General features: G+C 41.7%; 12 protein-coding genes across 20 annotated transcripts in view; 4 read left to right on the top strand and 8 right to left on the bottom strand.

Moving 5' to 3' along the window:
- LOC124152053 (toll-like receptor 4) overlaps positions 1–11,326 on the bottom strand; it is a 12,695-nt gene extending 1,369 nt beyond the window's left edge. The window contains exons 1-2 of the mRNA XM_046524797.2: positions 11,284–11,326; positions 1–3,079 (exon numbers count right to left, since the gene is read on the bottom strand). The exon at positions 1–3,079 is cut by the window's left edge and continues 1,369 nt beyond it. Coding sequence (XP_046380753.2) covers positions 423–3,079; positions 11,284–11,320 — 2,694 coding nt within the window. The 5' untranslated portion in view covers positions 11,321–11,326 and the 3' untranslated portion in view covers positions 1–422. The remainder of the gene's footprint in view (positions 3,080–11,283) is intronic.
- A 33,723-nt stretch (positions 11,327–45,049) lies between these two features.
- Positions 45,050–62,178, bottom strand: LOC125377976 (toll-like receptor 4). The gene is made up of 2 exons (XM_048392331.1): positions 62,061–62,178; positions 45,050–49,506 (listed from the first exon to the last, which is right to left on the bottom strand). The coding sequence occupies exons 1-2, from the start codon at positions 62,095–62,097 to the stop codon at positions 46,847–46,849; spliced, it is 2,697 nt and encodes an 898-aa protein (XP_048248288.1). The 5' UTR covers positions 62,098–62,178; the 3' UTR covers positions 45,050–46,846.
- Positions 62,179–79,411: 17,233 nt separating this feature from the next.
- LOC124152040 (UPF0561 protein C2orf68 homolog) lies at positions 79,412–86,405 on the bottom strand. Its single transcript, XM_046524781.2, has 4 exons — positions 86,245–86,405; positions 82,991–83,151; positions 82,385–82,467; positions 79,412–80,692 (listed from the first exon to the last, which is right to left on the bottom strand). Exons 1-4 carry the CDS (start codon positions 86,316–86,318, stop codon positions 80,555–80,557), a joined length of 456 nt encoding a protein of 151 aa, XP_046380737.1. The 5' UTR covers positions 86,319–86,405; the 3' UTR covers positions 79,412–80,554.
- Positions 86,406–86,643: 238 nt separating this feature from the next.
- Positions 86,644–106,819, top strand: LOC124152041 (U4/U6.U5 tri-snRNP-associated protein 2-like). Its single transcript, XM_046524782.2, has 14 exons — positions 86,644–86,750; positions 91,251–91,314; positions 92,093–92,187; positions 93,905–94,041; positions 95,607–95,703; positions 96,216–96,271; positions 97,125–97,350; positions 98,635–98,780; positions 100,568–100,613; positions 101,262–101,485; positions 102,417–102,478; positions 102,863–103,004; positions 104,440–104,526; positions 104,707–106,819. The coding sequence occupies exons 1-14, from the start codon at positions 86,663–86,665 to the stop codon at positions 104,821–104,823; spliced, it is 1,587 nt and encodes a 528-aa protein (XP_046380738.2). The 5' UTR covers positions 86,644–86,662; the 3' UTR covers positions 104,824–106,819.
- On the top strand, positions 105,822–106,819 carry LOC124152042 (multiple epidermal growth factor-like domains protein 11). Of its 5 annotated transcripts, none has more exons than XM_048392330.1 (3): positions 105,822–105,867; positions 105,980–106,651; positions 106,686–106,819. In XM_048392330.1, exons 1-3 carry the CDS (start codon positions 105,822–105,824, stop codon positions 106,730–106,732), a joined length of 765 nt encoding a protein of 254 aa, XP_048248287.1. In that variant the 3' UTR covers positions 106,733–106,819. The 5 variants fall into 5 exon arrangements, with proteins under 5 accessions (XP_048248287.1, XP_046380741.1, XP_046380740.1 ...); XM_046524785.1 differs by having other exon boundaries at positions 105,980–106,668; positions 106,703–106,819; XM_046524784.1 differs by having other exon boundaries at positions 105,980–106,819.
- A 3,042-nt stretch (positions 106,820–109,861) lies between these two features.
- Positions 109,862–148,962, top strand: LOC124152043 (EF-hand calcium-binding domain-containing protein 6-like). Of its 2 annotated transcripts, none has more exons than XM_048392327.1 (15): positions 109,862–110,600; positions 133,608–133,708; positions 134,373–134,470; positions 134,833–135,084; positions 135,758–135,895; positions 137,539–137,669; positions 138,744–138,901; positions 139,725–139,921; positions 140,740–140,847; positions 142,732–142,908; positions 143,597–143,866; positions 144,504–144,747; positions 145,486–145,658; positions 146,427–146,598; positions 147,224–148,962. In XM_048392327.1, the coding sequence occupies exons 1-15, from the start codon at positions 110,231–110,233 to the stop codon at positions 147,473–147,475; spliced, it is 2,841 nt and encodes a 946-aa protein (XP_048248284.1). In that variant the 5' UTR covers positions 109,862–110,230; the 3' UTR covers positions 147,476–148,962. The 2 variants fall into 2 exon arrangements, with proteins under 2 accessions (XP_048248284.1, XP_048248285.1); XM_048392328.1 differs by having other exon boundaries at positions 109,864–110,600; positions 137,539–137,663.
- Positions 148,963–153,594: 4,632 nt separating this feature from the next.
- LOC124152044 (piwi-like protein 1) lies at positions 153,595–198,191 on the bottom strand. 4 transcript variants are annotated; one of them, XM_046524787.2, is made up of 21 exons: positions 198,088–198,191; positions 191,125–191,282; positions 189,343–189,490; positions 186,715–186,796; positions 184,620–184,823; positions 184,042–184,237; positions 180,531–180,649; positions 180,128–180,208; positions 178,635–178,748; positions 178,211–178,402; positions 171,709–171,787; positions 171,460–171,558; positions 170,963–171,103; positions 163,286–163,588; positions 160,852–160,947; positions 159,963–160,079; positions 159,025–159,219; positions 157,585–157,770; positions 157,280–157,350; positions 156,579–156,756; positions 153,595–156,076 (listed from the first exon to the last, which is right to left on the bottom strand). In XM_046524787.2, the coding sequence occupies exons 2-21, from the start codon at positions 191,233–191,235 to the stop codon at positions 155,990–155,992; spliced, it is 2,799 nt and encodes a 932-aa protein (XP_046380743.1). In that variant the 5' UTR covers positions 191,236–191,282; positions 198,088–198,191; the 3' UTR covers positions 153,595–155,989. The 4 variants fall into 4 exon arrangements, with proteins under 4 accessions (XP_046380743.1, XP_046380744.1, XP_048248283.1 ...); XM_046524788.2 differs by having other exon boundaries at positions 198,062–198,176; XM_048392326.1 differs by having other exon boundaries at positions 191,125–191,272; positions 198,088–198,172.
- A 5,412-nt stretch (positions 198,192–203,603) lies between these two features.
- On the top strand, positions 203,604–219,370 carry LOC124151996. The gene is made up of 10 exons (XM_046524705.2): positions 203,604–203,689; positions 208,705–208,823; positions 209,359–209,395; positions 210,867–210,977; positions 211,606–211,796; positions 212,739–212,868; positions 214,770–214,910; positions 215,214–215,390; positions 217,753–217,990; positions 219,191–219,370. Exons 2-10 carry the CDS (start codon positions 208,723–208,725, stop codon positions 219,361–219,363), a joined length of 1,299 nt encoding a protein of 432 aa, XP_046380661.2. The 5' UTR covers positions 203,604–203,689; positions 208,705–208,722; the 3' UTR covers positions 219,364–219,370.
- Positions 219,371–237,141: 17,771 nt separating this feature from the next.
- Positions 237,142–239,296, bottom strand: LOC124151997 (G-protein coupled receptor Mth-like). Its single transcript, XM_046524706.2, has one exon. It carries the CDS (start codon positions 239,265–239,267, stop codon positions 237,267–237,269), a length of 2,001 nt encoding a protein of 666 aa, XP_046380662.2. The 5' UTR covers positions 239,268–239,296; the 3' UTR covers positions 237,142–237,266.
- A 2,579-nt stretch (positions 239,297–241,875) lies between these two features.
- Positions 241,876–245,143, bottom strand: LOC124151998 (G-protein coupled receptor Mth-like). The gene has a single exon (XM_046524707.2). It carries the CDS (start codon positions 245,069–245,071, stop codon positions 242,855–242,857), a length of 2,217 nt encoding a protein of 738 aa, XP_046380663.2. The 5' UTR covers positions 245,072–245,143; the 3' UTR covers positions 241,876–242,854.
- Positions 245,144–252,671: 7,528 nt separating this feature from the next.
- On the bottom strand, positions 252,672–256,904 carry LOC124152046. Its single transcript, XM_046524789.2, has one exon. The coding sequence runs from the start codon at positions 256,281–256,283 to the stop codon at positions 254,133–254,135; it is 2,151 nt and encodes a 716-aa protein (XP_046380745.2). The 5' UTR covers positions 256,284–256,904; the 3' UTR covers positions 252,672–254,132.
- Positions 256,905–259,319: 2,415 nt separating this feature from the next.
- On the bottom strand, positions 259,320–287,421 carry LOC124150847 (DNA polymerase delta subunit 2-like). The gene is made up of 10 exons (XM_048392324.1): positions 287,097–287,421; positions 284,983–285,104; positions 282,752–282,875; positions 281,877–281,997; positions 281,300–281,495; positions 278,514–278,594; positions 277,671–277,828; positions 272,834–272,961; positions 268,104–268,205; positions 259,320–260,895 (listed from the first exon to the last, which is right to left on the bottom strand). The coding sequence occupies exons 1-10, from the start codon at positions 287,314–287,316 to the stop codon at positions 260,738–260,740; spliced, it is 1,410 nt and encodes a 469-aa protein (XP_048248281.1). The 5' UTR covers positions 287,317–287,421; the 3' UTR covers positions 259,320–260,737.
- Between the last annotated feature and the right edge of the window lie 937 nt (positions 287,422–288,358).

The raw sequence follows: 288,358 nt of genomic DNA, 5'->3' as shown, positions 1-288,358 counted from the left end.
CATGTGCTTCAGAACCGAAGCCTGCCGAAGGCGGTCACCCATCCAAGGACTCTCCGTGACCGACGTTTGTTAACTTCACCCGATTTGTGACCACGTGCCACCACGTTAATGTAATATGAATATATGTAAATATGATACCAGCGTACATCAATATAGCTCTAGTGTTATAAAGATGAACTGATTGCAACCAAATGTTAAAAATATACATTGAATAAAAATATATAGATTATATCAGTTTATGTTATTTACATACATGTTATAAACATGTTAAGCTTTGTGATTGTGTGCACACCATGGTACATCAACACATTCAAGATGTGTCATTTGTGTGTCTCGTGATACCTTGGAACTAAGACGGTGCATAAATTCAAAAGTATGTTTTCTCACACTGTTGACAGTTGACAGCTTTGAGTTAGGAATGTTTAATAACTTATTGCTGCCTTGAGGTTCTCCCAGAACTCTAATTTCTCATCCTCAGCTGTTGGATACTTGATATAGGTACCATACTGAATCTCATCCTGCAAGTCTTGACTCAGACTACTGTTGTCAGGCAGTTCAGCATACCACACGACACACAGGACGTCCCTTCCGGTGTGTATGCTCTCCAGCTTGGCCATGTGGACCTCATAGTCGCACCATTTACTTTTCAGGAAGTTAGAAGACAGGACAACGATGGTTTTCCTGCTCGACTGAACCGCGTTCATGATGTTGGCAGTTATGGCTTCCCCAACCATGAAGTCCCGATGGTGTATGCAGAGTCTCAAGCCATGGTGTCGCTCAAGCATGTTACGCATGTCCTCTACAACAAACCCTCTGTCTTCATCAGCATATGAAACAAAAGCATCGTAGGTGAAATTGTCCTCCCCTTCCCCTAGTCTCTGGTATCCCCTGTATTTGCGTCTTGTAGTGTAGTACAGGTAACGTAGCTTCCACCGATAACGGTAAACTATACCAGCTGCAACTATCAGCATGAAGGCTACAACTCCAGACAGTGTTGCGGCTAACAATGGAACAACTGTTTTACACTGTTTCTGCAGCCTCCATACAATGTTTTCAATGTTGTTAAATTTCATTCTTTCTCCATTGTTTAACCGACACCTCGTATCATCAGGTCTGTCGATGGAAATGCGGGACTCCGATAGTGCTTCTAAGTACTCAAGTGTACTGCAATCACATACTAGATTGTTGCCCTGGATGTTCAAGTGAAATGTGTCATTTCTCAAGTTCATTATATGACTAATTTGATCTGTAAGATATTTTGGGACATACTCAAATCTATTGTTTGACAAATCCAAAGAGGTGAGAAACGACATGTGGCTGATCATAACAGTCCATGCCTCCATCATGTTCCAGCTCAAATCAAGAATCTGTAGATTGTTAAGTCTTTGGAATATAGGTAATGGTAAATCAAGAATGAGATTATTGGAAATGCTCAGTATTTCTAAATTTGTTAGGTTGAAAAATATGTGACCATTCATATCCGACTTAAGTGATTGATATAGGTAATTTTTACTTATGTTAAGGACTTTTAGGGAAGATGCGTACATCAAGAGCGTAGGGGAAAGTAACTTACAGTTATTATCAGTGAGATCAAGGAATTCAAGAGAATCGACGCCATGAATAGGACCTACCAATCCTGTAAAGCTGTTCCGTGACAAATCCAGTACCTTTACTTGATTGGGTTGGAATCTTATTTCATTAATGGAATAATCCAACCTACTATAGCTTAAATTTACAAATGTGACATTGGGAGGTATGATTACAAGGAACTTGTGAAGTGTCTCTGTTTCAGTGACTTCAACTGACATCATATTCTTTTGTAACTGTTCATCTACCCTAGAATTGTTCTCGGTTTGAAAGCTGACAATGTTAATGTCGTCATGAGGAACAGGTCTTTGCTGCGGAGGACGTTGGGAAGTTGCTGGCTGTTGTGTCAATTCAATCTTCACACTATTCATAGGCATCAAATGAGTTCTTTCACCATGGACTGACTTGTAACGTGGTAATGGGTCTGATGGATACTGGTTCATCAGATATATTTTACGAAGATTTGTCATTGCCCAAAGGTGTATTAAATAAGGTCCATATGTGAACCTATTACTCTTTGCTGATACGATTTGAACTTTGCGTAGTTTTTCGGCACAATGTGTGTCCAAAAGCTCAATTCTGTTTGCGTCACAGTGTAATTCTGTAAGATTCAAATTGTCCATATATCGTAAATGATCTCCTTTCAATTCAACACCGATAGCAAATGGTTTCACGATGCTGTTAAACTTCAAAACCCTCAGAGGTGAAAACTGCAGCCCGAACAGAGAGTTACCAAGTGTTTCCAAGCCAAGACCATGATTGTGAGAAAGGTCAAGCATATTTATGTTCCTCATTGGCCAAAATGCGTTGGTTTCAATAAATGAAACATCACAGTGGCTGATATCCAGGTGCCTTACATTGGGAGTATTCAGGAACGATTCATTATAAAGTGTATAAATCGAACAATGTCCCCGTTTTCCTGACAAAATAAGAGTTGTGAGATTCTTTAGTTTCGCAAATCCTTCACCAAATATGGCGTTCTTTACACCATCAATGATCAGTGTCTGAAGAGCCACCAAATCGCCCAGACATTCATCAGGGTACTTTGCATCTAAGTCCTTGGTATTTCCAGCAATATCCAAAGTATGCAGCTTTTTCTGTTGTCGAAAAGCTCCCTTTGGGTAACTTGTGCTGTTCAGAAGAATCCTGTTCCCATGAAGGTTCAAGCGTTTCAGATTTGCAGCTCCTACAAAACCATCAACATTCAGAGAAGTCAGGGCGTTGTCAGACAGATCCAGGTATTCCATGAAAGAGAACCTGCCAAAAGATCGTGCTGCCAGGTTGATGCTGTTGTTAGACATAAGGAGAGTTGAAACAGTGGATGGGATGGTTTGGGGAACCCTGTTCAACATTTTGTTCGAACAGTTGGCGATGATCCAATCCTTTGCAATTACGGTGCATACACATGGCATGCAGGTAACATTGGATGGCAAACAATGAATAAAGTTAACACTACCCAGCAGCAGGGTCATCCTCAGGATAAGAGCCATGTCTGAAATGAAATTAAACCATTTATAACAAGCAGACGAAAATGAATATACACAACTCGTCAAAAATATCGCACCACCAATTTGTAGAGATTTTAAAATGGTACACTGCCCAGCCTTGTGGGTGCGTTAATGCAAACAGTATGCACACCTAAGGGGTCTCTTTAGAGAAATTCATGTATGATGACGTCTTGACGTTCATGCGTTTTTTTACTGTTATTGACTGAACAACGCCATTGAGTCTTTCCCTTGACCTTCTCGTAGACCCGAATCCAATCGAGCATCTATGGGATCAGTGGCGACGAAGGGTTAGAGCCAAGGACCCTCCCGTAAAGAATGATCTTGATGATCTGTTCATCTCATTTCTGACAGTTTCTATTTATCCCCTATTATAATCCTTTTCACTGGCGAATAAACTTGTGTTTTTGTCTATGCAAATGCTCATTTCTCATTTGACATTCAGTGACATTGTTTTATTGCTTTAGTTTTGCTTGCCAGCTTCTCCTTATCCATCTCTTTTCTGATTATCAAAATGTCGTGGTGGTGCGATACTTTTGAAAAGGTGTATATATGAGACTGAAATTGAAATTGAAGAGACCAAACACAATTTCAAATACCAAGAGTTGGTTCAACTCTAAGAGAGACTTGTAGTTACTACCTCATGGCTTCTAAAAGGAGCGTGGTTATTTTATTCTTTGAAACATAGTTCCACTTTTTCGTTGTACTCCATACAACAGAATCACAGAATCACAATATTTTCAATATGGCTGTCTTGGTATGGCTGTTAGTAGTTACAGGACGAGGAACGGGTCTGCGCATGCGCGAAGGTCACATCCGGTTTCGGTTTGGTCACGTTACTGCGCATGCGCGAAAGGGGCATTGTGGGTCATGCGTGCGCTTCAAAGGCGATGGAATACACACCCCTTACAACATGGATACAACACGCTGTGTGGCGTGTACTGTCTCTACATGCTGACCTATCACGTGCGTGGGTGGACGTTTAATCAACCTTTCTGCCCTTATTGACCTGACACTTGTTCACTGAACCTACGATCACCTGACTGTCAACGTTCCTGTTTGAGGAGTGTACATACGTTCACTGCGTTTTAGGAGTGTACATACGTTCACACCCTAGTGGTAAAAAAAAAGAAAGAAAAAGTTTATGTTCACAAAAATCACAGTGACGCCCCTGATCCTGTGACTTTTTGATTTGTTGTGTTGGTTCATGTGAGCGGGGGATTAAAAAGTTGAACAAAAAAAAGTGTTGTGAAATCAGCATTCTCACACCAGGGAGAGAAAAAACAAAAACAAAACAAGATCGATATCTGACCGCTACCTGCATTGAGTGCATTCCTACACCACGTCCATGTCTGTGCATGTCGATTCACCTTTAGATTTCAGACGTCCGTTCCACACCATGATCGTAGCGCTAAGGTCATCGCCACTCACCTTCTGTAACTTAGACGAACGACTGCCATTGCACTACAATACGATCGCCTTGTGGAACGAGACCTTGCACCTCAAAGTTTACAATCACGTCATAATACCCGATGACATGATTTGTGAAATTTGGTTGCAAGATCCTTCGCCGATATGACGTCGATCGTCGATTGTGTATAAGCTCGTCTCAGTGATCTATCATCTCCACACGCAATCGACACATACACACCCTGCCACACCAACGGCCAAAACAAAGAACCCACCTCCTCCCGTTGACCCGTTCCTCGTCCTGTAACGGGGCCCCCAACTACTCATGTTTAAAGTCAAATCGGAAACATGTATCAGTAGATTTATTGTATACTCCAACACAATCTTTGTGTAGGATGACAATTTCTATCCCTTAATGATTAACTCTTGATCATGAATGTATTTCGCTATACAAATATACATTTTAGTCATAATACCTCATTTACCCTCATAACTGAAATTTCAGTCATAATACCTCATTTACCCTCATAACTGAAATTTCATTCATCTATTCATACTAATTTACACATTCACACACAATAATGTACATCTATTACGAACCCAAACAGACACAGACACACAGACACAGACACACAGACACACAGACACACAGACACACACACACACACACACACACACACACACACACACACACTAACACTAATTACCAATTCTAATGTTTGTGTCGATTTTTAAACACCTTTCCATTGATGGTCCTAACCTGATTGATGTAACAGTGTGAATTTACTACAAAAGCCTAGCGTTGAGGTGCAGTGGAAAGACTTAGAGCTGGCTGAGAATATACCATCGACAGGGAACATATACATGCACCAAATTACAAGTTCAGATTGTACTCACATAGGGCATCAAACTGAATCTAACCATGACATGATAATGCATTAACTGATAGGCTAGCGTACCACCAACATGTTGTCTCGAAAACATTAGTTTGATGGTTTGTTTAATATCCAGCGAAATACACAAGCAATATTTATCTGACCCTTGTTTACAGCTAAATAAGCAATATGGTAAAGATGTCATGTGATAAGAACGGCCTAGTGCAATATGCGATTTAAGGTACCGACTTTCAGTAACTTTATCAGTATGCAATGTGCAGAGTAAGGCTTCACAGAAATGATGTCAAACGGGTCGATGTCCCCAAATGTCATAAGCTAAGTAGCCATTATCAGTCATGCTGAGTCATTTACACATCAAACGTTTGGGTCAAGACAAATTCACATATCGGTTTTAGTTTTAGTTCCTGGATTGTCTGGTCGTTTGGCAACAAAGAAACACTTAGGTTTCATGCAAATTGTGTGAGTGTCACAACACACCCTCAGTGAGTTATCTACGACACTTAGCCTTGATTTTGTCACGCAGTTCCCAAAGCAGATCAGCATAATATTGGTCATTAATGGTATTTCGGGATGTAGTTCACCAGAAGGATTACTTTTGAATCCCAGAAAACCGAAACAATCACCTTGCGAGCTGATGGGGAAGACTTTTTCAACTTCTGTGGATTGGAAGAGACGTTAGATGTTTTCCTCTACTTTGACTGTTTTTTTAGTCTCTGGATGATAGTGTTAATCCCAATACTCATCCTTAGTTAAGAATCCCTCCAAAAAATTGGTTCTGCTTCAAAACGACGTAATTTCTCACGATATGTAATGAACTTGGAGTATTTCTGATCAGCAGTCAGAATCATTGCACCCCAGCGCGCAGAAAAGCTTTTTCATGCCCAGTTCATTTCTCAAAATGTTCTCAACTCTCTCATACAATATGCCCACTGCATTGACTATGGGACGTGAGTAAGCGATCACCAATTATCATATAATTTATGTTATCGACAGATTCCCCAGAGGTGGCAGGTGAAGGTCTTCCTGATGTTTGATCAGCTTCAAGGCTCTTGAACTTGGCTGACCACCTCCCAACAGCGGCAAAGGGAGGAGCGCCATCCCCTCAAGTTGACACCATGACCGCATGTATGGCTGTTGGAGTTATTGCTTTCAGTTGGAGATACTTGGTGACAGCACAGTATGTAACTTTGTCCATTTTCATCAAAAGAAAGTACCTATTCAGTTTGATACCGACAGAAATATGGAGCCAGTATCGTACTGAATACATGCAAACTGTTGAGGGTGCTCTGTCAGCCTTCATAGTTAGGCTCAGAACGTTTCAGTCACCCCTCGCATGTGTTTAATGCAAATGCATGTATAGTTATTAGTTTGGTGGGAGTAATGCATTTCATGTGTTATTAAACTAAAAAATATATATATTTTCATTGACATTCATCAAAGTTTCTTTAAGCCTCATTCACACAGACAATGCGACTGCGATGCAACCTCCTGGCGACCGAAATATTTGACAATCGCAATTAGGTTGCAGAAGTCTCTGAAAGGTTTCACTGAGGTCGCTACAAGGTTTCAGAGCGGTCGCAAAGCCCATTCGGTCACAACATGCACAAAAGACTGTCTGCGACCGATTTGGTCGCTCAGAGGTTTCATTGGTTTCCTAGAGGTCCCAAGGTGGTGTTATGTCAACTGCAGATTGGTTTCCACAGTGCGGCGAACAGTTTCGTCTACAAAAGGGTGTTGAATCTTTGCAACCTAGTGGCGACCTATCGGTGATTGATCAGTGATGAGGCAGTGATCGACTGGCGCTTCATCGGTGACTGGTTGTCGATTGGTTGGAAAGTGGTTTCCATGCGTGCGTCTATCATTCGCCGTTGGGTTTGCAACATGTGACCGTCTCTAAAAATACCTGTCTGTGCATTACATCATCATTTTGTCATAAGTACTCAGAAAGTTCACATCAATTATTTCCATTCATAACTATGGTCCGTTAAGGCAGGAAAACAAAAGAACCAGAAATTGTAGAAGATACAATAGAGACAACTGCTATGAGGAAGAAGAGCCTGAGATGTCCGATGTTGACAGGCTCCATTCGGATATGGCCCACTAAATCACCACGACTTTCTCTCTGCAACTCTGCCATCAGATTCCCATAGTCTCCTAGCTGTGGCCTTCTTGCGATCCAATGTCTCAGCCAATACAGCCTTCGCCTTGTTTGTCTCATTCTTCTGTACATCATCATGGCAGCAACTGCAGCATTTTGATATATTCTTTGCAGAGCAACTGCAACTGTTCTGCTGTTAACATCTTGACAACTTGCAAAGAAATGATTTGATTCAGAAAAGCACACTTTTTATATGCATTATGTTTTGAACGGTGATGATCAACAACTAGTCACCGACCAGTCCCCGTTCAGTTGCAACAAGTCACCGATCGGTCTCAACCAGTAGCAAACATTTTGCCGTATCTGTGGTGAACAGTTGCCAATCAATCACTGACAAGTTGCAAAACCTATTGCTGATTGATCGGAGGTCATACCCTTTTTCCAAATATTGACAGAAGTAGTTGCACCAGTCTTAGCGATCACCATTCGGTCGTAAAGGAAATCAGTCGCCAAGTGGTTGCATCGCGGTCGCATTGTCTGTGTTTGACTGTAGCTTTACATGGACTAAAAGAGCTATTTGACATGTATGTCAATTCGATGACATTCATCACATTATTGAAAATTTCTTTCACGGCTAGTTCACAAAGTCAACAGAGTTTGGTAAAGTATGCAACCGCATCTATGTACATGGTGGTCTCCTGTCGTTGCAGTTGAGCCTTCAATCGTTAAACCTGTGGTCACGTTCTCGACAGACGCGTTGGGTTAGTTTGGCAAGCCAACCAGATCTATGGATCGGAAGAGATTCTGATGGTTGTAGGGCAGGCAACAGATGTGATGGGAATGGAACCCATCCAAATTGTTTGTTCTGGGCCCCGCTGTCCGGTAGTGGTTCCACAGGACTTTAAGGGGAACATGACGTCATAGTGAACCCATGGAGTCACAACATGGGCATTGAATTCCTGACCGCGTGGCACCTGAGGTGGCATCCTTGGCGTCAATCTAGGTTTCTTGCACCAAGTTAGCAGGGAGCAGAGGGAGGCCCACTGCTCGACTAATCCACGTGTGAACTTCTGGGTCCTCTTTGTAGAGCACTTCCAGTCCAAGTGCTTGGGTTTTCCTCCATATTGCTTAGCCAAACTGGATGAAACATCCTTTTGATTCTGCCTTTGGAAATTCTTTTTTGCCTGATTGGATTACTGGTATCAGTCAGGTCAAAGACATGATGAAGATGCAGAAGGTTTCTTAACGAAAAAGTGAAAAAAACCACTCCGAGATTTGAGCTGAAAATGTAAAACCCGAAGGCGAGTGATTAGCACAAGGGCTATTCCGACCCCGAGGCCTTACATTTTCAACCAAAACGAAAGGGACGTGTTTTCTCTGACTTATATACCGTCGAAACAACATTTATTAATATTTGTTTAATATTATGTATAAACATGCATTAAGACAGTCTAAAGAAACGCTAGTAAAATATATCTGGCCAGGAAATATACGCTAAACATGGTACCTTTAAACCACTTGTTTGAATTAGTGTGACGACCACTGATCGGGAGTTTGTGGTTCGATTCTCGTGATCCATGATGAAAAAGTTTTAATTCGTGTCTTCGAATTTTAGACAATTGGACGTTTAAAACACAAGGTCCAGACTTCTTCTAAGGAAAACCTTATAGCATGGTTGAGGTCTAAAACTTCATCCAGGGTTCTGATGCCTGTAGAAGGAATAGTTTGGTTCCATGGCAAGAACCAGTATAGATGTTTATAATGTTGGCGGCATAGTGGGGGACAGGCAGAGAAGGTTCCTCGACTGACTACAGGACTCATCAGTGGAAAACACGACCATCTTTCTTCAACGCCATTATTGACAAGAGGATAAGCAGGCAACTTTGGTCTGGGACAAGGGCTCGTCTATCTATACAGTGGAAGTGGTGAGATCGCTGCTTGTCTGGCCGATACATGCCATCTGAGACATACGGGAAGGATGTGGGACTTTTAACTTCTGCTTTCACTACACTCTTGTGGTAACGATTACCAGAAAGAAGAACTTGTGGTTTTCCCTTTTACGATATGACCAACTCAAGTGTCCAAAGTCCAGGCATACATAAAACTCTGCTCTGACTGAACGGGCAAGGCATTTTATAATATGGTCCAACTATCAACAAACATGTAAATCCAAACTTACTAATAATATCTAAGTGAGTGAGTGAGTATGATTTTACATCGCTTTTAGCAATGTTCCAGCAATATCACGGCGGGGACACCAGAAATGGACTTCACACATTGCACCAATGTGGGGAATCGAACCCGGATCTTCGGCGTGACGAGCGAACGCTTTAACCACAAGGCTACCCCAACGCCCAAAAATACCTAAGAGTAAGACAATGCTATTCTACTTTGAAAACAATCATTGGCAATTGGCTGCATGGAACTGGCTTCTCGCCAATCAAAAGGAATCAAGCTCTTTTTGCTAAAAGTGTAATATCACTTAAACTTAGATATGTTCATGAGAATAGTACAGCTTGTTGTTAGAGATACTTCGTACTAGACATAAAAGGTGGATAAGAATGTTAACATTTGATAGTTAAAATTTTAAAAATAGAAATTAAAGTTAAATATAATCATTATTGATTTAAATTATACTTAACATAAAATACTTCTGATACTGACAAAACGAATGTCCTTTGTACATTTACTGTGTAATTCTTTTGGCTTGTATTTCTGATGGCCTATAGTCTCATGGTCTGTAGTTCTCATGGCCTGTACTTCTGATTGCCTGTAGTTATCATTGCAAGTATTTCTGATGGCCTGTAGTCTCATTGCCTGTAGTTATCAGTGCAAGTATTTCTGATTGCCTGTAGTTATCATTGCAAGTATTTCTGATGGCCTTTAATCTCATGGTCTGTAGTTCTCATGGCCTGTACTTCTGATGGCCTGTAGTCTCATTGCCTGTAGTTATCACTGCAAGTATTTCTGATGGCGTGTAGTTCTTATAACAAGTATTTCAGATGGTCTGTAGTCTCATGGCCTGTACTTCTCATGGCCTGTACTTCTGATGGCCTGTAGTTATCATTGTAAGTATTTCTGATGGCGTGTAGTTCTTATAACAAGTATTTCAGATGGTCTGTAGTCTCATTGCCTGTACTTCTCATGGCCTGTACTTCTGATTGCCTGTAGTTATCATTGTAAGTATTTCTGATGGCGTGTAGTTCTTATAACAAGTATTTCAGATGGTCTGTAGTCTCATGGCCTGTAGTTCTCATGGCCTATACTTTGATGGCCTGTGGTTATCATTGTAAGTATTTCTGATGGTCTGTAGTTCTTATGGCAAGTATTTCTGATGGCCTGTACTCCATATTGGACTCCATCATGCTTAGTCCATCATGACAAAGCAGAATGAGCCAGTTGGGATTGCACAATCAGTGTAGTTATTTGGGACTGTAGTTTTTATTGGGGTATTGCCATGGGCCGCCATGCTTTCACGGCGTGATGGTCCCATAAAACTCCTAATTAGGGCAGTAAAAAAAATTAAGTTAGTATTCGCAGGTTTTCAGCGGAATATTCGCAATTCTAATGCAGAACACGGTTACAAACATTTGCGTTGAAGAGTACGTTTAAAATACACACACAAGCAAGTGGCATTCCGCTCTCGAAATGTAGTTGCAGTGATAAAAGATCGTATATTTTCGTTTTGGTAATGTTTAAAGACAAGTATTATGACGTAAAACGATTATTTACAGCTGTGCTGGCAGATGATTAACAAAATACATAGAATAAAATATGATATATTCACCTCTCGACAGGGAAGAAACACACTGGTTGCTTGTCATCTACTGCACTGGGCTCAGTGTAAAGGCTGTCGTAAAGCATGAGCTGTATTTTACTACCGGCTTGTCTGGTTTGGGTATTGATTTGTTAGTGTCACGAAAGTCGTCCTTGGGGTGGAACAATGATAGCTACGTACATTCAAGACTGTCTCATATCATATTTCGCGAGGCATAACTAGAAAAAAACGACACTGAACCTCTACATTTTAACATGGCGTGTCAGCTTAAAGGGGCACTGATCTAACGCAATTCCCCGGACTGGTTGTTGCCTTTGTTATTGTTTTTTCCCCGTAAGTACCCGGATGATACGCAACGCAACTGAGCGGGACCAGAGACTGGGCTACCGTCTGCAAGGACAGTTAAATAAACTGTCATCGAGTGAGAGAGTGAGTAGTCCAGTTATAATAGTGGCGTGTCAGTATTATGTGGGAGGAAATGGGATGCCGGTCTTAGGCGTTTACCACTGTGGTGAAACCCACGAGCACGGGTGTGGTACCTGCAAACCTAGATACATAATCAGGGCGAGACGGGATTGAAACCCGCGATCATAGGCTTCTGACGTGCCAAAGGAACGCAAATAAGTCATTGCGTATTTCGGTGCATCAGACGACCCACGCATACACATAGAGCATGAATGTGCTGCACGTGAAGGCTACTCCTGTGGTACAAGACACCATGAATGTGCCGCACGTGGAAATTGGGAAATGTTTTCTTCAAGATTGCAACGAGCAATTATCTCTCATTAACCTCGCCGAGCCGTGCGAGGCCAGTGATGATCCCATTCACTGAGGGCCTGAAATGTGTACTGGCACCATGAGACTGGTATGCTGCCGGAGTGCTTATTATTGGTGCTGGCCTCACTAGGTCAGATGGAACGACCTTACAACATGTGATTGGAATTGAAAATAAAGCCGACCCACGTCGACACTCTTGATCGCCATTTGTACCGTTATTGTTTGAGTCTCGTGTTAGTGGTATGATCATGTTCAAGGATCTCGTTCTTTTACAATATGTATTCAACACAATGCATCAAAATATTGCTTACCTAACCAGGCCCGGTCTACTGGAACTTGGCACCACACAAAATGTTAAAATGCCACAATTGTTAGTTCTGTCCATCACTTCCTGGCACGACACTCCACCACTGGGTCCAGGTGTAACCGTCGGCTCGTCTCTCCCAACGCACCTCCATTGTAAGCCCGGAGTGGTCCGTGGATGTGCATGGATGTGCAACCGTCTGCACCGTTCCGGATGTGCAAACGTCTGCACCGCTCCTCCCAACGACTGTAATCTCCCTCACAGTGAACGTTCTCGTGTAACCGCTGCACAGCCAACTCTCACTAGTTTGCTCTGACTTGGCCTTTCGTATTCACCGTGTCGGCACTGACCATGTACCACCTAGGAGGGATTCTGTGCAACCGCTGCACACCGCCACTTCACTTGTGCAACCTCTGCACAACGTCACTTCACTTGTGCAACCGCTGCACAACGCCACTTCACCTGTGTAACCGCAGTCACTTCACATGTGTAACTCTGCACAACGTCACTTCGCTTGTGCAACCGCTGTACAACGCCACTTCACCTGTGTAACCGCAGTCACTTCACTTGTGTTACTCTGCACAACGTCACTTCGCTTGTGTAACCGCTGTACAACGTTACTTCACCTGCGCAACCGCAGTCACTTCACTTGTGTTACTCTGCACAACGTCACTTCGCTTGTGCAACCGCTGCACAACGCTACTTCACCTGCACAACCGCTGCAAAACGCTACTTCATTCGTGTACTCGCTGCACACCGTCACCTGACAATGCTACACTAGATCATTCTTACCCACTCTTGTATAATAACAAGATCCTTATTAGGACTTGTTGTAATATGAACTCCTCGACTCCCTGAATCTGAACTATTCCCCCCCCCCACCCCTTGCCCACTTATATAATAATTGTAGGTGTCTTAATAAGTTGATAATTGCTGTAATTTCATGCCTATAATACGACCCCTGATCTAACGAAGAGTGTGGCCCCACACTTTAAGATGGCGCCAATTCTTGTTATAATATCTGGTATACATTCCATCATATTTCTATGACTTATTGATTTAACTTCCCTTTAATTAACTAAATATATATTACACTTTCATGCCTATTATACTTACACTCAAAATCCGTTCAACTTCCAGGGTTCAATCATTAAAACAGTGGGACTGTACCTAGATGAGGTAAGTGTACCTGGTGGACCGGTTGAGGCAGATGACATAGAAGCCTATGTCAACTTGTTTGAAGGAGCCAACACCTGGAGAGAGGACAGAGGCAACGATATAGAAAGAACAGAGTTTTAATTCGGCAACGCCCTGTTCGTCTTCAATTTAGAACCACTCTATTGAAGATAGTTATGTAAACTTAGTCAAATTGGGTAACCTCAGACTCGAAGTACAATTCAAGACGGCTCTCACTAGGACACTGAACGCTAGTCACCCGCTCTTCTTGAAGTCGATCAAACGCGTAATGTGTTTATCAAGTAAACAAGAACATGAACAAGGAACAGCTACGGTGTGCCATTGACAACGATCCCATACTACGTGTGGTGGGAGTGTATGCACGGGACACTGTAAAGTAAACAGCATCCACAATCACAGCGAGAATGGGATGTTTACTCAACACTCATCGTTCCCGTTCAGGAGTACATCGGGTGGCCATGTATTTTGCAAATAAAAATGCAGAAGTGTTTGATATTTTTTTGACACCCAGCTAGTTTCTAATATCAAGACTTTAGTTCGTTTTTTGAAAAAGCATTGTATTACATTTAAAGATAACACCCAAATGCTACAGCAGTTTGTATGGATTGTATTGCTTATATTATTTGCTGCAGAAATGTAGTACAGAAATATTACTCGAAGGTATTGCGTCTACCTTTACACTCGATAAACTTCCCAATGATATCTATGTATATAGAGGTTATCGCGCGAGTGTGTTTGGGGATGGTAAATATCCTGCATTAGGAATAAACATTGTATTTAGCGAGCCTTGGCGAGCTGAATACATAGTGTTTATTCCTAATACAGGATATTTACCATCCCCAAACACACAAGCGTGATAACCTCTTTATCATATAATGTCATTCTTTAATTCTGTGCTTCAAAATCGCTTTCCCTCTCTCACAAACATTACCGAAACATTGCGAGTTTTCCTGGAATGCGCGCATTATTATTTATTACGTCACAGGGTAAGTGATGTGTCAGTCGGACAGTGACAGTAGCCAATATAGTTCCAACTGAAATCTGTTTCTTATACAGTGGTGGAGCAACATATACGCAAAACAACAACTGTTTTTAATTGCCTTACGCGGCAATCCATCGGTCTGTCCGCTAGAGTAACTGCCCTTTGTCAAAGGGAAGCTACTCTAACCCTAGTCTATTAAACGTCACGGCCACGGTCAGACCTTGTTGACAGTCGGTCTGTCCTGTCATAACGTAAGAAGTGTAGTCAGATGTACACACAGGGACAAAACGAAATAAGGTAATAATTCAAACATATTTCGGCCAAATGCAACTATTTTAATTTGTGAAGAAGGTTTCAAGCCGCAGAGGTCTACAAGCACAGATATGCATATGGCTACTGATCCCGCTTGGCTAGGCCTCGTGCCCTCGCAAAATTGTTTCGAAATTTATATCTCCAAACTTGCCAAAACTTATAAAATGCCTTAGTTACGTCACAGTTAGACACTGATTTTCAGTATTTTAGACTGTTCTTTGGATAATGATAGCAATTATCCCTGTAGTTTATCCAGATTCCCGATGGTTAATTCTGACTCGATCGCCGAATGACGAGGGCGACGCCATGTTTGTTAATAAACAGTAAAAGTAGTCCCTGCTTGACCTTTGATATTTGCATCTCTATCCGCATATGACCCCAACGGATATCGTTTTTATCCGTTGGCTTTATCCTGCCGAGAAACCTACCCATTATATATGTGATAAATCAATATATATGTCAATATTTTCAAATTGTATGACTTCAAATGGCCACTGTATTCAATAAACTGTTAACATAGAGTCATGGACTTTTTTGTTTTGTATTGAAAGAAACATCTATGTAATCTGTTTGTTTGAGCTTAGTTTTCATTCTAAAGTGAGACGTCGTAAGCGAAAGACCATGGCGCGATATGCGTTAAGACATTACGATTTTCTGAGGCACATAATAACATTCAATGACAGACGTGATATTTTAGAAGATGTTATTGGTATGACCAGGGAACGGTATTAGCGGTGGTGGCCATTGTCAGGCGGTTACTTGAGAATCGGTTAGCCGTGACTAGAAATGAGAGGCGGATGTTTCTTCAAAGAAACCCCAACAATCCCTATTTATCCGTATTGAGACAATGTGTACAACTGAACCCAAACGCAAAAGATTGTTAATCCGACACACGCTACTAATACATTTCATCTTAAAACCAAACCATATCAACAGTGTAAGAGATGAAGCGGTCAGACGCGCGAGGCTTCTAGCTCGTGCTACGGCTTAACTAAGCAAGCATATAGCCTTGGTATTAAGTTCTGGTCGAATGTTACCTAGTGGAAAAACCTATCTGACTAAAAGAATCTTGCAGAGTGAGTGAGTGAGTGAGTGAGTATGGTTTTACGCCGCTTTTAGCAATATTCCAGCAATATCACGGCGGGGGACACCAGAAATGGGCTTCACACATTGTACCCATGTCGGGAATCGAACCCGGGTCTTCGGCGTGACGAGCAAACGCTTTAACCACTAGGCTACCCGACCGCCCCGAATCTTGCAGAATGCTGATGTGATGTTTAATAGGCCACCTAACTTGATCGTGTACTGTACTGCAGTTTGGCAAGACATGTATACCGAAATGCAAACGTCTCCAACGAACGTATTGTTTCATGAAAACCTACCGACAGAAACGGAACTGTACTCTTGGTCTGAACAATCTGATGAAAATATGGTCTTGGTGCTGGATGATTTAATGATGGAAGTATGCAAAAGCCGTCTCATGCTAAATGTATACACAACCGTGTCCCGTCATCTCGGCATCACCGCCATTAACATACAACAGTCGGCCTATCCTAAAGGCGAATGCAATAGAAGTATATCCGTGAACACCCACGTGTTTATTTTAATGTCTAACCCTCGTTCAGCACATGAGTATAAAATTTGAGCCGCTCAGATGTTTCCCGGACAAGCTAAATATTTCTCTGAATCATTACGAGATGCTGTGGAAGGTAGAAAATATGGCTACCTCGTCAAAGACGCTGGTCCCTACAACCACCGTCAGTACGAGCGAGTGCGTACGAGCATATTTCCGAATGAAATATGTACTGTGTATTAACCAAAAGACTGAAGTACTATAAAAAGTCCAGTTGATTCTGAAAGGTTGTCATTTTACTACATCACTGGCATGGGCAAAGTCTATTCCCGGTGCAGTGTAGCCTACCCACCCGGTGGATCCGAGACGATTTTGTCGCAGAGTCCACAGAAGTATAAGACGAAATCTGAGTGTATCGAATCGTTGAATCGTTTTGTCAAACGTGGGGTTGACCTACCAGACTGTTGGGACGGACCGTATTATTTTCTGTTTTCGAGATCGATTTTTAGACATGACTGATCAAGTGCCAACTTGAACTATCTCACCCTACTTCAAGAAGGTAATGTGAAGCAGAGACGAGCCATGTTATCTCATGCTTCCCCTAACCAATTCAAATCTGTCATAGAAATGATCTATAACCAATTGCGTGGAAATATACCGATACAGGAAAGTGTTAAAAGAAACCTACATCGCTATCGATCCGTCATTCGTGCGTTGGCTGACAAGGCAGTCACTAAGAAGCACAAGTTGCAGATGTTAAAATCTCACCAATATATTCTACCACCTTGTATTTCTGCACTACTCGACTACATACGAGCGGATAAAGATAGTGGAGAGAGCGAACCTACCAACATTGAGCAAGCCGATGATTCTGTTATCGAGGGAAGCTTATCAGAGATTGATTCAGAAAGTGAATGGGAAGGGTGACAATGAATTGGAGAAGGCAACCCCACCTTTATCACAGCCGAGCCTTACACACTATAAACAAGTAACTCGCAATACATCAACTTTTGATGGTTGGCCAACGTGTCCGAGAGACATCGAATTAAATGTCGCGGGTTCTGCCAACGATGTAATTGAGGGAACTGAGGCTGTGCGGATGAGGTGTAAAAGGATTTATTACCTGTAAAAATATATAAATCACATCAACATGAATTGATGAGTCGAGGAAGAAAGAATGTCTTCCCTCGACAATGGCGTGACATAAAGTCGCATTTGATTACGTTGCATAACATGGCACAATATAATATTCAAACGCTGTTACTTTATATACTATAAATGCAGCAATAAATGTTTTCGGCGGCACACGTTATGTGTGACGTCACCACATTATAAACAAAGTAACATTTTTATGATCTTTTATGTAATAATAAAATATATATACATGATAAACAAATGGAACTTAACCAGATCTTTCACTCACAATCTTACTTACAGGATGGTGCTTTAAACTTAGTGTTTGAATAAGTAATCTGGTGCAACGCGATGCCTTTTGACCGAGTATGATATTCACAATTTACAGCATTAATGATTTAGTTTCTACATTCGCGTTACCTATTCTATTGACTAGATTTCCATAAAGAAAGTAGATAGACACGGGTACATACCTGTAAAAATATATAAATCACATCAACATGAATTGATGAGTCGATGAAGAAAGAATGTCTTCCCTCGACAATGGCGTGACATAAAGTGGCATTTGAAAGTGTCCACGTCACACCCCAGGTATCAGCACGAGATACTGCTGGTAAGACAACCAGGAGTAAGATTGAGAGATGAAGCGTCCGTAAAATGAAACAGAGATAACTCTTGGCAACTAATAAATCCGGCGACATAAACATCATAAGAGATATTGTACAGAATGTAACCGATGCTCATTTGGGTGGACGCATGCTAGCTTTGTGGAACGTTTTAAAACAAAATGACGTTAAATGGAATGAGACGGATAACATCATTACGAGAGAGGGGCGGGTGATACCAAGGACGAGTCTAGCTAATTTCATTCGCTATACAACATTGTCACCATCAACAATACCCACCCTTCCTCAACCCGTGGGCTACAAGACTTTTCTGCAGTTAATGAATGAGTATGGTTTTACGCCGCTTTTAGCAATATTCCAGCAATATCACGGCGGGGGACACCAGATATGGGCTTCACACATTGTACCCATATTTGGATTCGAACCCGGGTCTTCGGCGTGACGAGCGAACGCTTTAACCACTAGGCTACCCGACCGCCCCCTGCAGTTAATGAAACAGTATCACGTTCCAACATATTTCTTTCAGACGAAGGAAGGAAATCACGAAAACGAACACGAACAAGAAATGATAAAGATATGTATTTAAAACATAAGGTTACACATGGTGTGCCTGGACAGAAAACATTAAAGAAAATGAAATCGCTGGAAAAGTTTTCATTGTGAACGATTGTCCATCACTTTAATCGTAAATGTTAATAGAGATGGGAATAAAACTACATTTCACATTCACACGGTCTCTCGTTGTTTGCCTTGATGTTGTCATGCTACATATCGATGATGCAGTCCTTTCTAGCAACAGCTCACACGGGTTTGAGTATTTTACACACAGCAGCGTCTACATGAGAGTATGTTAGAACATTAGAACACGTAACAAGAGTCGCTACGTGTTCTTCTTCTTCTTTTACACACGATATGCATAATTGGTATTTATATATTTTGTTTATCACAGAGTTCACATTGCTATCCACACGGGATGGCTGACTATAGACTTCACGAACGTTAATAAAACAGTGATACAAGAATAGAAACTCACATTTTAAACATATAAAACATTTTTAACCAAATGATAATACAAATCTAAAGTAAGTGAGCGAGTGAGTGAGTTTTAACGGCGCTTTGATGTATACCCCGAAGTGATGCAAGTCTTAGACGTTTACCCCTTTGATGAATCCCACGAGCATGGGTATGATACTTAGGCAGATATAATAAGGTTGCAGGTGTAAGCATCATCATCATCATCATCATTGGAGTACGTGTCTTTTTATGGTGTAAGCATCTTCATTGGTGACTAGACGTGCGTGGTATCTTTGTTTGTTTGTTTTTTGTGTTTTTTTTTAATATCATAGATAAATAAATGTTAAATACATAGACGATGGAACATAGTTTACCATTTTTTCAATGCATAGGGCAGAGGGAGGGGAACAGCATACAACGGTATATAACCCTTTCTCTCTCTCTCTCTCTCAAAATTATAGACCCGGGGTGTAACCGTATGGTACCGAACTGATGCCGTCATTTAATAAATAACGCTTATCGTCTAGTGGGGTGAGAACCGTTTTGGTAGTTTTGATGGTGAATAATTCATTGTTAAAACTTCTTATTTGATGGAAGGTGGCCATCGTTTTAGAATGGTTAAATAAATAGTCTTTGAACATTTGATGGCGATGTTTTTGAACGAGATGTTTTTTTCTGAATACCCTTTGCTGTACGCTTTTCAACGATGAAACCTGGTGCTTTGTCAAAGATGAATGAATAATTCTTGGCACGAAGTCCCACAAACTCCCTAATCACTTTACCACCCGCCTAATCCTTCATGACACCGATGGCCTTATGTCGGATGGTGGAATGAAGGGGGTGGTCTTTGGGATAATTGGACGTCTCAAAGAGCTCCAGGTGAGCTTGCATGAACTCGTAGGGGTCTCGGAGAAATGTCCCTACCCGAGATGTCAGCTGGTAAAATACGCTGTCCGTGTCCGTCATCAGTAACTTTGGTTGATCGCCATATTGTTTCACCATAACATCATAGTGAAAAGACAAGAGAATTTGTTTGGCGTGTTCTAAAATGACGAAGCCAAAAGACACAGGCTGATCTAATGTTACGGATACTTTATCCATATTCACCGACACTAAATGTTTTAAAAATATTTAAAAGTTTTTGAAATTTGATTTTGAACTGTATCATCTCAGTCTGCTCTCGTTCGTGATCAGTTCAACTTGTTGATAATTTCTAACATTTTATAATTGTTTTCCATAGACCGCATTGGAGAGAAGTTTAACTAAATCTTTCAAAAAATAGTCTGTGACCTCTTTACGTTTTTGAGTGTTAAAATCGATGTAGGATGCCATCCATTTTTCTTGTGAAAATTTCATAACTTTATGAATTTTTGTGAGTTTGAGAACCAAACGTAGATAAAACTTTAATGTTTCATAGTGGATGACATAGTTTGTTTTGTCCTTTAACGTTGAGAAAAGTTTGGATCCAGAAGGTTTTTCTCCTTTCATCCCGAGTTCTGTCAACAGAGCTTTGATATGGGGAGAGAACTCGGCATAGGGTATGCTCTCGCGTGTTGGGGCAACGGGTAGGGAGGCATGAACATGGTGTAGTTCCGAAGGGTAATGTAGGTCAACCTCCATAATGTAGCCATCAGGTCCCTCTGGATCGAGCGAGAGCCAATCGATGGTGTCTATCTCTTGCTCCGATAACCATTTAAAGTCGCCACGTGGTAACGGCTTAGACATGGCTGCCCCGTTCAAATTGTTGACGTCATAATATATCAGATAGGACTCGTCCTTGCTAGAGTCAAAATCAGCCATGTACTTATTGTTGGTCTCGTCGTGACGATGACCTTTCATGGCCACGCCTCCACGTATACCTCTCTCGATAAAGGTGTACATGTCGGGGTCGGTGAACAAACTCAGAGACTTTCTCGTCATGCGTAAACAAGCATCCATGCCTGGTAACGTATAATATTGAAAAGGGTCTAGCCCGTAAAATTCCAGACTCATGGTTCGAAATGCCTCCATGACATCGGTCAGAATGAGCGTGTCCACAGCTACGTATAGTTTCATGAAGTCTTTGATCGACTGTATTTGAAACGTGTCCCAGAGTTGACGTGCAAAGGCGTATTCTTCCTCTGAGACTGTTTCCTCACGAACAGATGAGTAAAACTGATCCCGAGTAGGAAATTTAGTTTCATCATACAGCAAAACTCGAGACATATTCGTAAAAGTACAGTAGTTTTTCGATTCAGAGTGTCTACGTGATGAGGAAACTCTTGTTTCAAATGAACGAACTGATTCTGACCTTTGTTTCTCAGATTGTTGCCCAACGTATCAAGTGAGGTGTTGAGAAATTTAAAAGAGTCTAGAAACATCAGATCATCAATGCGAAACATGAGAAACTGTTCTGTGTTATGAGGGATGCAGGACAGTTTTCGATCCCTAAACAGTTCTGCAGCCTGAAGAATGAGATGGTTGTCGTATCTGCTTGCATTGTGACATACTCAGACTACTGTCTTGTTTTCCTGGTAATTCACATTACAATGAGAATGACACCCCCCTCAAAATGCGCCTGTCAAATGATCATGATCGAGGTGTCTCTCAAATTCGATTTCGTCCCCGCATAAATAATAACAACTGGTGCTGTCTATCACTTCGCGGTCTGCAGATGTTAGTTTCATAGGGACGGAGTTATCTAAAATATCTTGCATTTCATCGTAATCGACCAAAAGGTTTTCCATGAAATGTTGAGCTTCTTTCTCGCCACAAAATACTTTCAAAGGTTTCGAATATTTCTCAACCCTACATACGATTTTGTAAGCGTAGCAACATGACACGTGATGTTGAATGCGTTGTGTACCACCACCATGATGGTTTGAGTCATTTGCCGGATCGAGAATACATTCAAAATCGGCATAGACGACAAATGAGGTCGGTTGGGTTTTTGACATATGAAAAAGCGAAAACTCTCTCGCGGCTTTATCTGGCTCGGGCATTTTGATTGTCTGAGCTTTATGGTGACAATAGGGCTTATCCTTTTTAAACAGTGATCCGAAGTAAACGTCCACAAACATTTGCGACAGATATGTTTGCTTCGATGATTATCATCTCGTCTCACCAAACCAGACAAACTGTAATGAGTACGAAGTGAGACATCATCAAATGGTTCTTCATCATCGATATCGGGCGTCAGGAGTAAGAGATCTATCACTCTCTCTTTTGCCACAAGATCGCTTATATGAGCGGGGAACATGGTGTCTTCCTCGTACCCATACACGTTTATAGCTAACTGATTCATACGTTCAAATCGACCGATATCTTTCAAGGGCATGGGAAAGTTAAAGCCCTTGACATGAAGTTTCGATTCATGTGCCGTGTAACAATGCACTTGTTCTCGCACATGCTCTGACCCAACAGGGTACAGGTGAGCCAGTACACAATACAGAAAACATTTCTGTTCCTCTGTGTTTGGATTATTCAACAGAGAACGTTTGCATTGCAGCTGACTGGGAAGGGGAATGTAGGAAGAGCCGCGAAAAGTTTGAAATTTCACAACAGGTAATTTCACACTGATGACCTCTTCAAAGTTTAAATTGGAACTCTCCCCTTCCAAATTGTCTTAATCTCTCATGATCTTATTCATGTATGATAAGAATTGCTTGTCTAATTCGTCGGCTAGAGTAGCCGGTTCAATTCTAGTTCTAAATTAAGGCGTAACATAAGTTTTCTCGCCTGTTGGTCCAGTCTTACTCAGTTTAAATATGACGCATAAGCCCCATTTGATGGCACGTTTTTGTGCCATTTCAGATTCTAAATGTTGAATAACATTGGTTTGAATTTTCAATAAATAGAAATACGGATCGTGGCCTTCCTGACCTTGAGGAATGAAATCATATTCCCTAGCCCGGCCTCCTAATGATTGTCGAGAATAGCACCCCTGCGGAGCCTCGTTGGGTCTCTGGCGTTTGGCGGCAGAGTCTGCTCCACGACCAGTTTGAGAAGACAGATGGTTTGGTTTTACGTGTGACGTGAGAGCTTTCGTGGAAGTAAAAGATTTGGAACACGTTCTTCAATCAAACGTTTGATTGTTTGAAGCAGAGCTATTACTCACAGATTGAGTACTGTTTGAACCACGATGACTGTGAGAAACATGACTTCTATAGGTGGGATAGTTCGGAAGAACGGTATGACAAAATTGACACATCAAATTATCTCTGTCATGTAAATGGTACGTTTTCGTATGCGAATCTAAATTGTCTTTACGATTGAAACTTTTGGAACAGGTGCTACATGTAAACGCATGAGACAAAGGCTCGCAATTTCTCTGATGCCTAACTGAAGTTCGTTTGGAGCTGTATACCTTTTGACGAAACACACAGGTATAAACAAGGTTGGTAAAAGTGGACGACATGATTAAGTGCAATAACAAATAAATAAGAAACCTACAAAAATGTCTAGTTGCTGAAACAGACAAACGTAAATATACAGGACAAGAAAACGAGTGAGCACGTATGTTACAAAACGTCGTGAACAGTAGACAGTGTTTCACAATTTACATAATTTTCTTTGATTACAATTTTACATTTCTAATACCTTGACAACGTTTGTTAAATTTGAGAGAAACTAAGATAAATAGACGTGACGTCTGATTGTAAACTGAGAGTTTTGTTTTTCCTGTCTATTTTCATAGGTCTTATCAGTAGCAGTGCCTACATGCGCATGTGTCACGAGCCGAGATCATTTCGCTTTTAAAGCTGAACTTCTCGTGAAATACTAAGGGTTCACGCGCTCTTTTAACCCTTGAAACGTTTGATGCGTGTCATTTAAATGCATTATAATATCTTTGGATGAAAAGATCCACGATCGATCATTTGCTACCAACGAGACAACTCTGCATGGTTGGCTGGTCAACACTTCAGTCTAGAGAGAATTTTAGAATTCCTGATAAACGATTCAAAGTGACATTCCAATTCGCTCAGCCATTCAACATAAAGAGAAAACTTGGAATGTTTGGATAAACTATTCCGAGCGACATTCCAATTCATTCAATTCCAGTAAAAATGATTGATAGTATTGGTTGAATCAGATTTTTTCCATCCAGAAATGAAAGTCCGTCTGTATTTTGTAAGCAAAAACAAAATATATATATTTCCTCGCAGTCAACTGTGATGATCAAATGGTGAATGAGGACATTCTCCTCTTCGTCTCGATGACGACATTCCACTTATTCATTGAGTAGCTATATCAAGCGATCGAGGATTGTTTCATTCTTTCACCATAGGGTGACATTCAATTTGATGACGATCATTCTGGTATGTATCTGAAGGTATCTACACTGACTACATTCCAAATAGCTGGCATTCCTAAAGAATTCCTCAACTAAGACATTTTAACAAAGGCCGCATTCTTCACATTCTTAACATGCATGCATTATTTCTCCATTCTCATTGACGTCATGCATGTCTATTAGCATAACACGAGGCTCATGAATATTCATAAGGCACCTTACACTGAAGGTAGGGTAGCTCCACAATATTTACTACTAACAACATATTTAATGCACCTTTAATCCCCTGCCTCTCAACTGGCAGATTATAATGCAATGTGACTTTGTAGCTGTAAGAAAATAACCTTGTGTTTATTCAGCATTGAAGGCCTCGTGGCCAGGAGTACAATTTCTTTCATGTAACGTGAGTACGATAGTGGCATTTGGGTGTATTACATAATTTCTTTAATACAGATTCACACTTCTGCTTAACGGTAAACTGGCAAATTTCACTTTAGATAAAGAGAAAACAAAACCTCTTATAACATTAATTTTTTTTAGACTTCAGGGAGGCAAATTTCTGTCTTGATGAACAAAGATGAAAATAACGAGGAATTAAACTATCTCTGCTTTTCCGGTAATATGGGCAAACTAGTGTAAAATGATATTCATCTTCTAATTCTAATAAATTACATTTGTCATAGAACATTAATTCAGGTTGTATAAACTGCTAAAGCGCTGTTTTTGTTCTTTTAAACCATGTGCTAAACATCAAAATTTCGCCAAAACTCTTACAAGATCCTTATCAAAGCATGAGGTTATATAGAGTTCAGTTTCCAATGGTGACTTATATGACGCATAATGGTTCAAGAACACAGAATTGTTAATCTTTTGACCCCAGTTTTGCACAACAAAGTCAATACATCTTCTCTTGAATAATTCCATAAAACAATGTATATGTCCACAGTCCTGCGATATCCACGCATAACCAAAACCAGATTAAAACAAAAGCATTCTCACATGAGATGCCCAATTAACACCACCATTATCATCTTGTACTTTCAGCATTTTATAACAAGCATGTGGAAGTCGATTTGAATTCATGTGTATCAATCTACACCAATATCGTATACATCGGCTGAAATAAATAACACTTAGATAATAACGGCCAACTTCACCAAGAACCGTATTACATGATGCTTTATTACTGATTGACAAATATCTCTTAAAAAGAGAACTTTGGACTTTTTCTATAGTTTCTCTTAATGTAAATCCCCAAATTTCACTTCCATAACAAGATATCGGATCTATTTTACTATCGAATATAGAAACAATTACCTTACATGACAAGTACGGATAGAGCTTAGTCAACTTAAAAATAGAAAAACATGCTTTCTTGGCCTGCGTGGCTAGGGTTTCACAGGCCTTAGACCATAGAAGACCTGATGAAAAGACAATGCCCAAGTATTTATAATATGTTACTATTTTCATTTCTGTATTTTTATGGTACCATTTTTCAACTCGTTTAATAACACCACCATTTCTGAATACAATTATATTTGATTTATCCATATTGACTTCTAGACCCCAAGTATCACAAAACGATTCCAATTTATCTAATTTTCTCTGTAACCCAATTATACAGTCTGCTACTAAGACAATGTCATCCGCAAACAGCAACAATTTGATTTCATCAATAAACTCATTCACAAAAATACCTTTTCTTACACTATTATCTAAATCGGTAGGAAGTTGGTTTATAAAGAATATAAATAACAGAGGGCTTAACATACAACAATGTCGGACTCCACTGGATGTCTGAAATGCGTCAGTTCTAAAATTTCCCGTACGAACACAAGCAAAAACATTTTCATACATATTTTTTAACACTTTAAACATTCTGCTTTGTATGCCTTTCTTTAAAAGCAGATATAATGATTGAGTTCTATCAACGGAATCAAACGCTTTCCGGAAGTCAATAAATGCAGCGGGGCGGTCGGGTAGCCTAGTGGTTAAAGCGTTCGCTCGTCACGCCGAAGATCCGGGTTCGATTCCCGACATGGGTACAATGTGTGAAGCCCATTTCTGGTGTCCCCCGCCGTGATATTGCTGGAATATTGCTAAAATCGGCGTAAAACCATATTCACTCACTCACTCAATAAATGCAGCATAAAAACGATGCTTTGGTTTTCGAAGATATTTTTGCGCTAAATACTGTAGAACAAAGATGTTATCGCTAGTCGAATGATCGTGTCTGGAACCATTCAAGGCCTTAGTATATCTTTCAAAATGTGGAGAATATTTCCAAATCATTGACATCAGATTTCTAGTCGCTGGACGTGATAGCTACTCTTGTGGTACAAGACACCATGTATGTGCTGCACGTGAAGACTACTCCTGTGGTACAAGACACCATGAATGTGTTGCACGTGAAGGCTACTCCTGTGGTACAAGAAACCATGAATGTGCTGCACGTGAAGGCTACTCCTGTCGTACAAGACACCATGAATGTGCTGCACGTGACGGCTACTGCTGTGGTACAAGACACCATGAGTGTGCTGCACGTGACGGCTACTGCTGTGGTACAAGACACCATGAGTGTGCTGCACGTGAAGGCTACTCCTGTGGTACAAGACACCATTTATGTGCAGCACGTGAAGGCTACTCCTGTGGTACAAGACACCATGAATGTGCTGCACGTGAAGGCTACTCCTATGGTACCAGACACCATGTATGTGCTGCACGTGAAGGCTACTGCTGTAGTACAAGACACTATGAATATGCTGCACGTGAAGGCTACTCCTGTGGTTCAAGACACCATGAATGTGTTGCAAGTGAAGGCTACTCCTGTGGTACAAGAAACCATGAATGTGCTGCACGTGAAGGCTACTCCTGTCGTACAAGACACCATGAGTGTGCTGCACTTGACGGCTACTGCTGTGGTACAAGACACCATGAATGTGCTGCACGTGAAGGCTACTCCTGTGGTACAAGACACCATGTATGTGCAGCACGTGAAGGCTACTTCTGTGGTACAAGACACCATGATATCCTGCACGTGAAGGCTACTGCTGTGGTACAAGACACCATAATGTGCTGCACGTGAAGGCTACTCCTATGGTACCAGACACCATGTATGTGTTGCAAGTGAAGGCTACTCCTTTGGTACAAGACACCATGAATGTGCTGCACGTGACGGCTACTCCTGTCGTACAAGATATAATGAATGTGCTGCACGTGAAGGCTACTCCTATGGTACCAGACACCATGAATGTGTTGCTCGTGAAGGCTACTCCTGTGGTACAAGACACCATGAATGTGCTGCACGTGAAGGCTACTCCTGTGGTACAAGACACCATGAATGTGCTGCACGTGAAGGCTACTCCTGTGGTACAAGACACCATGAGTGTGCTGCACGTGAAGGCTACTCCTGTGGTACAAGACACCATGAATGTGCTGCACGTGACGGCTACTCCTGTGATACAAGACACTATGAATATGCTGCACGTGAAGGCTACTCCTGTGGTACAAGACACCATGAATGTGCTGCACGTGAAGGCTACTCCTGTGGTACAAGAAACCATGAATGTGCTGCACGTGAAGGCTACTCCTGTCGTACAAGACACCATGAATGTGCTGCACGTGACGGCTACTGCTGTGGTACAAGACACCATGAGTGTGCTGCACGTGACGGCTACTGCTGTGGTACAAGACACCATGAGTGTGCTGCACGTGAAGGCTACTCCTGTGGTACAAGACACCATTTATGTGCAGCACGTGAAGGCTACTCCTGTGGTACAAGACACCATGAATGTGCTGCACGTGAAGGATACTCCTGTGGTACAAGACACCATGAATGTGCTGCACGTGAAGGCTACTTCTGTGGTACAAGACACCATGAATGTGCTGCACGTGAAGGCTACTTCTGTGGTACAAGACACCATGAATGTGCTGCACGTGAAGGCTACTTCTGTGGTACAAGACACCATGAATGTGCTGCACGTGAAGGCTACTCCTGTGGTACAAGACACCATGAATGTGCTGCACGTGAAGGCTACTCCTGTGGTACAAGACACCATGAATGTGCTGCACGTGAAGGCTACTTCTGTGGTACAAGACACCATGAATGTGCTGCACGTGAAGGCTACTTCTGTGGTACAAGACACCATGAATGTGCTGCACGTGAAGGCTACTCCTGTGGTACAAGACACCATGAATGTGCTGCACGTGAAGGCTACTCCTGTGGTACAAGACACCATGAATGTGCTGCACGTGAAGGCTACTCCTGTGGTACAAGACACCATGAATGTGCTGCACGTGAAGGCTACTCCTGTGGTACAAGACACCATGAATGTGCTGCACGTGAAGGCTACTTCTGTGGTACAAGACACCATGAATGTGCTGCACGTGAAGGCTACTTCTGTGGTACAAGACACCATGAATGTGCTGCACGTGAAGGCTACTTCTGTGGTACAAGACACAATGAATGTGCTGCACGTGAAGGCTACTTCTGTGGTACAAGACACCATGAATGTGCTGCACGTGAAGGCTACTTCTGTGGTACAAGACACCATGAATGTGCTGCACGTGAAGGCTACTCCTGTGGTACAAGACACCATGAGTGTGCTGCACGTGACGGCTACTTCTGTGGTACAAGACACCATGAATGTGCTGCACGTGAAGGCTACTTCTGTGGTACAAGGGTTTGGGCTGATTGACAAGGATGTAGTCACGTAACAGATTAACAGTGTTTGTTGTTTAACGCAGCACTCAGCAATATTCCAGCTAGCTATATGTCGGCAGCCTGTAAAAAATCGATTCTAGTGATTGATATTATTAGCAAACGGTCGGGGTAGGATGATGACACACCATCAACCATGTCAGCGAGCCTGCTCCGCACATTGTACACGACAGACGTTATTCAAAATTAACATATCGTTTTTAGTTTCAGTAAATGCGCTATCGTGTCATCGTGTCTGGTTTATGCACAGGCTGCCGTCACATGGCGGGAATACTGCTGTGTAGTCCAGTAATTAAAAGGTCCAGGTTCAACAAAATTGACGGAAAAGGTTTATTGCTGGATTTTGGTGCCTTGGCACCTAAACATTAAAATAAAAAATAGTTTACCAAAATCGGACATGGGGAACCATCCGAAAATAGGTCAAATCCAAGATGGCCGCAAATAAAAGTAATAAGAGTCATGAACGTGGAACCAATAACAATAAAAACATTTAGGATGAGTCTATCTATATTAGCTTGCCAGGATACATGCAAAGGAATGTAAATTTAACAATTTTGAAAGGAAAATTCACATAGAAATATAAAATAATGCTTCAAAATGACGAAAAAGTACATAAATTTGTTAATATCAGTAATTCTAGAAGAACATGAACCGATTTATTATACTGTTGACATTTTACATATAACATCATACAGTTTATTGTCTTCACATAAATAATCAAGTTAGAAACAAATATAATTGAAAATCCCCAAAGTATTCCCTTCTTCAAAATGGCGGCCGAGCATACAATGTTTTAAAGATAGACCTCAAGAACATAAAGGTATGTATAAGCTTTTTTTCTTTTATAGCTAAAATGAAAACTTGTATAATATATAGTTGATTGGCTCTAGAGAGGAATAACTGATGAAAGTATGAACAAATATAAATATAAAATTTGAAACAGAGCCTTAAAATTAACATCAACATTTGTTTCAAAGAAAATCAAGGGATATTATCCAAACTCCGGGGAGCAGTTATTTTTCTCAAATGGTATTAGCTTCTCAGAAACGTAATTAAAAGTCAATTCAGAAGATATAATCAAGACATTTAGCACAAAAATCATTTGCTATAATCGGAAAAGCAACATGTGTATCTGTACACATGTAAACCATATTTCTATCAACTGTTACTATTCGCAGGTGACTATTCTCAACTGAAGGTGTCCTATGTAGATCACAGATGGCGACTTGTTTGCTATGTATGGAACCAGTTAACCTGGACAAACCCCAGGTTATGTGAACCAAAATGCTGCTGTAGCATTAATAACGCAAACAGACTGCACAAATTAGATGCACCAGACATCATATACAACTGTAGCCTGTTGGTACACAGACAGTGTCGAAGTATGCATATAAATCCAAGGGCAATCAAAGTAGCTGAACACTCTTCGATCATATGTTTAAGCCTTAAATTTTAAAACTCACTGTTTTCTATGTGTTACTTGTATTGACCAGGATGTTGCATACAAACATCCATATAGAAGTGTACTTCAGCCGTGCGATGGCTCTTGAGTTACTCAACATATGTCAACAGGCAAGATGATTGGGCCAAGATGGTACAGTCAAGTATCGTGCCCATATACGATCTACCAGCTGAAGAAGCTATCCATCACCATGCTTGTGATAAGAATTTTCGGAGAGGTACAAGTATACCTGCAGCTTATATTGAACATGAGGAGGCTCCACCAAAGAAACGGAGACTTGGTCGACTGAAGTGTATGTCCTAGATGACAGCATTTGAGATTGCCATTTATTACTTGGAAGAGAATGATAATGAAACGATTCCTTTGGACAATTTGCATCACATTATGAAGTCAATGAGTGCACTGAGTGATGATCAACTACACACTACATCTCAGCTGAAAAGGGAATTCATGAATCACTATGGGAACAAGGTATTCATAACTACAATCAGGCAACAACCAACATTGCATCTCTTACGGCATATGAAAATGTTGCAAAGGTGGACAAATCCGACATGGACAGTTTGATTTAAGTTTGGGGAGAATACATTCATACGCAGGTAGAGAGCATGTCGAAACATGTTGATGTTTCAGATGTTTCAATGAGCAGATGGCATTGATTGACGCCAATCTTGATTACCTCCCACATGCATTACGCATCCTCCTTCAAGCATCACCAAGAGCTGAAACAGTAAACTCCATACTGCGTCATTGGGTCAGGCAATAATGCATTCGACATGTCCCTATCATTTCTGCCTCCTCGACAAGTTTGACAAAGTATCACACTATAACACAAATATGGTCATCGTAATTTAGTGGATATGATAAGCCAACTCGGTTTCAGCTCCTCGTAAATTTAGAAAATTCAGTGTCAAACTATTCTCACAAAGAAGTCCAAAGGCAGTACTGGCGAACATTATCTATCCACCAATTGACGACTTCTGTCTTGATGGAAAGAATAGCAAACTAGATATTTTGTGGAGTGCGCCACTTCTGTGTGTGTCGACCACTGTGTTCCGGTTGCATGCAGTTGCTCCATTCTGACATTCCATACCCCAGGAAGAGCTCATATATAATCTTGTCGATTACCAACATGACACCAAGTGACGAATCCTGTGTCAGATCAACGCTGGAGTATATTTCCAAACATGCCAGACGACATGGAATCACACCGGTTATTACAATCGACCAGCAACTTTGGTGAATTGCATACATGATCATCGAATCACGGCCAGCTGAGAGCCCCTTGCATCAAATAGCCCTGGTCACTCAAGTATTTTCAGAGGGTAGTACAGATCAGATGTTGTCCGGCAAATCAGTGTTACAAGCTGTGCGGGCTCATTTCTTGAGGAACCACTTCTGCAATGCTCTTATCGTGTTTAATGGTTATTTTGGTGTAACCCATCATAGAAGAACTGGAGGTGAGATTGGAGTAGATGTGGATTTCACACCAGACATGATTCTGAAAATGAAGAAAAAGACCTTTTGGCAAATGAAAGAAACAAACAGAAATTCATCACTATGTTGGGGTCAAAAATCGAAAAAGGTGGGTTTTCAGATTAAACACTCATCCGGAGATGCTGACTATGACATTGCAATGTCTGCCTGAACATTGGCTCAAACACAGCCTGTGGTAGTGGTAGGGAATGACACCGCCCTTCTCATCCTGTTGCAATATCACTTCAGACCCGATACCATGAGGCCATCTTTCTTCAGACAAGTACAAAGATCATTGACATCTTCATCCTACAGATGATCCTTGATCCTAATCTCAGCCATTCTTTGCTCTTTGTACATGCATTGTCAGGAGCCGACACAACATCGAGGCCATATGGCATAGGGGTGGTCTCAGGAATATTCAAAGCTTTTCATGGTGACAGGTGGAAACCATGCAGAAATCGAGCAGGCTGGTAATCAGGCACGTGCAATCATCTACGGCTGTATGCCTGTCTTGGATTTGAATTCTGAACGTATGACAAAATTCACTGAGAAGGTATGTATCAAGCTCAAATTACCTACCCCTTCGACTCCTTCCACTGACATCAGATGCTGCCAGATTGCCCAGCCAACGAGTCTGACTCCAAGTGCAGACCTGGCTTGGTAACAATATGGATGCGACAGAATGGGGCTGGACGCTTCACAAGAGCAACAAGGGGACTATATTGAAACCAATTACAAGGCACCAACCTGTTCTACTAAATTTCTGTTGAAAATAATCAGATACAATTGCACTGGAAAGTGTGATGAAAACACATGCTCATGCAGAAAAAAATTGTATACAATGTACCTCAGCATGTGGACAATGCAAAGGGATGCCATGTTCAAATGGAGCAAGTCATCACTTTTCTGACATTACTGAATAATCGTCTCTTCATGTCCAGTATATGAGTGTGAATATAAAGACTGTCTTGAACTTTAGACATTTAAATTGATAGTAAGTTTGACTTGTAAACTGTAGTATTGCAGGGTTATTCCCTCTTTATAAGCCCATGTTAAGTATTTTGTAGTCCGTTATGGAACAATTGCATTTTTTTCACATTTCGGGGAGCCGTAATTTATTTCTGTGTAAGATTTCACTTCAAAATTGTTAAATATATATTCCCTTGCTTGATCCTATGAAGTTGATTATAAATAGAGTCATCATCCATGTTTAGATTTTGATTGATTCTTTTTTTAAAACTTTTTCGATTTTCGTTTGTATTAATGGTGGCCATCTTGGATTTGACCTATTTTGGGTGTTTCCCCAAGTCAAATTTTGGTAAACTATTTTTTTTTGTAAAGTAGACCTATCAAGGCAGTGAAATGTGTTAAAAAACCTTTACCATCAATTTTGTTGAACCTTCATGAAAAATAAACCTTTAGTTACCGGACTAGTGTGGCGTCTGGCAACAAAAAAGCACTTACCGTATTCGACGTAATAAGCGCCCAGGGCGCTCTCAAAATTAGAAATAGGGGGCTCTTATTAGAATGTTATTTTGGTTAGAAAAAAACAGAGTTGAAAGATAAATTTCGTGATTTATGCTGACAGCCTGAAATGTTTATGTACGACAGATATAATTTTCCAGAATTAAATGCCCATAATTAAGGGTGCATATAACACATGAATGCGTATTATACGCGTATAAATAAGTCTTGTGTACATTGATCAATCGGAAGGTGTGCTAATTGGGATTGTTCACTAGCCAATATCTAAGCAAATGTCGCCGTGGGCGCTTATTACGGTACTTGTTATGCAAAGTGTGTGAGTGGCGGGTGCAACCGTAAGCAAGGACTGCTCACCCTTTTTCGCGAATGCCCTGTGACTTTCAGTGATGCAATCATATAATATTCACCGCTCTGTTGCCTTTAAAGCAATGGAATCTCTTTCCGCGGATAATCGTGACTGGTTATTCTATGGCGTCGACATTATATATTTAGATTTGTTTATTTCAAAGCTGACTTTGTATACACACCCTTATCAGTCTGTTGTTGAGTTATTTGTTTGTTTGTTTGTTGTTTAAAGCCGCACTCAGCAATAGTCCAGCTATATGACGGCGGTCTGTAAATAATCGAGTCTGGATTTGACAATCCAGTGATTGACATCATAAGCATCGATTCACGCAGTTGGGATACGATGACATGCATCAACCAAGTCAGCGAGCCTGACCACCCGATCTCGTAAGTCGCCTCTTACGACAAGCATAGTCGCCCTTTACGGCAAGCATGGGTTGCTGAAGTATACTAACGGCGAAAAGGTAACTGTACTTCATACTAAGTTCGTTAAAATAAATTTATTCCGAAATTATATTTAGGTTGAGACCAATTAATGGCAGAACCGTATGCAACCGTGGGTTGCGGGAACACAACATGCGGCCCCGACGCCCAGCCATACACCCAATTTTGCTTCTACCACACCGTCAGGCACGCTTGGTTTAGACAGCATCTGAGGCTCAGAAGACAAGACTGGTCCAGGTTTCATTTGGACGGCTCTGGTGGTCGTGAAAGGGACTATAGGCATCCAGGAAAACGTTTCATCGGCGCTTGCGTTACTCAACGCCGTCATTTTGGGGGTGAAAATGGAAAGATATGGGGTGGCATCACTACTCATGGGAGAACACAACTCATCATTGTTAATGATAATTTGAATGGTGTACGCTATCGGAACGACATCGTTCGTGACCATATTCTCCCCTTTGTGCAAATGCAGGGACGTAACATCACGTTATACATGTTGTAACAGATTTTTTTAGGCAACATAAAATTGCTTTACTGCTTTACTGTTTCTCAGGATGTTTTCATATGGCTGCTGCCTCGCTTGTATCACAACGGATGACAATTCTAGTTGAGTTGTTACACCATCCCTCTTCAGGGCATGTCTCCTGCTACTAGCTAATGGTTTTGTCAGTGAATTTGTTATGACGAAACATTCATTAGACGAATGACCAAATATTATGTTGATATTTTCAATAACATAACATTTACACCACTTTATATGAAGCAGTTACTTTTTTCCACTTATATTGAATGACCATCAACACTTCCACCTGGTGACTTGGTTGATGGCGCATCATCATACCTTGACGGCTTGGGGCGCTGTTCTTAATATTAACCACTGGTTTGTCTGGTCCAGATGGGGAATATTTACAAGCCACCATGATATAGCTGGCATACTGCAGACTGTAGCATAAACTACAAACACTTAAAACATTCCTCTCACACATGACTGAATAAGCTGATATTTTGCATAGACAAAAGACACAAACATGGCATTTCTTTAGAGTGATTCTATCCAACTCAAGTTTGGATTTTCATAACAACTACACAATGTAAAGTTTGGTCTAAGACAAGCCTTTGTTATCTCTACTTGCATTTGCATTGAAGGTTGGAGCAAGAATGTGTCTTGCTGAAACTTGCTGTGCGAGAACCAAAGGCCCAAATTGATGCAGACCTTGGACGTCAGTCACATAGATGTTTCGGAGGGAGTGGGATGCGAAAACCGTATCTGATTTCCAGGAACTGCCTTCCATTATTGCAGCCAAAGTGCAATTATTGTGTAAATCCATAGAAGAGGCGACAGTGCGAGTTTCATGAGGGTTGGAAGCGACCGGAGCAGGTAGGCAATCAAAAGTATAAGCCGGGAGAATAACCAAACGAATCACAAACGAAATCGAGGTAAGGGAAACTTCCGTAACAGCTGTCTTTGAAAGTTGGATAAAAAATCTCTTACAGGAACGCCGAAGAAGTTTCGCCGCATCAAGATGGACGTCAAAGTCGGGATAGTAAATAACCGATGACTGAATTGGTCGCAGGTGGAGTTGTCCTCTCCTGGTGCTGTGCTGGCGTCAAGTGACAGAGAAGTTAATGCTATTGACACAGAGAGAGTGATTTACTGCTTGCCAATGGAACAAGGTGTTGAATCTTCATCAAACGATCCTGGGCCACGAACATAACTGAACACCTTGAGTTGGAATCAATCCGGATGTTTTGGCGCTGACGAGCCAGCCAGGTTGCTGAAGAAGAGGCTGCATGAAGTTGAGAAGTGTTCGAAGAATGCCTGGATCTTCATTTGCCTGAATGCAGTCGTTGATGTAGGATTCGAAGACAATACCTCGAATGTGTAGGAATTTGACGATGGGCTTGAGATGGTGGGTAAACAGCCATTGGGCACATTCTGCGAAATTCAGCGCTACAGTTAGGTCCGGAGAATGATGTCCGGGGGATTTGCAACCACATTGTCCTTGGCGACCAAGTCCACGACCGCGAAAGGATTTGGATCTACTACTAATAACCTCCAGGAGGTCCGACTGCAGGTCGTTTACGGTCCTTCCGTTGTTACTATTCAAGCTAGTTACGTTGTAAACGCAGCAGATCCACCGTCACCTGGAAAGAAGTGTCCTGCTGAACACATGAATGTCTTGAATGCGTCCAGCAAAAAGTGGAGGAGTTTACCAAGACAGTTGCTATATGCGATTTTTAAAGGGATTGTCCGATGAGCAGCGTCTAAGGATAGGGTAGTATGTGACTTCGCATGATCAGCAAGAAGATCCCAAATGGCCGTAACCTTGTCCTGGTTAAGACCGAAAGCACCTCTAATGCAAGCTTCCTTGGGAGAAGATGTGTGATAAAAAAAACTGAGGTAGAAGCCTTCGTGGCTGGGAGAATAGTGAAGACTAATGGAAGTGTTCAGCGAATAGTAGTGTCTATCGTCCACCGTAGAGCAGGTCAACGAACGTTTAGGAGCTAAAATCGCTAAGTGACTATCCAATTCAGGAGCAGAAGTAAATAGGTGATGTGTGCCTGCATCAGCCAACACAAAGCAAGGAGACTGTTATGGATTGCGTAGCCGGGGTAAGGACTCAAAGGTTCTATCAAGATTTGTAGCAATATCTGCTAAAACGGGTCTGGGAGGGAGGGAAATATTTGGCAAAGTTGCACAGGGGACAACAAAAGAAGATTAACTAACTTTGGTTGAAGCACTCTTGTGAAGTAGGAGTTTATCCGCAATCCAAATCAAGACTGCAGCCGGATCTGCAGTGTCAAAACTGCAGGAGGAAGAAGCAGGGGAGGCCAGACAATCAAGTAAATCCTCCTCTGGCAAAGGGTCCACAGGAGAAGGAGGTGCGACTGTCTATGTTGTAGGCTGAAGAGAGTGAGTGAGTGAGAGTATGGTTTTACGCCGCTTTTAGCAACATTCCAGCAATTCCACTGCGGGGGACACCAAAAATGGGCTTCACACATTGTACCCATGTGGGGAATCGAACCTGAGCGAACGTAATTACTAGGCTACAACACCCACCCCACCCCCGGGAAACTCGAGCAGGACTTTGAAGGAAGAGTGCCATGCGTGGCCTGTGGGGAAGGTCATCTGCTGATAGTAGCTGAGCGACGAGGGTTGTCTCTGTGCCGATGAAGAGAGGAAAATTCATGGCAAGGAGAGGGATAGTAGCTCGGCCAAGGATGGTAATCCGGGTAGGCAGCGTCATAGGAGTATCATCAACATGATGGGAAGGAGTCCATATACTGTGGGTAGCATTCCCAATCATGCGCTGGGTTTGTGTAGAAATTATACAAAGCAGAGTTGTAAGGAAATTATCATCGTTTATGATGATAGTCATAAGAACGAGAACTATAACGTAGGAGAAAGTCAAGTGCGAGTGTCCAATGGAATCAGTATGAAGTTCATCTTCCAAACCGATATGTGATGAGTCTGAAGTGAATCTCTGTGAGAGATGATGGGTAGATGACCTATCCCCTGATCTGCAGAGGTGTGTCGATCCTTGGAGGTTCTTCCAACCATGGGGTAATGTTTACCCATAGAGTTACATCGCTCCTTTGAGATAAATCGCTCCTTAGAGGAGCAGCAATTGTTTGAAGTACAGCGATCCTTAGAGGTGCATAGGTGCATCCTGTGAGGTATAAAGAACCTTGGAAGTTTGTCGAACCATTGAAGTGTGCTGCTTCAGAGGAGTGCCGATCTTGAGAGGTTCGCTGCACCTTAGAAATGCGTCAATCCGTGGAGTAATCACGATCCTTGGAGGTATTGGGAGTCTGGGAAGATCGCCAATCCCAAGATTGCTGACCCTTAGAAGATCGTAAATTCAAATTCTGTGATTGAACTGTGGAGGAAAGCTTTTCCGCAAAACGCTGAATCTTCCCATTGATCCTCACTGCAGTCATTGAGATGCCCTCAGGCAGGAAAAAGCTTGACATTGTTGGTTGCAGTAGACAAGGGTGACAGTAGAAAAAAAGACATTCGCGAGCGTTGCCGACTCTGAGGAAAATACAAGTTGGATCAAAAACCACTGAGAGAACTGGCTGTACGTCCGAACATATACGTTTATTCGCCGTAGACGCTGAGTGTAGATTCTCTGTAAGGGTCTGCGTGGTCAAGACAGAAACGTCTTCCTTGAGAAAGATCTCAGATACTCCAACGACATCGACAGATAAGACAGGAAATACGGGGTTAGACAATTCCCCTATCGTTGCAACTGTAGGTAGTTTTGCGATTTTTTTAGACTTCTTCATAGGAGTTTTCTTCCCTTTTTTGGTCGATTTTTCAGCAGACTTTGAAAGATTGTCTTGTTCCCTACGCTGACACTTGTGAAGATAAATGCTGAAAGATGCTGATTGAGCAAGTCAATACAGTGAGAACACCATGCAGATGAGCAGCAGCGCCCGCAGCAATCTGAAGTGAGTTGGAAGGAGAAAAAAACGTCTACAAGTTAGACAAGCAGGATGACGCATGGCTTGTTCTTCCATGTTGAAAAGAAACGACCAAAGAAGATGTCTTGAGGTGTTCAAAGAGGGAAAATTGGAAAAAGAGAAAAACCAAATGGATTATCTTGCAAGATGCACGTCACCACTCCTTTTGGCGATAAGAAAGAGAATGAGTTGGCTGGGGAAATCACATGTTCAGCCTGTGTAGGTCGACTGGCATGAAATCCAGATGGGAGGTGACCATAGTGATGCTTGGTTTTTAGGTGGATTGTTTTGTTCACGCATGTTTCAACTTAGGATCGAAAGAAGAGTGAGTGAGTGAGTAAGGTTTTACGCCGCTTTTAGCAATATTCCAGCAATATCACGGCAGGGGACACAAGAAATGGGCTTCACACATTGTACCCATGTCGGGAATCGAACCCGGGTCTTCGGCGTGACAAGCGAATGCCTTAACCACTAGGCTACCCGACCACCCCGAAAGAAGAAGAAACAATGTATAGTCTGAGATAGGATAAGTCTAAAAATTGCAATCCTGATTTGCAATGTCTGTGTTTAGGGGATATTGCTTGTATTTAGAAATGAGCCAATATTGTTCTATGCTGCAATCAGCATCATTCCAGCTACATCATGTATCGTGTTGGATCAGATGGATGAAAAAACCCAGATAGGGCAGATTTAAGGATGAATGGACAGCACCCATTCCCATATGCCCTTTCAGCTTCATGATGGGATACTAAACATCACAAAAAACAAGACAAAATTGTAACATACTTAACTTTATCAAGCTAGAACAAAGGTGTATTCACGTGAATAAGATCGTCGATGACATGCACAGTTCATGATGCAAAAGTATTTCATGAAGTGGTGTATTTCTCATGTAAGTCAGCAATCAACATTCAGCAACTCTTTAACTACACTGATGAAAACACAACACAATATATAAAGACGCTAAAAAGAAGTTGTAAGTTAGGACGGTACGATGACACCAACTAAATTGTTTTCATATCAACATATGAGCCATATATGAATCAATTTTGTGTTCCAGTGTGCAATAATTAAGACACATAATATTCTAACAATTCTGTTGGTTCAACAAATGGCAAGAGAACCTGACCAACATGTTTAGAGGTTCGTGTCAGTTGGTCCTCATGCCATGCTGGAGAAGATTTAACAACCACAAAATATTCAGCACTGGGTTAATACATATCTTTGTGGTCATATGCAACTTTAACATCAGAGGTGGCCAACTCTTAATCATGTAACAAGGTAAGTTTTTTAAGGATTCATAAATTTTAAATGACAAATGAAAATACAATAAATGTACCAAATTGTACTAAATTATCTAAATTGGACATAACATTGTCAGAAAAAAGATAAGTGCTTAAGGCTGAAAAAAATAACAGTTTTGGTTCTCAATAACCACCCACATCATCATAAGGTCTGCCGCATGTTTCGTTTTTATTTTCATTAAAAAGTTTTTAAAAAATAAATAAATAGAAATCCTAATACTTAAAAACAATGTGATCCAATACAGCACACAGGTTCGTCCCTTTACATGCTCACTGCTTTACTGCGCATCTTGTGTTATGGTCATGGCGGCAGTAGGAGTTTGTATGATTGTGTAAGTAGGGAGGCCCTTTCCCAGGTTGATGGTACACAAGTGTGTATTTGGTTACATACTAGTTTGAACAAGCTAACAAAAAACAACAACCAGTCCCCCCTGCACTATATTTTCAAAAGTCATTTCCTGAGAACCAATTCTTTCATTTTTTTAAGCCTAATGTTACCTTTTTGCGACAGTTAGTGACTCAGTAGATAGTACTGTATGATTGCTCATATGACTATTGTACCACCCAATAGCCACTACAAGTAGATCATAAAATCGGCATCAGTCCGGACTTGTAAAAGCAACCACACACATGCATGTAGGTCGCTATATAAAAAATTGCTAAACGCGACATACAACCCCATTTCACCTACAAGTAGCATAGCACTGGTGGACTCTGGTCTTGTAAGACAGCTATTAATCATACCACTGCATATGGGATATTTCCACTAATCTGCAAGTCCATGCAAGATGAACTAATGTTAAATTATATAAAGTTATTGGGGTTGTACATATTTATCATCATGATAATGTGGTGCTTGTTGACTTCCTTAGTTCCTCCGTATTCTCCAAGAACGAAACACTGGTTTGAGTGAGCGAGTAAGTGAATAGTGAGTGAGTGAGTTGGGTTTTAAACTTTAACGCCGCTTTTAACAGTATTCCCGTTATATCATGGCGTGTCAGCTTGATGTGTGAGGAAAGCCCGATGTGATGCAGGTCTCTGACGTTTACCACTTCGGTAAAACCCACGAGCATGGGTATGGTGCTGACAAACCTAGAAATACAATCGGGGCGAATTGGGATTCGAACCCACAGTCATAGGTTTCTGGCGTTCCCAAGGGATGCAACTCTGCACAGTTTGAATTGATTGTCTTTGGTAGATAGAACTGGCAGGAAATGATCGTAAACCATTTTCTATTTCTGAAAGGTTAAGTTTCGTACATGCACCAAGTGATTGGCTTTATAGTTATATTCAACTATGTGCTTTGTATATTCAGGTTATGAGCTAGGCAGCTACACAGAGTTGTAAAGAGATCTGTCTGGTACAAGTGGCGATGTATGAAGCATATTCTTGCAAGAAAGTAGAAGTTGATATATCACAATGCCAAATTTTGAAGTTCAATACCATTGCAGCGTTGTTTAAATGTAGTCATTAGACAAATGTACCAATGAATAAAGATGGACGATAATCTTCCACTTGTCAATGACACAATAGACCGAAATGTATCGATTGTTCCATGTATGTGTGGCTTCCTCTATATTCAAAAACAAAGTTACTGGGACCCCTTTTTTCATATTTTTTGCGGGTAATATTATGGGACGTTTAAACTCGATACAACCGTGGTAGCTTAACATGATTTGGTGTAAAATCGCAAGTTGTATGTGATAAACATGCATTTTATGGAGAATGGGAGAATGCCCTGGGTATTTAAACCAAAATGACACTCAAATGGCAATATTCATATCCAGGCTTCCTATGGATTTTGTGATACACTGCAAACACTAAAACGTCCTTTTTACCCAATATTGGAACTTTTTTAAATGTTTTTTTGCGCTTTTCAAGCGTTTACATTGCGCCGAAAAAGCGTCGACATTTGACACCGGAATATCTTAAATAAGAGTAAATAAAAGCGACAAAACCCTTTGTATTCATAAGATATATCTGATCAAAACAGAGTCGATTGTTCGAATCCGACTATATCCGACTATGAGCATATGTTTAGTAATCCCTAATAGTGATGATATCAGGTGTAGGCGAAAAGAGTTGTATGATGCTCTGTGCAATCTTGGTACAAAGAGCATGTTCAATTGTAACTCAAAAGTTGTGACATGTATATAGACACCAAGGGCTAGAGCTGGAATATTGCTCGACATAAATGGAAAATTGACTATGGGAAAGTTCAAGTCATCCCTCTTGTCATACAGTCTTGTTGAGAGTGTTTTGACATCTTTATGCGAAGATCTAAACATGAAACAAATGAAGCGTTCTCACTGGTCTCCTATATTTCTAGTTCAGGTAGGTAAATCAGTGGAAGGGAATTGGCTATTTGATGTTTATTGAACGATGTCAGATCATCGATATGCCTGAAGCTTTATACGTTAAACGTCATGGCCAAATTTCCTTGTATTGACATTGCCAATTCGAGCAGAAAGTCCAATTCATGGGCATAAAGAAAAGGATCAGAAAGAAAGGGAGCACAATTGGGATGCCTACTTCTTGCCTCAATGTCTTATCCCCAAATTTTACATATACGTTATCAATCAGAAAGTGAGGCATTTCACATATCGTTTTCTCAGTAAACTTCAGACGGCATTAGCTTTCATTTGCCCTTAGCCTCTGAAGAAAGATATGTAACAATATCTATTGTTATATGGCAGTGTATTTTATTGTTGCAACTGTGTTACATTGTTTCTGTAGAGCTTCGGTAAACGCTCATTGCATTGTATTTGGGTAGTGAGGGAGCTAGTTGGATAGTATATAAGGGGACAACAGCATGCCTCACGCATCTCTCACACATTTCATCTGTCACGCATTTTCATCACGTCAAGACCAGCTTTCATGCGAGGAACGCTCATCTTCCCTGATTCCCTGCCGAGCCCATAACGGAAACTTGACAACTGTCGCCGCTGGGTGAATATATTTTATTATCACTGACTTTTGCTATCACCATTGTATGTTTGTATTTGATACTGACCACTGAGGTTTTCCCTTATGTTTGTCGTGTGGGATAGTGGTACACAAAATGAAAAATAAAATGTCTTGACCAAATTGAACCTGCTCCCTTTCTAAGATTGGAAAAAGTAAAGCAAATCTTTAGAGTTTTTGAGAATCCACATGGTATTGATTCAACTTGTCTCAAATATTTTTTTTGGGTGAATATAAAAACATTCCTTGATTTTATTAAGGATAACAGTTAATCTTTGAGATTTGATATGTCATTTATACCAAGTTCTCTGATCAAACAATTCATGTAATAATGCTCACATATAATGGTTATGTTATTTGAGACCTTGTCAGTGGGTACAACTACAGATTTTCATGTGGGACAGCCAGACTTTGAATGACATTTGGCTGGGACAACATGAGACATGCCACTGTAATGCCTGTATATTATATAAAAGCGTTTTATAGGTGTGAGGACTCCAATTCTGGTCATCCAGATATTCATACGTTTTAGTTATACTTAAAAGGCCTTGACACAACTTTAGGGGAGCCAAGGAACCTTGGCGTGCCGTGTAGCAAGACGGTAATCTGAGGTTCGCATATAATGCCAGGTTCTCTAAGTCCGAGACAAACATCCAGGTACCGTCGCTCAAGCGTACAACACATAAGGCAACATAATGTTTGATACTCACATAAACTTTTATGAAGGTCAGTCCATCAACCACTACACCAAATGTAGACTTAGCTCAGAACATCAACTCCAGCGTATTAACAGTTTCGATTATCTACAGATTCCACAATGAATGGACAACGGACCATCGAAACTATAGAAAAGGTATCCGGCATTTAGCATGAATGTTCTTAGATTTTGGGAAGCCATTTCAACCTCAAAGCATTACATTTAGCCGAAGAGAATGGACCTAGCAATCAGCGGTACAGAAGCTTAGATTTATTTAGTGATATAAAACTTGAGAGGAGAGGCTGTGCCAGACGACGTCATGTGTCCTTAAACCATACCATCCAACACTTTGGTATGGTGAGTCTTCGTTGATATAAATTCTCTGAAAACGTCGGGATATATTTTTGTTTTATACTTAGGGTTAATTTAAAATGGTGACTGAGAAATCTGCTTGTGATAATATTATTGAGTTGTCACTAAACACAATTTCATATTTATTGAACGTATTATTAAGTATCCAGATATATAGATAACTGCAGTTTTGAATTTTGGAGAACTTGACCTTTCAAATGACTCAACCAAACGAAGGCCTTGCCTGAAAGGTCATGCATGTCATGGCATAACTTAACAACGGTCTAATGGCCAACCCCTCGACTGAACCACTATAAAGGCTCATTCATTTACAGAATACAGTGGTGTGAATGGTCGCAAGAACTTCACTATGGACACCTACCATGAAACAGCCACAATCTAAGACACTGTAACGTCTCCGTTCCGAAAAGTTTCAGAAATGCGGCCGAAGACGTTTTGGTCATTGATGGTTTCAATACTGTGCTTTATCATTGACAAAAATTGTCACCAGATTTCCAATTGCCATCGTTACACTCATCTCATAGGGCACATCTGAAAACATATCTCTTCAAACTACACTATCCAGTCCAGTTCCACTCTACTTTGACTAGAAACAGATGCAAAAACATGTGAAGCGCTATGAGAATTAACTTGGTGAATAGAATTTGGCGAATTATAAATGGATTTTTTCTACTTCTTCTTCTTCTCTTTTCTTCTTCTTTTTCTATTTCTTTTTCTCCTTCTTCTTCAGGTATAATGGACAGGTAATAGACAAAATTAGATAATCAACTACGCACACCCTATATTTCAGACAGCTGCTGTAGCGACTTATTACCAATATTTAAAAAAACAATAAACTTACTACATTGTAGAAGAAGTGGTTTATTCAAGAAATGCGAGGAGGCCATCGCATGTGTTGAAAAATGTCACATTTGAGAGATGGAGAGAGTAATACATGTTATGTTCATGCAATTTACAGTTTCTCAAAATCATTGCATGAAGCACCTAAATTCCAAGATTTCTACATGTACATGCATCAGAGGGAGACTGATTAATGATACATCGAGATGGATAAAAATAAAATGTTGTCCTCTAAATTTTGAAACACTTTTAAGTTATGGCTAAACATGACTCACGCAGGCGGTCTGGTTGTGCTGAATAAATTCTTTTCTCCGATTTAAAAACTTACTCAACATACCTGAAAGCTCAATATATTTACTTCGCAATACTAATGGTTTCCGTGACCAAACTTCTACCATTAAGGGTTAACGTATTTTTAATATTAACGAAAAAAGCAAATAATTTTAATACATTAAAAGCGACAAAAATATTTCCCTAATTATAAGAAATCTGTCCCAAAAGCAGTGTACGATTCCGACCCATCATGAATACGTTTTTCAGAATCATAAAGCAAATGCGTGAAACACAAATATACGACCATGAAAAAGTAAGTCAACTCGAAAATAATAATTGCATACGTATGAATACATCGTGATTAGTAATATTATGTACAATTACAAAACACAAGCCCCTGATACTAACAAAAGGCTTTGTAGTAACGTATACGCCCCATTACCTCTTTACACGGGCCATGCAGAGTTGCGTCCCTTAGGCGAACAAGAAAGAGTGGTTCGTAACCGGGTTCGCTCTGATTGTGTTTCCCGTTGTTAGCACCCCGCTTGTGGGTTTCAACAAAACGACATGCCCTTTCGGGCTTTTTCCTCACATCAAGCTGATACGACGTACCATGACTCACTAACTCACTTTATTAGTGACTGAGTGAGTGATCTGACGCCAGCTTTTAGCAACACTCCAGCAATATCAAGGCGGGGGGGACACCAGAAATGGTCTTCACATATTCTCACACACTATAACAAGTCATCACCTTAATAATAATAATAATAATGATTAGTAGTAGTAGTAGTAGTAGTAGTAGTAGTAGTAGTAGTAGTAGTAGTAGTAGTCCATTTATATGCCGCTGTACTCCATGCATAAGCATACTCTAAGCGAACAGACATTTATTACCCCGATCAATGGATCAGTGTGCATTGAACAATCATGTTCAGCTCCCTGTGGAGTATACAACCAAAGCTACCTGTTGGGCGCTAGAAGATTAACAACCACATTACCATATATGCCATATTTACCATATCATCCTACCGGGTACTCATTCACTGCTGGGTTGATAGAGGCACAATTCGAACAAAATCACTCGCGCAAGGCGACACCACATATGCTACATGTGCTTCAGAACCGAAGCCTGCCGAAGGCGGTCACCCATCCAAGGACTCTCCGTGACCGACGTTGGTTAACTTCACCCGATTTGTGACCACGTGCCACCACGTTAATGTAATATGAATATATGTAAATATGATACCAGCGTACATCAATATAGCTCTAGTGTTATAAAGATGAACTGATTGCAACCAAATATTAAAAATATACATTGAATAAAAATATATAGATTATATCAGTTTATGTTATTTACATACATGTTATAAACATGTTAAGCTTTGTGATTGTGTGCACACCATGGCACATCAACACATTCAAGATGTATGTCATTTGTGTGTCTCGTGATACCTTGGAACTAAGACGGTGCATAAATTCAAAAGTATGTTTTCTCACACCGTTGACAGTTGACAGCTTTGAGTTGGGAATGTTTAATAACTTATTGCTGCCTTGAGGTTCTCCCAGAACTCTAATTTCTCATCCTCAGCTGTCGGGTACCTGATATAGGTACCATACTGAACCTCATCCTGCAAGTCTCGACTCAGACTACTGTTGTCAGGCAGTTCAGCATACCACACGACACACAGGACGTCCCTTCCGGTGTGTATGCTCTCCAGCTTGGCCATGTGGACCTCATAGTCGCACCATTTACTTTTCAGGAAGTTAGAAGACAGGACAACGATGGTTTTCCTGCTCGACTGAACCGCGTTCATGATGTTGGCAGTTATGGCTTCCCCAACCATGAAGTCCCGATGGTGTATGCAGAGTCTCAAGCCATGGTGTCGCTCAAGCATGTTACGCATGTCCTCTACAACAAACCCTCTGTCTTCATCAGCATATGAAACAAAAGCATCGTAGGTGAAATTGTCCTCCCCTTCCCCTAGTCTCTGGTATCCCCTGTATTTGCGTCTTGTAGTGTAGTACAGGTAACGTAGCTTCCACCGATAACGGTAAATTATACCAGCTGCAACTATCAGCATGAAGGCTACAACTCCAGACAGTGTTGCGGCTAACAATGGAACAACTGTTTTACACTGTTTCTGCAGCCTCCATACAATGTTTTTAATGTTGTTAAATTTCATTCTTTCTCCATTGTTTAACCGACACCTCGTATCATCAGGTCTGTCGATGGAAATGCGGGACTCCGATAGTGCTTCTAAGAACTCAAGTGTACTGCAATCACATATTAGATCGTTGCCCTGGATGTTCAAGTGAAATGTGTCGTTTCTCAAATTCATTATAAGATTAATTTGATCTGTAAGAGATTTTGGGACATACTCAAATCTATTGTTTGACAAATCCAAAGAGGTGAGAAACGACATGTGGCTGATTATAACAGTCCATGCCTCCATCATGTTCCAGCTCAAATCAAGAATCTGTAGATTGTTAAGTCTTTGGAATATAGGTAATGGTAAATCAAGAATGAGATTATTGGAAATTCTCAGTATTTCTAAATTTGTTAGGTTGAAAAATATGTGACCCTTAATATCCGACTTAAGTGATTGATATAGGTAATTTTTACTTATGTTAAGGACTTTTAGGGAAGATGCGTACATCAAGAACGTAGGGGAAAGTAACTTACAGTTATTATCAGTGAAATCAAGGAATTCAAGAGAATCAACGCCATGAATAGGACCTACCAATCCTGTAAAGCTGTTCCGAGACAAATCCAGTACCTTTACTTGATTGGGATAGAATCCTATTTCATTAATGGAATAATCGAACCTACTATGGCTTAAATTTACAAATGTGACATTGGGAGGTATGCTATTAAGAACGGGAATTGTTTCTATTTCAGTGACTTCAACTGTCATTATGTTCTTTTGTAACTGTTCATCTATCCTAGAATTGTTCTCAGTCTGAAAGCTGACAATGTTGATGTCGTTATGAGGAACAGGTCTTTGCTGCGGAGGACTTTGGGAAGTTGCTGGCTGTTGTGTCAATTCAGTCTTCTTCTTCACACTATTCATAGGCGTCAAATGAGTTCTTTCACCATGGACAGCCTTGTCCCCTTGTAATGGGTCTGATGGATACTGGTTCATCAGATATATTTTACGAAGATTTGTCATTACTGCAAGGTTTAGTAAATACTGTCCATATGTGAACCTATTACTCTTTGCTGATACGATTTGAACTTTGCGTAGTTTTTTGGCACACTCTGCATCCAAAAGCTCAATTCTGTTTGCGTCACAGTGTAATTCTGTAAGAGTCAAATTGTCTATATATCGTAAATGATCTCCTTTCAATTCAACACCGATAGCAAATGGTTTCATGATGCTGTTAAACTTCAAAACCCTCAGAGGTGAAAACTGCAGCCCGAACAGAGAGTTACCAAGTGTTTCAAAGCCAAGCCCATGATTGTGAGAAAGGTCAAGCATATCTATGTTCCTCATTGGCCCAAATGCGTTGGTTTCAATAAATGAAACACCACAGTAGCTGATATCCAGGTGCCTTACATTGGGAGTATTCAGGAAGGATTCATTATAAAGTGTATAAATCGAACAATGTCCCCGTTTTCCTGACAAGATAAGAGTTGTGAGATTCTTTAGTTTCGCAAACCCTTTACCAAATATGGCGTTCTTTACACCATCAATGATCAGTGTCCGAAGAGCCACCAAATCGCCCAGACATGCATCGGGGTACTTTGCATCTAAGTCCTCGGTATTTCCAGCAATATCCAAAGTATGCAGCTTTTTCTGTTGTCGAAAAGCTCCCTTTGGATAACTTTTGCTGTTCAGAAGAATCCTGTTTCCATGAAGGTTCAAGCGTTTCAAATTTGCAGCTCCCACAAAACTATCAACATTCAGAGAAGTCAGGGCGTTGTCAGACAGATCCAGGTATTCCATAAAAGAGAACCTGTCAAAAGATCGTGCTGCTAGTTCGATGCTGTTGTTAGACATAAGGAGAGTTGATACAGCGGATGAGATGTTTTTGGGAACACTTTTCAACATTTTGTTCGAACAGTCGGCGATGATCCCATCCTTTGCAGTTACAGTGCATACACATGGCATGCAGGTAACATTGGATGGTAAACAATGAATAAAGTTGACACTACCCAGCAGCAGGGTCATCCTCAGGATCAGAGCCATGTCTGAAATGAAATTAAACAATTTATAACAAGCAGACGAAAATGAATATACACACCTCGTCAAAAAATATCGCACCACCAATTTGTAGAGATTTTAAAAGGGTACAATGTGTTGAAACATAATATGCCTACAGCATGTTAGCCACCATAACTGCCCAGCCTTGTGGGTGCGTTTATGCAAACCGTATGCACACCTAAGGGGTCTCTTTAGAGAAATTCATGCATGATGACGTCTTGACGTTCATGCGTTTTTACTGTAATTAATTTTGAATGAAAGTTCTACCACTTTGAAGGTCTGTCTTTGGAACGATTGTAACTGCCTAAGCATACAAAATCAAAGATGACGTGGTCCAAACTGGCATGTTATGTCGGTCTATTGCCACCGTGTTGAACACTAATCATACTGTTTTCAGTTGACTCATAGAAAACACACATTGACTGGACATGTGAGGGACTTGCCGAGATCAGGGCGTCCATGAAACACCAGTGCCAGAGAGGACAGGGTCCTTGTGCGCCAGGCCAAAAAGCTGCCAACTTCGTCATCACTGGCATACCCACAACAGAGTCGACTGAATGCAGCAAAAGTATGGGCCGGAAGACCAATAAAACGTCCACTACTCTCACCCGAACATATGCGGTGCAGTTTAGTCTGGTGTCAGGCTCGAGCACTCTAGAACTCGAGGTCACAGAGGTGATATTGCACCACACTTATGGCAAGACTCGTATCTGAAGGAAAAGGGGAACATCCTATCATCAGTGCAACATCCAGAAAGCAGTGGCATGTGGTGGCGGCTCAGTGATGGTATGGGACGATGCATACTTGATTTGGTCACAGTTCAGGGGACATTAAAAGGACAAAGGTATCAAAATACCTTTGTTGTGCCCTATTTGGATAACGATGCACTTGTCACGCGTCCTGTCTTCATGGACGACAATGCTCGACCCCACCGAGCACAAGCTGTGACTGAACAACGCCATTGAGTCTTTCCCTTGACCTTCTCGTAGACCCGAATCCAATCGAGCATCTATGGGATCAGTGGCGATGAAGGGTTAGAGCCAAGGACCCTCCTGTGCAGAATGATCGTGATGATCTTTTGATCTCATTTCTGACAGTTTCTATTTATCCTCCATTATAATCCTTCTCACGGGCGAATAAGCTTGTGTTTTTGACTATGCAAATGCTCATTTCCCCTATAATTCATGAATTTAACATCTCATTTGACATTCAGTAACATTGTTTTAATGCTTTAGTTTTGCTTGCCAGCTTCTCCTTATCCATCTCTTTTCTGATTATCAAAATGTCTTGGTGGTGCGATGCTTTTGAAAAGGTGTATATATGAGACTGAAATTGAAATTGAAGAGACCAAACACAATTTCTAAAACCAAGAGTTGGTTCAACTCTAAGAGAGACTTGTAGTTACTACCTCATGGATTCTAAAAGGAGGGTGGTTATTTTATTCTTTGAAACATAGTTCCACTGTTTCGTTGTACTCCATACAACAGAATCACAGAATCACAATATTTTCAATATGGCTGTCTTGGTAGCCATGTTAGTAGTTGGCGGCCCCGTTACAGGACAAGGAACGGGTCTGCGCATGCGCGAAGGTCACATCCGGTTTCGGTTTGGTCACGTGACTGCGCATGCGCGAAGGGGGCATTGTGTCATGCGTGCGCTTCCAAGGCGTGAGGCGTGCGCACCTCCGAGATGGCGACATTTACGTTTCCGAGGGGCCATCTCCCCATCCAAGATGGTGGCAAGGAGGGAGGCGGTAGGGAGGAGGAGGAGGAGGAGGTGGGTTCTTTGTTTTGGCCGTTGGTGTGGCAGGGTGTGTATGTGTCGATTGCGTGTAGAGATGATGATCACTGAGACGAGCTTACACACAGTCGACGACCCAGCAACTTTGTTGCTAGGTTGACGTCATATCGGCGAAGGATCTTGCAACAAAATTCCACAAATCAGCAATATGGTAATGATGTCATGTGATAAGAATGGCCTAGTGCAATATGCGATTTAAGGTACCGACTTTCAGTAACTATATCAGTATGCAATGTGCAGAGTAAGGCTGAAATGATGTCAAACGGTTCGATGTCCCCAAATGTCATAAGCTAAGAAGCCATTATCAGTCATGCTGAGTCATCTACAATTCAAACGTTTGGGTCGAGACAAATTAACATATCGGTTTTAGTTTTAGTTCCTGGATTGTCTGGTCGATTGGCAACAAGGAAACACAACACACCCTCAGTGAGTTATCTACGATACTTAGCCTTGATTTTGTCACACAGTTCCCAAAGCAGATCAGCATAATATTGGTCATTAATGGTATTTCGGGATGTAGTTTACAAGAAGGATTACTTTGGAATCCCAGAAAACCGAAACAATCACCTTGTGAGCTGATGGGGAAGACTTTTTCAACTTCTGTGGATTGGAGGAGACGTGAGATGTTTTCCACTTCTTTGACTGTTGTATAGTCTCTGGATGATAGTGCTAATCCCAATACCCATCCTTAGTTACGAATCCCTTAACAGAATCTGTTCTGCTTCAAAACAACGTAATTTCACATGATATGTAATGAACTTGAAGCATTTCTGATCAGCAGTCAGAATCATTGGACCCCAGCGTGCAGAATGTTCTCAACTCTCTCATAAACAAATGCCCACTGCATTGACTATGGGACGTGAGTAAGCGATCACCAATTATCATATAATTTATGTTATCAACAGATTCCCCAGAGGTGGCAGGCAGGTGAAGGTCTTCCTGATGTTTGATCAGCTTCGAGGCTCTTGAACTTGGCTGACCACCTCCCAACAGCGGCAAAGGGAGGAGCGCCATCCCCTAAAGTTGACACCATGACCGCACGTATGGCTGTTGGAGTTATTGCTTTCAGTTGGAGATACTTGATGACAGCACAGTATGTAACTTTGTCCATTTTCATCAGTACCTGTTCAGTTTAATACCGACAGAAATATGCAGCCTGGTTGTGTGTCTGGTTCAATTGTATCCTGTAAGCATGGCCAGTATCGTGCTGAATACATGCAAACTGTTGAGGGTGCTCTGTCAACCTTCATAGTTAGGCTCAGAACGTTTCAGTCACCCCTCGCATGTGTTAAATGCAAATGCATGTATAGTTATCAGTTTGATGGGAGTAATGCACTTCATGTGTTATTAAACTAAAAAATATATTTATTTTCATTGACATTCATCAAAGTTTCTTTTAGCCTCATTCACACAGATAATTCGACCGCGATGCAACCTCCTGGCGACCAAAATATTTGACAATTGCAATGAGGTGACAGAGGTCTCAGAAAGGTTTCACTGAGGTCGCTACAAGGTTTCAGAGCGGTCGCAAAGCCCATTCGGTCACAACATGCACAAATGACTGTCTGCGACCGATTTGGTCGCTCAGAGGTTTCATTGGTCTCCTAGAGGTCCCAAGGGGGTGTTATGTCGCACATTGGTTTCGACTGTGCGGCGATCAGTTTCGTCAACAAAAGGGTGTTGACTCTTTGCAACTAAGTGGCGACCTATCGGTGATTGATCAGTGATGAGGCAGTGATCGACTGGCGCTTCATCGGTGACTGGTTGTCGATTGGTTGGAAAGTGGATTCATTCGATCATTCGCCGTTGGGTTTGCAACATGTGACCGTCTCTAAAAATACCTGTCTGTGCATTACATCATCATTTTGTCATAAGTACTCAGAAAGTTCACATCAATTATTTCCATTCATCACTATGGTCCGTTAAGGCAGGAAAACAAAAGAACCAGAAATTGTAGAAGATACAGTAGAGCCAACTGCTATGAGGAAGAAGAGCCAGAGATGTCCGGTGTTGACAGGCTCCATTCGGAGGTAGCCCACTAAATCACCACGACTTTCTCTCTCCAACTCTGCCATCAGATTCCCATAGTCTCTTAGCTGTGGCCTTCTTGCGATCCAATGTCTCAGCCAATACAGCCTTCGCCTTGTTTGTCTCATTCTTCTGTACATCATCATGGCAGCAACTGCAGCATTTTGATTTATTATTTGCAGAGAAACTGCAACTGTTCTGCTGTTAACATCTTGACAACTTGCAAAGAAATGATTTGATTCAGAAAAGCACCCTTTTTATATGCATTATGTTTTGATCCGTGATGATCAACAACTCGTCACTGACCAGTGCCCGTTCAGTTGAAACAAGTCACTGATCGGTCTCAACCAGTTGCAAACATTTTGCCGTATCTGCGGTGAACAGTTGCCGATCAAACACTGACAAGTTGCAAAACCTATCGCTGATTGGTCGGCGGTCATACCGTTTTTCCAAATATTGACAGAAGTAGTTGCACCAGTCTTAGCGATCACCATTCGGTCGCAAAGGAAATCACTCACCAAGAGGTTGCATCGCGGTCGCATTGTCTGTGTGACTGTAGCTTTACATGAACTGAAAGAACTATTTGACATGTATATCTATTTTCGATGACATTCATCACATTATTGGAAATTTCTTTCAGGGCTAGTTGACAAAGTCAACAGAGTTTGGCAAAGTATGCAACGGCATCTATGTACATGGTGGTCTCCTGTCGTTGCAGTTGAGCCTTCAATCGTTAAACCTGTGGTCCCGTTCTCGACAGACGCGTTGGGTTAGTTTGGCAAGCCAAACAGATCTATGGATCGGAAGAGATTCTGATGGTGGTAGGGCAGGCAACAGATGTGATGGGAATGGAACCCATCCAAATTGTTTGTTCTGGGCCCCGCTGTCCGGTAGTGGTTCCACAGGCCTTTAAGGGGAACATGACGTCATAGTGAACCCACAGAGTCACAACATGGGCATTGAATTCCTGACCGCGTGGCACCCGAGGACTGGCACCCCTGGCGTCAATCTAGGTTTCTTGCACCAAGTTAGCAGAGCTACTCGACTAATCCACTTGTGAACTTCTGGGTCCTCTTTGTAGATGATTGTCAGTCCAAGTGCTTGGGTTTTCCTCCATATTGCTTAGCCAAACTGGATGAAACATCCTTTCGATTCTGCCTTTGGAAATTCTATTTCGGCTGATTGGATTACTGGTATCATTCAGGCCAAAGACATGATGAAGATGCAGAAGGTTTTCAACGAAAAAGTGAAAAAAAAACACTCCGAGATTTGAGCTGAAAATGTAAAACCCGAAGGCGAGTGATTAGCACAAGGGCTATTCCGACTCCGAGGCCTTACATTTTCAACCAAAACGAAAGGGACGTGTTTTCTCTGACTTATTTAACGTCGAAACAACATTTATTAATATTTGTTTAATATTATGTATAAACATGCGTTTCGACAGTCTAAAGAAACGCTAGTAAAATATATCTGGCCATGAAATATACGCTAAACATTGTACCTTTTACCACTTGTTTTCAACCAGTTCTGAGGTTTGAATTAGTGTGTCGACCACTGATCTATGGTGGCCGAGAGGGGACATCGCTTTCTCGCTTTCTAGCTTTCTCGCGGTTAAGCAATATCCCCTCTTGGCCACTATAGGGGACCGCATGTGATATCTGCTGCAATTGGGAGGGAATGTTGAACTTTTCTCACTATTTACTTCAAACATAATTTAACTGTACAGACGTAGGTGATTTAAAACAATCCACAGATTTTTGCTTAAAATGTATTGATTAATTTATGGCCCTATTCAGTTGTATGGGACCATCACGCCGAAAGCGCGTGGCAGATCATGGTAATGCGCTCTAAATAAATCAGGTTAAAATCTAAATATATACTTTTCAAAGAAGTTAAGAAGACTATGGTTAATTAGTTATGACTGATTGTTTTTACAAAAATACAATCTTATAATTGTGGGTGTACTATAACTTAGTATATGATGTTACAGTGTGTCATAATGTTATCTGTAAATGTTCTTTTTGAAATTTAATGTATGTTTAACTTGAATTGTGTTTCTTGTCTTGTCCAAATCTACAAATATATGTACTTGTATATAGTAATTTGATAAACACCGCTGTGAGTGAGTGAGAATGGTCGCTTTTAACAATAATACAGTAATATCACGGGGAACACCAGAAATGAAATGCATTACTATGATTATCTATAACATATATCAAATCAGCTATCATTGTAATATTTTATGTATATCTTAAGTATAGTTTTGTCAAAATTATGTGTGTGTGTGTGTGTGTGTGTGTGTGTGTGTGTGTGTGTGTGTGTGTGTGTGTGTGTGTGTGTCCGATTCATTGTCTGTGTAAAAATGTAGTAGATAACTACATAACTCACACCAGAACGCACAATTGTTAACCATATACAAGCTAAACGAGAAAATCTTTTTTGTGTATTTTGGAACATATTTATCTACTACAAGATGTTTAAAAAATCTAATCATAAGAGGCAAAATAGCGGTGGGAATTACAGGAATGGATCACTATATATCAGCAAAAACCGTTTAAATGGACGTCATAATGGGAAATATCGCTTTCTCGCTCTATCGCTTTCTCTCTTTCGCGCTCTGTCGCGTTCTCTAATGACTAACCAAAGTCATATGAAAGAATCAGGTGTTCTTTAACTACTTTTGAATAGTATGTACTGTAAATCTTGAAATTAACGTTAGAGTTAATTATAAATGCAAAAAATTAGAGTAGAATAAATTAATTATACTTTGCATTTATGTCTCAGAAATGACTGTTGATAAGACGGCCTCACTGCACACTTTGAATAGCGGAAATACCAACTTGAATATAACCAATCAACTATCTATTTCCACATTACGGTTACTGAAACAACATGTCAAAAACAAGAAATTACATACTGGCATCCGGTAGTATTACCATCGCTTGGGTAAGGACTTCCACTTTGATGACATCTACTCGGCAAACAGAATAAACATTGATATAAGCGTTGTTTTTAGGAAAACACTATTGTTTTTAGGAAGTGCGTACTACTCGGCGCTAATGAACGGTGTTATTTGCTACTTGTTTTGATAACTTGGCCTGGGGGCCGGAGATTCAATAGCTAAAAATCTTCTTTTTTTTACGCAGAAATAAACTGACGTCCAAAAGAAACTTTACCAGAGTTTGAAATCACTCTTGCTCAAAAACCACAAAACATACATGCATGAAGTAAAGTGAATTGACAAGATCCAAATATCAACATAATCAACACTAAAAACGACAATCATACCGCGACCGAGAATGACGTCAGAGCCCCCCCCCCCCCCAAAGTTGGATGTGGTACAAAACTCGAGCTTTCAGAATCATGGACAATAGGCAGAGTACATAAACAATCGCTCACGTTCAATAACAAGGTATTAGTAGCGTGTGTGACCACCAAATGCCTCAGTACACGCAAAAACTCTTCGACGCACAGAAAAAGTCAGTCGTCTGATGAGGTCCCGTGGGATTTGACGCCACTCTTCTTGGAGGGCAAAGATCAGTTCTTGCCGGTTGGGCGGATAATGTGGTCGTTGTCGAACACGACGATCCATCAAGTCCCAGAGGTGTTCTATGGGGGACACGTCGGGTGAGCATGCAGGCCACGGCAGGGCGTTGACGTTGTTGGCTGCGAGGAAGTTAGTGACAATTCTGGCTGTATGGGCTCTAGCGTTGTCATGCTGATAAATGACACCACGTGGCTGCTGTTGGAGAAATGGTAGGACAACTGGACGAAGTATGTTATCCATGTAACCCTGAGCTGTCAAGTTTCCGTCAATGATGACCAGCGGTGTCCTCTCCTGCCCACAGATCCCTCCCGACACCATGACATTCCCTCCACCATGTGGTACGACCTCCTGCACGCAACACGCCGCCGTTCGTTCACCCCTTCGGCGGTAAACACGTTGTCTTCCATCAGCCCTAATCATACAGAATCGACTTTCTTCAGTGAAGACAACCCTCTGCCAGTCACGTCGTTGCCAACGTCGTACAGTCCGGGCCCACCTCAATCGCAGACGACGATGTTGCGTTCTCAATAGCTGTCCTCTGTATGGTCTAAAAACCCTGATTCCATGAGCCATGAATCTCCTGGCCACTGTCTGTCGACTAACCCGACTAACTAAAGGTATTTGTCGCCGATGACGTCATTGTCAGGAGGCGATTTCGGAGGTGCAATGTACGCAAGTACCGGTCATCATGGGGCGTGGTCACCCTGGGTCTGCCTGTTCTTGGCCTGTCAGCGGTCCGCCCTGTCTGTCTGTAACGTTGCATCAAGTTGGTAACGGCAACACGGGAGCAACCGAAGGTTCGTGCAATATGGGCGTGGGTGGCTCCCATCTGTACCATACCCAAGGCTCGTTCACGTTGTTCGACTGTGAGTCGTGGCATATCTTTTGTGTGTTTTTTTTATCACTGTGGATGTCTGACTTGCCGTTACAATCGTTTTATACCCTTACCCGCACGTGCATTTGCAGTTGTCCGTGGTTCACGTGTTTTTCACTTTTTCGCGTGTTATCTCGCAAACATGTAACAGACGATTAACATTTTCTGCATACACTATTGTTGTATTTAGGTTATGTGTTTTAGATAGACTTCATCGAAAAAAATTATACTTTGTCTGAAATTTATATTTTCAAGTTGGTAAAGTTTCTTTTGGACGTCAGTTTACATGGCTTGTTATAAAAGCACCTATGTCTGTACTGTTAAATTATGTTTAAGTAGGTAGTGGGAAAATTTCAACTTTCCGTCCATATGAATAATTTGAAATGTGACTAGAAATATCTCAGCTCTCTTGAATGATTAAAACCCACATCAGCCTCCGCCCACTGAGGTCAGGTTTAACAATTCATTAATATCTTTTTATCGTAAAGAAACACATATCACATGCGACCCATATAGTGGCCAAGTGGAAATATTGCTATACCGCGAGAAAGCGATAGAGCAGGAAAGCGAGAAAGCGATGTCCCCTCTCGGCCACCATATTGATCAGGAGGTTTCGGTTCGATTCTCGTGATCCATGATGAAAAAGTTTCAATTCGTGTCTTCGAATTTTAGACAACTGGACGTTTGAAACACAAGGTCTAGACTTCTTCTTCTTATGAAAACATTTATAGCATGGCTGAAGTCTAAAATTTCATCCAGGGTTTTGATGCCTGTAGAAGGAATAGTTGTTCATTATATACTCTTCAAAAAAAGAAACTTGACACTGACTTTCAAAATGTAATATAATGCGATTGTTTCAAAATAGGACACAGAAACCATAATTGAAACACTGTTTAAAGATCAATGTACACAATGTTCAAAACATTAATCGTGTCACCTAGACAGACACACGTACACGATACAGTTAATGTCACAGGGGTACAGAAAATGTCAGTATCGATTGTGCCCACCACGTGCATCAATCACCGCTTGACACCGACGACCCATAGATGCAATCAAGTTGTCAATAACACGCTGTTGGATGTGCTGCCATTCATGCTGAAGTGCATCAAGAAGCGCCGGAAGTGTTTGGGGCGGTGGATTCCTTCTGCGAAGGCGTCGATCCAACTCGTCCCACAGATGCTCAATCGGGGACAAATCTGGTGACCGGGCTGGCCAAGGTAATGTCTGGATGTTGTTTTGCTGTAAGAAGTCCTGACAAACACGTGCAATATGCAGTCGAGCGTTGTCCTCCTGGAACTATCCGCCATGAACGTTGACGTGAGGAAGAACGTAAGGCTACAGGATCAAGTCTCTGTAACGCAGACCTGTCAATGCATCTGCCATATGCACGAGAGGCGTCCTACCAACGTGATGAATTCCGGCCCATACCATGACACTCCCGCCGCCAAATGGGACAACCTGCTGCACACAGTTGGAGGCGTAACGTTCACCTCGACGTCTGTAGACACGTGCGCGCCCATCAGCACGTGTGAGTAGGAAACGGGACTCGTCAGTAAACAGTACATTTCTCAACCTTGCACGTGCCCATCTAACCCTCTGTTGGCAGTAAAGCAGACGGTCCGCCAGATGACGTGGGGTCAATACATGACGTCGAACAGGTCTTCGTGCAAAAAGTCCAGCCTCCCTCAGTCTGTTGCGTACCGTTTGATCTGATGTTCTGCGTACCCCAGGGATCTGTGTGGTTGTAGACGTGGCTGTGGTAGTGCGGTCTCGGAGGTGTCGCAGCCGGATGTATCGATCTTTTGCTTGGGTTGTCACCCTTGGTGTTCCTGACCTTGGTCTGTCGTCAACTCTGTTGGTGTTGTTGTATCGGGTCCACAGTGCGGAGATTGTCTGTCTGGATACGCCAAAGTGCCTGGCCACTTCTTGCTGAGTTGCTCCAGCTTGTAATCTCCCAATGACGTTGTTCCGTTGAGCTGCATTCAGTCTTTGCATTCTGTCACCGCCTCTACTGCCGTTATAAGGACTGTAGGAACAGCCGTTGATGTGGATTTTTATACCCATTCAGCAGGGGGGCCTGCATGCCTAAATGCAGGATCCTGTGCTCCACGTTTTTTACAGGCGGTTGCGTTTGGATGAAACTGTAAAATTGATCCCAAAAGCTACTTTTATGTGTTTTCGCGAATTATAGACACATCATCTTTGTTTGACTTTTTTGGTTCTCATTTAATATAATTATTTTAGATATTTGGCAAAAAGTGGTTTTACATCTATGTCAAGTTTCAATTTTTGAAGTGTATATATAGATGTTTATAATGTTGGCGGCATAGTGGGGGACAGGCAGAGAAGGTTCCTCGGCTGACAACAGGGCTCATCAGTGGCAAACACGACCATCTTTCTTCAACGCCATCATCCACAAGAGGAATATGCAGGCACATTTGGTCTGGGGCCAGGGCTCGTCTATCTACACAGTGGCTCTTGGTTGTTGAAGTGGTGAGATTATTGCTTGTCTGTGCCGATACATGCCATCTGAGACATACGGGAAGGATGTGGGACTTTTAACTTCTGCTTTCACTACACTCTTAACGATAACCAGAAAGAAGAACTTGTGGTTTTCCCTTTTACGATATGACAAACTCAAGTGTCCAAAGTCCATGCATACTTAAAACTCTGTTCTGACTGAGCGGGCAAGGCATTTTATGATATGGTCAAACTATCAACAAACATGTTGATCCAAACTTACTAATAATATCTAAGTGAGTGAGTGAGTATGGTTTTACATCGCTTTTAGCAATATTCCAGCAATATCACGGCGGGGGACACCAAAAATGGGCTTCACACATTGCACCAATGTGGGGAATCGAACCCGGATCTTCGGCGTGACGAGCGAAAGCTTTAATGACAAGGCTACCCCAACGCCAAAAAATACCTAAGAGTAAGACAATGCAATTCTACTTTGAAAACAATCATTGGCAATTGGCTGCATGGAACTGGCTTCTCGCCAATCAAAAGGAATCAAGCTCTTTTTGCTAAATGTGTAATATCACTTAAACGTAATGTGTATGAGAATATTACAGCTTGTTGTTAGATATACTTCTTAATAGACATAAAAGGGGGATAAGAATGTTAACATTTGATAGTTAAAATTTAAAAAGATAGAAATCAAAGTTAAATAAAATCATTATTGATGTAAATTATACTTAACATAAAATACTTCTGATACTGACTATACTAATGTCCTTTGTACATTTACTGTGTAATTCTGATGGCAAGTATTTCTGAAACCTGTAGTTCTTATAACAAGTATTTCAGATAGTCGGTAGTCTCATGGCCTGTACGTCTGATGACCTGTCATTCTGATAGCGTGTAGCTCACATGGCCTGTACTTCTCATGGCCTGTAGTTCTTATGGCAAGTAGTTCTGATGGCCTGTAGTTCTTATGGCCTGTAGCTCTGATGGCCTGTAACCCGTGAAGATCCGGGGTAGAATAGGTCTTCAGCAACCCATGCTTGCCGTAAAAGGCGACTATGCTTGTCGTAACGGGCGACTAACGGGATCGGGTGGTCATGCTCGCTGACTTGGTTGATGCATGTCATCGATCACAATTGCGTGGATCGATGTTCATGATGTAGATAACTGGATTGTCAGGTCCAGACTCGATCATTTACAGACCGCCGTCATATAGCTGGAATATTGCTGAGTGCGGCGTAAAACAACAAACCAAAACCAAAAATCTGATGGCCTGTTGTTCTGATGGCGAATAGTTCTTATGGCAAGTATTTCTGATGACCTGTTGTTCTGATGGCGTGTTGTTCTTATGATAAGTATTTCTGATGGCCTGTACTCCATATTGGACTCCATCACGCTCAGTCCATCATGACATAGCAGAATGAGCCAGTTGGGATTGCATAATCAGTGTAGTTATTTGAGACTGTAGTTCTTATGAGGGTGTGGCCATGGGCCGCCATGCGTGCACGGCGTGATCGTCCCATAAAACTCCTAATTAGGGCCATAAAACAATAAGTTAGTATTCGCAGGTTTTCAGCGGAATATTCGCAGTTCTAATGCAGAACACGGTTACAAACATTTGCGTTGGAGAGTACGTCTAGGTAAAATATACACACATGCAAGTGGCATTCCGCTCTCGAATAGTTACAGTGATGAAAGATCACATTTATATTTTCGTTTTGGTAATGTTTAAAGTCAAGAATTATGACGTAAAACGATTATTTACAGCTATGCTGGCAGATGATGAACAAAATACATAGAATTAAATGTGATATATTCACCTCTCGACGGGGAAGAAACAAGCTGGCTGCTTGTCATCTTCAGCACTGGGCTCAGTGTAAAGGCTGTTTGATACGCATGAGCTGTATTTTACTTCCTGCTTGTCTTGTTTGAGTATTGATTTCTAAGTGTCATGAAAGTATAGAAAAGTCGTGCTTTGGGTGGAACAATGATAGCTACGTACATGCGACCGTGTCTCATATCATATATCGCGAGGCTTAACTAGAAAACATCTCTGAACCTCTACATTTCAACATGGCGTGTCAGCTTAAATGTTGTCATCGAGTGAGAGAGTGAGGGTGTAAGTGAATTTGATTTAACGTCCCTTTGAACAGTATTCCAGTTATATCATGGCGTGTCAGTGTTATGTGGGAGGAAATGGGATGCCAGTCTCAGGCGTTTACCACTGTGGTGAAACCCACGAGCACGGATATGGTGCCTGCAAACCTAGATACATAATCAGGGCGAGACGGGATTGAAACCCGCGATCATAGGCTTCTGTCGTGCCCAAGGAACGCAAATCTATCATTGCATATTTTGGCGCATCAGACGATCCCCGCATACACATGAATGTGCTGCACGTGAAGGCTACTCCCGTGGTACAAGACACCATGAATGTGCTGCATGTGAAGGCTACTCATGTAGTACAAGACACCATGAATGTGCTGCATGTGAAGGCTACTCCCGTGGTACAAGACACCATGAATGTGCTGCACGTGAAGGCTACTCCCGTGGTACAAGACACCATGAATGTGGTGCACGTGAAGGCTACTCCCGTGGTACAAGACACCATGAATGTGCTGCAAGTGATGGCTACTCCCGTGGTACAAGACACCATGAATGTGCTGCACGTGAAGGCTACTCCCGTGGTACAAGACACTATGAATGTGCTGCACGTGAAGGCTACTCCCGTGGTAGAAGACACCATGAATGTGCTGCACGTGAAGGCTACTCCCGTGGTACAAGACACCATGAATATGCTGCGCGTGAAGGCTACTCCCGTGGTACAAGACACCATGAATGTGCTGCACGTGAAGACTACTCCCGTGGTACAAGACACCATGAATGTGCTGCATGTGAAGGCTACTCCTGTGGTACAAGACACAATGAATGTGCTGCACGTGAAGGCTACTCCCGTGGTACAAGACACCATGAATGTGCTGCATGTGATGGCTACTCCCGTGGTACAAGACACCATGAATGTGCTGCACGTGAAGGCTACTCCCGTGGTACAAGACACCATGAATATGCTGCACGTGAAGGCTACTCCTGTGGTACAAGACACCATGAATGTGCTGCACGTGAAGGCTACTCCCGTGGTACAAGACACCATGAATGTGCTACACGTGAAGGCTACTCCTGTAGTACAAGACACCATGAATGTGCTGCACGTGAAGGCTACTCATGTAGTACAAGACACCATGAATGTGCTGCACGTGAAGGCTACTCCTTAGGTACAAGACACCATGAATGTGCTGCATGTGAAGGCTACTCATGTAGTACAAGACACCATGAATGTGCTGCACGTGAAGGCTACTCATGTAGTACAAGACACCATGAATATGCTGCGCGTGAAGGCTACTCATGTAGTACAAGACACCATGAATGTGCTGCGCGTGAAGGCTACTCATGTAGTACAAGACACCATGAATGTGCTGCGCGTGAAGGCTACTCATGTAGTACAAGACACCATGAATGTGCTGGATGTGAAGGCTACTCATGTAGTACATTACACCATAATGTGCTGCGAGTGAAGGCTACTCATGTAGTACACGACACCATAAATGTGCTGCATGTGAAGGCTACTCATGTAGTAGAAGACACCATGAATGTGCTGCGCGTGAAGGCTACTCATGTAGTACAAGACACCATGAATGTGCTGCACGTGAAGGCTACTCATGTAGTACAAGACATCATGAATGTGCTGCGCGTGAAGGCTACTCCCGTAGTACAAGACACCATGAATGTGCTGCGCGTGAAGGCTACTCATGTAGTACAAGACACCGTGAATGTGCTGCACGTGAAGGCTACTCATGTAGTACAAGAAACCATGAATGTGCTGCACGTGAAGGCTACTCCCGTGGTACAAGACACCATGAATGTGCTGCACGTGAAGGCTACTCCTGTGGCACAAGACACCATGAATGTGCTGCACGTGAAGGCTACTCCTGTGGCACAAGACACCATGAATGTGCTGCACGTGAAGGCTACTCATGTAGAACAAGACACCATGAATATGCTGTGCGTGAATGCTACTCATGTAGTACAAGACACCATGAATGTGCTGCGCGTGAAGGCTACTCATGTAGTACAAGACACCATGAATGTGCTGCATGTGAAGGCTACTCATGTAGTACATTACACCATAATGTGCTGCGAGTGAAGGCTACTCATGTAGTACACGACACCATAAATGTGCTGCATGTGAAGGCTACTCATGTAGTACAAGACACCATGAATGTGCTGCATGTGAAGGCTACTCCTGTAGTACAAGACTCCATGAATGTGCTGCATGTGATGGCTACTCCCGTGGTACAAGACACCATGAATGTGCTGCATGTGAAGGCTACTCCTGAAGTACACCATGAATGTGCTGCACGTGAAGGCTACTCCTGTAGTACAAGACACCATGAATATGCTGCGCGTGAAGGCTACTCATGTAGTACAAGACACCATGAATGTGCTGCACGTGAAGGCTACTCATGTAGTACAAGACACCATGAATGTGCTGCGCGTGAAGGCTACTCATGTAGTACAAGACACCATGAATGTGCTGCGCGTGAAGGCTACTCATGTGGTACAAGACACCATGAATGTGCTGCACGTGAAGGCTACTCCTGTGGTACAAGACACCATGAATGTGCTGTGCGTGAAGGCTACTCATGTAGTACAAGACGTCATGAATGTGCTGCACGTGATGGCTACTCCCGTGATACAAGACACCATGAATGTGCTGCACGTGAAGGCTACTCCTGTGGTAGAAGACACCGTGAATGTGCTGCACGTGAAGGCTACTCCTGTGGTACAAGACACCATGAATGTGCTGGAAATTTGGGTTTGGCCTGATTGACAAGGACGTAGTCACGTAACAGATTAACATTGTTTGTTGTTTAACGCAGCAATATTCCAGCTATATGTCGGCAGCCTGTAACAAATCGATACTAGTGATTGATATTATTAGCAAACGGTCGGGGTAGGATGATGACACACCATCAACCATGTCAGCGAGCCTGGTCATCCGATCCTTAATTTTAGTCGCCTCTTTCGACCAGCATTGATTGTTGGGATCTATTCTAACACGGTATCCCCAAGTGTTGCTTTAAAGCAATTTCAAATTGGTATAAATTTCAAAACACACCTTACTGAAAACCACAAATATATATACACAAGTACTGCTTCTATGCATGTGTTTTGTTTGTATGGTTCAGGAAGTGCGCAGTAAACGCTTAATGTATAACCAAACCATGGCTGACAAACCGACGTGGCAGCTGCGTGTGACACGGGTGGGCAACACACATTCACCCAGACGCATTTCATCTGAAAGGTTCCAGTTGGTTGATCAAGGTCCTTCGTACAATCATACATTCAAACACCTGCAAGAATAATATGGCAGAATAATTTTGCTTTACATTTTTACATTGAATTCCGCAAGTTTCGCCATGACCTCAGCAGCATTTATCAGTGATGCTGAGTTAACTACAAAAGAAAATGTTTGGATCGAGATATTATATAACTGCTTACCGTATTCGACGTAATAAGCGCCCAGGGCGCTCTCAAAATTAGAAACAGGGCTCTTATTTAAATATTATTTTGGTGAAAAAAACAGAGTTGAAAGATAAATGTCATGGTATATGCTGACAGCCTGAAATGTTTATGTACGACAGATATATTTTTCCAGAATTTGATTGCCCATAATTAAGGGTGCATATAACACACGAGCACGTATTAAACGCGAAAAAATAAGTCTTGTGTACATTGATTAATCGGAAGGGTGCCAATTGGGATTGTTCACTAGCCAATATATTGGCAAATATCGCCATGGGCGTTTTTTAAGAGCGGGGCGCATATTACGTCGAATACGGTACTTGATTGTCTGGTTAATGCACAGGCTGCCGTCACATGGCTGGAGTACTGATGTGTGGCGTCTGGTAACAAACAAACACTAACTTGTTATACAAAGTGTGTGAGTGGCGGGTGCAACTGTAAGCAAGGACTGCTTACCCTTTTCCGCGAACACCGTGTGACTTTTAGTGATCCATTCATATAATATTCACCGCTCTGTTGCCTTTAAAGCAATGGAATCTCTTTCCGCGGATAATCGAGACTGGTTATTCTATGGCGTGGACATTATATATTTAGATTTGTTTATTTCAAAGCTGACTTTATATACACACCCTTGTCAGCCTGTTGTTGAGTTATTTGTTTGTTTGTTGTTTAAAGCCGCACTCAGCAATAGTCCAGCTATATGACGGCGGTCTGTAAATAATCGAGTCTGGGCCAGACAATCCAGTGATTGACATCATGAGCATCGATTCACGCAGTTGGGATACGATGACATGCATCAACCAAGTCAGCGGGCCTGACCACCCGATCTCGTTAGTCGCCCCTTACGACAAGCATAGTCGCCTTTAACGGCATGCATTGGTTACTGAAGTATACTAACGGCGAAAAGGTAACTGTACTTCATACCAAGTTCATTAAAATAAATTTAATCTGGAATTATATTTAAGATGAGACCAATTAATGGCAGAACCGTATGCAACCGTGGGTTGCGGGAACACAACATGCGGCCCCGACGCCTAGCCATACACCCAAGTTTGCTTCTACGACACCGTCAGGCACGCTTGGATTAGACAGCATCTGAGGCTCAGAAGACAAGACTGGTCCAGGTTTCATCTGGACGGCTCTGGTGGTCGTCCATGAAAACTTTTCATCGGCGCTTGCGTTACTCAACGCCGTCATTTTTTAGGTGGAAATGGAATGATATTGGGTGGCATCACTACTCATCATTGTTAATGATAATTTGAATGGTGTACGCTATCGGGACGACATTGTTCGTGACCATATTCTCCCCTCTGTGCAAATGCAGGGACGTAACATCACGTTATACATGTTGTAACAGATTTTTTGAGGTAACATAACATTGCTTTACTGCTTTACTGTTTCTCAAGACCTCTCGCCAAACCAGCCGGTAATGCTAGCTCAGAGGGGCCAATCTCCTCGGGATGTTTTCAATCATCTTGTGTCTTCAATGCATGGCTGCTGTCTCGCTTGTATCAGCCCAATGGTGGTCACATCGGATGGCAATTCTAATTGAGTTGCTACACCATCCCTCTTTGGGGCATGTCTCCTGCTACCAGCTAATGGTTTTGTCGGTGAATTTGTTACGACGAAACATTCATTAGACGAATGACCAAATATTATGTTGCCATTTTCAATACCATAACATTTACACCACTTTATATGAAGCAGTTACTTTTTTCCACTTGTATAATATTGAATGACCATCAACACTTCCACCTGGTGAGGGGACACGGGTGGCCCAGTCGTCTAAGGCGCCGTGATTCGCTGTGCAGAGTTGCGGCCCTTAGGCACGCCAGAAACCTATGATTGTAGGTTCGAATCCCGGTTCGCCCCGATTATGTTTCTAGGTTTGTCAGCACCATATCCGTGCTCGTGGTTTTCACCGAAGTAGTAAACGTCTGAGACCTGCATCACTTCGGCATTTCCTCCCACATTAAACCGACACGCCGTGATATGACTGGAATACTGTTAAAATCGGCGTCAAACCAAACTCACTCACTCACTCACTCCACCTGGTGACTGGTTGATGGCGCATCATCATACCTTGACAACACTATGCATTTCTCATTCATCTTTCGATTCTAAGTGGAAACTAGCGTAAATAAAGATTTCCAGCTTCTGGAAAACAATCAACCCGAACACACCGAGCATCAACATGGTCACCTCTCAACAATCTGGGCCATGAACGCTTTTTATGCCTACACGCGCTGAACACGTGATTTCCCCAGCCAGCTCTTTCTCTTTCTGGAGTTGAATAGGCTGGAGGAATTGTGGTTGGGCATACAGCGTGCTTTAAACTTATCCTATCTCACACTATGCATTTATTCCACTGTTGGAAGGTGGGGCGCAAATCCCTAGCCTATAAAGGCAACAACAGTAGGATATTCGTGAGAAAGCTGGATCGAAAATGATACAGAACCGTATTACGTTACACTGTCTTGTGTCATGAAACAAAGCTCGAGGCTAGAGAAGAAACACTCCAAAAGGGTAATGTGACCCTGACACGTGAACAAAAGAAACACATGAAATCGAGAATTATACTTGAAACCTGTTACGTAAACGAGCGTAATTGTAAAGCCACACAATACAATGTACGACTTGTATTCGATTCGGAGATGGGCTTCAGCCAATTGAAACTACAAGACAGGGGTATCACTATCTCCCACGGATGATGTGACAAGCCAGCTTGGCGTCTCTTTTAACGCTTGGTTAAAACAGTCAATTACGCCTCAGGGATTGAAACGATAGGTAAAGTGGATGAGTGAATGAGTTAAAATGTAACGTCTCATCGGCACTGTTTCAGCAATATAGCCACGAGAACAAGTGATATATATACAAGTGCGCCAAAAGAAATTTGTCAAACATATCAACATCAGTGAAGAAACTTATGGCCACTGTATTCTGGGATGAAAAGGGCGTGATCCTTGTTGATTACTTAGACAGTCATAAGGCGATTACTACTGGCTACTATGCTGATTTCCTTCATCACCTGAGAGATTCTATCTAAGAAAAGCGACTGCTGGAGTTCTACTACTTCATGACAAGGCCTCTTGTCACACCTCTCGACTTGCAAAGGCTGCTCTGCGACAATGCGGATTCGAATAGCTTCCTCACCCTCCATACTCGCGAGACCTGGAACCAAGTGATCTCCATCTGTATCATAATCTGAAAGAACACCTTCGTTGAAAGTACTATGACGACAACGAGTACCTCAAAGCTGCCGTGAATGTTTTTTTAAGAGTGGCTTGAGAAAACGTCTTCCTGCCTGGAATTGAAAAGTTTCACTATCAATATGAGAAGTGTATTGAACAGCAGGGAAATCATGTTGAAATATAAAACACTTTCACAATTGTTGGTTTTGTTTGTTAGGCTTAGAACTTTTGACAAGTCCTTGTACAGTATTATACATGGGCTATAGGCTACAAGTAACCAAAGCTAGGCCACTTGGCTTTGGATCAAGGGACTTACGGTGCCTCTGCTTCCTGCGCGATACCTCAGCAGTATTTACGTCATCACTTTAGCCACTTGTTGTTGCACTAGCCAATCTAATTGAGAGGAGGAACGATCGATCATATCCACAAAGATCGTGGAACCAAAACCAAACAACACATGCACAAGGCAGAGGTAAGTGGAGTTGAGGACGGCGACTTCCAGATGAAGAACAAAGTCTCTAGAGACGAGTGAACGCATTCTCCAATCGGATACTCAGTCTGGGAGAACACGAAAAAATATAATACACTCTAAGAATAGTGCCAAGGTTGATTGTATACAGAGAGAGGCATAGTACAAAGAACTGGATCGGGTACACGTCTGTGCAGATGTGTCTTGCTGAGACTTGCTGTGCGAGAACCCATGGCCCAAATTAATGCAGACCTCGGACGTCAGTCACATATATGTTTCAGATGGAGTGGGATGCGAAAACCGAATTTGATTTCCAGAAACATCTTTCTATTATTTCAGCCAAAGTGCAATTACTGTGTAGAGGCGACAGCGCGGGGTTAATGAGGTTGGAAGCGACCGGAGCAGGCAGGCAATCAAAAGTAAACTCAACAACAAAAGTTTCTGTGACACCAATATTTTAGTGTATTTGTCAAACAAGTAAAGTTTGGGTCTCAATATTGTAGTACATGTATGGAATCAAGTCACAAAAACGCAACTGCTACAGAAAAGCATGCGTTCCATGCAAAAGTTGACTTTTATGCAAGCCCAATACATTTCACTACCAAAGAATAGGCATTAACGTTAACGGGATCCCACAGGCATTGTTTAGCATCGTGCTGACAACCACTTAGAAAAACAACAAAATTACGCAATTATTCAACATGACAACGTTGGCAACAGACGAATGCAGTCAGAGACCATTCTTGGAGTGGCAGGCCACGTGTAACCAATAATCGACAAAACAACTGGATTCGAACAACACCCCTACGAAATCGATTCCAGCCAGCAACAGTGACTGCAAGAAGCACCCCTGGCCTTCGACGAATATCTTCACAAACCGTACGTCGTCGCCTCAGATGTTCAGGGATTGTCACCAGAAGACCCGCCAGACGTCGCATTTTGCCAGGAAACCACCGTCAAGCACGTCTACAGTGGTGCAGACAGCCTCTACGCTGGACGGCCATGCAGTGGGGACAAGTTCTATTCACTGACGAGTCTCGTTCTCACCTCAGCGACAGCGGATTCAAATGTACCGACGTCGAGGTGAACGTTACGTCAATCATTGTGTCATGGAAAAAGATCGGTTCGGCGGCGGCAGTGTTATGGTATGGGGCGGGATTACAGCAAGACAGAGGACCCGTTTGATAGTGGTAGAGGGAAATCTCAATATACAGCGCTACCGCGACGAGATCATCGGCCCTGTTATTCTACCGTTTTTTGTATCGTCATGGCCCAGGCATTACCTTTCAACATGACAACGCCCGGCCTCATATTGCTCGACTTGTTAATGATTCTCTTCAACAAACAACGTGAATGTCATCCCCTTGCCGGCTCGCTCCCCTGATCTCTCACCAATCGAGCACGACGTCAACCAGGTGTTACACAGACACTACAGGAACTTCGAAACATGCTCCAGCAGATATGGACAGATATCCCACAGGACTTTGTGCGACGCCTGGTCCATTCCATGACACGAAGATGTCATCGCAACCAGAGGTGGACACACACGCTATTTTTTTGTAAATTGACATTTTGGCATGTTCATGTTTAAAAAAAAAAAAAAATCACGCATTTTCTGAAGTCAGTATGGCAAATTAAACCATTAGAACACTTACAGGAGACTTTTATCTGTTGCAAACCGAAATTAGTTCAGATTTGGTAGAAAACATGACTTTGCATTAAATCTTATTCAATGTCACAGGAACTTTTGTTGTTCAGTATATAAGCCCGGAGGATAACCAAACGAATCAAAAACGAAATGGAGGTAAGGAAAACTTCCGTAACAGCTGTCGTAGAAAGTGGGATAATAAATCTCTTACAGGAACGCCGAATAAGTGTCGCCACATCAAGATGGACGTCAAAGGCAGGATGGTAAATAACCGATCACTGAATTGGTCGCAGGTGGAGTTGTCCTCTCCTGGTGAGAGCCTGTGCTGGTGTAAAGAGGCCGAAGTTATTGCTACTGAAGCAGAGTGAATTACTGCTTGAAAATGGAACAAGGTGTTGAATCTTCTTCCAACGATCCTTGTGCACGAAACAGCATGCACGTGTCGAACAGGACCCGATAAACTGAAGACCTTGAGTTGGAATAAATCCGGATGGTTTGGCGTTGACGAGCCAGCCAAGATGATGAAGAGGAAGCTGCATGAAGTTGAGAAGTATTAGAAGAATGCCTGGATCTTCATTGGCCTAAATGCAGTCGTCGATGTAGGATTCGAAGACAATGCCTCGAATGTGTAGGAATTTGACGATGGGCTTGAGAAGGTGGGTAAACAGCCGTGGGGCACATTCCGCGAAATTCAGCGCTACTGTTAGGTCCGGAGAAACATGTCCGAGGGATTTGCCACCACATTGTCCTTGGCGACCACGTCCACAATTGCGAAAGTAACTGGATCTACTACAAATAACCTTCAGGAGGTCCGACTGCGTGGGAATGAAGGCAGGTCGTTTACGGTCCTTCCGTTATTGCTCTTCAAGCTAGTTACGTTGTAAACGCAGCAGATCCACCGTCACCTGGAAAGAAGTGTCGTGCTGAACACATAAATGTCTTGAATGCGTCCAGCAAAAAGTGGAGGTGTTTACCAAGGCAGTTGCTAGAGGCGATTTTTAAAGGGATCGTCCCATGAGCAGTGTCTAAGGACACCATGCCGTCTTAGGGTAGTATGTGGCTCCGCATGATGAGCAAGATCCCAAATGGCTGTAACCTTGTCCTGGTTAAGACCGACAGCACCTCTAATGCAAGCTTCCTTGGGAGAAGACGTGTGATAAAAAACTGAGGTGAGATCCTCCATTGCTGAGAGAATATTTAAGACTAATGGTATTGTTCAGCGAATAGTAGTGTCTGGGTGCACTGAATCTCTATCGTCCACCGTAGAGCACGACAACGAACGTTTAGGAGCCAAAATCGCTAAGTGACTGTCCAATTCAGGAGCAGAAGTCAATAGGTGATGAGTACCTGCATCAGCCAACACAAGGCGAGGAGACTGTAATGGATTGCGTAGCTGGGGTAAGGACTCAATGGCTTTATGCAGATTTGTAGCCATATCTGCTAAAACTGGTCTGGGAGGGAGAGACATATTTGGCAAAGATGCACAGGGGACAACAAAAGAAGATTAAGTGACATCGGTTGAAGTACTCTTGGGAAGTTGGATATAAATCAAGGCTGCAGCCGGATCTGCTGTGTCAAAATTGCGGGAGGAAGAAGCAGGGAAGGCATGACAATCAACTAAATCCTCCTCTGGCAAAATGTCCACAGGAGAAGGAAGTGCGACTGTCTATGTTGTAGGCTGAAGTGAGGGAGTGAGTGAGTGAGTGAGAGTATGGTTTTATGCCGCTTTTAGCAATATTCCTGCAATACCAATGCGGGGGACACCAGAAATGGGACATTGTACCCATGTGGGGAATCGAACCAGAGTGAATGTTGTAATCATTAGGTTACACCCCAGGAATCTTGAGCAGCACTTTGAAGGAAGAGTGCCATGCGTGGGCTTTGGGGAAGGTCATCTGCTGGTAGTAGCCAAGCGATGAGGGTTGTTTCTGTGCCGATGAAGAGAGGAAAATTCATGGCAAGGAGAGTGATAGTAATCCGAGGATGGTAATCCGGAAAAGCAGCGTCATAGGAATATCATCACCATGATGGGAAGGAGTCCATAACTGTGGGTAGCATTCCCAATCATGCACCAGGTTTGTGTAGACATTATACAAAGCAGAGTTGTATGGAAATTCTCATCATTATTGATGATAGTGATAGGAACGAGAACTATAACATAGGAGCAAGTCAAGTGAGAGTGTCAAATGGAATCAGTATAAAGTTCATCTTCCCAAACGATATGTGATGAGTCTGAAGTGTCTCTCTGTGAGAGATGATGGTTAGTTGACCGATCCCCTGATCTGCAGAGAAGTGTTGATCCATCGAGGTTCTTCCAACCATGGGGAACGTCTACCCTTAGAGTTACATCGCTCCTTTGAGATGCATCGGTCCTTAGAGGAGCAGCAATTGTTTGAAGTACAGCGATCCTTAGAGGTGCGTCGATCCTGTGAGGTATAAGGAACCTTGGAGGTTTGTCGAACCATTGAAGTGTGCTGCTAATCAGAGGAGTGTCGATCTTGAGAGGTCCCTGCACCTTAGAAATGCGTCAATCCGTGGAGGAATCATGATCCTTGGAGGTATGGGGAGTCTGGGAACATCGCCAATCCCAAGATTGCTGACCCTTAGAAGATCGAAAATTCAAATTCTGTGATTGAACTGAGGAGGAAAGTTTTTCCGCAAAACGCTGAATCTTCCCATTGATACTGATGAGAGCACTCCCAAGAACGCTCCCGAGAACAAGAGTCTTGATCGAAAGAAGAGTCCTATGAGTCTGAGCGGAGATCTGTTATTACCGATCCCCAGGAGAAAAATCTTCAGAGCGATGAACAGGTGATCTGGTACCTCAAGAAGACGGGGAGTGACGAGCTGCCGAGGTAGACAAAACTGTAGAAGGAGCGACTGTAGAGGGTTCACTCGACACCGCAATCATAGAGATGCCCTCAGGCAGGAAAAAGCTTGACATTATCAGTGGCAGTAGACGAAGGCAACAGTAGAAAAAAACATGCCGACTCTGAGGAAAATACAAGTTTGATCCAAAACCACTGAGAGAACTCTCTGTACGTCCAAACCTATACATTTATTCGCCGTAGATGTTGAGGGTAGATTCTCTGTATGGGTCTGATTGGTCAAGACGGTAACGTCTTCCTTGAGAAAGTTGTCAGATACTCCATCGTCATCGACAGATAAGACGGGAAGTACGGGTCTAGACAATTCCCCTATCGTTGAAGCTGTAGGTATTTCTTAATTTTTTTAGACTTCCTCATAGGAGGGGTTTTTTTGGTCAATTTTTCAGCAGACTTTGAAAGATGATCTTGTCCCCTATGCTGACACTTATGAAGATAAATGCTGAAAGATTGATCGGGCAAGTCAATACACTGAGAACAGCATGCAGATGAGCAGCAGCAACCGCGGCAATCTGAATGGACATCATGTGAGTTGGAAGGAGAAAAAAACGTCTACAAGTTAGACAAGCAGGATGATGCATGGTTTGTTCTTCCATGTTGAAAAGAAACGACCAAAGAAGATGTCTTGAGGTGTTCAAAGAGGGAAAATTGGAAAAAGAGAAAAACCAAATGGATTTTCTTGCAATATGCACGTCACCACTCCTTTTGGCGATAAGAAAGAGAATGAGTTGGTTGGGGAAATCACATGTTCAGTGCATGTAGGTCAACTGGCATGAAATCCAGATTGTTGGGAGGTGACCATAGTGATGCTTGGTGTGTTTAGGTGGATTGTTTTTTTTTTAGAAGCTGGAAACCTTTGTTCAGGCATGTTTCCACTTAGGATCGAAAGAAGAGTGACCAATGCATAGTGTGAGATAGGATAAGTTTAAAAATTGCATTTTTCATTTGCAATGTCTCATTGTTTAGGGGATATTGATTGTATTTAGAAATGATCCAATATGGTTCTATGCTGCAATTAGCATCATTCCAGCTACATCATGTATCGTGTTTGATCAGATGGATGAAAAAACAAATAGGGCAGATTTAAGGATGAATGGACAGCACCCATTCCCATATCCCCTTTCAGCTTCATGATGGGATACTTAACATCAGAAAAAACAAGACAAAATTGTAACATACTGAACTTTATCAAGCTAGAACAAAGGTGTATTCACGTGAATAAGATCGTCGATGACATGCACAGTTCATGATGCAAAAGTATTTCATGAAGTGATGTATTTCTCATGTAAGTCAGCAATCAACATTCAGCAACTCTTCAACTACACTGATGAAAACACAACACAATATATAAAGACGCTAAAAAAAGTAGTAAGTTAGGACGGTACGATGACACCAACTAAATTGTTTTCATATCAACATATAAGCCATATATGAATCAATTTTGTGTTCCAGTGTGCAATAATTAAGACACATAATATTCTAACAATTCTGTTGGTTCAACAAATGGCAAGAGAACCTGACCAACATGTTTAGAGGTTCGTGTCAGTTGGTCCTAATGCCATGCTGGAGAAGACTTAACAACCACAAAATATTCAGCACTTGGTTAATACATATCTTTGTGGTCACATGCCACTTAAAAATATATGAGGTTGCCAACTCTTTATCATGTAACAAGGTAAGTTATTTGAGGATTCATAAATTTTAAATGACAAATGAAAATACAATAAATGTACCAAATTGTAACATCTAAATTGGACATAATATTGTCAGAAAAAAGATAAGTGCTTAAGGCTAAAAAAAAAACAGTTTTGGTTCTCAGTCACCACCCACATCATCATAAAGTCTGCCGCATGTTTCGTTTTTATTTTCATTAAAAAGTTTTTTAAAAATAAATAAATAGAAATCCTAATACTTAAAAACAATGTGATCCAATACAGCACACAGGTTCAGCCCTTTACATGTGCACTGCTTTACTGCGCATCTTGTGTTATGGTCATGGCGGCAGTAGGAGTTTGTATGCTTGCTTAAGTAGGGAGGCCCTTTCCCATGTTGATGGTACACAAGTGTGTATTTGGTTACATACTAGTTTGAACAAGCTAACAAAAAACAACAACCAGTCCCCGCCTGCACTATATTTTCAAAAGTCATTTCCTGAGAACCAATTCTTTTATTTTTTTAAGCCTAATGTTACCTTTTTGCGGCAGTTAGTGACTCAGTAGATAGTACTGTATGATTGCTCATATGACTATTGTACCACCCAATAGCCACTACAAGTAGATCATAAAATTGGCATCAGTCCGGACTAGTAAAAGCAACCACACACATGCATGTAGGTCGCTATATAAAAATTGCTAAACGCGACATACATCCCCATTTCACCTACAAGTAGCATAGCACTGGTGGACTCTGGTCTTATAAGACAGCTATTAATCATACCACTGCATATGGGATATTTCCACTAATCTGCAAGTCCATGCAAGATGAACTAATGTTAAATTATATAAAGTTATTGGGGTTGTACATATTTATCATCATGATAATGTGGTGCTTGTTGACTTCTTTAGTTCCTGAGTACTCTCCAAGAACGAAACACTGGTTTGAGTGAGTGAGTGAGTGAATACTGTTTAATGCATTATCATGTGTATGAATGGGTGCGTGTGGCCTTACACAACTTACACTAAAAAGATCTGAATAACAATATCTTAAAATTTGATCCATCCAATGTTTTAAAGAACTTTGTTAATGAATGGTTAACATTGAAAACATGTTAAAATATGCAAATCAGAACTAAAACATCAATCAAAACAAATGAACATTGCAGAGTTTCTCATCGATGACAAACATTTCAAACAAACCACACAGTCACTGAAACCAAACCTGCTTACAAATTCAGAAACAAATGTATGGTTGATTGTATGGCACAACTGTAATTTTAAATAAAATACAACAATTACAAAAGCATCACAGTTACATACACCATTATCCAACCATCTAGGAATTGACAAGTTGAAATGCAAAGACCCAACACCCCTCCAGTATCAATAGTAACATTCTATCATCATTATCTAAAGTGTTGTTGGGAAACTCATTTACACCAAGAACAAAGTATTTCCAATGCCACAAAAACTACTTGATGGGACCCGTGTTATTCCAGTGTAGCTAAAATAGATTTTATGTTGATGACCTTGATTTCTTTGCTGTCATATCTGAGCATGAGGGTAAGAAATTACATATGACAATCCATATCTTCTTGTGTATATTGCTGATTTTCTTACAGAAAGCAACAATGTAGCAGGGGAAATTACAAAATTACACAGTCTAATTACTAAAATATGAAAAGTTTTAGTTTCATTGACATCTGAACTAGGTTTGTTCACTACTGCTAAATCAACAAATTTAACTTGTGTAGAGTTTTAATAAGCGCCTCCCTTTGTCTGTTTTCTAGAACATATTAAAGTCATATTACAGTCATTATGGTTGTTCCCAGTACTTAAGTTTGATGTGAGTTGGAGAGCATATTATAGGAAATGAGTGTACATAATCACAAATGAGACAATGCTTTGACAACTTTAAGTTTTACAAATTTGAGTGCAATCATGAAGTTGAGCAAAATAATTTGGCTTCACTGAAATAAGACAGAAAGTTACTAGCAAACATGACAGTTATTTGGTGCGTGTGAATGCCACCAGCTGCAGTGAGGACCAATCTCATTAAAATCTGATCTTAGTTCTCGCTATCGCTAAACAAAGATCTGAGGCCATCCCATTAAGGGTCACGTCACAACGACCAGTCATCCAACCAATCAGACCTTCGCTTACCAGATCATGAAAGTGACAGTCGGAATGAGTTTTCTAATCATGCAACCACGAAATAATTAACACGGGGTAATTAACGACAGTTATGGGTTTTATGATTATATCCATACAATCTAGGCCATCTATAAGCCATTCCAGAATGTTCTTCTCATCAGTTTTAATTTTCTTAATCGAGAATACGTCAAAATATGTTTCGAAGCGTACTTGCCAGTTTGAAACTAGTGTCGTAAAGCTCGAGAAAGCTGCCTTCTGATTGGCTAATGTCGATTTCTTGTCAGTAATTTCATTGGTCGGTCAAAATTCGCGAAAGGTCGTTCTGACATGACCCATAATGGGATGTCCTCAGATCTTTGTTTAGCGGTAGCGAAAACTAAGATCTGATTTTAATGAGATTGCAGTGAGGACCATTCTGCTACCGGGAATGGTTAGGAACTCCTCCAGCTTCATACAGATCCCTTGTAAAACCAACTGCAGAAAGCCCCAGAAGAGTTCAGCAATGCAAGTACTTACATACATAATACAAAAACTTGATTTTGAAAAAAGAACCAATTATTATCACATTTAGTAAATAGATTATGGTCATAACAGGACTTCTTTGTAAATTTGACTTGTGGACATATTAAAACATTTGCATGTTTAAATTACTGATCTGCCCACAATAGATTTCATAGACTGTCATTCTTTTATTTAATATATTTGTTTAAGTTAGATCAAGCATTGCTTAAAGTTGATTGTGTTATTCTGGAACAAGCCATATCCCAGGTTACAGCTATGATCTAATACTCAATTAAATAGAGTAAAATCTGAACAAGAATCACAGTGTTGTCCCCATGGTAACATGGCCAAGTCTTCCGGAAAATACAGATATGCGACTTGCTCACATTACAACATTTGTATTGTCAAGTACTGGCAAATGTAACACTGTCACAACACACTTCCACAGGGTTAGAAACTAACAGTTTTTGTCAACTAGTCCTTATAATGATAACATATAGCAAAACCCTTAAAATTGGCCAATTTCTACTAGTCCTCAGGATACCTTTACCATTGGGCAGTTTGGTAAGGACTACAGGACTAGTGCCAATTTCTAACGCTCTTCCATCAGTGAAAGAAACCCAATGATATCCAGTAAGCAAAACACCAATAATGCCAACACTTATGCAATAAACATGAAAACACAAGAGACAAGATAAAACTGATGTCATCTACAACTCCACACATTCACCAACACACCTGGGACAACCATCACTCATTATTGCAAAAACCCACTGATAAAAAAGTGATAATGTTTTTCCAATCAAGTTATCAACAATCACAGTGACTAAAACTAAAACCACACCGTGATCCACTGGGCAACCAAAACAGTTAGTTCTCAGGCATAAGCTTTCGAACAACTTGTGCCGAATAGCAGCCTGACATTTTTGTTTCAAAAGTGTACACAGTTTACATAATTTTCTCATATCCAAAATGAAAATATACATGCTGCAATGCAGGGTACCTTACTGATGAAGAAAATATTGTCTTTGCATAATAAGAGTTTATCATGGTCATTGATCATTGTTGATAATTGTTGTGTTGTCAAATGTACTCAAAATCTTAGGCTATTTTCATGAATGATGTAATTTTACATGCAATAAACATCCTCAATGAAAATGGATTGTCATGGTTCAGCATTTATTTAGTCAGTTACAAACTGGTTATTACTATCAATGAGGTGACATTTGGCAGTGTGCATCTGAGAGATTCACAGCAGTGGAAGCCACATTGAAGCACCATCAGTCTTCAGTCTATGTGTGTTTGGTTTTGTTTGTTTGTTGTTTAATGCCACACTCAGCAGCATTCCAGCTATATGACGGCGGTCTGTCAATAATCCAATCTGGACCAGACAATCCAGTGATTGACATCATGAGCATCGATCCATGCAATTGGGAGGAAAAAGTCTGACCACCTGATCCCATTAGTCGCCTCTCACAACAAGAATAGTCGCCTCTTACGGCAAGCATGGGTTGATGATTCTAAGCCAGATCTTAATGGGTCCCAGTCTGTATATGAATTAGCGAGTATAGTCATTGCACTTTTAACAATATGCCAGCAATATCATATAGGTGATCCCAGAAATGGGCTTCACACATTGTACCCATGTGGGGAATTGAACCCAAGCCTTTGTTGTGACAAGAGAATGGTGTAACCACCAGGCCACCCTACCGCTCCGTCTATTTTTGAAAACAAATATGAAATTCCCCTTTTTGACAGATGGTTGGTCGGCACATTTCAATTTAGCTAAGGTTGCTATGATATTTCATTTCATCTATATGAAGTCCAATCAAACAAATGCATCAAAATACTTTTTTCATTCCAATTTTGCCATTCATTTAAAGAGATTCTTTGTTTCATGGCAACAGTCAAAACAAAAATGGAGGACCAGACAAACGTTGAAACCCTCAAATCCAAACACTCAGTTGTCAATGATATTCATACAGACACATGTATAAATACTGTTTGAACATGTTTGAAACCTGAAAAATGTTGTCAGAAAAGATTCTGTGTCAATGAGACAGAAAACGATGAAACTGAATCTCCATGTCACTTCAGTATGTATATCACAATTGTTGGGTGTAATCATGGCAATAGCTTCAGGTCCTTCATCCACTCAATCCTCTGTCACATCCCCGACTCTTCCACGAGATCATGTCTGACTAGTTCAATACTCCCAGAGGTCAAGGTTACGTTTCACTGCTGTTTCCTGAACCATGACGTTTCTCCATTTCCTCTGACAGACGTTGAGCAAGTGCGTCTATGTATGGGGCTGACAAGTGCCTCTCTTGTCCTAATTTGCGAGCTACATCGTCAGGGCTATCAGTCTGAAAATGAAGGGAGAAATGTGATTTTCTTCAGAATGGTGTCACTGCATCTTGAAGAGGGAATATGAACAGCGAAAATTGCAATCCAAGAAGGTTTGACTTTGCATGAACTTTTCTTCTCACTGTAGTTAACTTACTATTCGTACACTACCGAACTCATATTATATTCATGTTGCCAGAAGGACCAATTAACACCAAAGAAAAACCACAGGGCCCACCATACCTGGTAAGATTACCATGGGAACTGCAAGATATCAGTGTTGTAGACATCTTCCTGACGCAAGGAAGTTTACTGACTGTAAAGGTCTAGTTTCCACCCTTGCTGAACTAGGCTGGAATTTCTGTAGCACCACCAGTGGCTAATACGAGTTATGTCCCTCCTATTGACCAATCAGATTCCACCTCTCATATCACTTGCATTAGCTTCAAACAAAATGGCGGCGCCCAGCCAAGACGATCTGATCGATAATTGAAATCTATATTGTTATAAAACTGGTCTTACTTCGCAAAGTGCATCAAATCACGTGAGCACCTTGATTACAAACATATCTGTGCTACACATGCTTTGCAAATCCTGCAATCAACCTAACTCTCCACAGCACTTTACTAACCAGATGTCCATTTTGTTATGCGATTTTGATTAGACTATGAATAGACTTGTTAGTCCAGCCAAAATATTATTCCAGCCTTGTTCGGCAAGGGTGGAAACTCGTCTTTTATAGTCAATTAACTCCCTTGCCTCAGAAAGATGCGTTGAAGAATTCACTGATATTTTCACACATAATTGCAAATATTCCATAAATATCTGTCCTTTTGTATTGCAGACTATGGTTAACATTGTTGGAATCAAGGGGTCCTGTGGTGCCTGGGTTTGCTCTCATAGTACTTGAATTTAAGGACACATGAAATTTTCAAATTTAACATCAGGGCAATGACAAGGACCCAATGATTTTCATGCCTAATTTCAAACACTGCTTAAGGTAAACATGATAAATAAACAGACTTTTTATATTTTCAAGGGATGTACACCATCAGAACAATGAGCCAAAATTCAACTAAATCATAGTGCTAGTAATGGTCTATGTGGGATATCTTGTTTGTTTGTTCATTTATGCCACACTCAGCAATATTCCATGCTTATGACGACGGACTGTAAAGAATCAAACGTGGACCAGATAAACCAGTGATTGGAAGGATAACTAGATCTGGAGGAAACTGACCAGTCCTTCAGGATTCTTTATGATATTTGACAAGCATTACTTGTGGACGAGTGCACTTTTTGATGAGAGACACTTTGTATTATGTCTTTAAGGAGCCAATCCTTAAAGATGGACTCATCTCATTCTGTAAGAATGACACAAAGTTATCCCCTTGGTAGAGAATGTGATACCAGTGTTCGAAACAACAACCTGCCTGTAGTTTCAATGTATATGGGTCATTATGGCCGGCAGTAATTTTACGTGTCATTTTTTTGTCACGATAAGCTCCAGTTTGTTAAATGAGGGCCATAAGAGATGAGTCAGGGCCTTCAGTTTCTAAAGTCTGTGGGTCCTGATTGTAGCCTTGCATTTTTTTTACTTTCAAACATACTTTTTGGTCATAAACATACGTAATAAAAAATTTAATAACAATCTGGTCTTACACCTTTGAACACTTTTAATTATTTTTTATAAATAATATGTACAATCATACCGAATATATTTTTCTTTTGTGTATATGTCCATCCCTGTCTTCATATTCCAGCATGAATAATTCTTCCCTATCTTCTCGATCATCTGCGGAAAAAACATTAGTCAACTGTGTCCACAGGTATTCATGGTATACCAATAAAACATGCATAAGCAGTTACAAAAACAACTAGTTTTAAGCATGCTAAGGTGACATGTAACTTATCTAGTTTCAAAATGAAGCTCTACATAATCAACTTTAACTCAGAATCAGAAAAGACTTGTTTTTGTGCTCAAACACATCTTCAAACACATAGAAAGAGATTCGAGATGAGACGACATTTTTATGTTTAACTATCTCATACCTAGAACAACTTCATTTGATTTTGGAGACCATTTTGCCAAATACAGGGTTAGAAACTAACAGTTTTTGCCCACTACTCCTTATAATGATAACATATAGCAAAACCTTTAAAATGGGACAATTTCTACTAGTCTTTAGGATACCTTTACTATTGGGCAGTTTGGTAAGGACTTTAGGACTAGTGCCAATTTCTAATGCTGCAAATATGTTTTTAAATTGATTATGCGTTTTCCTCGTGTTTCAGTAAAGATAAAAGATAAATATTACCCATATAAAAAGTGTCCTGTTTTTCCTGTCTTCCTCTTCTCCTTCTTGAAAAAGGTGGGACATATGCGCGGGCATCTGGTTTTGTCTTTTTGTTCCTGTCAGTGTGTTTACCTCTGTCTTGGACTGAAACCTTTTCTCGTACTTCTTTGTCATAGTTGTCTCTATGAAAACAAAATGAAACCAATAGCTACAATGCAATGTAGATCACCTGAAGTCAGCGAGACAAGGTTCTTGTCATGACATGCTACAAGACCAACAGATCTCCACTGGTCAGGGGAGTTTGTTCAAAAAGTCTTTGCCTGGAGATGATGACGAGTTGCTTGTAGAAGCGAATGTACACTATCATCAGGATTACAGCTGTGAAATCATAGCTACATACTGCTCTGCTTTTATAATCTGACATCAACTAGTTGCTAATACATGTACAGTACCATGACTAGCGGGGCTCAATTTAACCACATAAAAGATGCACTCTGGTATTGAACAATACAACCTAGTATGTATTTCTACATGCACCAAGTGCATGTAAAAATCGTACACATTTGAAACTGACCCACCATGCAAATTTTTGAACTATGCATTTTATTTACCATCGAACATTACCATTCTCACTGTTGTGTGTAATTTATCATTGTTCCTTTACCCAGACGCCATCAAACTGTGAACACTTGACGATTATGTGCACAAAAAATTGTGTCAGAAAGTAATTAAATGAATACTGTTCAATAATAATAAGACCTGTTAGACTATTCGCCTATTGACGATGCTGTGCACATGTCACTGGGTGTAATTTTGTTTATAAGCCAATTTGTTGTCAGTTCAACAATTCGTATCACCTGATTCATACTTTTTTTTACATAACCATGTGCTGTCCATGTTTTGACGGTGTGTCATGCATTGCCTGTTTGACAATGAAAATAAAAAACTGCCAGTAAATGGTCTTAAATTACTACCAGTGATATCTTCGTCTTCTTTTCAAAATGTACCTGTGACATTTAACAGCAGGATGTTACTAATTAAATTATTATTCTGAAAGCAGACAAGCTGGGTACCACATGATACTTGTGTTGAACCTGGTACCTGGTGCATCAGACCTGTAAAGATCCGGGGTAGAATAGGTCTTCAGCAAACCACACTTGCCGCAAAAGGCAACTATGCTTGTTGTAAGAGGCGACTTGGTTGATGCATGTCATCGTATCCTAATTGCGTGGATCGATGCTCATAATGTCAATCACTGGATTGTCTGGTCCAGACTCGATTATTTACAGACTGCCGTCATATAGCTGGAATATTGCTGAGTGCGGCGTTAAACAACAAACAAACAAACAAACAAACAAAATCTGGTTCATCATTTTTAGCTTTAAGAATGAAAAGTAATCATAACAAGCAAAGGGAAGAAACCCTGAAGCTGCAGTTGTTTTGTGGATGGCTGAGATCCATAGACGGAACATTACAAGGAAGCATGTCTTGCAGACAAGGAGCTGAAAAATCTGCTTGGAGCAGTGATGATGATGATGACAATGATACTGAATTATATATAAGTAGCTTCACTTATCACTGAACACAAATTCACTGGGATTCCAGTTAAGAATAGGTCCCCAGCAATGGTTGTCATAAGAGGCGACTAAATGTATCGAGTGGTCAGGCTAGGTGATTTGGTTGATGACATGTCATTGTATACAAATTGCATGAGTCAATGCTCATGATATCAATCACTGGATTTTCTGGTCTAGACTCAATTGTCTAATGACCTCAGTAATATAGCTGGAAAATTGCAAAGTGAGGCATTAAACAACAAACAACAACCACTAGGGCTGGGACAATACACCAACTTGTGATCTTATATGTATCATGATACCTTGCTTACGACTCAATACGTATCACAATGCTTGCATGTGCTCTTGTCTGTTGTGAGTAAGCTATCTTATTCATAGACAGGAAGGTCAGATACCTGGCACACTGTCACAGGTGCCTTTGTTTGCTACATGTACCAGTAACTGAATTAAACATAATACATCAACAAATATTCAATAACCAGTCTTGAATATCTGATGACAGAGATTTTGCATAAAAAGCAAATTATCAGTTAAAATTATGGATCACTGAAAATCAGTGATGACACCAGGTGTTAGTGAAAAGTCAAACGCCTCACTTGATTGATAACGATGTTAGGACCTACACCGAAATGTTGTTCCTAATTGCAATAAAGAAGTTGTTCATCCATATATCTTATTCTTGCTTATGCTTATGGATAAATGGTTTGGGGAAAAGGAGGTAGAACAATATTTCTGATTTGCACTCTGATGGATTGTGAGTGAGTGAGAATGGTTTTACGCCGCTTTTAGCAATATTCCAGCAATATCATGGTGGGGGACACCAGGAATGGGCTTCACACATTGTACCCATGTCGGGAATCGAACCCGGGTCTTTAGTGTGACAAGCGAAAGCTTTAACCACTAGGCTACTGGACCGCCCCTGATAGATTGTAAAGGCCGCAATGATGTGAGGCAAAAATACAAATACTGTGAAAAGGTTTCAATGTCACGTTCAAAATTATTTCATTAACTTGTGTGTACCTGCAGGTACTATTCCAGACTTGTGATGGTTTTATAGTGCCAGCTCACTGATCGAGTTACCATATGCAGTAGTTCAACATGATACCTGACTCAGACACACAACACAGACTCTGAGCCAACCAGCCACCTAGTCTTTCTTTTATCCACTTAATGCTGAGCGCCAGGTGGGGCAACAAGTACCATCTTTTAACGTCTGTTGGTAAGGTCTTGTAAGGGGGGTGAACAACACAGGCAGACACTCTATCCACAACACTGCAGGGGCGCTATGTATTAGCATCCAGCGGATGTTTGATGAAAAAAGTGGTGCAGGCTGAAAGGCACCGATTTCTCTGGCGAAAATAGCAACGCATTATGCGAAAACGGCACCTCTATTTTTAATAACAATAAGAACGATTTATGTAGTATATGATTTAGGATTTTGAAGACTTCAGAAGATGTGCAAGGAATCCATATGTATCGTCAGTCAATGACCCTTTACAAATACATATATAATGGAAAATGTTACAACTTTAAATATATTGAATATGATGAAAATGGGATGAAGTCTGATAACTTAAATCAGCATTTCACGACAGTTTAAACATGTAGACAAAGAAGGGCGAGTTTGAAACATTCCTAAAACACATCTTAACTTCAACAAATGATCATCGTCTCTACAGAAATCTCAATCATTCCTACCGATCAAGTTGGTTCCTTATAATACTTTTCATAAAGCCATGCCTCATGTCCAGTTTTCTGTTTGTAGATGACATCTTTCAACATGTTTTGGTTGAAAAATGCTGACAACTATGAAATTCTTGTTTTCGTTTCTGTCATTTTGGAGATTCCCGTGATCTACGTCACCAGTTGTGAATAAAATGCCTTTCGACTCCGGATAATATATCCGTATCAGACCGATATTAATAACGAGTTCAATATATATGTCAAAATGCTTTCAAATGTTGTCTAAATGGAGGCAGAGTAAAGTCTATGATGAAATAATAGAGTGTAAGGTATTACAACATGTGAAAACAATTGAATACTTTGAAAGAACCAATTATCCGTAATTTACTAGGCCTATTTCGACAGGAAATGACGTTTACCACACCGGGTGAAAATGGCGGAGGTTTCGACAAGAAAACGACTTGTGAAATCTCACACTACGAAGAAACGAGTCGTTGAAGTAGAGGATGATGATGACATTGGTATGTCTGTTTTGGCAAAAAGATAGAATATTTATCACTTTACATGCTCTGAAACTGATTTAATTGCAAAATTTTAAATAGGAATTCAGGACAGTACGCAGATTTACATGCGGCAGCTTAACGTGCCGTTTTTTCGGGCTGCTCGGATCTGTGCTCACAGCGATTTTAATTTGGGATTTAAATATTTCCCATAACCTCCAATAATCTCCCCCGACCAATTTGGATGAAATCATTAGCTGAACGTCTCCCTGTTGATCACTTGGTGACAGCATGTTATATTGCTTGTGATAAATGTGAATCGTGGCAGCGATAGAAACTAACATTTTAGTCCACAAGTCCATATAATGGTAACATATAGCAAACCCCTTAAAAATGGCAAGTTTCTACTGGTCCTTATGATACCTAATCTATTGGGCAGTTTTTCAAGGACTATAAGGCCAAGTGCCAATTTCTATCGCTGCGTGATGACCACAGTAACCTTTTTAGTTTGATCATGTTGATGGACATCATTTTCTAAATGTGACAGGGTTTGAACTTAACAATAGCCAGCTTGACCAGAGCAAGTACAAATTCCTGTGGGCTAGTACAAATTTCCGGATTTCCCCATTGTCTTAAAGGGGCACCAATCTAAAGCAATTCCCCGGGACTGGTTGTTGCCTTTGTTATTGTTTTTTCCAGTGAGTACCCGGATGATATAGCATAAACCTAGACTAGTTCGCAGCCTGTGCTGCGCAATTCGTAAGCACATTTGTCACTTTTATTGATAGTATAAGGGTGTATGGTCACATTGATCAACAAAATGAAATACAGTTTTGGAAATAATAAGGAAATGTAGGTATCCTTGTGGGTAGCATCGGTAATGGTGACAAAGTTTTGATAAGTCAATTGCTTGGTAATTGTGCGATATTTGTTTTCACTATTTTGACTTGCAACACAAAGTAAATATTTCTCCTGGGCATTGCTTATTTTATCGTGTTTATATTTTTACAGTAAAAATGTGCAAAATTTTCACTTATGAAATTTATTAAATGCCTGAATATTCAGTTATTTTACAAATTGAGCGAAAAATATGTCCATCTGTATTATTATGACAACGAATTCCAAACATTTTTATGTTTAATATCATCACAAAGGGACTGAAAATGTTACGATGAAAAGTACATTTCTATATTGTTTGGCTTCTAATCCTACATAATAATCTATTGTGATGTTTTTAGGCCCTGTTGATCGTCTTAATCAATTTTGGTCAATCTGTTAAATGGACAGATTTTTCAGTCAAAATAACTCAAATATTTACACATTTTATAAATTGCTTGAGAGAATCACAATTTACAAATTGACTGTTATATACAAAGGAAAAGACTTGTGAAAACAACATCTACCGCGCATCGAAGAATTTCCCAACCAAGACGTAGAGGAACAAGAATGAATCTGTCCAATGCTACTGCAAATGAAGGAAAACAAAATGCGAATATCATAATAACAACCTACCAAATTTATGTGTATAATTTTAGGTAGCTTCCTTGTTCGAGGAATGTATTCGTGAATATCCACAGAAAGGAACAATATCCCAAACCTTTGCAACTGTACAAAGAAACATATTCGATGTTACGTGTCTCTGTAACAATCAAATATTTCAAAATATATATATCGTTTCAGGATATTATAACCTGTGTTCGTTTCCCAACTGATCACTTAGATTGTTTCAGGTGTTTCACACAGGTGTCAAGTCTCAATGGTCAGCTGAGAAAGCCCACGTGACAACTATTTTCATAACGTCCACGGTTCCTAAAAAAATCCATTGAGTTAGATAACAATGAGCAATTAATCAACGGATTACTGGTTAACCCTTTGAACAATGCATGTTGTTTTTACATCGGCGCTTCACGCAAGGATATGAGTGTATTCCCTTTGTTTTAGTAAACCTAGACATGTAAACACTCACTTTTGACTTATCCACCGTGCAAGATAACAGTGATTAATCAATCAATGTATTTTCTGTTAATCCTTTGATGACTACGAACAATCCGCTGATTTACAAAAAAATTAAATCAACTGATCATTCATCTCTTGATGGGCTGCCACTTGCATATTACATAACACACATTTCACCTCACTTCAAACCTGGATTTAGATTGAATAACTACCCCAGACACAATAAATGCCAAATGGGAACCTTCGTCAGGTATTCGGAGTGGTGCTACCACTAATTATACCTGTGATAAATTCGTTAACTGAGCATCAAGTGAATGACGACAAATACACAAGTGTAGGGTTATACCAGAAAATGTGAATGACAACAAGGGAGGAGTAATCGAAGCAATCCGAAATCCGAAAATGCTTTCACTGCATTGATACTTCTTTTAAACTATAACAATCAGGGGTATTTCCAAATGACGACAACCGGTGACCGGCCGTTCTTTTTATCTGTTTGTTTAGGCTGAAGATATTAATTAAAAGGCGCCCTTTGTCGAAATCTTTATAGATCACAGTTAACCAATCAGTGTTCAAAAATGGGTAAAACAAATATTGCCTCCAAGTTTATTTTGCTGTCCTTGCAGACGGTAGCCCAGTCTCTTATCACGCTCAGTTGTGTTGCGTATTCTCCAGGTACTCACTGGGAAAAAACAATAACAAAGGCAACAACCAGTCCCTGGGAATTGCTTTAGATCAGTGCCCCTTTAACTTTACAAGAGAATTATATCTTTACATGGGCTAGTAAAGCTATCTAACCCTACCCTGTCATGACATTATATAAGTATCATATTTTCCTGTGTATAGTGCACACTTTGGGAGTAGTGCATTTTATTGGTCACATTTTTTCGTATTTCAATTAGTGCCACGTGGAGGATCGAACTCCTCCATGTTACCAACACATTACCAAGTGACCATGGATGGATGCTATCTCAAACAATTAGTGCTCATTTACCAGCTCATCAACATCCTAATATTTACCTTATGCATATGCGCAGTAGCCGTTTTTTGTCCGCGAAACTTGCAACTTGATAAAAATTGTACAGATTTTCCTCAAATTATTTTGGATTCATTTGTTGAAAGTGATAGCTAACCCATAGCCTGCCTCAAACTGACCATCATCAAACTGTGGGTACTTCAAGGTTATGTACTGTACTGCAGCTTTGTCTATTACTGAAATTGCGTAATGGTATCATGTTACGGTATTTAGATTATCCAGCTGATGATAATCATTAAGCATAATATGACGGTAGTAACTGTAGTAAAAATTCTTACACAGTAATCAGAGAACTGACATTTTATTTATTTAGATAAATTTATGGGATCAGGGTGCAGCCTGGTTTTGTCTGGTGCAACTAGGTTTTCATGTCCACTTGCACCTGATGCAACTTAAATCTAGTTCCTTAAGTGGAGCCCTGACGTAAGTCAAAATGTGTCACTCATCTTTAAATGAATGCTCCAAATACCATTATGTCAATATTTCCCACACTGACCTAATTCTATTTAACATGTTTAATAACCAAATCTAGAGTAATCAACATGATCACATGGTCATATTCAAAATAGAAAATCTTGTCTTTGTTCTCTGCAAATAAAACAAAAAGTGTTACTAATATCTAAAAGTAAAAGGAGACGGAAATAACTGAGCCCTGCATGTTAATATAATTATAACTAATGATAGGCCGTGCAGAGGTAACCTGATCATAGTGATGACAGACTCATTGAAGAGGAGTGAGTGAGTTGGGTTTAACGCCGCCTTAAACAGTATTCCAGTTATATCGCGGCGTGTCAGCTTAATGTGGGAGGAAAGCCCGAAGTGATGCATGTCTCAGACGTTTACCACTTCGGTGAAACCCACGAGCACGGGTATGGTGCTGACAAACCTAGAAACATAATCGGGGTGAACCGGGATTCGAACCCACAATCATAGGTTTCTGGCGTGCCCAAGGGACGCAACTCTGCACAGCAAATCGCGGCGCCTCAGACGACTGGGCCACCCGTGCCCCCTCATTGAAGAGGAAGCAACTTTAAGTTTAATGCATAGTTTTACTTAAATGCACTGAATGCAATATCAAAATACCTCAGAATTTAGGAAAATAAGAACTTTGAACAAAATAATTGCCTGCCATGGGCACTTGGTTTCAAATCCTAAATAAAATCCCTGGTTATGAAGCATGCAGAGTGTGAAAATAGTTCTCAACCCCTGTCATCATAAAAAAATATATAAATAAGACTTTTTCATTCTGTTCATTTATCATGTTTTTTACAAAATATTAATTCATAAAGAATAGGTATTTCAACATGTAATTCCTGGAAAATACACATGTTATTTACCAGTAACCATGTTCACCAATTATACCCTGGTAATTAATAACTGATAGGTTGAAATAAATCGAATACCATGTTTGTGTCGGAGACTAGTCTGTATGACCGACAGACCTGGGGGATAGTTTCCAAGGATGTACCTGGTGTCTAGTTGTCAGGTTTTTTTAAGTGTAATATTTCTATGTATTTTCTGTATTTCAGTCCCAGTGAAGGAGCCTAAAATTGACAAAAGTAGATCTTGTCCCTATTTGGATACTATTAACAGGTATGTTATGACGTGTTAATTTTTAATGTTTTTGTCTGTGCCCTTTTTTGTTTTAGGATAACAAACACACTTTGTATTTATTATCAGTATGCTTGCCTATGTTTTGGATATTAGTTTGCTTGCTATGATATTGATGTTATCGGCTATTCTGTCTTTGAAAGTAAGAATAAGTCAATATGTCATAACCACTTGTTATCTTAACTCTCCTTGAAGGTATGGGGTTAGAATTGGTCTTCAGCAACCTATGCTTGTCTTAACTAATGGTTTCAAGTGGTCAGACTTTATCATATTTCATTTCCATAGATCGATGCTCATGATATAAATCTATCAATCACTGGATTGTCCAGTCCAGACTCGATTATTTTCAGACAGCTATCATATTGTTGGCATATTACTGAGTGCGGCATTAAACAACAAACAAGCAAACAATATTATCATAACCCTGATGTCATAGATTTAAAGGGTCACTTGACTCACATGATACTATAACTGCAAACTTCATGGAGCCCAGGACCCTCTTTTATCATGTTTATTTCTTAGTGAGTGAATGAGGTTTTGCGCTGATTTTAGCAATATTCCAGCGATATCACGGTGGGGGACACCAGAAATGGGCTTCACACATTGTACCCATCGGGAATCGAACCCTGGTTTTCGGCGTGACGAACTAACGCTTTAACAACTAGGCTACCCGCCCGCCCCGTTTATTTCTGAGATTGATATTGGTATGATATTTTGATTATGACATTTAATGTTAAATATGATAACATTCACCTTTCAGATCACTGTTGGACTTTGACTTTGAGAAGTTATGCTCTGTTTCCTTGTCCCACATCAACGTCTATGCCTGCCTGGTCTGCGGCAAGTACTTCCAAGGTAGGCATCAGTAGGCAGAGCACACTTCAAGAACGAGCTGATAACGAGTTTCACCTGGGAAATATCTAGGTTTATGATGATGTGTGTGAACATTACCCAACTATAGACTTAGGTCCAGTTGTTCCTCAGATAGCGACACCCTGTTAGTTTGAGCCTCATTAATCTGGACTCCCTGTCTTCGTGCAGTTGGGAAATGTCTTCTTGTAGTTACAGTGCAAGTCTCATGGGTACATACAACTTTGCATATTTGGGTAGATGGTAACATCCTTTATGCAAATATGGTATTCAAAACATCAGAAGTAGCGCCTAAATAAGGTTTATTTGAACTTTTGTCCTGTCTGTCAAATTTTTGCAGATTTGGATAGATGTTAACATCCTTTATGCAAATATAGTATTCAAAACATCGAAAGTTGCACGTAAATAAGAACTTTTCAAGTTATCATGGAATGTGAATGGTTCTCGGAAGATGAATTGGTGATTTTGGAAGAAGTACAAGTAAACCCCTACCTGGGACGACAATAGTGACGAAAATAATCAGGTTGATCCCCCATCTTGGATGCATAGATTACAAGTGATTGCAAAACACAGAATTTTTTGTTTGTATGGTATAATTTTTCCAAATCACAATATCCTGTTGCTGTCTTAAAATAGCATAACAGAGATGGAGAAACATGTGATAGACTCTGTGAATCTGTGTTACTTGCTAACATTTAACATAACACAATACACATGGCTGAGTGATTTATGATACCTGGACTGACTGCTGACATACATTATGCAGTAATCTACTGCAGTTACATGTTGTGAGATGAGTGACTGTAGTTGAGACAAAAAACATTCTGGTTAATTGGCACTGATTGGCTACAAAGATAAATTGATGTCTATCTTTATAACAGCATGGTTGAGGGGAGTGATTGTAGGTGAGACAAATACCATTCTGGTTATGTAGATTTCCTACCTAGCTGGTGGCAAATTAATCCCCCCCCCCCCCCCCCCCCTTCATTAGCACTATTAAGATTTGTTTAGATATTACAAATACTGACCTCAAAATACATACTTTGGATTAAGAGCAACAGTGCTCAGTTTATGTTTTCAATAATTTCACACTTTTTTCCTCGGCCATCATATTGTACATCATACTGGATACATAATGATGTAAAAACAATCTATAACTATTTTACATGATACTTGCAATTAAAGACGACATTAAATATACTATTATATATAGCAATGGTTAGTTGAACCAAAAATTTGTCAATGAGGACAAATAAACATGCTTCACTGTATATCCCTGCGAAACTGTTTTGTCATAAGTATGAATTAGGGCTGGCAATCGATATGGATAACAGAGATTGATAATCGTTAACTATATATCAATCAGTTATCGATAAATAAGTAACTTTGAGCAGATATGCATAAAGCAGAAAAAGAAATCAACATATTTCATGTCACTAGTGAGTGGGGATACATTTATGCATGGATTACTTTGTGAACATTTAAGATATAACAAAGTTAATTGCTTTCTGTGAAGTCTGCTTTGGTAACTTAAAACTTCATTGCTTCACAATAGTTTAGGTAAGATATTATTGATGACACAATTTTCATATTGATAATCGTTAATATTTCTCCCCATCAACGATATCTCCAAATATCAATCTTTTTTGCCAGCCCAAGTATGAATACTTTCCTGACACTGTTAATGTGTATCTCCCTCCAGGTCGTGGACCCAACACTCATGCCTACATCCACAGTGTCTTCGAGGGCCACCATGTTTTCCTCAACCTACAGACACAGAAGTTCTACTGTCTGCCTGACAACTATGAAATTATCGACTCATCACTTGAAGATATTATTGTGAGTGACAAGGCTTATGTCTTTATCAAGTTTACGTACAAATGCTTCGTGAGTTTTGACCAGTGTTTAATTAGTGATGTATATATATATTGCTATAAACGTCCAGAGCATTTGCAGATATATACTCACCACCAGAAGATTTGTGAACCATAGAAACATATAGAGAAGTATTACGTTAAGAAGAGATGTTTCCAATATGTACGGGGCGGTCGGGTAGCCTAGTGGTTAAAGCATTCACTCGAAGACCCGGGTTCGATTCCCGACATGGGTACAATGTGTGAAGTCCATTTCTGGTGTCCCCCCGCTGTGATATTGCTGGAATATTGCTAAAAGCAGCGCAAAACCACACTCACTCACTCCAATTTGTACTAATTAATGACAAAACTAACAGTCGTTCAAGTGTTACCACAGAGTGACTGTATTCTTGTCACAATATGCTGCATGTGATTTCCGAACTTTACATGCTAATCCTGTACGAAACAAATGGTGCATGTCAAGTCATGGATCTATGATGTCACATGTGATGCGTTCATGAGCATCGGTTCACACAAGATACGGGGTGGTCGGGTAGCCTAGTGGTTAAAGTGTTTGCTCATCACGCCGAAGACCCGGGTTCGATTCCCAACATGGGTACAATGTGTGAAGCCCATTTCCGGGTCCTCCACCGTGATATTGCTGGAATATTGCTAAAAGCGGTGTAAAACCTCACTCACTCACTCACTCACTCACTCACTCACTCACTCACTCACTCACTCACTCACTCACTCACTCACTCACTCACTCACATACAAGTATGTCCTTTTGTGCATAGAACCACTCTAATATCTCTTGAATACGAGTAAGTCTTCATATATTAACTAACATGTATGCTATTCATGTTTCTATTGGCTGTAAGAATATATATGATCTCAGAACAATATCAATAATTTCACAAATAGGCATATAGGATACATGTTCTGATGACTGATCACATGCTGATATACATAGTTTAACTTCAAATTATAACAGTACATGTAACCATTATTACATTTTACTTCATTATGAAAGGCTTGCTGACTTGGTTGATGTATGTCATCGTATCCCAATTATGTGGATCAATGCTCATAATGTCAGTCACTGGATTGTCTGGTCCAGACTTGATTATATACAAAATGCCATCATAAAGCTGAAATATTGCTGAGTGTGGTGTAAAACAACAAACAAACAAACAAACAAAATAAAACTTCATTATGAACTAAACCTAATTAGGAAATCCAGATGCCAGTAATAAACAAAAATGACATTTAGTTTAGATTTCCTACATAAACAGGAGTTTGGGTGAACTCCAGTGTTTAAAGTGTTGGCTCATCACACCAAAGAACCACCACAGTCTTAATTAAAAGAAATGCTACAATGTGTGTCACCCATTTCTGTGTCCCCTGCTGTGATAAGGCTACAAGCAGTGTACATGGTGTTAAACACTGCCCACTCTCTGAGTCCTACACTGGAGCTATGGAGGCAAGGAGCTTCATTAGTGCACAGGGTTCAAGAGTTCCTCACTTGATTCTGTTGCTCTTCACTTTCAGTATGTCCTCAACCCAACGTTCACGGACCTCGCTATCAAGAGACTTGACAGAAATCCCAAGATGTCCAGGGCATACGATGGCACTACATACCTACCAGGTAGGGCTTGTAACTAACTCGGTCAAATAAGACTTGCCATGATATTCAGCTGATCTTGCAAAAATTGGGGCGGCCGAGTAGCCTTGTGGTTAAAGAGTTCGCTCATCACGCTGAAGACCCGGGTTTGATTCCTGACATGGGTACAATGTGTGAAGCCCATTTCTGGTGTACCCCACCGTGATTTAGCTGGAATTTTGCCAAAAGCAGCATAAAACCATACTCACAGTCACTCATTCTTTAAATTACGAAATATTACGAGGAATTAAGGATTACTGACGTTAAATCTGCTGTTTTATGATTAAAAAGAACCCATATTCCCAAGAATGAATTTATCATGTTTTGTGCACTTTAAAAGACTTTTGTCTTTCATTGATGTATTGGTATATTGGATATGTTTCAGGTTATACTGAAAGGTTCCAATTATAAGGATTAATGATATATCCTACTTGTGATTTCTTGCTTTTACCCAGTTGTTGTTTCACTGTGGATTATGAGTGTGTTCTCTTTGCCAGGTATTGTTGGTCTGAACAACATCAAGGCCAATGATTACTGCAATGTGGTGCTGCAGGTATGTTGTCGTTTCATGGGAGTTTGGTACATATGTTATCTTTGTTCCAAGTATATGTAATTACAGTTTGATCCTCCGTTAACAATGTTTATAGTTATGTAAGACAGTCATGAATGCTGAGACAAGGGCGGATGGGAAAATGTAAGATAGCTACGCAATAAATACGCAAAGAACAATGAAGAACGAAGCGTGGTTTATTTCATGATAAAACATTGTTCTCTCATGTCATTTCTATAGATTCCAATATGCGCTCGCAACTTGATGACGTCATATTTGGACAACATTATTTTTTAGAGGGAAGTGTCTAGTCAGTGGTCCCATAGATGTAGATGGGCTGCGCAGATAAATGCAGTGGCTGAATGTTGTGGGAGAGATATGACAATCGGTATTATGAGAAAGATTATCAACGTTAGGATTGTGAGAATATGCTGGAAATACCAAACTTAACCCACCTGTTTGTAAAATGGACTTTTGCAACATTTCCAAGGTCGGATTCTATTCAGAAAGTCATCATTATTTAAAATAAGGTAAATATTTTCAAAGCTTGTACATTTTACCAACATCCTTAAAGAGGCTCTACATAATGTTGATATTTCATAAAAGAAATCAACGACTCATGGTCATTGTTTATGAAACACTATGGCTCTATTTTGGTCTTAAAAAATGAAGGGCAGTTTGAAAGCAGAATAGAAATCATAGCTATGGCATGATTGCAGTACATATGCAATACAAACTTAACATGCTTCAGTATTGTATTATAGCAATGAAATTGCAGCACATAATTCCAGGCACTAAATACACAGCCCTACCAAAATATATCCTATAACTAATGCGGATGTTTTTCTCCCTCCAGGCCTTGTCTCATGTGGTTCCACTGAGAAACTATTTTCTCCAGGAGTCTAGCTACAAGAAAATCAAGCGCCCCCCTGGCGATCAGGCATTTCTGCTTGTTCAGAGATTTGGGGAGTTGCTACGGAAACTATGGAACCCCCGAAACTTCAAGGCCCATGTCAGTCCCCACGAGATGCTGCAGGCAGTAGTGTTGTGCAGTAAGAAGCGCTTCCAGATCACGGAACAAGGTTTGTGTGTAGCCCGTGACAAACCTGTACACCATGTACACTCGCCCAAATCTTTGGTGGATTTTTTCAGTTGACCTAAGTCAGTGTTAGAATTTAATTATAAAGTCAAAGGGTGCTTGATTTAAGCTTAAAAAGATTTAAGGCATCCCTAGATTGAAGTAGTGAAGGAACAAGACTTAAGGACTTGACTGAGAGATATTTTACTTGACTCAGACTTGGGACGAGTGACCAAAGCCCCAGACACTAGTGGTATGGTGATATGGCATGACAGTATTGTAGTGTATTGGGATGCTGGACTGCCGATATTGGTTGGTTGGGTTGTTGTCTTACGCTGCACTTAGCAATATTCCAGCTATATGACAGCGGTCTGTAAACAATCGAGTCTGGACCAGACAAATGCAGTGATTGATAATAGCATCGATCCACACAATTGGGATTGATGACATGCTTCAACCGAGTCAGCGAGCCTTACCACCCGATCCCGTTAGTCGCCTCTTATTGTTCAACCTTATGAATAATGCACAGATGTGCAACACCTCATATATTGGAACTTAGACATGTGTCGCTGTTGTGAGGTTATGCGACATGTGACTCTTGGGGCAGCACACGACCATATGCCAATTACAAGTTACCTGAAACAGCATAGAAGTAGAATTATTTAACTGATCAATTTATGGAAGTCCATAGACTGGACCTGAGAGGGTAAAAAATATTGAATAGCCAAATAAAAATATCAGTAGTTTAATACCCAATGTAAAGATAACATGTTAGTAAATATCCAGTGGCAAAGAACATAAGCTGGAGCCTTGTCTTCGCAAGCTCCCACATTCATACAGTTTGACCCTCACTCTATGAAGGTTCATACTCCAATGAACTGACACAAGACCCGTGAAGATTCCGGGATAGAATAGGTCTTCAGCAACCCATACTTGCCGTAAAAGGCCACTATGCTTGCCGTAAAAGGCGACTAACGGGATCGGGTGGTCAGGCTCGCTGACTTGGTTGATGCATGTCATCGATCCCAATTGCGTGGATCGATGCTCATGATATTAATCACTGGATTGTCTGGTCCAGACTCTATTATTTACAGACCGTCGTCATATAGCTGGAATATTGCTGAGTGTGGCGTTAAACAACCAACCAACCAACCAACCAACCAACCAACCAACCAACCAACCAACTGACACAAAATGAAAGTCAGTTCTTAAAGAGAGAACTGATCAGTTCAGAAGCCTGATCATAAGCCTGTTTTGTATGATATAAAATGTGTTCTGTCTGATGTAGGTGACCCAGTTGACTTCCTGTCATGGCTGCTGAATGCTCTGCACACTGCAATGAACGGAACTCGGAAGCTGAACAGCAGCATCATCAACAAGACATTCCGGGGCAAGATGCGAGTTTACGCCAGGAAGATGCCACCTATTGATATGGTGAGACCATTCAAACACAGGTCTTCCTGTCAGTGTTGACATATCTATATTGAGGCATGTAACATGCACGGCTTTCAGATCTCCTCTGTATAGCGTGTTAGGAAAACAGATATCAAACAGGTCCACTGGTAGCAACTGTCATCTCTGCCAGGGGCGATGGTGTAGCTAGTTTTAGAACGAAGCCAGAACTTGGTTCACTGACCCAATTTATTTGAGGATAAATTACATCCATTTCTGTGACGATTTCCGTGCGTTTTTTGTTTGTTATGACAAGTACACACCTTGTGGTTGACACAGTAATTAGGACTTAGTTGCATCAAAAAATATTTAAATGTGTTTGAAGAAATCAGCCTGTTGTGCCTACCATTGGTCAGTCATGATTCCAACATTATCATCCTTCTCCATCTCATCATCATCATAATATATTGCTACACATAGGTAGGCACCTATGAAATAAGGCAAATTAGGAATAAATAGTTGTCTTCTTCAAAATTGGGGCTTTTTAAAGTTTGTATTTTGCTAAATTAAGATTAACATTGGTATTTTAACATTGAACGTAAAACTTAGCATTAAACCCTCCTTCTCTTTTGGGCTGGGACAGGTAACTCGGGTACTCGGGTCAAGTGGGTACTGAGTAGGACCCGGGTACCCACAGGACTACCTGTGATATATTGTTTCATGACAAAACTTATAAAGAACTTCATGGTTACACGACATCTCACTAATGTTCGCATTTCTTTCTGACTATGCACGCATTCCTTCTGACTTTTATATGTTTGAATAAAGATAAAACTTAAGTCAACTTCAGTGTATGCATGCCCAGATTATTTTATGCGAGTATCTAAATACATTTTGCCAGGGCTACAGTGAAACTATGCCCAATCAGACAATTTGTACCTATCTCCTGAGACCTACAGCGGGTACCCGGGTAGGGTCGGGTAATAGGGTGATGGGTACCCAGGTAGTAAATTCGGACTCGTCCCAGCCCTATTCTCTTTATTGATGCTGTTATTAGTGATATATAAATCACATCTACATGGCCATCATATTAGTTGTGAGTGTAACAGCATGAATTGGTCAATGTGTAATTCCAATTGTTGACTGACACTTGCTGCATGGAATGGACTTGGTGTGGAACAACAGCCTCTAGGCAGGTCTGGATAAATCCCTGCTCTTATCCCTGACTGTTGTGTTATAGTGACCCAATGACAAGCAGTGTTGATTATGCTATCAACCCCAAGTGTGGCCTAGACTTGATTATTTGAAAGCTGCCTTGTTATGGCTGGAATATTGCTAACAACATTCACTCACTCCTCACTAGAGCTGTAAAGATCCGGGGTTAGAACAGGTCTTCAGCAACCCATGCTTGCAGTAAAAGTTGACTATGCTTGTAAGAGGGATTGACAAATGGGATTGGGTGGTTAAGCTCACTGACTGGTTGATGCATGTCATCATATCCCAATTACATGGATCGATGTTCATGATGTCAATCACTGGATTGTCTGGCCCAGATTCAATTATTTACAGACTGCCGTCATACAGCTGAAATACTTCTGAGTGTGGCGTTAAACAACAAACAACAAGTAAACCAACAAACACTCCTCACTCACCTGTGTCCAGACTGATTATACATTGAATGATGTGTAGACAGCTGCTGTGATACACTCCACTCCACACAGGGCATTTAATGTCTCAAGGAAGTCAGTGTTGAGCAACAAGAACAAAAGTTTTCTGATTAGGGACTTTTGATTCGCTGGTCTTATACCTTCATCCTTTTTGTTTTACAGAAAGAAGAAGAAAAGGAAGCACTAATGCTGACAGAGGATTACATGGGTATGTAGTTAAACACTGTGCAGTATCTGGATCACTTGGACAGTTTGAGTATAATGGAAATAGACCACAGCTCAGTCTGGATGAGTGTTCCAAGTAACACCATCAAGTTTTGTGACTATGACATCACAGATTGTCCCATCCTAGTGGGAACTCCCTGGTTAAAGTTTGGCTGCAGATTCCCAGAAATGGTATATGTTTAAAAGCCCACTCATATTTCAGCCACTCTTGAATGTTTTTCCAATACTATTCAAACATGGCATCCTACCCTATTCACTTCCAATATATGGCTGGAATGTTGCTGAAACTATGAATTGTCATACTCACTCACTCACTCACTCAATCTCAAGCTCTCCTACCAGTAAATGAGAATAAGTTTTCCAGTGGTGGCACAATTTGCTGTGAAGAGTTGTGTCCCCTTAGCTGTGTCAGAATCTGCTTGTTTTTGATTGAATCATGTTTGGCTGTGATCTGGCTGTGTCTGCAGCCTAACTGGGGCTGTGGGGTTTCACAGAGTAATATTCACATTGTCCAAAACTTATGTAACTTGGGGATTTTCTCACACATTAAGCTCAACCTTGCTGTAGCAGAAATAAGGTTTAAAGCTGCAATAAACACAACTCCCTTCCTCACTGATTCTTCCCTCTGTAGAGACAATGGAAGAGATGCCGTGGTTGTACCTGACCTGTGACCTGCCGTCACCGCCGCTGTACCCAGATGAGTTGAAGGAGAACATCATCCCTCAAGTGCCCTTTGCAACCATCTTGTCCAAGTTCAATGGTGTATCGGAGAAAGAGTACAAGACCCACAAGGACAGCACCATGAAGAGATTTGAGCTGACTCGACTGCCGCCATATATCATCATATACATCAAGGTAAGATTCTGTAGCTACGTAACAAATGTTATATTGGGGATAAAACTTTTTTAGTAAAGTAAATGGCATTGTGTGTTCATAGCTTTCGGCCATGGGAGCCGTGCCAATTTACACTTGTCAGAGGGGTACACAAAGTATGTGATCTAGACTACCAGTTGTCAGACTTTCATTTTTGTGTACGTCTTGGTGGCTGAGTGGGTTAGATCGCTGACTTTGTGTGCTGGCGATTTGGTGCCTCACTCTGGCAGTGTGGGTTCGAATCCTGGACGGGACTAAACCCCAAAAAGTATGAGAATCTATACTTTACTTAGAAAGTGTTATCCCAAATATAGCATCTGTTACAGTTGACCACTTTTTAAATGGCATTGTGTGTTCTGTAGCTATGTTGAGACGGGGGTTGGCTGTGTCATGCAATGTCACAGTAATATCATAAGCGTGTGTTCAGCTGGTATCTCTGTTAATGTAAGAATAGATCATGGAGAAATCCAGGCTTTGAAGGAAGACTTTGCTCAATGTTCCAGTGTCTATTTTCTGTCTTAAATCTAGATTTGAAACTAAGATCATATGGTTGGCAATCAAACAAAGTGATTGTGAACAGGTTGAATTAAGCTTGTCTAGATTGCTAATCACTGGAGTTGGAGGTTGCTCATGATAACGACCATTGGCTGAGCTGGTCTGTCATCAGTTATTTACAGGCCGCTGTTGTATATCTGGAATGTTGCTCACTGAGGTGTCCAGCAACAATCAACAATGTATCCTCACAGGGCAGTATCATGCTCAATAGTAGGTATTTGCTGCTTCAAGTATGGGACGTCCTTTGAAGGGTTGCTGTCGGTATGATACATGTGCATTGTCTGCAGCATAAACCCTCGCTACATCTGCTGGCTCCTTTTACTTTAGATATTAATAAGACTTTTTGTTTTATTTGCAGAGATTTACAAAGAACTATTTTGTAAGAGAAAAGAATCCCACTATTGTGAATTTTCCTATCAAGTAAGTTTGATCTTCATTTCTGTTTTGAATATTACTATGTGATCATGTTGATGACGTTTGATTTGGTTATTCGTTAGAATTAGGTCAGTCTGGGAAATATTGACATGGTGGTATTTGGAGTATTCCTGTGAAGATGAGTGACACGTTTACTAATGTTTATTTTAATACCAGTAGCAATAATTAAAACATTGGCTATTTCAAACAATTTTTTGTATAATCTTTGCAATTTCTTTTATTAAAAGCTTATGACACCTTTGTTGATTAAATTAAGATTTAATTAGTGCAGATTCATAACTTAAGTTTACCAGCATCAGACACCATTGTGTAGGATTCTTCTGGAAGTTCTTGATGAAGGTCATGGGACTGATGTACTTGTTTCTGAAGGAACATCGACTTTGGAGACATGCTGTCTACTGAGGTGCGAGCCCAGCACAGGCACACATCGTATGATCTGGTAGCCAACGTAGTCCACGACGGGGAGCCTGGAGCAGGCAAGGGCACATACAGGGGGCACATCCTCCACAAGGTAACACACTCAACTGTCTACAGCTGTTTGGTAGCTTAATGCTGGAATCATATCTGAATCAGTGTGTGCATTCCGAGAATATACCTCAGGGAAGTATACATGTGTGTGTTTCTGACCTCAAAGAGGTATACATGTGTGTATTTCTGACCCCAGGGAGGTACACATGTGTGTATTTCTGACCTCAGGGAGGTATACATGTGTGTATTTCTGACCTCAAAGAGGTAAAGAATGTGTGTATTTCTGACATCAGGGAGGTGTACATGTGTGTATTTCTGACCCCAGGGAGGTATTCATGTGTGTATTTCTGACCCCAGGGAGGTATACATGTGTGTATTTCTGACCTCAGGGAGGGATACATGTGTGTATTTCTGACCCCAGGCAGGTATACATGTGTGTATTTCTGACCTCAGGGAGGTATTCATGTGTGTATTTCTGACCTCAGGGAGGTATACATGTGTGTATTTCTGACCCCAGGGAGGTATACGTGTGTGTTTTTCTGACCCCAGGGAGGGATACATGTGTGTATTTCTGACCCCAGGCAGGTATACATGTGTGTATTTCTGACCTCAGGGAGGTATACATGTGTGTATTTCTGATCCCAGGGAGGTATACATGTGTGTATTTCTGACCCCAGGGAGGTATACATGTGTGTTTTTCTGACCTCAGGGAGGGATACATGTGTGTATTTCTGACCCCAGGGAGGTATACATGTGTGTTTTTCTGACTTTAGGGAGGTATACATGTGTGTATTTCTGACGCCAGGGAGGTCTACATGTGTGTATTTCTGACCCCAGGGAGGTATACATGTGTGTATTTCTGACCTCAGGGAGGTATACATGTGTGTATTTCTGACCCCAGGCAGGTATACATGTGTGTATTTCTGACCTCAGGGAGGTATTCATGTGTGTATTTCTGACCTCAGGGAGGTATACATGTGTGTATTTCTGACCCCAGGGAGGTATACGTGTGTGTTTTTCTGACCCCAGGGAGGGATACATGTGTGTATTTCTGACCCCAGGCAGGTATACATGTGTGTATTTCTGACCTCAGGGAGGTATACATGTGTGTATTTCTGATCCCAGGGAGGTATACATGTGTGTATTTCTGACCCCAGGGAGGTATACATGTGTGTTTTTCTGACCTCAGGGAGGGATACATGTGTGTATTTCTGACCCCAGGGAGGTATACATGTGTGTTTTTCTGACTTTAGGGAGGTATACATGTGTGTATTTCTGACGCCAGGGAGGTCTACATGTGTGTATTTCTGACCTCAGGGAGGTATACATGTGTGTATTTCTGACCTTAGGGAGGTATACATGTGTGTATTGCTGACCTCAGGGAGGTATACATGTGTGTATTTCTGACCCCAGGGAGGTATACATGTGTGTATTTGTCACCATGGTGACCCTGAAAATTCTTGTGTTTTGTGTTGCAGGGCTCTGGGAAGTGGTATGAGCTCCAGGATCTCCATGTGGCTGACATCCTCCCCCAGATGATCACGCTGTCTGAGAGTTACATCCAGGTGAGAGATGCCCCCACCCCATCCTGTCAAGCTAAAACGCAAAATGAATGTACACTTATTTGTTGAGCTGGTGTAATAAATAACACAGAGGGGAGAAGCAGATTTGCTGTTTTGTGGGTATTGTGTCTTCTTTGGTACCAATTCAAGATCATGTTTAAGATTACTGTCTTCATTTTTCAGATTTTTGAGGTTCGTCGAGACATCGTGAATCCCTTCTACAGCAGTGATGGAACTAAACAGGAGAATATGGACACAGAGGTGCCGGATGCTACCAAGGACAAACCTAATGAATCATGATGACTGCTGGATGCTTTGAGGAATGGAAGTGTTTTTGCCAGTGTGTAGGGACAGGACAGTGCTTGCACTGGTGTAAAAAAAAATCTTGACCTGAGAAACAAGGAGAGGTTGCAGCTATAAGATTGATAAGATTGTTGACAATAGTGATCAGATTGTAGACAATTTTGGAAATGTTGTCAGACACATAAAAAAAGGGATGGCTTGCTGTCTGTCGCATAACAAAGGATACTGGTAGGTAGCTTCATATCCAATGAATCAATTATCATGACATTGTCCTGTGAGGAATCTGAGATAGAGTCCATTACCTAAAGCTTCTCACCTCAAGGAACCAACATGACTTTCCTGTTATTAACGTCTATGGCCTGATCCAGTTCGGGATTTCCTCCCATGCAGAATGAAATACTTCATCATAGAGATGTTTAGATCCAACCCTCTCTTTCATTCACTGTGTTTAGCTGAAAGTGTCTATTCACAATAATGTAAATTGGATTTCATTGTAGCAGACTGCCATATTGTACCTTGTTATAGTTGCAGATATGTTGTTGAATGTAAAATAAGGCATGGTAAGATAATCTATAAATTAACATTTATGTAACTTTCCTTGTAGTCACTTTCGATGGTCTGTATTGGGTGTGTCATCGTGTTTCATGTGTTTTTTCACGTGTGGATTCACGTGTGGATTCAGGGTTAGAATGAGACCCCACACCCCTATAATTGTCATGTGAAGCAACTACTTGGATCGGGTTGTCAGAATCACTGTCTTGTTTGATTGCATGTCATTGCGCCCTGATGACGTGGATTTATCACTGGAATATTCCTGAGGTTGGCTTTATGCAATGAACGAACAAACATCATGCATGTTTATCATCTTGTTTATTCTTTTGTCCAAATGACAAAACTGTTTACCTGAAATGAGCTACCATACTTGCGATGTTGATGAATTGCCTTGGTAGATTTGTTGACCTTGGGCCTTGCTGGGACCTGCTAGTACCATCATCATGGCTGAATGTGCCCCAGGGTCTGTGTACCATGTCATGGCTGTATGTGCTCCAGGTTCTGCTTGTATCATCATGGTTGTATGTGCCCAAGGGTCTGTGTATCATCATCATGGTTGTATGTGCCCCAGGGTCTGCTTGAATCATCACCATGGCTGTATGTGCCCCAGGGTCTGTGTACCATGTCATGGCTGTATGTGCTCCAGGTTCTGCTTGTATCATCATGGTTGTATGTGCCCAAGGATCTGTGTATCATCATCATGGCTGTATGTGCCCCAGGGTCTGCTTGAATCATCACCATGGCTGTATGTGCCCCAGGGTCTGTGTACCATCATGGCTGTATGTGCCCCAGGGTCTGTGTATCATCATGGTTGTATGTGCCCAAGGATCTGTGTACCACATAGCTGTGTGTGCCCCAGGGTCTGCATGTACCATCGTCTGGCTGTATGTGCCCCAGGGTCTGCTTGTATCGTCACCATGGCTGTATGTGCCCCAGGGTCTGTGTACCACATGGCTGTATGTTCCCCAGGGTCTGTGTACCACATGGCTGTATGTGCCCCAGGGTCTGTGTACCACATGGCTGTATGTTCCCCAGGGTCTGTGTACCACATGGCTGTATGTGCCCCAGGGTCTGTGTACAATCATGGCTGTATGTGCCCCAGGATCTGTGTACCACATGGCTGTATGTGCCCCAGGATCTGTGTACCACATGGCTGTATGTGCCCCAGGGTCTGTGTACCACATAGCTGTGTGTGCCCCAGGGTCTGCATGTACCATCATCATGGCTGTATGTGCCCCAGGGTCTGCATGTTTCATCATCATGGCTGTATGTGTCCCAGGGTCTGTGTACCATCATGGCTGTATGTACCCCAGGGTCTGTGTACCATCGTCATGGCAGACGGATGTATGCCTGACCCCATATGGGTTATCTCTACTACATTTGTGCAATGACTACTGTTGTGAATGTAAGTGAAATCAAATAAACATCTCATCAACTTACAGTGTTTTTCCTTTTTACAATTGTGTTTGCATGCACAGGATTGGATAAGTGAGCTCCAATGATCAACAGTACAGGAAGCGAAGCTTGGATCAACAAAATGTGTCCTGTTCTAATTCCCAGTTTCAAGTGCACAGACAAGATTATGGAGGGTATAATCTACAAAACATTTATTTTATACATCCATCTCATCACACGTGAACATGTGCATATTCATTTTCATTGAATTACTGTCCAAAGTGGACTTTAAACACTATATAAACCATGTAGTTGTAGGCTGGCTCTATGCACTCACTCAGCAAGGGTGTTTTGCCAGCTGAGGGAGCTAAGTGGCCAAGCGGTTGCCAACGGAACACCTGAGTTTGATCCTCCCATTTGGAATCCTTGTGTCAAGAAGGCCACTTGTAACAGTTCCATGACTGATTGTGTGTTTCTGTACAACTAGTGTGTGGATAGGATCATGTTGACAGCCCCTCTGGTTCAGACTTCAGACAAGATGCCTTGATGTACAAGGCCGTAGTTAATTTCTTTTGACGGGGGGGGGGGGCAAATATTTGTACAAGTATCACTTGTCCCAAACCTGATTCAAATAAAACTGATGTAGTAAAGGTTACTGTTTGTGGGTTGAAACTACCATTTGTGATATGTTTCACTGTTGAGCCTCAGTATCCTATGCTTGTTGCTTGTAGTTGTCAGCTAATGGATCCATCTGTTAAGGCACTGTGACTTGACTGTGTGTAATCATCTCATCTCATCTGTGTCTCAGTTGCATTGTTCAATGCCAACTCTTTTAGCGCGATGGTCTGCCTGGTCTAGACACAATGGTTTTACAATGGCTTACAGTTCGCAGGTGCATATTATGCTGGATCTTATGGATCCAGGCTCAAGCTGTCAACCACTGGTTTGCCAACAACAATCTTAAATAACTGAAAAACTGACTGAGGTAAATATACTCACCGACAAAAGAGATGCAAATACCATACATGTTGGTTACAATATAAAGAATTACTCATTTTCAAGAGACATTAGATTGGTTGTGTGAACCGACGTTCGTGAAGGCATCACATGTGATGTCATAGATCCATGACTAGAGATGCACCATTTGTCTCATGCAGGATTAGCCTGTAAAGTTTGGAAATCTCATGCAGCTACTTGATAGGAATGAGGACACTGTGGTAAGACATGACTGATTGTTTTGTCATTAATTGGTACATACCTCTCTATATGTTTCTATGGTTCGCGTTTCTTTTGGCAGTGAGTTTATATTTACTCCCTCACCCATATGTCTGTAAGTGCAAATGAACAGTTGTATGAAGCTGGTGCTATGCAAGTTCGTTATCATTATTATTAGTAGTAGTATTAGTATTATTATTAATCCGCACCATGTGGACAAAACTACAGTAATAAAAGTAATATCAACACCTTGTACATTTCCTCCATGAACTGGTCTGCTATGAATACAATCCTGCACCTGCCAACTAGAACACAGCTCCACACAATGCCAGTGTCAATTGCGTTTCAAGTGTCAGCCGTTACAATATAGATAATATAATGTCTAGCAACCTAGCCAGTGCTCACCAGTAGGCTTGACGTTGGTATCAGGTAACCTAATCACTACATAATCCGCTCACATACCTATTGCCTGGCTGTCGGAATGGCGGTCCCGTTAACTGCCGTAGATAGTCGTACATTCTGGTAGTTCATACCGAGACCCTGGTGTATATTATAGACCTCTGATTATGTCCTCCTATAATGGCAGCTATTGGTAGTTGTTCGACATGGTCTGACGGATGTACCGCGGTGGTGCGACCCTGTATATGATTGAGTTATTACATGCATGTATAGACTAGGTAACACGGTGTGACTTCAGCGATAGACTGGGAGTGTATCGCTCTCATTTGTTAAGGTATACATAGCAATGTGTGTGTTGAGGGATGCGTACTGCATGGTTAAAAACCCGTGAAGATCCAGGGTAGAATAGGTCTTCGGCAACCCATGCTTGCCGTAAAAGGCGACTAACGGGATCGGGTGGTCAGGCTTGCTGACTTGGTTGATGCATGTCATCGTATCCCAATTGCGTGGATCGATGCTCATGATGGCAATCACTGGATTGTCTGGTCCAGATTCGATTATTTACGAGCCGTCGTCATATAGCTTAATATTGCTGAGTGCGGCGTTCAACTAACAAACAAATAAACCAACTGCATGGTTAAAAACGTTTGGACGCATTTATGTACGCTTTGTGTTCTGACGGTAAACAATGTTGAGTGACAAGTAATATTTTAAGCTGAATAGCCACATTTAGAATACATTGTATCGCCAAAATGTTAAAATGCCTCATGCTAATATAGACACGAATTCCGGATATTTCTGTGCCTCTGTGTCTGTGGTTGAGTTTGCACCATACGATCCAGTGATTGATATTATGAGCAACGATCCACGCCAGGATACGTTGACACGCCATCAACCAAGACCCCGAGCCTGACCACCCGATCCATTTAGTCGCTTCTTATTTTGAAAAGAAAGATGATATTCCGAAGGGAAAATGATCAATATGTTGTGGTCGTCCCTGTCCAAGGTTCCATATGTGTGTATTTAGTTGACCACATAGTGGCGCGTTAGTTTTTGTAGAACCTCCATGGCAATGGTAATAAGGTATGGAGATAACCAGACAAGGCATCCCTTGACCTTACATTCATTGAGTCGAGACGCCCGGTACCCAGCACTGATTGAACGCAGTCATCGGACCCGCTCATCAGAAAGTTCCGCTGCATTTACCATGTGAATGAAGTATCGCAGCCACAGACCAAAAATCCTTAATTATAACAGTGGATTTGTTAAATGTTTAAACATCACAAAAAGTCATAAACAACCACTTTTCCAATTCAAACGCTTTCAATATTTATAAATCATAACCTATTTCCGACACGTGCTGAAGCATCATAGTCAAACACCACTTCACAACTAATTCTAAGCGCGTTAAATACTGCACAGTAATGTCAGTCTGTCCTCAAACCACATAAAATCTTGTGTGATAGGTATAGCTATCGCATGCCGGCTAGCTGCACGGTAGGTAGAGGCCAAGACTTAAACAAAACAAGACGTGTGGATTACACAGGGGCCAAATCCTCTAAATGGGTGATCGCTTTAGCGTAGCGGGATTTCTGTAAACCCTAGGGGGGAGGAAATACGGGCTTCTACGTCGATACATTAGCGAATTAATCACAAGTAGCGGGTAACCCAGGAGTCGTTGCCAATGGCTACCCGTTGTTAGAGCGAGCCCGATGGTATCGCCACTCCTCCTCGATAGACCGAGCACTACAGCATTCCTATCGCGGACAAGAAAAATAGAGGGATTTCTACAAGTGAACATTTATATTGAAAAACTTGACTGAGTGTGCTTGAAGTGGTCGAAATGTCACAGGTAGGATTTTCTCGCCCTGCCACCCAGCTCAGTGGGAGAGTTGGTGTAGGGGTTGGGGTAAGTCTGCCAGAAATCCAGCACCCTCTTTCCCGAATGAGCAACCCGGGGAATATGGATGTAAGAGGAGTTTCAAGAGCGGGAGACAGGCCAGGTTCGAACCCAGGCCTCGGTAGGCCTTTAGCGAGTGAAAATGTCTACCGTTTGAAGAAAAGTACGAGTGCTATGAGTACTGGAGAACGAAGAGAAAGTCGTCTAAGTTTCAGAAAGGAAGCCATGGCACCTCAAGACGCCATTGACACAATTCCAGAAGGTGTAGAGGTGACCTACGGGAATCCCGACAAGCCGAGGATGCCTGTCTTTGGTGAGTGTGATGTCTACAGTGTTTAATTTTGTTTTAAGAATCTCACAAATTAGTGAGAGTCATGTTGGCTGTCAACATTTATGCCTTCCTTTAAAGGTATAGGTAACGTGCGTGTCGGATCAAGCCGATTTCCATTTGCATCAAATTACTAGTACAGTATTCCGTGGTGTTAAAAGGCCATGGACAATGTATATTCGTGAGTGTTTGAAAGGCAAGGATGCTATAGTTCGTTTAATAACTGAATAAGGATACACACATTTCAGTTGACGATGGTTCATATATCGTTATATGTTATGCTTTTAGCAATACTAGACCCCCTTGGATGTTATATCATGCATTTAATGAGGTTAGTGGAGTGTATCCTCCGTATGGAAATGGATTGAATGGAATGTGTTTCGTTAAATTACAAATAAAATATGCATCTTTGATACAAGTCATTGTACATTTGGTAGTCACGGTAAATAAAGTTAATCTCACATAACCATAAAACATGCTACACAATAGAATCTTATTGCAAGAGTTCAACGAGATTTCATTGAGTTGGTTGGTTGGTTGGTTTGTTGTTTAACACCGCACTCAGCAATATTCCAGCTAACTGACGGCGGTCTGTAAATAATCGAGTCTGGACCAGACAATCCAGTGATTAATATCATGAGCATCGGTCCACGCATTTGGGACCGATGACATGCATCAACCAAGTCAGCGAGCCTGACCACCCGATCCCGTTAGTCGCCTTTTACGAGAAGCATAGTCGCCTTTTACGGCATGCATGGGTTGCTGAAGACCTATTCTTCCCCGGATCTTCACGGGTCAGATTTCATTGAGGTTGACCCAGACAATATCTAGATGTTATGAGACTCTTCAGTGAACACAGTTTTATTCTGTAGATAAGAGAAAATGGGTTTACAGTTATATGTTACCACATGGCGGCTATAGAAAATATCCCCGTATTGATGTGTCATGTTTGTTTTTAGGAGTGTTGTGTTCACTCTCGCACACGGGCCACTGTATAGACAATAAACAACGAATACATCATGTTTTAAATCTTCCTGGTGTTTATCTTGGATCTCTTTTGAATATAGTTTTGAACAACAGCTGGTTTCGTTCTACGAAGATTTCAAAGAGCGCCATACAACTCTTGCTTAAATGTTGTTTGATCAGGGTTACAGCGTTCAAGGCCTTTAATGGAAAAGATTTCGGGAGGTTTTATGGTAGATGTGGAGGTAATTTCCAAGTTTGACGCATCAGTGACAAGTGCAATGATGTCCGACGCAATTCCCTGTGCCATAAAGTCCCGTGTTTTTTTCCAGGTAAACAATTGACTTCCCTTTGCATGTGTTTAGGACGGATGTCATCGGTGGGGCAGGATACGCTCACACCTGATATCATCACTATTAAATATACACATGCTTATGATACAGTTGGAATCGTACAATGGCCTCTGCAGAGCAAGAAGGGAAGATTAGTGTTCATTGACACGATTAGTATTCATTCATGGATATTATTAGTATTAGTTGACAAGGTATTCATGGCCAATACTTAATATTATAAGACTGGTTACTTTTATAGACATGCAGCAGTATTCATGAACGAGAAGGATACTTCATTAATATCCCTGGCTATGTATGCAGTTTACATCCAGGAGAATTTCTTTTTTTCAAACAATACATTATCAATTACAATTTGTTTAAAAATGTTCTGTCGAGGAAATATATCATTTGATTAACGTTTTTTGGCCTCGGTGTCTCACGCTCCAGTGGCACTATTCGTCGTTGCGTCAAGATCGTGGTTGATTATGCAGCTGCACAGCCTGCCCTACATACCTTATCCCTTGACATTAACAAATCACTTTACTTAAAACAATACGACTCGCTGAGCTCCAGACGAAGTACACTGTATAAATCATGATAGATTGTCCAGATCGATATCGACCCCTGTGAATATAGCCTAGAACTGATCACATATTGCCGGGTAATCGAAAACCAAGTGACAGGTGGGTGCTCGCAGAGCGTTCAGCGACAGTGACTGTTAGGAACCAGAGGAGAGTGCAATAACCTTCCCCCATATGGTGGCCCAATATACATGGAACCTTGATTTCCCTGAACACTGAACGCAAGTGTCGGCTTTAACGCCGGCTTGAGCAATAATCAAGACATATCTGAGGAACAACATGAAAGCTCAGGGACGTAGATTATGTATGCCACCTGTAGAAGAAGAAGAAGCTTACAGCTGCACAAAGGCCGAAATGTGATGGTTATGTTTGTTTGTTTGTTTGTTGTTTAACGCCGCACTCAGCTACGTTCCAGCTATATGACGGCGGTCGGTAAATAATCGAGTCTAAACAATATAGTCCAGTGATTGATATGATGAATATCGATCTATGCAATTGGGATACGATGACATGCATCAACCAAGTCAGCGAGCCTGACCACCCGATCCCGTTAGAGGCCTCTTACGACAAGCATAGCCGCCTTTTACGACAAACATGGATTGCTGAAGACCTATTCTAATCCGGATCTTCATGGGTGGATGGTTATGTTCATAATATTCATACATACATGTCATTGTACGACAGTTTATAATTGCACATATGTATATTCATTTGCCGGTACACCCTCAGCCGACTAGAATGGGGATTGAGTTGTCACGATGATGGACCTGGCTGCTTGTGTGCCACCCGACTCCGTTTGCATGGATCGTGGCCTACTGATCTGTATGGTCATGGTTTAATGGTTTAACTCGCCGATAATGTAACTGACTGCAGTTTATAGAAACACTCCCTCCCTCACCTACCCACACTTGTGACAATTCGCTCTAAGTGACATCCATCCATTCATCTAAGATTTGTTGGACACTCAGGATTTTTATGTCCGCAATAATTATTTAACTGTTTGAATGGCATTCTAACTGTTTGACTATTTAATAATTTTATCGTTGTGAATTATTTATTAATACAGTAAATTACGGTTATAACGAACTCAAAGGGACTACTTATTTTAGTTCGTTATAACCGTAGTTCGTTATAAGCATATATACAGCATAACTAAAGCAAATAGTCGGGACCCCAAAAGTAAGTTCGTTATATCCGTCAGTTCGTTATAAGCGTGTTCGTTATAACCGTAGTTTACTAAATAGAATCCTTGTTAAACTTTCTGGGATATGGTTAGTTCGGTACCTTTTAAATTGTGTGTGGTTGTTATACGTCTTTCTTATCAGCCCTCGTTATCGAAAAGTAAACTCTGACGAGTTAATAGGCATGAAATAACTGGAGTGCTAGCTAGCACAGACTAAACAAAGGTAATTTAAATGTAAACACGTTAAACAACGTGAAGGAGTATAAAGCAGCCGCCAGATTTAATTAATTTGATAACTCTGTGAAATTTGTTCAACATTCCAAATTATTGGCTTAACTGATCCCTATTTTAAAAGCTATCATCACTTTCCTGTTTGTACTGACACACACAGACGCAATACGATCTACCATTGGAAACACAGCGACCCCCACGAAGTGGAGACGGGTTGTGATATGCCCGCGTTCCACGCTACATTTAACGTTTGGGATATGGCAGGGTTGTCTTCTTGCTCCTATCGGATAAACGACAGTTGTTAATTTAACTCATGTGGATGAGATGTGGAATGCCATAGTGTTACCATGAACGGAGTTAAAGTGTCATTTGATACATAACAATAAATAGGTAATACACATACATATCTATCTGTTTAAAATAAATAATATCTAATAATGTAACACAGTTTTATCATGTTTGTTTAACGATACAACTGCCATCTTAGGGCAATTCTGGTTTATGATTTTTAACCTAAACTTCTCAGACCAGTTATTGACTGAAAATATCAACACACGCAAACACTATTCAAGTTACAAACGACTCCGTGCTCTTCAGTCTGACACGCTCATACTCTATACATATCTCCTAAATCTGCCGACACATTGACCAGCTAAGCAATATTTGTGTATAAATATCGGCTTGAGATCTCCTGTCTGTAAGTTTTATTATGTTGTCGCTCTTGATAACACTGATTTGGTCATTTCCCCTTTCATCTAACTAATAAGGGCTTCGGATATGTTTTTTCGGTTAAGTAGGCATTGCACGGGGACATGCTACTGCAAAGTCAACTGCGTACAATAGTGTTAAGATAACTAGATATTGGCTATCATTCTGGTACAAGTGAATAAAGGCTTCGTTTGGCTGTATGTTGACAATCTAAGCAATAGAAGACATACAGGGCATATGTGTCGTGTGTGTATTCATTATATGGAAGGTAATTATTTCTTGACACCCTATATTAATATATCAAAGGAAGGAGACCATACAAAATTATCTCATTTTCATGTCAATCACAACCAGAAAATAACAAGGAACGAATGAGGTTGGATCACTTTAAAATGGTTGTTACCTAAGTCCCGACTATGAAGAGTATTTGTCGGTAAGACATAGATAGTGTGAGGCCTCGGTAAGGGCTTAGTAAAGGTTTCAATGGTTGATATGTGGGGGGAATTTCCAATATTGACGCATTAGTGACAAAAATGATGTCGGATGCAAATAATTATTTTGCCATGCTTCGCTCACATTATCGCGAACACCTGGTATCATCACTATTTGAAAGTGATTCATTAACATTTGCTTATGGATTCTGCTTTTAGCACAGATGTCCTATGGTTATGGAATTGGCTTTCTCTCTTTTATTTACAAATTGGTTCATTCACAAGAGCGGCTCACTGATAAATATAATCTTTTCAATCAGTTTTAAAATTGTAAGTAATTCGTCGAAAGGAGAAAGTAGACACCTTCATTTCTTTACTTAATATTATTCAAACCAAAACTAGCATCGTTTTTGTTTTAATTATGGTTGCTTATTCATTACGTCTCTGATAAACAGACTTAAACTAAACATGACAAATCATGTTCACATGTATACAGGTTTAATGTTTGCTGTAATTCGTTACTTCTTTATGATGCAAGTGAGATCGTCTACACGAGTCAGCTTCCACCGTTGGGACATAACAATCCTAATAAATAAACTCCCGGGCAACAGGACGTATACACCTATGTTTGATGGTGGCTAAAGAAAGTATACACCGCTGTTTGATGGTGGCTAAAGAAAGTATACACCCGTGTTTGATGGTGGCTGAAGAAAGTATACACCGATGTTTGATGGTGGCTAAAGAAAGTATACACCCATGTTTGATGGTGGCTAAAGAAAGTATACACCCATGTTTGATGGTGGCTAAAGAAAGTATACACCCATGTTTGATGATGGCTGAAGAAAGTATACACCCATGTTTGATGGTGGTTAAAGAAAGTATACACCGATGTTTGATGGTGGCTAAAGAAAGTATACACCCATGTTTGATGGTGGCTAAAGAAAGTATACACCGATGTTTGATGATGGCTGAAGAAAGTATACACCCATGTTTTATGGTGGCTTAACAAAGTGTACACCCATGTTTGATGGTGGTTAAAGAAAGTATACACCCATGTTTGATGGTGGCTTAAGAAAGTATACACCTATGTTTGATGGTGGCTAAAGAAAGTATACACCCATGTTTGATGGTGGCTTAAGAAAGTATACACCGATGTTTGATGGTGGCTAAAGAAAGTATACACCGATGTTTGATGGTGGCTTAAGAAAGTATACACCCATGTTTGATGGTGGCTAAAGAAAGTATACACCCATGTTTGATGGTGGCTTAAGAAAGTATACACCTATGTTTGATGGTGGTTAAAGAAAGTATACACCCATGTTTGATGGTGGTTAAAGAAAGTATACACCGATGTTTGCTGGTGGCTAAAGAAAGTATACACCCATGTTTTATGGTGGCTTAAGAAAGTATACACCGCTGTTTGATGGTGGCTAAACAAAGTATACACCGATGTTTGATGGTGGCTAAAGAAAGTATACACCCATGTTTTATGGTGGCTTAAGAAAGTATACACCCATGTTTGATGGTGGCTGAAGAAAGTATACACCGATGTTTGATGGTGGCTAAAGAAAGTATACAGACAAGCCACAACAATAATACCGTCCACGCACCTAAACCCATGTCAGCTGTTTTGCCAACTTGATTGGAGTATTTGTAGAAGTCATCTGATTTTTATCTTGACATGTCGTTTGCTTTGTCAGGGCCCCCGATAAACATACGGTTGTCCACACAGAGCTAGTTATCGGGTAGGCAAATATTTACCATAGGACTTAACTACAGCCTTTTTCAACTCGGATCTTGGGTTGTTTGCTTTTCTATTTTTTCAGTTAGAACATGTATTCAAGGTATATCTGAGGGTAGATGAATTCGAAAAGGCGAAGGTAGATACCCAAATATATCCATAATATATACTCTGATATGGATTTAAAGCATGTGCATATTAGCATCACTTCCTCTATCTCGAGGACTTGGGTCATCTCGAAGTCAATCCGGGGCTCAGACAACGCCTGCATATATCAGCATCACTTCGTCTTTTCGAGGACTTTGGTATAAACTGAATGTTAAAAGCGTATCTTTATAGAATATTATAGCTAAAATGGATAGAATTATCATTAAACCGCCTGCATGTTATCAAAAATGAGTGGGCCTCTTTAATTTGATAATGCCCTCATAGTGCTTGACGACGGGCCATTATCACGCCCGTTGTTAGGTCACGTCGTATCCAATAGTGACGTCATCTGGTTTGTTCTATGACGTTTCCATATTTGTAAAAGTTGGTCAGTGACATTCGTGTTGATTGCAGTATATGTTTCAAAACCGATATTGAATCTGTTTTATTTGATAATAAAATCTATCCATTTTAGCAATAATAACGGTAACGCTATTTTTCAGGGCATTATCATTTGCAGAAGCCCTCGGTCTTTTCATCTGGCCTCTTTCGTCGGGCAGTTAATTGAAGACCTTGGGCTTCTGCAAATGATAATGCCCTGTAAAATAGCGTTACCCTTATATCGCCTTCAGGTAAATGTTTCTTTAAGAAACACCCTTTTAGCTATAATTACTTTTGTTTATGGTTAATTAACCTGAATTAATTTAATTGACAAAAAGGAGATTAATTTATAACACCAATTTTCTATATCTCCGTACATAGAATAATTATTTACCAAATATTTGCAATAGTCAGTGGAGGTTGGTTGTTCTGATATATGTTACAGTCAGTGGAGGTTGGTTTTTCTGATATATATGCTACAGTCACTGGAGGTTGGTTGTCCTAATATATGTTACAGTCAGGGAGGTTGGTTGTTCTGATATATTTTACAGTCCATGGAGGTGGGTTGTCCCGATATAAATGTTACAGTCAGTGGAGGTTGTTTGTTCTGAAATATGTTACAGTCAGTGGAGGTTGGTTGTTCTGATATATGTTACAGTCAGTGGAGGTTGGTTTTTCTGATATATATGCTACAGTCAGTGGAGGTTGGTTGTCCTAATATATGTTACAGTCAGTGGAGGTTGGTTGTTCTGATATATGTTACAGTCAGTGGAGGTTGGTTGTTCTGATATATGTTACAGTCAGTGGAGGTTGGTTTTTCTGATATATATGCTACAGTCAGTGGAGGTTGGTTGTCCTAATATATGTTACAGTCAGTGGAGGTTGGTTGTCCTAATATATGCTACAGTCAGTGGAGGTTGGTTGTTCTGATATATATGCTACAGTCAGTGGAGGTTGGTTGTTCTGATATATTTTACAGTCCATGGAGGTAGGTTGTCCCGATATATATGTTACAGTGAGTGGAGGTTGTTTGTTCTGACATAAATGTTACAGTCAGTGGAGGTTGTTTGTTCTGACATACATGTTACAGTCAGTGGAGGTTGTTTGTTCTGACATAAATGTTACAGTCAGTGGAGGTTGTTTGTTCTGACATAAATGTTACAGTCAGTGGAGGTTGTTTGTTCTGACATAAATGTTACAGTCAGTGGAGGTTGTTTGTTCTGACATAAATGTTACAGTCAGTGGAGGTTGTTTGTTCTGACATAAATGTTACAGTCAGTGGTGGTTGAGTGTTCTGATACATGTTACAGTCAGTGGAGGTTGGTTGTCCTGTTAGAAGGTTGCCAGAGTGTTGCGAACATTATTCTCGTTGTGTTTTGTATGTTGTAGAAATGAAATCATTTGTCCTGTTTGTATATATCCGAAACGTGGAGCCTCAAAAGCGTATTATCGGTTTACACATAATCCAAAATATTCTGACAAATATTTCATATCAATGTATGGAACCTTCAATTTGATGTTTACGGGTTGTCATTGATCTTGTAGCATGGTTAGGTATCACACAGTTTATTTGACACTGTCAATCATACTTTAATATAGATTTACTAGCACTAATATTAATGTATTCAAAAGTGTATGTTGGTATGTCTGTATCGTCATGTGTGACGGCTTGAAATATAGACATAAGTTCTACCAATATGTATTTGTAATTAACATCGATTTACACATAAAACCAGCATCGACCTTCAAGATACGCTATAGAAATAGCTTCCCTATAACAAAACAAACATCGATTTATATTTTTTCAAACAAGAATATGTTTACAATTTCCCTGTGGACGTGAGGGTCAATAAGACAAGGCGCGGTGTAAACAGCTGCATTTTCTCACCCGCAGAGAGAGAGCCAGTCAAGTCACTTGAGTTAACCACCCATGCTAGAGTGCTGTCAACAACGTCAGTTACGGACGGTATCGCCAATGTCACCATCGCTGATTTCCTACGTACATGAACTGTTGGCTGCCCTTGTTAAGTTTCCACTTTTGTTACCTTATTACTTTTGTCGTTCTTACAGGTACATACATATGTTCTTTGCTTCATAGCATGCATTCACTTGATAAGTATATACTTCGAAACGTTGTGTTCCTCATAATAAAGAAGTTGGCATCCATAAATTCTCTTCCTCAGGAATTACTTTGATTGGCGTGTTGCGGCTATATGAAATGTGTTGGATCTTTAATCGTTTTGTTTAGTTTTGAGCGGATGGCATGATAAAGGCGAAAAATCAAATATGAATTTTCATTTCTTATTTTTGTATATTCTGAGATACCGCAGAGTATGTCATACTTAATATTAGATGAAATCTTGCATATTTTGGGATGGGTACAAATTATCAAATGAACTGATAACTGATTTTAAGCTGAATGCTTCTTTCATTCCTTTGAGGAAGATATTCGTTAGTGACAGTTTCGGGTATTTGAAAAGAACGTGCTTCGTATCTGGTATAATATTTTTTATCAAAGGTCGTTAGTCAGAAGTTAAAAGTCATTGGTGACTAAGGATCAAAGTGTTTTTGTATTATCATTGAATTAATTTGCTCTTCAGAGTTTTAATTCGTGAAACTTTGAACAACCATGACTCTTGAAAGAAACTCTTAAACTAACGGTCCTAAAATCTTTAACTAACGGACCTTAAATCTTTAACTAACGAAACGAACCTAAAATCTTTAACTAACGAACCTTAAATCTTTAACTAACGGATCTTAAATCTTTAACTAACGAAACGAACCTAAAATCTTTAACTAACGAACCTTAAATCTTTAACTGACGGACCTTATTATGAATGGAACGCTTTTATGATATATGATTATCAGCTCATGTCCTTAAATACTCGCTTGAAACAAATCGTTGATTTATTGTGAGACTGTTGACCATAAAAATAACGTGACTGGTATTGCTCTTACGTTAACCATTGAACCTTCAGTCGTCAAGCGAAGTGACAAGAAGTTTCCGGTGTAACGAACTGGAGATTATATAAATCAGGTAACCCTTCCCTGACGCATAGAGACACAGAACGGTGGCAATAATAAGTCAATAACGGCGTCTCCTATATCTGGACCTAACCTAATGGAATACAGTTTGAGAGACTTGGTTCTCGGGCAACCACAAAGCCGACCATTATCCGAACCCAGTAGAGCTCACACAAGCACACTCGGAAGACATCGGATTTACCTATCGGAAGAGTACCCTCAAAGGATTAAGGCCTCGTCAACATGGCGTAACAAAATAGAATTCCATGCTCCGTTTTTAACACTGGGGATTACAAGAGGGCTGGCAAGATGATCAATTTTTACGACTGCATTATACACCGGTTTCATGACATTGCGTGAACAACAGTGTTGTTAAGTTAGATAACCTGGTTGGTTGGTAAAGGGTTCCGATATGAAGTGTAAAGTAATATTGAGTGCGCACACTGTTGTTACTCAATTAAGATTTGACATCAATCATTTTGGATCAATTATTCGAGTGTCTGTTTCCATTACACTGCGGCAGAAATATTTGATCTTCTATAAGTTTGTTATCGTCAATGATATTTTTAAATGAATACCAGTTGATTCAATGTGGAGAAATAATTGACTGACGGTTTAGTAGAAGCTTATTGCAGGATCCAGGCATTCTGAACCACGAAAACATATTTGGTTTTATGATTCCAGGCTGCAAATATACGATCGATTATTTTCTACCCACTTGTACGTCATAACAGGGGCTGTTGGGTAGCCTAGTGGTTAAAGCGTTCGCTCGTCACGGCGAAGACCCGGGTTCGATTCCCGACATGGGTACATTGTGTGAAATCCATTTCTGGTGTTTCCCTCCGTGATATTGCTGTAATAATGCTAAAAGCTGCATAAAACCATACTCACTCATAAAATCAATGGTCATCTTAGCCAGTACAACGGATATAGCACAGTAGTTCGTTATATACGATTTTACATGGGCAATACTTGGAGTGTACAAAATGCTCCGTTACAGTCGATTATTCGTCTTATTTGACTTCTGTTTATCCGGAGTTGTGATTATCTTCAAGGATATTGTTATATACGACATAGGTTATAGTGAATGAGTCAATATGGTTGTAAGTATGTTTTAGCGACATTCTATATATTACGGCGGGGGACACCAGACATGTACCCACATTGGAAATTGAACCAGGGTTTTCAGGAGTGACGGGCGAACTATTTAACTGCTGGACCATCTCACCGCCCTTGCAATAACCCCGACACGGGAGACGTATAGTGCCAAACCTGAATAAACCACAGTAACTACTATCGTTTAATATACTCTCGTTGATTGTAAGCTGTAAACAGCTGAAGCGTATGAATTAAGCTGAAGTGGCACGTTCAAGGTTATTGCACTTATATAGTAATAACGTGCATGCACGTCATGATACTGACTCCAAGCCGATCAGCCCTGTTTCATCCCCGTAATGACGGAGGGCGGGAGGGTATCGGCGTGGTACCATCTTTAACGTCTGTTGGTATGATGCAGCCGGGGACCCAACCACCGACCATCAACATTCCTGGAAGACGCTTTATCCACTAGACCACGCAGGCGTGCCTAGACCATGGCGTCCAGTATACGTTAAGGAGAAGAATACCAATTTTATGTCTGTTTCAAAATACAGAATTACATAAAACCATACATGTGTCTCCACATAAACGGGAAACAAATGTAATTAAATACAATAAATGATTAAACTTGGATTCCTCGTCGAAATTAAATTCCTCTTCAAATCATGAATTCAAAATTACGTTTTTCCGAGAAATGTTGATGGCACTATACTATCAAGATTTGAAAAGAATAAAGGTCATTGTCTTGTATTGGTTTGAACTAAACCTTTAGGGCCCACCACGAGAACATTCTCTAGCCCTGAACTGTTAGGTTCAACCACTCCACAGTTTGTTAACAAATCGTGTCACGACTACCTGCCAATCAACTGCCATGTCATCATCATGTTGAATAACGTAGTGACTGTCAGTGTATACATAAATCTTATATTTCTCGTGATCAGCCAGTTACACCACTAAGACTACACTAGATGTCGTGATCAGCCAGTTACACCACTAGGACCACACTAGATATCGTGATCAGCCAGTTACACCACTAGGACCACACTAGATATCGTGATCAGCCAGTTACACCACTAGGACCACACTAGATGTCATGATCAGCCAGTTACACCACTAGGGCCACACTAGATGTCATGATCATCCAGTTACACCACTAGGGCCACACTAGATGTCATGATCATCCAGTTACACCACTAGGGCCACACTAGATGTCATGATCAGCCAGTTACACCACTAGGGCCACACTAGATGTCATGATCAGCCAGTTACACCACTAGGGCCACACTAGATGTCGCGATAAGCCAGTTACACCACTAGGGCCACACTAGATATCGTGATCAGCCAGTTACACCACTAGGGCCACATTAGATGTCATGATCAGCCAGTTACACCACTAGGGCCACACTAGATGTCATGATCAGCCAGTTACACCACTAGGGCCACACTAGATGTCGTGATCAGCCAGTTACACCACTAGGGCCACACTAGATGTCATGATCAGCCAGTTACACCACTAGGACCACACTAGATGTCATGATCAGCCAGTTACACCACTAGGGCCACACTAGATGTCGTGATCAGCAAGTTACACCACTAGGACCACACTAGATGTCGTGATAAGCCAGTTACACCACTAGGGCCACACTAGATATCGTGATCAGCCAGTTACACCACTAGGACCACACTAGATATCGTGATCAGCCAGTTACACCACTAGGACCACACTAGATGTCATGATCAGCCAGTTACACCACTAGGGCCACACTAGATGTCATGATCAGCCAGTTACACCACTAGGGCCACACTAGATGTCGTGATAAGCCAGTTACACCACTAGGGCCACACTAGATGTCATGATCAGCCAGTTACACCACTAGGACCACACTAGATGTCGTGATCAGCCAGTTACACCACTAGGGCCACACTAGATGTCATGATCAGCCAGTTACACCACTAGGGCCACACTAGATGTCGTGATCAGCCAGTTACACCACTAGGACCACACTAGATGTCGTGATCAGCCAGTTACACCACTAGGACGTACCACACTAGATGTCGTGATCATCCAGTTACACCACTAGGGCCACACTAGATGTCATGATCAGCCAGTTACACCACTAGGGCCACACTAGATGTCATGATCAGCCAGTTACACCACCAGGACCACACTAGATGTCATGATCATCCAGTTACACCACTAGGGCCACACTAGATGTCGTGATAAGCCAGTTACACCACTAGGGCCACATTAGATGTCATGATCAGCCAGTTACACCACTAGGGCCACACTAGATGTCATGATCAGCAAGTTACACCACTAGGACCACACTAGATGTCGTGATCAGACAGTTACACCACTAGGGCCACACTAGATGTCATGATCAGCCAGTTACACCACCAGGACCACACTAGATGTCATGATCAGCCAGTTACACCACTAGGGCCACACTAGATGTCGTGATAAGCCAGTTACACCACTAGGGCCACATTAGATGTCATGATCAGCCAGTTACACCACTAGGGCCACACTAGATGTCGTGATCAGCCAGTTACACCACTAGGGCCACACTAGATGTCATGATCAGCCAGTTACACCACTAGGGCCACACTAGATGTCATGATCAGCCAGTTACACCACTAGGGCCACACTAGATGTCATGATCAGCCAGTTACACCACTAGGGCCACACTAGATGTCATGATCAGCCAGTTACACCACTAGGGCCACACTAGATGTCGTGATCAGCCAGTTACACCACTAGGGCCACACTAGATGTCATGATCATCCAGTTACACCACTAGGGCCACACTAGATGTCGTGATAAGCCAGTTACACCACTAGGGCCACATTAGATGTCATGATCAGCCAGTTACACCACTAGGGCCACACTAGATGTCATGATCAGCAAGTTACACCACTAGGACCACACTAGATGTCGTGATCAGACAGTTACACCACTAGGGCCACACTAGATGTCATGATCAGCCAGTTACACCACCAGGACCACACTAGATGTCATGATCAGCCAGTTACACCACTAGGGCCACACTAGATGTCGTGATAAGCCAGTTACACCACTAGGGCCACATTAGATGTCATGATCAGCCAGTTACACCACTAGGGCCACACTAGATGTCGTGATCAGCCAGTTACACCACTAGGGCCACACTAGATGTCATGATCAGCCAGTTACACCACTAGGGCCACACTAGATGTCATGATCAGCCAGTTACACCACTAGGGCCACACTAGATGTCATGATCAGCCAGTTACACCACTAGGGCCACACTAGATGTCATGATCAGCCAGTTACACCACTAGGGCCACACTAGATGTCGTGATCAGCCAGTTACACCACAAGGGCCACACTAGATGTCATGATCAGCCAGTTACACCACTAGGACCACACTAGATGTCATGATCAGCCAGTTACACCACTAGGGCCACACTAGATGTCATGATCAGCCAGTTACACCACTAGGACCACACTAGATGTCATGATCAGCCAGTTACACCACTAGGGCCACACTAGATGTCATGATCAGCCAGTTACACCACTAGGGCCACACTAGATGTCATGATCAGCCAGTTACACCACTAGGGCCACACTAGATGTCGTGATAAGCCAGTTACACCACTAGGGCCACATTAGATGTCATGATCAGCCAGTTACACCACCAGGACCACACTAGATGTCATGATCAGCCAGTTACACCACAAGGGCCACACTAGATGTCGTGATCAGACAGTTACACCACTAGGACCACACTAGATGTCGTGATCAGCCAGTTACACCACTAGGGCCACACTAGATGTCATGATCAGCCAGTTACACCACCAGGACCACACTAGATGTCATGATCATCCAGTTACACCACTAGGGCCACACTAGATGTCATGATCATCCAGTTACACCACTAGGGCCACACTAGATGTCATGATCATCCAGTTACACCACTAGGGCCACACTAGATGTCGTGATAAGCCAGTTACACCACTAGGGCCACATTAGATGTCATGATCAGCCAGTTACACCACTAGGGCCACACTAGATGTCATGATCAGCAAGTTACACCACTAGGACCACACTAGATGTCGTGATCAGACAGTTACACCACTAGGGCCACACTAGATGTCATGATCAGCCAGTTACACCACCAGGACCACACTAGATGTCATGATCAGCCAGTTACACCACTAGGGCCACACTAGATGTCGTGATAAGCCAGTTACACCACTAGGGCCACATTAGATGTCATGATCAGCCAGTTACACCACTAGGGCCACACTAGATGTCATGATCAGCCAGTTACACCACTAGGACCACACTAGATGTCGTGATCAGCCAGTTACACCACTAGGGCCACACTAGATGTCATGATCAGCCAGTTACACCACTAGGGCCACACTAGATGTCATGATCAGCCAGTTACACCACTAGGGCCACACTAGATGTCATGATCAGCCAGTTACACCACTAGGGCCACACTAGATGTCATGATCATCCAGTTACACCACTAGGGCCACACTAGATGTCGTGATCAGCCAGTTACACCACAAGGGCCACACTAGATGTCATGATCAGCCAGTTACACCACTAGGACCACACTAGATGTCGTGATAAGCCAGTTACACCACTAGGGCCACACTAGATGTCATGATCAGCCAGTTACACCACTAGGGCCACACTAGATGTCATGATCAGCCAGTTACACCACTAGGACCACACTAGATGTCGTGATCAGACAGTTACACCACTAGGACCACACTAGATGTCGTGATCAGCCAGTTACACCACTAGGGCCACACTAGATGTCATGATCAGCCAGTTACACCACTAGGGCCACACTAGATGTCATGATCAGCCAGTTACACCACTAGGACCACACTAGATGTCATGATCAGCCAGTTACACCACTAGGGCCACACTAGATGTCATGATCAGCCAGTTACACCACTAGGGCCACACTAGATGTCATGATCAGCCAGTTACACCACCAGGACCACACTAGATGTCATGATCAGCCAGTTACACCACAAGGGCCACACTAGATGTCGTGATCAGCCAGTTACACCACTAGGACCACACTAGATGTCGTGATCAGCCAGTTACACCACTAGGGCCACACTAGATGTCATGATCAGCCAGTTACACCACCAGGACCACACTAGATGTCATGATCATCCAGTTACACCACTAGGGCCACACTAGATGTCATGATCATCCAGTTACACCACTAGGGCCACACTAGATGTCATGATCATCCAGTTACACCACTAGGGCCACACTAGATGTCGTGATAAGCCAGTTACACCACTAGGGCCACACTAGATGTCATGATCAGCCAGTTACACCACTAGGGCCACACTAGATGTCATGATCAGCAAGTTACACCACTAGGACCACACTAGATGTCGTGATCAGACAGTTACACCACTAGGGCCACACTAGATGTCATGATCAGCCAGTTACACCACCAGGACCACACTAGATGTCATGATCAGCCAGTTACACCACTAGGGCCACACTAGATGTCGTGATAAGCCAGTTACACCACAAGGGCCACACTAGATGTCATGATCAGCCAGTTACACCACTAGGGCCACACTAGATGTCATGATCAGCCAGTTACACCACTAGGACCACACTAGATGTCGTGATCAGCCAGTTACACCACTAGGGCCACACTAGATGTCATGATCAGCCAGTTACACCACTAGGGCCACACTAGATGTCATGATCAGCCAGTTACACCACTAGGGCCACACTAGATGTCATGATCAGCCAGTTACACCACTAGGGCCACACTAGATGTCATGATCATCCAGTTACACCACTAGGACCACACTAGATGTCGTGATCAGCCAGTTACACCACAAGGGCCACACTAGATGTCATGATCAGCCAGTTACACCACTAGGACCACACTAGATGTCGTGATAAGCCAGTTACACCACTAGGACCACACTAGATGTCATGATCAGCCAGTTACACCACTAGGGCCACACTAGATGTCATGATCAGCCAGTTACACCACTAGGACCACACTAGATGTCGTGATCAGACAGTTACACCACTAGGACCACACTAGATGTCGTGATCAGCCAGTTACACCACTAGGGCCACACTAGATGTCGTGATCAGCCAGTTACACCACTAGGACCACACTAGATGTCGTGATCAGCCAGTTACACCACTAGGGCCACACTAGATGTCGTGATAAGCCAGTTACACCACTAGGGCCACACTAGATGTCATGATCAGCCAGTTACACCACTAGGGCCACACTAGATGTCATGATCAGCCAGTTACACCACAAGGGCCACACTAGATGTCATGATCAGCCAGTTACACCACTAGGGCCACACTAGATGTCATGATCAGCCAGTTACACCACTAGGGCCACACTAGATGTCATGATCAGCCAGTTACACCACAAGGGCCACACTAGATGTCGTGATCAGCCAGTTACACCACTAGGGCCACACTAGATGTCATGATCAGCCAGTTACACCACTAGGACCACACTAGATGTCGTGATCAGACAGTTACACCACTAGGACCACACTAGATGTCGTGATCAGCCAGTTACACCACTAGGGCCACACTAGATGTCGTGATCAGCCAGTTACACCACCAGGACCACACTAGATGTCATGATCAGCCAGTTACACCACTAGGGCCACACTAGATGTCGTGATCAGCCAGTTACACCACTAGGGCCACACTAGATGTCATGATCAGCCAGTTACACCACTAGGGCCACACTAGATGTCATGATCAGCCAGTTACACCACTAGGACCACACTAGATGTCGTGATAAGCCAGTTACACCACTAGGGCCACACTAGATGTCGTGATAAGCCAGTTACACCACTAGGGCCACACTAGATGTCATGATCAGCCAGTTACACCACTAGGGCCACACTAGATGTCGTGATCAGCCAGTTACACCACTAGGGCCACACTAGATGTCGTGATAAGCCAGTTACACCACTAGGGCCACACTAGATGTCATGATCATCCAGTTACACCACTAGGACCACACTAGATGTCGTGATAAGCCAGTTACACCACTAGGACCACACTAGATATCGTGATCAGCCAGTTACACCACTAGGGCCACACTAGATGTCGTGATCAGCCAGTTACACCACTAGGGCCACACTAGATGTCGTGATAAGCCAGTTACACCACTAGGGCCACACTAGATGTCATGATCATCCAGTTACACCACTAGGACCACACTAGATGTCGTGATAAGCCAGTTACACCACTAGGACCACACTAGATATCGTGATCAGCCAGTTACACCACTAGGACCACACTAGATGTCATGATCAGCCAGTTACACCACCAGGACCACACTAGATGTCATGATCATCCAGTTACACCACTAGGGCCACACTAGATGTCGTGATCAGACAGTTACACCACTAGGGCCACACTAGATGTCGTGATCAGCCAGTTACACCACTAGGGCCACACTAGATGTCGTGATCAGACAGTTACACCACTAGGGCCACACTAGATGTCGTGATAAGCCAGTTACACCACTAGGACCACACTAGATATCGTGATCAGCCAGTTGCACCACTAGGGCCACACTAGATGTCGTGATAAGCCAGTTACACCACTAGGGCCACACTAGATGTCGTGATCAGACAGTTACACCACTAGGGCCACACTAGATGTCGTGATCAGCCAGTTACACCACTAGGACCACACTAGATGTCGTGATCAGCCAGTGACACCACTAGGACCACACTAGATGTCGTGATAAGCCAGTTACACCACTAGGGCCACACTAGATGTCGTGATCAGACAGTTACACCACTAGGGCCACACTAGATGTCGTGATCAGCCAGTTACACCACTAGGACCACACTAGATGTCATGATCAGCCAGTTACACCACTAGGGCCACACTAGATGTCGTGATCAGCCAGTTACACCACTAGGGCCACACTAGATGTCATGATCAGCCAGTTACACCACTAGGGGCCACACTAGATGTCGTGATCAGCCAGTTACACCACTAGGGCCACACTAGATGTCATGATCATCCAGTTACACCACTAGGGCCACACTAGATGTCGTGATCAGCAAGTTACACCACTAGGGCCACACTAGATGTCATGATCAGCCAGTTACACCACTAGGACCACACTAGATGTCATGATCAGCCAGTTACACCACTAGGGCCACACTAGATGTCATGATCATCCAGTTACACCACTAGGGCCACACTAGATGTCATGATCAGCCAGTTACACCACTAGGGCCACACTAGATGTCGTGATCAGCCAGTTACACCACTAGGGCCACACTAGATGTCATGATCATCCAGTTACACCACTAGGGCCACACTAGATGTCGTGATCAGCCAGTTACACCACTAGGGCCACACTAGATGTCATGATCAGCCAGTTACACCACTAGGACCACACTAGATGTCATGATCAGCCAGTTACACCACTAGGGCCACACTAGATGTCGTGATCAGCCAGTTACACCACTAGGGCCACACTAGATGTCGTGATAAGCCAGTTACACCACTAGGACCACACTAGATGTCATGATCAGCCAGTTACACCACTAGGGCCACACTAGATGTCGTGATAAGCCAGTTACACCACTAGGACCACACTAGATGTCATGATCAGCCAGTTACACCACTAGGGCCACACTAGATGTCGTGATAAGCCAGTTACACCACTAGGGCCACACTAGATGTCGTGATCAGCCAGTTACACCACTAGGGCCACACTAGATGTCGTGATCAGCAAGTTACACCACTAGGACCACACTAGATGTCGTGATCAGACAGTTACACCACTAGGGCCACACTAGATGTCGTGATCAGCAAGTTACACCACTAGGACCACACTAGATGTCGTGATCAGACAGTTACACCACTAGGGCCACACTAGATGTCGTGATCAGCCAGTTACACCACTAGGGCCACCCTAGATGTCGTGATCAGACAGTTACACCACTAGGGCCACACTAGATGTCGTGATCATCCAGTTACACCACTAGGGCCACACTTTATGTCGTACTTCCGCCAGCTAGTGATCATCTGTAGTATACTAGACAAGCGTTACACTACATGTCGTAGTTCAACCAGCCAACGACCACATGTAATATACTACACAAGGGTCACGCTAGAAGTCGTACTCCCATGAACCAATGACTGTAATATACGACACGAGGACGACACGAGAGATGTCCGTCACATCTCCAACCCATCTGTAGCAGCAGGATTATGTAGATCTGTAGACGGGGAGAAGTCAAGTACACTTGTCACGGGCGCCCTCGTTACTGGGTGACTGCAGGGAGGGTGAAGCGTAATACGCTGTGTATCTCCCGCTGTTGACTTCCTGCTGCTATACGGTCTTGTAGCATTGCACCAGTCTGTACTATATGCGGTATATATATGACATAGGGATATAATATTGTTTATGATGCCTCCTGATACTTGGTACAGCATTGCTTTATTCCCTTTGTTAAATCTACTCATGTACATGAGAAAGACGTTAAGCCTTTACGGGCCCGGCTTTGTCCGTCCCTTCCGCATTCAATCACAGAGTGAGACGGTAGTGCTAGTGCTTATCTTATATCCTGTTAATCTGACTGAAGACGTCACTGGAATATACAAAAATGTATTTTCCTCTTTTGTTTGCTTTTTTTATAACCGTTACAAGTCTAAAAATACAACCAATTCATACTACTTTCGTGTCTACTATCCAAGTAATACGGAGAAGTCCACTTGCACGAAACGATCTTAGCACAACGATTACCGGAAGTCTCTGTTAGAGGATCGATCATAACGACCATCTTAGCGCTACGATCGCTTTGTTCAAGTGTACCCAGACCCTTATTACAGGTTTAAATTGACCACGAGACCAACAGATAATCCAGCTAGCTGATTGAAAGATTAAAACATTTTTTTTATACGAACACATGAATAGTACACAGAGAACACGAGAACGGACAAATACAAATACAATTTGAATACTATTTTAGAGAGTCTCTCACAGTGGTGTGTACCGAACACTTGATTGCTTCAGTAGCGTGTAGCGCCATATCATGGCTGAATCATTTGTTTACAGTTGCTAGGGAACTGGAGATCAACTGACGATTAGGAGTTTAAAGTCCTTGTCATACGTGCTGACCCTTGTCATGAAGAGCTGCTGGGCTGCTATGTGCCGCTGCCTAATCCGTTAGTACAAGCACATGATGACCTAGATGTGATGCGATAATCAGAGAAGAGGACAAATTATACTCGTATTGTTGTGATAAAAGCGTCCTCTGAAGCCCTCATATCCTGTGTCGCACACTATGGTCCAGTTTAATAACACATCCAGTTTCCTACGGATTATCAGTCTTGATATAAAAAGCATTAACTCTTGTTAACTCAAATCCGTTTACCATGCAATAAAAGTCTGCATTATTGTTTAACAAGGTCGCTTCGTGGTCCCTTGACAACCAGTCAACTGTCATCGTTTTCTAATTATAAGAAATCTGGATATAGCTCAGAGTATGTTCTAAATGCCATTAGTTGCCTGTAGATAACCTAGAATTCATTAGTATTCCATGGGAAAGAATTCCCTATGATCCCATGTGTTGTAAGATCCGGGATCGGGTGGTCAGGATCGGTGACTTGCTTCATTGCTTCTTCGATTAAAGAAGGACAATTATCAGAAACAAATAAAACATAATGTTAAGTATTATTCATAAATCTAAATTTGCTAAGGTCGCAATTAATACGTTAACATCTTTCAAGTGTACATGTATCACGATGTTATTGTAATTAAAAGCGATTCTAAATTTTGAAATACATTAAGGATGTAATGTAATTTCTATAAATACGTCAACACTTTTTACCCCTAAATGTTCCTCTGTTCATCCTACCCATGTCAACTGACCCTTGACCCTAATGGTATATTTGAGAATTATCATCAACACATTAGCAACTGATAACATAAGCTCATAACACCTCTAAAACGTGACTGTGTTACGTGATTAATGTGATAGTGGTGTGTATCTCTACACATTTAATGCCAGAACTCTCTGAGTAATGCCCTATGTGTTCAAGTCATGCTGTTTGTTATACAGGTTTATGAATAATAACTCACAAGTCTCACTTCTAATCTGAAGTGCTTAGGCAACCATATCACGTGGCCTCCCGGACAGGGGCGCCATCGATCTTACACAGTTATACTGGATTAGCCGCTTCAGCTGGTGAGGCATTTCTGGAGAGAAAGGCCGCTGCTGTCTCAAATAGGAATGCTAGTCAACTACCCTGAACGCTGTTATGAGATAAACTTGATGTGCTGAATTGTAATCTGCAACGCACAACACGCCATCGATTGTCAGCCAAATTAACATTGTGTAATAAGATTTGCAATGAATACAACACAAAAACTGACTATTATAAAAAAATTGATAATACGTTGTTGGAAGCGGGGGCTTTGGGGTAGCCTAGTGGTAAAAGCGTTCGCTCTTCACATCGGGTTTGATTCCCCACGTGGGTACAATGTGTGAAGCCCATTTCTGGGGTCCCCCGCCGTGATATTGATGGAGATGATATTGTTGCTAAAAGCGGGGTAAAAACAGTACTCACCCACTGACTGTTTGAAGCGGATGTTTTCCATTATTTGTATATGCATGTGTAGAAATGTTAATGACATTTTTTCATTGACTTTCCATATGGTAGTCGAGACTACCATCACAGATAGGTGTCAATTCAGATTCAGATTCAATCTGTTTTGTAAAGTTTTGTAAAGACCGTCTCGCCTTCCGTTGATGGTGAATAGAACTGAAATCGTGCAGTGAATGAAGTGTAATGCTTTGTTACCAGTATCTCTGCATGTCGGCTTAATGTTTGCGGAAAGTCCAAATGTGATGAAGGTCGTGGAAGTTTAGTACAAATATCCCTGTGCACACGTGTGGTGATGAGATTAACCAAGGACCATAACCAGGATGGATCTTGGATTTAAACCAACGACCAGGCTATCCTTGCATCCAAGGAGCCACGGTGACTACTGGACCATCGAGGTCCCTACATCGGCCTTATGGATCAAACCATCCCAAATACACATCATTATGTAACAGTTTAAAATGTTACCCATGGTACACGTGATGCACTGGTTTCTTTGTTCCTCAGGAAGCAGAGCTAGCGTCGCTGACCGAGCGGAAGTTCCCCCAAGCCGTGCCTCCACCAGACTGTCTCGACCAGGCACACAGGCCAGGCTAGAAATAGATGAGGTAGGAGAAACGTCAAGATGATAGAAACTTACATGACGCACTGTCTAACTGATATAATAGGTTTATTGAAAACACAAAATATGTATCGACATTACAAGGAACATCTGAAGCATATTCGATGATGATGCATTTGATTCGGGTATAATTGTTTTGGACTTTTTGATAACGTTTGTAATGTTTTGGTCAAATTCAATTTTCAAGTGTATACTTTCTTTTACCCAGCAGTTTACATAGAGATTTGTGTTGTGTTAGTCAATGGCTGACAGACGGCTTTTAGGGACTATGTTCCATTCCTGTCTGGTCAGAAGAGTGAAATTGTGAAGTTGTCTATATTAAAAGAAAGAGTGAGTTTATATCCAAACAAAGTGGACGTTCAATGACTTCAATCAAACTTGCTGGGACAGCCAATTAATCCAGACTTGATCCTACTTTCGTTGTGATAACGACTGGTTCGGAAATCGCACGTTCAGGCGACGAGGAGCTACATGTACAATTGCTTATGAGCTCGCTCCGTACTTATCCTAGTATTAAGACAGATTTGAGGAAATCTAGATCCTTAGGTCCACTAACAATCACAAAGCCATTAACACTACAACCCCTTGCCGGCGGGCTACACGCCAGAACACCATCAAGCTAAAGATAACACATATTGTTATGTCTCCAGCTGGAGTCTTTGCTAAAGGAAAAGCTGAAAACCAACTACTATGAGGTCAGGAAGAGGTTCAAGGACAACGACCCTGAGGGCAAGGGCAACGTGTCAAGGTCAGTATCCAGTTCATATGTATAAATACTTTCACCACACACAATGATTTGAATATTTTTTATTTCATATAAAATGCACCTAGTCGACATTATAGTAGCATGTTTGGTATTTAGACAGACTTAAAGAACATATTCGTTGATGCCATTCTGTGTGTCTAAAATGGACATTGGTTGATGGATGCAGAGCTAGAGCTCCTTAACGTAGATACATGTCAAGATACTATCTCCATCCATAACACCATGGATATATCCTTGTGAAGATAAATTTGGTCCGCACATCCCTAAGGGCATTCAAGTACATTTGATTTCGAGCAGTTGAAGAAGAACGCTTTCCAAATGTAATTGTTTTTGCTACTTTTCAGAGAGGCTTTCTGTCGTATACTAATGCTGGTTCTCAACCGCCCAGTCAGCCAGTCTCAGTTCAACAGACTGAGTGAGAGGGTAGGCCTCAAGAACAAGAGCGTCGTCTCCTTCACGGAGTTCTTCAGCCACTTCAGAGAGGTGCCTGGGGAATCGGACTATCCTCAGTGGATGGATCCCGTCAACAGGACAGACAGAGTCACCATGAGTGCTGCATCTGTCCACATGCATCTCAAGGAGAAGGCCAAGCAGAGGTACGGCCCTAGTAAAGAGGCGACAAAACCCTTTCCATATTCAAAAGAAATCTCAGCCAAAAGCAGAGCCGATTGTATGATTTAGACTATATCATGAGCATGTGTTTATTAATCACTATCAAATGGTGATGCTACTAGATGTTCGCGAAAAGGTGAGATACCCTGCCCCACAGTGGCACCCGTCACAAACACATGCAAAGGCAAATAAATTGTTCATCTGAAGAAAAACCTGAAAAAGACAATTTTTTGCATTGCATCGGGCATTGCTTTGGTCGCTGATCCCCCACAACAGACGTTTGTTTACATTTAGGTAAATAAAAACAATCTGTTGTGCCCAGAGAACTTACCACCGATATCTAGTTCAGCTGTGATTACCTGTCCAATGTATCTTGCAATCTTTTGTTCCGCGACGATTGTTGAACTGATAACTTTACGGGAAGATCTACTGAAATATATACACATGTGTCAAGGCATCGAGTGTGTATAGCATTAGGATGATGTCACCGGTTTCTTATATATAAAATATATAATAATTGTTGTTTTAAAATTAGATTCGTAGATGAGTGTTGTGATAGCCTTTAATAAACATTTCTAGGATTTCCATGAGGATGACAAGTCCTACTTTAAGACTATGACCTTCCAGCTAATGTCATAACCCTTGTTTACGTCCTAGATTCCTTGACGTTGCCGACATGTTCCCCCAGATGAACCCTGGCGGGTCTGGCCGCATCCTGAAGCCCGAGTTCAAGCAGCTGCTTAACAAGATGCTCTTCTTCATGGAGGATGACGAGTTTGATAAACTCTGGAACAGGTAGTCGATCTCACTGATTCGTTTTAACCTCTGCTTTACAGTGATGTACGATGACGTCACTTATTGGTTAGAGGTAAAATGCCCTATAAACATCAAACACATTTGTCACATTTACTGGATGTTTTACCAAGGTACGGGCGTTATACCTCACAAGTTAAGAGTCATCTTCCTGAGGCAAGAGAGTTAACTGACTTTAAAAGTCCAGTTTCCACCCTTGCCGAACAGGCTGGAATTCCTGGGCTCGATCGTGGAGCCACCAGCTGTTATTACGAGTTATGTCCCTTCTAAACCTCCCCTATTGACCAATCCACCAATTCCACCTTTCGTATCACTTGCATTTGATTCAAACAAAATGGCGGCGCCCAGTCAAGACGGTCTGATCGATAATCAAGATCTATATTGTGATAAAACGGGTCTTACATCGCAAAGTGCATCAAATCATGCCAGCACCTTGATTAAAATCATGAAAAGATTTGGAAAATATCTGTTGACAACGAGTTGGCGGTGTACATGCTTTGCAAATCCTGCAATCGACCGAAATCAGCATAACAGTTTACGAACCGGATTTCGATTTCGTTGCGCGATTTTGATTGGACTATGCACAGACTCGTCAGCCCAGCCAAAATGTAACTTCATAATCCCAGCCTAGTTCGGCAAGGGTGGAAACTGGACTTTTATAGTCAGTTAACTCCCTTGCCTCGGGAAGATGGTTAAGAGTTAACTCACAATAAATCTAAAACAATCCACATGCTTGCCAAAGGGTTTACTTGGGTTTAACCCTATCTCCTAGTCATTTGTCCGTCGCATTTCAAAAGCCTGAATGAGAGTGTAGCAGTAGATCTTTCAGCACTATTGCAGCTGTATCAAAGCGACATGTTACATTTCGAGTCTGGACCTACCTTGAGTATGAGCAACGGTTCATGGTGAAAGATGACACACGACCGATCAAGTCACACGTTTTACCATCTGATCCTCATTGAGATAAATTCTGATCATCATTAGATACTTTATTTGCTTGACAACGGTATACGGATCTATACCGAAACGTCGTCTTTACAGTATTAAGGAAGTTGTTATCCATAAATTGTGTCTACTTTGTCATCATTAGATACTGTTGATTGGAGTAATCACTGAGGTCATTTTCACATCAGTGTTTCATTTGTTGTGAGTAGGATTAACGTTGGTTTAAACAGATGTCTGTTATACAAGGCGGGTTAAATTGAGTGTAGGCCTATTTGTCGTAGACGCTTTCCATGTTACTTGTACTGACCGATCAAGGTTCTCAATCAATGGAGCTCTTCATACATTACGTATACTGCGTTATTTTAACTGGCTGCAAATATTATTTCTGTGACGATTTCGAAATTGTGATCTCCTGGTATGTCAAACATAAAGGACACGTGATAATTATTTGCGACTATTGACATGCCATGTACCAGAGGCTGCACATCCATGTCTAGATATTCAATATTGCGAGACAACAAGGTGCATATTAAGAGACACGCGTTGTATAATCTGCATCTGCTAAGGTGCAGAGCATGCGGTCACAGATCACACTACCCTTAGGTATTCAGGGACGAATCTGAGGTGCAGTGGGTATTGTTAAAGGGAGGTAATTCACCACTTGTGGTTTCTGCCCCCAGGTATGACTCTGAGGGCACGGGTGTGGTCCAGGGCGCCAAGTTCCTCAAGTCCCTGGGTATAGAGTGGAGGAACACTTCCTCGGAGGGGGTGAGGAAATCCCTGTCGCCCGTCAACGAGGAAGGAGGTGATTGTTTGTTATCTTCATGGAGAATATTTATTAAAGAGAAAAAATATATTTTGTGAAAAATGCTTAAAATGTATTTTGACTAAAGATTTACCTGACATTGTTATAGATAATGCACAGTATTCAAATAAAATAAATTTGATTCTAGATGTTGACATTTTCAGTTCCGTGTGAGGATCTTATCACAATTAAATGTTAACGGAAACTTTCGATGATTGACTTTTAGTTATAGTATCAAAAACATCGTTTACCTCCACACCAACTTAAGGCTCTGTTTAATAAAGAACTTAAGTCGCTCAATGATAGCAGGAAATGATAAATAAGGTTCCAATGAGACGGGTCTGGTCAACCGGCGATGACTACGACTTCCAAGTGCTATTTCTCGAGTTTTCACCATCTTTGAACGTAAATATGCAATGTTACCAGCTAATTGATCATAGATATCTGCTGTTACCATGGTTACTGTATTAGGCAATGCCATTGCTTGATGACCAGTTTATTGTCTTCAAATGATAAGATTAGACAAGCGGTTTATCCGATGTTAAAAGCATCACCATCATGCACAATGCAACTCTATCAGCTGTGCCAGTACGTGTATGTTGTTCATAAAGTGGCGTCGGCCTTCCCCCAGGTATATCAGTCGGTATTACTGAAAGTACACATGGCTTCAGTTTGGACTTTTTTTTTCCCCGTGAGATACCAAATGATGTAATTCTTTGCTTGAACCGGATTTATGTCAAATCCGGACTGCTGTCTAAACCGGACAAATCCTGGTCCCACGCAGGTGCGGTTTAGACAGATTTTACTATATCAGTATACACTACACTTTAACAATAACTTCCCTACCCAAGTCGGAATCCGGTCGCGTAACGATCGCGATCTGTTCCTTATAAGACTGCTTTCTGGTCGCGGACGGATCGCAATCATAAGTCGCGAATTGATCACGATCGAGGGTTCGTTAGTTTTAATGCGTGTAGTTTCTAGCCAATGCAAAATGACAATTCCATGAAAATGAATGAAAGGGAAATGAAATCCCTAAGCCAACAATAATTGTTAAGTCACTTCTCCACCCTGTCCCAGATGGCGCCCCCGTCTCTGAGCGCCGCACCCCCCGGCGCAAGGAGCAGGAGAGGAAGCAGCAGCTGAACATAGAGCGCTGGCTCAAGGACAAGTTCAGGGAGGGTTTCTTCCAGATGAAGGAGTCTTTCGAGGAGCTGGACACCAACAGCACCGGCGTGGTGAGACATTAGACCTGTAGACATCGAGCAATAGTCAACCATCTCCTGACTTTGGTGGCCATATTTCACATTGAGGTGTTGTTTGTTTGTTTGTTGTTTAACGCCGCTATATGACGGCGGTCTGTAAATAATCGAGTCTGGACCAGACAATCCATTGATTGACATCATGAGCATCGATCCACGCCATTGGGATACGGTGACATGCATCAACCAAGTGAGCCTGACCATCCGATCCCGTTAGTCGCCTTTCACGACAAGCATAGTTGCCTTTTACGACAAGCATAGTCGCCTTTTACGGCAAGCATGAATTGCTGAAGACCAATTCTAACCTGGGTCTTCACGGGTCTCATATTGAGGTGAAATGGAAGAAGAAGATTTCAAAGAGCGTCTTGCGACTCTTGTCCAAAAGTTGTTTGACCTGGTTACACCATTATGCGTAAGCTGATGATATATCCGAAATCGAACAATGAAGACCTCTTAATATAAAAAAGGTTTAGTCGCTTTTATTATCTCAACATCTAATATTGTATAATGATTTTCTGATCAAGCGGTCGCACAACCATTTTGATCATATTTAGGTTCATAAGTGCGACCTTGTCTTAAATGACCCAAGCAATGAAGGTGTCAATAACCCTGGCAACGATCGGCGTCAGAATCCAGACGGGGAGCTGATTCAATGCTCAGCTGGATGCTGGTACAATAATATACCAAAATAGTAATTGCTATCATTTATATTCCATTAGTTGATGACATATTGACATATGCTAAGTGAAAATGTTTCGATATATTCAGAAAACATTGTTAATGATATCCATGTTGCCAGGTGTCGTTCGACAACTTCCTAGATGTCCTGAGGCAGTTCGGGCTGAGTCTCGAGAAGCCCCTGCTGGGGTCCTTCCTAGCTCGGTGCAGCGTCCAGGTTGTAGGAAGCGGTGTGCCCTACAGGGAGTTCCTCCACCGGTTCCAGGACCGGAGCGAGAACGGCATGACCCATAACATACTCACCGACAAGAAACACAAGTGAGTCTGCACCCTTGTCAATCCGGACACCGTTGATCTGGAACCTCCCCGAGGTGAAATGGGGTTTTACGTCACGTTAAATACTATTTTACTTGCGTCGTACATTTTTCGAAAATTGAAATGAAGATTTATTTTCACTTATTACCAGCTGGATTGTTCAGATTTAGGAGATGATGTAACAGTACGTATTGGAGCCTAATGTCACCAGTAGTGATATAACAGCATCCATTTACTGTCTCATTACATCGTACGAGTAGCTTCAAATACACATCAATTAATGGTTCATTTATATTTTATTTACTTTTGTTTTATTCACACATTCGAGTCATTCCTCTGTATTCGATGTTGTAATTTTCAAAGGCTGAATATAATGCTGCCGGTTACTTTCATATTATCAAGAACCCTTTTTCTTAGTTTGTACAATTTGGCAGTTCCTATGATCCGTTCAGGAACTATATCACGGAAACAATTTCATTCATGTTGTTCATAGCCTTTAGGTTAAAAACCTGGGCCGGCCGTCCAGAAGGGATATTAAAATCTTTATCGACAGTATTCCTGGCTTGAATGTGTTCGAATAACAATCAAACGGAATAAATGTATATGCATTTTTATTATTTTGAATCACTCAGAATAAAGCCGACAATAAGACACGCGAAAAAATGACACCCTAACTAATTATACGGTCTTGATTTTATATGGATTTTGTTAAAACTTCAAATTCGAGATAGATCCAAAGGTTCTCTGTGTGTGGCAGTACACCAGTAGTAGTACGCTGTGTATCCGGGCATCTACACACTGTACACACTGTCGTGTTCCAGGTACAATCACCCCGGCAGTGTGGACGGTGTCTCCACCGTCAGCGCCATCGAGGCCCAGCTCATGAACATGTTCCAGAGGGACTTCCTGGCGCTCCTCGGCACGTTCAAGTAGGTACCGGTCACATCTGAAGTTACGGCATGACAGATAAACTAGAGTTATGTGAAAGAACCGGTGATCCTTAACTTCTTTAGAGTAGTATATGTCGTAATTCATACTCATGTTTTTCTCGGAAGGCAAACGAAGTGTCGTTCAATTGTTGTGAAATAGCCAATTCCCTTCCACTCTTTTTTCAACCTGAACTAGAAAAAACAAACCTCATCTGTTTTCATATTTAGATATTAGATCTACGCATAGAGATTCAGAGTGACTATCGACAAGACTATATGACAAGAAGGATGACTTCAACTGCCTAATAGTCAACTCTCCCATTATGTTGAGCAATATTCCAGCAGCTGCAGTCTTTCAAGTACAATCGAGCATGCTCTTTCTACGAAGATTTCAAACAGCGTCATAGGACACTTGTTCAGAGTGTTTGTGATAGGTGTTACCGGTGAGGCGGGATAAGCGAGTATTTCGCAAACACACGGTATCGGGTCACATCTATGCCAGTACTGAAGGTGTTGTTGATGTGTCGTTTATCTATGTCAGTACTGGAGGTTATGATGGTGTATCGTAGTACTTGGGGTTGTGTTGATGTGTTGTAGGTCTATGTCAACACTGAAGGACGTATTGATGTGTTGTAGATCTACGTCAGTAGTGAAGGTTATGATGGTGTGTTTTAGGTCTACGTCAGTAGTGGAGGTTATGATGGTGTGTTTTAGGTCCACGTCAGTAGTGGAGGTTATGCTGGCGTGTTGTAGATCTACGTCAGTAGTGAGGGTTATGATGGTGTGTTGTAGATCTACGTCAGTAGTGAAGGTTATGATGGTGTGTTTTAGGTCTACGTCAGTAGTGAGGGTTATGAAGGTGTGTTGTAGATCTACGTCAGTAGTGAGGGTTATGATGGTGTGTTGTAGATCTACGTCAGTAGTGAAGGTTATGATGGTGTGTTGTAGATCTACGTCAGTAGTGAAGGTTATGATGGTGTGTTGTAGATCTACGTCAGTAGTGAAGGTTATGGTGGTGTGTTGTAGATCTACGTCAGTAGTGAGGGTTATGATGGTGTGTTGTAGATCTACGTCAGTAGTGAGGGTTATGGTGGTGTGTTGTAGATCTACGTCAGTAGTGAGGGTTACGATTGTGTGTTGTAGATCTACGTCAGTAGTGAAGGTTATGATGGTGTGTTGTAGATCTACGTCAGTAGTGAAGGTTATGATGGTGTGTTGTAGATCTACGTCAGTAGTGAGGGTTATGATGGTGTGTTGTAGATCTACGTCAGTAGTGAAGGTTATGATGGTGTGTTGTAGATCTACGTCAGTAGTGAAGGTTATGCTGGTGTGTTGTAGATCTACGTCAATAGTGAGGGTTATGATGGTGTGTTGTAGATCTACGTCAGTAGTGGGGGTTATGATGGTGTGTTGTAGATCTACGTCAGTAGTGAAGGTTATGATGGTGTGTTGTAGGTCTACGTCAGTAGTGAAGGTTACGATGGTGTATTGTAGGTCTACGTCAGTAGTGAAGGTTATGATTGTGTGTTGTAGATCTACGTCAGTACTGAAGGTGGTGTTGATGTGTTGTAGGTCTACGTCAGTAGTGAGGGTTATGATGGTGTGTTGTAGATCTACGTCAGTAGTGAGGGTTATGATGGTGTGTTGTAGATCTACGTCAGTACTGAAGGTGGTGTTGATGTGTTGTAGGTCTACGTCAGTAGTGAAGGTTATGATTGTGTGTTGTAGATCTACGTCAGTACTGAAGGTGGTGTTGATGTGTTGTAGGTCTACGTCAGTAGTGAAGGTTATGATGGTGTGTTGTAGATCTACGTCAGTAGTGAGGGTTATGATGGTGTGTTGTAGGTCTACGTCAGTAGTGAAGGTTATGATGGTGTGTTGTAGGTCCATTGACAAGATCGGACAGGACATCATCAGCCAGGAGGAATTCCGTGCCGCCATAGAAAGCCGGTTTAGTCTGGAGCTAACCGACACCCAGTTCGAAGCTTTCACAGACAGAGTACCAATGGACGAAGAAGGAAACGTCAGATATGCAGAGTTCATGCAGCTCTTTGATACAAAGTAAGTTGCTCCATGTCTTGGACTTCTATCATATGTTCCCATGTTTGTTCAGGTGAATGTTTGACTTGCCTTTGCGTGTATTTGTGACGTTTGCCCCAAGTGGGAGAAATACATTCACTTTTACATGAACATCTGTTATCATCACTAATTAATAGGGATTAATAAACACATGTTTATGATATAGTCGGAATCATACAACGGATGTATAATGTCTTATGCTAATGGAAATGGTTTTGTCGCTTGTAATTAAAAAACCACTAAACGTTCTGTAGATCATCTCATGAACTCAATCTCACTGAAATAGCATTTGATGAAATTACCTCATTTATATCTCATTTGTTGGACATGACCTCATTGAAATCTAATTGAAATTATGGACATAAACTCATTTATATCTCATTCGATACTGCCTCATTAAAAACATTCTTGATTACGTGAATAGCTGTTCAGGCTGACATTATATCATTGGCATCGCACCTGATGGACATCGTCTAATTAATGTATTTTATTTGTTGGATATTTTCTCAGTGACATCTCGTTAAATGGAAGCTGTATCGTGGCTTACTAGACAACACAAATTTACAACCTTCCAATAGATAAAATTATTTTTTAATAGTTTTACACACACACGCACATATATATGACGTCAGTATGTTTCCTTTCTCATTTATTTTTTAAATTTACACAGGGGTAAGGCCCAAAGCCTCTTCCAGGGCAAGCGGAAGACAGTCGATACCCTGACCATCCCTCAGCCCGAGCAGTCCCAGTCTCCCCGCCAACCGCTCCACGAGGACGATTTCGAGGACAACTTCGTCAGGAGGACACCCCAGGAAATTTTCAAGGTCATCAAGGACTTGCTGCACCGCAGGTACCAGGATGTGGAGGCCGCCTTCTATGACCTGGACGAGACCAACACCAGACGCTTGACCACAGAGATGATGCACCAGCTACTAAAGAGGTAATGGTATCTGACAGTGTTTGGTGTTGAGAGTTGGCTGGTGTGAAAGTATTTAAGGGGGTTAAAGGAGTGGAATAAAAAGAAAATCCAGTGGAGTCTGCGGAGAAGCGGTTTGGTGGTTCATATGAAGGTTGAGATGACGTAGGGTGGAATATAGAAGGGGGTGGATTGTGGAGGCGTAGAATTTGGAATTTGGAGGAGCGTGAGGGATTGGACAGGTTATGCAAGTAAATTCAATATTGTTCTAGGCAGATTTTAACATCGTATACAACAAAATTATATCCAAGGATTCTACGGGAATGGTTGAGCATTTATTTCAGGAAAAGCACCTCCGGGGACACCAACTACCCAGATTCACACAGTTTAACGACTGTGAGAAACAAAACTGTATCTTCAATGTGATGAATTAACTGATTAACGCCCTTCTTTCTCGCCACCCTGAATATGTTAAACTATTTTGAACTACGTGTTGCACATGTTACAGAGTATCTCATGAACGCCACTGACTAACTGGGACAATGCCACTGAAGTGTTCAAAGCGTTTGGTACACTTGGTATAAAGTGGAGCGTATTTTACTGCTGTTTCCCTTTATGCAATTGCCTCACTTAATCCCAGACACTGGTGTTATTTTCCCAGATTCGACATTCAGCCGGAGGTATCCCGACGTGAAATCCGCGACCTCTGGAAGACCTTCATCACCAACACAGACCGGACTCTCGACTACCTGCAGTTTGTCCGCCATTTCGGCTTCTCCTTGAGGTCCGCCACCTACCCTAACGCCAAACTGAACCCCCCACGGCGGGGGGATGCTGACTACATGCTGAGGTCCAGGAAACTCAACTGTGCATCTGACATGCTGCAAGACAGTCTTCGCTCTAAGGTGAGTTTCAACTAAAGAAGTAAACAGGCTATCGTGTTACTGGATTGTTAGGTCCAGACTCGCTTTCACCAGATTGTCTGGTCCAGACTCGATTGTGTACAGGCCGAGTGCCGTATGGCAGTAGTACTGCTCGGTGTCGCGTTAGCCAACAAACACTTTCTCTATGAAGACGGTGTGAGTGACAGGTGCTATGGGTAGACATGCTCATAGGGGCTTGTACGCCTAAACTAGCAGCAAGATTTTTATGGTCACTAACGGGTCATAGAACTGGTGACCATATATATCTTGCTGATAATTTGTGCGTGTGTTCAGATGAATGTTTGACTTGCCATTGCATGTATTTGTAACGTTTGCCCCCGGTGGAAAAAATACATTGTGAATCACTTTACCTCAATTTTTTCAATTTTTGTGTCACAAACCCTTAGGACATGCTTACCCTCGCGAACACCTGGTGTTATCAGTGATTTTCAGTGAGTGATCCATTCATATAATTTTCATCACTCTTTTGTCCTCTACGCCCAGTGGAATATGTTTCGGCAGATAATCGAGACTGTTTATTCTCTGGCGTCGATTGTTTATATGTAACGGTTGAATCTGTAGACCAATTCATCATGATTATCTTATGACTAATACTGTTAATCCGGTAGCGAACCCCCCAGACCATGTTAATCTGGTAACCTATCAAAGCAATTAAAATGGTGTAATCATTTCCATATCTGTTTTCACCCCTGCCATTAGGTTGACTACATGTGGGAGGACCTACGACGAGAGTTCGTGAACATGGACCCATACAGCACTGGCTTTGTGACCCGGGAGGAGTTTAGGGATGTTCTGACGGAGCTGTGTGTGCATCTGAGCATGATGGAGCTGGACCAGCTCAGTGAGAGGTTCGACATCAGACAGGACGGCAGGTCAGTTACTGACACCCATGTGAAGTGTGCCACACCTCGAACATTGTGTAGCATGCTACCGCCTTCACTGTATACTGTATGCTACAGCTCTCGCTATGTGTTGTATGCAACTCTGGCTATGTGTTGTATGCAACTCTCACAATGTGTTGTATGCAGCTCTCGCAATGTGGTGTATGCAGCTCTCACAATGTGTTGTATGCAGCTCTCACAATGTGTTGTATGCAGCTCTCACAATGTGTTGTATGCAGCTCTCACAATGTGTTGTATGCAGCTCTCGCAATGTGTTGTATACAGCTCTCGCAATGTGTTGTATGCAGCTCTCACAATGTGTTGTATGCGGCTCTTGCAATGTGTTGTATGCAGCTCTCACAAAGTGTTGTATGCAGCTCTCACAATGTGTTGTATGCAGCTCACGCAATGTGTTGTATGCAGCTCTCACAATGTGTTGTATGCGGCTCTTGCAATGTGTTGTATGCAGCTCTCACAATGTGTTGTATGCTACCGCCTTCAATCCAGTGAGCAGGTGAGTGTGGTTGTATATGCTTTTAGCTATATTCCAGCAATACCATGACGGGGGACACTAGGAATGGGGGCACACAGTGTACCCATGTGGGGAATCAAAATCGAACCCGGATCTTCACGAGCGATCGCTTTAACCACGAGGCTACCCCTCCCCCTTTCAATTAAGGCCACTTTAGAATAATAAATGCTCTACTCCCTATACACCCTGTCTCCCTGTGGCTACCAATGTCTCCCTATGTCTTGCAGGGTGTCTTACGTTGAGTTCTTGAAGCCATTTGCCCTGAGAAAGCAGGTCTGGCGTCATGGAAACAACATGTTGTCACTACTGCAGCACCCCCAGCCGGAGCTCCCGATCGCCGATGTTGTGGAACCCCCTCAACAGGGTCTACACGGTATCACCGCCAAACTCCGACAGAAGGTAGGCCTTTTACTCTTTCCTGATTTCAGCCGGGGACCAAAGAAATGGTTAAAGGCGTAGACATGTACAGCTATATATTCTTCTTACTATCTTGCGTAGTTTTCTGTAAATAACTCACAATATATGAAGATGCGCAGGACCCTTCCCCTCAAACAAAAGTCTGGGCACAAGCTCATGTCACATATGCATGGTTCATTAGTACAGAACCTTGAGACATCCTAAAAGAAAGGTTGTTCTACCATTTCGGTGATCAGTTAAAGTTCAGTTCCAAGTTTTTCACTATCAGCGTATGTGCATTCTTCACTGGTGTCACGTCAGATAATGTGAGTAAAATATATCTGAGTATTATCATGATTATGTCCATAAGGTCATTACAATGGACCACAACTTCTTTTCAAAACACTGGAATATATGTGCTTGAATAAAGAGAAAAGGGCCCGAATAAGTCCCTAGCAGTCTGGACATGTCCTGTAAGGATCTGGTGATTGTAACCAGGGTGATTGCATGCCATCGAACCCCGACAGGGTGAATCATTGCTCACAGAACGATTAGCTGGATTATTGCTGACTGCGGCTCAAAACATTCCTTCCCACGTTGTGACGTATTGAACTATTTCTCTTCGCAGCTGGCGGGTGACTGGAAGAATCTACGCCGCGCATTCCGGAAGTTAGACGTGACCGGAAACGGATATTTATCTGTCCCAGAGTTCCGTTCGGTTCTCAAATTGGCGAATGTGCTTCTTGACGAAGACGAGGTTTACCACGTGATGACACAGTTTGATAGAGACATGACAGGCAAAATATCCTACGACAAATTCATTGATGAAACATTTAGGCCTGAAACACGACGAAGTGCAAGACGACCATCTCAAAGTTAAACAGGAAAGGCATCCAAGTGACACTGAGTGTATATAACACATGTGGAAGTATTGATCAGTATTAATACTACTATTGGATTGCTGTCGACATCTCATCAGTATTGGCTATCATACATGTTGTTTTGTACAGAGCTTCATTATTACTAATCGTGTGTCAACGGGACGGTTACAATCATATTTCAAAGGTAGATCATTATATTGTAAAATACTTTGATTTCATGATTTCAAATAGAATATATCGTTCAATTATGATTTGTCCCTATTGTATTCTTTATATTTGTTTTGTATTTAGTGTGTCTGGTTTTGCAAGGAAAAGAAAAAAGAGTCATTTAGCAAAATGTCGTGTCAAGTGTTCTTTTAAAGTGGCTCGGAGAGACCGGCAGTCTTAGCAAACTTGATTCAAGTCTTTGAAACACTTCTTTGCCTTTCCGCTCAGTCACAGTTTATGCGCCGCAATTCGCTGTGCAGACTTTTCGTCCTTTGGGCAAGCCAGAAACCTATGATTGTGGATTCGAATCGACATTCGTCCTGATTATTTTTCTAGGTTTCACAGCACCATACGTGTTCTTGTGGGTTTCACAAAAGTGGTAAACGCCTGAGACCTGCATTACTAAGGGCTTTCTTTCACATTAAGCTGACAACAACCCCTCGATGTAGCTGGAAGACTGTTCAAAGCGGCGTTAGACATAATTCACTTACTCACAGTTTGTGATGTATACTAGTCACACAGTTAAGACACCTACCTGAATATACAGAGGCAATGTCTCAGTCTCACACAAGGCACTAATTACAATGATGTGGCCTGGGCTGAAATGGGAAACAGATCGTGGAACATAGTCCCCCTTTAACTTAGGGGTGTTGAATCTATATCCACGACCCCTCTCGCCAAATACATTGATACGCCAAACTATCAGCGCAAAAGAATGTATATACTTGAAAATTGAGTTTGTCCACACAATTACAAACGTTATCAAAACGTTACAAGGTCGAAAACAGTCGCAGACTTAAGGTCCAAAACACAACTATAATACTCGTATCAAATACACCACCGTCCAATAACCATTTCTTGTTTGTTTCACATTTAAGCTCCATCGAACATGGATTTATATTTTCTTTTGCCCATCAATTTAGATATGCAAACGTCAGTGCTATTCAGTGTTTGATACATGATAATAATCCCAGAAACGTATTTTAAATGTGTTTGATGTTACCGTTTGCCCAACGTCCTACCTATATTTTTAATAATTCTCCAGCTGTAAGATGGTGTTATTGTAACAGTGTGATTTTATTGTGTTCTTTGTGTTAACATATGCATTTTTTGTGATTTATACAGAGAACTCCTCAAAGAAACTGTGATAATTATATTGTTTATATTTTAAGTGTGTAGTTTGTGGTTTGTTAATTGTTAATCATCCTTTGCTCAACTTCATGCCTGACATCATCATATATATTTTGTAAATCAAGATAAATAAACAATGAAAAATTGATATATGATTTCAGTATATATTTATTGATTAAATTCTCTAATTAGGTTTAATAGACTAATATCGGAAAGAAAATATATAAAACATAAAACATTGGCTTTCGAGAATAAAAAATTGAGAATATACAACCACCTCTATACCAAGACATGAAAGACATTTGAAGACAAGTGAAGCACATCAACTTGATTGAAGCACAGTTACTTCAAGTTCAGGTCATCTACTATCTGCCGTCTAGTAGATGTGTTGTAGACAGAGGACGGAAGGGTAGTCTGGTGGCGTTCGCACGTTACGCCCATGGCCCGGGTTCGATTCCCCACATGAGTAGAATGTGTGAACCTATTTCTAATGTCCGGCCCTGATATTGCTGGAGCATTGCTAAAGGCGGCTTAAACCATACTGTAGTATACAGCATTACACCGATCAAGCTGTTGTTGGTATTACCACAAGAAGCATGGACATAAAAGCGATAAAACCCTTTCAATAATCATAAGAAATCTCTGGTAAAGGCAGGGTCCACTGTACCATTCCGACTATAGCATGAGATGTGTGTATATGAATCACCATCAATTAGTGACGATACCAGGTGTTATTGGAAAGGTGAACGTATCCTGCCCCGTCGGTGGCAAAGGCAAGTCCACTGTTCACCTTAAAAAAACAAGGGAGCACGTGGGACAAGTCAAAATAGGGAATTACATCGGACATCATGTTGTTCACTGAATCGTCAAATTTGGAAATGTCACCAACATGTCTTCATAACAACTTTTGAAATCTCTACTAAGTTCTTGAATGTTGCAACCCTGATCAAACGAAATACCTGTCCGAAATTTAATGAGGCACCGTTGTCAAACTTGTGTCACTGCGAATGGTGGTCATACCCGATAATGACAATCGACTCCACGCCACTTTCAGTCTGAGATGACGTTTACAGAGGACATATGTTGACACCGTCATAGTGAATTCATATTTAATTGGAATTTTATAGAAAAAAAGACATTTTCCCCGAAATCCTTGAAAAAAAATGATGCTTCATATCGTTGAAAAAAAAATATGCCTGCCTAACAAATTACAGTGTTTTTCTTAAATGGTTCAATAATCTGTATAAGTAGTTAGATTGCCTGTTTATGTGTTTCAATCATATATTTATCTGTTTTAATGCAAGCCAACAATTGTTCTGACTAAAGCACTGGTGGATATCTTCAGAGCCAGAACCTCTGTTTCCGCAGTTCCACATCACTAGCGACTTACAATAGCTAATTCATCACATGAAGAAGACTGGCGATTCGAGGCTTCAACGCTGCTGCTCTTTAAAAAAAGAGGGGGCAGTTTTACGAACATGAAACTATAGCGTGAGTGAGTGAGTGAGTGAGTATGGTTTTACGCCGCTTTTAACAATATTCCAGCAATATCACGGCGGGGGACACCAGAACTGGGCTTCACACATTGTTCCCATATCGAGAATCGAACCCGGGTCTTCTGCGTGACGAGCGAACGCTTTAACCACTAGGCTACCCGACCGCCCCACTATAGCTAGAAGATATATGGTGTAAATATAACAACTAGTAAATAGAGAGTGTGTGTTCGTGTGAATGCAGTGAGGAAAGCTGTTTATTTTAAGGACATGGTTCCACCTAAAAATGTTAATTTACTTCTTGAAGTTAAAAGACGAAACATAAATACTACTGCCACATCGAACCATTGGTATGATCTTATACATGTTGTAGATCCAATACATTGTGAAGATCAGTAAACAGGACAATACTCGGACGAATACCACTGGAAAATACGAACAACTCCGATTTAAGATACCGAGTTCAAATATCCCGTGTAATGTATGCCTTAACAAGATACATGTAAAGGATAGTAATGTGTTTGAATTTTGTAGAAGTGTAGATACCATAAGACATTATCTATTTTATTGCCAAACTGTTTGCCCTTTTGGTTGGATATCTTCAGGTTGTCCAGAGTTCATATCCATGACAAAACATATAATTACAGGAATTTGTCGGTTTCTTATTTAACGCCTCACTCAGCAATACCAGTATTCCTGATATATGACGGTGGTCGGTAAATAATCAAGTCTGTACCAGACAAGATAATTACAGGAATATTGTTTAGTATGGTGTCGGTGAAGATACGATGATTTTCTGAAGATATGAATTATTTGTTGCCAGCTTAATTTAGTATGTACTCATGTAAATTAACTGGTGTAAGTTAACTGGAAATGACGGTCATTTTACTGTCTCCCGAAAATAGTTATCATTACGTTACAAATTACTGAAGTAAGTCAAGTCACCCACTGCTTCCAAACTAAAAACTGTTCTTGGCGTCAATAGATAAATAGTATCATTCTATTTACTTATAACATGAAAACTACTATCCACGATACGCCTGTCCACGTGGTTCTGTACACGGTTGTAAAAACGTGGAATTCTCATGTAAAGACGCTAGATTCTTAAAAAGAAAATATGGGAAAAAGGTTACGTTTGTTTTAGAAGCATGTTCTGGATCATCCTCAATAAACATGTTTTGCTAATAGAGTCCATCTTATGTGTAGGACCGATTTATGGTGTAGGATGGATGCTGGTACCTTTCAGCGTTGTTGAAAGTAGTGAGTGGGTACGAGTTACGCCGCTTTTAGCAATATAACAGTAATATCACGGCGGGGACACCAGAAATGGGCTTCACACATTTTACCCATGTGGGTCTAAATGGCGTGACGAGCGAGCGCTTTAACCCCTAGGCTATCCCGACGCCCCTTGTTGAAATGAACATTTTAGACTTCTTCGCATAACGCCAGTTGCTAGTGTCAGCTTAGTTATTGTGTGAAGGTAGTGCCAGTGGTTTTATTTTTGTGGGGTTTTTATTATCCGAAAGAGGGTGGTGCTCAATTAATGCTCATGTGTATAAAATATGAATTCTTTGATAGCGCAAATCGCTTGTTTAAACTACATGTTGTTCACAGGCGTGAGATGTTCCTCCATCGATACCAATATCCGTGTTCTAGTGGTAAGGCGTCTTCCCGAAGAGCGGAAGGTCTGGGATTCGATCCCGGCCGAGTCATACTTGGTACTTGTTACCCTGTCTCGCGCTCGGCATTAGGGCTAAAACAAGGACTGGTCGGCTCGGAGTCAGTATTCTGTGTCTGAGTGGAGATTCGTGTTAAAATGCATGGTATCTCAGTGGGCTAGCACTATAAAACCGGCGTAAGTCAGGACAAGTACAAGCAGACACACAGACACACGCGTTCATTCACGTCGCAATATCAGTCCAACAATCGTGAACGCGACGTTAAATCTCATTTCACCTCAACTAACCCTATCTAAACATGATGCAAGCTACTGCCAACTACATACATAAGCATCATGGATATTGGCCCATCAATACATCTTATACTCATTTGTACTTAAGTTCCAATGGCAGATAAGAATTTGTCATTAGAAGGATTGTGTGTATATGGCATGTTTCCAGTCACCGTCAATAATATACAGGTTTTCTATATTATAATAATTTGCATTTAGATATTGTAAACTGTCACATATACTTAGATGATGGCAGGCCTGTTTACTTAGTAGCCCATTTCACATGGACAAATTTGCTAACATGTGTACTTGTTTTCATATATGGGGATTAACCAAGTATCCACACCGTTTTTGCTTGTACCTCTAAGTCTTGAAGTTCATTCTTATCAAGGTAGATCTGGGTAACTGAAAGCAGTTTTAATGAATGCGGGGGTTCATATTTTCATTGCCCTTTATAAGTTCATTTAAGGATTGGCTGTAAATATTTTTCGGTTCGAGTTATGAATCGAAAAACAGACATGCAAACTATGAATCCGCGGATACATAGTCTGCCCATCGGCTTTTCTTTATTCATACCTCAACGAACAGAAAAGAATAGTCCATCCTTTAAATGACGCGGTCTCTGGTCAAACGGACGGCTCAGTCTGTATGGTATAAATGGTATATGGTGTAAACGTTACATCAACACAATATTGATCAATAACATCAGCACAGTAAACGTTACATTTATATATCATAGAACGGCTTTTGTTTTATAGGCTGAGCATTATATTAACAATACAGGTGTGTGTACACGTGCAACAGAATTTTTGATTGTAACGACTGAATTAGTTTTATTCAAAAATCACGTCCATGATGGATGGTTGCGACCCCGTCAATGATAAGTGTCTTGGCCAGAATGATCACCATACAAAAACCATTTCTACGTTTTTTATGAATCCATTTTTTTTCATATGCCTGCAATAATCTACTGATATATATTCAATAAGGTTGGTTCTTCTTCATATTTCTGCTGGTGATCTACCACAAAAGGAACTTGAAACCACTGTTCACCTTCCAGGATATTGAAAAGAAGTGGGACACATGATGGATGCAACATCAGGTATTATTAACTCGTATTAACCGCGCACAGTATGAACTGCTAGCAGAAATGATAAAGTATAACAGATTTATTGCACAGACTGAGACAGACGAGATAATCCAACAGACGCATCCACCCCTTCAAGTGAACTCGGATTGTGAACACAACAATATCAAGATCGGTTTTACAGACACTTAGTTGCAATCTCTCATACACCTGGTCATTTATGTGTGTACACAAAGAATAAATTGCACGCAACATTTTACATTTTATTATGAAACAACATATTCAATTGAGTATAAAATGTATGGACTTACTGATTGAACTATGTTCAAATTAAAAAGATAACATCTGAGGCAGTTTCCTCAACAGGACCTAATCACTTTTCATTCTTGATAAATGAGAAAATAAATGATCTTTGAAATGTTTGAAGTACCTTGCCATTAACATTCTGAGGTCAAAACAGGTAATTACTGAGTATTAAAACGCATCAATAAGAAGTATCCTTAATGAAAATGGAAACAAATTTTAACCCACTGGATACATACATTTTGATTATCTAAATATCCAATTGTGCTCAATAAGAAATCATTTATTTCATATCTTAAAGCTTAAATATGAATTTGTCTTGATTGTAATATCTAACAATTATGTTCACATTTCCAACTTAATTATGATATGGTTTTATACCTAACTTAATATTGCCAGCAGACCTAAAACAATATTGTAATATTGTTTTATTGGCAAGTTATCAAATATAAAAATAATGCTGTTCTTATTTTCAAATAAAATTTAACAGAAAACACAGATGCTTGTCACAGATGAACAAATGTGAAGTTAAAATGGGTTTCAATGTAAGACACATTGATCATGAATAAAATAAAACAATTCAGTGTCTAAGCAACATGTACACATCACACTTGCTTCCAAATACACCAACTAGAAAACTTTCTTTGACACAAATGTTCAACTCTTTAAGTGTTCCTAAAAGATTATCATAATATTCCAGTTCAGCATAAGAACAGCCAACAGTTCTGGTATAGTAAAACAGATTTTTGGTTTCCTGACACACCTGACACAGCTTGATTACTACATGTTATTCCTAATGATATATAAGTACCAAAACATAGCCTTCAACAGGTTGCCATAATATATGTATCACAATTACATAAAGATGCATAAGTACATGACTCTGACAACTGTTGAAAAATCAGGCATTTTGTTTTAATCTTTAAATGTCATGTATTATAATGCAAGTTTAAAAAAAGAAACATTACAAGCCTGTGTTCTAAACGCTCTTATGTTAGAAGTATTGACATGTATCAATGTTTGACAAAACCTTCCATAGTTGCTGACGCTGGTGAAACCAGTCTCAGTAAACGACATACAAGCACCCTGTCAATCATTTTAGACCAACTCTCTGTGCTACCAGCCCTCTCGCCATGCTGATTGAGTGAGCAATGCTCCACATATTGTTGTATTACTTACACAAATGGTGAAGTTGGGAAAGTCTTCCCTAGATGTCTCCCATCCAATTTGTAACTTTATTAAACAATGCCACAGGTCCAATTTTAGGTTGTTTTTATTCCAATAATGTCGTAAGAATTTGGTATTTTTTAAAGTTGTATTCTTGCATGAACATCTTTTTAGAAATAAGTATAATTTCATACTTCACAGATTTTCACAAACTATCTAGGGTTGTCAAATTGTTATCAACGCTTATCCTTCTACTCGTCAACATTGTTCTATTTCTAGGTATCAGTAGTTATTACTTCATATTTCTATGCACAAATATAAACATGGTAGCAATAATTCAGACAGCTTATCTGCAAGCATTGGTCTTCAATTTTATATTTTATATTTTCGACTCAATTAAGAGACACTAGGTTACTTTTCCTGTCAGCTCAAATATGCTTGAGGCATAAAGATGGTCTCATGTGGGTCAGACTTCTGAATGAAAGTGTTAACTGTCTAATAAAGCAGAAACAAACAATAATATGATGATGAAACACACACACACGTTAGAACAATGCACTCATACAGGCTGACTAGATATCCACACGCTCAAACATTTTTTGAAAACTGTTAGTATGCAAAGGCTCCACATGAAATTGACCTCCTTTATCAAAGAGTGAAGACAATTGATGTAGAAATATTTCAATTATTGCAAGTAGATCTCATGTAGATTGCATGTTTATTTTCTTGCCAAAACACTCTGAATACTACATTTGCTAACTTATCATATCAACATCATCATCCAACTGGTTCTAAAATCCTTCTAAAATCACAGACATTAACATAAAATATGAAATAAATAATAATTGTGGGACAGCTCAACCTACAAAACATACTGGAACTCATTGGTCCAACTAAAAACTGAATGATCACAGAAACAAACGTTCAGACATCTTCATCCTGGCAGTTGAATGAGCATGACAACAAAGTACATCGTTACCATCACACTGTTAGTCCTGTTGGAGGAGTGCCGACTGTTATTAAAACTCATGTAAACATATATGAGCACCACATGCTCTTCACTGAGTCCTTTGATTATGCAAGCACAACAGAACAAGCCTATTTACATTCCCTGAGATGTGGCAGTGTTGTCTGGAATGGAGAGATTCATCTGAATGAACAGTGTGATGTTTGCTTACAGGAAGAACAACCTGTCGGACAGCAGTTCACTTGGCTCCTTGTGAATACTCTGGCCAACCAAATATGCAAGTTTGTGAGCATACTGAAAACAAAAAGTAAGTGTCATAATTATTATGATAGATATATACATATTCACATTCACAATTAATAACTGTACTGTATGTGTAAAAGTACTATTAGAAACCTAACTTGCGGGATAATCACACAATCAATATATTCAAGTAAAATAATGCCTCTTATTTCACGTTCCAGTCTCCACTATTTTACATGTATAACTACAGCCTGTAAGAAATTGAATCTGGACCATCAAACCAGTCATTGATAACATGGTCAACGAATGACACCATGGCACCCAACGTCACACAATTAGTGAGGTCCACATTCTAACCCAATCCTCATTAGATGACTTTGGACAATCATTGGGTACTGGGGACCGACTTGACCCCAGAATCCCAACTTACAGATTCAAATACAAGCACAAACGTTTCTCATGATTCAATGTAACAACAATATAGCAGGTCTTCAAGGAGATAATTATACAGGTATTTCCAAAGTCCTGGTAGAATGACAAGTACACCATTTACCTGGCAAGGTGCTGGTACTCTGACTGTGCCTGGCCAGTTGTAATACATGTGGGTCATCTTGTAGGCCAGCCTCTGCATGTGGTCTGCCTTCATGCCACTGCCATCATGAACAACGATGTAATGGGTAGGGGACACAGTTCCCTGCCTCACATGTTGGGACACCAGAAAGAAGTCATACCTAAAAATCAAACAGATCTTCCCCATTGTAAACTGCAAAAACTCATTTACGTCATTAATCAGTGTGATGCTGTAAGTGGGAAAATATTCTGAATTTCAATACTTTCTACTCATTCCATGGATACAGTCTGTGCTATAACCATAGCTAAAACAGACTACAAACCAAACTTGGCTCTTAGCATCATTTTCAGTAGAGCATATTGTTATCATGTAGACTATTGTTAGCTGAGTTTACTAGACCAAACATAATTTTACTTGGCTCAGTCTTCGGATTTATGGCTAAAGTTGCAGACTGTAGATACCTTATGTATTTGAGTTGGTCATAATGACAGTGAATGGTTTTCTAACAATACTCACTCAAATACTAGATGTTACTGAACTTGATAGAAAATTTTCATGTCATAGTACTTATTACTTTACAATATGACTTCAAATATTGCAAAAACAATAGGAATGTGCCTAAAAATATTTGAAAATTTTATTTGATACAATCAGTGCATTCTCAATGACAAACTTCCACATACCAATCTCTACGGGTGATAGTGTGGTCCATGACACTTCCAGGCGGTGGGTTGTCTACTCTGTTACTTCCAGTCTACAAGAAAATACAAACTTACAGATGGAACAAGAAACAATCAATTCACAGAGAGGTTCCATTAATTAATTATTTTTGGACATGATCAGTCTCTCACCCAAACAGAGGTTCTGAGCAAGCTGAACAATGGCACTAGTGCAATCATGTCCTCAAGTAGATTCAACTAGCATTCTGTGTTCCATATAAATCAATCACAAGTAGTTAATCAATTAATACATCAATCTAAAAACATACTTGGTAGAAGAGTCTGGTGTTGATTCTCTTCTGGACAACCACTACAGACAGTTTGGGCTCATAGTTGGGGAAGTGCATGAAACATGTGGCCAGCTGCTTGACTTCATGTTCAGACACGACCTTCAGCTGTCCATCCCCAACTCCGTCACGGTACACGAGGATTTTCTCAGGCAGCTTGTGATTAATCTGAAAGTGGCAAAGTAAGATAGTTTTCCAGGGTTTTCACATTCAAATGCCATTTGCAATCCAACTGACCATACAGATCTTTACATAAACTTGATATCGTATTTTCTTGAGTATAGTGCGCACTTTTTTTCGAAAAAACACAGCTGTGTAGAAGGGGGTGCACATTATACACGAATTATGAGTTTGGATGTTTTTTTCCCCCATGGAAAGACATTACCGTGAGCACGAAACACCGGAAATACCATGTCAACAAATCCATACTGAAGTACGCAAAATAATCATGTAATTACACTGTCTGGCTATAAAAAGTGTTAATTGTATATCTGGACTTATGTTTGTAACTTATTTCATTAATTTTATTCAAAATTCCTTATAATATTATTTTTATTAATTTTGGCGAAATCGTGTGTGAAGCGATCGGAAGATCGCACAGCTCACCGTTATTAACAGCAACCACGGTCAGAATACCGCTATTGACGCCTTGAAATGAACTTTAGTTGACAGAGAATGGATACATATATCATAAATGACATACTTTGACTCGTTAAAAGTCATATTTGTTTTTGTTTGACGATTCTATGTCAACATGAAATTCTCGCGATCACGTGCGCGTGAGCCTTGACGGTGACTGGTCAGACTGGTTCCATGTAAAAAATAATACCCGGGAATAGCGATCAGCTGCTTCGCTTAGAGTTATTATTATTTTAAATATGTTTAGTAAAGGGTGCATATAATTAAGAAAATAATGGAATATATTATTCCTGATTAAAAAAAATAGTCTCAGATACAATTGTTGCCGATCCTTGCATTAAAAATCCTATAAAGTTACATCCTTGGGTGTGTCTTGACCGAATCACCGGTCGATTCCAAGAAAACGTGTGTACAGCTGATTGCTGTTTCCGGCTTAGTTTACGAGAAAATACACAAGGTAATCCTAATCCCTAGATATAAAACAATGCCTAGCAGAACAATAAATACTATTTAAACGTTGAATGAACATGTCTGGTGATTTTTTATCTCAAATTTGAATTTGTATTGACGAAGTTTCTCAGCACCCATTCGGTTGCCGGACTTCGCTGAAAGGGTACGGTGTAAAATTTTTCTGTGCATAATATTTAAATTTCTTTTTTTCCAAAATATTGAACCCGCTAGAGGGGGGTGCGCATTATACATGGTTGCGCACTAGACTCAAGAAAATATGGTATATCATGAAAACCTTTTCCACCTCACCACTGAACATTGACCAGGACCTACCTCATGGTATGTTCTAAGAGCCGACAGAAGACTTGTCTTTAGTCCATTGACCAATTCTTCATGTGGCACCTGGAAGTGTACTCGGCTAAACCAACGGGTGCATGTGCGGTTGGTGCTAGCAACGAACCCAGCTATGGAGCGTTTGCCCTTTGATGCGTCATGAAACACATCGATTCCCACGATCATCAGATCTTTCTGTTAATCATAAATTTGAACATTATTTCATCTTTGTGTGAGGATAAGCACCTGCCAAAATTGCAAGGGTAAACAATAGAATGGATGCTTTTCCTTTTGGTATAAAATATTTTTCCTGAATGATGAACAGGTCAAACGTCATGTTACAGCTTAAAGTAGGGATAGACAGCATAGATCACAAAACTACAATCAATTTTGAAAATCACAAAGCTAAATACAGATAATCACACTTGCAAACATCTACAAACAGCCATTTTGAATAATACATGTAGTCAATCCTAGTTAACCAGGACACAGACACAGAACTAGACAATTAAGATGACATATCTCCATGGTCCAATCAGAATTCTTATAGGCACAATGTTCTAACAAGAGCATTCACCTTGTCTCAAACTACAGACAACTCAATTATATTTATGGTGGGCCCCTAGAGCTTCGAGCAAAATTTAATGTACTGAATATAATAAGATATATTGAAGTCTAATCCAGTTTCATGAATGCAGAGTATTTAGTGATCCAAATCAATGTACAAAATAACAAGAATTGCTTTCATCAGCTTCATAAGAAAAATAAAATTCAAAGCTATTTCACTTGTTTATAATTTTCAACCTTTTTTATATGCATTTGACTGTATTTATAACTAATGCATAAGCTTTATTACATAAAGTTAGAAGTTCTACTCTTTCACATGGGCAGTGAGCTATATCCATGCAGATTATACACATTTCTACCAAAATCTTCACCAGAGGAATCTCTAAGGCCCACAGCTCTCCACCAAGCTTGCAGTTCATTTGAAGAGCAATCTTCTGAGTCACACTTCGCAGTTTGTTTTGATTTCCAATTGTTTTGGAGATAATAACCTGGAAGACAAATGAAGGATTACATGAAGTGTGTAAATGTTTTAATGCCACAGTGGCCTGTAAATAATCCAGGTATAGACCCTGACCACCTTTCCCCATTTGCTGGTGTTTACTGCGTATTACTAGAAGAAATACTGGGAATTTAGGGGTTGGCAGGGATTTTATCGTTTCTTTGAAAGGAGGTGCCAAACCAATTTTTTCAAATCCACAGTCCATTTTCTTTGTCAGGACATGCAGAAACCCATGAAACCCATAAATTTTCAAAAACATTGCAGTACTGGCCTAAGACAATTATGGTCTTATGATCCTCAAGTTCTCAGACTATAGTCCTGATCGTATGCATTGATTAACCTCTCAATCCTGTTTGTTTTGTTGGTTAATCAACGCTGCACTCAGCAACATTCCACCTAAATGACGGTCTGTAAATAATCAAGACTAGCCCAGACAATCCAGTGATTGACATCATGAGCATCGATCCAAGCAATTGGGATATGTGACATGCATCAACCAAGTCAGCGAGTCTGACCACCAGATCCTGTTAGACGCCTCTTACGACAAGCATGGGTAGCTGAAGACCAATTCTAACCCGGGTCTTCACGGGTTCCTCTCAATCCTGAGAACAAGGACCTATGAACCCTGATGTATTTTTATGATATCATCATGAGCATAACAAAATGAAATTGCAGATTAATCTTTTCTTATCAATATAATTGAAGGCACGATGAGGCCATTCTGTATGGCGTACTATCAACAGAATATGTCCAATGCATACCTGTGAAGGCACAGGACATTCAACACAGCAAAACTTCTTAATTGCTGAGTACCTATCATCTCGGCTGGTCGGACAGATCACAACAACCATTTGAACCTACAATCAAATAATAGAAAAATGTACTAAAAAACAATATATATATCTACATATCTATAGACTAAAAATCTTTTTTAACATGTTTTGTCCAGAACAAATGCATAGTTTTCAATGACTTGTTCATCTATAATCATCAGACAAATACCAATCCATATTAGATTAGTTACATCCTGATTCAACAACCAGAGGGGGCACAGGTGGTCCAGTAGCTTAAAGCGGCGGAATTCTGTGTGCTGAGTTGTGTTCTTTGGGCAGGGCAGAAACCTGTGATTGCTGGTTCAATTCCCGGTTCACCCAATAATGTTTCTAGGTTTGTCAGCACCATACCCATGATCATTTTGTTTGTTTGTTTGTTGTTTAACGCCGCACTCACCAATATTCCAGCTATATGACGGCAGACTGTAAAATAATCGAGTCGGGACCAGACAATCCAGTAATTGACATCATGAACATCGATCCATGCAATTGGGATCGATGATATGCATCAACCAAGTCAGCGAGCCTGACCACTCGATCCCGTTAGTCGCCTTTTACGTCAAGCATAGTCGCCTTTTACGGCAAGTATGGGTTGCTGAAGACCTATTCTACCCCGGAATCTTCACGGGTCATACCCATGATCATGGGATCATGCATCTGAGACATGCATCACTTCAGGGTTTCTTCCAATATTCAGCTGACACACAGGGAGGTAACTGGAATATTTGTTCCCTCGTTATTGCGCCCTTCAGTTATAGCAAGCGGTAAAGCATGGCTCCCAAAATTTTGTGCAAAAACGTGTGCACAGCTGATTGCTATTTCAGGCTTAGTTTATGAGAAAATACACACAGTTATCTTAATCTCTGCATATAAAACAATGCCTTTGAGAGCAGGAAATATATTTTAAATGGTAAATCAACATGTCTGGTGATGTTTTATATCAAATTTCATACTTTTATTGACCAAGTTTGTTATAGATCTACCTGCTTATTCACCTGAAGGGATACAATGTTTTTGTTTTTTTGAAAGCGCATATTAATACTCGATAAACCTTATTTTACACTATGAATATCATAAATAACTTCTATTCTAATCTTTTTTGAAACTCTGAAACGTGCAACGTAGATCATGTTAGGTAGGCAGAGCATGTATACTGTTTTGTTGGTCATCTACCACCTACGACTCGACCTTCGTTAAACTGCTGATCATGTATAACGCTCATCAATTATTTGGACCCCGAAGGTAGCCTTGTAGCAAGGGATCACTGTACTGTTAAAAGTGGCAGTAAAACTGACTAACTCACTCACTCAACCACCAGAATATTCCTCTGCAGGAATAGTCAAATGAGGCTGACATACCCGATTTTATGCCCGATTTGATCCTGTGGTATATACTCCCGACAAAAAATAAGGGAACTAATGATTTGAATGTAGCTATTGCTGAGATGTACATCTACAATACTGATGCTTTTCATCTGAATGCAACATCTAGGCCAAAGTGTGTGCGTCTATAGGGAAACTCAGAATCACTAATGCAACTGATCTAAGCACAGTCAGTCCGACACACTATCTCAATGAACAGACAATATCCCAAGTTGCCCGAATGTTTGGCAAGTGTTTCATTCAAAAAGTGTAATTTCTTGACTGTTGGACATGTACCCGTCAATTGCATGTGGTTGCAATGAGAAATAAAATTCAAAGCTCATTGTATGCATGTATTATGAACACACTGGCAGTCCAACGGTAGTCAAATACAGTATTCCAGTATTTCAGTCATCAAGGAATACATCTTCCCATTATATTTTCAAAAAACTTTCCCCAAGAATCAATTCTTTTAAGTTTTTTAAGCCTTAATTTTAGACATTTAGTGTCATTACATCTTCCCTATCATGTTGTCAGTTCCCTTTTTATTTATTGGTAGCATATGTTCACGTTACTTCTTATACTATCTTGTTCTTTGTACACCATTAGACTAGAATGGTTTATCCTCATTAATGATCCTTAGTTGACTGCATTCAATGCTGAATCCTACATTGTCTGTTTAATTTCTTGACCTGTATTTTTTACTTCAGTGAGTGAGTGAGTGAGTTTGGTTTTACGCCACTTTTAGCAATATTCCAGCAATATCACGGCGGGGGACACCAGAAATGGGCTTCACACATTGTACACATGTCGGGAATCGAACCCGGGTCTTCGGCGTGACGAGCGAACGCTTTAACCACTAGGCTACCCGACCGCCCTTTTACTTCAGTATGAAATATAAGAACAATTGAGATGAACCAAGCTTTTACTCACAGATCATATAAATCATTTTCATTATGTTCACAGTGAGTCTTTTAAAATAAGCTAATCTTTACACTTACCCTTGGGTTGACGTTTTCCCGCAAACTTCTTACAAATGTCTCTGTGCGATCATCTTTCAAATCCCGTTTTAATGGATCTTGAATTTGAATGCCCATTTGTGGACCCACTGTTTTCATCATCTGGATATAGTCAACAGCTCTGGGCGTATCTCTCTTAGTGAAGAAGACAATCCAGTTGCGAAGATCAACTGCAACAAGCACTGAAGATCGGGTCACTTCTCGCCCAAAATCAGCTTCCGGACCAGCCATGAAATCTTTACGATGCATTTTTATCTTTTCTTCTTTCAACAGGCGACCCTCAATCTATAAACATGATAAGGACAGTGATACAGGTTATTAAAGTACAAATAACAATACCTTAATCAATGTGTAGAACCACTGACTTGCAATGAATAGATATAGTTAAAATGACAAAAGAAAATATATACTTCTTATGACGGCGGCCTGTAAATAATGGCGTCTGAACCAGACAATACAGTGATTGGTTTTATGATCAATGATCCATGATGTCAGGGTACAACGTTGACATGCAATAAACCAAGTCACTGAGTCTGACCATCTTATGACCAGCATGGGTAGCTGGATATCAATTCTAAACCAGTATCGTCACACTTGAGGGACAGAACAAAAGCAGATCAAAAGTGTTGGAAGAAATATGCAAATACAATTGACATATTTCTTGACATGTCTATAACATTACAACAGTAGTCATAATTATTGGGCAAGGTATTGAATATTAGTAAAATCTAAATATTTTTTACATTTGTATACTTATCCTGCATTACTCCTTAATGCATTCACTGCTTACCTTGCGACAACTAGAAGGACAGCGCTGCGAAGGTCCTGGGTGAAGAAATAAAGTTGTTGTTGTTCTCAAGTCCCAAATAGTGGCCTTCCGTCGCTGTCCTGTGACCTTGATGACACCAAGGTTATCTTCACATCACTGCTTGTCGCCCAAGCTCTTAGAAAAACATACTATTGAGTTTTCTGAAGCCAAAGTGGGGAGGCAAGTCTTGAGACGGGTGGGCCTTAAACGTAGTAATGCAGGATAAGTATACAAATGTAAAAAATATTTAGATTTTACTAAATTTTTTACTTATCCTGCATTACTCCTTAATGCATCTGTATCGGACGGATTGGAGGTGGGTAAACCTTCAGAATACAGATACCTCAATATTTCACACCCTGCAATACGACACCAGTTGGTCGATAAACCGTGAAGCGAAAAGGTTCAGAAGAAAACGCCATTACGGTAGGGTTGTTCAAAAATCAAAAAGATTGAACATAGGAATTAAAGAGAATTTCCCTATACACGCTTAGTAATAAAGAAAATAATAGCTATTCAGCTAATTCTTTACTTACTACGTCATAGAGCCGTCGTTGACAAACAAGATATTCTTCCACTGGCGGCGACTGAGTGACTGCACATGGAAGTTGACTGGCTCTGTATAGGGCGGGTTCATTATTTGCGTCAGAGGTTGGCAACCTGCAGGATACCAACCAGAGGGCCAAACTTCGCACGTCTTCGACATCCTCGAGAGCCCCAACGCGAAGGTTATGACTAACGAAAATCTGTGTCGAATCTCCAGAAATATCCTTCCGTGAGTGTTCCAAAACCACAATTGCCGTGTTGAGCCCTGGTAAGGCTGACACCGAGATCTTGAGGGTAATTCGCTCTCGCAATTCCGTTTAGCGATCTCGTAGGCCTGAAGGATTACTGCGCGTAACCATAGAGATATGGTGTTTGCGACTATGCGATTATCTTCGGTCGTGGACGAAGTACATACGGGTATCAATGACCACGCCTAGTCTTGGAGCGTCAATTGAAAACTGGAACTGCTCGCACCGAGCCCTGAAGAAATTCACCATGTACGATTCCCACAATAGTCGATATCAGTGGGATGGTGAAGGAACGGTCGGGTTGGCCTGGTAGTAGATTTTAGCAATAAAATCCCAGCATAACCCTAGATGTCCCGTTCCGTTTGTCCTATGCTCAAAACGGATCCGGGTTAAGTCGATCACATGTAGTTCGCTCACCCGTACCGCCATTGCTTATGCCAAGAGAAACCATTGTTTCTGGTGAGGTCATGAAATGAGGCAATCTCCTCACAGCGATAGCCCGTTCGCGGAGCTCTCTAGACTATACCGAGAGTTAACGAAGGTGTCACGCGCTGGGAAGGAGCTTGAAAATGAGGATGCAATGAGGGGCTCAAAGGGGGCCCTCGCAAACCTCGAAGTACCACGTTCAAGTCCCAATCAGGTGGGCGGAATTTGGCCTTCTGATCCTCAAGCCTGAATGAGCATAATATGGCCTGTAGTTCTGTGACCTTAATCACATTGTGATTTTCCGGGAACGGCCAACACTAAGATAATTGCAGCCAATTACGTAGTAATGGTGCTACCTTCCAAGTGTTTTGGGTACGCAAAGTAGGAAGTATTCGTCTAGGAATAGTGACGCAATCGTAGGGTCTTGATTCTTTTTCTCTGTAAAAAGTCTCAAGTGATCGCCACTTGTCATCGTATAGTCTGTGGGAGAGTAACGATGAACTAAAGCTATAGCTTTGCTGCCCGTGTCGATAAAACCCTTCGCACTCAACACCTTTTAAAGACGAACCCTGGGTGCAGTCGTTGGGTGAGGCAATTTGCTGTGAGGGTGGATGAGTAGGTTGAACCACTTTGAAAGGGGGAGTGAATCGTCTTCGGCTAGATTCTTCCGAGCTTGACGAACTACCCTCTCGCCCGTTACCAGGGTGCGACCAAGGAGAGATCGAGATACCTTGTCTCCTTGATCCCCTGTATCACCTTGGGAAGTAAAAGTGGTGGCAGAAAAGTGTTAGTTTTTTGCCCTTCCCAAGTGATACTGAACTCGTCCACCGCTCAAGTCTGCGGATCCGGCAACGGGGAGATATACGTCATGAGTTGGTGGCCTAGGCAAGTAATAAACAAGTCAGTGTTTGGTTGCCTGAATTCCTGAAGCAGTAACTGGAATGCTTCTGTGAGAAATTTCCACTCGGTGGGGGCCACCCTGTCTGGACGTGATAAAGTATCGGCCAGTATGTTTCTGCATCCGGGAATGTGCTGAACTATGAACTTTAGACACAGCCGATCCACTAGATGGAACAAATCTGAACGTCTGTAGAAGTAGAGAGTGGGAGTGTGTTGTTCCCCGATTGCACAGGCACCACACCGCAGTGCTGTTGTCTGTGGATATTGCGAGTCAGGTTAACTGTAGTTGACTCTGCCAATGTGATGTAGCCAGAATTAAAGCTTCCGACTCCAAGTTGTTTATGTGCCACTTCCATTGAGCGCCGGCCATAGCCCTGAGCTTATCTGGTCTTGAAAGTGTAGACCCCACCCCTGAAGGGGGACGTCCACAACCAGGTGAGTATTCGGCGAAAACCCAAATAAAGAGACTCCGAAGACATTCAACACCACAAATTGAGGCAAGGCCATAGCTTAGTCGGTAGAGTGATGGCCTTGAGTGGATCCTGACTCCTGATGTAAGGGTTCAGGAAAAAATTGAATTGGTCGCAGTTGTAAGCGGCCCATGCTAGTTAACTCCTGTGCCTAGGTGATTAACCCTAGCAACACTTGCCACTGGCGAAGTGTGTGTGGTTGGTGTAAAGTAGATGACAACAGAAGTAGAAACTTGTGCCATCTGTCCCTCGGTACAGATAGGATATCCTGGTCTGTCTTGAACAGGTCTCCTATATGAACTGAAGTCAATAGGAAGGAGAATACTCCCGACTTCGCCTCGTTGATTGTCTATCCCAGTTATTGACATGTGTTGATGATACAGTAGATCGCCCTCCATCTGCGACTCGAACCAAGTGTTCGTCAAGTGTAGATACAGTTATTGGCTTCATTACTCCTGTAAATAGCCATAAGTGTCACTGATATGTCAAATGGGAAATACTACCATTGGTAGTGAACCCCAATATACTGGACCTGAAAAGTCCACGGTTGGGATGGATAGTCGACTGATCAAGAATCAAACGTTCGTTGAACAAAGAGAAATTGTGGAACATTCTCATCTTGTCTGGGTCCTTCATGAGTACCAGGTAGATGTGAGGATAAAACCCCGGTGTAAAGACTGGGTTGTGAACCAATTCTACAGCTCTTCTTACCAACAGTATGTCTATGTTGGATTTTCCCAATCAAACTGTGGTCAAGGGTGGGGTTATCTCTACCTGTATACGGACACCCTGATATAGTGCGATGAATACGAAATCGTCCTTGAGACTTGTCTCTGCCACGCCCTTTCCCAGTAAGGGAAAGCTGGTCTTCCCTGAGAAACACGCGTCTAGGCTTATAATTTCCTGACTTGCCAGCCCGCTTAGACTTTCAAAGCTTTTTGGGAACTTGACGTGCGTGTCTGCGATCTGTTCGCTGAACAGGTGAGTAGACGACCAAGGTTCACGTAATAGACTGCCCTTGGAACCAGAATCTCAGTTGGAAACACTATAAAGTCTTGTGTGTAACGGTAATCTCCGTCAGAACGGTCTCAAGATGAATTTTCCTGTGGTCAAACTGACGTCGTAGGAAAAACACCATAGTTTGGAAGTGATCTAATCAGATAGGGTTATCCTCTAATATAGATTCTGATCCACTGCAAGCATTGACGATATTGGTCGCTTAAATGACGGAGCAAATGTGAGTTTTGGAGAAGTCTTCCTCCAATGACCTCGTGGTGTCCCTCTTATTTACCCCGTTATCAGGGGAGGGTGTTACTGACACGAGATGGTCTGCTACCCAATCGGGTACATGTGTTAAGCTGATCATGTGCAGGTTACGTAACCGAGCACACTGTAAGCATTGGGCTTACGTCATTGTAGAGACCTTGATTGGTACGCAGGCGCTGCGCTCAGCGCAGGTCTGGATATGTTGGAACAGCGCTAAGCTGACCGTGCGTCGCTTGCGTAATAGGAGCGCCTGGGTAGCAGTCAGACGCTGCACTCAGCGCAGGTCTATGCTGGAACAGCGCTAAGCTGATCATGCGTCGCTTGCGTAATAGAAGCGCTTGGTCTATGCTGGATATGTTGGAACAGCGCTAAGCTGACCGTGCGTCGCTTGCGTAATAAGAGCGCCTGGGTAGCAGTTAGACGCTGCGCTCAGCGCAGGTCTATGCTGGATATGTTGGAACAGTGCTAAGCTGATCGTGCGTCGCTTGCGTAATAGAAGTGCTTGGGTAGTAGCCAAGTGCTGCGCTCGGCGCAGATAACTGAGCCACAAAGCTCAAAGGTATTGACTGGATCAAGGCTTGCGTCTAATCTACCCCCATCATAGCATCTTGATACGCTGGTGCTGTCGCCGACGTCACAGATTAACATATCTGGAAGTGTCCGGCGGCTGAAAAAATAGGTGCAGTTACGATACTCACAAAATCCTCCGGTATTGTAGATTTCGGTGGATGGTGTACTTCTGCAGTCACAGGCATCATAATACCTGCCGATAATAACTGTTGGGTGGTAATAACCGAACAATGTCATTTGCTATCCTGCGATAGTGACATTCCTCTCGTCTCACGACGGAATAACTGCAAAATATGATTGTGAGTAACCTGCTTTTATATAGTAAACTTGTTGGATTAGAGATTTACAAAATAATTACATTTTGAATTTTGGCAAGCACATGTGCGTGCGTGCATGCCTAGGACTGTGGATAAAGATCTTTGGGCGATTATTCCACGACAATATGTACACCACGCAAACATAAGTTACGCAATTAAACCATTGAAGAAATGGTATTGGAAGAATGCCGTAGAATCGAACAATAATCGAGCAATTGAGCAAAAATACGAATTGCAAGGTATACAATATTTTCATATACGCAATTCAGTGTAAACCAAGGCTATGTACATTTAGAGATTGGAGAGCACATCTGCGGGCAAACCAACGTGGAAGATAATCTTTGTAAGGATTTTTTCCACGATAATTAGTACAACGCTCAAAGGTATGTTACGCAATTAAACCCTTGTTGATGAGACGATACTGGAAAAGTGCCGAAGAATTGAACAATAATCTATCGGCAAAATTATGAGTTGCAAGGGTCTACAATTTTTTTGTATGTGCAACTCAATGTAAACCAAGGGTATTTATATTTTCATTTAGGGTTTGGAGAGCACATCTGCGTACAGACCAAACAACGTGGATGATAATCTTGCCATAGAATTGAATAATAATCTATCGGCAAAACTACGAGTTGCAAGAGCATACAATAGTACATATACGCAACTCAATGTAAACCAGAAATACCAACAAAAAACTATTTAATCGCATAACCATAGGTACGCAATAAAAGAATTGTTGATGAAGCGGGACTGGAAGAATTGAGCCGTAGATTTGATATTAATCTATCGGCAACCCTATTTTTAACGAGTTGAATAGGTATACAATAATTTGAGTATACGCAACTCACTGTTACGCCAAAGCTAGTAGTATTTAAGAACATAAGAATATGTTATACATACGTAGCTGAGAATTGTAAACAATATGACTACCTTGGTGGGCAAACGATTGTAACACAATTCAAAATGGCGGCAAACAACAATATTGTGGCGGGAAAAAGACAAGAGTCTTTTCACGCTTAAATAATTCACATAAAACTACACAACATGGTGAAAGTAATATGAAAAGAATACATCACCCATCATGCCCATCACAGATCAGTTTTAGGATTGTAGACGAAAACTGAAGGTCTAAAAATTAATCCAAAAGGAGAGCTCCGCTGGGCCACGTCCTAGCTGTGCTGCGACAAGCAGTGATGTGAAGATGACCTTGGTGTCATCAAGGTCACAGGACAGCGACGGAAGGCCACTATTTGGGACTTGAGAACAACAACTTTATTTCTTCACCCAGGACCTTCTCAGCGCTGTCCTTCTAGTTGTCGTAAGTAAGCAGTGAATGCATTAAGGAGTAATGCAGGATAAGTAAAAAATTTATTGATTCTTAACTTAAGGGGTTAAATGATCATTAATGGGCATTCAAGTTCATTTACACTTGCCCTTTATAAACATGGTCAAAAAAGTGTTTTGACATATTTAGTCCTGTGGCATCTGCAGGGCATGACATGATTATGTTTGATCGTGTTAGGTGTACCACTGTAATGTGTAACACAGTGTACTTCTTTTTCTCTGATTAAAAGTAATGTTAGCATGCTTAAATTAGGGCCTTTAAATATTTGTCTTTTCATGAACACAAATACATGAATTCTGAATTTCAACTCTTATTGAATTCGATAAATTTGACCACTATATCTTTTCAATTAGGCCCAAAAATATTGGTGTACTAGTTAAACTCACTACTGTGGATTAAACATTGACATTAACATGGTGAAGGCAATAAATAGCTAAATATAAATGCCCAGTAAGTGTATTTACTGCAAAACCTATTATATTCCTCACACAAAAACTAAGCAACAAAAAAAGATATCGTTGATAATTTCCTCCAAAATGCAAAATTGCAACTGATAAGCAACAAGTTGAACAGTCAAATTCCCCAAAGTTCACTCAAATACAGTTATCAGACAAATAATTTTTGTTGTATAATATTTTGTGAGGAATATATTGGGAATCTAGCCTGAAGTTATGATTACAGACTAAACATTGCAGACGGAACTACAGTAAATTTGTGTTATACATCCATTTCCTACAAAACAACCACAAATTATTCAACATACTCTTATGGTGTCTGTTTCCAACTCAAGACCCCAGTTTTCCAGCTGTTTCCTTGCCTCATCAGTGGTATTGATGCTATTAATGAACTTTCTCATTGCAATAATTCTTTGCATAGGTGTGACCCGAGTGTGCACAGCAATGTCCTGGATCACAAAACAACAACATATGATAATGAATGAAAAAATAAAATAAATTGTATTTTCATGTGCATGATAGAAAATGTCAAAGTATTTAGAACAGGACAGATAAACATTATATTTGACAACAAAGGACACATCATCAATTTCAATGTAAACAGTATTTTCTGCGACTTCTGAAACCTGAGTCTAGTAAAATTCTGTTCGGTCTAGTAAGATCAGCTAATAAATGCCATACACATAATACAATAACTTTAAAATTACTGAAAGTGATGCTTTGAACAATGTTATGGCTACTGGATTCAAAAATGTTTTGACATAGACTGTCTTCCTCATTAAAATTATTTCCTTTTTATAATCACCTTCATGAGCCTAAAATCAGATCTCATCTCATCTGTAAGACCTGTCATGTAACACAGTTCAGGGACCAGGCAGATCATCTCAATCTTAGGCTCCCTCTCCTGTAGACAAACAAAATCCACATTATCATCAGCAAACAAAGAATATCCACGATGTGACATGATCAATCTTTAACACATTAATACATAGTCAAAGCTCATTTACAAAAGGTCTTCTATATATGCAGGACATGAAAGTGAATGATTTCATACCCCTGGTTCACGCTTCTTCCTTGGACGGTTGATGAGGAGGGGCTGTTCCGCGTCACGAATAGTGATGTTATAATTTTTCCTGCAAAATGCAAAACAGAATAAGATACAGTGACACCACACTTACAAGGGTTATTCAGAAATCCTGGGTTTTTTTAAAAACAAAATGCTTACAAAATAAACCTGCTCATCTGGACACCCAACATGTGTTACACAGACACACATTTTGTCCGCTTCTTGCCAAATGGGAGTTCATTCATTCAGATGTTCCCCAAATATAAATACAATAACAGCCTAACTGAGGGATAATTGTTGTAACCTGCAGGCTGGGGAAAAGAACTTTACAGGAGTGGCCCACAACAGACATTAAAATGATTAACGACTCCTATATTTCCTAAGTTCAAAGTGACGAAAATGAAAACACTATAATCATGATAATATATAGATGTATATGCATTAGCCTCAGGCCAATGGAAAGTTGCACAATACACAAAACAGCAATGGACGTCATGACACAGCTGCATTTATGTGTCATACTACATGACTCTTTACAAGGATACATACTCTCTACACAATTTTAGTAAAATCTAAATATTTTTTACATTTGTATACTTATCCTGCATTACTCCGTATTGCATTTACTGCTGTCTTTGACAGAGAGACGAACTGTGTGAGATCCAGCTGCTGAAGAAAGTTGTCCCAACCAGCCCAGGAGGCAGCGCCCTCTCACAGTCGGCACGTGACCCGGAAGTCATGACGTCACACCAAAAGACATAACTGCTTTAAACATAACATCTGAAACTTCGTGGGGAGGTAGCGTAGCAAAAGGGAGGGCACTTAGACTTCGTAATGCAGGATAAGTATACAAATGTAAAAAATATTTAGATTTTACTAAATTTTTTAACTTATCCTGCATTACTCCGTATTGCATCTTTATCAGACGGCATGGCCGGTGGGCATACCTGCAGATGTGAACCATATTAAACCCTCGTCAAGGTCCGATGAATCCGCACCGCATACAAGTGATGACCGGAACATCTACGACCATTCCTGTCTTCAGGAAACAAGAGTCGATGCAAAAACGAAACGCCCGAATAGGTAACCGAAATACAATGAGGTGTGTAGCCAAAATATATAACTTACCGAAGAGCGAAAGCGAAACGCAGTAGAGCCCTCTAATCTGAGGCGATAAACACCAGAGAGTTCGACGGGCCCCGCTCGGGGAATCGAAGAATCAGCGGCGTCGGCGGCAAAATCTACGACCAATCCCAAGAGCGAATGCGAAACGCAGGAGAGCCCTCTAGGCTGGAGGCAAGGAACACCGGTGAGGTCGACGGGCACCGCTCAGGTATCAGAGAAGCAGCGGCGTTGGCGTCGGCGCCGGTGTCCACATCAACTACCATTCCTGTCGTCAGGAAACGAGAGTTGATGCAAAAAGTAAAACCCGGATAGGTGACAGCAATAGAATGAGTCGGGTAACCCAAAACTAAAACTGACCTAAGAGCGAATGCGGAACGCAAGAGAGCCGTCTCGTCTGGGGTGATAAACACCAGAGAGGTCGACGGGCCCCGCTCAGGGTATCGGAGAATCAGTAGCGTCGGAGATAGATGATCTGTTGGGCTACAACCAGGGACCAAAACTGTGAACGCCGGCGACAACTTTCAAGGCTACATCACGGAAGTAGTGGTTGGTGAAGGCGGTGTCCGATCGCCACGAACAGGCTTCCGTGAACGACTGGATGGAACAGTATACCCTGAAGAACCAGTGTAAATACGATCGCCCTGATCTCATTTTATTTCAGGTGATAGCCTTTGGGGGGAGGGTCCAATCCGGCGGCTCATAAGCTTTAAGGATGACCGCCCGGAGCCACAGGGAAAAGTATTCCGGCTGACCAACGACTGCGACGAAGGGGAGACCGGCAGAAAAAGGTGTTTCCTAGACTTGTGGCAGTCTTTAGATCGTAGAATAACCTTCAGTGCCCTTACTGGGCATAATGACGCTCATCCTCATCCTCGGCACCCACACTGGACGAGGGGGGGGGGGACAAGGAATGATCTATCAGGCTGTCCTGGGAGTTGAGTCTTTACGCTGACGTCCCAGTACGGTCCATGATGAACGGCGCCCTGGGTAACGCATTCGAACCGGGCACGGGAGATGTCGAGGGCGTGCTGTACATGGACTCGAGCGGCAGTAGTCAAAACCAGTAGAAACACCCGTCTTCTACTTAAGGTTGAGAAGGAAGACGAGGGGAGTGGTTCGAAGGGCGTTGAAGACCACATTCAGATCCAACGCAGGCGGTCCGAACTTGGACTGAACGAGCGCAGCCAGGCCCGTAGGTCGGGAATTTTCGTCTTTCTCCGATCGTCCGGGATGGCCAGAACGGAGTAGATGGCGACCAGGTATGTGGGGGTGGTAAGCCCTTCAACCGACGGGTGCTACGCAAGTACAGAAGGAACTGATCCAGGATCTGCGGTGACGCTGTCATCGGATCCTGGTGTTTGTCAGAACAAAACGCCTGGAACAAGCATCATTTATCAGCATACAGTCCCCCTGTAGATGGACGGTGGGCTGAAGCAATAGCCTTGGTCGCTCTAGCCGAATAGCCCTTGGCTTTCTGCATGTGTGTCAGGCGTGCAGACGATAACATGCGGGTATGAGGGTGTGGCAACAGACCGTGTGGATGGAGCAGAAGGTTGGACCACACCGTAAGTTCCAGGGGTTGTCTCTGGCTATGTTTCGGAGGTCAATAACCCAACTTCTGGCTGACCAATAAGGCGAGACCAAAGTCAATGGCAGGGGTCGAGTGGCCTGGATCTCCGAAGAACCGTGGGAGGGAGAACCGGAGTCAGAAAAGCGTACGCGCGTAATCCTTCTCAGGAACGATGGAAGGCTTCGACTGCCACATCCGGCACAGGTGGAATGGAAGACGACAGCTGGCCACATTCAGATATGAGGCAAACAGATCTAGGGTTGGGGTGTCGACCGTTTGACATAGTCTGGCCCGAGGCACCGGAGAGCGTGAGGCGTCGGAGAGCTTGAGGTGCCTGGAACGCCGAAGATGGTGATTCTCGGGGGCGCCGGTCGAGTTTGTAGCGCCAGGAGAGGGGCGAGTACTCTGGGTCCGCAAACACCACACTACGGTGACGTCGTCAGTGGACACGATCAACAGGGCGTGACCGAGAATGCACTGTCAGCAAGTGACGTCCTGGATAAGCCTTTATCTCGAGGCTGTTGCTGTGCCAATGGTGTTGATCTCTGGATCACAGGTGGTCACAATGTGGGCTGGTGTGGGCCACTAGCCACTGACAAGGTGGCAGGGGAGGTAGTCAGCAACAGGGGTCTGCGATTGCGTACCGTCGGTACGATTCGGAAAAAGGTGTGATCACCTGCGAGCCAACCTCAAGTAGACGAAGTAAACCAGCTTCACAATCGACCGCCGGGGCATCGACGTAACCGGGTAGTAGGAAGTCGAGGCAATATGGCCATTGCACGAAGTAATGAGATCGTTTTCATCCCTGAAGCGGCGTATAAGTACTCCTGTTCTTATATCGAGGTGACGATTGAGGACGACAACACGATACGAGGCAGGTATGCAACAGGGGTCAGTGGGACGGCCGAGGGACTTTAAGTATCAAATCGACACTGTGTCCGGTAGTCAAGGCGGAAGATAGGAAGGTGTCGTAGTCGAAAAGATCAAACCGGACGAAGGAAGGCGATCTTTTCCATCCCTTGAACGCCTATAGGCGCTATCGTTCTTATAGCGAAGGGTTGATGAAACAAGGTTCCTCGTGACAGCCGTGTTGGAAGAGGAGGTCTATTGTTTCCAACATCCGTGCATGGATGGACTGCGACAGGCGCCTGGTTGAGTGGTATCACCAAGCGTACAGGTAGACATGGAAACCAATCTGTAGAAATACATGGCACCCCTTGCCATGGTAAGTTGACCTAAATCCGGTCGGAGTTGTTGACAGTCCGAGTACTTGACATGTGACATGTAAATCACTCTGCGCAGTAGCCGAGAAAACCGCCTTGGAGTCGGAACTGAGGTGTAAACTCCACACACAGACAATCCTCAATGAACTGTGTGAGAGACGATCAAGTGGTGTACCCGAGTTTTGCGATAAAACACGGAACCCCATGGGCGTCGTGGAAAACCCGGGGAGCGCCGAGGAAGAGTCTCTTTCAGGAACGCTGGCGCTAGGGTAGGGTAGAACAGCGTTGATGTCTGCGATGTCGACGAAGTAAACTCTTTGTAAGAGGATGTCGTCGTCGAATCTGATACAGACGCAGTTCACATGACGCTCTGTTTCGATGGAAACCCGCAGGTCATCTCTCCGGAATCATAGCGCTTTAAACGACGGGATTATGGATAACGTCTCAGTGGGCAAGTTGAATCAGACCAACTGTCTATTGGTTGAAATGATTCCACCCAGGAAGTAGAACGATAGTCACGATCCCGAAGACCGACGGGAGAGTAGCGACAGGAGCGGCGACAGTTGTTTCACAATGCTTCTCCGTGTGACGAGTTATGAGACGGCAGCAAGAGAAGAGGGCAGTGGCGCCGGGAAGGCGATTGCCGATGGTGCCCCTTAAGCTGCAGTAGAAGATCGGATGGTCGGCTCGTTGATCTGAAGCTTGTTGAGCGCCGAAGACATCAGAGGATGCGGAGGCGCCGAAGCGCCGAGTCATCAGAGGCGCCGAGACATCGGAGGTGCCGGGAGCGCCGAGACGCCGAGACATCGGAGGCGCCAGAGACATCAGCGTTGACGGTGTTGGAGACCGTGAACGGTCGTATGTCGTGCCAGGGGAGGCAGACTCTACGTTGGGAGCGCTGGAGCTGCCGGTGGAGTAGGAGACCGTGAACGGTCGTATGTCGTGCCATGGGAGGCAGACTCTACGTTGGGAGCCGCCGTGAAGCTCCGCTGAGCGCTGCTGCCGTCAACGTAGGTGGGGGTCGACGAGCACGTTGAGCGAGGTGTGTCCTAGATACTCGCATGAGCTGAAGGATCACAGCTACGAATGACTGCAACATCGGCACTGCCTTGTGAAAGTACAGGGCGTCGTACAATCACGGCAGAAAGGGGCGGCCCCGACCAGATTTGTTCCTGCGGCAACAAGTGCAGCGAGGCAGAAAATCTGGAATTTAAGCAAAACATAACTATGTGGCAAAGCCACAAAGTGCGGGAAGCATAATGTGATTCAGAAACTTTGTATTTCAATGAAGTTTATGAGATCAAACAATGACGCTAAAAGGTAGCGAAAAGGCATAGCTTTAAGCAAACACATAACCATGTGGCCAATCACAAAGTATGGGAAGCATAAAGTAACTCAAAAACAGTATATTTTATTAAAGTTTATGAGATAAACAAGTACGCTAAAAGGGAGCGAAAAGGCAAAGCCTTAAGCAAACACGTAACCATGTGGCAAAACCACAGAGTACGGGAGACATAATGTAACTCAAAAACTTCATATTATATTGAAGTTTATGAGAAGAAACAATTACGCTGAGAGGTAGCGAAAAGGCAAGGCTTTAAGCACACCAAAACAACATACATAAATGTAATGTATTACCCAAGCCAAAGAGAGAATTCAAAACGCAGAGCACGACATTACGTGGCCACGTGGTGAATGGCCAAAATGGCGGGAAAGAAAACAAAATGGCGGGAACAACATTGCGCCCGTAAATTACTGTGACGTGAGCCACAGACAAGCGATAAACGTTACAATTTACGAATGGGAAGACCCTAAGGTCACGGCCCATAACAGGTAACAATGTAGCAGCATATAATGAATGTAGAAACACGCAAAATATAAAAAACAAATAATGAGCTTTAATTTCCACAAGGGATACAAAGTACGTCCGTCCGTGGAGGTGACAAAGCAGTTATGTCTTTTGGTGTGACGTCATGACTTCCGGGTCACGTGCCGACTGTGAGAGGGCGCTGCCTCCTGGGCTGGTTGGGACAACTTTCTTCAGCAGCTGGATCTCACACAGTTCGTCTCTCTGTCAAAGACAGCAGTAAATGCAATACGGAGTAATGCAGGATAAGTTAAAAAATTAAATGAATGGAGACAGACATCCCACTTGGTGACAGCATGGTTCTCAAAGCTGACATTTGTACAATTACACTTGTAGGCATTGTATACAACTATTTTGTCAGACAAGGACACCTGATAGTTATGACTTATATCAGAGAACTTACAAGGCACTTGGTTTGCCCTATTATCAAGTGTATGACATTGTCGTCGAAATGAAATTAATAGGGACTGTCACAAAGCAGAAAGGGTAGAAGTGAAAAGTATTACTACTTATTAGATAGTTTTGATATAGGGGTCATTAGAAGGGCTGTGACATATTGCTTGCGAAACTCGATCAATATTTCTGAAAAAGAAGACTAGGGTCCCAACAAGCTTTTTGTTGAGAAATGATGAGGCATTTGCTTGCTATTCAATTTCAGGAGTCAGTGCTCTGCTATAGTATGTGGAATCCTGAGAGAATACTTACCTGTAGTAGTCCAAGAAGGAAATCTCCTCCCCTGTGGAACAACTCTTGAAGGTGTCGAGGGGCTTCATGTCCCACTTGATCTCATCCACCCTGTATGTCTTGTTGTTGTAGCGAGTGAGTACAACAGACCCAATCACCTTGCGAACTATATCATCTTGGCAGTTATTTGGATTCCTGACGGCTATACTTTGCCTATGTGAACAACAACAAACATGAGACATGGATCCAGGAAATTATCTCCACATGCTCAGAGGCTCATACTCGGCCCAAAATCTGAAGCAACTGTCTGAATAAATTTCAAAATTGGAATCTAAATTTCATGTTATATAATAATTATTATTAATGTGATGTGACAAAATGCAGTGTAAACCTTAGGAAAAGCAAATGTATTTTCTATTCCAAATGATAAGATCCCTGTACTTACATGACATCTAGTACTGTTTCTGTGCGCAGTACTCTGTGAGAGGCATCCAGGTTGAGCAACAGTCCACCTTCTTGCTCCTTGATTGAGCTAATATATCCTGGCCACACTTCCAGTCTATAAACACAAAACAAGAGTCATTCTCAGGTAATATGATATCATGACTGTTAGAACACAAGGATTATCCTGGAATTTTTTACCTATGAGAGAAAATCACCACTGGTCCAAAAGCAATGAGATTGTTTGGCGTGTGATGACATTTTGCTAATTTTCAGCGATGTTTCATCTTCACCATGTTCACAGTGGGGAAACTGTATTTGATTTTTGGTACTTGTTGTTGGTTGGTTTGTTGTTTAACGCTGCACTCAGCAATATTCCAGCTATATGACGGCGGTCTGTAAAATAATCGAGTCTGGACCAGACAATCCAGTGATTGACATCATGAGCATCGATCCACACAATTGGGATCGATGACATGTATCAACCAAGTCAGCTTTTACAATTAATTGGAAGTGACAGTTCATTATACATTATACAATGACTATTGCTCCAGGTTCACCCTCTTGTCTAGTTAGCATCAATGAAGTCATTTATTTCACACAGAAGGTGGCGTGTTTGCCATGACTGTGCAGCAGCCAGAAAATGTTTACGAGTAACCGGAAGTTGAAAAGACTTGACATTCACAATGTTTAAGAGTTACATTTGAATGATTAAGTCACAGTTTCCAATTTTTATGGACAAATTTGGAAGCAAACGTATCGCAGCATATTCTAAAAAATCTAACTCCAACTTGCAGTTTGGCCACTAGAAATAGTTCAAAATTTGTAATTCACCAAGATGGCCGTTCTTGCATGAGGGTACGTTCATGAAAACTTTTCCAACGGCTAGACGAATCTCATCTAAAATACGATCATTTCTGATCTGCAATTTGTAGATTATTATGGAGAAAGATGATTTAGTTTTTAAGTTTAAGGACTTGAGTTGTAGATCACGGAATAAGATTTTAGTGCGCTACCAAAGTGTTTAGTTTGTAAAAAAACCAAACACTTGTTTTGCCAATCGTGGATAAAAAAAATGTTGTGCACTCCACCATTGTCAGCTGATGCAAAGCTCCATGCAGTGATATAGGACTCGGTTATGCACAGTAAGAGCTGGCATGCAATGTTGCGAGTATGCAAATCGCTGTTTTGATAGACAACTTTTGACGATTATATGAACTAGAGTGTAAGTTTTATTATATTCACATTTTAAGGTACCGTAGATAAATTTATTCTAGCAATACGACATTTTCAATTTTTGTTGGTGAAAATGAGAGTGTTAATGCAAATAAAACTATTGAAAGATCTACGCGATTTTTAATCATGCTGATTGAATGTTGATGCGATATCTACGACAACTATACGAGAATATCGCGGATTCGCAGCACAAGTCAATCCCTGAGAACAGGTTCTTAATGGTTTCTATAAAGTACTAAATCCAAACAAAGAAAAACTTACTTGTACTGTGGCACTTGCGAGGGTGTGTGGGGATTGTAATAGTATCTGCCAACTTGACACATGTCCAAGATGCTCATGATCCTGTAACATCAACAGCATTATTACCACTTCACAGTTTTTCCAGCAAAAAGTCTTATAACAAACAAAAAATAAACTTTTTGTGCATAAAAACACGAAAGTTCAATGCCAACAGTAGCAAACTATTCAAACAAGGAGTACAAAGTAATGTGTCTCCGTAAGAACACATAAGACATCCTCCACAATAATTGTCCACATGGACTTACTGGACCGAGGGTTTCTTCATCAATGTCACGGACATGCATGTATTTCAGTGAATTAGGAAAAAATAGGATTCTTTCACATTTATATCTCTAATTTGTACGGGTGATTTCCTGAAACTAACCTTCTGAAGACAATGTTGTAGAGATGAGCACACTGAGTAGGATCCACAACTGTTGTTAACCTGATGGTGATTGTGACATTAATACCATCAGTCTTCCTAACACTGTGCAGAACTGTTTCCTGAAATACAATGAACATGATTATATATTACATGAACATTTCTCAGATATTCAATCTGCATGATTTTTAGTTTCCCGACAAAATACTGCCATTCACAACATAAAATGTACAGCAAGAATAAAATTAGGTACAACTTTCTGCAGTTAACAAGTACCACACTGTACCGAGCATGAAAATTTAGTAAAATCTAAATATTTTTTTCATTTGTATACTTATCCTGCATTACTCCTTAATGCATTCACTGCTTACTTTACGGCAAAAGACGGGACAGCGTAATGGCACTGGTCCTGGTGAAGAAATAAAATACTGTTGTTCGTAGTCCCACTTTTTGCGACCACCGACGCTGTCCTGTGACATTGATGACCTGAGGTCACCTCTTCACATCACTGCCTGTCGCCTGATCTTTTAGAAAAACATACTTTTGAGGTTTCTGAAGCCAAAGTGGGGAGGCAAGTCCGCGACGGGTGGGCCTTAAACGTAGTAATGCTGGATAAGTATACAAATGTAAATAATATTAAGATTTTACTAATTTTTTACTTATCCTGCATTACTCCTTAATGCTTCTATATCGTATGGTTTGGAGGTGGGAAACCCTCAAAATACAGAAACCTCAATAATTCACACCCTGAAGAAACGCCATTAATAGTCACATAAACTATGAACTGGTAAAGTTCAGAAAAAAGCCATAACGGTCAGGTTACTTCAATGTCACAACAATTGAGCATATGAATTAAAGAGTAGCTCCCTATACACTCCAGTTATAAGGATCAAGGTTGACATAGCAGTCTGCGCTTAAACTATGAGACCAAAGTGGATAGGGCTAAAGAGCCAAGCCTCCATGTGACAGTTATTTCTGCCAACGCCGTTGAAAATCGACTATAGTTTGGAGATGATCTAGTCTGTTAGGGTTATCCTCTGACAGATCCTGCACGTTTTAACAAAGCTAGTGCTGATAAAGTTTTTAATACCTGTCTAATTTCTGTTTCAATAATTGCAACTCTGGTATTCTGGACCTTAAGAGTAGCAGGCCTTGACGAGCCAGCCATTCTCTGTACATCCTCATCCAACCATCCAAACTATGTGCCTGATCTGCTATATCAAAAGCATGGAAAGGAAGTTCATCCTTCGTAAACTTGGGTGGCTTATACGACAGCGTAAGCGTCAGCCTGAAAAAGTCTTCATCCAAAGATCTAATCATATCTGTCATCCTTGGGTCAACCGGAATGGACGTAGGATGATGGACGTAGGATGAGTCCATATTGTGTCTTTTTTATCCACCCCGTTACCTGGGGAAGGCACAGAAATGAGGCGCTCCGCTACCCAATCAGGTTCTTGTGCCAGAACGAGATGAGTATTCCATTCTGTCGAGGAATCTCTCTCTTCACCTTTTGAATAGTCTAGATGGTGAATAACAACTCCGATGTGTTGTGCTACCTCTGACCGGGGGTTTAAAATGATCCACCTGGTAAATAGGAGTCCATCATCATGGCCAAGTACACGCAGACGTACTGGCACTACTCAACGATGAATGCGCTCTATTATGAGGTACAAAAGGTGCATGACATACCCAGGTAAGACCTGGGCCGTAGATGTAACTGATGCAGGCGTCTGATACGTAGGCGCAGGATACAATTGCGTCATGGACTGTTGCCACATGGATTGCAAAAATGTTTGCATCCAATTAGTGTTCTGTGATTGTGATGATGCTTGAGTCTGCATCTGTTGCGTTGGATATGATACAACGCCAAGCTTATCATACGTTGCCTGCGTAGCATTGTACGCTGATAGCCCTGGAGCTGATGTTATTGTAGATGCGCTTGGGTAGTAGGCAGGGGCTGCGCTCGGTGCAGGTAACTGAGACACAATGCTGAAATGTGGCTTGGGTTTGCACTACCCCCATCAAAGCATCTTAAGACACTTGCACAGGCGTCACAGATCTAACCAATCTAGATGTTTCAGGCGGCTGAAAATTAGGGTCAGTTATGATACTCACAAAATACTCTGGATTTGATGTTTTCAGTGGAACGTGCACTTCAGCAGTGATAGTAACGGCTGACATATTACCCACCAAAGAGTAAGAGAGTGAGTGAGTTGGGTTTAACGCCGCTTTTAACAGTATTCCAGTTATATCGCGGTGTGTCAGCTTAATGTGGGAGGAAAGCGCGAAGTGATGCAGGTCTCAGATGTTTACCACTTCAGTGAAACCCACGAGCACGGGTATGGTGCTGACAAACCTAGAAACATAATTGGGGCGAACCGGGATTCGAACCCACAATCAGAGGTTTCTGGAGTGCCCAAGGGACGCAACTCTGCACAGCGACTGGGCCACCCGCACCCCCTCCCACCAAAGATAATGGTTGCTGGTAATGACCGAATCATGTCCCTCACTATTCAACCATTTATACATTCTTCCTAGTCTCACAACGGGACTGCTGCTAAATACGTTTGTGAGTGACCTGCCTATGAGTTGTAAGATTTACGCAAAAGACACATTGAGAGTTTGGTGCACAAATTTGCGTGCATGCCAGACAACATGGATGAGGATCCTTGGCAGATTTTTTTCCACGACAATTAGAACAACACACAAGCACAAGTTACGCAAATAAAGACTTTTGGATGAAGCGGGACTGGAAAAGTGCAACAGTATTTTATTTCTTCACCCAGGAACATCGCCGTTACGCTGTCCTGTCTTTTGTCATAATGAAAGCAGTGAATGCATTTAGGAGTGATGCAGGATAAGTAAAAAGATTTCTGAATATAAATAACAGTAGAGATGCAGAAGGGCATACATCAGTTTCTTATAGTTGTAGATGCTGCAGGAATATACTGCTCAAAACAAATTAAGGAACACTCACAATAGGAAGGCTGTATCTTGCAATACCCACCAGCCATGAAAGATTAACTATAGCCATAAGAAAAAACTGGATGTTCTTTAACTTCTCTTGTGTAGCATATATCAACATACCAGTAAGTTCCGACATGTTGTTTTAACTGTTTTTTCAGCTTCACATTTCATTAGACAAGTGAGTGACTATGCTTTTACATTGCTTTAGCAACAGTCCAGTCACACAGGCTTCTGTATGACAATGGAACGCCTTAACTACTGGGCTTCCCTACCATACCTGCAGGGTCTCATATCGGTTGTAGGACACTGACCAAGTGTCATCCAAAATGTCTTTAAGAGATTGGTTTTTTTTCATGATTTAGAAGGATGTCCTATCAATATGTCCCAACAACATTTGTTTCATGGAAAGTCACTTCACATAGCCTCATTGTCTAATATCAATGTCTGGGCTGATAGGCAGAAAAAAATTTCGTTTCTAAATGAGTTTGGGAAAAAACTCATTTTTTATCAATACAACATAAACACAGTGATTATTAATACAACCTACATTTTGTGGCAGTCTGATAGGCAAGAAGAGGAGTCTTCCATCAAAGGCTTTGGTCTGACCAATAACAGGTCTATGTTCATTAAGCATGCCAATCCTCATGCCTTTACTGTCTATGACGGGATCAAACTTCACATCATACTGAAAAACTCCGCTGTTCCTGCACTTGACACGGATATGGTTGGCGGAGAATGGCATTCTAGAAAACAAAAGAGTTACAACCTAAAACTTGTAAAAGGAAAGCAATACTCAATTTCTCAATTACAGTTTCTGTATTTGCCATAAACAAATTGGGGCGAGGGGGAGGGCGTGGGTGGAGGAGGTAGGTGAGCGGGGGTGAAATGGGGGTTTAACGTTGCGTTTGAGATTATTGAACTCATATAGCTACATGCATGCACGTGTGTGTGTGGCTGCTTGTAGGTTCTGTAGACATCTAATCTCAGAGATCTATAGGTAAGGGAGGTAACAGAGTAGACTTTGTTGTTGGGTTGTTGGGGAGGATTTTATTTCCATGATAATCTAATAACTTTTTTAATATATTTTATAGCTTAAAAAATGAAATATTTGTAACAAAAACTTACACTTTTCCTTCTTCTCCTGAACGATGGACAGCCTCCCTCCTCTCATATATTGTTAGTCTGCTCAACTCCTCTGTGGGTGGGGCAGGGGAAAGAGCAGCACCAGCACCTGAAGGTTGTGGAGGTGTACTGGATGAGGAGGTAACTGCTGCAGATGGCTGACTTGAAGCCTCGACGGACGCAGGCATTCCTCTGCCCTGTGAGGCCCTGAAATATACTCACTTAATTAAGGATGAACTCTAGACTTCTATGCCAATTTTGCGTGATCCACATATAAATAAAGATACAAATAATGACAGGAGACTTTTTTTCTAATTTCATTCCCACAAGGAAAGAATGCCTTGAAATGTATCACTTTCAGGAATACCAAATGATTTTCCTTACATGTCCAGGCCTCTATCATGCTCAAGTAACTTACCAATGATTTAATTCACACCTAACAACAAAGTGGGTCACAATTAAGTGATGTATTATCAAACGCAAGTTTTCATCCTATATTTTTAGTCGGAAAAGTGAATAAAGGCTAATGACACCTGCAACTCTATATTTCACATTGCAGCAACAAGAGCACTGCAGTACTTTATCATTAGGCAATGCTTTAGACGTTCTTGCTGACACGAGCCTGATCACTGGGTCTAGTTTGTTGACAGCCACTGGAACAATCACTCATGCTAATGTCTGTAACTTAAAGTGAGTTAAATTTGTATGTAAGAAATACCTAACTGAGGCAGACAATATTGTCTCAAAGGCTACATGTACAAGTAAAGCAGTAACTGCTTTCAAAATACTCAAGTAGAGGGGTACTGCTTTGTCGTAATAGAATACTACAAGATCTGCTGCTATTCTCATGTAGCACCATCACAATGCAAGGAAAATAAATGCCATTATCTTGTTTATTCAATAGTTACAGAATTCATTTTCTGTCCAATTCTTTCAAAATGACAAAAACATGGCTGCAAGTGACCATTGATCAATAAAATTATAGTCTGGGTTAAGGGAGGTTACTCTCGTCTGAACCTGTTTATCTCAACTTTCATTGAATAACATTGCAACTGTTCACACAATATATTTCATTGTAGGCCAGTGAAAGTTAAGCATTTGCGAAGATAAGGTCACATTCATTCTGCATGCTATTAATGCGGCTAGTATCGTTTATCATTGAATAATCACAGTTTTGGGGTGAAAGACGGGATCTATAATGGACTGTGTTGCCAAACTGTCAAGGCGGTCTTGCCAAAGGAGTGCCTCCTTTTGTCCAGCATCCATTTTGAAAAAAGATAACAAAGTTTCACCTAAAAATGTCTTAAGATAAAGTAAACAATAATTCTTGACAGATATCATAGATGAGGAATTATCAAAGCTTTTGGGCTAAAGTAATAAGCAGTCAGCAACCAATTTGTAGCACCTATCACCAATAAGTCAGTCCACATGACAAGAATATTAAAGTACTCACGGAAATGAAAAGAAAACTGTTTTTTCGATCTCAGATTTTAAATAAATGCAGTTAATATACAAAATATATAAATATTCAAACAACTCAATTAGTACTAATTGGGCCTTGGCACAAATACAGCGTATCAAAGGTTTTTATGTCTTTTTACATGTAAAAGTGTGTAAAAATATGAACAAAACAGACCATTGTGAAACTGAGCATAACCTATGCCACCTTGAAGACAGGTGCTTGAAACCCACGTGCATGTGATTTGTGAGTGGTTAGTGATTTGTGAGCGGCATTGTGGGATAGTGAATCATCGTCAAAATATCAGAACGTAAAAGTAACATATTCCCTTCTCAAACAACAACTTACATGTCATTATTATTATGTAAATAAACATAGCTGTTATTTTTATTGTTGTTTTGATAACTTTTTCCAGGATAACTTGCATAATGCCTATAGCCTGTTTCTGCCATGTCAATTTGGACTAGTTTTATTTTTGAATGTTGAAAGTGCCTACAAATTACCTCCTGTAAAGTACATTTTGTATTGAGCACTGAGATAAAACTAGCAAATCCAGACTAGTACTTTTCCAGTTGTTTTGTTATTCCGGATTTACAAATCAGGGTCTTTTTCACTTCCATGAGTAGTTTAGGTACTTACTTTTGAAGCAGTTCTTTCATGCCGCCAAGACCCCTTCCTTTTGGCATGGTAAAGGGCATAGCTGGACCAGCAGGTTTGGGAGCTGAACAAATTTGAACACTATTATTCTGTGAATAATAATCATAATGAATAATAATCATAATGAATGATCAAATAACAAATTGAATAATCTAAGCTAAAACACTAATATTGATAATAACAAGTATTTGTCACAAAGTGACGAAATGTCCCCCGCCTGTATATACACCATAGTACCAAATATGAAGACAATCCAGCAATTAGTTCTTGAGATATCGCGGCAACACCGTTTTCCAACTCCAAAAGCAGATATGCCTGCTGTGGCCTTGAAAATGAGGTCAAGGTCACCAAAACCGACTGGTGTCTGCGGTGTCTGTATATACACCATAGTTCCAAATATGAAGACAATCCAGAGATTAGTTCTTGAGATATCGCGGCAACACCGTTTTCCAACTCCAAAAGCAGATATGCCTGCTGTGACCTTGAAAATGGGGACTCAAGGTCACCAAAACCGACTGGTGTCTGCGGAGTCTGTATATACACCATAGTTCCAAATATGAAGACAATCCAGTGCTTAGTTCTTGAGATATCGAGGCAACAAACAGGTGGGACGTACGGACGGACGGTCGTGAATACTATATCCCCCGCTTCGCGCTTTCGCGCGGCGGGGGACAATAATAATAATAAGTCCATTTATACTGCACTTTAGTAAGACTGTAATGATAATCAAAGATTATACTCTTATAGTTGTAGTAGTGGTTTATTTCAGTAAATCAGGCCACAGGCCCATTTTACAATATATATTCAAGCATTCAAACATGTTGCGCCACAAGTGATTGTTGTGATATCAATACTTATCAGAACAAGTGTATCTGAGACCATATACATTTGGTGGTTGAATTAGTAGTTTATATAATGGACAACTGCTTGCTCCTTATTTTAAGAGCAAAGAATGTAAACTTGGCAAGATTGTTGATTGTGAAAGCATAACTGGTGGTAAATAAAGCTTTACATTTATGCTCTGATGGAGATGTATAATAATACCTTGGCAGAAAGTTTCTTCTAAGATTGTCATAGAACATGGTATTCTGTTTCTACATTTGGAATGATACAAAATGGACAGAGTCTTTCACATTTTGGAATACCTAACTTTCTACCCTGTGATACCATAAGATCACTGCTCGACATGCGAAACTGTGAGAGAGTAATCCTAAATGCAGCAATATTCACAACACTTAAATAATTTATAATCTTATAGTATGTGAGGGCTAAGAGTTTTGGTTTGTTTTGTTTTTGTTTTACACCACTCTCAGCAATATTCCAGCTATATGACGGCGGTCTGTAATAATCGAGTCTGGACGAGACAATCCAGTGATTAATATCATGAGCATCAATCCACCCAATTGGGATCAATGACATGCATCAACCAAGTCAGCGAGCCTGACCACCTGATCCCGTTAGTCGCCTTTTACGACAAGCATAGTCACCTATTACAGCAAGCATGGGTTGCTGAAGACCTATTCTACCCCGGAATCTTCACTGATGTGAGGGCTAAGAATATATTGTATTCTTGAGCACTGCACAATACACTCATTTACATATCATGAATTGTATTGTAGAGTTAGTTCAGGGACTAATAAAATTCATATAAAATATAAGTAGCAAAAAGGCACATCTACACTATAAGGTGAATGTGTGTGTACCAAGTTCCATAAACACATCGCTAATAGTTTTCGAGTTATGCTCTAAAATTCATATAAAATATAAGTAGCAAAAGGCACATCTACACTATAAGGTGAATGTGTGTGTACCAAGTTTCATAAAGACATCGCTAATAGTTTTCGAGTTATGCTCTAGAAATGAAACCCACTGCTTCCATTGATTCAGTTCAGAGACAAAGTCAAATTCAAATTCTTTTTATAAAATATCTCTAAAATGCAGGGTAAACCTAAATAGCAAAGGGCACATCTACACCATATGGAGAATGTGTGTACCAAGTTTTGTAAAGTTATCTCTAATGGTTTCCGACTTCTGTTCCGAAAATGAAACGTGACGGATGGACAGGGCCTGTTTCTATATCCCCGCCAACTCCGTTGGGGCAGGGGATAAAGATGAAGGTCCAGAGAAATGTCAAATATTGAATATAACAATTGGAAAATGGATCAACGTAAAAATAAAAAATATTGAGACTGATTTGGGGATTAAAAACCCATCATTTTGGGTCAATAATCTGGTGGACTACGTCTCTGGACAAATTAACATTTCCTGTTTATTGTTCAGTGGTAAGTTCAGAATTTTGAAATTTCCACACTCATGAATATGACATGCATGAATAGAGAGGTAAAAGTCTTCACAAGGTTCAGTTTTATTGACAGATAGAAAACGAAAATGACGTGTGTAGTGTTGTTTTAATCATTATGTTGTTGGGTTGAACATGTTCATTGATATAGGGAATTTCAACATCTTTAAAGTTTCACCCAGTTTCATGGTCGGACGACGTTGGTTGTATACAATCAGCTCATCATGCTAATAGTAGGCACATTAAAAAGGTAACAAAACAAATGTATCCAAAACATTGAAGTAGAATGAAATAGCAAGTGGAGAAGTTACCTGTTGTTTCTGCTGAAGCACCTGGCTGAGAACTAAGCTGGGCTTTCTGCATCATGGCTAGCAGTCCTCCCCCTCTTCCCAGGGTAATGGGGGCAGTGGTTGGCTTTGGTGTTGCATCACTACTCTGGGGGGCAACTGGGGCAGTGGCCTATAAGGAAACCTTAATAATTAAAAACTGGACAGGAGGTCATTCCTTGCACAGAAATAATGAAAAATATTGTCAAATATTTTGACACACAGTTACTGTATAACAAAATACAACGTATTAGCAACACATAGTTAGGGTAGACTTTGGACCATGTGGCTGCATTACAATATGCATCAACAGGGATTTACTTTGGTCAATTTGATTCTTTTTTTAAATTTGAGGGTACTTGGCATGACAATAGTTGTTTGTTTGTTGTTAAACGACACACTCAGCATTATTCCAGCGGAATGAAAATAATCAAATCTGGACCAGACAATCAAGTGACTGATATTGTGAATAACAATCCATACAGTCAACGAGCCAAACAACCTGATACATTTGTTCATCTCTTACGACCAGCATATGTTGCTGGGGACCTATCCTCACCTGGATTGTCCATGGGATGCAAGAAAGTAGGGTTCCCAAGTTGACCACTGTACCAACAACACAATGTAAACTATTTGGAGGGATTACCTAGGATTATATACCTCTATTTTGGTACTTGCCACTGGACCAAACAATCCTTTCTATAGGCAGTAATATGAAGTGGGAAGAAGTTTTAATTTTTCTAGTAAGATTGGGTATGAGGTTTTTTCCTTCTTCCTCTAAAGACTGCATCCCTGATATGATGTTTTCCAAGTAAGGGGAAATTTGGCCTCAGTGTTACAAAGGTTCAATGTTCTAAAATCAAAGACAAGAATTTAAACTTTTTCATTATGGACGAGACGAATCAAACCCACAACCCCCTGATCAATAGTCAGGCACCCTAACCATTTGACCACAGAACTGGTCGAAAATAGGTGGTTCATTAGATGGTACCATGTTTAGCATTTATTTCCTGACCACACATATTTTACGAGTGTTTCATTAGACTGTCGCAACACACTTTTATACATAATAGAAATATTAATATATTTTGTTTCAACGATGTGTAAGTCAGATGAAACACTTCTTCCTTTAGGTTGAAAATGTAAAACCCTCAGGGTCAGAAAAGCCCTTCCCCTCAGGTTTTACATTTTCAACCAAAACCTTGGAGCCATGTTTTGTCCTACACTTATAAACTTAGTGCACTGGGCACACAAACACAATGTTTAGGTCAAAAATAGGATTTTATAGGATCATCTGATAATAAAAGCTTATAGTTTCTTAATTTTAGAGGTATCGTAAAATTGCATTGAAATTTGAATGCAATAATGTAAAATTAAGGCTGGTCTAGATAAATTGAAGATTTAGGATATCTTATACTTATCATAGGTGGAGATTTCCTTGTTTGAACTTCGTGATTGAGTAAAGAAAATCGAACATCAGCTCTCCAAACTTTGATCAGAATAGAAACATTCGTCAAATATAATGCTAAATCTGAATTACAGGTAGTTTGAACAATGAATGTTGAATGATCATGATGATTCAAATATCCATATTCCTTTGCATCTTTGGAACTTGCAGTACAAACTTTCAACTATTCTTAATTTGCGTCCATTAAAAGCATGACAAACACATCTTACGAAATGCATGTAAAAAAAAGAAATCTACTGATCATCAGGAAAACATTATTCCCACCATCATTATGATAACTCAATTGACGAAAACCAAACCTGCGCTTGAGCTTGCTCCTCTTGTTGACCCGGTTTCCGTGCTGGTTGCTTCAAAGCATCTAGAATTGACCTGCCCCTTCCTCCTCTGCCATAAAATCCTCCAGATGCCATGGCTGGTCAGTGAGTGAGACCCTTAATCCTGGCTGTACTAATATATTCTGAAAGAGGAACATAACAAAATTACTTTAAAAGCATGTGGGTTTTCAATATTTCATTTTAAGGTCCTGGTGTGGTGATGCCATACCACATGACAAGTCCAACTTCCACTCTTAGATGATAATACATCACCCCTTGACTTTCAAACACCTCAGTAGTAACATTTGTACTTGTTTCATGCAGAGTGTTTAATGTTAAATTCATTTTGTGGGCCAAAACCATGGAATACTGGGTGCATATGTATGATTCGAGTAAACTCCTGCAAATATCAGTATTGCAATCCTATCAAATTATTATATTTTGTTAAAGTGAGTGAGTGGGTTTGATTTTACGCTGCTTTCAGCAATATTGCAACATCACGACGGGGGGACACCAGATTATTTTGTTTAAAGCATAGCATGGATGATCACGTTGATAGTCATAGTTGGAAGGTAAGCTCTTCTGCCCGTACACAAACATCTCAACAAACAAGAGTGAGTGAGTATCGTTTTACGCCACTTTTAACAATACTCTAGCAATATCACGACAGGGGACACTCAAGAAACAAAAACCATGATAAATAACTTGTATCTTACCACAAGTGAATATGATGTATTTCTGTAGAGTCCAGGTCAATATTTATAATTTGATCGTGTTGATTGAAACGAGCCACAAAATGTTGAAATTTGTAGGACCTGATCATTAAAACTAGTAAACTGGACAATGGTGGCCATGTACAGTGTTTCACCTTGATCTACTAAACTAGGGATTCAGAGAACTCCCTATTACTAATTTCAAGGGTCCTGTAATGTAATGAAATGGTTAAGTGTACTGTACTGTAAGGTTCAATAATTACTTCAGAGATAGAACTTGGCACTAGTACTGGAGTCCTTGCCAAACTGCCCAAAACTTAAGGTATTATAAGGACGAGTAAAATTTGCCATTTTTAAGGGTTTCGTGATATGTTATCACTATAAGGACAAGTGGACTAAAAATGTTAGTTTCTATCGCTGTACTTTATTTACAGGAATGGTATGTTTATTATCAACAATTTGGTACAATAAATAATATTTATACTTTTTCCTGCCTCGATTCTATACATTTGTGAGTTCTGGACAGACATATCTGCGCTGTGTAAAACCCTGCATGTATCAACAAATAAAATAGCATTCCTGTCATTGTCCATGCTGTTACATGAAAGTTTAGGGTGATGAATTCAGAAAGGGATTCATCATTGATACCTGTGGTGCTGTACCCCACAAAAACCCTATATTAACAGAAAAGCAGGCCCACATACTAGCCCTCAACCTGAAAGACCTAAACAGGTTATAAGGATGCTTGGGAATAGTAGAAATTTGGATGCATGGCCCTAGTCTCATGAAGCCATTTTGACTGCAAGCAAGATCTATGAAATATGAGGCAGACACAAGTTGTGGCTACCTACTCTCAGGTGTTTACCTGGGTCTATTTAATTTTTTTTTTAGTCAAAGGAATTTTGACGAGTCCAAGGCACAAACATGGGGGTTTAAAGGGGCACTGATCTAACGCAATTCCCCGGGACTGGTTGTTGCCTTTGTTATTGTTTTTTCCCAGTGAATACCCGGATGTATAGCAGAAATCTAGACTAGTTCGCGACCTCTGCTGCGCCATTCGTAAGCGCATTAGTCACTTTTATGGGTAGTAATAAGGGCGTAAGGTCACATTGATCAACAAAATGAAATACAGTTTTCGAGATAATAAGGAAATGTAGGTATCTTTGTGAGTAGCATCGGTAATGGTGACGAAGTTTTGATAAGTCACTTGCTTGGTAATTTTGCGATTTTCGTTTACACTATTTTGACTTGCAACACAAAGTATATATTTCACCTGAGCATATGCTTTTTTATAGTGTGTATATTTTTTTACTGTCAAATGTGTAACAAATTTATTAAACGTCTAAATATTCAGTTATTTTACAAAGTGACTGAAAAACATTTCCATCTGCATTATTATGACAACGAATTCCAAACATTTTGATGTTTAATGTCATCACCAAGAGACTGAAAATGTAACGTTGAAAAGTACATTTCTAAGTTGTTTGGCTTTTAATCCTACATAATAATCTGTTGTGATGTTTGTAGGCCCTTTTGATCGTCTTGATCAATCTGGACAGATTTTTTAGTCAAAATGACTGAAATATTTACACATTTTATAAATTGCCTGAGAGAATCACATTTTACAAATTGACGGTAATATATACACGCTTACAAAGGAAAAGACCTGTGACAACAACGTCTATCGCGCATTGAAGAATTTCCCAACCAAGACGTAAAGAAACAAGAACGAATCGGTTCAAATGAAGGAAAACAAAATGCAGATATCATAATTACAACCTACCAAATTTATGTGTATAAGTTTTAGACAGCTTCCTTGTTCGAGGAATGTATCCGTGAATATCCACACAAAGGAACAATATCCCACTCGTCTGCAGCTGTACAAAGAAACTTATTCGATGTCACGTGTCTCAGTAACAATCAAATATTTTAAAAGATATATATCGTTTCGGGATATTATAACCCGTGTTCGTTTCTCAACTGATCGCTTGGATTGTTTCAGGTGTTTTACATAGGTGTCAAGTCTCAATGGTCGGCTGAGAAAGCCCACGTGACAACTATTTTCATAGCGTCCACGGTTCCTAAAAATTCCATTGAGTGATAGATAACAATGATCAATCAATCAACGTATTATCAGTTAACCCTTTGAACAAAGTATGTTGTTTTTACATCGGCACTTCGCGCCATGATATGAGTGTATTCCCTTTGTTTTAGTAAACCTAGACATGTAAACACTCACTCTTGACATATCCACTGTGCAAGATAACAGTGATTAATCAATCAACGTATTTTCTGTTAATCCTTTGATGTCTAGGAACGATTCGTTGATTTACAAAAAAAAGTAAATCAAGTGATCATTCATCTCTTGCTGGGCTGCCACGTGCATATTACATAACACACATTTCACCTCACTTCAAACCTGGATTTAGATTGAATAATTACCCCAGACACAATAAATGCCAAATGGGAACCTTTTTCAGGTAATATAAGTGGTGCTACCACTAATTGTACCTGTAATAAATTCATTAACTGAATGACGACAAATACACGAGTGTAGGGTTATACGAGAAAACGTGGATGACAACAAGGGAGTAGTAATCGTATTATCGACGCAAGCCGAAATCTGAAAATGCTTTCACTGCATGGATACTGTTTTTAGTATTAAACTATAACCATCTGGGGTATTTCCAAATGACGACGTCCGATGAGCTCCCTTGTTCTTTTTGTCTGTTTGTTTAGGCTGAAGAAATGAATTAACATGCGCCCTTTGTCGAAATCTTTATAGATCACAGTTAACCAATCAGTGTTAAAAAAAGCGTAACACAAATATTGCCTCCAGCCTTGAAGTTTATTTAGCTGTCCTTGCAGACGGTACCCCAGTCTCTGGTCACGCTCAGTTGCGTTGCGTATCATCCGGGTACTCACGGGGGAAAAACAATAACAAAGGCAACAACCAGTCCGTTAGATCAGTGCCCCTTTAAGGCTGGCAACATGTGATTTCCTGCATGTGCGAAAATCATACTAATGTCACAGCATTGCACATGCTCAGAAGCCATTAGCCTTTCACAAAAGGGTTTTCCATGTTAGCAGATATTTGCATATATTAGCATTAGAGTGATTAGAGTGAAGAAAAACAAAATGTCAATCTGAACTTTAGAGTGCATTTCTTACCAGAAATGTCAGTCAACATGGTCATATACATCATGTACATTGTATATGCAACATGCAACAATTTTGACGAGTCCAGTGGTTCAACATATTCACAGTCATACTTTCTTGAGTCACCTTAGGACTCGCAATGCACATTATTTGCACGCATTTACACGTTATGTAGTAACCTATAAATTATTGTTTGTCGTTCACTCACACAAGATGTGTTAAGGGCTCAACTAAGTTTGTGTAGCCTGCAACCTCGGGGTATTCCGGTACTTGTCATGTACGCTAAACGGAACAAAATGCACTCACTAACCTTTACAATTATTCGTGTTCTCTATATCAGATATCATTTATTTTATCAAACAATGCATATTTTACTGATAAAAGTTCATTATTTACATTAGTAGCTCCGAGTAAAAGCCGGGCCTCACGCTCTGTTTGACAAGGGAGAGAACTCCACCGTATCGCGGTACAGAGAAAAGTTGTGTATGGAGGTCCGAATTGGACAAAAAGAAGACCAACCACATGGTATGATCATGCCAGACATCTGTGATTTGTTCTGACGAGTGCTAAGACAGCACAAGTAAAATTCTAAATGTGTTATCAGTAATAGGCATTCATTGCATATTTACCGAAAAGTAAGAGAAAAATATTTTTATAAGTCAACAACAAAATATCAGAAATGATATTCTAAGATTGTTTATAATAAAAAAAATTGGATGACAGTTATTTGTCACAAAATGGAAAAATGTTAAAAGTCAACAATAAATATATAAAAAGCACTCCTAGTATGCCCAAAGTATGTATTTATCTTTAGGCTACTAGTGAAGAAAGTATTTCTAAGTTTGGCATTATGATCTTCCAATAGATTCTGGGCACAGAGCGGGAAAAAATGTGCGGACGACGTAACTTCCGTTACCTTATCAGTCGCCATGAATATGCATATGATCAAGTTCAGGTCAATAGAGAAAGTTTACTTGGGGAACTGTGGGTTATATTGTTGGCCATTGATAGATGCAGGTAAGGCAATATTAAAAATGATGCCAGAAGTAAGTAACTCCTTACTTACAGCAGACGGAACATTCCGAGGAAATTGAAATTGTTTACGAAGTGAGCACTTCCTGGTTACTGATTTGCATTAATAGACAGCTGCTAAGAGGCGTGTCCCGCGTGAACTACCGGAAATCACAAATGCCGCAATACGATGAATGCCAGCGTACCACAGGGGTGCAGGCTAAAACGGCACCTCAGCAAAACGTCACCGATTTCTCTGGCGAAAACGGCACCGCATTTGGCGAAAACGGCTACTATGTGTCGGGCGACAACGGCACCTCTATTTTTAATAACGATAACAACGATTTTGGTACATGGTATTTGATGTATTGAGTACATCTGAAGCCGTAATGTGAATTTCCGATAGGTTTGGTACTGACATGAAAGTTACCGATCACCTCTTCAATAACGGGAGCTACGCATTTCACACAGCGGAAAGGGAAGTCAGTACGGCAAATGTCTCTATAACGGGGCCATAGAAAGTCCGGTTCCACATACACGATGGGTCCACTGGTCACAGTTATCACAGGATACAGCATGTTGATTTTTTTTCTGACATTCTTCTCGCATGCAACACATCGAAACGCCATTGTGAATAATTGTGACCTGACAGCACCATGTTAGGTCTCTTAAATCAGTTTCAGCTTAAATTGAGTAAAGGTACTTAAAACTTCAAAGCGTATAGTGAATAAAAGTCGGTGAGTAAATTGGAGTAGGGGGCTAATTTCTTATTTGTTTTATTTCACAATTATTTGTGTTTGTAACAGACGATGTGAGTTTAATTTCTATTATCTTTCGTCAAAGCATGTTATGTTTTCACCATAAGTTGAGTTGCGTATAAGCTAAGTTGGATTATAGTTGGAGCAGAGGCTAATTTCTAATGTAAACTTGTTTTAACATCTCACAATTATTGGCCTTTACAAGTTACAATGTATAATATCATATTATAATATCATTTATTTGACCAAGGTAAAAAAAAAATAAGGTGCCGTTTTCGCTCGAGTCGAGGTGCCGTTTTCGCTTGAGTCGAGGTGCCGTTTTCGCCAATCGGTGCCGTTTTCGCCCGGTGCCGTTTTGCTGAGGTGCCGTTTTCGCTATAACCCGTACCACAGGGTCCGAGTATATAAGTCATTTCACCAGTTTTAGATGGTGACATAATGCACATTGAAAGCCTGTACTTTCTGTAATAAAAATTGAAGTTTTGATTCATTTTTTCAGATGAACACAGAGGTTCTACAAATGATGAAAACAATAACCTTTGTGCACGTCTTATGCTGGGTGTGACTTAAATCACTCTTCAGAGGGTACTCCTGGTGGCATGGCTGATGACAGAAGAAATCAGTATATATGCATACACCACCTGATTGGTATAGTTGCCACACACATTTCCTTTGTAGCCCTCTTTGAAACTGATGAACATGATTCAGCAGTAACATGGGTCCTTTTATCTTTGCCGTTTACCTTTTCTCTATCCTGTTGTGGTTTCCCTTCCTTCCATACGTTATCATGTTACCTGTTACACATTTAGGGCCCAAATTTATCTTCTGGCTCTCAACATGCTCGACAAGTGGTGGTGTGCTAGTTAAACATTTTGTTAAGGAAAAGTTGTGCACATAACAGTACCCTTGTTTACATCTCGTTTTTCCACCGTCCTTGCACGTGTTCTCGAAATATATCGCGAAAACATCGGCCGTCGAAAATAGGTTACGTCAGGACATCTATCCACCATAAGTGATTGGGCATTTCCGTGTCCAGCTCGTCATCTGGTTTGACAGCATAAATAAATGCCAGTGTTTACAACAAAACCGCTGGCAGTTCCACACAAACGAACTCTTTCAATAACCTATGTTTATGCACTGAAAAACAACTACTAACTTGTCATCATTTTAAAAGCAGACGCCATATTTGATATTACGCGCCATCTAATCAAAATGTCAAGACCAGACGGTAGCTGAGTTAAAATCAGTGAAACAACTAACATGTACGCCTGATCTACTCACAATATCTCTCTGAGAAATGCATTTACCGTTATGGGCTCCTTAAATGCACATTGAACTTTACTCCACCACAAAGACTGTTTCGGAGAAGCACTCGTGGGATAACCCCCGGATGAAAACAAAGGGAGATAAGCACAGTTTGCATTATTAATAAACCGGTCCCACTCTTGGTTCGCGCAGCGAGTTTAGCGCTTTTGTGCCCCAGTCAAAATTGTTCGTGTGCCACGTCGATGAAATAGAAAAAAGGTCCGATCTTCGCGTATTTGCGAAACTACAAATAATTAATAAAGTGCACACAAATAGTAAATACTACGACGAAAATATATCTTCGCCAACCTATACACATTTCAAATGGGTAGTGTGTGTGTGTGTGGGGGGGGGGGGGGAGGGGGGATTTTGTCTCAAAAAAGTTAACTACGGCCTTGATTGGTACGTTATTTGTTTTATTTCCGAAAGTGTTGTGTGCACTGAGACAGCATTTGTAAAACGAGAGTTCCCATATACGCGACCATGCCACACTCTACCATACTGACAAAAATATATTCAGTATCAGTGGGTAGAATGGTCCAATCGAAGGCGCCGCAATTCGCTGTGTGCACAGAGTTGCATCTGGTATGCGCCACAAACGTCTGCTCCCCGCGGTTCACGCAACTGAAGGCCTTCACGTTGATGTACAGATAAACCATGTAATATGTCACGTATGTCCGCATAGTCAACCTTTTAAAAAGGACGCGCCCTTGCTCAGGTTATCTGTAGTTAAGCGTGTGAATATTTGCTACTACCACAAAGATATGCACATGAGGCCCACGCCCCAAGCCTTGACGGCGAAACTATCTACATATATATACATGTACAATGTTGATTTACAAATTGTAAAGAATATCTACACTATTTCTCATACCGTAAGTTATGAGTGTAACGGCGATCAATTGTGCTATTGTCCAACACAGCAATTCATTACGTAATACTATGACATGAATAGCCTTCATCAAATATCCCTTGGGGCTGTGTCGGTAATCCTTCAGCAGGTCCCAGGGTATATTGTCTCGTCGTCTGTCACACACACATGTACACACGCACGCACGCACGCACGCACGCACGCCCACACACACACACACACGAGAGAGAGATAGGGGTTCACCCCTTCTCCAATGAAACACAGGAGTTACATTAACTAGAAACAGATATGTCTGATGTTTGGCATCCATATCCAAATGATTTAGTTTTCTTAATTCTCTACAAAAATCAGACATATCTGTTTCTAATAATTGTAAATCCTGTTTCACTGGAGCGGGATGAACTTCATACCTTTTGTAATATATTAATGTTCTCCCCTGTCAGATCAGAGACCATTGAATAAATTACATTATTGTTTTATGGTCTCTGGTCAGATCTACGCAAGACAAGTTGATTACTTTTGGTTCTATTGTTGGGTTTCCCTCCCTGGGGGAACCTCGATCGTTGTCACGAAAAAGAACTATAGTCTTGTTGATTAAAGCGTTGACAGCCATCTTAGTCTCTGTCACGATCTTGATTTTGGAAATGTCCTCGCGATTATATTACAGACAGACAGACAGACAGACAGACAGACAGGACTCCACCAGCTACAGCAGCTTCGCCTACAACAGAGCAATCGCGGGACATGCCTGCCGTACACCTTTACACACAGTGTGTTCTCAGGCCCGTTGGAGCAGACATTTACATGCACACATTTTCACAAGGAGAACTTTGTTCAGCTCCTCCGTCCACTGGCCAACACCTACATACATACACACAGAGCACTACTGCGACTCCGAATGTAGAATCAGTATAATTTATATACGTTTATGTAGATTCATTAACACTCTTTACAGTTGTGTCTTTTGAAGTGTCTCCCGTGAAGATTCTGAATCATCACTGCCAATGATCGCTGACATGGGTTAATAGGACATGAGCAAAGACACCCCCACCCACATACCCTACACTCTGAGCCACCAAAATGTATGTTACGACCCTAGTTCTGAGAACGCCCCCTCGGTGCCAGGGTGCCGTTATACAAAGTACCTTAGCGCTACAACTGTCGTAAGTCTATGTTAAGGTATGGGAGTTACGATCACCTTAGCGCTAAGCTTAGCTTTGTACAACGGCACCTGGTTCTTACACACGTTCGTGAGAATTCTCATTTGTTCAAACTGTCGGGAGTTGACATATACGCTAACAGGCTCTCCAAAACGTGTTTTCCCTTACAGTTTAGAAAGACTAAAGTCATCTTGGTCGTCTACAATAAACTGAAGGCACCATAACCAAATATTCCAGCTATATGACGGTGGTCTGTAAATAATCGAGTCTGGACCAGACAATCCAGTAATTGACATCATGAGCATCGATCCACGCAATTAGGATATGATGACATGCATCATCAGCCAAGTCAGCGAGCCTGACCAACCGATCCCGTTAGTAGCATCTTACGACAACCATAGTCGCCGTTAGCGACATTGACCGATACACCTGGGAGCTTGTGGGTATAACTATTACTTATTTGCCCAAAGTCACAATTTACAGTATAAATCAAATGCCATTCTTGACAGCTGTAATATTTATAGTAATTGGACTATATGGGAAGACTGAGTCTGGGACTTCCTTCCATTTCACACTGCTGCAATGGGGAATGGAAATAAGCTGAAACTCGTTGTAATGTTAGTCAGTGTTGAAGTATGGAGTAAACTAGAAACGATTTGAGGAAAGGGTCCCGGTACACTTTCATGTTCAAAGAGAACGGTGGCAGTTTTGAGATACAGTATGTGAGATATGTATGTGATTTGTTTATATGATAAATAGGAACATGATAACAGTTTGTGTTGAGTTTGAGTAAACGGCTACATTCCTGAACTTGGATACAAACTAGCGGTGAAGATATCTAGTGTTAAGGATGTGGAGCAGCCTGATAGTAACAACAACAACAACAACAACAACAACAACAACAACAACAACGTTTAAATACATATTTATATATTTTTATCAACATTCCACTTTGTGTCACTATCGTTACTGTTTGCACGATATACAACTGCAGATATCAAATACTTAAATTCTCCGTTGATAAAATAAGAATTTGTATTTCGATGTAAGCAATGTTCGCCCGATATATCATTACTTCTGTTACTGTGTGGGATCGGTCAGTTCAGTTATACTGAACCAAATTAAAACCTTCACATTCCTAAAATTTTAACATTTTGACCAGTTATCATTGTGGGCCCTTATTGTGTATTTGAACAGTAATGGCCACGTATTGTCTTCAGATAACACCCGTTTTTGTGCAGGTGAATCGATCAAAATCATGTGCACAGCACTATAGTGGAAAAAGTGGTTTTTCACGTGCAACTGGTCACGTGGCCATAATACCGCATGTGTTTTCAGCCATACTTGTTAGCAGTCATTAACAAATAAAGAAAAACACAAGAAAACAAAAGTCTTTACGGCCATTTTGTCATGCCACGCCTTTCAAATGTGCAACGTGAACGTGCCATCGGCATGTTGCAGACGGGAACGTCTGCAGCTGAAGTCGCAAGGACGTTTGGTTGTAGTCGACGGACTGTTTATGATTTACAGACGCGACTACAGCAAACGGGTACCACCGCTGATCGCCCTCGGCCAGGTCGACCACGTGTTACGTCACATGCAGAGGATCGTCAGATTGTCTTACGTCTCCTCCGTAACCGATTTTTGACGGCTACATCAACCAGAAATGAACTGTTTAGGGGTTGACTGAGTACGCAAACTGTTCGAAACCATCTGAGAACTGCTCACCTTCAAGCACGACGGCCATACTGCTGGCCGATTCTGACTCAATTACACAGACGTCAACGTCAATTGTAGGCACAGGGACATTTACGTTGGACTCAGAGGAATTGGAATCAAGTCGTCTTCAGTGATGAATCCCGATTTAATCTTCGATTTGCTGATGGTAGGGCGAGGGTGTGAAGGCGCCGTCATGAACGTTACGCCCAGTGTTGTGTACAGGAAGTTGACAGATTTCGAGGCGGAAGTGCCATGGTGTGGGGTGCTTTCTGTGGCAATTAGGCTTCTTGTCATCCGTGGCAACCTCAACGCTGCTGCTTACCGCGACCAGGTACTAGCACCAGAACTTCTGCCTTTTATGGCAGCACATGGACCCGGTTTGATCTTCCAACACGACAATGCCAGACCCCACACAGCAATTTTGACAAGGAAGTTGACAGATTTCGAGGCGGAAGTGCCATGGTGTGGGGTGCTTTCTGTGGCAATTAGGCTTCTTGTCATCCGTGGCAACCTCAACGCTGCTGCTTACCGCGACCAGGTACTAGCACCAGAACTTCTGCCTTTTATGGCAGCACATGGACCCGGTTTGATCTTCCAACACGACAATGCCAGACCCCACACAGCAATTTTGACAAGGAATTTCCTTCAGAATGCGGGAGTCAACGTCATGGACTGGCCGTCAAGGTCTCCCGAACACGTCTGGGATGCTCTTGGCAGAAGTCTGCGCACTCTCCAGAACCAACCACAGAATTTGCAAGATCTTGGCACCATTTTGCAGCAACAATGGCGTCGTCTTCCCAATCATGTGTTCACAAGCATCACAAGGTCCATGCGGAGGCGTTGTGTGGCAGTTGTCAACGTACATGTTGGCCATACACGCTACTGAACTTGTGTGCCATCAGATTCTCGTGCTAGGGACTTATGATTTAAACTGTTGATGTTATTACCGAATACCGTAGGTGCTTGGAACAAATTATGGTTACCACCGTTAATTAAAATCCTTCTTTGGACATTAATGATTAAAAATTACCTACTCTGACACATTTGTCCGTTGTTTATCATATATGGGATTACTTTTAAAAATGGGAAGTTTTTAATTTGACTCAGTATATTTTCCACAACACAATCTTTAGGACATCCACATTTCCAGCGAACATCTTTGTTTGGGTAATGTCTGGGGCGATCCGTAAAGATCCGGGGTGGAATAGGTCTTCAGCAACCCATGCTTGCCGTAAAAGGCGACTATGCTTGTCGTAAGAGGCGACTAACGAAATCGGGTGGTCAGGCTCGCTGTCTTGGTTGATGCATGTCATCGATCCCAATTGTGTGGATCGATGCTCATGATGTCAATCACTGGATAGTCTGGACCAGACTCGATTATTTCTAGACCGTCGTCATATAGCTGGAATATTGCTGATTGCGGCTTTAAACAACAAACAAACAAACAAACAATGTCTGTGGCAAAATTATTTCCTTCTATAGTATTTTCTGGATAAATTGCATAATGTGTTAAACACACCCACCAACTGAATTTCAAAGTTTCGATCCCCAAATGACTACAATTCTGGGGTTACGTGTGTGTTACATCTAACATCATGTGTTACAAACACCTCAAGCGACAACGGCTGACCCATATACACGGGCATGCAAATCGAACAAAGCTCTGTAAAATATCAATAATTTCTTTCGAATTTCCCACTCCACAAGTGTGTAATTCCCATAGGGATCGAAGACCGATCTCTCTGTCTCATGACCAGATAACGGCAGTGGTACTTAGAGTGGAGTCTGTTACGGATACAGATGTATCTATCCCATCCATTTGACCACGCGCGATTCAAGCTTCATCAGGGAAAGGTAAGTATTAATTACCATAGTAACTGCTGTCCTTTTATTTCTCAACTGATGAGTTCCTATGTTCAAATTTGGCTTATAGTGCACGGGATGGATTTATAATGGTAGAATGTTACAGTGGTTGCCGTAGTTATTACGTATAGGAGAAATTGAACATTTAGTGCAATGTTGGTGTATGTGTTCCCGAGAAAGAATAACGGTTGTTTAAAGTAAATGTAAAAAAAACCGCGTTATTGCCCGATATGTTTGTTGTGTGTTTATAGATGAACAATGATATCGTTATGAAACAAACAATGTAAATCTGAGAAAGAGCAATGTGACCAACAAAAGGCTCTGCAGATACACTGTCCAATTGTTCACGTTTGTTATAGGGTTATGGATTAACAATGATATCGTTATGAAACAAATATCAACAATGTTACCATGGGAAAGAGATAAGGTTATACGAGTAAATGTCATACAGATGTGATATCAGATTGCATCGTTGTTGAGTTTTAGGTTAACATTAATATCGTTATGAAACAAAGATCAAAAGTACAATATTTTTTAACGGCACAGTGTTCTCAAGATAAATGGTCATAGTACCGAACACAGTTCAATATAGATATATATAGGTAATGGGGCTTTGTAGTCAAGCGTGCCGGATAGATATCGTTAGACAAAATGTCAAGACAGACTCACGGCTCTTTCAGTTTTCTGTCCGACGAAACTGACAACACGAGAGATGGGACAGTGGTCGGCATATAATTTTCATTGGAAATACTACATTAATACAAAGGCATATAAGGCCACAAATAAGGCCACAAATAAGGCCAGTATGTTAACTGAGAAAGAAATCTGCCCAAACCACGTATCAGTAGTACAGTTAACTACGGTTTATAACGAACACGCTTATAACGAACTGACGGATATAACGAACCTACTTTTTTGGTCCCGACTATTTGCTGTAGTTATGCTGTATATATGCTTATAACGAACTACGGTTACAACGAACTAAAATAGTAGTCCCTTTGAGTTCGTTATAACCGTAGTTTACTGTATCAACTTTTGGCTTGAATCTAAAACCTGGAGCTTATAGAGGATATTTCATGTGTCAAGTGAAATATCATGTTTGTCTCATCGATTGACGGGGGTAAAGAAGATATATCTAAAATAATTAACCATTATCCTTAATATAACCAAGGAAGGTGTGAGTGGTGGGTGCTACCGGTAGATAGGACATGCTTACGCTTTTCGCGAACACCTGGTGTCATCACTGATGTCCCCGCTATTTGGTCTTTTACGCGCAGTGGAATCTGTTTCGTCGGATAATCGAGACTGGTTATTATCTGGCGTTGACGTCATATTAGTATTTATATTCACAGAAAATATTTGAGAAGAGTGGAAGTAAAAGCATTTTCTTCAACTTTTTCATTCAGAAAAGAACCAAGTCCAATTCTGTCAAAACATTTGATTTTTCAACTTCTTACACCACTATCCTACGTGATTCCTTGATCCAGGGGTATTTGATACTACACGTGGTGACCACATGTAGACAATCTGATAACACAATAGGTGACATGCCCGACTTCCTCATTGATAACACCTATGTGAACAGTGGCGATAGGACATTTAGTCAAGAAGTAGGCATTCCCCTGAGCACCACGTGTGCTCCCCACTTTGCTGATCTGTTTCTTTGTGCATACGAGTCAGAATTTAGTCTCGGATTGTTAAAATCAACGCCAGGGGATTTGGCCAAGAAATTAAACGTAAGCTTCAGGTATATCAATTATATATGATATCGATCAATAATGGTCAAATTCCCTTCCACTGATTTACCCACCTGAACTCGAAACAAAAGAGACCAGTGCAGTGCTTCATCTGTTTCATACTTAGATGTATGCATACAGATTCAGAGTGGGAAAAATTATTCCCAAGACAAGAGGGATGACTTCAATAGTAAACTTTTCCGGGGGCTCGGGTGGCCCAGTCGTCTAAGGCAGCGCGATTCGCTGTGCAGAGTTGCGTTCCTTGGGCACGCCAGGGACCTGTATGTGGGTTCGAATCCCGGTTCGCCGCGATTATGTTTCTAGGTTTGTCAGCACCTTACCGTGCTCGTGGGTTTCACCAAAGTGGTAAACGTCTGAGACCTGCATCACTTCGGGCTTTCCTCCCACATTCAGCTGACACGCCGCGATATAACTGTAATATTGTTAAAAGCGGCGTTAAACCCAACTCACTCACTCAACTCTTCCCGGAATATTCCTGCAGCTGCACCCCTTGGTGTCGACATTTCACAACGTTTAAGGTACATTCGAGCATGCTCTTTCCACCAATATTTCAAAGAGCAGCATACTCTTGCTCAAAACTTGTTTGATCAGAGCTACAACTTTCAAGATCTCAGTAGGCCGCTTTCAAATGATGTTATTATGAAACTCGTTTATGTTTAGGGGCGGTCGGGTAGCCTAGTGGTTAAAGCGTTCGCTCGTCACGCCGAAGACCCGGGTTCGAATCCCGACATGGGTACAATGTGTGAAGCCCATTTCTGGTGTCCTCCGCCGTGATATTCCTCACCCTCCGCGTCACGCCAAGACGTTAACAGATGGTACTTGTTGTTTGACCTGCCTGATCCCCGTCATAAGGGGCTAAAACAAGGACTATCCATGTTAAACTGCGGCATAGTATCTCGGTAGGCTAACACTATAAAACCAGCATTAGCCCGGACTAGTACCAGCAGCCACACATACACATGCACGTATGTCGCTATCTGGCTCAATATTCTTTAACGCGATGCTACATCCCATTTCACCTCACACAACACTTCAAGAATTCATTGATTGGGGAACTACCTGTCTCCATAAGAACTGTATGTATGAACCAAATCAGCGAGAATGACCACCCGATCCCGTTAGTCGCCTCTTACGACAAGCATGGTCGCCTTTTACGGCAAGCATCTACCCCGGATCTTCACGGGTCCTTCAAGCCAATTCCAGCTCCACCCCCCGTCGTAATTTATCTATTCTATTGCCAAAGGTGGCGTTAAAACTCGCTCATCACTTCAGTTTCAGGGACGGTTGATACTTATGTTTCCAATAGTACACCCTTTCTCCTTACGAATGCAGCTGAAAAATACTTTAATCCAATCACTCCTTCTTAACATAATAAATTCAGAAAGAGCACTCGTCATAAATAAATGAAGATAAATTATAGAGGCAAGAAACTTGGCAAAGATCTATAATCGTCTGGGAGGCCACATACATCTTAATAGCACGCAAATGTCAGTAGTCGATTTCAAATGCTCCGATTCCTCGGGCCATGGGAATGTCAATAGTTGCTATGAACTATCCAATTAAAACAGACAATAAGTGATGATATACCGTTTGCTTCACGCCGCGCGCACGTGGATATGTTCTCACGTCTAGAGTCTCGAGTCGATGAAAATTATCGAGATTTCGGATTGTGTCCCAAACTTGAAGATTTGAAATCCAATTTCCTCATTACTGTGTTTGTTAGTGAACAAACACCTCCCGCTAATAGCCGGACAAACAAACAGAAGGACATGATAGGTGGGAGCCGTTTACTGCCTCGCCAGACGCCCGGCTAGCACATTGCACGTCAACAACGTCGTCAGAAACGTCAGTGTACAGGGAACTGCTTCAACTGGCATTGCGATCCGGAGCTTTTAAAGTAGCAAGAGCTTTCGATTGAAATATTTCCCAAAAATATTTTAGATTTAGTTCTTGTTTATTTTATTTTTCTCCCGTTGTACATGGTTAAGCTAGTGTCAGCTGGGGTCCAATAGTTCAAATAGTTGACTGAACGCTGACTCGGGGAACTAACAGTAAACTGAATGTTTTTGAATGATACTTGTCTTCATTTGACTTAACAACTATCGATTACATCGACCATGAGTAAAATATTCGAAGCATTGTTCAAGGATGCTGTGTAATCTCTTGGTAAACTGATACTGAATCGGTGATCGAAATGAAAATATTTTGCAAATTAATTTCTGAAAATAATACTCAGTTGGGTAAAATAGGAAAATGTGGAAAAGTGTGTTTGTAGTAGGTTTACAATCTCATTAAAATCAGATCTTTGTTCTCATTTAAATCGGATCTTAGTTCTCGCTATCGCTAAACAAAGATCTGAGGACATTCGATTACGGGTCACGTCAGAACTACCTTTGATCCATCAATCAAAGCGTCGCTTATCAGATCATGTGACCATCGGAAATGTTGTCTAATCATGCAACCTTCAAAACGTTAACACGGGGTATTCCGAACGACAGTTACGGCCCGTGTGACTGATTCCGTCAAAATTATCGTCTATCTCCTGCTTCCGTGGGATAAAAATTTCAACGGAGGAGGCGTTTTACAGTACGTGGGAAGCACTGCCATACAATCTCAACCATATATTTGACATTCCGGAATGTTCGTTTGTTCAGTTTTCAAAATTTTAATCGAGAATTTTGTCAACATATTTTTCAGGCATAGTCTGAAATGGAAGTCGCCAGGTTGAAACGAGTGCCGTTAAGCTCGAGAAAGCTGCTTTCTAATTGGCTGATGGCGACTTCTTCTTTGTCATTTCAGTGGTCGGTCAAAGTTCGCGAAAGGTCGTTCTGGCATGACCCGTAATCTGGCGTGTCGGTAAACTAAAGATAACAACAGTTATCTCATCCCCGATATCACGCTGGACATCGACAGTTTCATTAATTTAATGGAAAGAAAAACATACATATCATCCACACAACTAGTAAATGCATCAACCAGCATTAGTCAAGCACACACACACACACACACACACACACACACACACACACACACACACACACTCACTCACGTGAAGATAAAATAATACTTTTTTAATTATATCCACGTCGCTATAAGTGCAATGATCTTGAACGCGACGATGAACCCAATGCCTCTAATGATGACACCAGGTGTTCGCGAAAAGGAATACAAGACATTTTATCAAATCAACTTTTTTACAGTAATGCAAAAGTACTGTGTTATTTTGATGTGTTTGCCTCTCCTTTCTAGCTATTTCAGTAGTGGAACATGGCTGCCACCAAAGCTGAGCACACGGCGACCCAAACAACCAGCTCCGCGGACATTCTGCATGAGTTCCAGAATACCATGGACGAGTTTGCCAAGGCGAGGTGTGTTCATTTAATCCATTCACATAATCACGGCTATTTTGCCTTTTTCGCCCAAAGGGAATTTGGTTAATCGAAACTGGTTATTCTCTTGCGTTGACGTTTCACAACACTTATGGACGCAAAAGTGAGTGAGTTGGGTTTAACGCAATTATAACAGTATTACAGTTATATCACGACGTGACATCTGTATGTGAGAGGAAAGCCCGAAGTGACGAAGCACTGGTATGATATTTCTGGCGTGCCCAAGGGACGCAACTCTGCACAGCGAATCGCGGCGCCTAAGACGACTGGGCCACCCGTGCCCCCTCATGGACGCAATAGCATCAATGTAGAATGTCATGATTTTTCATAATTAATATCATATCATATATATTTTCAATACAATGAAGTGGCTTCGATATTTGAGGTATTGTTCTTTAAACATTAAATTGTTCTTTCTATTTTATCCTGCATAAGCATCAAATGAGATATTTCTGTATTTTAGGAGAAACTATATAATTATCACTATACAGCACGTGATATGTGACTGTTTCAGGTTGTCGGAAACATTCACACCAAGTCCGCCCATCAAGGTAAGACACACTGAAGCTGGACATGGAGAGTTACGCTTTTTAAGGACTCTTAAAGGCAGCTGGCTGTGCCCTGCTCTATCTCTCACTTGATAGATTATAATACCGATGTACATTTACTGGTAATCCAGGATACGGTGAACCAACCCACAAAATGCGTTTGAGACAACTAGGCGGTGCACAGAATTTGGGCAAACATATTTGGTTTGTTACAGGTAGAAAAGGTGAACGCATGTTGTGCACGTGCAAGTCATGACGATGGAACGGACAACTCCCTCGTGGACGAGAACACACAACAATTCGCTTTTATGCCCGACCAATGATAAGAGATTTTAAGTTATGTGAGAAAAACTTTATAAACAACGAAGTAACTTAACATTCCTGGTACCATGTGTTCCCGTGTATTTTCAGGTGACCAATTGCTTGTTTGGTTTGTTTGTTGCTTAACGCAGCACTCAGCAATATTCCATCTATAGGACGGCGGTCTGTAAATAATCGAGTCTGGAATAGACAATCCAGTGATTGACGTCATGAGCATCGATCAACTCAACTGGGACACGATGACATGCATCAACCAAGTCAGCGAGCCTGACCATCCGAACACGTTAGTCGCCTCTGACGACAAGCATAGTCGCCTTTAACGGCAAGTATGGGTTGCTGAAGACCTATTCTACCCCGGATTATCACGGGTCAGGTGACCAATTGACTTGCCTTTGCATGTGTTTGTGACGGGTCCCACCGATGGTACATGATACGCGCACCTTTCCGTGAACACCTGTATCATCACTATTTGATAGTGATTCAGAAACTCATTCTCTTGATGTAGTCGGAATCGTACAATCGACTCGGCTCTTTCTTATGAATATGGAAAAGGTTTTGTCGATTTTATTTACATGTGGTATCATTGAATCCGCAGCAGTAACGGTTGTTGACCGATTCTCATTGCTTTTACCAAGACCATTATGAACAGCTGTAAGACATACCTACTTTCTCACTAGTGTCTCTAACAATACTGTACATCAAGGACGAGTTATGATAATGACCCTGGGCATACTGTTTAGTTGTGGAAGTCATTAAATGTCATATGAATGAGAACTTTGTTCTTTTAAACCCTTGCTTGTTGTGGGCCTATCAGAACACTACACAACATGCCTAAATGTAGGTGTTTGCAGGCAGTGCTTGATTTTCTAGTAAGATGTAGATACAAATATGGTCCAAAATTCATTGCAAATGATGCAGTCGGACGCGTATAATGAACGCTGGTTCTAGCAGAGATTTCCTACGACTATGGAAAGGGTATTGTCGCTTATATTTGTGTGTCATTACATAGGGAGTTTACTATAAAGCTTTACACATCAAACTGCACCACCCGTCACGAAGTAGACTATTATCTTAAAAAAGATAACGGTTAGATTTATAAAGTCGCATCTTGACCAATCTTTGTTTGACTGACTGATGTTTTCGCTTTTTAAAGGATGTGTCCCCGTCTTTGTCAACGTCAGGCCGTCGCCGACCGGGGGCTGCGCATACTCCCCACCGTCTGTCCATGGCCACCATTGGCTGCCTCCCCGACAACGTCCAACAAGTAAGACAACGTGATGAAGTCGGCGGCATATGCGTGTTTGCCGTTCACAATCGGCCCTTTCTGCACCTTAACCCTTCATGTATTGGGTTGCCATGTTTTTCGCCCCAAATATTACGAACCCAGTAAAGCAAATTGATTGCAAAATGACTAGGAGGCTTAATATCTAAATATTTATGTTTTTGTCCGATACAAATGTTAAACTGTCATGTTCCATTAGCTGTTCCATATGTTTGTTTGTTTGTTGTTTAACGCCGCACTCAGCAATATTCCAGCTATATGACGGCGGTTTGTAAATAATCCAGTCTGGACCAGACATCATGAGCATCGATCTACGCAATTGGGATACGATGACATGCATCAACCAAGTCAGCACGCCTGACCACCCGATCCCGTTAGTCGCCTCTTACGACAAGCATGAAGATCTATTCTAACCCGGATCTTCACGGGTCCTATTCAATACGTAGAATAATTCCACAATCGGCTTATTTCATAAAACGCAAAATGTACGTAACGTATGGTAATCAATGAGTTCTTTAGACAATGTATTCTGTACGTGTTCTTCAGGAAATTTGTTCTTCAGTAAACGTGTTACACAGGCAACGTGTTCTACAGGCAGTTTGTTTCACAGGCCATACAGAGCTTCTCAATTCAAGACGGTCGACAGCACATCACCATAGCGTTTCCACACATGGTAGAAGACTTGCGGCAGTGCTCCAATGTTTCCTCCAAATCCCCATTTGGACATGTGATATTCTTCCATCATGAGAAATCCTTCATCCAAGGATTTGATTCCTTTTCCACATTCTATAAAGACAACTGGTATGTATCCTTCAAGAAGTGAATGGGTGGACGAAATTCCATAAAGAAATTGTTCATATCGTCATTGTCACAACATAATTGGATTTCTCACATCGTCCCATTTTGATATTCGAACCCGAGCGCACTGACCACACGGCAACCCAATCACTCTATTGATTACACAATATATATGTGCAGTTGTACTGACGGTAACTGACCCGTGAAGATCCGGGGTAGAATAGGTCTTCAGTAACCCATGCTTGCTGTAAAATGCGACTGTGCTAGTCGTAAGAGGCGACTAACGGGATCGGGTGGTCAGGGTCGCTGACTTGGTTGATGCATGTCATCGTATGCCAATTGCGTGGATCGATACTCATAATGTCAATTACTGGATTGTTTGGTCCAGACTCGATTATTTACAGACCGCCGTCATATAGCTGGAATATTGCTGAGTGCGGCGTTAAACAACACACAAACAAACTTGTGGTAACTTCAGTGATTTCAATGATATAATATGTTAAAATCTTCCAATATGTTTCACTTGTGAAATATCCTTGTGTGATAAAGAGTTGACAGCATTACGCACATTGAACACTATAGATCCGACGTCTTTGATCTGATAAAATAACAATGAAATATATTGTGCTCAGCAAATTCATTTCACACTTAAGATATAGATGTGACACTGCTCAAGCACGGATATAGGATACAGAGTACAGGATACAGCTGAATGCGAATAATCCGCAAAGCAAACTATTTGCGTCTGGTGGTCATGTTCACTGTGTTGCTTATGTTGTCATACGTTTACAGCTCGGTACTCGGCAACCATTAAACCTTCAAGCAATTTGCGAATATGAATTGAGTATGATTCAAAATGAGGAGGTGTTCAGTACTGTCTCCCCAAATGTGTGTGGAAATGTGTGCGTGTGTATAAACGTCTACATGTCTGTATGTATTGTACAGTTCCAGGTACCGTGTGTTACTGTTGACCCTTCTGGAGACCGGCAGCACTGTCGGCATCACGCGACACTTCCAGTCTCTTCTCGGACTGCTGCTGGACACCAGGTCGCCACTGTCCAGTTGGAACATGCCGGTACGAATCAGAAAAGTCATTTCAGATCTCTACTCTGCAAACAAAAAGAAACACAAAAATGATTTTATATGTATTTTTTAGTATATTATTTGAATAATCAACAGATTCTAAGCGATTGTTCAAAATTAGTACACATTGCCCTTGACCCTGATTCCATATGACACACATGGCAAAGTATATTTTCAAGAAAATGATCATCTGTTCTCAATTATCTTGTATGGCCACCATTAGAGTCCAAAACTGACTGGCATCGTCGTTCCATGGAAGCAATCAGATCCCGAATTGTTGCATGGGGAATGTTCACCCACTCTGTCTGCGGCTTTTGTGCCAACTGTCGGAGGTTCTGTGGTTGATGCTGACGTGCTCGCAGTCGTTGATCCAGGGCATTCCATAAATGTTCGATTGGATCTTGTGATTCCTGACAAAGGCTGTTGTCAGTCTTGCCGTGTTAGGTCGGGCGCTGTCTTGTTGGAAAATGACGTTCGCTTGTTGCATCATGGGAAGGACGTGTGGCCCAAGAATCTCATCCGTGTAACGTTGTGCCGTTAAATTCCCCAGAACTTGCACCAAGTCTGTTCTACCAGTGTAGGAGATGGCTGCCCACATCATCACACTGCCACCACCAAATCTGTACACTTCCTGTATGCAGTTTCGTGCATAACGTTCCCCGAGACGCCTGTCTCCATCTCAGTTGTGGCCATAGTCTGTGACCTTGACACCTTTGAGGTCGCAGCCGACGGTGCAGGTCCGTCAGAATGACATCTCGTCACTGGAGTATAGTTGCACATATGCAAACAAAAATCACATCTGGGAGAAGTCGTTTGGTATTGATGTCGCCAGTTCGCCTTTACTCCTCTCTATTCCCTAACTGCCTGGTTCAACACTTCCCTTAGCATGGTATATATATATATATATATATATATATATATATATGGCATATACAATGTGTATGATTAACAGTATCCTTTATTTAGGAGATAAACATACTGTGTTTTCAATGTAGAGCTAGGTTACCTGTAGATTTAACCGCGCTAAATTGAATTTGGAACCGAACGCACAGCGTGAGGTTTCAAATGTTAAATTTAGTGCAGCTAAATCTACAGGTAACCTAGCTCTACATTGAAAACACAGTATGTTTATCTCCCTTCTACCATGACTAAATAAAACGCGAACTCTTTAGTGTTAGCAAATATACTGAGTGAAGCGGCATGGGTTGAGTTCAGTGTTTTGAGTGGGTTATCGATCTGAATTACGGAATCACCGAACAAAATATTGCGCTGTATATACTCAAGCAGTTTGTTTACACCGTAATACTTCACTCGAACATATGATAGGCATTGAAAGCATATAAGCACGGCAACATGGTAAGTTAACATGAGGTGGGCATCCCTAAAGAAAACAAAGCAAGCTTTGCAAGGCTTTCGCTCTACATCGCGCGTCACTATTATGACGTCGTATCGCTCATTGTGACGCAAAAGATATGACGTCACAGTCGTATATAGAAAAGTGCCAAAATTCCAAGCTCTCTGTTGTCTCCAAAACGTAAATACATTCCCTTTGTAGATTTATATCATGTTTTCTGCATGAAATGTATTGCCACACATCCTTTGAATATTGTAGTAACCGCATCTGTGCATTTTGTAACCTGTAATTGTAGATATAATTATTTAAATATGCCTACCGACAATGACTGAAAATAATACTATTCTATGAATATTAGCTTCCGCGGTGTTGCGGCCGTCAAACCAGCTGTTTCAATCAGAGGGGGTTTATTGTGATTTAATAGCTTCCGATTGACCAATCAGAATCGAGTAAATTTCAAATTCATGGTAGAATCGCCTTTGTTTAGCTTTTATTTTTTGAATAGGTGATATTTATGTTTTAAATGATTGCTGTTTCAGGTTTGTGTTACTGACGTCACGGCGTCACAATTGGATGACGTCATCAAAACATGTGCACAAACTGTCCTGGATATCCAAAGTGAAAACCTTACAAAGACCTACCCCTCAGAAAGTATATCTGCGCTGTACAAATACGTGAAGGTAATAGCAAACACCACACACGTTTCTTAAATCATTCCTGGATACTGGGCGGAGGAGAGAGTGTGAAAATAACCTCCCTAAATACACTATTTCATTGCTTCGGGCGAAACACTATACATGTATCTCCTTGTTTCTCAAGACTCTTCCAGTAAATCGAAGTGATATTATTATCAGAAAAAAACATGTTGATTGTATATGTCAGTAAATATTCAATGTGGCGAAGACAACGTTTCTATCCGCGACCTCTTCGCTGTGTGTTTACATTAACGTTTGTTTGAATTCAACGAATTTTGTTATTTAAAGGAAAATATTATATCACCCAAGTTCTGCACCTACCGCGCCCACTTGGAGACGTCACTTTACAATTCTCTGAAGAAGTGTTCCTACACGGATCCCAACCAAGTGTTTCAGCTAATGACGTACATTCAGTCAAGGGATTGTAGTGAAAAGGAATTCCTACAAGTTCACGCTTTTATGCAGGCAAGTTACCATATATGCCATGTGTTACCCTAGGCTTACGTGTTCAAAGCCAGTAAGATTTGTTTGTTTGTTCGTTGTTTAATGCCGCACGGCAAGCATGGGTTGCTGAAGACCTATTCTACCCCGGATAGGTCTTCAGCAACCCATGCTTGTCGTAAGAGGCGACTAAAGCGATCGGGTGGTCAGACTCGATGACTGGGTTGATGCATGTCATCTTATCCCAATTGCGTGGATCGATGCTCATGATGTCAATTACTGGATTGTCTGGTCCAGATTAGATTATTTACAGACCGCCGTCATATAGCTAGAATATTGCTGAGTGCGGCGTTAAACAACAAACAAACAAACGTCTATGCATTGAGATAGTCATATCTATCTATGAATAAATCTATTAATTGTCGGGGGAAAAGTTCAATTCAGCAATTTCAGTGTTAATCATGTCGGATTTATAATAGAATACTTTTGAAATTGGGTCCATTTCCATTGTCCGCCACCTAATTTTATTAGTGTTGTCAGTCATATGTGCCATTCGCCCATATTGTATTGTACACACATAGACACCATATTTAGCATTTTACAGAGTGATATTGTTAACTGATGAAATATACATGAGCGACATGCACGTTACACTTGTATATGAAACTATCATCTAAATGTAAATCAGAGCCTGTTAGGTTTTCCTATTCATGTGACTCCGTCAGGTAATCGGCATGTAGTGAGTGAACAGAAACATGTCTGAGTGAGTGAGTATGGTTTTACGCTGCTTTTTTAGCAATATTCCAGCAATATCACGGCGGAGGACACCAGAAATGAGCTCCACAAATTGTACCCATGTCGGGAATCGAACCAGGGTCTTCGGGTGACGAGCGAACGCTTTAACCACTAGGCTACCCGACCGCCCCAGAAACATGTCTGTACAGTTCATAATGAGATATAACCCTTCATAGAAGAGTCCACTCTCCAGAAAGGGATATTATCGTTTTTGTCATATACTGTACAAGCTGAATATAATGTCACAGGTTATAATGCCAACATGGTTATAATGTCACTGGTTATAATGCCAACATGGTTATAATGTCACTGGTTATAATGTCAACATGGTTATAATGACTTATTTTTCAAATGGATAAAAGGCGGAGTATAACTCCCCAACTGCATGCCCAGTACTTTCTTACACTGAGGCATGGCGTTTTACAGTTAAATATGCAATATGGGAATAAAGCAGACCCAACTGCATGTCCCATTGACCCAGAGCCACGCAGATATAACAACATGGTTGATGAAGATTATGTAAACTGCACGGAGCTGCTATTTACGTAAGCATTAACGCAATGAAATTCGTGTTCACCGAATCATTGAATGACATCAATGCTGGCACGATCTCCTTAACGTCCGGCCATTCCGTACCCTGCATTGTTGCAAGCCTTGCCTTGATGGGATCGCAGAAATAAGCTGCTGTATTCATTTTCTCACGATAAACATATTGAATTGCAGAAAACGAAATTGATTATGTAATTTTTCCATGGAATTTGTTATTTGACTACCCTTTCATCTGCAGCATCTGCAGGATACTGTGCTTGTACCAACTTGCACCAGGTATCCGTGAATACGTTATCCAAGGTCCAAGGAGATATTTCCAAAAGAGTGAGTGAGTAAGTTTGGTTTTACGCCGCGTTTAGCAATATTCCAGCAATATCACGGCGGGGGACACCAGAAATGGGCTTCACACATTGTACCCATGTCGAGAATCGAACCCGGGTCTTCGGCGTGAGGAGCGAACGCTTCAACCACTAGGCTACCGGACCGCCCTATTCCATAAGATGAACGTGAGTTCGAGATATATGGAAAACAAAGAGCGGGTGGTGCGAAACCTTTTTTCCAGGTTACTATGACTGAGATGATGACGGAGATGGGGGTAATCGAGGATGACGGCAAATACAAATACTGTTTACGCATCAGAAGGTTAAAGGTTGAACTGTTGAGTGTTCATGTTCGTATAGCTGTCACGTGACTTCCGACAACAAGCGAGTAAAAAAATAAAACCCTACAAACCCCACTAGTATATATCTGACCCGTGTAGATCCGGGGTAGAATAGGTCTTCAGCAATCCATGCTTGCCGTAAAAGGCAACTAACGGGATCGGTTGGTAGGGCTCGCTGACTTGGTTGATGCATGTCGACGTATCCCAATTGCATGGATCGATGCTAATGATGTCAATCACTGCATTGTCTGGTCCAGACTCGATTATTTTCAGACCGCCATCATATACCTGGAATATTGGTGAGTGCGGCGTTAAACAACATATTAACAAACAAAGGTATATGTCTCTTATGATCTGCAAATCATCTGTTTTATCAACCAGTCAGCCAGTACAGAAGCGCCACTTCGGGACCTGTGGTTGTCACTGACAAGGACCAATCTCATCTACAAGTTGTTCCCAGCCTCGAGGGGTTCCCACACGTTCCCAGTCGTTCCCCACCTTGACATGTCGGCTTTGCGGGAATTTGCCTGCTTCCATAACACAACACTCAAAGACGTTCTCCAGACTGTCTTCAGGGCACTGAAGTTCTGTGGAGAGACACCGTTTGACAATACGGGGAGTACGTATCTATAATGGTTTCTCTTTTATCGTACAATACTTGAATTATCTAGTTTGTTTGTTGTTTGATGCCGCACTCCAAGATACTCTAATGATCAGTTAAAATTTACCAGTTAAATCTTTAAGAATAGAAAAGTGTAAATCCCTTCCCAACTCTAGCATAAATGATTTTTTTACAAATTGCCATTTTGCTTAATGGTGAAATTGCACGAATGTCATTCTCTGTTTATATGTAAACATTATCCTGCTGTAAGTGAGTGAGTGAGTTGGGTTTAACGCCGCTTTTAACAGTATTCCAGTTATATCGCGACGTGTCAGCTCAATGTGGGAGGAAAGCCCTAAGTGATGCAGGTCTTAGACGTTTCCCACGAGCACGGGTATGGTGCTGACAAAGCTAGAAACATAATCGGGGCGAACCGGAAATTGAACCCACAATCATAGGTTTCTGGGGCCAAGTATGTTCCTTTCCACAAGACTGCGGGGGCACGGGTGGCCCAGTCGTCTAAGGCGCCGCGATTCGCTGCGCAGAGCTGCGTCCCTTGGGCACGCCAGAAACCTATGATTGTGGGTTCGAATCCCTGTTCGCCCCGATTATGTTTCTAGGTTTGTCAGCACCATACCCGTGCTCTAGGGTTTCACCGAAGTGGTAAACGTCTGAGACCTGCATCACTTCGGGCTTTCCTCCCACATTAAGCTGACACGCCGTGATATAACTGGAATACTGTTAAAAGCGGCGTTAAACCCAACTCACTCATAGGTTTCTGGCTTGTCCAAGGGACGCAACTCTGCACAGCAAATCGCGGTACCTTTGACGACTGGGCCACCCATGCCCCCTCCTGCTGTAAGAAAACAGTAGACTGAAATCCCAGTTTACGATATCTTGCCTATTGCATACGACAAAATGGGAGTATCACGGCATCGTTCTTGAAACTATGATGTCATAATTTATCACCGCAATCTCGTCACGTAATCATGTGTGACATCAATGAAGGAAGACTGGCGGTAGCACGGAAGTGCCCATGTTTATATTGAGCTTCTAAATATATCTAGCACACTAGTTAAGGGACAGGAAAGATTAAATCATTTGGTACATTTTTAACATACTTATCTTTGGAAAAAAACTTAAATACCCTCTATACATACTAGTACTTGCGTATAGGCAGTGGTGATAGCAGTGAGTATTTTGTTGCCTTGATTTCAGCCAAGAGCGACACAACACCAGTCCCCACATCATGGCGTACAGATCACCAGGTGGACAGGGGCGTACTGAGTTCAGCCTCAAGATACACCGTCACCCAAGGACATCATGTCTTGTCACCCTTCCTTTCGTTTTCTGGACTAATTTGTCCATGGGAACCTCACAATAAATTCTAGAACGTTGCATGGTTTTTGTTTGATTCATATCGAGTAGCCCGGTTCATATAAAGCTTCATCACTCGTGAACATCCAATGAGTGAGTGAGTGAGTTGGGTTTTAGGCTGTTTTGAACAATTATATATTACTGCCTGTCAGAGGGAAGCCCGATGTGATACATGTCGTATAATTTTACCACAGACAGACAGAGTTTTATTCAGTATATACACGTATTTAGTATTATTCACTCAGTGAAATCCTTTAGCAAGAATATGTTCTGACAAACCTAGAAACTTAATCAAAGCGAATTCGGGATTCGATCATACGATCTTAATTTTCTGGCAAGCCCAAGGGACGCAACTCTGTACAGCGGATTGCGTCGACTTGGACGACCTGGCCAGTCGTGACCTTTTATCGCTCTTAACCTTTCAGTGACACTAGCACCTGCACCGTGTTTTCAAAGAGGAGACCTTATTAGCAATGGTCATAACAGCAAGAGATCCTGACCGATACGTGTCTGGGATCACTAGGTTTCGCGTTAATCCAGACGATAATGTACTACTAAAAATAAATCGACAAAACCCTTTCCATGTCCCAAAGAAATCTCTGCATAAAGCAGTACGATTCCGACTATATCATGAGCATGTATTTATAAATCGCTATCAAATTGTGATGGTACCAGGTGTTCGCGAAAAGATGAGCGTATCCTGCCCTACCGGTGGCACCCGTCACAAACACACGCAAAGGCAAGTCAATTGTTCATCTGAAAAAAAACGGGAACATATGGTACAAGTCAAAATAGGGAATTGCATCGGACATCATTTTTGCAACGATGCGTCAGATTTGGAAATGTCCTCCACATGTTTACCATAAAACAATTTGAAAGCTTTCTGAGGCCTTGAATGTTGTAACCTTGATCAAAAAACATCTGGGCGAGAATCGTGTGACGCTCTTTGAAATTTTGGTAGAAAAAACATGCTCGATTGTATGTCAAATGTAGTGACATGTAACCACTAAAGGCTGGAACTGCTGGAATATTGCTCTACATGAATGAAAGTTGACTGTTGGAAACTTGAAGTCATCCCTCTTGTCATACATGGAGAGTGTTTTGTCACTCTGGATCTTCATGCATAATCCTAAATATGAAACAGATGAGGCGGTCTCACTGGTCTTCTTTATTTCTAGTTCAGGTGGGTAAATCAGTGGAAGGGAATTGGCTTTTTGAGTGCTATTGAACGATATCAGATCATCGATATACCTGAAGCTTAAGTTAAACTCCTTGGCCATATCACCTTGTTTTGACTTTGCCCGTCCGAGCCGAAAATCCGATTCAAATGCATAAAGAAACAGATTCGCAAGAAGGGGACCACAATTGCCTTCTGGCCTGTTTGGGATGCCTACTTCTTGCCTAATGCCTCACCCCAAATTTTTACGTAGATGTCTATTCGGATAAACCTCCGGATAAAAAACATTGACATGGAGAAATTTGACTTTGTATGCATATATTCATTCCCAGCTGAAATCGTATGAAAGGTGGGATTTCCGGAGGGATTAGCGAGGTTTCATGATATCTGGTTTCTTGTATCAAGCGTTCCGGATAAATAGGGTTCCACACTAAGTAGGTCATTGATTAATGAAGCTGTCTGGATTAACGAGTTGCCACTGCATTTTACAGTATGGAGTAACCTAGCGGTCCGCTTTAAACAGGTTCCTAAGGACATGTTACTTTTGATTCATGAGGTTGTTCTATTCAGCGAGGTTCCACAGTATATAACCCATTTTATATCAGGCTCTGTGGGTCTTGCAGTATCAAGCAATTGTGACCGGTTTAACGAGGATTTACTGTCCATAACATTCTTGCATTATAAAAAAGCGACAAAACCCTTTCTATAATCAGAGCATTAATGGCGTTCTTAGTACTAGTATATAGCAAATCTTGTATCTGACTATCTCGATATCGAGGTTCCACTTTTAATAACTCTTTGGGTACTAGTCTAGCCGCAATAATGAGGTTTCATTTTTCAAAGCGGTATCAGAGTGTTGGGCTCGCATTTAGTCAAGCCGTATGGCTTTGTGTTAATTATATCCCATCGCCAATTACTAGTTTTATGCCACCCCCGGTCCAAACCGATGCCATCATTAAAACAGGAACAGTCATTTGATGAGGCCGCCAGTCGCGCACATCTCAGCAATAAAACACAAGCCTTACAGCAGCTTGCCACACGCTCACCGCGCCAGTCCAAGCCACGGTCCTGTCCGCCTTAGTTGCTGTCCTGTGATTGGTTCGTTGGTTGGTTGTTTAACGCCGCACTCAGCAATATTCCAGCTATATGACGGCGGTCTGTAAATAATCGAGTCTGGAGCAGAAAATCCAGTGATTGATATCATGAGCATTGATCCACGCAATTGGGATTGATGACATGTATTAACCAAGTCAGCGAGCCTGACCACCCGATCCCGTTAGTCGCCTTTTACGACAAGCATAGTCACCTTTTACGGCAAGCATGGTTGTCCTGTGACGATCTGGTGAATGACATAGGATCGATCTATCCGGACCCTCTACCACCCTGACACGAAGATACACAACATACTTGTCTAGAGTTCTTAATCCCAATCCCGCTCCTTTAACCCCAATAACTTGTCAAACTTACATTAAAATATATTAATAACTTTATCGTTTGTTTGTGTGTTTGTTGTTTAACGCCGCACTCAGCAATATTCCAGCTATATGACGGCAGTCTGTAAATAATCGAGTCAGGACCAGACAATCCAGTGATTGACATCATGAGCATCGATCCACGCAATTGGGATACGATGACATGCATCAACCAGGTCAGAGAGCCTGACCATCCGATCCCGTTAGTCGCCTCTTACGACAAGCATAGTCGCCTTTTACGACAAGCATGAGTTGCTGAAGACCTATTCTACCCCGGATCTTCACGGGTCCAAATCACACGTACGTACATGCAGAGGATAACATTATAAACGTACTGCGTAAAAAACGTTTCTCCGTTCCTAAACGGATAAATTGTTAATCCTGATGTAAGTAAACATTTATTACTTAATTTCATAAATTTTCTTCCATGTCGCAGTGACAGAGGACTCCATTTGTTAGCCTTCGGTGCGGTTTGCGCGGGTTCAATTTCGTGAAATTGAGTGAGTGAGTATGGTTTTACGCCGCGTTTAGCAAGATTCCAGCAATATCACGGCTGGGGACACCAGAAATGACCTTCACACATTGTACCCATGTCGGGAATCGAATCCGGGTCTTCGGCGCGAGGAGCGAATGCTACCCCAACGCCCCTCGTGAAATTGATATCTCATCTAGGGAAAGGGGAAAAAGAAGTTCAGTCGATGCAACCTGGTGTGTAACTAAAAATGTACGGTTTAAAATCGACCCCCATCTCAACACACACAACACACACAACACACGCACTCATCCTCCCACGACATCAATCAACAGGTGTAATTATTTCAGGTATTGATCACGTTCAGAAGAATCTAACAGATCGTCAGTACAGCACGACAGTAGACACACACATATGAGGATGATTGACGATGCACAAACATTCGTCCTGTTCCAAGTGGTTCACAAATACGAATGAGACCCTTGTTGGCTGGTTAAACTGCCGGATCATAACCAGGAGTACATGTACACGTATACACAGCTCCAGGGAAATCTGTTGGCAATGTCTAACATTTCACTTCAACAATGTCGTGTCCTGCTCCTTGAGCAGAGTGAGTGAGTGAGTGAGTTTGGTTTTACGCCGCTTTTAGCAATATTCCAGCAATATCACGGCGGGGGACACCAGAAATGGGCTTCACACATTGTACCCATGTCGGGAATCGAACCCGGGTCTTCGGCATGACGAGCTAACGCTTTAACCACTAGGCTACCCGACCGCCCCTCCTTGAGCAGAGGATGTCCGTGTCGAAACACGGCGTTAATTACTCATTCTTAGAATTCACCTTCTGGTTTATTTAGGCGACATATGTCTCTATCTAATTTCTTATCTGAAGTTGAGTTTGCCACATTTGTCGTGTACATTATCACTTATCTCGACCATAATGGGAAAGTTAAAACACCACTCAAAATAATGTCCTTATGAGGGGGCACCGGTGGCCCAGTCGTCTAAGGCACCGCAATTCGCTGTGCAGAGTTGCGTCCCTTGGGCACGCCAGAAACTTATGTTTGTGGGTTTGAATCCCGGTTCGCCCCGATTATGTTTCTGGGGTTATCAGCACCATACCCGTGCTCGTGGGTTTCTCGTCTAAGACCTGCATCACTTGGGGCTTTCCTCACACATTAAGCTGACATGCCGTGATATAACTGGAATATTGTTAAACGCGGCACACAACTCACTCACTAACTCCTCATTTCATGTTGTCCACCTGACATTTATGTAGTATTTATACAATGCATGTGCATATATAAGCTGATCATTTTGACCCCGAGACATGTCATTAGCTCTTTACAAAGTGTTGAACAGATATTATTCGACAAGGTATATCTGTTTGTTATTCCTTTACTGATTATTTGCTCTTCGTTGCATTCTTGGATTGTCGCACAATATTATTTTGAACGGAAAAAATCGATGATACCCTTTCTGTACACGAGCGACGTTCTTACGATAATCGTCAATCAAACAATAAAAATATTCTGACCAAACAATAGTTCTATTCATACTTTGTTTTAACAGTTCCAAGAATATTTTCTCAAACAAAACCAACAATTGAGCTGGACGTTACATTTCCCATGCTGTTGTATACCGTTACCCGTATTTATTTAGCATTGTTTTTTACCTTCCGTTGATGTTTACATTCATCAGGTTTATGTACTTTGTGTGTCCTTAAGACATGCCCCTGGGTCTCGTCATGAAAGGATGCTCCTCGAACTACATCAATACATCACCAAATGTAAACATAATTATGGCTCGTGTCAACATCGTACAAATGAGACAATGGTTTAAAACCACTATCTCGCAAAGTATACGTAATTTGTCTGAAGATCCTGAGTATGTAATCATATAGTGTTTCACACAATCAGATGACGCATGTAGACACCGGGCAACTGGCACAAGTAACCTGCCGCAGGTGAACCAGCGGGATCAAGGCCCAGGTGTTGCTATCGATACGGAAGACATTCCCTCGTACACCCGTACTCACCTCTGTGTGTCGATTCACATTCAGCGGACGTTGCATTGGTTTCCTATTCATGATTGAAGGGACAGCTCATTCAGATAACGCTGTGCATGTCATATATACTCGTCTTAAGAGTCTGCGCATCAATTCAGCTGGAGTTGCATATGTGACATGTTCTTGTGTGAGAAAAACAGACCATCACAGTCAGACGTCGTTGCGTGTGTGATTTAAAAAAAATCAATTTTTAAGGCGGTGTCTACCAAAGAGAATGAGGCTTGTGAGCGTTGTTTTATTTACATCTGTCATCATTTATACCAAAATCTCTAGGGCCGAAGAGCTTGACGCTGACAATGGGAACATTTCTCTGTACGCCAACTTTACCTGTGGAGGACGATGGTCGTGTAAGTTTGTTCCCCAAGAACACGAAGCTGACACACCCATGACCTATCTGAGAGACAGAAATTGTGCCTGTGATTCAGTGTGTAGTTACTTTAATGACTGTTGCTCTGACAGTACGTACAACAATGTGTCCATCTCCCCCGCTCTTCAAGCCATTCCTCGCAAGTATGTTTTATGTATGAGGAACCGATTTATCTACGTCTACAATTCTGTATACCAAGTTGCAGCATGCCCCGAGTTCACGAACCAGAATGTATCTGAACTATGTGAGGCTGACACTGGAGACGAATCGGACATCATGTTGATGGTTCCGGTCACCGGTGTGAAATCAAAAATGCTTTACAAAAATTTCTACTGTGCCGTGTGCCACAATGAGGAATATGAGTTCTGGATACCTTCAGTTGAATGTGGTTCTTTCGGACCACTGGGATTGAACGAGACGTCAACCTTTAGCGACACATTGGACAATGTCAACTGTCGTGTGACTATGCTTCCTCCTAATAACGATACAACGTTCCACCCTTGTCATCTCAGCTATGATTCTGAGATAACATGCCTCCCACCTTACAATGACACCAAGCTAAACCAGCTTTGCCAATCATCAAAAGGTGCTTCTAAGTTAGTGTTTGCAAGAACAGTTCCATTCAAAAACAAGTACTGTGCTCAGTGCAACTACAAGGAACCAGCTTGTATAAGTGCATCAAAGTATTCACTGCCACCAATTGGAGGATTGTACTCGTTTTCCATTTTGTTTGACTTAAATACTGGAACTGGATCTAAGAAAGTGGGCGTGATGGCACAGATAACAGAAACGCGGGAAGAAAAACAGAACACGTGCACGAACAATGAAGTTTATGACTTGTTCGCGGGCCAATGTCGAACTGTCATTTGTAATACACCCTTGGTAGTTCAAAATGGTAAATGTATTTTTCCAAATTTGGTAAATCGTAATATTTCAGAAATGCACAATGAATCGGAACAATGTGCAAGGGTGAAATTAAACGGAAGTGAATTCACAATGTTTGAAAACAGAACACTATTTGAAATTGCATCGGGGCGGCATTTCGATGAAAGTGAATTTTATATTAATAATACATTTGCGTATGTTTGCACCAATTTCACCCAGAATTACACCCAGATAGCGCATGTCCAATCCGTTATAAGATCCCTGACTTATTCCTACACTCAGATTGTTGCAACATTTGTATGCATGCTGCTATCCCTTATTTCGCTCTTCATCACAGCAGTCGTATACTGTTCAATATCTAGCCTTAGAAATTTGCCCGGGAAATGCGTAATATCTTTATGTGTTTGCCTGTTTCTAGCCTACCTACTTCTCTTGCTAGCCCCTTCCGCCGAACCAAACATCATTGCTTGTAAATCAGTTGCCATTCTTCTACATTATTTCTTTTTGGGTACATTTTGCTGGATGAACGTTCTCTCTATCAACATATTCTTAACTTTTTCAAAAAGCTTTGAGAATGCAGGTAACCAGTCAGCAAAGAGATTTGTCAAATATTCTCTTTACGCATGGCTTACACCACTACTTCCGGTATTGATAGCAATCATAGTTGATTGTCTCCCCTTTGATACCACACATGAAATAATGCCCAATTATGGCGGTGGTATTTGTTGGATAACAAATAAGATTGGATTGTTGGTATTTTTCGCTGTTCCCCTGTTGATATTACTGTTGCTGAACCTCGTATGTTTTATAGTATCAGTGAAAACAATATTCATAGCAAAAAGGCATTCAACGAAGTATCTTGGTAAAGAAGAGAAGGGAACCTTCTTTATCTATGTCAAACTGTTCATTATCATGGGGTTAACGTGGGTATTTGGTTTCCTGGCCACCCTAGTATCACAGCCAGCCATGTGGTATATCTATATTTTCTTCAACGCTCTCCAAGGACTATTCATTCTGACTTCATTTGTTTTGAACAGACGCGTCTTACGGTTAATGCAAACGAAAGTATCTCAATCATGGAACATGCAGTCTCAAGGTCAAACGATGACCTCTATGTATACAATTACGCCAAGGGTCGGATCTGAGCCAAATATCAATTCAGATTCAGAACGGCGTGGACAGGTTTATGAATTGAGTGAGTGAATGAGTTTCAGTTTGACGTTGCATCGGCGATGTAGCGACGGATACTGAGGGGATAATCACTGCATAGCTATGACAGTGTCTTGTTTTGGCAAGAGTACGAGTACGAAGAGTTATTACCTGACAGCTTAAGACTCTCGTATGTGTCAATGATATATATCATAAAAAGAACATGAATATGATGAAACGTGTAGTTAATGCAACACATAACCGCAAGAAAACCCTTTATCTAAACATAAGACATCTCTGTCAAACCTGTCCACGAGTGATGATACCCTGTGTTCGCGATACGTTGAGTGTATCCAGTCCCACCGGTGGCACCAGCCACAGACGCTAAGGCAAATCAAGGGTTCAACTGAAAAAATATGGGAACAGTCAGTTGCATCAGACATAATTTTGGCCACTGATACGTCAAATTAAGAAATGGCTTCCACATAATAATGTCTACCATAATCACTTTTTTATCCGTAAGGCCTCGAATGCTGCAACCCCTGATAAAAACACTTGAATGACGCTCTTTGAAATCTTCGCAGAAAGTCTATGCTCGATTGTGCCTCAAAAGTTGTAAAATGTAGACACAAGAGTTTGGAACTGCTGGAATATTGCTCGACATAAAGGGACGTTGAAGTCACCCTTATGCAATCTTGTGGAGTGAGTGAGTGTTGTTGGATTTAACGCCGCTTTTAACAGTTTTCCAGTTATATCACGGCGTGCCAGCTTAATGTGGGAGGAAAGCCCCAAGTGATCCAGGTCTTAGACGTTTACCACTTCGGTGAAACCCACGAACACGGGTATGGTGCTGACAAACCTAGAAACATAATCGGGGCGAATCGGGATTCGAACCCACAATCATAGGTTTCTGGCGTGCCCGAGGGACGCAACTCTGCACAGCGAATCGCGGCGCCTTAGACGACTGGGCCACCCGTGCCCCCGCAGTCTTGTGGAAAGGAACATACTTGGTAGCTGAAGTTTTAATTGCTGAATTTACTATTCCAAATTTTGAAATTAAGGGAACGTGAAGTCACAATATTTGAACGGAATACTCTGGCATCGTAGCGGCATCTGGTGAGCATGATTTTAATGTATTTTAAATTTGTGCATAATATTTTCCAAGACAACAACATAGATTGGACATGATCGGCAGACCTCGAACAGTTTTTGAAATAGCATCCATATTGCACGCGGTCTGATCATTAATCAGTCGTGATTGATGGCTAGTGGCTTGGACTAGGAACAATATTTAATATTGTTTTAGATTGCACTGGCTCACAGTTCGACTACCTGTCTGTGACGGGTCGTTATTTCTAGGTCCACCATTGATTTCACGCCATAATATGGTGTCCGTTGCTCTTCTTGTTTTTTCTGTACAAACATGAACTTCGAATGCAAACACAAGTTCTCCAAATTACGGTATAATCTCTTCAAGGAAACTTAATTAGGTGGTAGTTATCATAGGGACAATAACATGTCAATACTGTCATGTTTGATGTAGTACAGTTAAAGACCACGTCTGTGGTTAATGTAATTGATTCTCACCACCTGTGGGCACCTGTCAAATTTAACATGTTCACAATAACACAGATATTGATCCAAGTTGCCGGGCCGTATTTGTATTTCTTTAAGTACAGTTTTCATATTGACACATCATCCATAACATTATTCCCCTATATAAAGCTGATGGTGTCATAGTTTATCTTAGACAGAAGAACAGGTTGTTGAAACGATGCAAGTCCATTTGGTCATTTCTCAAGAACCGCAATTCAGGCCGGCAATAACCATGAGGCCCTGAAACGTGCGACATCCATAATGTATATTCGGCGTTTTAAGTGATGCAAGTGTATGGGTGTTCATCAAATCTCCCAGTTGTATGGTAAGACATTAGGCTGCATGTGTATAGGTTGAACTATGAAGCATTTGTTCATGCTGTGTTGTGTCCTGGTGTTCATACTGAGAGCATCAAGCGAACTACGGATGACGGATGAGGAATTCCATAACTTCACATGTGGAGAGCAATGGCTGTGTTCCTACAATCGCACTGATGATGACACGACTCCCCGCCAAGGTATTGCGACAATATGTTCTTGTCAAGAAAACTGTCGTTATTTTGAGGACTGTTGTTCTGATTTTGAAAGCCCCAGCGACACGGGACACTTTGACTATGATAGTATTGCCAGAAAGTATGTGTCTTGTACATGGAAGGAAAGGGTATCATCGCTTGGATTTTATAGCATTAACAGGTGCCCTGATAATTTGAGAAACACGTCCCTTTCATATTTATGTGAAACAAGTAATGAAAGTGACATATTGATTGATTTGCCTGTTATGGGGATAAAATCGGGTCATTTCTTCAAGAATGCCTTCTGTGCAATGTGCCACAATGAACTGTTTCAGTACTGGATTTTATCGGTGAGTTGTAGTGAAAACAGCGATCTGCTCCCAAATTCAACTCTAAGAGAAGCCATGAAAGACAGACATTGCTACAGCCATTACATGCCCCCTGAAAACACAACCTTTCACTTCTGTGAGCATATGAATCCTTTTGCCAAGGAATGTCCATCTAACTACAGCGGGAGCGAAATGGATACTGGTTGCAAAACGGAACTATCGCGACCTGTGTTTACAGAATTAGGATTTGCGAAGAATAAATATTGTGCTGCGTGTAACATGTTTGAACCCCTCTGCAAATCAAAGCTGGTCAAATACTCCATCTTCAAAATATATTCTTTTTCTATTCTCATGGATATAAACACTGGATCGGGATCTACTGTTGGCATTAACACGAATGTCGCCGAGTCACAGACTAAAGTTTTATATGCATGTCCAGAAAGAGAAGTGTACGACCCCTTTTCCGGTTCCTGTCGCTCTGTGATGTGTGCACCAAGTTTGGTATACACAAATGGGGCTTGTGTTCCGCACTCAATAGATAAGAGGTTACCATCGAGCTCTGGAAAAAGAAACCATACGAATTCATCGGTTGCAGTCGGCGGTGCGACCGATTTCATAGATTCAAGTCTTTTGACCAACCTAACAAATGACTGTCCAAGAGTAAGACTAAATAAAACAGAATTCACAATCCAGAAAGATGGAACTCTCCTCGAGACACAATCATCAATACTTCATCAATCTTCCCAGTTTCTCCTCAAAGACGATTTTGCGCTGGTTTGCTCCAACCTGTCACGGTTTTATTCCAAATTCCTTACTTCTCGTTCGATTATTACAAATTTTAATTTTTCAGAAACGGAATCTGTTGTAAGCTTTGTTGGAATATTGCTATCATTAATAGGGTTGTTCATAACTGTGTTGGTTTATTCTATATTTCCTTCTTTACGTAATGTCCCTGGAAGAATAATAATCTCGCTTTGCACATCGTTATTTCTGGCCGAGTTACTTTTGTTAATAGCTCCTTCAGCCGAGACAGATTCCCAGGTGTGTATCCCACTTGCCATTTCGATTCACTACTTGTTCCTAGCTGCATTTTTCTGGATGAATGTCACAGCACTGAACATCTATCTCACGTTTGGAAAGACCTTAAATAACTCGAGCATAAATAGCCATAGTCACAGATTTATCAAATTCAGTTTTTACGCTTGGCTTACTCCTCTTGTGATAATCGGAATCGCCATTAGCTTCAACTATATTGATGTACAAGAGTATAAACCTAACTATGGGGACGGTATTTGCTGGATTACCAACAAGAACGCTTTACTCCTTTTCTTCATCACTCCTCTTGGAATCATATTATTTCTAAACATAATTTTCTTTACAATTGCAACATACAGGATCTGGCTAGCCAAACGCCAATCAGTCCTCGTTTTAGGCAAAGGGGACAGACAGGACCTATGTATTTATTTGAAACTATCGGTAGTGGTAGGCTTGACCTGGGTGTTCGGGTTCCTTGCACAGGGCGTCTCCCACGTGGCCATATGGTATGTCTACATCGTTCTGAATACTCTTCAAGGGGTGTTCATATGCCTGTCCTTCGTGTGCAGCAGGCGTGTGTTCAGGCTTATCAGGGGTAAGTGTGCATGTAGGGAGAACTACGGTCAGAGCACCGATATCCACATGCAGACCGTGTCCTGCACATATTCAAGTCACAGCGTTAGAACATAAATATATAGAAGGTTATTATTATAACTAATGTTATGAAGAGCTCCCGGAAGTTAAGTCTTTCCTTCGACCCGTGAAGATCCCATGAAGCAACACATGCTTGCCGTAAATAAAGGCGACTATGCTTGTCGTAAAAGGCGACTAACGGGATCGGGTGGTCAGGCTCGCTGACTTGGTTGATGCATGTCATTGATCCCAATTGCGTGGATCGATGGTCATGATATCAATCACTGGATTGTCTGGTCCAGACTCGATTATTTACAGACCGCCGTCATATTGCTGGAATATTGCTGAGTGCGGCGTTAAAGAACAAACAAACATTTGATTGGTTAACATGCCTGTCCAATTATACATTTCAGTTACTTTCGTACAGTCAACTGTGTTTTTGGAATAGATTTCTTATGAATATGTAAATGGTTTTGTCGCTTGCTTTTGACAACTTGAACTTCAAGAATTATAAATGTATAATTGCCGTGGGAGTAACATACTCGTATTCTGTGACATGGATGACACATTTAGTGGCTTGCCGTAAATCAATAGGTATAGCAATATTCCATATTCTGTTTGTGCGGGGCGGTCGGGTAGCCTGGTGATTAGATCGTTCGCTCATCGCGCCGAAGGCCCGGGTTCGCTTCCCCATATGGGTACAATGTGTGAAGCCCATTTCTCGTGTCCCTTGCTATGCTATTGCTGGAATATTGAGCGGTGTAAAACCCAACTCAGTGTGTCTGTGTATTCTCTTTTTATGATACTCTATGGACTGTGAAAATGGCATGTAGTGTATTGTTGTTTTTAGATTTTATTGTGTGGATAGATTATCCGTCGTTTAACCTGCTACTAAATATTACAAAATCCTAAATGTTTTTTATCATCCTTATTCCCCATTCACATCACTGTTGTTTCATCACGTCTGTGTGAGTCGGGTACGTTTTCCTGTCCCGGCTGGACATGTTACTTGTGAGTAATGTTGGAAACTCAGTGTTGTGTTTGATTCGCCCTAAACTATATGTATTGAACCAGTGTTTTAAGCCAACTCATTGCTGAGTATTTTTTTAAATATTGGCTAGTATTGTGCACAACCACCAGTGGCTAAAGTGATGACGTAAATCTGCTGGGGTATCCTGCAGTTAAGCTGATGCACCATGATCCCCAGCGAGGTGGCCTAGCTTTGGTTACTTGTGGCTTATAGCCCGTGTTTTAAACTGTGTAAATACTATTATTATGCCCAAATATATTTGACAAATTTTTTTTTTAATATAACTTTGTATTAATGACTCACTTGTGTGTGTATCAACTTGTTCTCGTCGCTATATGGCTCAAATAGTGCCGATGCGACGTTACATTTTCACTCACTCACTCACTCACTCACTCACTCACTCACCCACCCACCCACCCACTCACTCACTCACTCGTATTGATAAGTTATCCGTAATTTACCCTAGGTGATGGGCGATGAGGCATTATCTTCCCCAGAATGTCAGGTCAACTGCTCTTTCAAATGCCCTGTAAGGAACGAACTTTAATGAATCGCTGTTTTACTTGATCAATATTTGATTATCCATTCACCATAATTGGATATTAACTGCCGGGGGAAAAGAAAGTTTACACTAAAAAAATGGATTTCGCCAAAATATTACAAACATTATCAAAACGTTACTAGGATGAAAACAGTCGCCGAAACATTGCAAACTAAGGTCCAAAATATAACTTTGATACCCGAATGAATCACATCACTATCGAATAACTATTTCTTGTTTGTTTCTTTAAATCAATTTAGAACATATCAATACGTCCAGAAAAGTTGTTTGCGAGTCGTAAACATGAAATGCTTCCATCACTTTTAATATGTACATTTTTCAAGATTCTGCCCAGTCTATTATAAGCCATCATCAAACATGGTTGTATGCTTGCTATTGCCCGGCAGTGCATTTGACGAACTTCTTGTTTAGTTAATGTTCCTCTAACGCTCAGCGGCCCATCTCCCAGTAATATACTACTCAAAAGAAAATAAGAACACCTGATTATTTTCATATGACTCTATGTATGTGCGATCCTTTATTTATAATAGAACAATGTCAACTGTTGTTTCTTAAACACATCGTTTCATCAGGTAAATATTGCAATGAATGTACTGACTGTTGTGGAGCAAAATAAAGGTTTTCTTTTCACTCGACTGCGAACATTCTTTATCATGTGGACAATCCACAGCCTGGGTTGTAACATATATAAATGATGCAAGGTGAATGGAGATCAAGGTGCTGTTTCTGTACACAGTGGAACCCCGTTATTCCGGCCACTGTTATTCTGGAACCCCGCTATCAGGACGAGTAGCGTTGGAACGTTTACACACGGAAAGGAATATGCATATGTAACCACGATTCCGTAATCCGGACATTGGCTAATCTCGACCATGGGTTTGGTTCTGTCTGGACTATAAGGGTTTCTAACAATATTAATGAAAAAGGTCCGCTTGTAAAGCACATAACTCCAATGTATGCTCGAGTGCTCGAGGCGCTGCATTATTAACCCCCCGGACAAGGCATCAGTGTGCACTCCGTGGGGGGTGGGGGTGGGGGGTGGGGGGGTGGGGGGGGGGGGGGTGGGGTGGGGTATACATTCCAAGCTGTCTGTGAGGCACCAGCAGATTACCGTCTTGTCCTACGGCTGGGTGAACAGAGGCATATTTCGAACAAAGTCACTTGCCTGAGGAGACGTCACATGTGTTTCAATTTACTGCAATCATCATGTAATACAAGAGAGTAGCAGTTGGGGATGAATAACTTAGCGCGATATATTGGCCTTAATTATACACCCATATGGTCTGAGGGCTGACTATGTGATTGGGCCCGTGAAGATTCCGGAGTAGAATAGGTCTTCAGCAACACATGCTTGCCGTAAAAGGCGACTATGCTTGTCGTAAGAGGTGACTAACGGGATAGGGTGATCAGTCTCGCTGACCTGGTTGATGCATGTCATTGATCCCAAGTCGATGCTCATGTTGGCAATCACTGGGTTGCCCGGTCCAGACTCGATTACTTACAGGCCGCCGTCATATAGCTTGAATAGTAGTGATCGCGGTGTTAAACAACACACACACAAACAAACAAACCAGATGATTGTCATCTCGGTTCTGTTTAACCTACACTGACGAGGTACAATGTCAGCGATCATATGGACATCTTTAGCAAAACCCTAATTATATTGATATGATATTAGCCACACGGTCAATATATTAGTGTATAGTTAAATTCCATTCTCAATTCCATTGGGAATATACAACTCATGATACGTATTTGATGTAAGAAAGTTCTCAAATCATCCAATTTGCCAGCGTTGTAATTCCTTCTTGAAATTAGTTCCAAGCTCGTTATAAGAGGCGACTTCGTGGATCGGGTGGTGAGACTTGGAGATTTAGTTGATTGCGTGTCATCGTACCCGGATGGCGTGGATTGCTGCTCACAATATTAGTCACTGGATTGTCTGGATTTTTTAGACTCGATTATTCACAGGCCGCCGTCAGTTAGCTGGAATATGTGGCGTGAAACAACATGCAAACGATTCATCACACCTGGTGCTTCGCTGCTGTGTGAACAGTGGCAACACTCGAATGATTGGTCAAGGAAGAAGCAACATGTATTTATATAGCCTGTATTTAAGTATGAGGCGTGTCTGAAGCCATGGAAACTCCCAGTAATGTTTATTTTTGTATTACCCTGTTTCGGGTTGGGGTAGGGTTGAAGTCAGAAAACCTCTCGGTCGCAAGACTCAGTGATCACCCATCGAGCTACTCTCCACCGCTACCGCTTGACGTCCCGTCTTTTGTGACACCTTAAGCATGGTGTTATTTGCGTAAGTATGTGTAGTTGTTAATGTGGCATTAGCTGGTGAAAGCCAAGAGGATACATGGTATGGATTGTAGCTAATGGTACCGGTCACTGCCTCTCCTGACTATAAAACTACAGACCGCCGTGATAGATTGGATTTTTGCCGATTGCGGCGAGGTAAACTCGCTCAAATATACCGAGCTGTCTGAAGCGGGATATTGATGTTTGAGTTAACGAGGTTTCGTGGCCTGAAAAAAACCAGACGTAGTAAGCTCATTTCTACACTCAGGCCGCGAGTTATATAATTATTTAAAAATACTGGACGTGTGTGTGTGCGCGTGCGTGCGTGTGAGGCTGTGTGTGTTGCACTTATGAAGTGGCGTGCACGTGTGTGTGTGCATTTGTGTCGGCTTATACTAGTCCGGAATAATGTTGGTTTTATAGTGCTAGCCCACTAGGCTACCATGCCGCAGTTTAACATGAATACTCCACTCAAACACAGTATACTGACTCTGAGCCGTCAAGTCCTTGTTTTACCCCCTTATTGCCCAGCGTTAGGCAGGGTAACAACAAGTACCATCTATAAACGTCTTTTGGTATGACGCCGCCAGGGATCGATCCCCCGACCTTCCCCTCTCCTGGCAGAAGTTTCATCCACTCGACCGCGTGGAGGCGGCCCCCTATACACTGGTTTAACTAAAACATAATTATGAATGAAGTTGTTTGCCGTTTGTTTGTTTGTATGTTTGTTGTTTAACGCCGGATTCCAGCTTGATGATGGTAAACAATCGAGTTTGGACCAGGAAATGCAGTGATTGACATCATGATCATCAGCCTGCGCATTTAATCTTCAGGTAACCCATGCTTGCCGTAAAGGCGACTATGCTTGTTGTAAGAGGCGACTAACGGGACCGGGTGGTAGGGCTTGCTGACTTGGTTGATGCATGTCATCGTATCCCACTTCGTGGACCAATGCTCATTAAGTCAATCACTGGACTGTCTAATCCAGACTTGATTATTTAAAGATCGCCGTCATATAGCTGAAATAGTGATGAGTGCGGCGTTAAACAATAGACAAACAAACAAATACTACTTTAAGATATACCTTCACGTAGTTCTCACTCAGTTCGTGACAATGTCACTGTTACTGCTATAATCATGTCACCGTTTCTATGGTACATCTTCAATATTAGCAGAATTGTGTATACCACAATACCGGAAACCAAGCAAGGCCCATAGCATCAATATAATCAATCGAAATGATAAGAAACCGATATCTTGATTGTACAGATCCAGATGGGTTGTAGTGACGAATGTGTAGTTGATACAATTAGACATTGTTTGTGATTACGTGAATGAATACTAGAATGCCCCTTAACCAATGTGGCCTAACTTGTCAATGTATACGTAGCACAAGTGGGCGCGTATGTTCCACTTTCCACATACAGTAAACTACTGTTATAACGAACTCAAAGTGACCACTAATTTTAGTTCGTTATAACCGCAGTTCGTTATATGCATATATACAGCATATATACAGCAAATGGCCGAGACCAAAAAATAAGTTCGTTATATCTGTCAGTTCGTTATAAGCGTGTTCGTTATAAACGTAGTTTATTGTACCAGGAAGTCCAGACTATAACGGTCGTCAATGGAAATGGTTTCGTGCTTTGTGGAATGGATTCGTCGGGTACCAGTGCCGTGATGTGTGCATGTGTGTTAACACCAATATCAGTTTGCCTGTATATCGGTGAGACATTTCGGATGGCGCAAACATGACCAACGTTGTTCTACGAAACTGTTCGCAAAACGTGCTACGTTCTGTCAGTATTACATCGAGTCGTTACAGAAAATATAAATCGCCAACGCCATAGAATATCTCGATTATCCGACGAAACAGATTCCATTGTCAAAAGAGAGTTGAAAATATGTGAAAAGTTCACTCAAAATCAGTGATGACACCAGGTGTTCACGAAAAGAGTAAGTATGTCCTGTCCAAATGATAGCATACGCCACTAACACAACTTGCATTATATATGTGTTTGTTGTCTGACACAGCACAGCAGTACTCCTGCCATGCAGCGGCGCCCTGTCAACAAACCAGACAACGATGGAACAGAAAACCAGTAACACGATGGCGCATTTACTGATTTTGTTGAAACTAAAGAAAACAACTGTAATGACATACAATAATATTACTACATTTACTATAGGCAATATCTGGCAAAACCATGTATTCTACGTTACTTGACGATAACTCAAAGCCGACTTTCGGTGATCTGGTAAGTCAACACAGTGTTACGCGAGAGCCTTGAATGCCTCTGGTCAGAAACACCAGACAGTCTTCAAGGGTTGATGTAATGATCTCGGACTAAATACAAAACTCTCCTTGTAAACACAAACGCTACACATATAAATATGCCTTGAAGAGTGTTGAAGATTATATAAATGCACCACATTACGGTGTAAGGGAACAGCGAGGCCAAGAACCCCAACACCCACGTCAATCCCATTACAACAGACAGTTTAACATAAATACCAAATTGGCTCCTGTCACCTTTGTCCAAATAGATAGCAGACTTCCGCTTAACATCGTGGATATTCTTGGCAGCAATGAAGAAAAATCCTAGGTTAAGACAAATGAGAAGAAATAAGGGCGAAGCAAAGAACACAAGTAGGCCTCGTTTGTTTGTTATCCAGCATAATCCACGTCCGTAATTTGGCTTGAACTGACTATCAGAGACCACGTTGTCGACAGTTACGGCTGCCGTTACAAGAACGATGGCAACTCCCCTGACATAAACGTTGTAAAATATGAACCTCTTCGACGACTTCCCACCATCGCCCGCCTTGACAAAACTCTTGGAGAATGTGAACCAGACATCTGCCGCCATTACGTTCATCCACAAGAATGCGTCCAGGAACAGATAGTGCATCAACGCCGCAATAACTTTACATAAAGTTGGAAGACTTTCTGCCCGTGGTGCGAAGAGCACAGCCAGGTTGGCAAAGAACAACGACGTGGTTAGAGAGAGGAGAATTTTCCCAGGAATATTTCTCAGCGTTTTGACGACAGCGTATATCACCATGGTAATCAGCAAGCCTACTAATGAAACAAATAAGCATATTGTTGTGATAATAGCTGATGTGGGTGAGAAGGTTAACACTATATTTTTGTCAAAGAACCTGGTAGATTCTGAGAAATTAGTACACACATATGTATATTCTCCATCATGATAGTATTCCTTCCTGCTGTATACATATCCTGATAAGGTCTCCAGTGTGCCGTCTCCAGCTATAACAAACTCGCTTTCGTTTAATTGAAGTCTTGTACAATCATTAAACATTGATTCCGTACTTGAAATCAGTCCTGGACGAAGCCTGATATCTCTGAGAACTCTCCGGCACTCCCGAATGAAGGGATCGTAAATCTGGAACCTTGAACATGCGTGTGTCAGGTTAAGGTCTCGCTCCATTGTTATATGTCGATAGCCTACTTTGGCTGATCCAGAGTTGTCATTTAGATCCAGAAGAACTGAGAAAGAATACAAACCTAAGCTTTGAACCGCTTCAGCCTTTTCAATAATGAAGCAGAACGGGGGTTGATGGTTACATTGAGCACATTCCATATTGAAATATGTCCAACCCGAAAAGGAATACACTAGTTGCATGTACACACTTGTCTCACATGCAGATACCTTTACAGTGTTGTTGAAGTCGGGAGCGCACCTTCTAATGACTTCCAGTTTACATGGTCGATATTTATCTTCTTTGGTGGGAGGTAGGAATTTAAGTTGGCACTCTGGATTAACCAGGATTTCCTCTATCGTTGATTCAGGATTAATATTTAATGATGTTTGTGAGTTGCATTCCGCCTTCGGTCTCCAAAACTGATAAGGTTCGTCGTGGCACACAGCACAGTACAAGTTGCGGTATAGAAGCCCGGATGTGTTCCCAGTGACCGGAAGTCTCAGCATTAGATCGCTTATGTTCTTGGACATGCATGCGTCGTTTGTCTCCGATCCGAGCCAACCACTTGGACAACTGACAACAGCCAGAAAACCATCGTCGTTAGTTACAGTCGAGTCATTGACACATCCGACATATGGTTCGATCTTATGAACTACCGCATCAGAATCCGAGGTTGAATTATAATCCATGCAACAGTCACCCATTATTTTGCAAAACTGATCACATGAGCATCCCATGTCTGTGAAATATCCCCTTGAATGGGAACGCATCCAGTCAATATTCGGTTTACAATACCACGAAGAACACGACAGCAACTCTTCTGTTTCAATTTGTCCTTCATCCGAACTGATCAATACCAATTTTCCTATAAACATTATAAACACTAAATATTTGCGTCCGCTTTCTCCACGGTTGGTCTCCATCGTGGTCTTCATAACTTGTCTATTAACACTCTGGCTTCTCTGGACTTGAACGAGAATATGGCGTCATCCAATGCGTGCAAAGAAAGTTGCACCCACAGTCTGGATGTCAGTACCTGAGATATAAGCGTATTATCAGACCATGTGGCTGAGATATAAGCGTATTATCAGACCATGTGGCTGATCAGGACATCGTACATACTCAATGTCCATGGAATAGTAATTATGACTGCTAAAATGTTACTTTTGTTTATCACACTCAGGAAGTTAACCATTGAAAATGTGTGAAATTACTGTACATATTAAAACCCGAAGGAAACCAGCTGGACATATAAATGCAGCCTATTCCAAAGGAAGGCTTGGTTAGTACTTATAATCTTGGCACGATACAGAATCGTCGGTGATGTGTTAATCCAGGTAAGTTTTTATTTGTTTGGAGACTCATTGCTAACATATAACATAAACGCTTTGACATGTTTGGCTGGAGAACCATTTCAATTAAGCATGCTGTGATAGGTAAGGCACCTACAACGTATTTATGTGTTACAGTCTTTCTGCTTTATGTAAAATTTTATTGAGGCTTGAACATGTAGGAACTCGTGTCAGTGATTCTACTTCATAACTAATACATATGTCTCTAAACTTCTGATGTATTTAATAAAATGTGTAATTCTTTAGATGCATCAATCCTTATATCGTTGTCAAGCAAGGACTTGACAACGGTATAAGGGTCTATACCGAAACGTCGCCTTTACAGTATCAAAGAAATTGTTATCCATACATTGTGTCTACTTTGTCATCCGTCAACTTCAAGTAATGCCTATTAAACAATTCCTCATCATGTGTTCTTTATCCATCATATTGTTTCAGTATTATCCTCGTGTTGTTATTATTTAACATACTCATGTTAATCTCTCTCATATATGTAATTATTTGTTACTGTTAATCCTCCACCTACGATATATATGCTGTACCATGTTCATTTTTCAGTCTTGCTTGACAACGGTATATTAAGAATCTATACCGAAACGTCCCCATTACAGTAAAATAAAGAAGTTGTTATCCATAAATTATGTTTACTTTGGCAACCTCCAACTTATAAGTAATGCCTATCAAACAATTTATATGCATTTAGAGCAATTACGCTATTCCGCATAAAAAATACATTTGTATATCCATCGCACTACATTGAAAAAGAAAAACAACAAAACGTACAGTTTTAAATTCAAGCACTAAACACCTAGTGTTACCCAAATGGATAAAATCTGCACAGGCATTGTACTTTGTGGATGACAATAAGACAAAGTGACATCTGATCTCAACGCATTTGAATTTGCACATTGAAATGTCTGTAACATTGTGTCTATGGGTGTATGGAAAACATATCTATACCAAGTATGTATAATCATATTTCACTAAAACTTATCACGAATGCAACATAGCAGATACAACCCATTACAACGATGACCCCAAATATTACAATACAACAAAGCATATACCATCAATACAACAATACAGACACCATCAATACAACAACGACCCAAGATATAACAATACAAGCAGACATCACAACACACCAATGCAAATACTATCAATACAACAACCCAAAATATCACAATATAAAAACGCAGATACCATCAATATAACAATACAGACAGCATCAATGCAACAACGAACCAAGATATCAGAATACAAAAATGCAGATATGAGAATACAACAATGACGCCAGATATCAAATCATAACAATGCAGATAACGCTATACAACATTGCACAGTGGAGTAAATGTCAGCCCGACATGGTCAATATGTGTAACATTGCACTATTGTCATGTATAACGGCACGTCGCGGCACTTTGAAGGATAAGAGTAAAGAGGTGAAGTCGGGTTTAGCGTCGTGTCCAAGATTATTGCACTTATATAGCGACGTGCATGCACGTGTATGTGTGTGTGTGTGGCTGCTTGTACGAGTCCGGACTAATGCCGATTTATAGTGTTAGCACACTGAGATACCATGCCGCAGTTTAACATGAATACCCCACTCAGACTCAGTATACTGACTCCGAGCCGACCAGCCCTTTGTTTTAGTTCCTTAATGCCGAGCGCCAGACAGGGTAACAACAAGTACCATCTTTTAAAGTCTTTTGGTATGACGCGGCCGGGGATCGAGCCCCGGACCTTCCGCTCTCCGGGCGGACGCTCTGCCATTAGATCACGGAGGCGGTCTTAAGAGTAAAGAGAGAAAAGAGTAAATAGCTAAACCGAAGAATGGGCCTACCAACACATGATGCCGCTAACTGGTGACGGTTTTGACAACGAAACTAAAGACGTTCACTACTGTTGATATTAATTTCATGTATAACTATTGCCATATTGATTTAACTGCATGTGTCTATAGTAATTTGTGTACCTGGCTAGTTGATACATTAACATAGAGGTGTAGAACCCACAACTTGCAGATTTTAAATATGAATAGACTGAACTATAAATAGAAACAAAAAACACAAATAATGTCAAAAACTAAATACTTTTAATGCAGGTTAGCGTACATTCAAATGTGTGTTGAAATCCTTTTTGGTGAACACCATCATCGAGTATATGTATCCACGTCCCATGCGCGTACCAGTATATTAACATCAAATCTCGAACTGTTTGAAACAGGCAACTATCTTTTGAAGTAACAAATGTACCCGTACGTTGTATGCATATTGCACTAGTCTTATTGACTTATAACATTAGGGGTGGGACGTGTATTGTTAGATATAACAAACCAGCTGGTAATAACGAATAATATGTTAATGTCATTAATTTTGTCACGATTAGTTGACTTTAACCGTGGGGTAATTATTTTTGTTTAGTATCCATATTTTCAAGACAAACGAATGCAGACCCAACTATTTGATGTAATATGTAAAGACGTCACAATAGATATGACATCACAATCTCTCATAATGTTTTATTTTTGGTACCGGCCTTAGCATTTATACAGGCATTAACTCACCCTACTTCGTGTTCTGTCATGTCGAATAAGAAATATGAAAGTTTGTTTCCGCTTAGTTTTGTAGACATATCGTTTTAAGGGATCTGTCAGGTTATTGAATTTCGCCCACGTGTTGATTCCACGTTACAATTGGTCCCCAACAACCATTGCATATCGTAAGAGGCGACGTAAAGGATTTCTGTGATCAGACTTACTTGGTTGATGGTGTGTCGTTGTACCCCTACAAAGTAGATCGTTGCTCACAATATCAATCACTGGATTGTCTGGTCAAGACATTATTTACAGGCCGCTGTCTATAGCAGAAATATTGCCGAGTGCAACACGCATGTACACTAAATGTCGTGTTAATCAGGTTTCACTGCACACGAAGCCATAACAGCGAATGTAATCCGATGCAGTAACAAGCAGTAGTCTGTATTATTACCACATCCAATAGATACAAGGCGTAACACATCTTCTCTCGCTCCGTGGTTCATGTAAACACGTCATGGGGCCTTGGAAAAGTTGTACTGCGATGTTGCAGCTGTAAAAACAGCTTGAACACTTACTGCACTCGGTCTGTGATCTTGAAGGTGAGAACAGTGCTACGTGTGGGGGTTGAGGGCATCTGGCCAGAGGCGGCAGACTGTCTCCGTAGATTGATAAATCGCTCCCGGAGTGAATGCAAAACCCTTCTTGTAAACACAAACGCTATACATATAAACATGCCTTGAAGAGTGTTGAAGATTATATAAATGCACCACATTACGGTGTAAGGGAACAGCGAGGCCAAGAACCCCAACACCCACGTCAATCCCATTACAACAGACAGTTTGACATAAATACCAAATTGGCTCCTGTCACCTTTGCCCAAATAGATAGCAGACTTCCGCTTAGCATCGTGGATATTCTTGGCAGCAATGGAGAAAAATACAAAGTTAAGACAAATGAGAAGAAATAAGGGCGAAGCAAAGAACACAAGTAGGCCTCGTTTGTTTGTTATCCAGCATAACCCACGTCCGTAATTTGGCTTGAACTGACTTTCAGAGACCACGTTGTCGACAGTTACGGCTGCCGTTACAAGAACGATGGCAACTCCCCTGACATAAACGTTGTAAAATATGAACCTCTTCGACGACTTCCCACCATCGCCCGCCTTGACAAAACTCTTGGAGAATGTGAACCAGACATCTGCCGCCATTACGTTCATCCACAAGAATGCGTCCAGGAACAGATAGTGCATCAACGCCGCAATAACTTTACATAAAGTTGGAAAACTTTCAGCCCGTGGTGCGAAGAGCACAGTCAGGTTGGCAAAGAACAACGACGTGGTAAGGGAGAGAATGATTTTCCCAGGAATATTTCTCAGAGATTTGATGAGGGCATATATCACCATGGTAATCATCAGTCCTAATAAAGAAACAAATAAACCTACTGATGTGATGATAGCTGTCATTGGTGAGAAATTAAATTCTGTCTTTTGATCAATGAAAGTTGATATTTCTGTGAAATTTTGGGTTAAATTGGTACACACATAGGCGAATTTTCCATCATAATAGTATTCCGACTGGTCGAATACATATCCCGATACAGTCTCTAATGTGCCGTCTTCAGAAATGGCAAACTCGCTTCCATTTAATCGAAGTCGTGAACAATCACCGGCGTTGCTGCTTAAACTATGGCTAAAATTTGTAACATGTGAAGTCAGTTCTGGATGTACTACAACATCTGTATAAACATTACGACACCTTCGAATGAATGGGTCGTAAACCTGAAATCTGGGACACGTATGTGTCATGTTTACTTGTTGTTGGACCTTGTTTAGTCTGGAGCCTACTTGAGTTGATCCGGTTTGGGTGTTCAAGTCAAACAGAATTGAAAAAGAGTAAAATCCTCTTGATCGAACGCCCTTTCCAAAGGGTCTCACGCCATTGTTTAGGCAGGAGGGAGAATGGTAGTTACACAGGGCACATTCAACGTTATAAAACGTCCCACCTGATTCAGAGAACGCCAATTGCATATGCACACTTGATACACACCTTGATATCATGTCCGTATCATTGAAATCCGGAGCACAACTTTTAATGACATCCGGTTTACACGGTCGGTATTTTCCTTCTTTTTTTGGAGTAAGCTTTTGAAGATGACAATTCTGGTTTTCCAGGATTTCGTCCATCATGGATGCCGCAGTAAGATCTAATGGTTTCATTGAACTGCAGTCAACCGTTGGTCGCCACAACTGATAGGGTTCGTCGTGGCACACAGCGCAGTACAGGTTGCGGTATACAAGGCCCGAGTGATTCCCTGTAACTGGTAGTCTCAGCATCAGATCGCTGACATTGTCAGACTTGCATAAAACCTCAGTCTCAGATCCCAACCAGCTTTGGGGACAACTGACCACAGCTAAAAACCCGTCCTCAGTGGCCACAGTCGAGTCTTGGACACAGCGGAGGTGAGGTTCTATTCTATCAAGTGTCCCCATCTCATCATCGTCTGAGTTAGAATTGTAATCCATGCAACAATCTCCCACAATTCCACAATACTGGTCACAAGCACACCCCATGTCTCTGAAGTATCCTCTTACATTCGATGGTCTCCAGTAATTATTTTGTTGGCACGACCAAGTAGAGCAGGATAGGTTTGGAGAGTTGGAAAAATACACGCCATGGAGTTCTTGCTCCGTTCCAATTACCCCTTGGTCCAAAGTGATTAACACAATCTGGCTTGTGAAAATAATTAAAAAGAAAACCTTGCTTCCGATTGTGTTGGGTACGTTCTTCATGGTGTATCTAACAGCAAGTCTTTCGATACACTGCTGGGTTAGTTCAGATCGCCTTCAATTGGAGCAGGGCTGTTCACGTCACAGGCGTTCATTCAAAATGGTCCGGGATCCTAAACAGTTTACATTAGTGTGCCAGACATACGCCTTGTAGGCATTCACGTGATATCAGACAGCGCCAATGACATAGTTAATACACTGCTAAGATTGAATCACAACACCCACTGCTAACGTATACACTTTGAGTGTCACATATGGCCGGCCATTCAGTGAATTGGATTCAAACAACATGATATATACTTTAATAAATGCAGGATTATTGTAAGGTATGTTATCAAAGTGTTAAAGAAAATACTTACTCTTTTAATTCATTTGGAACGATAACGTTTTTAGGCAGGGGTCTGGACACAATCGAGTGTGTCAGTTGAAACGATGAAGCTTCTCAAATATATAATTGGACATAATCAAATCTGGTTTAATATTGTTATACGAGAGGCATTCTAATGATTTACAAGTCAGATCAGCATAAACCAAAAGTAGTAAACATATACCTTTATTAGTTTATTACGTGTAGTGTTGGAACGTATGAGTGCATAAAGTGAAACTTTAATGTATTATTAAGACCATAGAATAGAAACTGACTTGAGAAGGGGAGGCATTCGTCTGGTGAGACAGTTGTAAACACCAGCCTGTGTATATAAGAGGAGATAATGAACGAACATAGGTGTGTATAACGACCGCCAAGAGGTCGGTGTCATGTTTACATGGAACGTCTTCTGTTACATCAACAACTACATTCCAGCAACCGAACTTTAAACTGACTGCAATGTGTCATATGCGGTATGCGAATCTTGTCGGTTATCTCGCATCCATGAGACTTTTAACTATATGCTGAGTTGTGGGCACGGGCGGCCCAATTGTCTATTTGATGTGCAGAGTTGCGTCCCTTCGGCGTACCAGGAACCTATCATTAGGTTTCTGGATGAATCAGTGCCAAACGCGTGTTCGTTTAAGACCTGCATAACTTGGGACCCTCTTCCCCAACATGGGGCACGCGTGGCCCAGTCGTCTTAGGCGCCGTGATTCGCTGTGCAGAGTTGCGTCCTTTGGGCACGCCAGAAACCTATGATTGCGGGTTTGAATCCCGGTTCGCCCCGATTATGTTTCTAGGTTTGTCAGCACCATACCCGTGCTCGTGGGTTTCACCGAAGTGGTTAATGTCTAAGACCTGCATCACTTGGGGCTTTCCTCCCACATTAAGCTGACATGCCGTGATATCACTGGAATACTGTTAAAAGCGGCGTTAAACCCAACTCACTCACTTAGTCTTCCCCAACAAACTGTCACGCCGTGACATATATTATCCACAGACGGGTTAACGAAACTCACGCACGATGTTTAGTGAAGCTAGAATTCCAAAGCCCTGTGGAATCTTTTTCGGCAGATAGTTCAGGCTGATTACTCTCTGGCTTTGATGTTTTGAATTTACTGGAAACGTAACTCCTTGATTTCATGAAGGTTAAGCTCTGTGTCAAGAACTGTGACTGCAATGCTGCTTCACCGCCTGTGTGGCGTCGACTAAGTGCATCAGTGTGCTCGTGTTCACCACATGGATGTCTAGCTTACATTGGAATAGCTTTACTTTCGTGTATTGAACATAAATACAACAGACCCTCGATAACTCGCGATTTCTTCACACGCAGTGTTCCGTGACTCATGGCCTCCATGGTCACATATCGGTATTCCTTTTGTCTCCAACAAGGTTTATACGGTCCGAAGGAGTTAACGTGTTTTCATTACTCTTTTGTCTTTTAGCAGCAACACGACTAGTCCGTTTGTCGTGAACAAGGACAACAGGGTATATGGACCGCTGCCCAAACACTTTGCTTTACCGGGCAACTGGCTTTGTCTTGTGTCTTGTGTCTAGTAAACATTTTGAAAATGCAATTTGAGCGTCGCAGTATCTATTTCTAGTAGCCATGCCTGAAATAAATCGCTATGCGGAGTTGTGTCCCTTAGGCATGTCAGGAAAGTGTGATCGTTTCGAATTCCATGTACGCTGTAGTTAAGCTTCTAGGTTTGTCAGTACGATACCCGTGTTCTTTGGTTTCACCAAACTGAGTGAGTGAGTGAGTTGGGTTTAACGCTGCTTTTAACAGTATTCCAATTATATCACTGCGTGTCAGCTTAATGTGTGAGGAAAGCCCCAAGTGATGCAGGTCTCAGACGTTTACTACTTCGGTGAAACCCACGAGCACGGGTATGGTGCTGACAAACCTAGAAACATAATCGGAGCGAACCGGGATTCGAACCCGCATTCATAGGTTTCTGGCGTGCCCAAGGGACGCAACTCTGCACAGCGAATCGCGGCGCCTTAGACGACTGGGCCACGCGTGCCCCTCACCAAACAGATAAAAGTATAACGCCTGCCTATCTTGGTTTTCCTTCCACACCAGAGCGGTCGGGGAGCCTAGTGGTTAACGCGTTTGCTCGTCACGCCGAAGACCTGGGTTCGATTCCCGAAATGGTTAAATTGTATGAAGCCCATTTCTAGTGTCCCCCGCCTTGATATTGCTGGAATATTGCTAAAAGCTGCCTAAGACCATTCTCACTCACTCCTCCCACACCAAACATAACTTCAATACCGTTTGAAGCGGCGTAAAACTAAACACACTCATTTATTTACAACATTTACCCCTGCCCTCTCTGGCAACAGGCGATGCCGACTACAATGAACGAGAATTATCAATACATGTACATTAGGGATGCGTTTGGCAGATACGACTCGGATTCCGGTTTCCTCGTGCCTAATTATTTGCTATTTTGGCCATCCCCCGTCAAATTAGTTAGAACGAAGACCAGCAAGAAGCTCTGCCATCAATGTGTGCGTTAAATAGGTATTGCTATCACTAATTGGGACAGTATTTATCAGGCTTGGCGAATCTGCTCGTAAATCATTACCTTGGCTCAAGGACACAACAGTAAAGAAAGCAAAAAACAGATCTGCATACTCTCGTTGTGATTCTCGTCTTCCAGACGTTTTAAGTGAGAACTATTTCCGTACAGTGACCTAGCTTGACATTCAGAGGGTTCATCCGCTTCACCTGGTGCAGTCACTGTAACTTCATAATGATGACGAGATTAGATGGGTGAAGGTTATTGAAATTGCAGTTTCCATGTTTTGTTTCTTTCTCTCAAGTAGTTGTGTCTTGGTTGCCTGTGTGGACAGAGCGTCTGCCTGGGCAGCGGAATGTCGGGAGGTCGATCCGAAGCCATGGGTATCAAAAGACGTTAGAAGATTAATTCTAATAATTGATTTACGTTATTGGCGAGAAACTAGTATAAACCCTATTTTGCAGCTTGTAATTAAATACCATAACATATTATTATCCCCAGACTGTCTGCCGTAACACTGTAAGTCCTTCGTATTTATGTGGAAAAGTAATTAATTTGAAAATATTCGGCTGTTGATGTAAAGTAGTTATACTCGGCTGTTGATGTAAACTAGCTATACTCGGCTGTTGATGTTAACTAGCTATACTCGGCTGTTGATGTAAACCAGATATACTCGGCTGTTGTTGTAAACTAGCTATACTCGGCTGTTGATGTAAAGTAGCTATACTCGGCTGTTGATGTAAACCAGATATACTCGGCCGTTGTTGTAAGCTATCTATACTCGGCTGTTGTTGTAAAGTAGCTATACTCGGCTGTTGATGTAAACTAGCTATACTAGGCTGTTGATGTAAACTAGCTATACACGGCCGTTGTTGAAAGGTATCTATACTCGGCTGGTGTTGTAAAGTATCTATACTCGGCTGTTGATGTAAACCAGCTATACTCGGCTGTTGATGTAAACCAGCTATACTCGGCTGTTGATGTAAACCAGCTATACTCGGCTGTTGATGTAAACTAGCTAAACGCGGCTGTTGATGTAAACTAGCTATACTCGGCTATTGATGTAAACTAGCTATACTCGGCTGATTATGTAAACCAGCTATACTCGGCTGTTTTTTTAAACTAGCTATACTCGACTGTTGTTGTAAACTAGCTTTACTCGGCTGTTGATGTAAACCAGATATACTCGGCTGTTGATGTAAACCAGCTATACTCGGCTGTTGTTGTAAACTAGCTTTACTCGGCTGTTGATGTAAAGTAGTTATACTCGGCTGTTGTTGTAAAGTAGCTATACTCGGCTGTTGATGTAAACCGGCTATACTCGGCTGTTGATGTAAACTAGCTTAACTCGGCTGTTGTTGTAAACTAGCTATACTCGGCTGTTGATGTAAAGTAGTTATACTCGGCTGTTGTTGTAAAGTAGATATACTCGGCTGTTGATGTAAACCAGATATACTCGGCTGTTGGTTTAAACTAGCTATACTCGACTGTTGGTTTAAACTGGCTATACTCGGCCGTTGTTGTAAACTAGCTATACTCGGCTGTTGTTGTAAAGTAGCTATACTCGGCTGTTGTAAACTAGTTATACTCGGCTGTTGTAAACCAGCTATACTCGGCTGTTGATGTAAACCAGATAAACTCGGCTGTTGTTGTAAACTAGCTATACTCGGCTGTTGTTGTAAACTAGCTATACTCGGCTGTTGTTGTAAACTAGCTATACTCGGCTGTTGATCTAAACCAGATATACTCGGCTGTTGATGTAAACCAGCTATACTCGGCTGTTGGTGTAAACCAGCTATACTCGGCCGTTGTTGTAAACTAGCTTTACTCGGCTGTTGATGTAAACCAGATATACTCGGCTGTTGATGTAAAGATGCTATACTCGGCTGTTGATGTAAACTAGCTATACTCGGCTGTTGATGTAAACTAGCTATACTCGGCTGTTGTAAACTAGCTTTACTCGGCTGTTGATGTAAACCAGATATACTCGGCTGTTGATGTAAACCAGCTATACTCGGCTGTTGTTGTAAAGTAGCTATACTCGGCTGTTGATGTAAACCAGATATACTCGGTTGTTGTAAATTAGCTTTACTCGGCTGTTGTTGTAAACTAGCTATATTCGGCTGTTGTTGTAAACTAGTCATACTCGGCTGTTGTAAACCAGCTATACTCGGCTGTTGTAAACCAGCTATACTCGGCTGTTGATGTAAACCAGATAAACTCGGCTGTTGCTGTAAACTAGCTATACTCGGCTGTTGTTGTAAAGTAGCTATACTCGGCTGTTGTTGTAAACTAGTTATACTCGGCTGTTGTAAACCAGCTATACTCGGCTGTTGATGTAAACCAGATAAACTCGGCTGTTGTTGTAAACTAGCTTTACTCGGCTGTTGTTGTAAAATAGCTATACTCGGCTGTTCTTGTAAACTAGCTATACTCGACTGTTGTTGTAAACTAGCTATACTCGGCTGTTGTTGTAAACTAGCTTTACTCGGCTGTTGATGTAATCCAGATATACTCGGCTGTTGATGTAAACCAGCTATACTCAGTTATTGTTGGAAACTAGCTTTACTCGGCTGTTGATGTAAAGATGCTATACTCGGCTGTTGATGAAAACTAGCTATACTCGGCTGTTGTAAACTAGCTTTTCTCGGCTGTTGATGTAAACCAAATATACTCGGCTGTTGATGTAAACCAGATATACTCGGCTGTTGTAAACTGGCTATACTCGGCTATTGATGTAAACTAGCTTTACTCGGCTGTTGATGTAAACCAGCTATACTCGGCTGTTGATGTAAACCAGCTATACTCGGCTATTGATGTAGACCAGATATACTCGGCTGTTTGTGTAAACCAGCTATACTCGGCTGTTGATGTTAAGTAGCTATATTCTGCTGTTGATGTAAACAAGCTTTACTCGGCTGTTGATGTAAACCAGCTATACTCGGCTGTTGATGTAAACCAGTTATACTCGGCTGTTGTTGTAAACCAGCTTTACTCGGCTGTTGTTGTAAACTAGCTATACTCGGCTGTTGTTGAAAACTAGCTATACTCGGCTGTTGTAAACTAGCTATACTCGGCTGTTGTTGAAAACTAGCTATACTCGGCTGTTGTAAACTAGCTATACTCGGCTGTTGTAAACTAGCTATACTCGGCTGTTGTTGCAAACTAGTTATACTCGGCTGTTGTTGTAAAGTAGCTATACTCGGCTGTTGTTGTAAACTAGCTATACTCGGCTGTTGTTTTCAAGTAGCTATACTCGGCTGTTGTAAACTAGCTATACTCGGCTGTTGTTGTAAACTAGCTATACTCGAATGTTGCTTTTTATACCAGCTTCCTATTGTGTTCTATAGTCCAGCTACATAATTGTTGTAATATACCAGCTTCAGGGTGTGTTATAAATCCCTGCTAAATGGCCGATACCATATGCAAGCTACATGACTGTCTCAGACAAAGTTGTACCAGCATACTTTATTTCCAGTAACTTACTGAATGCAGTGGTACGTGTTTGATTGCGCAACAGAGAAACAACTGCTACCTTTACACAGTTTTAAATTTTATAAGCTTTGATTTGTTTGTTTGTTTACGGATTAGATTAAAACGTCGCTTAAAACAGTGTTTCAGTAACATAACGGTGTTAGCTTAATGTGGGAAAAGAAAACGAATGATGCGATGCTAAGACGTTTGCCGTATAACCAAAGCCTATCTGTGATTAATACCAAAGATCCTAGGTTCCTTGTACGTCTAAGGGACGCAACAGTGCACAGCAAATTGCGGCGCCCAAGACGAGTGGGCCACCTACAAACCCATGTACATAAATAATCATTACTACAGACATGGCTACAAGGTATAGATCCTGTTACAGTTACAGCTGTCCTGTGACACTCCAAATGTTTAATAAACACATGACCTGGCCAGTTGCCCCGGTAACGCGAAGTATTTGGGGCAACGGTTAATGTATGGAGTGATCCATAGTTCGAGACAAATGGAAAAATCGTGATCAAGGCGAATCTGGGATTCAAATCAGGAAAGGTTTCCGGCACGCGTAAAGGGCGCTATTCCTTCACAGACATATCCGGTGACTTATGACCCCGATGTCGGATCCAGAGCAAGCCATGCTGGACCTAAATTGTTTCAAGACTGTTGCACTTATATAGCGACGTGTATGCACGTGTGTGTGAATGTCCGTGTGTGACCAGACCTTGTTTTATGCGCCAGTGCGGTTGGTTGGCTGGTTTGTTGTTTAACGCCATACTCAGCAATATTCCAGCTATATGACGGCTGTCTGTAAATAATCGAGTCCGGACCAGACAATCCACCGATTGATATCATGAGCATCGACCAACGCAATTGGGATCGATGTCATGCATCGACCAAGTCTGCGAGCCTGACCACCCGGTCCCGTAAGTCGCCTTTTACGACAAGCATGTCGCCTTTTACGGCAAGCATGGGTTCCTGAAGACCTATTCTACCCCGGATCTTCACGGGTGCGCCAGTGTGGTAACAACTGGAACCATCTTTCAGCGTGTTTTGTTGTGACGGCACAAGACTGCAAGGTTGGAACTACATTTGGTCACACCAACCTTTTGTCAGTCATTTGCAATTCAGGTGTTTGAAGCGGTAGTCGTGATTGGACATTTTAGACGCGTGCCTTTCACTGGCATAAATCCAATGGTATGGGCAGACTGAAGAGGGATGCAAAATCAAAATATATACCAGATTATTATTTTATTTATTATTCTAAGTGTAACACATATAATGTAAAAACATATTATTGTAGTCAAGCATGTTTGTAACTATGTATACACACTACCGGGGATCGTGACAGGGGAGATGGGAACAGTATATACAGGGATGTTTCCTAAAAGAAATAAAGAAAACCTTTAAACATGATATATCAATGGAAACCATGAACATAATTAGTGTTAAGCATTTACCCACTCACTATGATGATGGACACCCTTGAAAAGAAAATTCACAATCGTTTCCCTCTATGGTTGCCAGTATTTCCCTCACAACCTTCCTTCTTTACCCCTTTCATCTAATTCATCAAACAATATCTATACGTATATACTGAACATAAAAAGTTAGGGATCATGAACATTTTTTGGTTAATTTTTTTTTTTTATGAAATTGTGTGCTAAGTCTTCACTACAAAACACATCCCCAAAAATATTCATGATCCCTCATTTTGTTTGCTCAGTATATATACCTGCGAAACACAGACACTGGTCTCATATCAGCACGAAAAATAATGACAGTAAACTACGGTTATAAAGAGTGAGTGAGTATGGTTTTATGCCGCTTTTAACAATATTCGAGCAATATCACGGCGGGGGACACCAGAAATGGGCTTCAAACATTGTACCCATGTCGGGAATCGAACCCGGGTCTTCGGCGAGATGAGCGAACACTTTCACCACTTTAACCGATCGCCTCCGGTTATAAAGAACTCAAAAGGGATATCCAATTTTAGTTCGTTATAACCGTAGTTCGTTATAAGCATTTCGACTGAATTTCCTCTATAGTCGTCGCATTTAAAGACGACTTATCCACAATTTATCCACTCCAAAGGCAATAGCCCCATCACCGTTTTACTATTGTTCATTGAGGGTGTAAATTGAGGACAAGGTGTCAGTACGTAATCCAGTTAGTCCCTTGCCTTCAATTGTCCATTGCCGTTTGAATTGTATAGTCATCGCTGTTTCGAATACACGGACTACATGGCTACATGTTTGTTGTCCAACACTGGGGACTGAACACACCGGAAAGGTGCCTGGCAGCATGTGAAATATATATATATATATATATATATATATAATAACCATAATAAAGGGACCATTTTCAGTACAAAACACCAGACAGGTTTGATTTATCCTTTTGTCAAACGTCCCACTAATACGTGCAGTTACTTTTTTATCCTCTCTTCGAAAAAGTAATTTTGTAACTAATATCCTGAACAAAACAGGTGAGGATTTTATGTGGATATTTTTTGTGATGAAGACAATTTCATTAAAAATGACTCCAAAAACATTAATGATCCCTAACTATTTTCGTGCATTATATAAATTATCACTGTAAACAGTATTTGCCTTTTCATGTTCACTGCTTCCGAATCTAATGTAATTTCTTGCAGATGCCTGCAGGGTAGCGATAACCTCCCAGCTCTTCTTCACGAGAGATCAGCGCTGCGTGTCGGGCTCGAGAGGTTTCTGTCAGTGGTGGCAGACGGTCTCCGAAGATTACTAAACCAGTCCCGGAGTAAATTGAACACCTTTCTGGTACACACAAACGCAACACATATAAACAAGCCCTGAAAAGTGTTGAAAATGATGTAAGTGTACCAGATAACGGTGTATGGAAACATGGACGCCAAGAATCCCAACACCAACGTCAATCCCATCACAACAGCCAGTTTAGCACATATACGAAATTTGAAATCAACACCTTTGCCCAAATAGGCGGCAGATTGTTTTTCAGCATCCAGGATATTCTTGGACGCAATGGAGAAAAAACCGAAGTTAAGACAAATGAGAAGAAATAACGGCACGGCAAAGAAAACAAGTAGGCCTCGTTTGTTTGTTATCCAGCATAACCCACGTCCGTAATTTGGCTTGAACTGACTTTCAGAGACCACGTTGTCGACAGTTACGGCTGCCGTTACAAGAACGATGGCAATTCCCCGGGCGTAAACGTTGTACAACATGAACCTCTTCGACGACCTCCCACCATCGCCCGCCTTGACAAAACTCTTGGAGAATGTGAACCAGACATCTGCCGCCATTACGTTCATCCACAAGAATGCGTCCAGGAACAGATAGTGCATCAACGCCGCAATAACTTTACATAAAGTTGGAAGACTTTCAGCCCGTGGTGCGAAGAGCACAGTCAGGTTGGCAAAGAACAACGACGTGGTTAGAGAGAGGAGAATTTTCCCAGGAATATTTCTCAGAACCTTTATGACTGCATACACACCCATCGTGGCAAGCAACCCCAATAAAGAAACACATAAACCTATTGATGTTACAATAGCTGATGTGAGGGTGAAATTAAATTCTATCTTCGTGTCAATGAACGGGACAGTTTCAGTGAAATTCTGTGTCAAATTTGTACACACGTATGCATATACTCCATCGAAATCGTATTCCGTTTTATCATATGTATATCCAGACACAGTCTCGAGTGTGCCGTCTCTCGAAATGGCAAACTCACTTCCATTTAATTGAAGTCTCGGGCAATCAATGGTGATGTTTGACGTTGTGTTGTTCAGATTGAAACTAATCACGTCATCCAGCTGACTAGCCCTATAGACGCGACGACATTGCTGAATGAATGGGTCATACACTTGTATCGAGGAACATGTGTGTGTAATATTCACTTCTTCTTGCAATTCTTCCGATGTGGATCCTACTTTCATGGATCCACTGTTGGTGTTTAAATCAAACAGAATTGAGAAAGAATACAATTTCCAGTTTGGATCAGTTGGGAAGGTTTTCTTTTGACACAACGGTGATTGATAATTACACAGTGCGCATTTATCATTATAAAACGTCATACCAGTATCAGAGTACACGGGTTGCATATAAGTGCTTGTCTCACATTGAGATGCAATGGCAGTGTCTTTGAGGTCGGGGGCACAATGTTTAATTGCATCAGGTATACAGGGACGATATTGTCCTTCTTTGTCCGGCGGAAGAGATCTAAGGCTACATTCGCGGTTCTCCAGGATTTCGCTCATGCTGGATCCGGCATTAAGATTCAAAGGCGTCCGGGATCTGCAGTCAACCGTTGGTCGCCACAACTGATAGGGTTCGTCGTGGCACACAGCGCAGTACAGGTTGCGGTATACAAGGCCCGAGTGATTCCCTGTAACTGGTAGTCTCAGCATTAGATCGCCGACATTGTCAGACTTGCATAAAACCTCAGTCTCAGATCCCAACCAGCTTTGGGGGCAACTGACCACAGCTAAAAACCCGTCCTCAGTGGCCACAGTCGAGTCTTGGACACAGCGGAGGTGAGGTTCTATTCTATTAAGTGTCTCCATCTCATCATCATCTGAGTTAGAATTGTAATCCATGCAACAATCTCCCACAATGCCACAATATTGGTCACAAGCACACCCAGCTGAGCTTAAATGTCTCCTTGAAACGAGGAGAGGAATTCGATGTATGGTTTTTTTACACGACCACTGGGAACACGACAGCTTCGCACCATCAGGTGTCTGGTCTGTAAACACTCCGTCCGAACGGATCAACACCAACTGCCTGAAGAATACAACGAAAAATAAAGCCTTACATCTGTGTTTCACAGGTTTGTACTCCATCGCGCGTCTAACAGTGAGAGTCTACACACTGATGGTAGGTTGTTAGACGAGAAGCGCTTGGTGAAAATTGAGGTCGTGTCGACCTACATTCTGGCACACTTTCATTCGTTGCTGCAGACCGTGGAAGGATGCACGGTAGAGCTTCCCTCAGCGGACATAAACCTGATATTAATATGAAGTTGAGTACTCGGGCCCCCTCGTGCTGTGCTGATCACCACATAACATGCGTGGGAGGGAGTCGAGTTGGATGTAGATGGTAATTTAGATAATAGCATTGGGCTTTGTGAAGTAATGTTTACAATATAGTTATTGTGTTTTGGTATAAAGTGGATCCAAACCGTCGAAAAAATAATTAATTAGAGAACAACAATAAAGTGTGAGTTGAACTCTGGAAACCCTAATAGGCCAAAGAGAATTGATTATTTGCGGTCTGGAGCTTTTTCTCAACGAAAGTTGTTAATACGTCAAATTTGTTTTTTAGTTTCAGAACGCTCTCATTTATATATGAGGGTGTCGATCCCCGTGTAACAAAGGGGATTGGCACACAATTACATGAAAGGACAATTATTCTTCAACAATTTCACAAAGTATATTCATAATTATGAAATATTTGCCACGAAATACTGTCAAAATATATAATTGGGGCTAGAAGCGTAACATGCCACTGTACATATTACGTAGATACCAAATTAACGGGATCAGGTGGTCAGGCTCGCTGACTTGGTTGATGCATGTCATCGATCCCAATGGCGTGGATCGATCCTCATGATATCAATCACTCGATTTTTTTACAGATTATTTACCAAACCAACCAAATTAAAATTTAATGAGCAAAAATGCGGATTATATTATTCACTTCCCAGAAGTTACGTTATCTTTGAAGAAATATGGAATGTTGCATCTTTATAGCTGCACGTAAATGGATGTGTACAAAAGGAATTAATTACCAGTATAGTCGTATGCGTACGTGCGTGCGTGCATGTATTGCACAGCATGCAACCATATTCCAGCCACATGGTGGCGATCCATTGTCTGGGATCATGGACAAAACTCGCTGGTAGCATGATTAGCAAAGATTAGCAATCTCGTATGATGTAGATCTGGCACATCACACATTATAATTGGATCATATGATCCTCATTATTTGGCTGGTACATGCTATTGTGAGAGCCATGGGCTACTGTGGACCTATTCTGTCAATGAATCACCATGAGAGGGGTTACTTGTGAAATGTGCATGCATATCTGTTAGCAGGAGTGTTAACGTTTGTTTTGTTTGCTGTTTAACGCCGCACTCAGTAATATTCCAGCTATAAAACGGCGGTCTGTAAATAATCGCGCCCGGACCATACAATCCAGTGATTGATATCATGAGCATCGATCTACGATGACATGCATCTACCAAGTCAGCGAACCTGACCACCCGATCCCGTTAGTCGCCGGTTACGACAAACATATTCGCTTTTTAAGCAAGCATGGGTTGCTGAAGACCTATTCTATCCCAGATCTAGAAGTGTCTACTGGTGTTGATGCATTGGGCTACATTGTGCCATGATGCAATATGTGAAGGTGGTATATCAATACTTGTCATTTATACGTGTATATTTGTGATATTATTTGGTATGTAAATTACTACTCTCTGATGGTTTGAGTTCTCAAGTCCTTATTAGTTTCATTGACAAAATACACATTTAAACAGTTCCTCAACATTGCAAGTGTTAAATTGGCATGTATCTTCTCAAAACATCCAGATACATATATCCCATAAAAATGTCTTTGTTCAACCACAGCTGCGGCTACAATTGTGCAGCAACATATTATAAGCCACCAGAACTGAGAGCTGCCAACATCTAATTGAGGCAATTAGGAATAATTGATATATTTTGTGTAAAATGAGCAATTATCCCACAAGAATAGCAATCACCATTAGCATGATTGACTGAATTGTTTTGATGAAAAAATATATATGAGCATTTCTGATTAAATGCTATGTTTTTATACTTACCTGACGCTACACATTCCTGTAGGTGTAGCGTCAGGTGAGGTAAAACATGAGCATTTCTGATTAAATGCAATGTTTTTATACTTACCTGACGCTACACAGTCCTATAGGTGTAGCGTCAGGTGAGGTAAAACATGAGCATTTCTGATTAAATGCAATGTTTTTATACTTACCTGACGCTACACAGTCCTGTAGGTGTAGCGTCAGGTGAGGTAAAACATGAGCATTTCTGATTAAATGCAATGTTTTTTATACTTACCTGACGCTACACAGTCCTATAGGTGTAGCGTCAGGTGAGGTAAAACATGAGCATTTCTGATTAAATGCAATGTTTTTATACTTACCTGACGCTACACAGTCCTATAGGTGTATGGGATGGAAGGAGTCACTTACTAGTATTTCAAGGGCTTAGTTTGGATGACACATGTACATGCTGCAGTGAGATATATACATCATTGCTCTATCAAAACACCCTGGAAAGGAGGTGAAATGGTGTTTAACGTTGCATTCAAGGATATGGTTCGCGACAGCAAGTCAGAAAGCTTCACCCTGACTCTGTATACCTTCATATTGGTGATACCACTGTGTGCCCAACTGCCAGTGCCCTAATCTGGGAATCACCTTTGACTCAACAATGGCCATGGACACTCATATTTCACTAACCAGCAGAGCATGCTACCATAGCATCTATAACATCAGTAAAGTCCGCCATCTACTTGATACTCCAACAGTTAAATTGTTGATGCAATGTCTTGTGACCTCCAAACTGGATTACTGCAATGCATTGTATGCTAATCTTCCCATGAAAGCCATATCAAAGCTACAACGCATTCAGAACTCTGCAGCTAGATGCATCTCTAAAGTTCCAAGATCCAATCACATCAGTCCTGTCCTCAAAGCACTACATGGGCTTCCACTCTCCTTTCGTATAAACTATAAGATATGTATCATCACTCACAACTGCCTCAACAATAGCGACTATCCAGACTATCTCAAAGATCTTATATCCCTGTACTCTCCAAAGCGTGCTCTCCGATCCTCTGGTGGAACTCTACTGTATCAGCCTCTGTCTACTTCTGCTATGTCTGACCGTGCCTTCTCCTTTTGCAGTCCACAGTTATGGAACTCTTTGCCTTTGAATCTGAGAAACTCTGCTTCTAAGGAAACGTTTAAGTCTCTCCTCAAAATCCACTTCTTCACCTCAGCTTTTCAATAGATCTCCTGATTGTTGGCATATGTACATAGACATTTCTTTTTAACTTTGTCACAGCGCCAGTGAGCATCTGTCGATGGATATTAGGTGCTTTACAAATCAATTGTTTTTTATTATTATTATATTATAGGGTCATGAATGCATGTGTGTGTGGCTGCATGCACTGCACACAATGGGCTTGTACAAGCATAATGTTTAAGGGATCTTTGTTGGCTCAGCTGCCATTTGTAACTGTAACACTTAATTAAGGAGGTAACACAATGACAAATACGAGTGAATACTAGAAATGTTATTGGTCTGAGATTAGCTGTACCAGCAAGATTTATTTCATTATTGATAACTCCCTCACACCAATATACACTTAATCACATATTTTCTTAATATACAGGCCAATCTTGATCATCTAGATCTCAGATGCCATTGCAATATGCATTGTTGAAGGTATGTACATGTATCATGGTTTACCCTGCAGACTTTTCTGAAATATGTTCCTGAGAAGTTTCAGATAAAATAGTTGAGATTAACTGCAGAATGCATTTCTACTGATTTCCCATCTTCCCGAGGCAAGAGAGTTAACTGACTTTCAAAGTCCAGTTTCCACCCTTGCCGAACTAGGATGGAATTCCTGGGCTTGATTGTAGCTCCACCAGTGATTATTATGAGTTATGTCCCTTCTAAACCTCTCCTATGGACCAATCCGATTCCATCACTTGTATTTGTTTCAAACAAAATGGCGGCGCCCAGTCAAGATGATCTGATCCATAATCAAGATCTATATTGTGATAAAACAGGTCTTATATCCGAAGTACATCAAATCACGAAAGCACCTTGATTTATAACATGAAAAGGTTTGGAAACTATCAGTTGACAGCGAGCTTCTGTGCACGTCTGCAAATCCTGCAATCGACCGAAATCTGCACGACAGTTTACGAACCGGATTTTGATTTCGTTGCGCGATTTTGATTGGACTATGCATAGACTTGTTAGTCCAGCCAAAATGTAACTCCATAATACCAGCCTAGATCGGCAAGGGTGGAAACTGGACTTTGATAGTCAGTTAACTCCCTTGCCTCGGGAGGATGCTGATTTCCTAACCATTAAGAACACTCTCAATGTAACAAACAACATTTGGTGTCCAGGGAGACTGAGCATGTCCATATATGTCCACTTCACATGTTTAAGAACACCAGGTGTTCTTGTTTCTGCAAAACTGTTCCCAATCAACACTATCTTCCCAGTCTCACTTGTCCACTTCAGGACTGGCCTCTGCTGGGCCGGGGAAATGAGCATCAAAACTGATAGGCTGGCACTCCAGGCTGCGGAGGTTGACAAGGACTGCGGTTGATGTCAGGCTGAACCGCGGGATCGACACCAGGACAACTTCCTGCCCATCAGGACCTGGAGGCAGACAGAACATACTGAGGGAATAATGATGTCCACACAAGCTATAGCTAACCACTTGAAATAAGAACTGCCTTACCATACAACTGAAAGGGAATTAACAATAATGAATCCTGTAAATCTTGAAATTAACGCGAGCGTGAATTAAATGTGTGTGGTCTTTGTTCGCATTATTAAACATTGCATTTATATCAACAATAAAACATTTTGGATAGCAGAAATACCAACTTAGACGTACGCTGTAAACAAACAACTATGTATTCCACATCACTGTTTATTGAGCAGCACTTGTAACAAGTATATAAACAATGTCATTCAAACATTCCTGTGAATTGTCACTGCTGGGGTCAAGACAAGAGTTCTACTCACTTATGTCATCACTGATCACATCTGCAAGTCCAGACAGACGCCACCCACGCAACACGGTGTCCTAGTTCGACATGAGCCAGCAAGCATGTATTGTTTTAGCGGAAGTATTCTATTCAGCGCTAATAAGCGTTGCTATTTGGTGTGTGATTGGATTAGTGTAAGGTTGGATTAAGTCGAGGATTCTCCTGTAAACCTGACAGAGGACATTTTCTTTAGATATAAATCCACTGATGCTTGAGAGGAGGGGGGTGTCGCATTCATATTGAGTCACATTTTTGGCTAGGGGCCAGCAATCACATTCTTTTGGAGACGCATTCATTTCACGATTTACAGAACCTGGGCTCTGTAGACCCAGGTAGGGACTTTGTAAAGTTGGTTTACAGATTTTCCCCAGTTACTACACTTTCGTCAACACTGCAGTTTCACTTAAGTAGTTTTCTTTCTGAAAAGATTTTTGCGGGCAAATTGGTCTTGCTGCTGCTTTTCAAAATTCAAGAAATATAGTTTTTTTATTCTAATACAAATTAGAAAATTTTACAATAACTTGTACATATATATACTTATCCTATCTCACACTATGGATTTCAAAGTTTCCAGCTTAAAAAACCCATTACACCCGAACACATCCAAGCATCGCCATGGTCACTACCCAAACAAATGGGTCAGGCACTGTAATCCCGTGCATATCGACCAAAGCCAAACTGAGCACCTGCCACAACATTCTCTTTCAGAGAGCCGACAGGCTTGTGTGCTGTGATGCCGACAGGCTTGTGTGCTGTGATGCCGACAGGCTTGTGTGCTGTGATGCCGACAGGCTTGTGTGCTGTGATGCGGACAGGCTTGTGTGCTGTGATGCGGACAGGCTTGTGTGCTGTGATGCCGACAGGCTTGTGTGCTGTGATGCCGACAGGCTTGTGTGCTGTGATGCCGACAGGCTTGTGTGCTGTGATGCCGACAGGCTTGTGTGCTGTGATGCGGACAGGCTTGTGTGCTGTGATGCCGACAGGCTTGTGTGCTGTGATGCGGACAGGCTTGTGTGCTGTGATGCCGACAGGCTTGTGTGCTGTGATGCCGACAGGCTTGTGTGCTGTGATGCGGACAGGCTTGTGTGCTGTGATGCGGACAGGCTTGTGTGCTGTGATGCCGACAGGCTTGTGTGCTGTGATGCGGACAGGCTTGTGTGCTGTGATGCCAACAGGCTTGTGTGCTGTGATGCCGACAGGCTTGTGTGCTGTGATGCGGACAGGCTTGTGTGCTGTGATGCCGACAGGCTTGTGTGCTGTGATGCGGACAGGCTTGTGTGCTGTGATGCGGACAGGCTTGTGTGCTGTGATGCCGACAGGCTTGTGTGCTGTGATGCGGACAGGCTTGTGTGCTGTGATGCCGACAGGCTTGTGTGCTGTGATGCGGACAGGCTTGTGTGCTGTGATGCCGACAGGCTTGTGTGCTGTGATGCCGACAGGCTTGTGTGCTGTGATGCGGACAGGCTTGTGTGCTGTGATGCGGACAGGCTTGTGTGCTGTGATGCCGACAGGCTTGTGTGCTGTGATGCGGACAGGCTTGTGTGCTGTGATGCCAACAGGCTTGTGTGCTGTGATGCCGACAGGCTTGTGTGCTGTGATGCCAACAGGCTTGTGTGCTGTGATGCCGACAGGCTTGTGTGCTGTGATGCGGACAGGCTTGTGTGCTGTGATGCCGACAGGCTTGTGTGCTGTGATGCCGACAGGCTTGTGTGCTGTGATGCCGACAGGCTTGTGTGCTGTGATGCGGACAGGCTTGTGTGCTGTGATGCGGACAGGCTTGTGTGCTGTGATGCCGACAGGCTTGTGTGCTGTGATGCCGACAGGCTTGTGTGCTGTGATGCCGACAGGCTTGTGTGCTGTGATGCGGACAGGCTTGTGTGCTGTGATGCGGACAGGCTTGTGTGCTGTGATGCGGACAGGCTTGTGTGCTGTGATGCCGACAGGCTTGTGTGCTGTGATGCCGACAGGCTTGTGTGCTGTGATGCCGACAGGCTTGTGTGCTGTGATGCGGACAGGCTTGTGTGCTGTGATGCGGACAGGCTTGTGTGCTGTGATGCCGACAGGCTTGTGTGCTGTGATGCCGACAGGCTTGTGTGCTGTGATGCCGACAGGCTTGTGTGCTGTGATGCGGACAGGCTTGTGTGCTGTGATGCGGACAGGCTTGTGTGCTGTGATGCGGACAGGCTTGTGTGCTGTGATGCCGACAGGCTTGTGTGCTGTGATGCCGACAGGCTTGTGTGCTGTGATGCGGACAGGCTTGTGTGCTGTGATGCGGACAGGCTTGTGTGCTGTGATGCCGACAGGCTTGTGTGCTGTGATGCCGACAGGCTTGTGTGCTGTGATGCGGACAGGCTTGTGTGCTGTGATGCCGACAGGCTTGTGTGCTGTGATGCCGACAGGCTTGTGTGCTGTGATGCCGACAGGCTTGTGTGCTGTGATGCGGACAGGCTTGTGTGCTGTGATGCGGACAGGCTTGTGTGCTGTGATGCCGACAGGCTTGTGTGCTGTGATGCCGACAGGCTTGTGTGCTGTGATGCGGACAGGCTTGTGTGCTGTGATGCGGACAGGCTTGTGTGCTGTGATGCCGACAGGCTTGTGTGCTGTGATGCCGACAGGCTTGTGTGCTGTGATGCCGACAGGCTTGTGTGCTGTGATGCGGACAGGCTTGTGTGCTGTGATGCGGACAGGCTTGTGTGCTGTGATGCGGACAGGCTTGTGTGCTGTGATGCCGACAGGCTTGTGTGCTGTGATGCCGACAGGCTTGTGTGCTGTGATGCGGACAGGCTTGTGTGCTGTGATGCGGACAGGCTTGTGTGCTGTGATGCGGACAGGCTTGTGTGCTGTGATGCGGACAGGCTTGTGTGCTGTGATGCCGACAGGCTTGTGTGCTGTGATGCCGACAGGCTTGTGTGCTGTGATGCCGACAGGCTTGTGTGCTGTGATGCGGACAGGCTTGTGTGCTGTGATGCCGACAGGCTTGTGTGCTGTGATGCCGACAGGCTTGTGTGCTGTGATGCCGACAGGCTTGTGTGCTGTGATGCGGACAGGCTTGTGTGCTGTGATGCGGACAGGCTTGTGTGCTGTGATGCGGGGATGGTTGGGCAGGCATATAGAGTGTAAGACATATATATATATTTTTCAAATTGTAAAACTTATCCTATCTCACAATATGCATTTTATCCCATTATATCCAGTTGGACTGTGGGGTGAAGATACCTTATCTTGTAATAGGCTGAAACCGTGGGATGTACTCGAGGAAGCTGGTGCTAAACAAGATTGTCACACAGTTTAATGTCAAAGAGACAAGACCTTGTGAGTGCACAAAACACTATAAACAAGTGATAAAAAACCCTTTACGATCCTAGGACATAACATCATGATATCGGGTATAATATGTGTTATGTGTCTTCATGTAGGCAGGGATAATTCTAGGGTGGGGCCTTGTGCTTTTAGCCCCTAAATTTGAAAAAAGGCCTACATTTTCAAATATGATGGGGCATTTTAACACTGTGCTGTATGGGCAAGTGTGGGTGTACCTCTGAAATATTTGAAAATTTCACATAAAAGGCCCATGTCCGAAAATTCTTAAAGTGAACCCTGCATAGGACATCGTTTCAAGAACGACCGCATAGTTTTGAAGTAGAGACTATTCAGCCATGACTTCTAACCAATTCGGAAGGGGACTCCAGTCTATTAGTTCTACAAGACAGACCACCACTTACGCTCAGCTTGGCATCTCTTTACACACTTTGTGTAAGCCAGCTACCATGCTGGCAGGATTGAATATGCTAAGACATAAGAGGTAGAGCAGTATTGTTATCTGTTCTGATGAGCTGCCGTCAATTGTTGCACCAGGACCGAGGGACCGAACTGGTGAAAGCTGTGAACATCGGTGACTTAGATGTCACGCAGATAGCGGGAGGCAAAGACTTATCGGACTTCCAGAAGCAACCGTCCATCAGGGGTGTTCAATTAGTATGCCCGACCCATAAAAATAAAGTGCCTGGTAAGTGTAAAAATATAATTTAGTTGCCCTTTGGCAAGTATGAAAATGGTCGGTGTTATCTTTGAAATTTGGAAGCTGCATGGTGTGTTTGTCAACTGCAGATGAAGTTCCTGACTTGTCATTTTGCTTCTATTCTGTACATTTTCCATTAGCTGTTGCTTCAGAAAATGAGAAAACAGTGTTATCACTATCCCCTACCATAGGGCACATTAGAAATTTGTTTGTTCATATAATAGTGAATATAAACTATTAAAAGAACAGGAGTCCTGTAAAGCTATAAGGAGAGAAAGGCACTAGTGATATAAATACACACAAAAGGGTCCTCTCTGTGTCTCCCAGATGAGCTAACTTCAGTAGTTTCTCACAAAACTTGTCCCCATTGCAGACACTAGGTACTTAGTTGAAAAGCACTGAGCAAGGGCACCAATTTTCGAATACAGTCTTGACAAGTATCTCTTATAGAAGCATGCAAAGTTTTATTCATGTAATTTCCAGTTTCTCAGAAAGTTTGTCCCTATTTCATGCAGTATGCACAAAGTTGAAAAGCATGGAGCAAGGGCCATAACTCTGCAAAATTAATTTAAGTCACCAATTTGAAACTACTTTAAGATCATGACCAGAAATATCAGTGTGTAAAATTCCATTTCTCTGACTTAAATAGTTTTTGAGAAAATCTGCCTTCTTTGAGAAGCGTATAACAGCTAAATCGAAGCTGTGCCTTGACGGAACTTAGAGATCATTGGCGTATCAAAGTGTCTAGAGTCAACAACTCCTGATTTTGAATAAGTGAGCAATGACTTGTCCTGCCAGATAATTGTCGGTATGTCAACGTGTAGTACTCGTGAAGAGGTGATGGATTCCATCCCCCGGGTGCCGTATAGATGCGCTGCCCATTCTTGTATTGAGGCAGCATCAAAAGGAAGTGTGTAGGGATAATGAGGGAAGGATAATGACCGCAGGATGTTTGTTTGTTTGTTGTTTAACGCCGCACTCAGCAATATTCCAGCTCTATGACGGCGGTCTGTAAATAATCGAGTCTGGACCAGACAATCTAGTGATTAACATCAAGTGCATCGATCCGCGCAATTGGGATCGATGACATGCATCAACCAAGTCAGCAAGCCTGACCACCCGATCCCGTTAGTCGCCTTTTACGACAAGCATAGTCACCTTTTACGGCAAGCATGGGTTGCTGAAGACCTATTCTACCCGGATCTTCACGGGTCTATCACCACAGGAGGTGATATCACGCTCGTAGAAGGAACGGCTGGTAACATGCTTGGGTTTCTTTGATGATGAAGGCCCATGTTCTGTGTCCCTAGGCTTTAACCGTTGATTGACTTTTCTGGCATTTACATAGGTAATTACGAAAGTCTTCCTCGGTCAACTGGAAACATTGTGAGCAGTGATGAGCGAGTGAGTATGGTTTTACGCCGCTTTTAGCAATATTCCAGCAATATCACAGCGGGGGACACCAGAAATGGGCTTCACACATTGTACCCATGTCGGGAATCGAACCCACTAGGCTACCCAACCGCCCCCTTTGAGCAGTGATGAGGAGTTTTTCACAGACCACGGCAGTCACAACACAGATTGAGTGGATTGGCAGATGAACAAGTATGTCTCCATTTCTTACTGTCTGGGCGTTTATCAGGATCATGTCCCATGTTACTGTAAATGTTGATAAAATGTTGGTGGAAACACTTTCAAAAACAAAACTAAAATCAGTTCTCTACTATTCAAAACACAATAAGAAATAAGAAAAAGTGAATGAGTATGGTTTTATGCGGCTTTTAGCAATATTCCAGCAATATCACGGCGGGGGACACCAGAAATGGGCTTCACACATTGTACCCATGTCAGGAATCGAACTCGGGTCTTCGGCATGACGAGCGAACACTTTAACCACTAGGCTACCCGACCGCCCCTGATAAGAAAGAGAATGATGTGGCAGGTTGTGTTGGATGGTCAATTTGGCTTGGCCGATATGCAGGGGATTACATTGTGAGACCCATTTGTTTGGGTAGTGAGCATGGCGATGGGATGTGTTCGGGTGTAATGTTTTCTAAAGCTGGAAACTTTGTTCTAGGGTGTTTCCACAAGAAGATTGAAAGAAGGAGAAATGCATAGTGTGAGATAGGATAAATTTACAAATACAAAGTTTTAAGAGTCAACAGTCTAAAAAGTATCTCTAAAATATGATAATATTTATCTTAATTAGATAAGTGGGTACTAATAATGCTAATGATTGGAAAAATAGCTTTTCCAATATTTCTTCAGCGTTACAAATCTGCTTAATTACCTACTAGATTATTGGTTGGTTGGTTGTTTTGTTGTTTAACGCAGCACTGGAAGAGTACCCAGCTGTTTCTATCATTGTACTTGGATTTGTTTGTTTGTTAGTTTGTTGTTTAACGCCGCACTCAGCAATATTCCAGTTATATGGCGGCAGTCTGTAAATATTCGAGTCTGGACCAGACAATCCAGTGATTAATATCATGAGCATCGATCCATCCAATTGGGATCGATGACATGCATCGACCAAGTCATCGAGCCTGACCACCCGATCCCGTTAGTCGTTTCTTACGACAAGCAAAGTTGCCTTTTACGGCAAGCATGGGTTGCTGAAGACCTATTCTAACCCGGATCTTACCGGGTTGGATTATTAGTAATCCCCACTGGTGTCAAAATGGCAAAAAATGACAGCATTGTTCCATCAATGCATGTGAGGACTAGGTGAAGAACCCACTGGAAACTCATCATTGCTAGGATTGGAACAGGTGTCTGTATTATGCAATATGCTTTACCTTTAAACATCTTCGTTCCATACTCCTTACAGTTGCCGGCAAAGTAGACATGAGGGCAGTGAGTGATGATGAATGGGTCTTCACTGTAGAAGGGGTAGCAGCCTGCAGAGACATACACACAACAGGGTCTTAGTACATCAACGTAAACACAGACCCTCAGATGCTGGCAGGATTCAGCGGCTCTAGAACTGTGAGGATGCACAGAGAGAAGCGGAGGTCCCCGAAGCATAAAGTTGTAAAAGCCGACTAAAATGTAGATCATGTTATCAGACTCTGTGAGTTGGCTTGTTGTGTGTCATGTATCCTTGGCAGCTAGATGTTGCTCATGCTGTCAACCACTGGTTTACCTGACACAGACTCGATACTATACAGGTTACCATGATATAGCTAGGATACTGCCAACTGTGGCATGCATTAACAAACAAACAAACAAACAAACAAGAAAAGTCAGTTTCTCTAAGCATGACAGATTTTGTTTGTTTGTTGTTTAATGCTGCACTCAGCAATATTCCATGAATAACGATTTTATGTTGTTTGGTACACTGACAGTCAATCAGGCCTGTCCATCATTGAGCCAACCTGTACCACACAATCAGCTTGTACAAGCATAACGTATACGGGATCTTTGTTTGTTTGCTGTTTAACACTGCACTCAACAAATTCCAGCAATATGACAGTTAAGTGGTCTGTGAATAAGTGAGAATGGACAAGACAACCCTGTGATTGACATCATGAGCATCGATCTATGCAATTTGGAAACGATGACATGCATCAACCAAGTCAGCGAGCTTTTAAGACAAGCATGGGTTCCTGGAGACCTATTCTAACCCGGATCTTCAAGGGTGGAATACACTTTTGAGTACTTTAAACCATGGCTGCTTTGTCTTTGACCGTGGTCTAACTAACTGAATTGTTAGTTAAACACCACTTGGCAATGACGGAACTTCTTTTTTCCTCTATCTTTTTTCTTGATGATAGAACAATTTCATGAAAAACGTTTGTCGCCAACGGGATTTGAACCAGAGAAGACCGCACTGAAGGCTAATGAATGTAGTCTTCTGCCACGGCAACATGGGAGATAGGGTATGAAATTAACAACTAAATATTTACTTACATCAGTACCAATTGCTTATCCCTTTATGAATTGCGAAATGTGTTTTATGCAATTTTTATACAGTATGTAACTCTATGCATTCTAGTATTTGTACAGTACTTGGGATTTTGTAGCTTTTCGTTCAACAAAACGAACAGATAGAAAGAAATTACTTTAATCTTGATCAGGGCTATATTTGCTCATAATAGGCCCATAAAAATGGGCAAGTAATATTTAGTTGATTGATGAATGTGCTCGAGTTGGTCCAAAATGAATGGTATACTTGCCCCGGGACATGCATTTCATAACCCAAATCGGCAAAGTGCAAGGTGCACATGCAAAAGGCTTGGGGAACACATTTCACGTGCTACACGCAGGGCCGACTCACACAGTGTTCTCATAGTTGAGCACAGAGTTCCTGAATATCTTTCATGATAACTTTAACAAAACAACGTTTTTTAAGCATTTTAGGTGCCATAAATGTTAGACATGGTTTAAGTATGTAAGACCACTCGGACCCCAGTGTCTAATCGTTGAAATGGATGCGCGCCTCGTGGTTTAACTAACCATTTCAACGATAAGACACTGGGTCCTCGTTGTCTAACCTATACATAGGACTACCTACAACTAATGTCCCTTAGACACCCTGCCTCCCATGCCCACAGGTGCAATATACAAAGTGTGTCAGGTGCTTTTGAGGCCTGGTTCCCCCACACTACCTTGCCTCCCATGCCCACAGGTGCAACATTACCTAGTCTGTCAGGTGCTGTTGGAGCCAGGTGCCCCCACACTACCCTGCCTCCCATGCCTACAGGTGCAACATACCAAGTGTGTCAGGTGCTGTTAGAGCCAGGTGCCCTCACACTACCCTGCCTCCCATGCCCACAGGTGCAACATACCAAGTGTGTCAGGTGCTGTTGGAGCCAGGTGCCCCCACACTACCCTGCCTCCCATGCCCACAGGTGCAACATACCAAGTGTGTCAGGTGCTGTTGGAGCCAGGTGCCCCCTAACTACCCTGCCTCCCATGCCAACAGGTGCAACATACCAAGTGTGTCAGGTGCTGTTGGAGCCAGGTGCCCCCTAACTACCCTGCCTCCCATGCCAACAGGTGCAACATACCTAGTGTGTCAGGTGCTGTTGGAGCCAGGTGCCCCCACACTACCCTGCCCCCCATACCTACAGGTGCAACATACCAAGTGTGTCAGGTGCTGTTGGAGCTAGGTGCCCCCTAACTACCCTGCCTCCCATGCCCACAGGTGCAACATACCAAGTGTGTCAGGTGCTGTTGGAGCCAGGTGCCCCCTAACTACCCTGCCTCCCATGCCCACAGGTGCAACATACCAAGTGTGTCAGGTGCTGTTGGAGCCAGGTGCCCCCACCCTTCCCTGCCTCCCATGCCCACAGGTGCAACATACCAAGTGTGTCAGGTGCTGTTGGAGCCAGGTGCCCCCACCCTTCCCTGCCTCCCATGCCCACAGGTGCAACATACCAAGTGTGTCAGGTGCTGTTGGAGCCAGGTGCCCCCACCCTTCCCTGCCTCCCATGCCCACAGGTGCAACATACCAAGTGTGTCAGGTGCTGTTGGAGCCAGGAGCCCCTACACTACTCTGCCTCCCATGCCAACAGGTGCAACATACCAAGTGTGTCAGGTGCTGTTGGAGCCAGGAGCCCCTACACTACTCTGCCTCCCATGCCCACAGGTGCAACATACCAAGTGTGTCAGGTGCTGTTGGAGCCAGGTGCCCCTACACTACTCTGCCACCCATGCCTACAGGTGCAACATACCTAGTATGTCAGGTGCTGTTGGAGCCAGGTGCCCCCACACTACCCTGCCTCCCATGCCAACAGGTGCAACATACCAAGTATGTCAGGTGCTGTTGGAGCCAGGTGCCCCCACACTACCCTGCCACCCATGCCAACAGGTGCAACATACCAAGTATGTCAGGTGCTGTTGGAGCCAGGTGCCCCCACACTACCCTGCCTCCCATGCCAACAGGTGCAACATACCAAGTGTGTCAGGTGCTGTTGGAGCCAGGTGCCCCCTAACTACCCTGCCTCCCATGCCCACAGGTGCAACATACCAAGTGTGTCAGGTGCTGTTGGAGCCAGGTGCCCCCACACTACCCTGCCTCCCATGCCCACAGGTGCAACATACTAAGTGTGTCAGGTGCTGTTGGAGCCAGGTGCCCCCACACTACCCTGCCTCCCATGCCAACAGGTGCAACATACCAAGTGTGTCAGGTGCTGTTGGAGCCAGGTGCCCCCTAACTACCCTGCCTCCCATGCCTACAGGTGCAACATACCAAGTGTGTCAGGTGCTGTTGGAGCCAGGTGCCCCCACACTACCCTGCCTCCCATGCCCACAGGTGCAACATACTAAGTGTGTCAGGTGCTGTTGGAGCCAGGTGCCCCCACACTACCCTGCCTCCCATGCCAACAGGTGCAACATACCAAGTGTGTCAGGTGCTGTTGGAGCCAGGTGCCCCCACCCTTCCCTGCCTCCCATGCCCACAGGTGCAACATACCAAGTGTGTCAGGTGCTGTTGGAGCCAGGTGCCCCCACCCTTCCCTGCCTCCCATGCCCACAGGTGCAACATACCAAGTGTGTCAGGTGCTGTTGGAGCCAGGAGCCCCTACACTACTCTGCCTCCCATGCCAACAGGTGCAACATACCAAGTGTGTCAGGTGCTGTTGGAGCCAGGAGCCCCTACACTACTCTGCCTCCCATGCCCACAGGTGCAACATACCAAGTGTGTCAGGTGCTGTTGGAGCCAGGTGCCCCTACACTACTCTGCCACCCATGCCTACAGGTGCAACATACCTAGTATGTCAGGTGCTGTTGGAGCCAGGTGCCCCCACACTACCCTGCCTCCCATGCCAACAGGTGCAACATACCAAGTATGTCAGGTGCTGTTGGAGCCAGGTGCCCCCACACTACCCTGCCACCCATGCCAACAGGTGCAACATACCAAGTATGTCAGGTGCTGTTGGAGCCAGGTGCCCCCACACTACCCTGCCTCCCATGCCAACAGGTGCAACATACCAAGTGTGTCAGGTGCTGTTGGAGCCAGGTGCCCCCTAACTACCCTGCCTCCCATGCCCACAGGTGCAACATACCAAGTGTGTCAGGTGCTGTTGGAGCCAGGTGCCCCCACACTACCCTGCCTCCCATGCCCACAGGTGCAACATACTAAGTGTGTCAGGTGCTGTTGGAGCCAGGTGCCCCCACACTACCCTGCCTCCCATGCCAACAGGTGCAACATACCAAGTGTGTCAGGTGCTGTTGGAGCCAGGTGCCCCCTAACTACCCTGCCTCCCATGCCTACAGGTGCAACATACCAAGTGTGTCAGGTGCTGTTGGAGCCAGGTGCCCCCACACTACCCTGCCTCCCATGCCCACAGGTGCAACATACTAAGTGTGTCAGGTGCTGTTGGAGCCAGGTGCCCCCACACTACCCTGCCTCCCATGCCAACAGGTGCAACATACCAAGTGTGTCAGGTGCTGTTGGAGCCAGGTGCCCCCTAACTACCCTGCCTCCCATGCCCACAGGTGCAACATACTAAGTGTGTCAGGTGCTGTTGGAGCCAGGTGCCCCCACACTACCCTGCCTCCCATGCCTACAGGTGCAACATACCAAGTGTGTCAGGTGCTGTTGGAGCCAGGTGCCCCCACACTAGGGTCTTCTCCAGGATGTCCAGGTTGTCCTCCAGCGTGCTGTATCGCCAGATGTCTTGAATTGGCTGCCCTGATGTGCCCAGCAATCTGTTGGGATACCCAAGTAGCGACTGACTCTCACATTTTCAAGTAGGCAAGTGAACAATGTAAAGGGTCATTGATGAAGATAGGTTGAAGATGAGGATTCCAATGGTACAAAGACTTCCACAAAGTTGTCAGAACCACCTGGACATGCAAGGTGTCATGAGTTATCTCCCTTTTTAGAACCCATGTTTGGTATCATCCATGTTATCTGAATCATCTGAAAAACACTCTAAACACGTGAAACAGTAACCACCCAGTCCATTGAAAACATGCCAGCTAGCAACTAGACACAACAAACAACCCACAATGATACGAACAATGATGGTGTTCATGGCGGGGTTGGTGACAGTGTTCATAGCAGGGTACACAGAGGGCTGGGGGAACATACCCGACCCCCTCCCACTGAGATCCAGGGGGTTGGTGACAGTGTTCATGGCGGGGTACATGGAGGGCTGGGGGAACATACCCGACCCCCTCCCACTGAGATCCAGGGGGTTGGTGACAGTGTTCATGGCGGGGTACATGGAGGGCTGGGGGAACATACCTGACCCCCTCCACACTGAGATCCAGGGGGTTGGTGACAGTGTTCATGGCGGGGTACATGGAGGGCTGGGGGAACATACCTGACCCCCTCCACACTGAGATCCAGGGGGTTGGTGACAGTGTTCATGGCGGGGTACATGGAGGGCTGGGGGAACATACCCGACCCCCTCCCACTGAGATCCAGGGGGTTGGTGACAGTGTTCATGGCGGGGTACATGGAGGGCTGGGGGAACATACCTGACCCCCTCCACACTGAGATCCAGGGGGTTGGTGACAGTGTTCATGGCGGGGTACATGGAGGGCTGGGGGAACATACCTGACCCCCTCCACACTCAGATCCAGGGGGTTGGTGACAGTGTTCATGGTAGGGTACAGGGAGGGCTGGGGGAACATACCTGACCCCCTCCACACTCAGATCAAGGGGGTTGGTGACAGTGTTCATGGTAGGGTACAGGGAGGACTGGGGGAACATACCTGACCCCTTCCACACTCAGATCCAGGGGGTTGGTGACAGTGTTCATGGTAGGGTATGCCGAGGACTGTGGGAACATACCTGACCCCTTCCACACTCAGATCCAGGGGGTTGGTGACAGTGTTCATGGTAGGGTATGCCGGGGACTGGGGGAACATACCTGACCCCCTCCACACTGAGATCCAGGGGGTTGGTGACAGTGTTCATGGTAGGGTATGCCGAGGACTGTGGGAACATACCTGACCCCCTCCACACTCAGATCCAGGGGGTTGGTGACAGTGTTCATGGTAGGGTATGCCAAGGACTGGGGAAACATACCTGACCCCTTCCACACTGAGATCCAGGGGGTTGGTGACAGTGTTCATGGTAGGGTATGCCGAGGACTGGGGGAACATACCTGACCCCTTCCACACTCAGATCCAGGGGGTTGGTGACAGTGTTCATTAGGGCTGGTTATCGATATGGATTACTCAGATCGATTATCGGTAGTCACATATCGATCAATAATCGATAAATATCAAAGAATTCTATTTTGGTAAAATGACATTACAGAAAAATGGCATTTCACTTCTCCGGAGACTCAGTGTTTCAACAATACGCACGTTACATCGCATTTTTAGCGATGAACAATTTGAGTTTAAGATTCATGTCGTCAAAGACAATTATTATTTCTATAAAGTGAGAATACCGTATTTTCTTGAGTATTCCTTTTAATATTGTTTTTATTAATTTCGGCGAAATCGTGTGTGAAGCGATCGGAAGATCGCACAACTCACCGTTATTAACAGCAACCACGGTCAGAATACCGCTATTGACGTCTTGAAACGAACTTTAGTTGACAGAGAATGGATACATATATCATAAATGACATACTTTGACTCGTTAAAAGTCATATTTGTTTTTGTTTGACGATTCTATGTCAACATGAAATTCTCGCGATCACGTGCGCGTGAGCCTTGACGGTGACTGGTCAGACTGAGTCCATGTAAAAAGTAATACCCGGGAATAGCGATCAGCTGCTTCGCTTAGGGTTATTATCTATTTTAAATATGTTTAGTAAAGGCTGTATATAATTAAGAAAATAATGGAATATATTATTCTTGATAAAAAAAATAGTTTCATATACAATTTTTGCCGATCCTTGCATTAAAAATCCTATTAAGTTATTTCATTGGGTGTGTCTTGACCGAATCACCGGTCGATTCCAAGAAAACGTGTGTACAGCTGATTGCTGTTTCCGGCTTAGTTTACGAGAAAATACACAAGGTAATCTTAATCCCGGGATATAAAACAATGCCTAGCAGAACAATAAATACTATTTAAACGGTAAATAAACATGTCTGGTGATTTTTTTTCTCAAATTTCGAATTTGTACTGACGAAGTTTCTCATCACCCGTTCGTGTGCCGGACTTCGCTGAAAGGGTACGGTGTAATTTTTTTCTGCGCATAATATTCAAATTTCTTTTTTTCCAAAATATTGAACCCGCTAGAGGGGGGTGCGCATTATACATGGGTGCGCACTGTACTCAAGAAAATACGGTAATTGAGAAATTAAATGTAATTTCACCTGATATAGTCGTTTGTCATTTATGTACAGTATTCACGAAACTATTCAGATAAAAAATCATCAAATATTCCGCCATTGTGAATGTCAGGTGTGTACAGGTGTGTGCTACGTAGTAGGTTGTACTAGGTTCACAGGTGTGATACGTTATAGATTGGGTGGCAGACTGATATTAAACAAACATCGTGCGATTATAACGGGGAAATTAGGAATTTTTGCTGCCATATCGTAAAAATGTCAAACCCCACGTGGACCTCACGTGGGCTGTGAGTTGAGAATACCGGCAAAAACGAAAACCATGATCATTGAAAAAATCGAAACAGACTGGAATACGTAGTTACCAAATAGACATAAAATTTGAAATTTTAGGAAATAGAATGGGAAGAATTCTTTTTAAGAATTAAAGTATTATGAAACCTATTTAAATCATGATACTTCATACTATTTCGAAAATATACATATTTTCTAACATCCTGACTCCGCATTTAGATGCCTGTGACTACATTTGTAATTACCCACTATCAACACGTAATGGCGTCGTCGTTCGATTCAAAGCAGAACTTTTTACTTTTTCAAACATTTGATTTTTATTTGCGACTAAACATCAAGCGAAGGGGAGAAAACTGTATGTTAGGGTGAATCTGTCTGTTTATATCTAGCGATAATTACAAGGATAGCAAAACAAATAAGTCAAATGTGTTGCAGTAAAAACTTTTATTTGTCGAAAAAATACATGTCATTATCGATAGCATTATATTCATATCGATAATCGTCACAACCTTCTTCCATCGATGATAATTACGATTATCGATCTAAATCACCAGCCCTAGTGTTCATGGTAGGGTATGCCGAGGACTGTGGGAACATACCTGACCCCCTCCACACTCAGATCCAGGGGGTTGGTGACAGTGTTCATGGTAGGGTACACGGAGGACTGGGGGAACATACACTGACCCCCTCCACACTGAGATCCAGGGGGTTTGTGACAGTGTTCATGGTGGGGTATGCCGAGGACTGTGGGAACATACCTGACCCCTTCCACACTCAGATCCAGGGGGTTGGTGACAGTGTTCATGGTAGGGTACACGGAGGACTGGGGGAACATACCTGACCCCCTCCACACTGAGATCCAGGGGGTTGGTGACAGTGTTCATGGTGGGGTATGCCGAGGACTGTGGGAACATACCTGACCCCTTCCACACTCAGATCCAGGGGGTTGGTGACAGTGTTCATGGTAGGGTACACGGAGGACTGGGGGAACATACCTGACCCCCTCCACACTGAGATCCAGGGGGTTGGTGACAGTGTTCATGGTGGGGTATGCCGAGGACTGTGGGAACATACCTGACCCCCTCCACACTGAGATCCAGGGGGTTGGTGACAGTGTTCATGGTAGGGTATGCCGAGGACTGGGGAAACATACCTGACCCCTTCCACACTGAGATCCAGGGGGTTTGTGACAGTGTTCATGGTAGGGTATGCCGAGGACTGGGGGAACATACCTGACCCCTTCCACACTGAGATCCAGGGGGTTTGTGACAGTGTTCATGGTAGGGTATGCCGAGGACTGGGGGAACATACCTGACCCCCTCCACACTGAGATCCAGGGGGTTGGTGACAGTGTTCATTGTAGGGTATGCCGAGGACTGGGGGAACATACCTGACCCCCTCCACACTGAGATCCAGGGGGTTGGTGACAGTGTTCATGGTGGGGTATGCCGAGGACTGGGGGAACATACCTGACCCCCTCCACACTGAGATCCAGGGGGTTGGTGACAGTGTTCATTGTAGGGTACAGGGAGGTCTGGGGGAACATACCTGACCCCTTCCACACTCAGATCCAGGGGGTTTGTGACAGTGTTCATGGTAGGGTATGCCGAGGACTGGGGGAACATACCTGACCCCCTCCACACTGAGATCCAGGGGGTTGGTGACAGTGTTCATGGTAGGGTACAGGGAGGGCTGGGGGAACATACCTGACCCCTTCCACTGAGATCCAGGGGGTTGGTGACAGTGTTCATGGTAGGGTATGCCGAGGACTGGGGGAACATACCTGACCCCCTCCACACTCAGATCCAGGGGGTTGGTGACAGTGTTCATGGTAGGGTACACGGAGGACTGGGGGAACATACCTGACCCCTTCCACACTGAGATCCAGGGGGTTGGTGACAGTGTTCATGGTAGGGTATGCCGAGGACTGTGGGAACATACATCTGTGTAGGGGCTGTTGCGGCAGCACGTGATTTGTTGGATCAGTCGCCCCAGGGAGAATATCGACATCAACACACGACTGAAACGGCATATCACATACACATAACACATAGATATATAGCATATCTCATATAACATAATAATCGTATAGCATGTCACATTTACACAACACATAGATATATAGCATATCTCATATAACATAATAATCGTATAGCTATCACATTTAAACAATTAAATGCCTGCCAAATGCACTTGGTTTAAAATCCTACATAAATCTCTATCATCCACTGTAATGCCGGGACTATAGTATGAAACACTGGTCAGCCAGGCCCAACCTGAGTAGTGAGTGATTGAGTTTGGTTTTACGCCGCTTTTAGCAATATTCCAGCAATATCACGGCGGGGGACACCAAAAATGGGCTTCACACATTGTACCCATTTCAGGAATCGAACCCGGGTCTTCGGCGTGACAAGCGAACGCTTTAACCACTAGGCTACCCGACTGCCCCCCAACCTGAGTAGCTAGATGTAACAAATGTTATATATCATATATATATGTCGGATCACACTTTCTTAGTAAAGTACAGATTCTCATACTTTTTTGGGTTGAGTCCTCTCAAGGGGGAGGCACCTAATCGCCAGCTAGATGCCAATGTGACAGCTGGAATAATGATGACTGCAGTGTAAAACACCAGTACTAATTAAATTAAATTAATTTATCAAATGTGTGAGTAAATGAACAGTTTCCCAGTGTGAACTACTCACGGCAAGCTGTGTGACAATGTCGTCCAAACTCTTCATTGCCTCCACAGTTCCTGCTGTTGTCTTCTTTGTCAGATATTTTGCCTGAAATGTTCAAAATTAGTTCTGAGAATGAGCTAGTAGAGATGCAACAAGTGAACGAGTGAGTGTTCTTTTTCCATGTTTATGACCGTTGTTTTAAGTGATAGTGTGCAGAATCGACAACCAAACTTAACTGCAATTGGAAATATCCCCATGTTATCAGGTTATGGGTTTACGGACGCTTAAGAAACATTTGTAATTTTCTCATCAATCACAAGTAAAACTGTAAAACATCTCACTCACTTATAAAAGATGACTTTATCTTAAAAACAGGTCATCATCTGAGTATTTACAATGTCTTTGTGATGCCACACCCCTTGTTATAGCGTGTGTAATCGCAATAACCATGGCCGTCCGAAAATGTATGATGTCCGAAAACCTATGACCCGATGATATGATGTATGGGATTTAAAAAAGAAGAAGATAACTCTCCCTAAAGTCTGCATAGTAAATCTAGTGAGGGAGTAGGGTCAGTGATGTTTTGACCAGTATTTCACCATGTTACTGTAAGATTAAAATGTGATGAAACGCAATTATCGTAGACATTTACCTCTTGGCAAATCAGGGATTCAAACACACTATCAACAGTGGGATCCTGGTGCAACTGAGGTGAGCAACTTTGAACACTGGGACTTCCATGTTCCCTCAAACCATGTGAAATATTGCAGCTAAACACCCTGAAGAGCAGGTCAACTTAACAGTTTATAGACAGTTACCAGAACTCGCAGCTTCAAGCATATGTTATAATTTGTGAACATCCATCAATATAATAATGATAACTGACATATCAGTTAGAATATGAAAACACCAACCGGATGATAGGCGATAATTCACATATATTTCATAACAATGAACAAACCAGCAGGTTACACAAAATTTGCTGAATTTCTTTTATTAACACAACATGTCTGTCCACCAACATGCAGTAATGTCAAGTATCCTTGACGTCATAACTTCCGTGGTCATGTGGGAGCTGTGCGATGGGGGCTGCCTCACAACTTGTTGAAACAACTTTTACCATTGCAACACATAGCTACCACACATAACAATACTCTACTGACACGAACATCAATCTGAATCGTGTGTAAACACAAAATAAAGAGTTATCTTCCTTATCTCACGGACAACACATACCTTGTTCACAACACACACCTTGTCAACAACACATACCTTGTTCACAACACATACCTTGTTCACAACACATACCTTGTTCACAACACAAACCTTGTCAACAACACACACCTTGTTAAAAACATATACCTTGTTCACAACACGTACCTTGTTCACAACACATACCTTGTTCACAACACCGACCTTGTTCACAACACATACCTTGTTCACAACACATACCTTGTTCACAACACACACCTTGTTCACAACACGTACCTTGTTCACAACACATACCTTGTTCACAACACATACCTTGTTCACAACACGTACCTTGTTCACAACACATACCTTGTTCACAACACATACCTTGTTCACAACACACACCTTGTTCACAACACACACCTTGTTCACAACACAGACCTTGTTCACAACACAGACCTTGTTCACAACACACACCTTGTTAACAACACATACCTTCTTCACAACACATACCTTGTTCACAACACATACCTTGTTCACAACACACACCTTGTTCACAACACACACCTTCTTAACAACACATACATTGTTCACAACACACACCTTGTTCACAACACGTACCTTGTTCACAACACGTACCTTGTTCACAACACATACCTTGTTCACTACACAGACCTTGTTCACAACACATACCTTGTTCACAACACACACCTTGTCAACAACACATACCTTGTTCACAACACATACCTTGTTCACAACACAGACCTTGTTCACAACACATACCTTGTTCGCAACACATACATTGTTCACAACACATACCTTGTTCACAACACACACCTTGTTCACAACACCGACCTTGTTCACAACACATACCTTGTTCACAACACAGACCTTGTTCACAACACATACCTTGTTCACAACACAGACCTTGTTCACAACACGTACCTTGTTCACAACACACACCTTGTTCACAACACAGACCTTGTTCACAACAGACCTTGTTCACAACACATACCTTGTTCACAACACGTACCTTGTTCACAACACATACCTTGTTCACAACACATACCTTGTTCACAACACACATCTTGTCAACAACACACACCTTGTTCACAACACACACCTTGTCAACAACACATACCTCATTCACAACACATACCTCGTTCACAACACATACCTCGTTCACAACACATACCTCGTTCACAACACAGACCTTGTTCACAACAGACCTTGTTCACAACACAGACCTTGTTCACAACACGTACCTTGTTCACAACACATACCTTGTTCACTACACAGACCTTGTTCACAACAGACCTTGTTCACAACACGTACCTTGTTCACAACACATACCTTGTTCACAACACATACCTTGTTCACAACACATACCTTGTTCACAACACACCTTGTTCACAACACATACCTTGTTCACAACACATACCTTGTTCACAACACACACCTTGTCAACAACACATACCTTGTTCACAACACATACCTTGTTCACAACACATACCTCGTTCACAACAGACCTTGTTCACAACACATACCTTGTTCACAACACATACCTTGTTCACAACACATACCTTGTTCACAACACGTACCTTGTTCACAACACATACCTTGTTCAAACTCTCTTTATCCTGCAAGGTGCCACTGAGGCTGTTCCCTGCCAGAATGACACGGACAATGTTTGCCGACGCTTCCTGCTGCCCCTCGTCCCCCAGTTGCCCCGTCACCAGGTCGACAAACATCTGCAGCTGAAACAGCTTCTCAGACTTGCCCCCGATGTCCAAACCAGACAGGAGGGCCACATAACTGCAAAACGCATCGGAGGTCATATAGTTTTTTTAGATGGTTCATGAGACCAACTTACAAAACACCACTAAAATAATAAAATAATATATAATGACTTTTGGCAATTTGTGGGCTGAGGGCCAGGTATGCTTTACAATAAGGTTTGTGAATGCCAACAGTCCAAGCTGTCCTGTAACTGAGACAAAATTGTTATGGATGAGCAACTTCTTTATTACAATTGGGCGACGTTTCGGTGTAGATTCTAACACTGTTATCAAGCAAATGATATCTACACCGAAACGTCGCCCAATTGTAATAAAGAAGTTGCTGATCCATAACAATTTTGTCTTAGTTACCATTCCAACTTCTAAATGCCACTCAAAGAAGTTATTCTAACTGTACCTGTCTTTTGTGAGTTTGGGTCTGTCCACTTGAGAGGGCAGGAGCTGGAATGTCCAGTCTTCCACATGGAACTTGCCCTTGTCGTCCTCAGGCTCTACCCCATACACTGCCAAGATCACACCTGTCACAGGCCCCATGTTACACGTTTCATAGCTACACCTCTATCACATCAATAGGAAGGGTTCCTTGTTTCAATCAAACATAGTGACTGAGTAATGAAAATCTGACAGACTGTCAGAACATTGTTTGGATTTAAGATAAACCTAACATACATGTGTCAATGTAAACAGTTTCAAACAAGAATAGGTCTTCAGCAAACCATGCTTGCCCTAAAAGGCAACTATGCTTGTCGTAAGAGGCAACTAACGGAATCGGGTGGTCAGGCTCTCTGACTTGGTTGATGCATCAGGGTTAGAAATTGGCACTAGTCCTGTAGTCCTTGCCAAACTGCCCAATAGTTAAGGTATCATAAGGACTAGTAGAAATGTGCCATTTTTAAGGGTTTTGCTATACATTATCATTATAAGGTCTAGTGGTCCAAAAATATAAGTTTCTACCGCTGTGCATGTCATTGTATCCCAACTGCATGGATCGATGGTCATGATATCAATCACTGGATTGTCTGGTCCAGATTTGATTATTTATAGACCGCCATCATACAGCTGGAATAATGCTGAGTGTGGCGTTAAACAACAACAAACAATCAAAGTGGATATAGGTTGCTTCCATTCAGAAGTTTTATGCATGAAGGTTGTAATATATTGCTTCCTTTAAAACTTTGGTACTCAATGATGTTCCTATTGGTACCCTTTGACCATGTAAACTGTAGGAAAATTCAATTTCTTCCTTAACTTATGACAGGACAAACTGCATACCTGTGACTGACGTGTCAACCTTCATGTTTCCAAGCAGATAAATCCTCTGTAGTTCATCCTCCAGTAGCAGCTTGTCAGCCTCATCAGTGTAGCGGGACCGGACCGGTTGTGGCATCAAGTTATGCTGAAACAACAGGTTTACACAATATGTGATTTGCATTGCCTTCCAACATCTTACATCAGGGAACAGCCCAGTGACCGTAACCCCTCATTCATAGTTGATCATGTCACACAACAGTCAGCACACTTCCACGGTATCTAGATATCTCCAAAGTACTCCAAATATTATACATAAGTTCAAATACTACATATATACCCATCTCTACCAACAAAAGTGAAATCAAGATCGAATATGAAAGCCAGCCGAGGTGCACCAGACAATTTTTTAAGCCATAGTGAAAAAATTTACTCACATAGAATTATTTTCATGAAACATTTCAATTTTTCAATATGTTTACTTCCTTAATATTTGGTATTTTTAAACCAGTTAGAAGACATTTAAAACAAAATTCCTGCCAAAGAATGTACGAAATGCTACCTTTACCATTGTTTACATACACTGGAACAGAGATATAGACACCCGTAACAAATGTTACATTTGGGGTAACACTTTCTTAGTTAAGAACAGATTCTCATACTTTTGGGGTTGAGTCCCATCCAGGAATTTGAACCCACACTGCCAGAGTGTGGCACCTAATCGCCAGCACACAAAGTCAGCAATCTAACCCACTCAGCCACCGAGGCTTCCACAGAAATGAAGGTCTGACAACTGGTTGTCTACGAGAATCTGTCCTTTACTAAGAAAGTGTTATCCTAACTGTAACATTTGTTACATCTGACCACTGTCCAAACGGCATTGTGTGTTCATATAGACACCATTGGTCATGTCCAGCTAGTCTTCAGCTGATTTTGAACTAGAGGTTATGTGAGTTTACTAGATTTTGGGGGAAACAACTAGATTGTTACTAGTCTCGGACTAATGAGTTAGTGGCCATGGCGTTTTATCAGCACAGATTTGTACACTGTCTAAGCAAACTTCAGTAAACTATGTTTATAACGAACATGCTTATAGTGAACTGAAGGATATAACAAACTGGGCTTTTTGTCTCGGCCTTTGTATATGCTGTATATATATGCTTATAACGAACAACGGTTATAACGAACTAAAATTAGTGGTCCCTTTGAGTTCGTTATAACCATAGTTTACTGTATTCCCATTGAATCGGGCAATGGGGGACTTATTTTCTGTACTTAATGTATATATGCTGCTTATCTAGACACATATTCTTAACTAAGTGCCCATGGCATGCAACTTGGGAAAAAAATTATTATTTAGTTGAAATTTGATATTTTCTTTAATTCAGAGTTATTTTAACATTGTATTTTGAAACTGCATTCAATACAATAACATAAAACTAAGTGTTAAAACCTCTTCCTCTCTATTGGTCCTGTTATCAGACATCTTCCCGAGGCAAGAGAGTTAACTGACTTTAAAAGTCCAGTTTCCACCCTTGCCGAACTAGGCTGGAATTACTGGGCTCGATCGTAGCGCCACCAGTGGCTATTACCAGTTATGTCCCTTCTAAGCCTCTCCTATGGACCAAGCAGATTCCACCTCTCTTGTCACTTGCGTTTGTTTAACACAAAATGGTGGCACCCGGTAAGGACGATCTGATCGATAATCAAGATCTATATTATGATAAAATGGATCTTACATCGCGAAATGCATCAGATCACGTGAGTGTCTTGATTAAAAACATGAAAAAAATTGGAAAATATCTGCTGACAACGAGTTGGCGGTGCACATGCATTGCAAATCCTGCAATCGACCGAAATCTGCACGACAGTTTACGAACCGGTTTTCGATTTCGGTGCGTGATTTTGATTGGACTATGCATTATATGTAACTCCATAATACCAGCCTAGTTACCTCAACATGCCCTCAACTTAATTACCAGTTATCATGGTTATCACATGAATTGGGAAATATATAATTCCAACTTGGGAATTATTAATGACATTGGTTGTAGGCTTGGGGGTCGAATATCACCTCCAAGCAGATCCAGATGATCCCTGCTAGAGCACAGCCATTGTTGTATAGGAAGACAAAATGGCTGCCAACATCATGCATATGAACTTGCCATCAGTTATTGGTAGCTACATGTAGTGATATGAAGGACAGCTGATATGTAATGGTGAATGAAGGAGGGAAAGCTGCATCTCATGCTCACCTCTTCACTAATTTCCTTGAGAATACTTGGTTTGAGTTCCATATGTTTGAAGAGAGTTCCGATCACCACACACTTCTCATCACTCTTCAGTTCATGCAGCTTCCTAACTTTGATGTCAGCACCTAGAAACATAGAATTCTAATCTTAAACACTAAACAATGCTGAATATGCTAAAAAATGTTTTAGAAAAAGAAAATGCTGTATACATGGTATATCCATACAATATACACAAGTAACTTTATTTGAGATGCGGTTTGTTTTAAACTAAAGTGAATGGGCAACAAATAGGATGAGATGGTAACCATGGTAACACGACAGAAACCCTTGCACCTTACCATGTTAGTGAGTGAGTGAGTGAGTTGGGTTTAACGCCGCTTTTAACAGTATTCCAGTCATATCGCGGCGTGTCAGCTTAATGTGGGAGGAAAACCCGAAGTGATGCAGGTCTCAGATGTTTACCACTTCGGTGAACCCCACGAGCACGGGTATGGTGCTGGTTGGGAGTGGACGTTGTGGGGATGAGTTCAAATTTACTATTACCCGACCCTAGCCACATACCCACTGTGGGCCTAAAGAGTTTGGCAGAAAATGTCAATAGGGAATTGTTTTCTTTAATGATGGCAAAAACTATTTAGATACAGGTATAAAACTATGTGATCATGCATACACTAAAGATGATCAAAACTTCATCTTTACTCTAACATATAAAAGTCAGAAGGAATGTGTGCATAATTAGAAAGAAATGCAAACATAAGCGACGAGTAGTGTAGCCATGGAGTTTTATTGTTATTGTCATTAAACAATATACTGAAAAAAGTCCTGACATATCATGCGACTAACCACAGGTCTGACCCGACCACCCAAGTTTCTAGGGTCAGGCAACAGAAAATCAGTGATACAGTTTATGAGAGAAGTTGTTTTCCTGCATGCCACCATGACCACAGAGCACTTATAACATGATAAAATACATGTAGAATGTAGGTAATATTAACTGTAATAATACAGACTTGTTTACAATTGAAAAAAGTCTGGCATAGCAGTCTGTCTTTTGTTGAGCAGGGCAATAAAGTAGTAACGCTCAAAAAGTGTCTAGTGTTGCCCAGGCTGCTGCAAGTGATGGGGGCCTAACATAATAATCTTAATCCGTTTACTCATTTCTCAATTTTCACATATCAATGGCAGTTATGTGAGAACACTTCAGTAACTTGCTGCTGATGTGTATCAGTAATCAGCTTGCACAGTGGATGTAAGATGTGCTTATAATAATGCTTGATTGGATACTGGCAGGCATTTAGAAGGCGTCCTGTATGTGCTGCAATTGCGCCAATCACAGTGAGGTCACAGTCAGTTTTTTAAAGTGATGTCAAAGTTTGGCAAGTGTGGGTGTGTAGACATTATTTTATCATGTTTATATGTGTATCTGTTCCGAGTCATGATGACAGGCGAATTTCATGCTTATTTTGGATACTTGGGGCTCTCAAATGGGTTCTGGACAACCAGGAATTTGACACATCCATTTCGACAGATCTTATAAGAATATGATGATAAATAGAGAAGGACTTGGCAGGGGCCAACATCTGATTTGAGACAACCGGGAACCTCGACACATCCAAGTCTGACACAAAAATGTTCTGCTGTGTTTGTCAAGTTTACTAGTGAGAATTTACTAATGTACACTGGGGTATAAACGCATTGCTATTTACATATTGTAAGGTCTACCCGACTAGTTGTGTCTGTTGACACCCCCATTTCCTTGATGGCCAAGTAGGCTTATGCTGTTAAACATTGCCATCAGAATACTGTAGCTGTATCGGGCCAAGGTAGTCTGTATATTATGCAGTCAGGCTAACCACTGTTTGACAGCATGAACAATGGTCCACGCTGATAAAACACACTGACACATAAGCAGCCAGTCACACATTGTAAGTTAAAATAATATAACCCCCTTGTGCACCTTTCCGCAGAGAACACTAGGATAATGTGTTTGACGGTTCATAATACCGAGGGCGAAGCAACAGATCGTTGCTTTTAGATCTGTTGCTTTTAATTATAATTTTTGAGTGTATATGTTTATATGGCGCATTATGCACATGCACGTATTAACGCAGTATTACCCCATTTATCTTTGGCAGCTGCGGTTAATTTCGGTCTCATCGTCAACAGTCTTTCTGCATACAGGTGAGCATACTGTCTGCCGAAGTTTCTATCTTTCACGCGAAACCTGTCGTTGTGATCTACCACCTTGGTAGCTTCTCTCACATACGAATGTGTCTCGGAGGGTTCTGACAACAGTTTCCCAACACCTTCAGGTGTCGGATTTGTAGAATAAATCATGTCACTGAAATGATATTTCCAATAATCACAAATATCGTTTGTTCCTTATTGAAAAAATATGAACTCCCGCCTTTGGTAACTCTTCTGTTGGCAAGATAATAAAATTTGGTTTAGGGGAAGTAACTCTTATTTATTAGAAACATACCACTAAGAAAACAAAGAAATTATGCGTTTCGCTACGTATTTCCATCGGCTAACAGAACTGGGCTTTAATACACTGGATAAACGAGCAATTTTAATTAGAAAAATGTTATAAAAACTCCCTTGGTCAATATTATTTATAGTTTGAATGTACAATGCTATACAAATGGTTCTGGGCTAACTCAACGTCCCCCGGGCAGACGCTGAATAGCGAGTCCACGGAGGTTGGTTGGTTGGTTGGTTTGTTGTTTAACGCCGCACTCAGCAATATTCCAGCTATATGACGGCGGTCTGTAAATAATCGAGTCTGGACCAGACAATCCAGTGATTAATAAAATGAGCATCGATCCACGCAATTGGGATCGATGACATGCATCAACCAAGTCAGCGAGCCTGACCACCCGATCCCGTTAGTCGCCTTTTACGACAAGCATAGTCGGAGGCGGTCCCTTGAATGATATATGCCAGAGACCATATACCGATATATGTATAAGGTATATATATATATCGGTATATGGTCTCTGTATATGCTCAGGAAGAAAAGCCTGTGACTTTATATTTCTTTATATATCTTCTGAATATATTTCATACTGTATTCCTGCAATGAACACTTTCCTGTATTCCATAGTAATAATTGACAAGCTCCTTGAAAGTTACGATGGAAGCACCCATTGTGCAAGAGAACCTGTCAATCAGGAACTGACTAATACCTTATCCATTGTGTTTACACTCAAAACACAAAATGTTTTAAATCCTAAACATATCCTGAATCCATGGTGAGGATCTAAACATGTTTAGGGTTGGGCGTAACAGCTATTCAGCTGTTCAAAGAAGAAATCCAATATATTCCAGCTATATGACGGCATTCTGTGAATATTCGGATTTGGAACGGAGAATTCAG

The sequence above is a fragment of the Haliotis rufescens genome, unplaced genomic scaffold (genome assembly GCF_023055435.1).
Source record: "Haliotis rufescens isolate VD_foot unplaced genomic scaffold, xgHalRufe1.0.p SCAF_11, whole genome shotgun sequence".
In the NCBI taxonomy this organism is placed as follows: domain Eukaryota; kingdom Metazoa; phylum Mollusca; class Gastropoda; order Lepetellida; family Haliotidae; genus Haliotis; species Haliotis rufescens.
Note: the sequence above shows the minus strand (reverse complement) of the source record. Positions and strands in the feature narration are given on the sequence as shown.

Coding starts and splice junctions, on each gene's coding strand:
- LOC125377976 (XM_048392331.1), bottom strand. CDS start 62,097: ATGACAAGCAGCCAGCTTGTTTCTTCCCCGTCGAGAG. Junction 49,507..62,060: donor TGTTTCTTCCCCGTCGAGAG/GTGAATATATCA, acceptor ATTTCATTTCAG/ACATGGCTCTGATCCTGAGG.
- LOC124152040 (XM_046524781.2), bottom strand. CDS start 86,318: ATGTCATCTACAAACAGAAAACTGGACATGAGGCATGGCTTTATGAAA. Junction 82,468..82,990: donor ACAGGACACTTTTTATATGG/GTAATATTTATC, acceptor TTTTTTCCGCAG/ATGATCGAGAAGATAGGGAA. Junction 80,693..82,384: donor ACAAAAGAAAAATATATTCG/GTATGATTGTAC, acceptor CTTCATTTTCAG/ACTGATAGCCCTGACGATGT.
- LOC124152041 (XM_046524782.2), top strand. CDS start 86,663: ATGGCGGAGGTTTCGACAAGAAAACGACTTGTGAAATCTCACACTACG. Junction 92,188..93,904: donor CTGCGGCAAGTACTTCCAAG/GTAGGCATCAGT, acceptor ATCTCCCTCCAG/GTCGTGGACCCAACACTCAT. Junction 104,527..104,706: donor TGTCTGAGAGTTACATCCAG/GTGAGAGATGCC, acceptor TTCATTTTTCAG/ATTTTTGAGGTTCGTCGAGA.
- LOC124152042 (XM_048392329.1), top strand. CDS start 105,822: ATGGCTGAATGTGCCCCAGGGTCTGTGTACCATGTCATGGCTGTATGT. Junction 106,652..106,685: donor CATCATCATGGCTGTATGTG/TCCCAGGGTCTG, acceptor TGGCTGTATGTA/CCCCAGGGTCTGTGTACCAT.
- LOC124152043 (XM_048392327.1), top strand. CDS start 110,231: ATGTCACAGGTAGGATTTTCTCGCCCTGCCACCCAGCTCAGTGGGAGA. Junction 133,709..134,372: donor CCAGGCTAGAAATAGATGAG/GTAGGAGAAACG, acceptor TTATGTCTCCAG/CTGGAGTCTTTGCTAAAGGA. Junction 145,659..146,426: donor GACATCAGACAGGACGGCAG/GTCAGTTACTGA, acceptor TATGTCTTGCAG/GGTGTCTTACGTTGAGTTCT.
- LOC124152044 (XM_046524787.2), bottom strand. CDS start 191,235: ATGGCATCTGGAGGATTTTATGGCAGAGGAGGAAGGGGCAGGTCAATT. Junction 163,589..170,962: donor TGGAAACAGACACCATAAGA/GTATGTTGAATA, acceptor TCATGTTTATAG/ATTGAGGGTCGCCTGTTGAA. Junction 156,757..157,279: donor ACTATCACCCGTAGAGATTG/GTATGTGGAAGT, acceptor TTTGATTTTTAG/GTATGACTTCTTTCTGGTGT.
- LOC124151996 (XM_046524705.2), top strand. CDS start 208,723: ATGGCTGCCACCAAAGCTGAGCACACGGCGACCCAAACAACCAGCTCC. Junction 208,824..209,358: donor GACGAGTTTGCCAAGGCGAG/GTGTGTTCATTT, acceptor TGACTGTTTCAG/GTTGTCGGAAACATTCACAC. Junction 217,991..219,190: donor ACCGTTTGACAATACGGGGA/GTACGTATCTAT, acceptor CCTTGATTTCAG/CCAAGAGCGACACAACACCA.
- LOC124151997 (XM_046524706.2), bottom strand. CDS start 239,267: ATGTTTATAGGAAAATTGGTATTGATCAGTTCGGATGAAGGACAAATT.
- LOC124151998 (XM_046524707.2), bottom strand. CDS start 245,071: ATGAAGAACGTACCCAACACAATCGGAAGCAAGGTTTTCTTTTTAATT.
- LOC124152046 (XM_046524789.2), bottom strand. CDS start 256,283: ATGGAGTACAAACCTGTGAAACACAGATGTAAGGCTTTATTTTTCGTT.
- LOC124150847 (XM_048392324.1), bottom strand. CDS start 287,316: ATGATTTATTCTACAAATCCGACACCTGAAGGTGTTGGGAAACTGTTG. Junction 281,496..281,876: donor CCCAAACTCACAAAAGACAG/GTACAGTTAGAA, acceptor TGCGTTTTGCAG/TTATGTGGCCCTCCTGTCTG. Junction 278,595..281,299: donor ATAAAGAGAGTTTGAACAAG/GTATGTGTTGTG, acceptor TGAACATTTCAG/GCAAAATATCTGACAAAGAA.